Source organism: Rhododendron vialii, chromosome 4a, assembly GCF_030253575.1.
Source record: "Rhododendron vialii isolate Sample 1 chromosome 4a, ASM3025357v1".
Taxonomy (NCBI): domain Eukaryota; kingdom Viridiplantae; phylum Streptophyta; class Magnoliopsida; order Ericales; family Ericaceae; genus Rhododendron; species Rhododendron vialii.
Window position 1 is genome coordinate 34,971,811 of NC_080560.1, and position 235,508 is coordinate 35,207,318.

The 235,508-nt window shown below is 38.1% G+C and overlaps 20 protein-coding genes and 1 long non-coding RNA gene across 35 annotated transcripts; 14 read left to right on the forward strand and 7 right to left on the reverse strand.

Annotated features, from left to right (window-relative positions):
* Positions 1-10,191: 10,191 nt before the first annotated feature.
* Positions 10,192-25,233, forward strand: LOC131323504 (phosphate transporter PHO1-like). The gene is made up of 15 exons (XM_058355334.1): positions 10,192-10,492; positions 11,367-11,456; positions 11,828-12,065; positions 14,571-14,868; positions 15,365-15,413; positions 18,438-18,509; positions 19,936-20,065; positions 21,335-21,449; positions 22,607-22,856; positions 23,275-23,379; positions 23,472-23,516; positions 23,624-23,776; positions 23,898-24,179; positions 24,454-24,590; positions 24,816-25,233. The coding sequence occupies exons 1-15, from the start codon at positions 10,256-10,258 to the stop codon at positions 24,901-24,903; spliced, it is 2,289 nt and encodes a 762-aa protein (XP_058211317.1). The 5' UTR covers positions 10,192-10,255; the 3' UTR covers positions 24,904-25,233.
* Positions 25,234-27,484: 2,251 nt separating this feature from the next.
* Positions 27,485-39,347, forward strand: LOC131323511 (FBD-associated F-box protein At5g22730-like). Of its 2 annotated transcripts, none has more exons than XM_058355349.1 (4): positions 27,485-27,639; positions 38,313-38,526; positions 38,639-38,779; positions 38,871-39,347. In XM_058355349.1, the coding sequence occupies exons 2-4, from the start codon at positions 38,368-38,370 to the stop codon at positions 39,324-39,326; spliced, it is 756 nt and encodes a 251-aa protein (XP_058211332.1). In that variant the 5' UTR covers positions 27,485-27,639; positions 38,313-38,367; the 3' UTR covers positions 39,327-39,347. The 2 variants fall into 2 exon arrangements, with proteins under 2 accessions (XP_058211332.1, XP_058211331.1); XM_058355348.1 differs by lacking the exon at positions 27,485-27,639 and adding an exon at positions 36,654-36,811.
* Positions 34,116-44,481, forward strand: LOC131323940 (uncharacterized). The gene is made up of 13 exons (XM_058355775.1): positions 34,116-34,309; positions 34,411-34,551; positions 34,642-35,105; positions 38,118-38,198; positions 38,313-38,526; positions 38,639-38,779; positions 38,871-39,284; positions 39,388-39,450; positions 41,009-41,119; positions 41,202-41,272; positions 42,699-43,671; positions 43,777-43,917; positions 44,004-44,481. Exons 1-13 carry the CDS (start codon positions 34,151-34,153, stop codon positions 44,373-44,375), a joined length of 3,345 nt encoding a protein of 1,114 aa, XP_058211758.1. The 5' UTR covers positions 34,116-34,150; the 3' UTR covers positions 44,376-44,481.
* A 746-nt stretch (positions 44,482-45,227) lies between these two features.
* Positions 45,228-49,101, forward strand: LOC131323507 (F-box protein At4g09920-like). Its single transcript, XM_058355337.1, has 4 exons — positions 45,228-45,454; positions 47,325-48,237; positions 48,338-48,478; positions 48,569-49,101. Exons 1-4 carry the CDS (start codon positions 45,411-45,413, stop codon positions 48,956-48,958), a joined length of 1,488 nt encoding a protein of 495 aa, XP_058211320.1. The 5' UTR covers positions 45,228-45,410; the 3' UTR covers positions 48,959-49,101.
* A 1,566-nt stretch (positions 49,102-50,667) lies between these two features.
* On the forward strand, positions 50,668-54,705 carry LOC131323208 (FBD-associated F-box protein At4g10400-like). The gene is made up of 4 exons (XM_058354900.1): positions 50,668-50,864; positions 52,917-53,844; positions 53,950-54,090; positions 54,181-54,705. The coding sequence occupies exons 1-4, from the start codon at positions 50,821-50,823 to the stop codon at positions 54,529-54,531; spliced, it is 1,464 nt and encodes a 487-aa protein (XP_058210883.1). The 5' UTR covers positions 50,668-50,820; the 3' UTR covers positions 54,532-54,705.
* Positions 54,706-56,282: 1,577 nt separating this feature from the next.
* LOC131322389 (uncharacterized) lies at positions 56,283-67,126 on the forward strand. Of its 2 annotated transcripts, none has more exons than XM_058353697.1 (5): positions 56,283-56,517; positions 58,024-58,201; positions 63,764-64,320; positions 65,276-66,187; positions 66,500-67,126. In XM_058353697.1, exons 2-5 carry the CDS (start codon positions 58,031-58,033, stop codon positions 66,783-66,785), a joined length of 1,926 nt encoding a protein of 641 aa, XP_058209680.1. In that variant the 5' UTR covers positions 56,283-56,517; positions 58,024-58,030; the 3' UTR covers positions 66,786-67,126. The 2 variants fall into 2 exon arrangements, with proteins under 2 accessions (XP_058209680.1, XP_058209681.1); XM_058353698.1 differs by having other exon boundaries at positions 63,770-64,320.
* Positions 67,127-68,187: 1,061 nt separating this feature from the next.
* On the forward strand, positions 68,188-74,871 carry LOC131324472 (probable plastid-lipid-associated protein 10, chloroplastic). Of its 4 annotated transcripts, none has more exons than XM_058356444.1 (9): positions 68,188-68,305; positions 70,336-70,516; positions 70,698-70,823; positions 71,165-71,299; positions 71,608-71,703; positions 72,120-72,200; positions 74,029-74,112; positions 74,433-74,488; positions 74,572-74,871. In XM_058356444.1, exons 2-9 carry the CDS (start codon positions 70,361-70,363, stop codon positions 74,684-74,686), a joined length of 849 nt encoding a protein of 282 aa, XP_058212427.1. In that variant the 5' UTR covers positions 68,188-68,305; positions 70,336-70,360; the 3' UTR covers positions 74,687-74,871. The 4 variants fall into 4 exon arrangements, with proteins under 4 accessions (XP_058212427.1, XP_058212429.1, XP_058212430.1 ...); XM_058356445.1 differs by having other exon boundaries at positions 68,195-68,305; positions 70,314-70,516; XM_058356446.1 differs by lacking the exon at positions 71,608-71,703.
* A 2,706-nt stretch (positions 74,872-77,577) lies between these two features.
* On the reverse strand, positions 77,578-88,750 carry LOC131324473 (long-chain-alcohol oxidase FAO1). Its single transcript, XM_058356448.1, has 3 exons — positions 88,327-88,750; positions 86,703-86,975; positions 77,578-79,616 (listed from the first exon to the last, which is right to left on the reverse strand). Exons 1-3 carry the CDS (start codon positions 88,549-88,551, stop codon positions 77,886-77,888), a joined length of 2,229 nt encoding a protein of 742 aa, XP_058212431.1. The 5' UTR covers positions 88,552-88,750; the 3' UTR covers positions 77,578-77,885.
* On the forward strand, positions 79,958-86,483 carry LOC131324474 (uncharacterized). Its single transcript, XR_009199361.1, has 2 exons — positions 79,958-80,353; positions 83,635-86,483. It is a non-coding gene; the product is annotated as an uncharacterized LOC131324474 (long non-coding RNA).
* Positions 88,751-100,052: 11,302 nt separating the features above from the next.
* Positions 100,053-114,127, reverse strand: LOC131322697 (uncharacterized). Of its 2 annotated transcripts, none has more exons than XM_058354111.1 (3): positions 113,786-114,127; positions 105,323-105,837; positions 100,053-100,463 (listed from the first exon to the last, which is right to left on the reverse strand). In XM_058354111.1, exons 1-3 carry the CDS (start codon positions 113,982-113,984, stop codon positions 100,206-100,208), a joined length of 972 nt encoding a protein of 323 aa, XP_058210094.1. In that variant the 5' UTR covers positions 113,985-114,127; the 3' UTR covers positions 100,053-100,205. The 2 variants fall into 2 exon arrangements, with proteins under 2 accessions (XP_058210094.1, XP_058210095.1); XM_058354112.1 differs by having other exon boundaries at positions 100,053-100,414; positions 113,786-114,105.
* Positions 114,128-115,902: 1,775 nt separating this feature from the next.
* Positions 115,903-121,640, forward strand: LOC131323281 (kinesin-like protein KIN-10A). The gene is made up of 6 exons (XM_058354988.1): positions 115,903-116,791; positions 117,884-118,039; positions 118,141-118,248; positions 118,351-118,461; positions 118,583-120,025; positions 121,178-121,640. The coding sequence occupies exons 1-6, from the start codon at positions 116,186-116,188 to the stop codon at positions 121,361-121,363; spliced, it is 2,610 nt and encodes an 869-aa protein (XP_058210971.1). The 5' UTR covers positions 115,903-116,185; the 3' UTR covers positions 121,364-121,640.
* A 530-nt stretch (positions 121,641-122,170) lies between these two features.
* On the reverse strand, positions 122,171-131,247 carry LOC131323527 (glycolipid transfer protein 1). 4 transcript variants are annotated; one of them, XM_058355368.1, is made up of 8 exons: positions 131,142-131,247; positions 129,596-129,741; positions 129,229-129,284; positions 128,439-128,569; positions 127,882-128,017; positions 127,268-127,402; positions 124,502-126,631; positions 123,837-123,945 (listed from the first exon to the last, which is right to left on the reverse strand). In XM_058355368.1, exons 2-7 carry the CDS (start codon positions 129,711-129,713, stop codon positions 126,596-126,598), a joined length of 612 nt encoding a protein of 203 aa, XP_058211351.1. In that variant the 5' UTR covers positions 129,714-129,741; positions 131,142-131,247; the 3' UTR covers positions 123,837-123,945; positions 124,502-126,595. The 4 variants fall into 4 exon arrangements, with proteins under 4 accessions (XP_058211350.1, XP_058211349.1, XP_058211351.1 ...); XM_058355369.1 differs by having other exon boundaries at positions 129,596-129,725; positions 131,142-131,224; XM_058355367.1 differs by lacking the exons at positions 127,268-127,402; positions 127,882-128,017; positions 128,439-128,569; ... (1 more) ...; positions 129,596-129,741; positions 131,142-131,247 and adding exons at positions 122,171-122,903; positions 123,014-123,104; positions 123,414-123,514 and having other exon boundaries at positions 123,840-123,945; positions 124,502-125,027.
* A 4,034-nt stretch (positions 131,248-135,281) lies between these two features.
* On the forward strand, positions 135,282-157,633 carry LOC131321683 (2-isopropylmalate synthase A-like). Of its 3 annotated transcripts, none has more exons than XM_058352573.1 (14): positions 135,282-135,362; positions 136,578-136,633; positions 150,635-151,457; positions 151,784-151,997; positions 152,080-152,160; positions 152,259-152,351; positions 152,458-152,544; positions 153,105-153,205; positions 154,290-154,323; positions 154,412-154,486; positions 155,282-155,365; positions 155,457-155,591; positions 156,638-156,780; positions 157,262-157,633. In XM_058352573.1, exons 3-14 carry the CDS (start codon positions 150,778-150,780, stop codon positions 157,392-157,394), a joined length of 1,860 nt encoding a protein of 619 aa, XP_058208556.1. In that variant the 5' UTR covers positions 135,282-135,362; positions 136,578-136,633; positions 150,635-150,777; the 3' UTR covers positions 157,395-157,633. The 3 variants fall into 3 exon arrangements, with proteins under 3 accessions (XP_058208556.1, XP_058208555.1, XP_058208557.1); XM_058352572.1 differs by lacking the exon at positions 135,282-135,362 and adding an exon at positions 136,766-136,825 and having other exon boundaries at positions 136,572-136,633; positions 150,695-151,457; XM_058352574.1 differs by lacking the exons at positions 135,282-135,362; positions 136,578-136,633 and adding an exon at positions 149,594-149,633.
* LOC131321685 (2-isopropylmalate synthase A-like) lies at positions 136,817-145,767 on the forward strand. The gene is made up of 12 exons (XM_058352575.1): positions 136,817-137,569; positions 139,058-139,271; positions 139,353-139,433; positions 139,539-139,631; positions 139,738-139,824; positions 140,398-140,498; positions 141,330-141,363; positions 141,452-141,526; positions 142,306-142,389; positions 142,479-142,613; positions 144,740-144,882; positions 145,371-145,767. The coding sequence occupies exons 1-12, from the start codon at positions 136,902-136,904 to the stop codon at positions 145,501-145,503; spliced, it is 1,848 nt and encodes a 615-aa protein (XP_058208558.1). The 5' UTR covers positions 136,817-136,901; the 3' UTR covers positions 145,504-145,767.
* An 8,693-nt stretch (positions 157,634-166,326) lies between the features above and the next one.
* On the reverse strand, positions 166,327-167,382 carry LOC131323941 (uncharacterized). The gene is made up of 4 exons (XM_058355776.1): positions 167,259-167,382; positions 166,932-167,110; positions 166,693-166,818; positions 166,327-166,608 (listed from the first exon to the last, which is right to left on the reverse strand). The coding sequence occupies exons 1-4, from the start codon at positions 167,380-167,382 to the stop codon at positions 166,561-166,563; spliced, it is 477 nt and encodes a 158-aa protein (XP_058211759.1). The 3' UTR covers positions 166,327-166,560.
* On the reverse strand, positions 167,354-170,102 carry LOC131322647 (protein FAR1-RELATED SEQUENCE 5-like). 2 transcript variants are annotated; one of them, XM_058354042.1, is made up of 2 exons: positions 169,875-170,102; positions 167,354-169,401 (listed from the first exon to the last, which is right to left on the reverse strand). In XM_058354042.1, the coding sequence occupies exons 1-2, from the start codon at positions 169,917-169,919 to the stop codon at positions 167,458-167,460; spliced, it is 1,989 nt and encodes a 662-aa protein (XP_058210025.1). In that variant the 5' UTR covers positions 169,920-170,102; the 3' UTR covers positions 167,354-167,457. The 2 variants fall into 2 exon arrangements, with proteins under 2 accessions (XP_058210025.1, XP_058210026.1); XM_058354043.1 differs by lacking the exon at positions 169,875-170,102 and adding an exon at positions 169,565-169,626.
* A 133-nt stretch (positions 170,103-170,235) lies between these two features.
* LOC131322333 (large ribosomal subunit protein eL14z-like) lies at positions 170,236-173,918 on the forward strand. The gene is made up of 5 exons (XM_058353634.1): positions 170,236-170,390; positions 170,499-170,600; positions 173,210-173,339; positions 173,418-173,530; positions 173,650-173,918. Exons 1-5 carry the CDS (start codon positions 170,388-170,390, stop codon positions 173,704-173,706), a joined length of 405 nt encoding a protein of 134 aa, XP_058209617.1. The 5' UTR covers positions 170,236-170,387; the 3' UTR covers positions 173,707-173,918.
* Positions 173,919-174,024: 106 nt separating this feature from the next.
* On the reverse strand, positions 174,025-186,068 carry LOC131322332 (uncharacterized). Its single transcript, XM_058353633.1, has 7 exons — positions 185,903-186,068; positions 185,704-185,782; positions 184,571-184,669; positions 176,367-177,714; positions 175,763-176,065; positions 175,180-175,439; positions 174,025-174,903 (listed from the first exon to the last, which is right to left on the reverse strand). Exons 1-7 carry the CDS (start codon positions 185,955-185,957, stop codon positions 174,684-174,686), a joined length of 2,364 nt encoding a protein of 787 aa, XP_058209616.1. The 5' UTR covers positions 185,958-186,068; the 3' UTR covers positions 174,025-174,683.
* LOC131323942 (uncharacterized) lies at positions 186,015-189,906 on the forward strand. The gene is made up of 4 exons (XM_058355777.1): positions 186,015-186,141; positions 188,860-189,008; positions 189,100-189,331; positions 189,452-189,906. Exons 1-4 carry the CDS (start codon positions 186,015-186,017, stop codon positions 189,904-189,906), a joined length of 963 nt encoding a protein of 320 aa, XP_058211760.1.
* A 15-nt stretch (positions 189,907-189,921) lies between these two features.
* Positions 189,922-191,738, forward strand: LOC131323945 (uncharacterized). Its single transcript, XM_058355778.1, has 2 exons — positions 189,922-190,283; positions 190,394-191,738. The coding sequence occupies exons 1-2, from the start codon at positions 189,928-189,930 to the stop codon at positions 191,736-191,738; spliced, it is 1,701 nt and encodes a 566-aa protein (XP_058211761.1). The 5' UTR covers positions 189,922-189,927.
* A 6,074-nt stretch (positions 191,739-197,812) lies between these two features.
* Positions 197,813-215,405, reverse strand: LOC131321814 (COP1-interacting protein 7). Of its 3 annotated transcripts, none has more exons than XM_058352767.1 (13): positions 215,051-215,405; positions 213,048-213,227; positions 209,377-209,497; positions 209,257-209,296; positions 208,897-208,952; positions 208,764-208,819; positions 207,111-207,263; positions 206,715-206,926; positions 202,492-204,050; positions 200,481-201,434; positions 199,335-199,728; positions 198,267-198,320; positions 197,813-198,190 (listed from the first exon to the last, which is right to left on the reverse strand). In XM_058352767.1, the coding sequence occupies exons 1-13, from the start codon at positions 215,107-215,109 to the stop codon at positions 198,120-198,122; spliced, it is 3,909 nt and encodes a 1,302-aa protein (XP_058208750.1). In that variant the 5' UTR covers positions 215,110-215,405; the 3' UTR covers positions 197,813-198,119. The 3 variants fall into 3 exon arrangements, with proteins under 3 accessions (XP_058208750.1, XP_058208748.1, XP_058208749.1); XM_058352765.1 differs by having other exon boundaries at positions 206,709-206,926; positions 215,051-215,404; XM_058352766.1 differs by having other exon boundaries at positions 206,709-206,926; positions 208,897-208,948; positions 209,256-209,296; positions 215,051-215,404.
* Positions 215,406-235,508: the final 20,103 nt, after the last annotated feature.

Here is a 235,508-nt window from a genome sequence, read left to right on the forward strand (position 1 = left end):
TTTTTCTTCAATTTTGTGAGTACCCTTTTGTCACACAGTACACCAATAGCGCTCCTCCACTTGAGCCACCCCACTTGGATTCTATGGATCACATCATCAGCAATCTCTCTATCTCTACTAATAATTGAGCCAAATACCTAAAATGGTCACTTTTTGGTTTCTCCTGGTCTTGGATCATCATTTTTTCTTCATGCGCACTGTTGGTACCACTAAACTTGCACACTATATACTCAGTTTTACTCCTACTTATCCGAAAACCCTTTGACTCTAATGCTTTCCTCCAAATTTCTAGTTTCGTATTAACACTTCTAGCGGTTTCATCAATTCATGTCATAAAGATTTGACGGACTTTTTACGTGTTGGTTGTTAGCTACCTAATGCACAACTCTTCTCCTTTATCCAAGCTTGGGACCGGCTGAAAAAAAAAGATAAGACTCTAAGCACGAACAAGGCGGAGTTAGCGGTGCCCCGAGACTACCAAATAATATTTCCTTTTTGGGTGCTGAAACCTTTTTCTTTTTCTGAACAAGGCCGATGTTGACCTTTTCTTGTGTTCCCTTTTAGTCTTAATTGCATATTACTTCCCTTAACTATCTCACGTTTTTCAAATTATTCCCTAAACTATTAAATAAAATCCCACGCTCAACTACCTTAAAATATCTAAATATTTTGACTTGGCCCTTTATTAGTCTGTAGTAGCGTAATGGTCATTCAAGAGCTCGAAATAATACTTGAATGCTATTTTTCTCAAAATGTGATGAGTATGCCCAAAATGATATACAAATAAATTTTCATATTAGTATCATGAACTTAATCTTTGTTTGGACCGTTTTTTACATGAAGAGCTATTTGGCATGTTGATGGTTTGATAGAAAGGTGTTAATGAGGAGAAATAGAGAGAAATCAATATATAATGGATGGGGTGAACGGAAGAATGCAGTTTAGACAAAGATCCATTCTTCGACTTTCTCAAAAGAGCAAGTCTACATGTATGCCATTCTGAACATTCTCGTTTCATTTCGAGAAAAATAGTATTTGAGCATTATTGCAGACTCTTTAACGGCCATTAAAGGTGGTTGAGTGTAAGGTTTTGTAGTTCATGGGATAATATGAAAAATTAAGGTGATATAGTTTAGGGGGACAACATGTAATAAAGCCTAAGATTATACCACTGTGGCTTTTCCAAGGTTGACTTTTGTACAACAAGAACAACAATAGAAACACTTTATAGATTTACTTTTTAGTTTTTCCCGAATTAAGCCTCGAGTAAAGATCCCCCCCCTTTTTTTTTCTTTTCCTAATAAAAGGTTTGTTTAATTTCTTCATTGATAATGTCCTGAATCCTGATGAGTGGATGTGATGTAAAGAGTCACGCAAAAATAAAGAAAAAGAAATAAAGATCCCTTTTCTTATTAATCAAAAAAAAAGATCCCTTTTCTTTTCTTTTCTTTTTTCTTCCTAATAAAAGGTTTGTTTAATTTCTTCATGGATAATGTCGTGAATCCTGATGAGCGGATGTGATGTAAAGAGTCACGCAAAAATAAAGACAAAGAAAATATTTACTTTGCGGTGACAACACGTATTAACTTTTGCATCAGAAATAAACCGAAGGGGTCCAGTCAAGTGAACATGAGAAAGTAAATAAGTTCGTGATCTCTACGACTTCGCATGTTTGAATCTTACGGAAGTCAAAACAAATTTAATCCAAACCTTAAGGCCACTGGAAGGTTAGCATGGCCGTTAACTTCAAAGCCTTGAAATTAGGCGAAGGACGCACAAGTTGATCTGGATGTCAGGTTATAAAGAAAAGAAAAAAAAAATTGCATTAAAGGTACAATAAGTGAACATAATCACCAACCCACTTCCTGCAGGAAAAAAAATTGAAAGGGCCAATCCTGTGCAATTGCTTATGGATTTCTGTTCTGCCTTTCTCACAGAATTCCAGAGAGAGAGAGAGAGAGAGAAAGAAGGGATCACTATCCAACTGAGTATAATGGATTCCACAACAATACACCATTAAGTCATTTAATATTTCCTTAAAAATCCCCATTTAAATTAAGAATAAATAAACGTACCCCAAAATGTCACGCTAAGGAGAAAGCTAATACAACAAGACCCTAATCAGGAGAAAAATTAAAAGCAGATTGTACTAGTGGAAGATGTATATATTACCATTGTTAGTATTAATTTGGTTTAATTTGGAAAGTGACAAATTTCAATGGAAGGTGACCTAGAAAGGTCATCATATTTTTTCAGAAAATACCCAATATATTAAAATAGTAGTATTAATCTCTCAATTCTTTGGTGGAAAGTGACCTCTCAGACCCATTAAGCAATTAGATTCCATTAATGTGGTCTCTCTTTTAGTTTATTCATTTTTTTTGTGGAATGTCTTATCTATTGGCCCCTGAAATTTGTTGCAAAATAGGGGTCCTTTTACAAATGGTAATAGGAAACGCTGTAGTGCACCAGGTGCATTACACCGTGTATTGCGGCTGATTCAGCTGTCTATCTCGGTTACACCGTGTATTGCGGCTGATTCAGCTGTCTATCTCGGCACGAACGGTTCAGATTTAATCCAAGCTCCTATAAATCCGAACCATCTATTGTTCCGATTAAAATCCGAGCTGTTCATGCTGAGATAAACGACAGGATCGGCCGCACTACACGTGTAGTGCGGGTACAAATGACCCTAAACAGTACTTGGTTTGTTTATTTGATCATGGCCCTAAATTGTCCTCGTGGATTTTATCCTTAAGGACACATGATGAGATAAATTGTTCACACTTAACTCATCTGAAAATTCTACTTTCTTGTGCAAAAATAAAATTTTAAATGGTTATTCAGAGCTGGATTCATTCAACTCCTATTAAAAAAAAAAAAAAAACCTGATCACACATCAAGGTGACATAAAACAAAATGCACTACAAGAGGTGACTTTTACTCATGAATCAATCCCGACGATTTTTACTCATTAAACAAAATGTGAGAAGAACTGTTGCTCATGATCCACTCTGATTCTTCAAGGCAGCTCCTCTTAAAAAAAAGTTTCCCTCTATGCATATGAAGTCTTTCAACCAGTCACGTTAGATGCTTTTTTTAGTCAATAAGATTCGAACTCTTGTCAAATGTATGAGAGTACATGATGCCTACGACTTAGCTGCCACTCCACTTGCAGTATCTTGTCCAATCTTTGTGAAAGGCAGCCTTCTAACTCACTATAGCAATCCAATTTTGGAGAACCCTCCAAATTGTCCTTAACCAAAGGGTACCTTACACCATCCATCCAGGTCCATCTTTCTCCAAACCAGGCCTTTACAGACCCATTACAAAAAGCCAAAATCTAAAACAAGGTGTCCTCTAACATCATCGGAGCGAGACAGGGGTGAGCCCCAAAATTGGAACAGCAGCCCCCCGCGTCCCTAACAATAAGGGAACGTTCCACTATCCGATTAAGTTAATGTAGTTAGTGGCAAATTACAAAAAGAGTGCATTGTTCCAACGTCATCCACACTCTAAATGAAAAGTGTTGGCTGGCCTTTCTCTCCACAACCCCCCATCCGTTCATCCTCACCCACTAGCCACCACCAGTGTTTCTTTTCCACTGTAAAGAAAAACCAACCAAACAGTTTTTTTTTTTATTTTTAATTTATATATAACCGGATGTGTAGGCTAACTTGTGCTTACTTCAACTAATTATGGGTCCTTGAAGTTAACGATCGCAAACCCGCCTTTAGACTTTGGTGGCCCTAAGGTTTGAAATATTTGAATTCCGTAGGATTCGAACATGCAACCTCATAAAGGACAAACACTTATTGGTTTTCTCATACCAACTTGTCCAAACCACTTTGGCTTTACCTTTCCAAATTCCGAAGGTGATGAATTCTCCATGGGTAATTTATTTATTCATGAAAGAAAATATCCGATTATAATTGTGTGATTCTAGTGTAGCTGCCGACAATTCTTCATGTGTAGTTTCCTCTCTTTTCCTCCATCACCCCACATCCGCCTCCTCTCCATACCACCAGCACCAGTCATATATCTCCGCCGCTCCTTCTCCGATAATTCCACAGCATTGTCGGCAGTTTGTCGCTGGTTTTCACCGTTGTGAGAGTTATTTGAGCGTAGGAGGGTGTTCTTGTGTTGATGCTGCAATTTTGATGGAGGCCAATATTTTAATGAGGTGGCATAATGATCACAGGCAACTTCAGTAATTCCTAGTTGGAAAGAGTGTGAATATAAGTTGTGGTAAGGAAGGTGTACACGCGTCCTGACGCACCAAGGCGGGCCCACTGGTGATTTTTTGCCACGTCACCCTTTATGATTTGGGGTGGAAATGAAGCCTTTGGTAATATTTTTCTAATCTTATTAGTATTACTTTTACTAAATTCACTCCGCGTGCGTGGTTGCCAATAAAGGAGAATTACGTATTTTAGGAAAACACTTAAAACAAGGAGGAAAATGAAATGACTAATCGGATAAAATGGTGAATGGGTTGGACAAATGAAGTGTTTGTATCGGACTTGTGTGATGTGTTTGAACTTTGAGGCTTTTCTTTTCTTTTCCTCTCTCCACAGCCAAGAGTGTTCGGGCTAATTTTTACGCACCTCGATTAATTTCCTCATCAGTCCAGTCAAAGGTAGGTCATCTACGCGAAGACTATGAGATTTCTATGGAAGCAAACCCACCAACCAACCGAAGTAACCTTTCGAGAGCTTGTTCGGACCTTACCTAAACCTCGACCTCACAAATTATAATTTTGGGTAACGGGTCATCATCACTTGATCCAAACACTAAAAATGAATATATCATCCAAATATCTATTAAAATAGTTGAAAACTAATATCGACTGCCCTTTTAGAACGATGTACACCGTCCAAAATATATTCAGAACGTAACGGCGTACGACGTCCGAAATATATACCTATCTATAAAAAAGAAGTTTAAACTTCGGATAAAAAATTAAAGCAAGACGACTCTAAAAATGCTGAAATGGGTTTGGTATAGGAAAAACACTTTGTAGATAAAATAAAAAAAAATTATTAATTGCCCCTGAAACACTATGCGGCGGTTCTCTCTAAATTATTATGCAGAGGGTCGTGTCTGGCCGCGGAAGATTTGGAAGTCGAGGCTGTAAGCTGACGCAATTCAATTCGGGTAGTGCGTGGAAGATGACTAGAATAGCAGAAACAATTTAGGGATTAAAATTTCTCCAGCTTAAACAGAGATTACTATGCATGATTTATTTCTATTTAAATTGAGTGCTTCCCTACCTAATTTTGTGTTGGATTATACAGTAGCACATTCTAACCTGGGGATATTCCCTCGTTAGAAGCTAGTTTACATTAGGCCCGTCAATGGACTGGATTCAATCCGGATCCAATCCGAAAAATTCGATCCGAATCTGATAGCGTTGATCTGATAATCTGAATCCGGTAATCCAATTACGGATCGGATCGGATTAAATCCGTTATCAATCCGATCCAAACTTTATTTTTAAATTTTTTTTTTGAAAATTGTAAATTTTTTATTTTGAAAAAAAAGAAGTATTTTTATTTTTAATTTTTTTTTGAAAAAAATATTCTTTTTTTGCTAAAATTTTTGAAGTAAAAAAGTTTTCGGATCGGATTCAGATTTTCGGATTGGATTCGAATTCCAATCAGATTCGAGTCTTATTGAATTCGAATTTGCCGGATCCGTATCGAATTTGGCCCATTGACAGGCCTAGTTTACGTGTTCCCTTTTGTAATTCAATGGGATCTGCCACACTTGCATTACAAATTTATACTCTACATATCATCATTTCATATATTTCTTTTCCAGACAATTGAATGTGAGGATTAGCCTAAGTTCCGGTAAGTGCTTTTTGGGATTTTTTTATGTTTTGTTCTTATTTTTTTCATTTTTATTAGGAAACAAATTGGGTTTCGATCGTGATTTTTTTACTTTTTAGATTTCTTTCATCATAACGAAGCAATAATCGACAAAAAATTGACAAATGCACAAAAAAAAGGAGGAATAAGGAAAAAAAATTAAGCCATTTGGCTTATTTAGGCCAAACAACCCCTGAATGTTAGGAGTAAGTAGTTAGCCTAAGTTCTGGTAAGGGCTTTTTAGGATTTTTGGGCTTATTTAGGCCAAACAACCCTTGAATTTTAGGAGTACGTAGTTAGCCTAAGTTCTGGTAAGGGCTTTTTAAGATTTTTGGGCTTTTTCATGTTTTGTTCTTATTCAAAAAAAATTCGCGTTTCGTAATTTTGCGCCTAATTTTTGTGGATTATTGGTTTGTTTCGTCAAAGACAAATTAGAAAAGTAAAAAATTGTGACTTTTACTCAAATATTTTAAAAATATCCATAATACCCAAAAAGTCCAAAAAATTGGCTTTACAAGTTCCCCTTTGTAACTCAGTGGGATCTACCACACTATTTTTTTGTGTAAGAAATGTGAGAAGTTGTATTGATGAAAATCTAATGACACTTACAATACGGAATTCATAACAAATATTTTGGATAAAACCAAACTAATAGTCTGAGATACAAAATGAGAAAAGTACAAGGCTATTGATGTCTTCCCCCAATCCAAGTATCGCCTGACACACATTCTGCTAAAATTATCTATTAGCTGTCTCAAAAAAAGATAAAATGCTACTGAAAAAAAAAGCTAACAAATATCCAGACGATCAGACGAACTCCAACCAAGTATATATGAATAGAATTGCAACACGGTCGATTCTTCTTGATAGGAATCTAATCCCCGAGGTTCACTTGGCTGCATGCCCCTTGTGTGCCCTTCATGTGGAAACTCCGCAACACTTGCTATTACATTGTCGATTTTCGTGGGTGGTATGGTCTGAAATTTTGAATTGGTGGCACATCCAGTGGGTTTGTCCAGCCTCATTGGAAGAGTTAGCAAGTTGGTGGTTTGGGAATAGATTCCGAAACTTGGAGAAAAATATTTGGGAAGTGTGTTTTTTTGCAACGTTATGGTCAATTTGGTTAACGAGGAATGGGTATATCTTTAACGGGGTAACAACTGAGGCTCTGGAGGTGGCGGACCTAATTAAAACTAAGGTAGCCATGTGGATGAAGGCCAAATTTGACATCAAGCTCTACACGGTAGAAGACTTCAAAGGATATTTGGATGGGATCCGAAAAGTGAAAATGTAGGGTGAGGTAGACAAGGAGGGTAGTCAGTGAGGTGTTCCTATCCAATCTTGGTTGGATATAGCTCTGTAGTTTCATGTAATAGTTACTGTTTTTGATCGATGTACCCCGTCGAATTTAATAAAAAGTTCAGTTTGCCGAGCAAAAAAAAAAAACCAAGTATATATGAATGCGTCAATGAATTCCCAAAGCTACAGATTTGACAAGCTACCGTGAGTTGCTCCATCAAAGACATCATATGGGGGTAGTAGAACACTGTTGACATGGATATTGTTGTGAAGCAACATCAATATGAAAGAACCCGATCGATAGATGTAATATTCGCCCAAAGATGAAACTAAAAACTCTCACAGAAAGAAGAGACAAAACTCTTACAGATTAGACTACAAGTCGTTGATCTGAAGAGATACAAGAAAAAGAAAGGGAGACAAAAAACTAGCATTATGGCCTTCCCCTCCCAACGCCATATTAGGGTTGTGAAAACCTAGGGGGAGGGGAATGGTGAAGAAAGGTAAATGTGGCGGCTAGGGTTTTGAGAGAGAGAGAGAGAGAGAGAGAGAGAGAGAAATTTCTTAGGGTCAGGCCGTAAGAAAGAAATTTCTTGCGAATCCCCTAATTCCGGCATGGATGACCTACATTTACCGGACAAAAAAGGAAATTAATCGAAGTACGCGTAAGTTCACCGAATACCCTGACCGCCGAGACAAAAAGAAAGAATGCCTAGCTGTAATAACTTTACATTACGTACAATATACACACATGTTATTTGTTACTATTACTAGAAAATTTGGAAAGAATTAAATATCTTGCGCAACCAAATTAATGCATGGCTGACTTAAATTTAGTTAACTTTTCGCCTCTAGAGGAAAACCAAGTTCCACAATTAGATCGCAAACAATTAATTAATAACTCAATATCTTGCACGTAAAAGATTAACGTTAATTACCAGGAAGAAAAAATGAAAAAAAGTGTTTAAATTTTAAGACACGTGTATCAAATTCGTTGAAAAATTACGTGCCCCTCTAAGTTTAATTCACACCACATGGATATTTTTCGATTTCACGAAACTGCTTTTTGAATATATTTCTTAGCTACTCGAAATATGGCGTAGAGGACATCTATATATTTATCATTGTGATTATTTTCCGGTACAAACGCCTCCTTTTTTTTCTTAAAAAATATGACACGCGCTTTTTGTGGCGAACCCAGAATTCGGTATAGCTGGGGCACTCTATTGAACATGGAGCTAGTGAAAATTTGCTTCATAATATATACACCGCAACGAGATACTACTCGACTTGTACAACATACCTTTAGTACAAGACACAAAGTTTTATATATGATGCATAATTTTCACTAAAAATAATCAGAAAAAAAAAAAGAAGATTTTCGTGGGTAAAATTTGTAAAATATGTTTTTACAATAGTTGGTGAAGAATTTATCAGAATAAGATGAGTTTCTTTTTGGGTCAAGTCGTAGGAGAATATAAGTATAAGAATTACATTCTATTCCAAAAAAAAAAAAAAAAGAGTATAAGAATTACATGAAGCTGAAAACAATTCTAAAATTATTATGAACTCACTCCAATTATTAGCCTCAACAGTGGGAGAACAAACAAACAAACAAACAATCAATATAAGCCAACCAACTGCTAGCCCAGTAGGGGATAATCATAATCGTTTTTTTTTTTTTTGAAAACAGATAATCATAAGCGTTACAAGTGCAAAACGAAAGAACACCCTCACACAAGTAGAGATCATATTCAAATCCCTAACCTCTTAATGATATGAAAGAGTTCTGACTAACAAAATTAGCAACTAAATTTTGTGGTTGGGGTTCGAGTATGGCAAAACCCCGGGACCCTAACGTGGGTGTTGTTCCCATCCGGACAGTCTATCTTTCGGCAATGAATGGCTCAAATTTCATCTCTACAATGAACAGATGGACATGTGAGATGAAATCTGAGTCATCCAATATTGAGGAAATAGACGGTCCGGATGAGGACAACAAAGGGACAACAGGATTCCCGAGTTGCTATGCCCCATTGCCATTCCTACGGATAAAGATTCTAGGATGAGATGATGGAGCGGCTGCATTCATTTTGCATTTTTGAGTATTTTAATTTTGGTAATGGATGAAGAAAAAAATAAGGTAATGATTGAAGAGAGAGAGAAAGAGACCAATGAGTAGAGAGAGATGACAAAATAATTATTAGATAAATAAAATAATGATTGAAAAGAAAAATAAAATAATGATTAAAAAACAAAAATAAAATGTGAAACGAACAAGGGCGTGTGTACCGTAGTAGCATTTTCCTCTTTATATACGCAAATTAATGTTCTATAATATGAAATCAATCACAAGCATAAAACTAAGCGACGGAGAAGGTAATTAAAAAGAGTTTAAACTTATTTCTACAGGAGATGCAAACCGTGAGGTTTCTGCCATCGCCATTGAATCGATCATCGGGTATTTTTTGTAATAATTTGAACTGATCATTTTGTTGGGTCCGCAAAATAGTATAGCCACACAAAAAATCAGTTTGATTGGTTATCGATAGGTATATCAACAAATTAATTTTGGTTTATAAAATAGACGATCATAAAAAATTGAACTTTGAACTTATTTATAGAATCAGACTGTCCATTCTTTAAACAAAAATTCAATTTTCAATATGCTATAATCAAGCTGAATTTTTCACATGAATACACTACACTATAAACCTTACAAAATGAACGGTTCAGATTATAAAAATAAATACATGGTGGGGCGCCCAACGACGATGGCAGAAATCCCACAATTCCACCACCGGCGTACAGGATTTTAACTAATAAAAACCTCGGCGAGATAATCATTTCTTATTTGTTCCTTGAAAAATACACTAAAAAATGAATAAAAACATTTCTCATATTTTCAATAACTACAAGTTTGGTACTTGTACACATGTATCTCTCTCTCTCTCTCTCTCTCTCTCTCTCTCTCTCTCTCTCTCTCATTCCTTTGTCTCTATATATAAACCACCTTGCTTACTCTCATACCTCCTAAACTCTCTCTCTCTCTCTCTCTCTCTCTCTCTCTCTCTCTCGCGCCAATGGTGAAGTTCTCGAAAGAGCTTGAAGCTCAGCTCATTCCTGAATGGAAAGAGGCTTTCGTTAACTACTGGCAGCTGAAGAAACACGTGAAGAAGATCAAGCTCGCCCAAAAGCCCAAGCAAGTCCAAAACGCCAACGTCGATTTCGGCCTATCCATTTTCGACCCCGTTCGCGCTGTCATCAGTAGAATCTCCGATCACTTCCGTAATGCCGGACAGAATTCAGAGGTTATCAAGGTATATATACATGTACATCTCTAACGGCAAATAAAAAAGAAAATAACACATCTCTAAACCAAGCCAATAAAAATAAATAAATAAATTTGGCTGAAAGGTGGCACTGAGGCCTCATATTATTATTTGAAGACCCTGTACGAAAATCTGTACGAAAATCTGGACGGTAAGCTGATCTGAACACCGTGAAATACTAATATTAAAAACAAAAAGCTCAGTCATCACTTATTAGCAAGGCTTGTTTGGTTTCGGTACAATTCAGAAGGTGGTGAAAGCGAAATTTAAACGTTTACCCTTTTTTGGTTTTTTTTTGAAACGGCAATAAATTTATTAAGAAACTTGATAATGGTACGTCAAGTAAGGGTAAACGACGTCATTTTCAGGCGAAAACAAGTGTCTCGAATGTACAGTAATCTGATGGATCGATGTAACAATACTCTCGATCGTTATTCACTTTTCGGGGTTACTTTACGTGCCAACATATTGGAATTCCTTATGGTTCTTCTATTTTAGGAATTCCGGCAATTTATTGTGACAGATTTGCTCTTTACGCAATATATTTTGCTGTTTCATTCAAGTTTTCGGTTATCGCCAGTAAAGTTAAAGGTGCAGATTTTGTGTCAATAATTGTCACGAAAGCATCGTGAATGGCTAACAGAAAGGATTTAATTCAACAACCCACAAAAGATATCACTGAAAACAACACCCAACAAGTACTGCAAAGTTTTCTATCGACTAAGGCCCCGTTCTGTTAAAATTTTTATTTTTTAAGTATTTATTTTTCGTTTTACGAGACAAAACATTCTTTTTTAATATATCACATTTAATTAAAAAAATGAGTACTTATTTGAACGGTTTTCTTTTGGACTTTTTTCAGGTGAAGAGCAAGATTACGGAAGGAGAAGATGATGGGGGTGAACAAGTGTATGAAACTGAGCTTGTGCAACTGTTTTCTGAGGAGGATGAGGTACTAGGCTTACTAGCTTTACTACAGTAATTTTAGTATGTTAGTTGTGTACGTTACAACCATGTCTTTTTGTAAAAAAATAAAGGGCCTCCGGATCGGTTTACGTGGGCCTCGACCAATCGCCGAGAACCAATCTTGTACTCCATGATAGCAGGGAGCCGAATTCAAGTACTTGCAAAGCCCGGTATAAAGTGGCTACATACGAGTTAATATGTCATTGACTCACTTACAATTTATTCATTCAGGGTAAAAAAAAAAAAATCTGTACAATAAGAAGAAAGAAAAATATTGAGAGAGTCTCGAAAAGTACAAATTACCTTTACCTCATGAACTAGCTAAGATTGGCCCCATTGTCGTAATTTACTTTTCAGGTTAAGCAATTTTTTGAGAGCTTGGATGAGGAGCTAAATAAGGTGAACCAGTTTTACAAGACGAGAGAGGCAGAGTTTCTGGAGAGAGGAGATCAACTGATCAACAAGCAGCTGCAGACTCTGAATGAACGCAAGCAAATCCTCAGCGACCGGCGCCGGAAAAGTCTGTCGTCGAAGTCGTCTGCCGGATTTACCACCCCTTCCTACACGTCTTCCCCTCGGAACTCGGATTATTCCGGTGCGTTAATCTGTGTTCTTAGGCCGTTCGGCTAAATAAGCCAAGTGGCTTATTTTTTTGTCTTTATTCAAATTTTTTTCGCATTCGTTAGTTTTTCGTCAATTTTTGGGGATTATTGTTTCGTCATGACGAAAGGAATCTAAAAAGTAAAAAATTACGATCGAAACCTAATTTTTTTGAATAAAGACAAAAAAATAAGACAATAAGCCAATTTTTTTCGTCTTTATTCAAAAAAAATTGAATTTCGATCGTAATTTTTTACTTTTTAGATTCCTCTTGTCATGAAGAAGTAATAATTCCCCAAAAATTGACAAAAAAAACTAACAAATGCGAAAAAAAGGGAAAATTTCAAAAAAGCCCCTGAACTTTCTGACAACTTGCAAAAAAACACCTGGACTTTCACTATTAACAAAAAACACGTAAACTTAGCATTCCGTTAGCAATTAAACCCCTGCCGTCCAATTCCGTCAATTTTTAACGGATAGAGCTAACGGAAGGTGTTAACTTTTTATTTTTTTACTTTTTACATTCAAAAATTACTTTTAACTCTTTCTTTTTTTATTGGTAAATAAATATGCAATTAAGTGCTTTTTTTTCTTATTATTTATCGAAAATTACTTTAACCCTATTTTTTATTTTCAAATTTTACCTTTCCCGCCTCTCTCTCTCTCTCCCTTTTTTTCTTATTAGAATCGACTCCACACCACCAATTAACCCCACAACCAACCGCCAAAGCCTTAGCCACAATTTCAGAAATTCAAAAGTTCTTTTAACCTCCTCTTTGTAACCTTTTCTTTTTTTTACTACATTTACTTCCAAAAATTACTTTTAACTCATTCTTTTTTTAGTCATAAATAAATATGCAATAAATAGTAAAAATGGGTTAAAGTTATTATTATAAATAGTAAAGATTAGAGTTAAAGTAATTTTTGATAAATAGTAAGAAAAAAAATTTTATTTCATATTTATTTACTACTAAAAATAAAGAGTTAAAAGTAATTTTGGAAGTAAAAAATATAAAAAACAAGAATGCTAAAAAAAAGAGTAATTTCGAATTTCTGAAATTAGAGCTAGAGCTTTGGCAGTTGATTGGTGGAGTGGGGTTAAAGTTCTAAAAAAAAAAAGAGGGAGAGAGAGAGAAGAGGAAAGGTAAAATTTGAAAGTAACAAAAAAGATGGTGGTTAAAGTTATTTTTGTAAATAGTAAAAAATAGAGTTAAAGTAATTTTTGATAAATAGTAAGAAAAAAAAAGAAATTTATTGCATATTTATTTACTAATAAAAAAAAGAAAGAGTTAAAAGTAATTTTTGAATGTAAAAAGTAAAAATAAATAAAAAGTTAACACCTTCCGTTAGCTCCATCCGTTACAAATTGACGGAATTGGACGGCAGGGGTTTAATTGCTAACGGAATGCTAAGTTTAGGTGTTTTTTTGTTAATAGTGAAAGTCCAGGTGTTTTTTTGCAAGTTGTCAGAAAGTTCAGGGGCTCTTTTGAAATTTTCCCCAAAAAAAAATTTAAATAAGGACAAAAAAATAAGCCAAGTGGCTTATTTAGCCGAACGGTAATACATCTATTTTAATCGTTGATTTCTCTTTATGTATGTCAGATTCGGATCAAATTTTTACATCCAATCATTCGTCTCGACAAGAAAAATAAGACAAAGTATGTAAATACGGACCAAAGTTGAAAATTTAAGTCAAAGCCCTCCTAATTACATTTCGACACCTGTCATTGAGACAAAATTCTTGAAATTGAGGGTAATTTGATAAATCATTGACATTTTATTTGGTGGCGTTTTGAATCTTCTTGAACCGTAATTTCACGTGGAGTGGAATGCAATTAGTGCCTCCCTTATATTCTCATGCATATGGACGGGGTTCGATTCCCGTAAGCACTCATTCCCCTTCTCAAAACCCTTAGGATAGAGTAGATTATGATTAACGAACGACAAAATAATAATAATAATGATTTCATATTGTTAAATTTCTTATTTTTTGACCATTTACTCTAATGCATAGGAGAGAGGGAATATTTCTATTTCCTCAATCAACACATGTACCTCCTACTTAAGGAAAGGACCAAAATTAGCGTAACGACGAAAAGGGCATCAGTGCTTTGTCCTAAATCCCAACTGCTCTCTTCTTATTGAGAAGCTTCATGTTTTGGTCACTTTAGAAACAATCACCGTCAAACTGCTGGATCTATTCCTTCCGGCCAGTCCATAAGACCTTTGTTTTAACTTTAAATAAGCCTTCGTTGGTGGATGGTTAGATCTGTTTCTCAAAATCAATCGAGTTGCGTATATGCTGGAACCTCTTCTGAGTGGTTTTAATTAGTTTGCACTAAATGTTAACTCTCTTGTCACACTTTCGATATCGGTTGAAGTTGATTCCATGATAAGTTTCGCAAAATAATTTATCATTTCTCCTCCGCGTATTTCCCCATCAGTACTTAAAGTTCGTTTCATCGGCGTCAATAAATTTTTGAGCTTTTTATTTATGCAGAAAGCCCGACGGAATATTGCGAAAGCCCCATCGAAACCCCACGGAAAGAGGATGCAAGTGCCACGGTAGAAAAAAACGGTGTAAATTTTGTCGTTTCGCCTAAAGAATCGAAAGCGAAGAAGGGGAACCCGACGCGGGCGATATCGATGCTCTGGAAAGATGTACTGAAGAATCCCAAGAAAGAATTGGGCCCAGGAACTGATTTCATAAACAGGAAAAAGAACCAATGTGCAGAAAAGATGATCAGGGGAGCTTTTGTGGAGCTCTACAGAGGCCTTGGGCTGTTAAAAACATACAGGTTCATTTTTCAATTGATTAATTGATTTCTCAATCTGTAGTGCGAACGTTCACGATTTTAATCTGTGTCGTAAATATTTCAATCAAATACCGGATAATATTTGGTCACCTTGGATATATGGGCTAATCCGATGCTAATATCCGATTAGACAAACGGCCAGTATTCAAAACTGGAATCCAATAGTATGAGGGAAAATAATCAAAAAGACAAGTCACTTTCTATTTTAGATGAACGCAACATGGAATTGTGGCATTAACAAGGGGTAATTATTCAGTACTCTAGTAGATGTATACTCCCTCGATCCCTCACATAACATATGGGGTCAACATGTGGGTCCCGCATGAGCCCTACATGTTATGTGAAAGAAGGGAGTATACACCCGCGGGAGTATTGAATAATTTTCCCATTAACAATTAGATCATTTTTGTAAATTAGTTACTTTCCCGTGCATGTGTTCATGTGTTAAACCTTATTAATTTGGCTCTTTTCTTGGCAGCTCTTTAAATATGACGGCGTTTACCAAGATACTCAAGAAATTTGACAAGGTAAGTTACTCACCTATCCGTTTCATACCCACTACAATTATGAAGTTCATCTTTGGAAATATTCAACGTCATATATATTAACGAAAAATAGGGTGTTTAGATCAAGCACCCTACACACATCGGATGACGTTGATTCCCGCGTTGGGCCCCTCGGTTTTTTTTTTTAAAATTTTTGGACGGCTCGGATCGGCCGTCCGGTGGCCGGAGACGGCCGCGCGCGGCCGTCGGTACGGTTTCGGTCCAAAATGGTCGGTGTATATAGCAGTACTCATATATTAATTCTCATCAGTTTTCGGAGAAACTTTTTGGTATCACCGGTATACCAAATACCTAGTATCCCCCCTTACAAAAAATGTGACATGTGGCAAACTGTAATTTTTTAGGATTTCAACTGTAATTATTCCTCCCCAATTCACTATTAGTTTTTTCCGCCTCTGTGCACAAAAAACTACCTCCGCCCAAATTACTCCTGCGCCAATCCCTGCTAACATCTTTGCTTTCTTCTCATTCAATTTTTTTTTGAACTTTAATTTAAAGGTAAAACATAAATCTTGAGGACATAACCCATTCTTAAAAAAGAAAAGGTCCGTGCTTAAACTTAACAGTAGTAAAATTTCCGTTGAAAGCACAGAGATTAGATGATACTATGAGTAATAATTATGGTATTTATACTATGAGTTTTTTCAACTAAATGATCTATCCCTTGTGAGAGAGATGCGTAATAATTATGGGGTACTATGAGTTTTTCATGTCATAGGTCTTATATAATTGTATGAAATCTTGTTTGCAAAGTAATTAGAACACCAGCCTAAATGATGTTTATTTAATTTTAGAATTTTTTAGCATAGAAACTCAAATAATTAGAAAATTAGATATTCAGTTGGTTTTGATTTTGGGAAAAAAATATTCTACAATGAGTTCTATAGTACCATGCATGACTTGTATTTCCGTAATTCTTTGATTTTTTTTCAATACAAATTAACCAAGTATGATTTTGGAAAAATCAAATCATATAGTACTAGTTAGGAAATTGAAAAGAATCACAGTTAATCGTGTTGTGTCATATTCGAGTCATGTTGATTTGGGTTAACGTGTCAATCCGGAAAATTAAATAGTTACTGTGTCTTTATCGAGTTACATAAGTCAAATTCGTGTTTGTCCCATTTAATTTTTGTGTTGCCAAGTCGTGTCATATTCGTGTCGTGTTTGTGTCGTATTAACAGATTGTATCCAAAATCTCCACCCTGTTGGGATAGGCAAGGGAGTAATTTGGGTGGGGGTTAGTTTTTTGTGGACAGAGGCGGGAAAAAAACAATTGTTTTAGCACCAATAGTGAATTGGAGTGGAATAATTATAGGAAGTTTTAAAAAAATACAATTTGCCACATGTCACATTTTTTTGTAAAAGGGGGATACCATGTCGTTGGTATACCAGTGATACCAAAAAGTTTCTCCACAAATATAGCGAGAATACTCTGAGTCTGTTTGATTAGCAAGATCTCTACTAGAAAGTTACTGAAAGAGAGAAATACTATAAAATTTGATGTGGTTGAATATCAAACCCTCTTCCCCAACAACTTACTATGAGAAAATTAGGGTTATTTCCAAAAACACCCCTTTAACTATCACGTTTTGTCAACATGACCTCCTTATGTTTAAAACTCATCAACATCACCCCTTCAACTATCAAAACTCATCAACTATACCCCTTCCGTCCAATTCTGTTAGAAAATGTTAACTTTTTAGATGGAAAATGGTTAAGTTTGACAGTTTCTACTATGTCAATATATAAATATATTTATATATATATGGGAAAGATTACAATACACACCCCTTATTTAGGTGTGTATCATATGCACCCCTAAAAAATGTTATGAATTATAGAGAAAATGTTATGAATCGTATTGCTAAAAGTTACGAATCATAATGAAAACGTTACGAATCGTATTGCTGAAAAGTTATGAATTCTATAACAAAAGTTACGAAACACTCTAAAATGTTATGAATGAACCACAAAATATGTGCATATGGTACACTCTTTTAAGGGGTGTGTATTGTAGACTTTTCTTATATATATATATATTGCTGAAATTCAAGAAGTAAAAAAATTATATTTTCTAGAATTATACTTTATTTAAAAAATTATATATTTTCCTTTTTTTCCCTTGTTAATTGGGTTTGAATAGAAAAGGGTAATTTAGTCTTTTTGTGTGTTTCCATCCAAATTTTTAACGGAAGGGGTGTAGTTAATGAGTTTTGATAGTTGAAGGGATGAAGTTGATGAGTTTTAAACTTAAGGGGGTCATGTTGACAAAATGTGATAGTTGAAGGGGTGTTTTTGAAAATAACATTTTCGCGAATTCATCCTAGTTACATTTTAAAAGAAAGTTAATCGTCTTTTCATTTCCCTTTCTCCTTTTCATCACTTTTGGCCCTTTTTTTTTTTTTTTTCCTTTTTCAACCTTTCTCTTCATAATCAACGGACTCTAGCTAGGGACATCGATCAGCAATTCGGCTTATAAAAATTGAAATAATCAGCGTAAATCTTGCTGTAACTGAAAAAACTTGTTATAATATCGCAAGAAAGCAAAGCGATAACTAAATTAAAACTTTGCATGTAAATTAAAAATGTGTCACAATCTCATGACACTCAGTTCCTTACACGGACAAACTTATACAAAATGACCATACTCTTATCTAACTTCACATGAGGAATGTGAGACTCCAACAACTCAACATATTATTATTTTCTTCAAAAAGATAAAATAAGAAAGAGCAATTAATCTTAAAGCAAAACAATCACTATGTAGATTCTAATTAATGACCATGATTTATTATTATAACTGGATTAGTAAAGCCCTTTCTAATCCAAAACCAAGGGTACGTATCAACTTCTTCCGCATAGAAATTGAATCGAACCTAGAAACCTAATTACAGCTACACGTCCCGGTTAACATGGCATGTGCATAAGCAAGCTAATAGCGTAAAATTAATTATATCCTTATTTTTGTGTTTTGTGAGACAGGTATCGAACGAGCAGGCATCAACAATCTACCTCCAAGTAGTGAAAAGATCTTATTTTCTTAGTTCTGATAAGGTAAATTCTTATTTCATATAATCCAGTGATTAAAATCATTTTTAATATTTAAAGTATAACTTCTTTCGTATAGATGCCATTATTTTTTGCAAATTTTTCCCTACTCGATCTGTTTTCATGATTCGATCAAATTTTCCCAAAAAAGAAAGAGCAAATTAATATATTAGGTGTATAAATCACATGTTTTGTGCTAAAGAATAAGGAAGCCCTACAAGTTAAGAACTTTTTTGGAGATATCAAACATTTATTGGTTTACTTGATTTAAGATGTTCTTTTCTTTCACGTGTTGATTTATACAATTAAGTTACACTCCCTCCGTCCATTTTTAAGTGTCCTGGTTCGTAACTTCAACTTATTAAAAATACATCATCATTACACCTTTCACATCAATTTTTTTCTCCACTTTTCCTACTTACCCATTATCATTACACTTTTACTCACTAACTTTTCAAAATGAAATATACTTTTATGGACAAAATAAACAATGCACCAATTTTTACCCCACTAACTTTACAAAATGGACATTTATTAATGGACAACCTAAAATGAAATACTGGACTCTAAATACGGGACGGAGGGAGTAACTGTTTTATCAAACTGATTTTGTATCCTATCTTATGATAATTATGCACGTAAAGCAACCAATTATGACAACTAAATCACATGTTGCTAATTAAGAATTAGGGAGTCCTTACAAATCAAGAGATTTCTTAAGTTACCAAACATTTATTAGTGGAATAACTTAACTCCATTGAAACTTTTTTTTACCAAACATTTATGATAAAAATTTTTTTTACACATTTGACACTGCAGATACTAGTAAATTATCCTAACAACCCACATTTAGCCTTTTCAATTCGTCTCGACAAGAGAAACACGAAAAGTTTAAAAGGTACTATGAATCGTAACCAAAAAGTACAAACACACAAACATAATCTAAGAAAACTGATTGTTTGAATAGTTTAGTCTTGAATTTACAATTTTCTTTAGCTTCAATCATAATTGTTTATTTTATTATAAATTCCTGCCTTTAAGGTACATAAAAAAAATGGAAAGCATATAAAAATTCAGAATAAAATTTAAAAAATCCAAAAAATTTCAGCCAAATAAATATTACTATTTATATAAATTTAAGGAGAAAATTCATGTGATAGACAAGGATGGTCCCCGACTCTAGAAAATACTACTACTACTACATTGAAAAAAAATTATTATTATCAAATATATAGTCTCGACCTGGTGATAGACATATAGAGGTGGTTAGAGATATACTGTGTCATCTTGTTTACGTTTTATATTTCTTTTACACTTTATTGGGATGTAAACAATAAATTTGAAAATGCATTAATGGCATATATTCAGTGCGAATTTTGTGAAAAGGGAATTAATTAACTACACTAAAAAAATTGTTGTTGTGGTAATTAAGGTGGTTAGACTAATGGACGAAGTGGAGTCCTTATTCACAAAGCACTTCGCCAACAACGACAGGAAAAAGGCTATGAAGTTCCTAACACCCCACCAGCACAAAGATTCTCACATGCTTACCTTCTTTGTTGGTAATAATCTCTCTCTCTCTCTCTCTCTCTCTCTCTCTCTCTCTCAGAGTATTGGGTCCGTCTGAGGTCACACTAAAAGGTCTTCAAATTGCTTTTGAATTCATGACTATAGTCTATAGACATTGTGGCGCACCTCATTATGAACATATAGTCCCACCAGCAATCTAAAATAGTAGCTAAACAAATCATTTACGTAGTGCGCGTACCCACATTTTCGTCAAATTTAGAATCGTTGGGCCTGTATAGTTCAGTACGGTTCTGCTAATAATACATAGGTGTTCCCAGAGGTAACGGGGTTATATATGTTCAACACGGTTTTGTTTTGTTGATGGGACCTCACAAAATCTCTCTCTTGGCATTCAGTACTAAAGGTTTTCAAATTGTTTTTGAAATCATGATTATGGGCATCGTGCCGCAGCTCATGATAATTTGATAAAGGCACTTTTACCAGCAATCTAAAATACAGTAGCTAAACAAATTTATGTAGTGCGCGTACCTACACTTTTGTTATGAGAATTACTAGGGTTGTTGGGCCTAGTTCGATATGATACATGTGTCCAAGACCGACATTGATGACCCGATAAAATGTGCAAGAGGTTTGCCAAGTGTGGCAGGAAGCAAATAGGGTGGCGGACTTATTAGCTAATTAACTTGCATGCTTTCAATTTAAGTTAGTTTTAATTGGAGTTCTTTAGTTTTTGCTCCTTAATTTGTTTATGTTGGTTCAATTTCAGGATGTTGATGTAGGTTAAATACCCTAGAATTTCTTTTGCTTAGTTTTTATATTATCTCCAGTTTGCCCAAAAAAACATGTTTGTTACTGCTGAATTTATTGTAAAAGATGCTCATTCAATATCGATAGCGATGAAAGCATAAAATGAAGTTCTCCAGAAATTAGCATTTTTTACTCTTCTCGAATATTTAGCTGATAAGTTAAAAGCAAAACTTGATTAAAAATTGAGAAAAAAAAGATACACACAAAAGGAAAATTCACAAAAAAAAAAAAAATGAAAGGAATATCGACATATTGTATAAATTTCTTCCGGAAGCACACTTAGGCTAAGCTTGGACAATCTTATTTATTTTTCTGAATTTTGTTAGTTTTGCGTCAATTATTTAATTATCCATTCATCTTGCCGAGAAGAATTATAAAGAGTATAAAATTATTACCAAAATCTTCAAAATAAAATTCACTACAAACGAAATTAATCCCAAAAATACCCTGTTTCTTACTGAATGTTGTTGTCGTGGTCGTGGTTGTGGTTGCAGGATTATCTACAGGTTGTTTTGTAACACTATTTAGTGTTTACGGAATATTAGCACATCTGTGTGGGATGTTCTCTCCTACAACATCTTACATGGAAACTGTCTACCCTGTTTTCAGGTCCCTTTTTCCTGCCTTTTTTTTTTCGCATGTATATATCTCTACTGCTTTATCTTCTTCTCCATTGCTATTGTTGTTTCCTGTCATATTGTACTCTGCTTCAATGTCACAAATTTTGTTAGGCCATAAATACCCCTAAATTACATCCATAGTCTAGGGCTGTAAACAAGCCGAGCCAAGCCTAGGCCTTGTCGAGCTCGAGCTCAGCTCGTTTACTGAACAAGCTAAAAATTCGAGCTCGAGTTCAGCTCGAGCCTTAACGAGCCGAGCTTAGTCATTTACTAAATGAGCTTCTTTAATCGAACCGAGCCTCCCTAAACAAGCCGAAAACTCGTTAAGGGAGGCTCGTCTACTCCCGAAAGCTCGAGCTCAGCTTATTTACTAAATGAGTCGAGCCGAGCTCGCGAGCTGCTCGATTTGTTTACAGCCCTAATCCAATACCTGAAATGACCAATCCATTATAATGTGATCAGAGCCTACATTTAGGGACCCGGGGACTCCTGCAATATAGGGCCATAGTGGGCAATCCGAGCCGTCCAAAAGTGTTTTTTAAGGTCCCTGACTTTGTACGTTTAGTACACTTTCATGAACTGTCTAATATAAGTAACGGCACATATGTCGTATACACCGCTAAGAAGTGATTGTACTTCTAGAAAGGAGTCATATTCATGTTGTATGCACGTCTGATATTGGATTTTGAATCTATTAAGGGAAGAGTAGATGAAATGGAAACGAAAAAGATAGGAAAAGAAATCGAATTGAAAGAGGCTAAAAATTGGTTTTCTTTGTTTAGCATGATAGAAATATGGTTTGAATGCTCTGATTGTAAAATACAAAATCAGCATTCGTAAGAAATTTTCTTTTCATTGAACAAAAAGCAAGATTTTAAGTCTCAAACGTTGCCAAATTCAGTATCTCCATTTCGAACAGACTTGACCTTCACTTAGGCTTTTCTAATGAGCTATCTGTCGCAACCCCGATTATTACCGGTCATTGCCTACCCGTCGAGTAATTTAATTGGACCCGCGAGAAGGGTCGAGCAAACTTTGGATGTCTAACGCTATCCCCCAATTTGTACGCTTTACATTTCATAATTTTGACACTGGAACAATATATGCATTATTCGAAAACTAATAAAATGGTGTGTATTTGTGCAGCATGTTTGCTCTGCTAAGCTTGCACTTGTTCATGTACGGGTGCAATCTGTTCCTGTGGAAGAGCTCCAGGATCAACTACAACTTCATATTCGAGTTCCAGCCCTCCACTGCCCTCAAATACAGAGACGCTTTCCTCATTTGCACCTCCCTCATGACTGCGGTGGTCGCGGCCATGGTGATACACCTCGTGCTGCTCTCCAATGGCTTCTCGCCTCAACAAGTCGATGCCATTCCGGGAATCCTCCTTCTGGTTAGTAACTCAAGGCATGCTCGATAACGTTTTTTCGTTTTCAGTTAACGTGACTAGCTAGCTAGTGGCCCCGTCTGATGCCTACCCAAGCCTAAAGTAACCCCAACATATGCCCGCCCATCCCACACATTGTACGTTTTTCATGTCCAAATCGGCCTTATAGGGAACCGGTGGCCGTGCCGAAAGACCCACCAAATTTTCCTTGATAAAAGGCCCAAAACCCGATTCGATTGTCTGAATAACAAACAATGTAAGTATCCGGTGAGTCGGGCCAGGTAGCCCGAGCTCAATGAAAACTGGGTCGGGTCGGGCTTTTACACACAAGTGGTCTTCCTTTGGTAGAGCTTACTATGCACAATCCAAGAGCTTTACCTCTAAATTTTCTAACTTTATGCGTGATTTTTCATGTCATTTCTAGATGTTTATCACCCTGCTCATCTGTCCACTGAATGTCTTCTATCGCCCGACTCGGTTTTGTTTCCTCCGGGTAATACGAAACATAGTCTTCTCTCCATTTTACAAGGTACGTCTGGTCCTCGATCCTCAGAAGTCTTCAGTTTTCTGTAACAAATTTTAGTATAGCAACTTATGCGAATTTTCCGATCAAATGTACAGGTTTTGATGGTTGATTTTTTCATGGCTGACCAACTTACTAGTCAGGTAACATTTAAGCCTACAAAACAATGCTACTTGCTGTACTACTTGAAACTGAAGACTGAAGAATGATGTTCATTGAATTTTGCTGTGTACTTTGTTGGTGTGTACAGATTCCACTGCTAAGGTATATGGAGTCCACAGCATGTTACTTCATTGCCGGAAGTTTCAAAACACACCGGTACGAGACTTGTAATTCCGGAAAGTTTTACAAAGAAGCGGCTTACTTCATTTCTTTTGCGCCGTATTTTTGGCGCGCTATGCAGGTAAATCGGAGTTCCAGTTACTAATTCGGCCTAATTTGTTCATTTCTTTTGCGCCGTGTTTTTGGTTTTTAACCGATTTTCTGTTAAACGTAAGTGTTGGTATTTTTTGTGTAATCTGCAGTGCGCAAGAAGATGGTACGACGAAAGTGACACGGACCACCTGGCAAACATGGGAAAGTACGTTTCGGCCATGGTTGCAGCCGGGGCGAGGTTAACCTACGCCCAGCAGACCGAAAGCAAACTCTGGATGGCTATTGTGTTGGTCACTTCCTTGGTGGCCACAACGTATCAGTTGTACTGGGATTTTGTCAAGGATTGGGGACTCCTCAACCCGAAATCCAAAAACCCATGGCTCAGAGACGACCTCATTGTCAAGAACAAGAGCATCTACTATGTGTCAATCGTGAGTTTTCCCCGTCTCTCTCTTGCCCTTTCGTGTTCGTCTCCATTTTCAAAATCGAAAACCAATACAGACACAGACGGGTCTAGAATTTTGGTTCCGGGATAGGGTGTGAAGTACACCAAATTGAATGTAATACTGTCACACTATACTGTGAACACATTTCAGTAAAAGATGTTCAATGTGAGATGTAACATTGTTGTTTGGAAAATGGAAAACAAAACCATCGTCTCGGTTCTACGCTCAAAATGTCTAACACAGCATAGTTTTGTTGTAGGCATTCAATTTTGTCCTGAGAGTTGCTTGGGTGGAGACCGTGATACTATTCTCTATCGGGCAGTCTGAATCACGATTGCTAGAGTTTTTCCTGGCTTCACTGGAGGTCATTCGACGTGGGCACTGGAACTTCTACAGGTACAATTTCTCTGGGCCTTATTGGGAATGATTTTAATTTCCATTGATTCAGTTATCGTATCGACAATCCTTTTGGTCGAAAAAACCTTTTTTCAGCAACGAAAATTTTGAAAACACTCTGACATTTTCTTTTTCATGCTAGAACGCTTGCCAGGAATTCGAAAACACGTTGCTTACTAATTCTAAAGCTCCCTCTACTTTTGTCATGGAATTGCAAAAAAATAGGTTGGAGAATGAGCATCTGAACAACGTTGGCAAGTTTAGGGCCGTGAAGGCAGTTCCTTTACCATTCCGCGACACAGATTCAGACTGATGAAAGTCGTTCAATACTTAAGCGTAAGCATATCCCTCTAACGAGCTGAAATGATGATCAATGCAGAATTCTCGACGTTGCTCAACATCAACGGGACCAATCTGCATTTTGCATTAGGAACCACTTGAGAAGTTCTTAACCATTGATCGAAGATACTGTCGAAAAAGTGAGCCGTGAAGTTCGCATTGTCGCGATCCAAGCATTCTTGGATGGATATTTATTGTTGATCTGTATATTTGGGAATTCCTAACTCGAATCTGATGATATAAATGTATCTTTATTAGTAACCTACAGTTTCTTTTGCTAATTAATGAGTGTTGGCAAGCTTAACTTCCCATATTACTTCCTTTTTATTTGCACCATAACTGAGAATATCTCAAATGTCTATAGCAAATTAAAAAAACCAAAGGGTGTTTCTGGAAATTTGAAACACAAAAGAAAAGAAATGTTAGCAAAAATGTTATCAAACCAACACCTAAGATTTTGGACCAGTACTACAAAGGATTTTAGTGTGGTTACGTAGTAGAATTTAGGAGGTCTTTAGACTAGGAAAATTACAATTTTGAGGTATGCATTTTTCTCAAAGCTTGGATTTTGAGTGGAAATTAAAAACCGTGCGCTGAGAGAGAATCCAAAATCCCAAACTCAAAACGAACAAACTCGCTCAAAAGTAGTTTTGGTATGGAAATTAAATTTGAAGCTAATAGTGTGGAGCCAAATCTACATTGGGTTCATTTGACATCAGGGTTGGATCAAAAACAGATATCAAAAGTTACCGTTTTCACCCTCGTAAGATTTGAAGTCATGGGTTAGAGACGAGGCGAGTCTAGAAATAGGAGGAAATTCAAGCTTTTAGCAGTACAACACATGCTATCTTCATTCTGGAAACGTGGCACTTTGAAATTCCTCCCAAGCTGATACTGTAGTACTATTTGAGTGTGCACAGGATCCACCTCCTTTAATTCCTTTATTCAGTATATTTTGCAAATAACAATTCATTACATCAATCTTGAAATCATAATTGCTGTATAAAAATCATAATATTTTGCAGATAAATTCATAACATCAATCTTGAATTTATACCATTTATACATTATGAGATTTTTCCTAGATATTATGAAAATGTTACATGATTTTCTAAGCAAATATTTTTTTTTTAAATTAATCAAATGTTATGAATATTTACTGATGAATCTATGAATTTTTAGACGAAAAAATGAACGGCTGTAGACAATTTAACTTAAAAAAGCAGATTCAAGCCATTCATTTTTTCTTCTAGAACTTAACTTTTGACATATCTATCGATATCCGGACAAATTTGATTTTTTGCATAGATACATTATTTTACATGCCCTACAAGATACACGATTTGGATTACCCAAAACAATACGCGAAAGGGGGCCACGGGGGTGCTGGCGGACAGAATTCCCTCTTTTCGCACCCCCCTTGACACACCCCTCCCCTCCGGGCCCCCCCACCGTTCCCCCCCCCCCCCCCCCCGTTTTATGTCCTTTTTTTTTTATACTTTTACTAGGTTTTTACTTTTAATTACTGTTTTATTTTTTTTACTTTTACTAGTTTTTTTTTTACTTTTAAAAGACTTTAATTTCTATTTTACTTTTTTTTTTTACTTTTACTAGTTTTTTTGTTTTACTTTTACTAATTTTTTGTTTTACTTTTAAAAGACTTCTGACTATAATTTTAATTAATAAATGAGTAGCCCATCTTTTAGCTTGGTTTGATGCATTGTCCCTCCATCATATTGGGAAGGGTGGTACAGGGTAATGAGGCTGCAAGAAAAGTTGCACAAAGTGATTGTTCCCAATACGGGCAATAACTATTTCAATGCGCTCTTGGATTGGAACTGGAGGGGATCTCAATGGCAAGTGAGTAAAAAAGATAAATAAAAATCCCTAAATAAAAAGATAATGAATAATTAATTAAATAACGTAAATTGATTAAGAAATTAAATAAAAAAGTAAATTATGTAAAAAAAAATAAGTGTTCCAATTTTCAATTCGTTTGAACCGGTGCGAAATCTTATTTTTCTTATCATTTCATCCTATATGGTCGTAATGAATTTTTGGCTCCAAGGCCTTTCAATGAGTACCCTAAGAGAGACACGAAACTAAATAAGGAGTCTTAGAGTGCTCGTTGAAAGGTCTTAGAGCCAAAAAATCATTATCACCATTGAAGATAAAATGATATTAAAAAAAAAAAACCAGATCTTTGCACCGATTCAACCGAATTGAAAATCGGAACACTTAAATAATATAGTATTAAATAAATAAAAGTGAAAAAAGATAAAAAGATTATTAAGTAAATAAAGGAGAAATAAAAAAAAATTAGGATTGGGGTATTTTCTGGGGGTATTTTTGGAAGAGACGGGGTGGGATCGGGGGTGTATGTATGGGGGGGGGTGCGAGAAGAGGTTTACTTTTCTTCTCCTTCTTTCTCTTCCTTCTCCCAAACGGACCCTTTGTTCAAAAATTGAAATTTGAACTTCAAATTCTAAATAGCAATCCGCCTTAATTACAATCGAGATTAGCACCATAATTGGGGACGTTTAAACTTAATTGATCGGATTACGGGTTGGAGAAGCTGATACGACGTGAGTATAAATATACATTTAAGTCGGAATAACATTCATTTCGTCGGTGGTGTTGAAAAAGCAAAATCCTAAAATTCCTCCTCGCACGGCGGCAGCCACCCCCACCGCAGCCTTATCTTGGGAAGGTATGGGTATGAGCATCATTTTCAAGGAACTACATGAATTTTGCTTGAAATGTATCGTATAGATATAGATATTGCTGATGTAGTTGGACTAATGGTTGAACCCTTGGGTGAAAAGTTGAGCTTTTGTATTTGTTCTTTTATCGGCAAATGTTAATATTGTTAGAATAGTTAGATGAGAAATTTTCTGACCGGTCCTATTTTGGTGATGAATAGCCCACTAGATCCTATCCAAAGAATTCATAGTCCAGTAGATCCTCTTTATTATTTTATTGACAAAAATACCCCTTGCAAAAAAAAACGATTTGAGAGAGACGATCGAAACACCACCACGCCGCGGCCGCCGCCACCACTCTGCCACCACCACCACTTCGTCGCCGCCACCACCACCACCACACCACCACCCCCACCGCCACCATCACCACCACACCGCCGCCGCCACCACTTCGCCGTCGCCGCCACAATTAACAGTGTTAATTTTTATCTAAATTAACAGTGTTAATTTTCGTCTAAATTCACATCCCAATTAATAGTGTTAATTCGGATTAATAGTGTTAATCCGCCACGATTAACAGTGTTAATATCCTTCGGCTCATACATCCTCCTACACCACCACCGCTGCCACCACGACAACCATCACCATGCCGCCACCACCACGTCGCCACCGCCGCCGCCACCACAATTAACAGTGTTAATCTTTGTCTAAATTAACAGTCTTAATTTTTAGGTAAATTCACACCCCAATTAACAGTGTTAATATCCTTCGGCTCATACATCCTCCTACACCACCACCACCACCACCGCCAGCACGCCGCCGTCACCACCGCCGCCAGCACGCCGCCGCCGCCGCCACAATTAACAATGTTAATCTTTGTCTAAATTAACAGTGTTAATTTCCATGTAAATTCACACCCCAATTAACAGTGTTTAATATCCTTCGACCCAGTGTTTATATCCTTCGGCTCATACATTCTGCTACACCGCCGCCGCCACCGCCACCACGACGACCACCACCACCACCATCACCACAATTAACAGTGTTAATTTTTGTCTAAATTAACAGGATTAATTTCCATGCAAATTCACACCCCAATTAACAGTGTTAATACCATTCGACCCATACATCCTCCTACACTACCACTGTTGCCACCATAATAAACGGTGTTAATTTTTATTTAAATTCACACTACAATTAACAATTAACATTGTTAAATGATAAAAGTGTAAAATTACAGTTAACAATGTTAAATTCTTTCGAAATTTACAATTAACACTATGAATCTATTTACAATTAACATTGTGAATCTGAAGCTAATTCATGGAATAATAAAAGAAAAGATGAAAAAAGACAATATGTATTTATAGCGACAATAATCCGGAGAGTCGTGGCCTTGTCATCACCTCATACTGAGTTTCCTAGCGAGAGATATGTCCGTTTAAGCGATGACGGCGCAGAAAAACGGGATGAACTCGATCAGTTTTGGAGATGAGAGGAGATGCTTTAAATACATGTGTGGAGAACTCGATCTGCTTTGAAGAATGAAGATGCAGATGAGGAACGTGGATTTTACCGAGGAAAGTGACGGTGAGGATGAATCCGGATCCGACGTAGTCGGCGGCGAGAGCGAGAGAAGCGGCGGTCTATGGATCCCATCTCAACTGTGTTCTGAAATTGGTGGATCGAAGATATCTCAATGGGTCTCCGTTACTCCGTCTCCTACGTCGTCTTCAAGTGCCTCGTGCTCCGGCAAGCACAGTGGTCTTGGCATCCGCATCAGCTTCGTCCACTCCGCTCACATCATCTTTCTCTGTGTATAGGTTCAGTGGTGGCGGCACTGGCGGCGATGGTGGAGAGATGGGCGGCGGTGGAGAGATGGGCGGTTGTGGTGGCATTGGAGGGTTAGGTGGCGGAGGAGAGCCATGGGAGGGTGTGGTGACTGCGACTGAGGAGAGAGGGGAGAGATTTCAGATTTGAAACCCTAAAAATGACATGGGGCATTCATTTGTTTTTAAACGGGAGTAAAAATGTAAAATACACTCCACAGGACCTATAAGGAATTGCACTGTAATACCCATAGTCTTTAATTATGTTTTAAGTTAATTATGTGATGTGTTTTAGGCTTAATATGTGAGTAATTGGGCTTAATTTGCTAGCTAAATGAAATTGGAGCATAAGTTGGCATATGGCACATACACACACAATAATTTTTCCTAGCCTAGCAAGACAAAACAAGTCCTCTACGTCCTTTTTCTTTGTTCTTATCAAAACATAAAGAGAGAGAGAGAGAAAAAAAAAAGAATCGGTGGAAAAAGAGAAGAAGAAGAGGAAGGGAAAAATTAGGGGAAACCTTATTTGGCTTGAAATTGAAGATTTAATTTGGTAATTCTTACATCTCCTACTTGATTCCATGATTTGTATGTTAAATTTCACATCATATGGGTTGAATTCATACTCTAGATGATTGGAACAAGATGAATTTGACTTTGGATTAGAACTCTACTTGTTTCTTGGAATTGGATGTTTAAAACTTGTTTTGATGCATGAAATTGATGTACTTGGAGTAGCTCTTCAATATCTATGAGGTTGAGCATGATTAGTGAGGTTTTGATGTGAGTTAGAAGTAGTTTGGATGGGTTTAAGAGTCGAAAATCGCAGGAAGAACAATGGGTAATTTTCTGGAAAACTGCAGAATTGAGAAATTTGGTATCTGTCCTGATTTTGTGGATTTTTTTTGAGGCAGTTCCTAGACTCCAAAAATTATGAGATTTTTATAGAGAGTTCCTCTATGAGTCCTTTATCTATGGTAAAAATTTCGGGATCAGATTTGAAGTATTGAATTCTGTAAAAATTCGTGACCATGTAGAGCGCAGTTTTTGGACTGTGCTGACTGCACAGACACGTGTTAGGGAAACGGCCATAATTTTGAGCTCGGGCGATGAAATTGCGATCCGATTTCTGATTTTGAACCTAGACTCGTAGACTTAAAAAAATGCATGAAGATCATGTCTTAGTTATTCTTATACAAAGTCAGTTTTTGCGTTAAAGTTTATGGAACTGCAGTTTCTGAGGTTATTTTCTTGGGCTAGCTATCTAACTTCACATGTCTACCTTAGGACCTTAAAAATAGGCTTGTTTAGCATCATCTAATCATGTTTTTATTGTCTAATTGTTTTAGGAAGCTCGGGTGGTTCGTAGAGCCGAGGTGAGTGATTTAATACCTAAACACATGGTTTTGAACTTGTTTTCCCTATCGAGCTTAATTGAACATGTTTTATAAATTATGTACTCCATGGATAACAATAAAAGGTGGACCTATTTGTGAAATATTTGCAAATCTATTTAATGGCATTCCCAACGTCCGGTCTTGTTAGGGGACGGTTTAATGGCTAGCAAGGGTGTTTAAGGTTGGTGTGTGTTTTGAGATAATGCATAAACGTCTGGCTTATCCACTACCGGGGACGCCCGGTAGCTTTTGAATTTTGAATAGCGGAATGTGCATTATATTTGGCTTACGGTTTCGAGCTCTTTGTTTTGAAATATTATCTAATTATTTTTCATTGTCCATGGAAGGCATGTGAGTTATGTATTAATCATTCACACGAGCTTTGGCTTATGGATTTTCTTTTCCACCTTTCAGGAAGTGATGAGTAGGGTGGCATGGTGTTTTCTTTTTGGACGTGTTGTATTTTTTTTGGAAACTTGTAGGAAGGAAGTTATACTTGTAGACACTTAGCTTTGTATATGGTTTGCTAGCTTTTGAGTTTGTAAGTAAGCTCAGCTCTGAGAGGTTTATCTTCTGGTTTGTAAAACCTAAGTAAGACTTTGGTTCGTTATCAATAAAAGTCGTCTTTTGCTTCTGCTGTTATGTTTAGCCTCTTTTGATTATCGCTTGCTTAGATGATATTTGATTTGTGATTTGGCCTTAGTGAGAAATCACTGGCATTTGTCATGATTAAGACCTCATGGGGCGGGTCAGGGTCGTGACATGCACTCTATAAGAAAAGGATATAGTGGGCTACAGAATTGAAAAATAGGACAGGCCCAGAATTTCTCCTAGTTAGATTAGATCTTGGGGTTCAGACATAGCTCCCATCCACTCTCAAACAGTCCAGTTGAGTTCAATTTTTGGCCTTTGTGGGCCCACTTGGTTAAACGAGTCTAACATCAGTTGTTTGTTCAAACTTGGTTTGATAAGATTTGAAAAGATAACGAGGTTTTTAAAAAGTATTTTGGAGCTTGGCTTGTTTATGAGATGAGAGGATCCCAAACGGGATTTAATAAACCAATCTCAAGTAGTTTGAATTTTTTAGGCTCTGTTTGGAACATATGGAAAAGAAAAGAAAGGAAAGGAAAGGAAAATAAAAAGAGAGGAAAATAGAAGGAAAAAATTACTATTCACTGAATTTAAATTTTTTATTTTCTTCTCTCTCTCCCAATCAAACAATATTTTCCTTTCTTTTCCATAAGTTCCAAACAGAGCCTTATGATCATAGGTCAAATGCACAAAGCAGTAGTTTATTGGAGCTTGGTTGGAAAGCTTTTTTTTTATTTTATTTTTTTTATCAGTAGCTGGTTGGAATGCATAACAAGTTTCAAAGAATTTTAAAAGTTTGGTTTGTTTATGTAACCAACCAATCTCAAACGAGCTTTTCACGAGCAGCCAACAAGAGTTCAAACTCGAGTGGTTTGATTCGTTTATGAGCCCTAATTAGAAGCTTGCTTACTATAGCACTTGTTGAGAAAGTTAGCTCTAGCTTGATCAGACACCGATGGGTCGACTCCGTGGCACAAATAATTCTAGAGCTTACACCATTCTTGTTCTTGGAAAATGTTACCTTTTCACCTAGTTGAACATTCAAGCTAATTTTCTTTTGGAAAGCATAAATTTCCTTGTGAGGGTGAGGGCTACGATAGGAACGGCTCCGATCATCGTAGTGTTCCTGAATGCACCCACAACGGCCCAAAATTGGACGGAATGGAGACTAGACGGAAGCTGAGTTATTTTGGGTTCTAGCTCAACAAGATGTTCTTAGCACTTAGTGAATGTCTTTTTCTCCTTAATTACATGCTCTTGATTTGATCAATGAAACTAACTCTTTCGTAGTGTTGTCACTAATATGTAAATTTGGATGTACGTGTTTATTGTGCAAATTACAAGCTCTGGTTGCAGAATGAATGTTTATTGATTAAATTTTTTGTTTCAATATCTTCCTGATCCTTGTAGATGAGCTAGAGATACTCTAATATTCCATCTATCTTCTAGCTTTTACTTTTTGATGTCCAAACTCCAAGAAAAGAGACTGGCCATTTCAAAAAAGTCAAGGTGAAAATGGATAGTATTACTCTTCTAACCTTTCTTTTTTAATTAGTAATTATCAACTCAAAAGTGCAATCATGGTGAAAGGTATTATGAGAGATTTTTTTTCTCAATGTAATCATGGTGTTTCCTTAATACGTTAGATTTCTCAAAGCACACTAAGATTTACGGTGAGAGTAGTGTGTTCTCAAAGTCTCTGATATGTTTTCCTTTCTCTATTGTTAAGCCCCAATGATTGAGGACTATATGAGTTCTGTTATTGTGTTGTTAAGCCTATGTTGTTTTCCCCATGTAAGATGGGAGGTCTTCGATGTCCTTCACCTAGTGTCTTGTGTATTCCTCTCTTTAATGCTGCACTGCTGCATTTCCATATGAGGCGGGCCTCACCTCATTGTTGTGTTATTACGAAAATTCTCCGGGCTTCTATGTCTGTAAAGTTGATTTGTATATTCTTTTGGTTAACTAGAACAAACTTGGGCTCAGAGTGTTGGGAAAATTTCGGCATAACATATAATTTCAGAGAACAATTTCATTAATATTGTAACGATTACATAATCGAAACAAAAATACAAATGCAGAGCAGAGCAGAATAAAACAGTCGATATACAAACTGAATTTCCAGAAAAAATCAAATCTAGTTCTGTGTGATACCACAATCTCCTTAAGAAAGATTCGCCGCCTACCGTCGGTATTGTAGGTTCTTGTTCGGCGTCTTCCTCCCAGGGTTGGCTCGGCTAAACCACAAGCCGTCGGAACACCGCCGTCGACCGCCTTGGCGAACTGACTACCGCCTGCCTCTCTCTCTCAAGAACGAATTTCAGAGTGTGCTAGAATGTTGTGAGTTTGCTGGTTTCTCCAAAAACGTGAGCCTCCTTTTATAGGCAAAAGAGGTGACAATTGTAACTCCAGGATGATGAATGCAGCCATGAATTCTCCAATGAATTCTGCCAATCAAATCTGCCAATGAATAGGGAGGTTACGGGATTTGAATTCACAATCATGGGGGAGTTTCGGGGATTACAAAATCCACACATCAATACATCTATTGATTGTGGTACGTCCAGATACATCGAATCCGGCACATGCTCGGTTGCCTCGAGAGACCCTCCGGTAGCCCCGATTTCATTCATCTGAAATTCTATAAAATTTCCAACACAAAGTCCAAAAGACATAAGCTTTCTAAGAAGCAGAATGTCATGCAAGGTGAAGATAGAATCAGCAACTTACCAGGCAACCTTATTAGCCGAATCCTATCTTCTCTTCCAACAAAAAGTGCAGTTGCGACAAGCGTCTTATCAAAGAGGTGGAAGCAATTCTGGACACTAGTCGCCAATCTGGAATTTGATTGCCGGAAGGTATGCTTCCTTAATTCTCCATACTTCCACTTTCAGTTTGTCCAGTCAAAATACTTGTGTTATTCTCGATATTTAACCAAGTGGAATGTTACGGTATGAAGCATGTTCAAGAGATGGATTCTGAGCTGCCAGTGTTTCCTAATTTGACTTCCTTGGTACTTGGTGCGGGCTATGTTGGATGGGAATGGTTGTCACAATTCTTGGAGAAATCACCGTGTCTCGAGAGTCTTGTCTTCAAAGAGGTGTGTGGACTAGAGAAATTTCCTTTGTAAAACTTTCAATCTTATGGAACTTGCATTAACTCGTGCCCCACCTGATTTATAATCCAACAGGGGTATCAAAGTGAACACTATAGAGATGAATATTATGAAGAAGGAGACAGCGAGGGAGACGACAAGCCCTTGCTTTGCCATCCACCTGAGAATGTTCCTTCTTGTTTACGCTCGAACCTCAAGGTAATCAAGTTTGTGAACTTTCAAGGGGATGATGGGGAACTGAAAATGGTGGAGTATTTTCTGAAGAATGCTGAAGTTTTGGAGAAGTTGATGATACAAACTGATGGAACTGTTGACGAATGTTTTGACATGGGAGCAGCGGGGTTGGCGGTTGCAGAACAGCAGTTGGAGGTTACGACAAAACTTTTAATGTTACCAAGAAACTCAAAGACCTGTCAGATTGAGTTTGTTATTCGGCGTTATAACTTTTGTACCCGATCGTTCTACTTAGTAGGCCCCGTTATGTTTGGTTATGTACTAGTTTTTGATACCTACCCTTTCAAACTTGTTTTTTGGTGTTGGTAGCCATATACATTGCTGGTACCTTTTATGAGGGATGGACAGGAAGAAATAGGAATCCTGGTTTGATACTTGTTTTTTCAACCAACTTTTGCTTTATCTATACTTGGCTTTTCACTTGTTCATATTATATACTTGGCTAATAACAGCTTCCACACAACATACATTTTACAAAAGTGTGTTACTATTTTGCGGATATAGCTGCCGACGCTTGCAAGGGAGCGGTTTAGCAATTATGCGATGAATAAATTCAATCATTTGCATTGGAATCATGAAGTTCGAAGTTTTCAAGTTGGGCGGTCGATGTTCAAACACCCGGGAACACTAATTGTGAGCATCATAGCAGTCAGTCGTCTTCATATTTGACTTGTCTCAATAAACATGTTCAGGCAAAAAATAGAAAAATTACAAAATACCACGTTCACATGTTCAAGCCGCATGTAGGTCCATTAGCATCGATCCGTACTAGTACATTTATGAGCCCTACACGATTGCAAAGTCATTGAATACATACACAACAAAAACTAGTCCCCTAGCATACCTTATAAGCGAGAACCAATTTTTTCCTTCTGTATATCCTATAACATGATCGAGCAGAAAAAAGCTTACATCCAAAACGATTGTGATTGTATTTAGATTATAGATATAGATACTATTGACATTAGAGCATCCCCATTGTAATCAGCAAATGAGTATGGATAAGCAAATTTAACAATAATGCTCAAAAAATACCCAACATTGTAATAAGTAAAATTACAAGGTTTTTAGCAAATGACCAAATTTCACTCATTTCATAACCAAACTTAACAACTTTTACTAATAACCAAATTCAATAACTCAAAAACACCCCCATATTGGAATCGTCTCATCAAGACAAATAATTTGGTGTGGTCGGGTGCGTGATTGAAACTCATTTACGATTGGATAAATGTGCATTGTGGGCGTTTTTTTTTTTGTTAGGAATGTAAAAATAACTAATGTGGAGGTAGCGGTTATTAAATTTGATTATGGACTAAATGGATAATCAAATGCTGATGTAGTAAATTTTAGTTATTGGTTTTGATTATTACCATTGCAGATGCTCTTAGTTGCAAAATATCGAAATATAGAGAAAAGAGAAAAATGTTATGAATTTCTAAGCAAAGTTTTTCAATTTTTTATGCAAATGTAACGGATTGCTATAATGAAGTTATAAATTTCTACAAACAAAAAGTAATGAATTCAAGGCAGTTTAAAAAAGAAAACTAGAAGAAAATTTCACAAAAATTTCACTCTGCACAATACTTGAGTTCCCGATTTTCTTCCCTTTTTCTTCTCAAACCAAACAATACATAGAAGAGTGATTTTCTTTATTTTCCCTTCCTTTTATTTTCCATAATTTCCAAACCAAGCCTTTATTAGGCTCTGTTTTGGAACTTTTAAAAGAGAGAATTTTAGGAAGGAAAGTGTTGAGGAAAAGGTATATTTTCTCCCCTCTAATCCAAACAAAGGATTTTTATCCAAACGGACCCTTGTTTCAAAATTTGAATTTTAAACTTAATCGATCGGATTACGTATAGGAGAAGCTGATACGACGTGAGTATAAATAAATACACACAGTAAAGTTGGAATAACATTCATTTCGTCGATGGTGTTGAAAAAGCAAAACCCTAAAAGTCCTCTTCGCAAGCTGGCAGCCACCGCCGCACCGCAGCCGTATCATGGGAAGGTATGAGTATGATTTTCAAGGAACTAAATGGATATTGCTTCAAAGGTATCGTATATATACTACTGATGTAGTTGGACTAATGGTTGAGCCCTTGCAAAATATGGGTCAAAAGTGGAGAACCCATCCACTCTCAATCAGTCCAGTTTAGTTCAGTTTTTGGTCGTTGTGGGCCCACTTGGTTAAACAGCCCAACGGTTGATTGTTCGAACTTGGTTTGATAAGACTCGAAAAGATTATGAATTTTTAAAAAATTATTTTGGAGTTTGGCTTATTTATAATATGAACAGATCCCAAATGAGATTTAATCAACCAATCTCGAGTACCTTGAATTTTTTAAAGATGCACAAATCAGGATATTCGAGCTTGGTTGGAATTTTATATTTTTTATCTGCAACTGGTTGGAAAGCTTAACAAGTTTTAAAAAATATTAAAGTTTGGTTTGTTTAAAAAATTCGAACTGGAGCGGTTTGATTCATTTATAAGCCCTGATTAGAAGCTTGCTTACGATAGCACTTGCTTAGAAAGTTAGCTCTAGCTTGATCAGGAACTGATAGTTAGACGCCCTGGCACAAAGAATTCTAGAGCTTACACCATTCATTGTTCTTGGAAAATGTTACTTTTTCACCTAGCTAAACATTCCCGCTAATTAGTTTTGGAAAGCATAAATTTCCTTGTGAGGGCTACGATTGGAACGGCTCCGATCATAATTATGGTTCCAGAATGAGCCCACAACGGCCCAAAACTAGACGGAATGGGGACTAGACGGGAGCTGAGTTATTTTGGGTTCTAGCTTAACAAGATGTTCTTAGTACTTAGTGAATATCTTTTTCTCCTGAATTATGTGCTATTGATTTGATCAGTGAAATGAACTCTTTCCTAGTGTTGTCACTAATGTGTAAATTTTGATAAGTACCTGTTTATTGCGCATCTTACAAGTTCTGGCTGCCGAATGAATGTTTAATTATTAAATTTTTGGTTTCAATATCTTCCTTGTAGATGAACTAAGAGCATTTTAGATACTCTAATATTCCATCAATCTTTAGTCTAGCTTTTGCTTTTTGATGTCCAAACTCCAAAAAAAGACATTTCAAAAAAGTCAAGGTGAAAATGGAATCTTCTAACCCTTTTTTTTAATCAGTAATTATCAACTCAACATGAATCAACTCAATAGTGCAATCATGGTGAAAGGTATTATGGGAGATTTTTTTGACAAAGTGTAATCATGGTGTTTCCTTACACTAAGATTAAAGGTGGGAGTAGTGTGTTCTCAAAATCTCTGATATGTTTTCCTTTCTCTATTCTTAAGCCCATGTTGTTTTCCACATATAAGATGGGAGGTCTTCGATGTCCTTAGCCTTGTGCCTTGTGTATTCCTCTCTTTAATGCTGTACTGCTGCATTTCCACACGCGGCGGGCCTCACCTCATTTATGTGTTTATTACGAAAATTCTCCGGGCTTTTGTGTCTGTAAAGTTGATTTGTATATTCTTTTGGTTAACTAGAACAAACTTGGGCTCAAAGTCCAAAAGGCATAAGCTTTCTAAGAAGCAGAATGTCATGCAAGGTGAAGATAGAATCAGCAACTTACCAAGCAACGTTATCGGCCGAATCCTCTCTTTTGTTCCCACAAAAAATGCAGTTGCGACAAGCGTCTTATCAACCAGGTGGAAGCAATACTGGACACTAGTCACCAGTCTGGAATTTGATTGCCCGGAGGTATGCTTCCTTAGTATTCCGTACTTCCACTTTAACAGTTTGTCCAGTCAAAATACTTGTGTTATTCTCGATATTTGACCAAGTGGAATGTTCCGGTATGATTCGTATGAAGGATGTTCAAGAGATTGATTCTGAGCTGCCAATCTTTCCTAATTTGACTTCCTTGGTACTTGGTGCGGGCTATGTTGGATGGGAATGGTTGTCACAATTCTTGGAGAAATCACCTTGCCTAGAAAGTCTTGTTTTCAAAGAGGTGTGTGGACTTGAGGGATTTCCTTTTGTAAAACTTCTAATATTATGAAACTTGCATTAACTCGTGCCCTACCTGATTTATAATCTAACAGGGGTATCAAATTCAACACGATGGAGATGAATATGATGAAGAAGGCGACAACGAGGGAGAAGATGACAGCGAGGGAGAAGATGACAGCAAGGGAAGCGAGGGAGAAGACACCAACGAGGGAGAGGACAAGCCCTTGCTTTGCCATCCACCTCAGAATGTTCCTTCTTGTTTACGCTTGAACCTCAAGGTAATTAAGTTTGAAAAATTTCAAGGGGATGGTGGGCTACTGAAAATGGTGGAGTATTTTCTAAAGAACGCTGAAGTTTTGGAGAAGTTGATAATACAAACTGATGGTACTGTTGACGAATGTTTTGATATGGGAGGAGCGGGGTTGGCAGTTGCAAAACAGCAGTTGGAGATCACGACAAAACTTTTAATGTTGCCAAGAGGTTCGAAGGCTTGTCAGATTGAGTTTGTTATTCTGCGTTATGACTTTGATACCAGATCGTTCTATTGAGTAGGCCCGTTGTGTTTGGTTATGTACCTACCCGTTTGAACTTGTTTTTTGGTGTTGGTAGTCAAATAGTACTACATTGCTGGTACTGTATATGTTTGGCTTTTTGACGTGTTTCTTTTATGAGGTATGGACATGAAGAAATAGGAATCCTGGTGTGATACTTGTTTTTTCAACCAAGTTTAATGCAATCTATCCTTTGGCATTTCACTTATGCTCTGTTTGGAACTGTGGAAAGTGAGCGAAGGGGAAGAGAAAATATTATGAAGGAAAATGGGAGGATAAGAAGGGGGAAATTTACTATTCCTAGAACTCTATTTTGCCATTTTCTCTTCTCTTTTCTCTCAAACCGAACAAGGGAAGGGGAAAATTTTGAACTTCCCTTTTTTTCCCCTTCTTTTTCACATGTTCCAAACAAAGCATAGTCTCTTGGGCAAGAAGAGCTTTGGCACAACATACCTTTTAAACAAATGTTGCCTACTTTGCACATATAGCTAACAAGGCTAGCGAGCGGTTTTATGCGATGAATAAATTCGTCAGTCATTTGAATTTGAAAGTCCAAGCATCATGAAGTTCAAAGTTTTTCAAGTTGGTGTGTTCGATGTTGAAACACGTGCGAACACCAATTATGAGCATCGTAGCAGTCGTATTTTGTACAGTTCACTTGTCTCAACGAGCATGTTCATGTCAAAAATGAAAAAAAAAATGACAAAATAACGTGTTTGCATGATCAAGCCACTTGCAGGTCCATTAACATCGATCCATCCTTACTAGAGTAGTACATTTATGAGTAGCACACGATTGCAAAATGCAAAGTCGTTGAATACATACACAACAAATACTGATCCCAGACGTACCTTATAAGCGAGAACTAGCTTTTTCCTTTTGTATATCCCAACATCAGAGAACAGAAAAAAGCTACTTGCATACAAAACTATTTGTGATTGCATTTAGATTAGAACTAATATTAGATGCAAAATATCAAAATATATAGAAAAGAGATTATAATGGGAGGAAAAAAAAAACAGCAATACCTAAATTTTACTTACTAGTACTATTGCATAACATCGATCTTGAATTCATAACATTTTCGCATTATGAGTTTACAGCAAGTAAAATGTTAGTGGTAGGAGTATGAATTTTTAAGAAATTTTTTTATCTAAATGTTCCGGATTGCTATAATGAAGTTATAAATACTATAAATTTCTATAAACAAAAAGTAATGAATTCAAGGCAGTTTAAAAATTACTCTGTTTGGAACTTATGGAAAAGAAAAGAAAAGAAAGGAAAATTAAAAAATTTGCCCTTTCATTGTTTGGTTGGGAGAGAAGGAGAGAAGAAAATAAAAATTTTAAGTTCGATGAATAGTAACTTTTCCCTTTCATTTTCCTCTCATTTTCCTCCCTTTTTCCTTTCCTTTCCTTTCCTTTCTTTTCCATATGTTCCAAACAGAGCCTAAAAGTGGTTTTGTTCTAGTACTCCGTATTTCCTCTAAATTTATTTTTCCCTCCCTTTCCTTTTCCCCCCAAGGTCCAAACAAAGCCTTAGTTCTAAAAAAAAGGAACTGCTTTTTGATAACAGTGGTGATTAGCGCGATAATTAAGGACATTTGAACTTAATCAGATTAAGGAGAACCATAAAAAGTAAAACTCGAGAAACCCTTGCATTTCTTTCTTCCTTTCAAGTGTTGGAAAGGGAAAACCCTACTCCCTCGTCTCCTCGCATTATCTCTGACCGAACCGCCACCGGCTGATGGACCGCCACCCACCGCCGTACCGCGGCCTTCTCGCGAGAAGGTACGAGTATCATGTTTTCAGGAACTATACTGCGCCCTTTACTTCGGATACTGCTCCAAATGTATGTATAATGTTGATCTAGTTTCATCAACTGTTAAGCCCTGGATGGAGTGAGCTACTATCCACTCTCAGCACTAGTTTCATCACGGGATGGTAGTTTTGGGGCCTTGTGGGCCCACTTGAACCCACAACGAGGATTAAAGCTAGGGCTCGTCAGCGAGCCGAACGGTTGATTGTTTCAAATTGATTTGAAAACTTAATGAGCTTTATGAATATGTTTGAGACAAACGGAGCTTTAATGAGTTGATCACCAACCGATCTTGATTAGCTTTTTAGTGGTCATAAGTCCAGCGCGCCAAAAAGTTGTTCAAAATTGGTTTGAAACATAAACAAACTGATCTCAAACGAGATTTTTAAGACGAACACAAGCTCGAACTCGAGTGGTTGGATTCGTTTATCCGCCCTAAATAGAACCTTGTTTACGATAGCCCTTGCTGAGAAAGTTAGCTCTAGCTTGATCAGACACAGATGGACCGCCACCCATCTATGGCACAAGTAATTTTAGGGTTTAAACTCTGCATTTTTCTTCTACAAATGTTACTTTTTCACATCGCTACCGGTATCCAATCAAAGTAAATTTCTCAATTAGGGGCTATGATATGAATGGTTTGGTCATTGTTATGGCTCCCGGATGAGCCCAAAAAGGCTCAAAACTGGATGAAATTAGACAGATGGAGACTGGATGGGAGCTGAGTTGTCTTGGGTTCTAGCTCAATGAATTATAATCCATTGATGTGATCAATGAAATGAACTCTTTCATAGCGATCTGTCACTCCTGAACAACTTAAAGGTAAGAGATTGACCTAGAAAATTTATTTTTTTGCTGGTAAAAAGCTTTAGACCCAGGAATATATTATTGACGCATTTGAGTGCCTCTGTTGGAACGCTAGCATAAAATCATGTATTTGTAAGCAGCCGCCTCCAATGTTCTATTCATTCCATGCCTCTACCATGTTGTCGTTAATATGTACATTTGTATTTAACTGTTTATTGCCCAACTTCCAAGCTCTGGCTGCTGTTGATTGCTTACCTATCAAATTGTTCTCAGATCCTTGTAGATGAGCTAGAGCATATAGATACTCCCTCCGTCCGTCAATCTTAGTCTAATTCTTTATATTTTGCTGCCCAAAAAGGAACGCCAATTTTGAAAAAGTCATTGTGAAAGTGGATAATATTACTCTTCTAACCCTTTTTTTTTATTAGTAACTAACAACTCAACTTCAAGGGGTAGTGTATACTCAAAATCTCTGTTACGTTTTCCTTTCTCTACGGTTAAGCCTGTGTTGTTTGCCCTGTAAATGAGAGAGAGAGAGAGAGAGAGAGAGAGAGAGAGAGAGAGAGAGGTTAGTGTTTTGTGTTGTGAAACCTTCGCTTGGTGTCTTGTATAGTACCTCTCTTTAGTGCTGCGCTGCTTTATTTTCCCACGAGGTGGGTGCCACCTGATTGATTGATTTATTTTGCAAAATTTCCCCAATTTTTTGTTGATAAACTTGATTGGTATATTCTTTTGGTTAACCAGGGAACCCATGGGTTCAAAGGCGAAAAGACATAAGCTTTCTAAGGAGCGGAATGCCATGCAATGTGAAGATAGAATCAGCAACTTACCAAACAACCTTGTTGGCCAAATCCTCTCTCGTCTTCCAACAAAAATGGCAGTTGCGACTAGCGTCTTATCAGCCAGATGGAAGCAATTCTGGACACTAGTCACCAGTCTGGATTTTGATGATAAGTTAATGCTTCAGCGTCGAACAAGTAACAAAGCTGCACTCCAAATGAGTTTTGCAAGTTTCATAGACGGAGTGCTAGATAGAGTCTCGTTTTTGGATAAGTTCCGTCTCAAATGCTGCCAAAGTTATGATGTTTCACATGTAAATGCATGGGTTGCTACTCTCATAAAATACCGTATCGAAGAACTTGATCTCTCTATTCCAGTGAATCACTCTACTAATCATGTGCTGCCTTGGGGCCTTTTTTCTTGTAGAACACTGGTGGTATTGAAATTGGGTACTAAGTTTATGCTTAATGTACCAGCTTCGGTTTGCCTACCGAGTCTCAAAATTCTCCATCTTGATAGTGTCCAATTTTCAGATGATGTCTCAATCAAGAGGCTCCTCCTTGGTTGTCCTGTGCTTGATGAACTGAGTATGAATGAATGCGTTGGAAAAGATGTACGTGTTATTCACATTTCTGCACCAGTGCTCACAAAGTTGATATATCATAACGAAAAGGAAAAATATTCTTTGCACAATGACTTTTTGGAAACTGCTGATGTTTCTGAGCACAAGATTGTGATTGATACCCCAGCTCTTCTACACCTGGAGCTGATTGATGATGCAGCAGAGGTTTATTTGGGAAAGAACCTAAGTCATATCATTAAAGCTGATATTAGTATTGCAGTGTTATACAATGAAACTCATTCTAAATGTATAACTGATCTTCTCATGGGAATATCTGAAGTCCAATCTCTACACTTGTATAATGATTGCCGAGAGGTATGCTTTTCTTAATTCCCCATACATCCTCTTTTACAGTTGGTCCTGTTGGACTTCTCATGTTATTTTTGGATGTTTGACCAAGTGGAATTTTATTATACAAAGGCTGTTCACAAGATTGATTCTGAGCTGCCAATTTTTCATAATTTGACTTCCTTGGTACTTGGTGTGGGTTATGTTGGATGGGAATTGTTGTCACAATTGCTGGTGAAATCGCCATGTCTGGAAAGTCTTGTTTTTGAAGAGGTATGTCGGCTGGAGAAATTTCCTTTGGAATTCAATTGCGTGGAACAATCATTAACTCACGACCTTCCTGATTTATTTACTGACAGGGGTATCATATTGAACATGATGAAGATGAATATGATGTGGAAGACGACAGTGAGGGAGATGATAAGCCCTTGCTCTGGCATGATTGGTATCCACCTCAGAATGTTCCTTCTTGTTTACCCTCGAACCTCAAGCTGGTTAAGTTTTTGAAATTTCGAGGGGGTGATGGGGATCTGAAAATGGTGGCGTATTTTCTGAAGAATGCTGAAGTTTTGGAGAAATTGATAATAGACTGCGAAAGTTATGGCGAAGAATTTGATGTTCCAGAAGACCAGTTGAAGATTACCGTAAAACTTTTAATGCTACCAAGGGCTTCAAGGACTTGTCAGATTGAATTTGTTACTCCTATTTTGCGTCATGATGAATCCGATTAATTAGGCCCATTGTCATCGGTTAAGTACTTCGTAGTTTTAATTCCTAGCAGTTTGAACTTGTGTTACAGTGTTGGTAGTCATATACATCGCTCAGATATGTCTGTTATTTGGTGTAAAAAATGCTGGAATCACCCACATTTGCACACACAAGAGCACAAACACACTCAGAAGGTGTGTGGAAGCTACTTGGTAAGGACTCATCGTGTTACGAAGGGGCTCATGGACTGTAAAATCTAGTGTATTAGTCATGAACATGTTGGATGGTTGGTGTACAAAATTTCTTGAACCACACTTGAGCAAACAAGTGCACAAACACACTCATCAGGTGTGCCGGGAAACTGTGTGCGGTTCTAGCACTATTGTTTCATGTACATCCTGTAGTCAGCCAGATTGTGAAAAAGGTTATGTAAGCATGGCATATATTGCGAGTGTGTTTGTGCACTTGTATCTTCTTAGATACCATGCATTAAGAAGATTATTAAGAAAAAGTTGAACAAAATGGGATAGACGGATATAAAGCTGGGCAAAAAGATACCATATTGGAGAAAGGAAGAAACAACCTTACTTTAGTATTTCACATAACATCGATCTTGAATTCAAAACATTTTTGCATTATGAGTTTTTGCCTTGGTGTTATGAAATACAGTAAGTAAAAATTTTCGAATTTCCGTACCTCAGGGAAAGTGACAAAAATGAATTAAGAAGAAAAATTGGAGGAATATGCAATAAAAATTTAAGTAGGCAGAATACTTTTATTTTGTTTCCAACATTGTGCACAATACTTGAATTGATTTTTTTGCCCCCCGGTTTTACCTCTTAACCAAACAATGGAAGTGTGACTTTTTATTTCTCCCTCCTTTTGCTTTTCCCCCCAGTTCCCAAACAAGGCCTTAGTTCAAAAAACAGGAACTGCTTTTTGATAGCCGTGGTGATTAGCACGATAATCAGATTTCCAAACAAGGACTTTTGAACTTATTAATCAGATTTCTTTCTTTCAAGTGTTGGAATCGTCTCTGAACAAACCGCCGCCGCCCGATGGACCGCCACCCACCGCCGTACCGCGGCCTTTTCGTGGGAAGGTATGAGTATCATGTTTTTCAGGAACTATATTGCGCCCTTTACTTCGGATACTGCTCCAAATGTATGTGTAATGCTGATCTAGTTTCATCGACAGTTCAGACCTAGGTGGACGGAGCTCCCATCCACTCTCAATCCGTCCAGATTAATCTAGTTTTGGGTCCTTGTGGCCCACTTGAAACCCACAACAACGATTTAAACTAGGGCTTGCAACAGTTGATTCACTTGATTGTTTCAAACTTTGTTTGAAAACTTAACGAACTTTTTAAATATGTTTGAGCTTGACTTGGTTATGAGACGAACTGATTTTTTATTTTTTTTTTGGGTAAATAGACGAACTGATTTTAAAGGAGTTTTAATAAAGTTGATCATGAACCGATCTGATTAGCTTTTTAATGGTCATAAGTCCAGCGCACCAAAAAGTTGTTCAAAATTGGTTTGAAACATAAACAAACCGATCTCAAACGACATTTTTAGGACAAACACAAGCTCGAACTTGAGTGGTTGGATTCGTTTATCCGCCCTAACTAGAACCTTGTTTACGATAGCACTTGTTGAGAAAGTTAGCTCCAGCTTGATCAGACACCGATGGACCGCCGCCCATCTATGGTACATGTAATTTTAGGGTTTAAACTCTGCATTTTTCTTCTACAAATGTTACTTTTTCACATCGCTACCGATATCCAATCGAGGTAAAAAAAAAATTGGTAAGGATAAATTTCTCAATTAGGGGCTATGATATGAACGGTATGGTCATTGTTATGGCTCCCGGATGAGCCCAAAAAGGCTCAAAACTGGACGAAATTGGACAGATGGAGACTGGACAGGAGCTGAGTTGTCTTGGGTTCTAGCTCACCATGAAGTTCTTAGTCGATGTCTTTTTTTTCCTGACCTGAATTATAATCCATTGATGTGATCAATGAAATGAACTCTTTCATAGCGATCTGTCACTCCTGAACAACTTAAGGTTAGAGATTGACCTAGAAAATTTATTTTTTGGCTGGTAAAAAGCTTTAGACCCAGGAATATATTATTGACGCGTTTGAGTACCTCTGTTGGAATGCTAGCATAAAATCATGTATTTGTAAGCAGCCGCCTCCAATGTTCTATTCATACCATGCCTCTACCATGCTGTCGTTAATATGCACATTTGTATTTAACTGTTTATTGCCCAACTTCCAAGCTCTGGCTGCTGTTGAATGCTTACCTATCAAATTGTTCTCAGATCCTTGTAGATGAGCTAGAGCATATAGATACTCCCTCCGTCCGTCAATCTTAGTCTAGTTCTTTACATTTACATTTTGCTGCCCAAAAAGGAATGCCCATTTTGAAAAAGTCATGGTGAAAGTGGATAAAATTACTCTTCTTCCCTTTTATTTTATTAGTAACTAACAACTCAACATCAATCAACTTAAAAGTGCAATGATGATCGAATTTCTTAGGGTTTTTTTTAAACATAATCATGGTGTCTCCTTACAAGTTAGATTTCTCAAAGCAGACTAACATTGACACAAGGGGTAGTGTGTACTAAAAATCTCTGTTATGTTTTCCTTTTGGGAGGTCTTGGGGGGAGGGAGAGAGAGAGAGGTTAGTGTTTTGAGTTGTGAAACCTTCGCTTGATGTCTTGTATATTACCTCTCTTTAGTGCTGTGCTGCTTTATTTTCCCATGAGGCGAGCGCCACCTGATTGATTTGTTTATTTTGCAAATTTTCCCCGATTTTTTGTTGAGAGAGAGAGAGAGTGGTTAGTGTTTTGTGTTGTGAAACCTTCGCTTGGTGTCTTGTATATTACCTCTCTTTAGTGCTGTGCTGCTTTATTTTCCCCGATTTTTTGTTGATAAACTTGATTTGTATATTCTTTTTGCTAACCAGAGAACCCTTGGTGCAATGTGAAGATAGAATCAGCAACTTACCAAGCAACCTTATTGGCCAAATCCTCTCTTCTCTTCCCACAAAAACGGCAGTTGCGACAAGCGTCTTATCAAAAAGATGGAAGCAATTCTGGACACTAGTCACCAGTCTAGATTTCGATGATAAGTTGATGCTTCATTGTCGAAAGAGTATCAGAGCTGCACTCCAAATGAGTTTTGCAAGTTTCGTAGACAGAGTGCTCGAGAGAGTCTCGTGTGTGGATAAGTTCCGTCTCAAATGCTGCCAAAGTTATGATGTTTCACATGCAAATGCATGGGTTGCTGCTCTCATAAAATATCGTATCAAAGAACTTGATCTCTCCATTCCAGTGAAGCACTCTACTGATCATGTGCTGCCTCGGCACCTTTTTTCTTGTAGAACACTGGTGGTATTGAAATTGGGTACCAAATTTATGCTCAATGTACCAGCTTCGGTTTGCCTACCCAGTCTGAAAATTCTCCATCTTGATAGTGTCAAATTTTCAGATGATGACTCAGTCAAGAGGCTCCTCGTTGGCTGCCCCATGCTTGATGAACTGGGCATGAATGAATGTGTTGGAAAAGATGTATGTGTTATTCACATTTGTGCACCTGTGCTCACAAAGTTGAGATATCGCAGAGAGAAGAAAAACTATTTATGGGGTACTGCTGAAGTTTCTGAGTACAAGATTGTGATTGATACCCCAGCTCTTCTATACCTGGAGCTGATTGATTATGTAGCAGATGTTTATCTAGTAAAGAACCTAAGGAATATCGTTAAAGCTTATATTAGAATTGCAGAGCAATACGATGAAACCAATTCTAAAGCTATAACTGATCTTCTCATGGGAATATCCGAAGTCCAATGTCTACACTTGTACAATGATTGCACTGAGGTATGCTTAATTCTCCGTACTCTCTCTTTTACAGTTCGTCCTGTTAAACTTTTCATGTTACTCTCGGATATTTGACCAAGTGGAATTTTGTTATGTGAAGGCTGTTCAAAAGATTGATTCTGAGCTGCCAATTTTTCATAATTTGACGTCCTTGGTACTTAGTGCGGGCTATGTTGGATGGGAATGGTTGTCACAATTGCTGGCGAAATCGCCGTGTCTAGAAAGTCTTGTTTTTGAAGAGGTGTGTCGGCTGGAGAAATTTCCTTTGGAAAACTTTCAATCGTATGGAACAATCATTAACTTGTGACCTTCCTGATTCATTTACTACCAGGGGTATCATATCGAATTCGATCGAGATGAATATGATGAAGAAGACGACAACAAGGGAGACGACAAGCGCTTGCACTGGAATCCACCTCAGAATGTTCCTTCTTGTTTGCTATTGAACCTCAAGGTAATTATGTTTGTGAACTTTCAAGGGGACAACGGAGATCTGAATATGGTGGAGTATTTTCTGAGGAACGCTGAAGTTCTGGAGAAGTTGATAATACAAACTAACGGTACTGTTGGCAAATGCTTTGACATGACTGCAGCGGCGTTTGCAGAACATCAGTTGGAGGTTACCATGAAACTTTTAATGTTACCAAGAGGCTCGAAGACTTGTCAGATTGAATTTGTTATTCTGCGTCACAACCTAGGTGGTAGCGTATCGCCCTGTTAAATAGGCCCGTTGCGTTTGGTTATGTACTAGTTTTTGATACCTACCCGTTTGGACTTATGTTTCAGGGTTGGGAGTAATATACAGTTGACTGTTAGAACTATAGCACTAAATTATTCTAATTATGAATTATAATTGCACTGAAATCAGAGAGCACAAATATAAGTAGAGATTAGAACATGCATGCAAGACAAATGGCAGAGTAATCTAAAAACAGAGGACACAAAGGAATGACTAGATAGTATTATGAAAGGTGTTAACGAAAGGCTGGCCTGTGAGAGAGCTGGGAGGCGTGATATTGCACGGTCTTAAAGCCAGTAGTCCTCTCCTACGTAAATGTGTTAACGGATTGCAGTGACTCCAAGATTCAACCCAATATGCTCACAGTTTTTCCTCTTCTAACGTTCACGTCTGCTAGAAGATTTGAACCAAGTGACGAACCGGAGTTAAATAGCCGTTGGGTTGAAAAAGCCACGTGTAAAATATGTGTAACTGATGCATTATATTCTGTAGCAAAAGAATGTTTATTCGGTAATCAATTCTTTATTATTTTCTCCATAACTGTTAAAAGGATTTTTAGCCCAATAAATGTATATATGACAGAATTTTGAAACTTTACAAAAAAATAATATGGTTTCAGCATTGACTTGTCTCAAAAATGACAAAATCACAACATACCGTGTTCACATGTTCAAGCCCCTTGTTGGTCTATTAGCATCAATCCTTACCAATAGAGTAGTGCTATTGGTACCGACGGTACCATAGGGAAAATGTACCGACGGCCACCGGACGGCCGTCTCCGGCCACCGGACGGCCGATCCGAGCCGTCCAAAAATTTTAAAAAATAAAACCGAGTGGGCCTACGCGGGAATCAATGGCATCCGAGGTGTGTAGAGTACTTGATCCGAGCACCCCTTTTTCGTGTATATACACGTATATACAAATATACACGAAAAATGGGTGCTCGGATCAAGTACCCTACACACCTCGGATGCCATTGATTCTCGCGTAGGCCCACTCGGTTTTATTTTTTAAAATTTTTGGACGGCTCGGATCGGCCGTCCGGTGGCCGGAGACGGCCGTCCGGCGGCCGTCGGTACATTTTCCCTATGGTACCCGTCGGTACCAATAGGATTTCTGTTACAATAACACATGAGGGGAAAGAAAAGAAAAAAAACTTTGGAAAAGTTGCCATTCGACATTGCATCTGGGTAGGGAAAAAGGTTAAACAAAGCTGGGCAAAAAGTTCTGTACCCTCTGAGTTAATTGTACCACCGTACAGGTAATATGGAGGTGATTTTGGATTTCATTTTTTTAGTTTTGTTTTCTTATGCGATTAACACACAAAGTAGAGTGTCGGTGATAAAAGTTGAAACGTCAAAATCAATTTCCTATAGAATAACGTAAAATCGTATACTGTACTTCACTAATAACAACCAAGATTACATAACTGAGAGTGTGGTTATCAAAAAAGAAAATATTGCTTTGTTCTGCTTATCTAAAATTCAAAAGTTGATTATTGATTTAGGCCGCTAATTTTGCCACTTTCTTTTTTTGTTAACGCTACTTTCCTATAAGTAATTTTTTTGTGCAAAAATACGCTTGTAGATGAGTGACATTAATAAAAAAAGAGTGACAAAATCATTTCTCTTGATTTAAGAAGTTGATAAATTTAGTTATACCACTGTAAGTCTTATTAGCGACTCTGGAATCGAAGTTCGACTGTTCGAGAAACAACTGCTTTTGAGAACAGTGGAGATTAGCACGATAATTGAGGACTTTACAATCATCCATTTAAGAGTTGGAAAAGGAAAAACCCTACTCCCTCCTCTTGGCATCATATCTGAACAAATAGCCAGCGGCCGATGGACCGCCACCCGCCGCCGTACCGCGGCCTTCTCACGGGAAGGTATTTGTATTATTTTCCACCAACTAGATTGCATTGCGCCATTACATGTTTACACTTGGGAAATTACTTGAAATGTTTGTTTGTTGCTGTTCTAGTTGCATTAATGGTTGAGACCTAGAAATTTTGGGTGTACTGAGGCTGCTTATGAGGGTAGTAGAGGGCTTTGGGGTCGTTCTCGGCTCCTATCTACTCTCAAGTCTCAATCCGTCCGGATTGATCTAGTTTTGGGGCCTTGTGGGCCCACTTGAACCCCCAACGATGATTAAAACTAGGGCTCATAAGCGAACCCAACGAGCCGAACAGTTGATTGGTTCAAACTTGGTTTGAAAACTTAACGAGCTTTAAAAAAATGTATGAGCTTGACTTGTTTATGAGATGAACAGATCTTAGACGAGCTTTAATCGAGTTGATCACAAACCGATCTCGAGTAGCTATTTAAAGAGCGTAAGTCGAACACGTCGAGTAGTAGGTTGTTCAAGTTTAGTTCGAAAGCTTAACGAGCTTCAAAAATATTTTTGAGCTTGACTTGTTTATGAGAAGAATGATCTCAGAAGAGCTTTAATTGAGTCGATTATGAACCGATCTTGATTAGGTTTTTAAAGATCAATAAGTTGAACACACCAATCAGTAGTTTGTTCGAGCTTGGTTTCGAACATAAACAAACCGATCTCAAACGAGATTTTTAAGACGAACACCGGCTTGAACTTGAGTGGTTTGGTTCTTTCATTCGCCCTAAATAGAACATTGTTTACTATAGCACTTGCTGAGAAAGTTAGGTACTGGTGGACCGCCACCCATCCTGACGCACGTAATTTTACACCTTAAACTGTTCATTGTTCTTCTATTAATGTTACTTTTTCACTTCGCTATTGGTATCCGATCAAGCTAATTTTTTTTTCGAAAGGATAAACTTCTCAGTGAGGGCTATGTTATGAACAGTGTGGTATCGTTATTGCTCCCAGTCCTGGATGGGCTGAAAACGGCCCAAAACTGTGCAAAATTGGACAGATGGAGACTGGACGGGAGCTGAGTTCTCTTGGGTTCTAGCTCAACATGAAGTTCTTAGTTCTAGTAGATGTCTTTTTCTCCTGAATTATAATCCATTGATTTGATCAAAGAAATGAACTCTTCCGTAACTTCTCTGTCACTTCAAAAAAAAAAAAAAAGGGTTAGAAGTTGACCTAAAAAATATATTTTTCTGCCGGTAAAAAGCTTTAGACACAGGAATATATTATTGACGCATTTGGGTTCCTCTGTTGGAATGGTACAATAAAATCATGTATGTGTAACAGTGTAAGCCGCCGCCGCCGCCTCCGGTGGTCTATTCATACCATGCCTCTACTATGTTGTCGCTTATACATACATTAGTACATACTAACTGTTAATGCCCAACTTACAAGCTCTGGCTGCAAGTTGGATGCTTAACTATAGAATTGTTTTGTTTCAATATCTCCGATCCTTATAGATGAGCTATAGAGCTTTTAGATACTCCCTCCCTCCATCCGTCAATCTTAGGCTAGTTCTTTACGTTTTGCTGCTCAATAAAGAATGCCCATTTTGAAAAAGTCATGGCGAAAATGTATAATATTACTCTTCTACCCTTTTATTTTAATTAGTAACTAACAACTCAACATCAATCAACTCAAAAGTGCTATGACGGTGAAAGTTATTATGTTTTTTTTTTTTTTAACGTAATCATGGTGTCTCCTTATAAGTTAGATTTCTCGCCTTTCAAAAAAACTAAGTTAGATTTCTCAAAGCAGACTAACATTGTGTATGTAATCTCTCATACGTTTTCCTTTCTCTACGGTTAAGCCATTGTTGTTTGCCCCATATAACACGGGAGGTCTTGGAGAGAAAGAGAGAGGGAGAGTGAGAGAGGAAGGGGTTAGTGTTTTGTGTTGTGAAACCTTCGCATGTTGTCTTGCATATATTATCCCCTCTCTTTAATGTTGCGCTGCTTTATTTTCCCACGAGGCAGGCCCCACCTCATTGATTTGTTTATTTCACAAATTTTATAAACTTGATTTGTGTATTCTTTTGGTTAACCAGAGAACCCTTGGGTTCAAAGGCGAAAAGACATGCCATGCAATGTGAAGATAGAATCAGCAACTTGCCAGGCAACCTTATTGGCCGAATCCTCTCTTTTCTTCCCACAGAAATGGCAGTTGCGACAAGCGTCTTATCAACTAGATGGAAGCAATTCTGGACACTAGTCACTAGTGTGGATTTTGATGATAAGTTGATACTTCAACGTCAAAAGAGTAACAGAGCTGCACTCCAAATGATTTTTGCAAGTTTTGTGGACAGAGTGCTTGAGAGAGTCTCATGTTTGGATAAGTTCCGTCTCAAATGCTGCCAAAGTTATGATGTTTCACATGTGAATGCATGGGTTGCTGCTCCCTTAAAATATCCTATCGAAGAACTTGATCTCTCTATTCCAGTGAACAACTCTACTAATCATGTGGCACCTCTGGACCTTTCTTCTTGTAGAACACTGGTGGTATTGAAATTGGGTACCAAATTTATGCTCAATGTACCAGCTTCGGTTTGCCTATCCAGTCTCAAAATTCTCCATCTTGATAGTGTCAAATTTTCAGATGATGACTCAATCAAGAGACTCCTTCTTGGCTGTCCTGTGCTTGATGAACTGAGTATGAATGGATGCGTTGGAAAAGATGTTCATGTTATTAACATTTCTGCGCCTGTTCTCACAAAGTTGAGATATTGTAACAAAAGAAAAAAATCGTTTTATTCTGAAGCAGAGTACAAGGTTGTGATTGATACCCCAGCTCTTCTATATCTGGAGCTGATTGATTATGAAGCAGAGGTTTATTTAGTGAAGAACCTAAGTCATATCGTTAAAGCTGATATTTGTATTGCAGAGCAATATGATGAAACTGATTATAAAGGTATGACTGATCTTCTCATGGGGATATCTGAAGTCCAATCTCTACACTTGTACAATAGTTGCCGAGAGGTATGCTTTCCTTAGATTTCTGTACTTCCTCTTTTACAGTTTGTCCTGTTAGACTTCTCATGTTATTCTCGGATATTTGACCAAGTGGAATATTATTATATGCAGGTTGTTCACAAGATTTATTCTGAGCTGCCAATTTTTCATAATTTGTCTTCCTTGGTACTTGGTGCTGGCTATGTTCGATGGGTATGGTTGTCACAATTATTGGCGAAATCACCGTGTCTAGAAAGACTTGTTTTCAAAGAGGTGTGTCGGCTAGAGAAATTTTCTTTGGAAAACTTTCAATCGTGTGGAACAATGATTAACTTGTTACCTTCCTGGTTTATTTACTAACAGGGGTATCATATTGAATATGATGAAGATGCATGTGATGATGAAGACGACAAGTCCTCGGTCTGGCATGATTGGCATCCACCTCGGATTGTTCCTTCTTGTTTACTCTCGAACCTCAAGGTAATTAGGTTTCTGAAATTTCAAGGAGGTGATGGGGATCTGAGATTGGCCAAGTATTTTCTGAAGAACACTGAAGTTTTGGAGAAGTTGATAATACACTACAAACTTTTTCAGAAAAATTTTGATCTTGCAGAAGACCAGTTGCGTGTTGCCACGCAACTTTTAATGCTACCAAGGGGTTCAAGGGCCTGTCGGATCAAATTTGTTACTTTGCGTGATGATGAGTCCGATTAATTAGGCCCATCGTCATCGGTTATGTCCTAGTTTTAATTCCTAGCTGTTTGAACTCGTGTTTCAGTGTTGGTAGTCATTTTTGCATTGCTCGGATATGTCTCTTTCAACTAATTCGGTCTTGTTTTTTGTGAACTGGATTTGGTCTTAGTATAAATGATGGGTTTTTTACCTGTGAATCTCCTTATGATATGGATAGCAAGAAATTGGTTTACTGGTGACAAGTGGGGCTATAAACGAACCGAGCAGTTAGCTTGCTCGGCTCGGCTCGTTTAGTAAACGAGCCGAACTCAAGCTTGAGTTTTTGGCTCTTTTAGTAAATGAAGTGAGTGGAGCTTGGCTCGTTCGATAAAAACTCGGCTTGTTCAGGGAGTGTTGGCTTGATTAAAGAGACTCATTTAGTGAATGAATAAGCTCGGCTCGTTAAGGCTCCAGCCGAGTTTGAGCTCGATAAAGCTCGGCTCGTCTCCTTTGTTGAAGCAATTTGTACCAGCACTATTCGTGAGATTTTGGGGCAGATTTGATCTCGGTTTCGGACTCCAACTTCAGCTATTTTGAAGGGTTTTAAAGCACCAGTTTGGGGAGTTCTTTCCGCTATTATGTTGTATTTGGTTGGATACACTTAGGTTGTTTGTGAGATCCGATAATCTCTTTGGAAACCCACTTGTAAATCTTTGGTGATAGTGGAAATAGCTTTCTCTCTCCCGGTACCCGAGTTTGAGAACCACATAATATTGTGTGTTCACGTTGTGCCTTGTTTATTGCGTGTTTAATCTTTTCGATTACGCTCCCGTAAGCAACCTTATCAGCCACATCCTACCTTTCCTCGGCGCAGAAAACGCATCGACAGCCAGTGTGTTGTCGACCAGAGAAACAAGGATCACGTTCTATCCAATTATTAGACCTTGAAACAGAAAGTTCTTCAAAAAAACTACGTATATCTATTTGAATACGGCTACCTTTTTTATTTTTTATTTATTACCTTTGAATATAGCTACCTTGTTAAGACTTCACTCCAGTCTTTTGTGTGCATGCAAAAGGTCAGGGGTGTACACGGTTTATATTGGTCTAGTTCTTTAGAAAACTAATAATCGAACCAAATATACCGATTCTACAAAGTTGGGAATCATAACCTAACTCATATATATGTGGAACCTAAGCATAATCAAACCGCAAGACCGGTCCGGCTTTTGGAAATATCTAATACTCCTACTATTTTTCTTTTAATATGAAATAAGATTGTCTCAAGGCCCACAGTTTAATCTAACCCATTAGTAGATTTTTCTCGGACTCACTAAAATGATCGAGATCGTTCATTTATTAGACTTAGACTACATAATGTGCCATATAAAAGATCGTATTGATCGGATTTTTCGATATGAATTTTCGGAATTCACAACCATTAAGAAAAATTAGTTTTCCTCTTTGGCCCTTTTAAAAGACAGAAAATAAAATGAGTTCTAATCCGTGTTCCAGTGTTACCTAATTCCAATGTGTTTGTATTGGGAAAGTATGTGTCCAAAAACTTGAGCTCGAGTCAATTTTAACGATTTTAACGAGCCGAGCTTAGTCAGCTTAGTAATTTACTAAACGAGCTTATTTAATTAAGCTAAGCCTCTCTTAACAAGTTGAGCTGAGTATTAACGAGCCAAGCCAATCCAAACTCACAAAGTGCTCGGTTCATTTGCCTATCAATATTAAATATTAATTTTAATAGTAGTATATAATTAGACATAATTGACATTTTGTTAACCAGCGAAAAAAATAAACAATTTTGATTATGGGCCCACAGCTGGGGTGCGGTATCCAATTCCTCATCCGCTCAATGAAACAGAACAGGTCATGGTTTCAAGTTTCGACCAGAATCACTTGAATCGAATCCGCCTTACAAGTTAGGGTTTCTCTTCTACCAATTGCCTCTCTTTCCTCCTCTCGGTGATCGATCGCTATTTGTCATCGCGGGTGTCATTCTCATCGGCAGCCCTAACTGTATGCTCTGTGTGTGTGTGTGTGGTTTGTTTACAAATCTATTTAGTTTGCTTCAATTGATTATGTGCAGGAACTTAAATTGCTTTAGTCTTTTGGACTTGTTATGGCTATGGTTCTTTTAGATTTAGATTTTATGAATAAGTGTGCCTGTTTGGGTTCGTGCTTCTTCTTTTTTTTTCTTTTTTTTTTTTTTAAGCCGGGGGTTAATTGTTCTTTGAATAGGGGTGATAAACGAGCCAAACGAGCCGACCAGAGTGGTTGTTCAGGCTCGGTTTTGAAACTTCGGAACATGTTCAAGCTTAGCTTGTTTGTGATATGAGCCAATCTCGAACAAGCTTTAAATTTTAATCGAGCTGAACACGAGCTGCTGTTGAGTAGTTTGAATTTTGTTTATATCATAAGCCGAACGAGCTGAGTAGTAGCTTGTTCGAGCATGGTTTGAAAGCTTAACAAGTTTCCAATAAATATTCATGCTTGATTTTTTCATGTAGCAAACTGATGTTGAACGAGCTTTTAATGAATGAACAGTGAACACAAATCCAAACTCGAGTACCTTGGTTCGTTTATCAGCCCTAGCTTTAATTAGTTGTATCCGTTTAAAATTGATGCATGTATGGCCTTGTTGATCCCTGACAGGGTTGTTCTGAATTTTGCATATTGTGGTGAAGTGTATGTGTCTAATTTTGCATTGCAGAAGTTCAATTTTTCGGCTTTCTTTCTCTTTTGTGTTGTGGATTAACACTTTCTCCAATGCTAGGCGCATTTAATGCTTTTATAGCAAGGTGGCATTCATCCAAGCAAATTATAGAACAAACACTTTGGAAAGATCTGAATAAATTGCGAAGTTGGTGTCATGAACTCATGATTTTATAGCATGTATTATATTTCTTTAATTTTGACTTTTGCATTGATGTACTATTTCAGGCGCATCTATTTATGTCTTTCTTTTACCCCATGTTATATTAGTTGTGTTCTTTTCTCGCAAATTCAAAGTGTCTTTCATTTCAGAAAGCTATCAGATTGTTTTTTATTTTTTGGCTTTTTCTCCATAAAAACAACAATTTTGCTCTTCAATTGTGTCATTTGCCTTTTCCGATTCAAATTTCAAGGTTTTAGAAAGCTGGGAGCCAAAATGCATGTAACCTTTATCGCTTTACGATATCCAAGATTTAATCTAATGGTGTCAAAGTGTCAGGCCATGAGCAAAATTACTTGTGTGAAAATACCATATTCATCAAAACAAAAAATTGCTTGGGCGAGCAAACATGATTTTGAGTATACCTATAACCCCCCACCTCTCCCCCCCCTCCCTAAGCTGCGTTAGAGGATAAAACCTGCATAGAACCCAAGTGAAAGACCTCGTTGGAGCTCAATTAAGAGAGTATATTTCTTAGGTCACGCCACATGCCAATGGATTGAAACCAATGCAATTGTCTTCCCTTGTGATGATATCTTTCATATTGAGCTGAATGATGTTGATCCGGATGAGTGATTTTGAATTTTCAGGATAAGAATGTCTCGTTTGCTGAGGAAAGTCCTTAAAGAACAAGAATCACTCTGTCAACCAAAAGATGAAGAGCATGAGGTTGACGACGGCGACTCCTCTGAGTCTCTAGATTCGCCGCCTCCTGTTTCTCTAAACCCTTTCGATCTTCTCAACGATGATGACTATGGTCAAGACCAGGTTTACCGCTGCTGCCTGCTAATATTTACTCTCTAGGTCAACTAATTTTGTTGTTGTGTTACACTTGTGTTATACTTTGCTGAATTATGTGTCATTTGCCTCTTCTGCTTTGCTGTTGGTTTTGGTCTTGTAGGCCAAATTGAGGGTTCTCTACTTTCTCGACGTATGTTTCTCTTTTTGGATGGTATTATGGAATGAAATCTTTGTTCCACTTTGCTTTTTACAAATCAAACATTGTTACTTTTTAGGTGAGATGAGAAATGATTATTAACACAAGGAGCCAGGACAAATTAAGGCAAAAAAGGGTAAACAAAGTAAATGCACAAGACACATGGCGGCCTAATAATAACTGACCGATCCTAATGGTTCAGCATGTATAGTGTCCGAAGCCATGGGTGCTCAGCACATACGACTCCGAAGTCACTGAAATGATCTCTTCTTGTCACATCAACCAATCAGATGGAAGTCTTTGCAACAGACATACAGTTGAGAACCAAAACTACACGCAAAGATCTCCAAAAAGGGTAAATAATGATGACCTGCAACCTTGGTCGGTCGATTGGCAGCCACCTTTTGTCAATGACCACCTTGGCCACAGCAACATGTAAAGGAGAAGGGTTTGATCATCACTAGTTGAACTGTGTGAGCTTGTACACTCTGTCGCTCTGCAGTAAACTTCCACTCATTTTCTTACTTTCTTTGCTGGTTGAGTATTGGTCATCCGAAATTCATTCCTCCGATTGGTATGCCTCTACTGGTTCTTGCTTTTGCAGTAAGAAAATTGACTTGGACAGGAAGTTGATTAGTTACCAAAGTTCAGTCTTATATTAACCCCATATTTAGTAGAGGCTCAAAATCTAGCCCTATAGTTTTAATAGATTTTGGGGAAACAAAGGAAGGAAATAAGAATGGCTGAATTTCAGAAAACTGGGATTCAATCGTACAATAGAAATAATGAGATCCTTTTAATGACAATTTAAACATGAAATGCGGATCAAAACAAGAAAAATGAACAACATTCCAACCATAAAAATCAATGTTAAGTATTAAGCCATGGTATAAGATACCAGTTTTTACATTTTAAAACGCAAATGTTAACCTTAGTAACAATCAGTGTAGCAAACGATAAGCTGACGATCAATTCTCCTTCCCCAGGCATACTTGGTGGATGATGACATCATGGATAAAGCATTACTGACCAAAGCAATTTTTTCTAACAGTATGAATAAAAGGCTTAGGTTTAATCGTTTAGACTGAAAATTTGATGTCAAGAAATCATTGTGTACGGTCTATTCTAGATGCCTGCTGAAAACCGCTTTTTAGGGATTTCATGTTCCGAAAATTCCAATTCGCGTGGAACGTAGGTAGTATGGGTTGGATGAATTATTGGGTATACGGGAAGAAGTATTTTTTGATGTTCCTCGAGAGAATTTGGAAGAGAAATGTGAGCCCAAATAGGTCATTCTGAACATCAACCGTGTAGCAGAGATAATGACATTCGTGGAAATAACAATCTCGATAGGCTTCTCCTTAATTGTGGAAGTTCTCAAATAGCTTGGGACAGGGAAAGAACACAAAAAACAAAGAAAGTTGCTCCAACCCTCATATTGGAAGAGCAAGAAAGAATAAGTTGTCAATGCCGTATGATTAGCTTTTATAGCGATGGTCCGATGGATGCCATAGACACAATTGTATTATAGAGGCAAATACGAAAACAAATACCTGATTTATGTCTTGATGAGTGGGATCCCTGGAGTAATAGTGAATCTTTTTGGAGGAAAGAAAATGTGGTTTGATGTTTATAGAAAAGTTTGTACGGACGGGAGATTTTGTCGTCTCCTATAGTACACTCTCTTAGTCACCAATATCCGCTTTGATGCCTCATTCCATCATGCCTTGGACCTCGTCCACTCATCCTCTCTTCAGATTATAGAATCTCTTTCATCTTCTTGAGTTAGCTGTTCGAGTTTTCGTGCTAGTTGTAAGAGGGAAGTCTACCACAATATCGAGTTGGACGATGTTTGATAAAGAGGTGCTAAGGTTGGTCAAGAAATACGGGGTGTTGTTTGATGCGCTTTAATGGATGGTGCGCATCTTCACTTCAGATCGCTCATGGAGTGAAAAACAAAAGGACTAAAAGAGTTCATCTTTTCATACTCCAGGGATGAGCGGTGGTGTCCTCACATTGTGATAAAAATAGCCTCCTTTTGTTTTAGACCATCACCCATGCATATGAAGAAAGTTGTTGACTTAGAATGTTCTGCCCGCTTCTATAGCTAGTTCTCTCAGGTCTATTGAATTGGGGAAGCCCCCCTTCATTTATGGCTTGGGGGTAGCAACCCAATAAGGTATACTTGCTCTTCTTCCCATGGACAAACTAATTCCAATGGGGGACTTCTATTGATAGAGGATCCTATTACTTGTCAGGTGTCCTCATTCTTCCACCTCGAAGCAGCCCAAAAGTCTATAGCAAGAATGCCGCTCATTTGTGGAAAGACCTACAACCGGGGAACTGATTGATGCATTTCGCTTGCCTAAGCCACTACTCCCTCCATCCCAAAATGATAGTCCCCTATGAAAAGACGTGCAATTTTCAAATAAAAAAATAAAGTACTTCCATTCATAATTTTTTTGAATGCACCAAATAAAAGAACTAATCGAGATCTTTAATTTGTTGCGAAAAAACTCGAAAAATAATTTAGGGAAGTACTTTATTTTTTATCCGAAAATTGCTCGTCTTTTCGTAGGAGATTGTCAAAATGGGATGGAGGGAGTATTTAGTATTAGTGATTACAGTGTGGGTGCTAAGATTTGACCAGGTGAAGAACTAATTGGATTACTTCTGACCAACCCAATTTGCAGATACACCTAAGATGTCCATCTTAGCGTCTGATATGATTGATACCAATAGATTCAGTAGCAACTCCAGAAATATGTGACTATGGAGTTGTTCACAAGCTTAAATATCAACCATAATTTAACAAAATAACTTATATACTAATGGACAATGCTTCATCTATTTCCAACCGCACATCAAAAGCTTAACTAAGTGTCTCATCTAATAAGTAGAAGATACAAAATGCATGTATTAATGCTATTGCTTTCAGTTTTCACAAAATTATGTGAATACACTAGCTTCTACAATTGCATTCGATAAGGGTTGATGATGTTTTTTTTGAACAGCGAAAAAAGTTTATTAATCTTTGAAGTAATTACAAAGACTAAAAGGATCAGGGAGATGGGCAACTAGTGCCCATTTGAGACCCAAACCCTATATTGGCAAGATACCAACCTAGGAAAAAACCCCAAGGGCCAAAGTTCAACTCCCAAAAGGCCACTAATCCCAGATAAAGCAATAAAGAGCTAGTGGGACGGAGCCCAAACACCATAACAAGCCTAAAAGCCCAAATAAAAGGGATTAGCCCAACAATACAGCCCAAACCCTAGATCTGGAAAAACGAAACGCCAAACAGCCGCCACCGCGAAGCAAGACCGCCGTGAATCCGCTGCATGTCGCCAGTCCCAAAAACGATCGGAGAGCCACCGCCGTAATGACCGCCGTGAACCTTGCATCCCTACCTCCACCAGGTGCTGTGAGCCTCCCATCCTCTGCTACGTGCAGCCGTCCTCCGCCACCTTCGCAGCCCAACCTCCTCCGCCTAATGAAGCCCCTCTGCTGCATCCAGCACACTGCTTGCAGCCAACCCCTCAAACTGCCGCTTCCAACAACCTACAAGATAACATTGAACCACATCCACCACCACCTGCAAAAAAAAACAAAAAAACAGAGTCCTAAACTACCCCCTCGACCACCGCCACCACCCAACCCAACCACGTTCCACCGCGGCCCCACTTCGCCGTTAAGCAAGAACCCAGTACCATCCAACAACGAGAACTGGAGGGAGCACTACTGGACAGAAGAAATAGATCGCCAAGCCGTTAGGCCGAAAAACCCGTCGTACCCAGCAGTACCGACAGCGGCAAACCACCATGATCGGGAAAAGGGCATGGAGAGGAGAAGGGAAAGGAGATAAGGGAGGAGACTGCCGAGGGGGAGGAGGAGGAAGATGGAGGCTACACCTGCCCCCCAGTGGAAGAGTTACCGATGAAGCCCAGTCGATTCAAATTCTAGAGAGAGAGAGGGCCAATATTTGTATGGTATCTAGAGTGCAGTAAGGGTTCATGATGTGGAATTGTCCCATAAGCTTCGAAGCAAAGGGTTCTTTATGAGTTAAGGAGAAAAGTAATCTAGTGTGTTTCACAACATGATGGGTTAAATACTATTTTTTGATGTTATTATTTGTTAACCAATAAAAATTGCTATATTTATAGCAATTTTTTCTTTCTCATGGGTCGGCTGACCTCACACATTTCTACTTCATGTCGCTGCTGAATTGCTTTGAAGTAATGGCTCGATCTATTTCCGTACTATTTCTAAGCTATGCAGCTAAACGATCATCTTACAAAATAGCTCAGGAGTCTCGCCCCCATAGATTTAGGTAGAAATAGAGTTCCAAAAGTAACTCCATTCTTCCCCAAGTCAAAAGAAGGTAAATAGTTTCCGATCAAAACAACAAAATGAAAAGATTCCCGACCATAAAAATCAAGATTAACCCAGATTGTTAGGTAAATATTTACACTTAGAACGCAGGGGAAAACCTCAGTCACAGTTTTCACTGTAGCAACGATAACCTGACAATCAATATTCCCTCTCTAGGCATACCCAGTGCATGATTAATAAAGGAATACAGGTAAACACAAATTTTCCTTCACAGTTGGACTCAAACTCAGCAATATAGATAAAAAGTTTCTCTCACCAATTAGAATTGAGAAGTTGCTGTAAAGAAATGACTTTAGACGTCTCATTTTCCCTTTTAGGGATTTCATGTTGTTCCAAAGTTTGCATTTGGTGTTGAACAATGGTAATATGGGTTGGATGTAGTAGTGGTCATATGGGGTAAAGTTATATATTTTTGATGATGATCCCCAAAAGAGATTCGAAGAAAACTAGGAGCCCAGATTGGTTGGTCATTGATGGGGTTGGGATGATTGTGAAACGAACTGACAGTGGAGTTGCTGGTTTATAAAAACTGTATTTGAAGACTTTTGATCAGAATTATTAATTTTTCCACGATAGGCATTTACATTAAAATTGATAATTCAACTCAACCACGTGAATCAAACACTCTTCTTTGGGAAAATTTGATGACATTCATATGTGTAACGCAATTAGCTTGCAACTGTTTTGATTAATTATTGTTTACCACTGGTAATCACTTTATTTGGTTTTGACCTACTCGTTATTAGAATAAGGAGTAAAGGTTTTAGTTCTGTTAGTTGTTTGTTATATTATGTTCAAGCTGAGACCAGATTTATACGAATAGATTATCTATGATGATTTTTTGGCGATCTTATCCAGCCATACTAGTGTGCTATGCTACTGTATTTGGAATTTAATCTTCACCACTTTCCACTCTTTTTGCTGGTGGCAGTAAGAGGTCCATCATTTTTCTTGTGCATTCTGTTGGATTTCAATGCCTAACGGCTAACAGTCAACTTCAGCTGCAGGTGAGTGAGGCAGAAATTGCTGATGAACCATTGGTGGGAAAAAGTGATGAAAAAGAACCGTCCTTGGTAAAAGCTACTATAAACACACTTCCATCATCCAATCACAAAGCTAAGAGAAAGAAAAAGAAAAAGACCAAGGAGGATCCCTCTGTGGATGCACAAGACAGTGAAAAGCCTTTGGATGAGATGGTCGAAAAGTTCTCTGTTGAAGTTAATGTTTCTAGTCACCTATCGGGCCCTTTAAAAGCCAAGCCAGCAAATGTAGAAGTAGGTGACAGCCTGCTCAAACAATGCATGACCGACATTTTACAAGTGGATCCCAAATATCTAAGAGCAGAAAACGAGCTGCGAAGAATATTTGGTTCCAAGGTAGTAAATTCATTTCAAAAAAATCAACAAACACGCAGTTCGGGACAGATACGTGGGGGAAGACGCGGAAGTCACAACCATCGAAGGGTTATTCTTGTGTCTCCATCAGAACATTGGCCTCGCTGGGATGGATCTTTGTTGATGGAATTTTTGGAAACAAGAGATGGTTACCACTATTTCAAGTAATTGTCATTCTTAATGTCTTCTGTACTTTTTTTATGAGAGTTACTATGTGCATCTCTTTGTGGTTGTTTATACTCCGATCGAAATACTTTTCACCCTGTTTTTTATTTTTTATTACAGATTTTATGCTTTTACCGTATGAGAAGTCTACCATATATGCAACAAATTCTTGAACTCTCTTCACTGATGAAAATACTTCTCTCCCTGTTTTTTTCTACAGATTTTATGCTTTTACCATATGAGAGGTCTACTATATATGCAGCAAATTCTTGAACTCTCTTTACTGATGATGTTGACTTGTATTGCCTTAACTTTGAATTAGTCCGGACCTTGTCTCAAGTGCTAAACCATTGTGTCTGAAAGCTTTGTGGTGGAACTAAGGTGTAGCAACGCTGAATTGGTGAAATGATCTTATCATCTTATGAATTGGCTTGTATGTATTTCGATCTGTTGATTGAAGGAACAGATTATAGAAAATGGCTGTGGCATCATTTTTTATTCCTTGCAGACAGGATCTTAACTTGTACAGTTGGTCATAAATGTAGCATAAGTTAGCTTTTGTGTGAACCCAAGCCGGGGTACGTACCTCCTTGATAATTTTAACTTCCTTGGAAAGCCCACACATTAAATACTTACATTTGCGCATCGCAATTACGTAATCGCAGATTCGCATATGGTATCAAGTTGAGTTGCTATCTCCATTTTGAAATTTGTTTGAAGTACCAAATCTTTTAGACTTTGATGTCAATGTTATGTTTCTCGCTATCACTATCACTACACTTGGAGTTGGAGGAATTTTATTTCCTAAATGCAGAATAAAGCATATCACCAGACTCATGACATGCATTGATCTTTCACTGCATGTCTCTAGACTCATGACATGCATTGATCTTTCACTTTATGACAGTTTCCAATTTAAATTTTGTACCTAAAGTACCTTTTGTCTTCATGTAGGTATGCCCACTCATCTTTATATAGCCAAGCTCAGAGAGCATTTGAAGCAGCTAAAGCAATACATGATCCGAATGGTATAGCAAATATTCTTGTGCATCATCCTTATCATCTAGATTCACTGATAGCTATGGCGGAGTATTTTAGCTTCTCGGGCGAACAACCAATGTCTGCAGAGTTTATTGCAAAGTGTCTTTATGCCTTGGAATGTGCCTGGCATCCAATGTTCAACCCCTTGCAGGGAAAATGCCAATTAAAATATAGCCATGAAACTAACAGGCCATTGTTCCATGCACTCTTCAATCACATGAAAAACATGGACAGGCGTGGGTGCCATCGCTCTGCACTTGAAATTTGCAAATTATTGCTTTCATTGGATTCAGATGACCGAAAGGGGGCCTTGTGTTGTATAGATTATTTCTCTTTGAGATCGAAGGAATACACATGGCTAGAACACTTTTCTGGGGAATATAGGCATGACAACTCCTTATGGTTATTTCCTAATTTTTCATTTTCCCTTGCCGTTTGCCGATTTTATCTTGAGCTCGAGGGAAGCTCTCAGGATACTGGAATGAAGTCAGGAAAAGCTACTTCAACTGATCTTATGAAGCAGGCTTTAATGCTTCATCCGACAGTATTGAAAAAATTGGTGGAGAAAGTACCTCTGAAGGATCAGGCATGGAAAAACATACTCCAGCACAGCTACTTTGGATCAGATCAAATTGGAATACAATCCTTGGACCATCTGATTAACATCTATGTTGCAAGGAGCTATCTTATCTGGAGGCTCCCTGATCTACAGAAGCTACTTAAGAACTCTGCACTACTTGTGGTTGAAACACTAAAGCATAATAGTAGTGAGGCTCGGGACTGGGCTTGTGTGAGGAAAGAAGCATTCCCATCAGAGAAAAATGAGTAAGTATTCTTCACATTTTCATGGTTAGCCTTTTATTTTCTGCTAGAATTATAGCTGCATTATTGATATGTGTTTTCTGCTCTATTTGGCTCCATTATAGAGTTTGTGGTACTCTTGTCAGGTGAGGTTAATACTGAGAATTTGTAGTGGTGAACTGGCAAATGCCATTTTGGTTCCAAAAAAACTATCTGGCAACATTATGGGAAGGAGATATATGTATATGTGGCAGTCTCTTAGTTTGTTTTTTGCTTGTTGGTTGCTTTTTGTATTACGTAAACTTTTAACAGTGAGACGTTTCTTGTTTCTGCCAGGTATAGCCACTTATTGGTATCTGATTTTTCTGATTCTGTGCCAACAATGCCACCTGAGATGCTGCAAAATTTTATGGTTGATCCAAGAATGAGAGAAGAGGTACAGAATGGTGGCCATGTTGCCAACCCACGTGCTCCCCGTGATGTTGCAAACCGAAACCCGTTGGTTGTCTTGTTTGAGTCTATGCTACCATGGGTTGATTACGGAGGCCGAGATGGAGTTGTTGAGGAAGAGGATGACCAGCAGAACCACAATGGTCATCGTTTGGACGACAATGAACACTGAATCTGTAGCTGAAGCGTAGAAAATGTTTGTGGGGGAGTTGGAGACGATAGGAATGACTCGTATGATCCCTATGCCTGATGCTCGTGGACCATATGATACTGTTTGCATCGTACCTAAACCTCTAATGGTCTTTCAGTGCAGTTTTTGTTGTGGGCAAATCTTCTTCTTTTTTATTGATTTTTTTCGGAGCTTTAGAAATTGCTGCTGGACACGAAGAAAAGAAGGTTGTCATATATTTTTATGTGATAACTTATAGAGAAATATGTGCAAAGGAATTATTTTTCGACTATAGTTATGTTTGAGAAAAGGGAAGGGCAATCAAAAAATTTATTTTTTGTTCTTTTCTCTCCATTCTCATCAAAATGCTCAAATCCAAATTAGTGATTTCCCAAGAAATCATAATTCTTTCATTTCTCTTCTTACGCCTAATTTTTAAAATTTGCGTGAACTTAAAAAACTAATTTAGATTCTTTAATTTTTTTTGAATTAGTTTTTGAAAAACTATGTACAAAATTCCTGTTATATCGAAAATTTTGACTTCTTGTAGAGGGCTGCCTTTTTAACGGGTGGAATACAATTTATATTTCCTCTTGTTCCAATTTTTGTCTTTTTTAAGAGTCTGTGCTACTTTTTTCAAGTGATTATATTTTATTATCTATCTATAATAATTTAGGTAATTTTCAAAACGTTGTTTAATATTAGTAAAAATCAAGAGCTATCAAAATAGATCGATATTATATATAAAAAGCAATATTACCAATTGAGAAATATAATCAATTTAAAATCTGATTAGGATGGAGGGAAAGACTACAAAATGGAGTATTTATAAGTAGAATTTGAACAACCCCATAAAAGACACGAAAAAAATTCAAATAAGGACAAAATCCAAAAAGTTCCTAATAGAACAAGAGGAGTGCTAGTGACAAAGAAAATAGGCAAAGAAAACACCCTTAAAGTGTATATGAACGACTCAGATTTACTGTGCAGTGCATCTGAACCGTTCATGTACACTTTAAAGATATTTTCTTTGTCTATTTTTTTTGCACCTAACATTTCTCAATAGAACAAGGTCTCAGACTCTCAGCTATGCTATAATCACAGACACTTAAGGCTCCGTTCCGGAAACGGAGATAAGTCCTTATTTTTTAAGAAGGCAATTTCAAGCTCAAAAATTATGGTCTTATTGAAATCTAAAAATATGTAATATGGATCTTGTTTGGAAGATCTTGATGAGATCTTTTATACGATGCAAAAAAATTTAAAAAATTATTTTTCATTTACTTTATTTTTGAGTTTGAAAATGTGAAATAAGCTGCTTATACAAACTATCCGCATCAAATATGGGGCCACATTGGGCTGTGTGGGCCCACATATATATATACGTGGTTGTATTATTCTTTTAATGATGACATTCCTTTTCGATAAAAAGAAAAGAAACCAAAGGACCAGATGCTCTATTGCTCTTTTCCTGTTCTCTCTTCTTCCAGTCGTTCTTCCGGCTTCTATCTTTGATTTCACAGGTTAGTTGTACAGCTTCTACCGTTACTGCTTAGAATTACTCGTCCCTTTTGTAATGAATGAACAACAGCATCTCCTCCTTGGTTTTCTTTTTCTGCTATCGAATTTACTATAAAAACAAATTTCTGAGCTTATAGGATTTTTTGATAAATCAGGTGCCCGTACCTGCTTACGGGCACCTCGACTAATCGTGGGACCAATCCCACTGCCCACTTGCATTGAATCAAAATCGGCTCAAAATCGCATTGAATGATCATTCAATGCGATTGCTTGAGTTACCAATTCTCAGAAATGCGGTTGCCACATCATTTGGGATGGAATTTGTCACGTAGAATACGCAATGTCCCTTAACATCTTTATCCCTCATAATGTTTATTTTTCTTGTACGGCAATAATATATGTGTAATATACTGTGTGAGGTGAAGGGTGATGGGTTGAAGTCTATGCTAAATAAACTTGGAAGTTCATTCCTCTTGCTATTATCTTTACCTTCTTCTAAGAAAAAGAAGTGTTTTGTTTTACTGAATGTGCTTGCAAGTAACAAGTTACTCTAGCCATGTATCTAACTGAATTAAAAGAATAATTTCTTCACATAGGTTGGAGCCTTTGAGTATTCGGTGCCCTATAGCCATGAGAATTAAAAGAAGAAGAAAATAAATACATGGGAGAAATGGTGACAGCTAACTAAACTCATAGTTGGAATGTGGGCGGTGTCTCAGTTGGTCGAGCACCCTTTGCCCATTTGTTTGGCCTGGGATTGATTCCCACGCCTGCCCCACTCATGTGGTGGCTTCCCCTTCCCCTTTCCCCTAACAAATAACTCACTAACCCGTTGATGTATATCGCTGTGACAAAAAAAAAAAACTAAACTCATAGCTGTGTTTTGTAGGACTACCATTGGTGGGATAAGGTGGAATAAAGGTCCTTTGTCATCCCAGGGTGAGATCTAGCTTCAAATGAATCCCATCCTTGGTTTGACATGGCATGAGATAAGGATTAAAGAAGCGATAAGGAGTAAAATAGCTGCAGATAGCAAAACTTGGAGACTAGAATATTTTCTCCTATTGGGTATGGAGCTTAGTGGCATGAAGCGGGTGCGGGGGAGTGGAGGCATCTAGAAGCTCCTGAGGTTGGGAGCGCCTAAAGAGCGTATATAGATTATATAAAAATAATATGTATATAAAATACTTAACCATTAAAGGAAAAGTGATACTGAAAATTTTCCCAATCTTAAAGTGTAATGATTGGAAGTTGTATATTCTCAATTTGTAAAACTTTTGGACTAATATGATTCTCATATTTTTATTTCTAAAATGGCTTAACTCCCTTAAAAGTAAGAGAATAATTGCCTTAACGGCCTGATAAGCTCCCATCTTAGTTAGGAGTGAGCTCTTGTCAAGCTCCCATCTTGGAAGCGCCGATTCGAGCTCTTGTCTAGGGAGCGCACCCATTTTAGAAGGATCCTGCAACTAAGGTATGGAGTAAAATTTAGGTGGTGAAACACTATCCCAGAAAACATAACAGGTTAAAGGACGAGCAACAAAAAAAATTAACCTAACGAAACCACACTAAATATAGCCTTTAGTCCCCGTCAATTAGGATCGGCTACATAAATCTGGTTTCTCCATTGAGCTCTGCGGAAGACATCATGTTCTGTGATATCTAACAAACCTAGATACTTTCAAACTTTTGCCTCTAAAGACAATTTTGGTCTAGTCCTCCCCATAGTGCTACCCTCTACCGTAACCATACCACTCTCCCTAACTTCTGCTTTTATCGACCTATGGAAGACATGTCAACACCACCTTAATATGTTTTCTTTCACCGTATTTGTAAGTATATTGAGATGTTTATTTCTAAATGTTCAATGGGGGCACCCTGTCACTAGGACGTTGTAACACTATTCAAAAGGAGGATGAATGGTGGTATTCAGGGAATAGATGGTGATGTTATGATTTCAAAGTTATAAAGATTGTGTTGATGTAATTTTCCCCTTAATATTGAACATAGTTCCCATGTTTCTCTATCCAAGATTTTGAAGAAACCTGAGGCTAGGTATGGAATTATCATTTGCTTCCTTGGTGCACCCCCAAGTGACAAAGAGAGGTTTTGATGGGATGAAGACCTCTGCCCTAACACCAAGTGGGGCAAGGAAATCTTCCACTGGCAAAATGTTTCCATGTTTTGCAACAGTAGCAACCCGTCTAACTTCGGTACTTTCCTAACCATTGCTTATTCTCCTTCGTATTCTGTTCAACCAGTATGGACACAAACTTCCAGGCATATTTGCGTCCAAAGCGTTTTTCCTTGACTTATTACTATGGCTACCATTTCTACTGGAGTCATCAGTGGTAGTTGACTAGCACTTGCGGCTGATTGATGATAATCTCTCAGGATGGAATCAAGGACAATAAGCTGGATTTAGAAAGGAGGAAACGCCAGCTGTTGACAGCTATCCAAGACACTCAACGGGGTCTCATGACATCTGCAGATCAACGATCTACCATTGAAGAGGCCCTGGTGTTTTTTTGTCTTCTTCTTTGCCTTCATCAATTCAGCTATCTTGTTTTCTATTCCATGGATGTTTTAGTTAGAGCATCTTTGGCCTTCACTCAAATTTTTCTGAAAGATGGGCAAAATCCAAATCGGGCTATCAATTTAAGTAAATGGTTAATGGCATAGTTGTATATTTCGGAGGGAGCAAATGACCTTGTAAAATTTGAGTCTTCCTTGATTTGGGTTGAATTTTAGTTGAATCAAGTGGAATTTAGGACATTTTACCCATATTTTGGTTATGAGTAAAGTAAGAGTAAGGACGGGAGATGCTATTTTTCACCACTACCCAAAAATGCCATTGGTAGGTGGGGTTGGAGAGTTACAGTGCCGGGACACCAATTGAATTGTTGGATTTGGATGGGACATGGCGTTTGGAGTATACGTCTGCCCCCGACGTCCTAATTCTTCTAGAATCCTCTGCAAGACTCCCTTTCTTCCAGGTATTGACATTTTCTGTTTTTCCTAAAAACATCAAAAGTATTATGATGTGCTCATAAATTCTTCTTTTGAATTCTTTCACCCTTGTTATATACGGAGTTCTGAACCTTAACCTTTTTCTATTACTACCTCGTTATAAATATTGGTGGAGTAGTTGGTTAAAAATTCTTGCTCGGTGTGGCTTGAAACTGTTTTAAACTTTGAATTTCTCCACTGAAGTGAACTTAACCATTAGCATGCCAACAGTATCTCCTCCCCTTCCTACGTTTCTTCTTTCCCCATAACATTTCGATTGGTTGGTGCATGGCAGGTTGGTCAGATTTTTCAGAAATTTGAATGCAAAAGTCAGTCTAATGGAGGTATTGTCCGAAATATTGTTCGATGGAGTATTCCAAACTTACTAGAGGTAAAGTGAATAATTTGTTGAACACTAGAATAAAAAGTGCTGATTTTGATATTAAGACGTCATTTGTGAGAAATGTTATGCATGAAATCCAATGGATAGGATATAAGGCAGTGAGGTCACGTATACTAGTTCATGAATCCCTTCCACTGCCTTCTGTTTAGTGGGTAGGAAATGTCACCAAGAAAGGGGAATATGTTTAGTATCTTAATTCATGAAGGCAGTTTAAGTTTCCTGAGACTTTTTCTTGTTTGGAGCATAGCTCATGGATTATAGGATTGCTATTATATCTGCCAGGTGTTTTTCAATGTTTTGGGCAAGAAGAATTACGCAATTCCATTCTTCTTATTGCTATCATTTGCACATCACTTCGCAAAATTGTAATTCAACTATTAAAACTGTGGTCACGTGTTTTACAGGATGAAGACGGTGCTACTCTGCTCGTTTCTGCTAAGTTTTCTGTTGTTTCTTGGCGTAGCATTTACCTCCAGTTCGAAGAGGTGAGTTTCTTTCTGCCGACGTACATTACTCTCAAAGAAGTTGTGAATGGAGACTCCAACAGGTTCATTTTGAAAATCTGCATGTGGATATTGCTTATAGAGCTGCATGGAATATTAGCTAATCGACCTGCGATAAAATTATAAGGCAGCGTGGTACTTGTTTTTTTTCATCATTTTGCTTCATGTGTGTTAGAGTATCACTTTTTGTTTTTTATAATAACAAAAAGGAAGAAAAGCAGTTAGAAGAAGACTTGGCTCAAATTCGAAAACAAATCATGCACTCTTTTCTTCTTTTGAGTTGTATATTGTATGGTGTTGTGTATCATCAGCTTTTGTAACATCCTAGAACAAGTATTTACTGAATACACATTTTGTTTGCAGAAAAATGAACAAAACATGTACAGTGTGTAAAGCTACAACCATTGCGTTCTGACCAAGAAGCTCTACTTGAAAACCAAGACTTTGACTATCAGAAATTATCTAAAACCAAATAAGACTTTAAGACTAGGACCAGATTATATAAAACCAGAGATCCCCTGATTATCAAGACTAGGACCAGATCCATGAACTAAGATAGGAACAGAGCCACAGTGTAAAGAATTATCAGAAAGCAACATCGCTGATATTCGCAAACCAGAAAGCCCTAACTTCGAAGCAGAGGTTGAAGAAGACAACCCTAACGGAGGAAAAAGAGCACCAAAATTGTTAGAAGGAATAGGCGAAGCCATCGCGAATGAAGAGAGAAAGATCAGGAGGATGATGCAGCAGAAATCAGCGAGAGAGCACTTTCGTGCCAGATCGCCCAAATAGCCATCTCACTCTCTCTCTCTCTCTCTCTGGCCACCAATAGAAAGTTGAATTTTGTTTGAATGTTCTTACTTAAATACCAAGTTGATTCCAAAAGAGTTTGGCTTGAAACGAATCAATGCTCAAACTTTTACTTCATTTGTTTTTTCTTTGAACTTTTATTGGTGCTACTGATACTGAAAATGTACACCAAATTAGTTACTTTGTTCTCATAGTAGGTAGGATCCCACAGGTTGGAGTGGGATCAACACCCATTGCAAGTAGAGTACGGTGTTTTGGTATATTTATCAGTATCCTAACATTTCTCTTTTACTTTTTCTCGCTCTTATGATAGCATACCTTGGTCTTAACTGTTATCATAAGGTATATCTTTGCATTTGTTACTTGGAGTTACAATATATCTAGACTTTGCCAGGAAATCAAATTTAATTGGGGAACCTTTTAAATTTGGCTTTCAATAGTTCAACCATCCACAATAACTTCTGTCCTACAAACGCGGTTTGGATCTTCCTGTGGTGCCCTCTATCTTCATGCTAGTCATGGTACCATCATCCTACTGTTTTCAGTTACATGGCACAACCCTGCGCGTGCTTAATTGCATCAATGTCTAATTGATACTCCTTTGTTGTCCTCTAGGCTCTGTCTGGGAATGCATCAAAGGTTTTATGGAGAAGATATTCTAGTAGATTTATTTTTACCTCAATCACCCAAGTATAAAACTATAAACTCGGTGGTTGATAGTCTGTGCAGAAGGTCATTTTTCCCCTGATATTGTTGTATCATGTCTCATTTTTGTTCACTTACTCCTTAGAGTTCCTTTTTGCAACTTATGCGTTCTCCGTTATTGAAGTTTGTGGTTTATGCAGGTGGGCATCTAAGCTTGAGATTGTCCGTCTTAAACCAGATTTAACTGCTCAATGCCTTTCAATAACTTCCTTATTGTACCAGAAGAACACAAAAATAAGCGATAAAGGTAGTCAAAACACTTAACTTCTTTGAAACCTGCAATTTCATTTGGCAGATAGCTGTTCAGGATATAGACACCAGCAAGTTGCAAGTTCTGATAGCTCCAGCTATATTGCCACGCTCGTTTCTCAGTCTACAGGTAAAGCCTATTCCTTCAGTTCGGCATGCGTTCTTGGATAGCAAGGTTCTCAAGCAATATGTATTCCGGGTATAACTGAGCTTGATCTAGTGCGAATTAGATTTGTACAAGACTACAAGTCCATTCTCTTTTGCGTTTCTGCCCTAGATAAGATAAGCTTACTGGTGAAAAGAACAGATGTAAATACGAGTACAAATTTTACTCATTCTTTATTTTGGGTTGGCTGTCAGATACATAGTCGGTCGTTAGGTTGCTTCATACATGGTTATTCTGGGGAATTTTTATTATACGAGACTCAGTTGTCAAATGCTTGTTTGCAGATCTTGCAGTTTATCCAATCTTTCAAAGCTCAAGTTCCAGTGAGAAGCCAAGGGAGGTAACTATTAGACGTCACTCTCACTACGACTTCCCGTATTTTCTTCCTTGACAAGCATGAATACGAACTTGTTTGAAATGCAGGCAGACAGTGGGTGGACTATATTACCTCTCATATCTAGATGGCAATATGCTTTTGGGTCGTGCGGATAGAGGTGGAGCCTTTGTGTTCACTAGAACTCGACCTTTTGTTGTCTAACGGGAAAACATTCAATAGCCTATACTGAAAATGACTGTCGAAATTGTTCAGAATAGAATCCTCCAATATTGCAACCGAACATTCTCTCTGTGCATACCTGCTACATGACGCACTTATGATCAACACAATGTACTGCAGCCAAGAGATCAAAAATGAAATCTATATCTGCCGCTAAATTTGCTTTATTCTGTTTTCCTAATTCCAGTTATAATAGCAAGCGCGAAACAGCCAAACGAGTCGTTGCTTGGTGCTATGGAAAGGCAAACTAATGGCTTTAGATGCATTATTCGTACACAATTATCGACATCCTTGACCACCCTGAAAATTCAGTTGTAGGTGCAAGGTGACATTCCTGTGAGGTGGAATGGTAATGTTTCAGTTTCACAATGGCTCTTACGAGGGACCAGTTCATATACTTACCCTTTAGTTTTCGATTTCTATAATCGTATTCTAAAATGCGAGAGCTACGAGACGAACGATTTGGATATCCTTTTTGAGCTGGGTTTGTAGCCAAAAAATTTGAGTTTGGTGGAGTATGGAGGATTAGGGTATGAAGGGAAAGCTTAGAGCATCTCCAGCATTGACCCATTTTAAGACTCAAATTTAAAAATGAGGCAAAAATCACGAAAATCTCTTTCCAATCTTTGACTCAAACCCTTTCCCATTTTGGGTTTTATCCATTTTTTTGCCCAAATTTGAGACAACTTTTGCCTTGACCCATTTCTCCAACGGCTAGTTAGAGAGAGAGAAAGAGGGAGATGTGTAAAATTTGGGTTTGATGGTTGGAGATGTGTCTACCCAAAATATATTTTTACCTAAAATTTGAATCAAATTTGAGAAAAAATATGAGTGAAGGCCGGAGATACTCTTAACCCTCATCTTGAACGTTTCAATATGCAAAATTGAATACAAACTCAAAAAAAATAAAAAAAAAATAGAGAAGAATACAAACTCACAAGGGGTGAACCAGCCACCAACCTGTTTCTCAATTTTTTTTTTCCCCAAAACCCATTTCAAATCAAACCCAATCCCAACAAATCCGTGAATCTAGGTGTATAGAAAAAAAATCTTTATTGCAATGGTTATTTGTTACGCTATGTGTAGGTAATCACCCCATATGAGACAGACTTAACAAAAACTTGTCAAATTAAAAATTTTCTCAAAAACTGGCCGTAGAATCACGCCCACACAATCCATACACCGCGTGGATGATAAGTGTAAGGATTAGTCAACTTTTGTCCCATAATTCATCAAAATATCTTGCGTTTTCGCTCACGCTTGAACTCCCTGACTGTTAGGTACGTAACGCGAGTTATGTGACTTGGGCAATGAGTAGTTACAGCATTTTAGATAGAGTGATTTCATGAAAAAAAAAAAAAAAAGTTGTTATTTCTTAAGAAATTACTCATTTGATTGGTCGTTTCCTTTCTCACCCAATCTCATTTGGGGAGAAATGACTCCTTTTGTTTTCTCCTATTTTCCCCCCATCCAACAGGTTACATTGACAGTTACAGTGATAACACAGATGACTGCCGTATGTGTGTTGGTGTCTGTAGACAATAGATGTGTACTGTACTCCGCCGCTACCTCACCGCCTCCGTACAGTCACGGCCAAAAAGCGGTTCCTCCCGCCGCTGATTTACGACGTCGCCGTGAAAAAGCTGTTAAACGCTACAATCTGGACAAGAGATACTTTAACCCTAGCTGATCGATATTGCGATTCCCTTTCGAAGAACCAATCCACACGAAGGTTTTTCCCAATCTCTCCAGTCTAAGCTATTTTCTTACACGCCATTGTATAACAAAACTCTCTGAATTCAACTATTCACCGTTGAATCGATATCATCCTCGTCTTGCTTTGTTTATCCATACTGTACTGGGATTTTGGATCGTTGTTGTTTTTCCCTTTGTTCTTTTCTCAAGTGCTTTATACAAGACTTCGTTCCTCCCTGTGCGCACGCTCACGCGCACACATGTACATTTATTCAGTGGCGGAACTAGGAATTTTATATGGGGTGCCTAACTTTAATAAAGTTGAAGCAAGAAAAATAAACAAAAAAGAAGAAGAAAGACTACTGTTCCTCGCAAAAGTATAGGCAGTTGTGATTAACATGAATGTACCTCTATGGTAAAATTTAAATATGGATTTGGGCCTTTTGAGGGTGCCAAAATCACAAAAACTTGATGCAATGTGTGTGTGTATTGTTTCTTGATTGTGTTTGCAATTTGTACGTCCGCCATTGTATATTTGTTTCTTGATTGTTTTCCCAATTTGTTGCTTCTCTTCATTATGCTAGAATTGATCTTGATAGCAACCTTACATTTTAAGTGGAGTATTGCAGTCTCTACTTTTTTAGAGTTCCATAAATCATTCTGTTTGGTGATTTGATTGATAGCTGTCTTTGTGGCATTGTTAAATTATATTCCGGGGAGCAGCTCGGCTCCAGGCATCCAATTTTGCCCATTTGTGAGTCGGGCATTGTTCAACTTTTAGAGTAATAATGTTGACATTTATGTTGATGAGATATCAACCAACACATACATTTGATTGGAACAGATTTATATCAGTAACAATGGGTTTGATTCGGAGTGACAAATATATTTTTTTAAAAGATAAATGTATTATGTAATCATATTAATTGGTATTTAATCAATGAGATTTTTCAGCATGGTTTATGGAATCGACAAGGTCTAAAATTTTACCGCGTCTTTTCATCAAAGTATTCCCGGGAAGGGCCTACAAAATGGGCTTCCTTGCCTGCTTTCTTTATTTTTTCTTTTTTGGACATCCTTGCTTTGTTGATATATGCTACTTCTTGAAGTGAGCAGTGAGAATCAAACTTCATGCGTATCAATGCCACCCGTTCCCCCAACAAATATGATCACTCAAATAATCAACCGAATTTTCATTTCCAACTATGCACGTTATATCATACCAGATGATAATTGTTGACAGAAGAAGAAAACTTTTGTCAACTACTTGTCTGTTCTGCTCTCTCTAGTTTTTGTAGCAGATTCTCATACACAGGAATAAATACAATGTCAGACACGCTTGACAATCATTTCTCAATTGTAACAAGACACTAGGACTTTACAAGAACACGGATGTTGAGTATGATGCCTGCTGAAAACTTATTATTCACACAATGGCTTCTTTATTCTGTCCCTTATTATTCACAAAATAGCACTGTGATCGAGCTTACAGAGTTTTTGCCAAAGATTTGGCTATCTTCTTGGATATGCAATAAGCAGTTGACTGAATGGTGATCATCGGATTGACACCAACAGCACTAGGTAGGACACTAGCATCACAAACAAACAGGCCTTCTGCTTCCCAAGTCTCCCCATTCTCATCAACCGCGCCTTCCTTTTCGCTGACCCCCATCCGACAACTCCCCATTTGATGGGCGGAGCAGTATGTAGTCCAATTTTCCACCATCGACTTAGGTCCCTCAGCTGCATAAACATTGTCCAAAAACTCCTCCATTTCCTCTTCTGTAATCCCTTCGCATTTGATTCTCTGCCCATCGCTCTGATGAGTTCCCACCTCAACTGCTCCTGCTGCCACCAAAATCTTCAACGCTTGCCGCAACCCAGCTTTCATATTTTCTCTGTCTGATTTACCAAACTTGTAGCTTATCCTTCCTTCATGCTTAATCTCTCCAGAGCCTTGGTCCCTAACCATAGAAAACAAATGAGCAGTTCGACCATATTTAAGCATCCTGTTTTTAATATCTCGTCCAGACTCCCAAGGACATAGTGCAGCAAATTGTCCAGGCCCTAATGCAGAACTTTCTATTATCGCTCTTACGTTGAATTCATTGGACAACACTTTATGCACTGAAGTGATTATCCCGCCCTCGTAGTGTTTCCCTTTGAGCTCTGAATTTGATTCGGGAAAGTATCCCCACGCCATTAGAACAGGGTGGAGGTGAAGGTTGCGCCCAATGTGTTTGTTTTTTAACCCACTTGAAATCAATAGGGGAGGTGTCAATAAGGAACCACATGCTGAGACTGTTACTTTGGCTTCAATATGCAGCTTCTTTGTAATGCTTTTGTTTAGACTTTTCACTATCACTCCCAAACACTTCTTTCTTCTATTTCCGCCATGCTTGTTTTCTTCTAGTATGAATCTCTCGGCTTTGCATCCCGTTATGATCACTGCACCACGATCCACAGCATCAACCAGCCAAGTGGAATCAGTACCCTTTTTGTTTCCTGTTCTACACCCAAAACAGCAAGAACCACAGTAATGACACTCTGTCGAATTTCGTGCCACACACTCAACATCTAGACCGAGTTTTTCACACCCTTTACGGAGGATTTGATTCTGAAACCCCTCTTGCTTGCATTTCTCCGTAACACCAATTCTTTCGCACACTGTTTCCATGGCAGAGAGATATTGAGGGGTTGAGAAAAGCGGGATTTTGTTCTCCTCAGCCCATTCCTGGAGCACAAACTTTGGTGTTTTGATGCATGCCGACCAGTTCACTGCCGAACCACCACCCACTGTTGATCCTGCCAAGATCATCATTTTCCCATCAAGGGTTGAGAATATTCCGCCTTTTTCGTATAGTTGATTCATGGATGGCCCTTCCAGCATGGAATAATCTGTGCTACGAAAATAGTTGCCTTTCTCGATGACAACCACTTTTTGCCCGGAGTTCGTGAGAACAGCAGCCGCGACGCCTCCACCACAACCGGAGCCCACTATTATGACGTCGCATTCGATTTTGTACTCATTTGGATGTGCAGTCACTTTGAGGCCTTTCTGTTTGAGGGTTTGTAGGAGGGCTGGCTCATTCTCATGTATGGTTTCTACTACTCCTTTTTGAAGTGGTCTGTTCTTTTGGTCTTTGGACAAGTTGTCATCAGTGCCTACTTGATACCCCAAGGCTTCCCATGTAGGATTCTCGGCATCTCCATTAACCTATAGCAAAAATGTTATGGATGCATGTAATCCAAAGTCTTGCCTTGTAGTGAGAAACACTAAAGAGATATTCCCAATGTCATTAGAGCATTTGGGTTTTGGGTAAAGAAGTATGGATGTAAAAACCAAATGAACTACTATATGGTCTGGTGGAGAGAGAGAACATGCTTTGTACGACTGTGTCTTACGTTGTAGGTGAAATCAGAATTTTTGCTCAGGTTTCGTTTAGGTTTAGCAGATACTTCACTGAAATGAAGAGCTACAATTTTTCATTAGAGCCAATAGTGTCTTCAATCAAGCTACGTCACAAGTTTCTCTAGGTCTTCTAACTGTGAAAAGAAGAAAGAAAGCAGCAGGGGGAAACTAGAATAAGCTTATGTAGAAACTGTTGTGATAGAAGTGGTCTGATTTCTGCTGGAGCTATAGTTAACTTCCACTTTAATGTCAATCCGTTGGATTCTTATCCTTGTACATTATCTCACGTGATGCACCGATCAAATTCTAGTTATCCACGTTAGTTTTTCAAAACAAGTTTTTTATGTGAAAAGGATAAAAAGAGAAGACTTTTGAAAGAGCAAAATCCTTTGTCCAAATTAGCAGATAAATTTTGAAAATCTGATTGTTCCTAAACAATTGATTAGTTGGAGAACGAAATTTTGTCCCCGATTGGCAGACAAAAATCTGATTGCTTTTTAAATAATTGATGTTAAAAGCAAATGAAGTAATTGAGCAACAAAGTGGTAGGGTTAATGCAAAATCCTTTGTCCAAATTAGCAGACAGAACCTTTTTGAAAATCTGATTGTTCCTAAACAATTGATTAGTTGGAGAACGAAATTTGTCCCGATTGGCAGACAAAAATCTGATTGCTTTTTAAATAATTGATGTTAAAAGAAAATAAAGTAGTTGAGCTGTAACGACCCTGATTTTTGATAAATAAAAATTTCGTTAAATATTTAAATTTTATCTTAATTACTTGGATTTGCTACTAAAAATTTCTTTTTAATTTTTATAATCCGTCATAATTAGATTTGAAACTTATAAAATTATATCTTTCACGTCGAGCAATCTAGTCATTTTCTAAAAACAAGTATGCTTATAAAAACACTTGTATATTTTCCTAACAAGTTAGATAAAATCTTTAAATTATATTTCTTAGCTAGAAATCCTACTTGGTGAGTAAGGTTAGTTTCCAACCGACTTGTTGGACAAACCAAACTACCATTTCTCCTAGTTACAATTCCCTAACCCTAGGTGGACCTTTTTGACCGTCTTTGAGCCTTATGAAACCCTCCGAACCCTATTGAACCATTAGACCATAGGAGTAATCATTTTATTCCTATGTTTAGTCATTTCAAACCCTAATTATTACCAATATTCCTTTACCCCTTGGTCCATAATTGTTAGGGAAATTTTTGTCCCTTGGTTAATAGACCTTTGACTTGCCAATGAGCATGACAAGACAAGTCATACTTGGAATCTCATCATTTTGCTTCTTTTGGAAGCAAGGCTAGCTTGCCATGCATGCACACCTATGTTCTAGTCTTAAAATCCTAGACTTACTTTCCTAGATTTTCTTGGATGTATGTAGATACAAGAGAGAGAGAGAGAGAGGGCCGGATGGAGAGAGAGAGAGAGAGAAAGGCCGGATGGAGAGAGTGGGATAGAGTGTGTGCATGAGTTTTGATTACTTACACAAGCAACATTTATAGCCTTAAGCCTATTTTTGACCACTTGCCAACCCATTCTAGTCTTCCAAAGTACAAAGCTAGCCCATGATTATATTCTTTCTTGCAAGCAACCTCCCCATAGACTTGACAAGTCAAAACCCCTTCATGATGGCCTAAGATTTGGCCTACAAATGGAAGTGACAAGTCATGGAAGGCATGGCATGATTGAAAGGCATGAGATGACAACTCAATGGAGCAAATCCATGGGAGAAAGGAGAGAAGGGGGGGCCGCCCATAGAGGAGGGAGGAGGAGCTCAAGTGTTGGCTATAAATAGCACCACATGCCTTCCATTCAACTTACACCATCACTTCTTGCTCTCACTTCTCTCTAGAAACCATTTCTGTTTTTCCAGGCCGCCTACTGCCCTTTGAAAATATCCATTTTTCTCCTGCTTAAAGTAGTTTTTAGAACCAACTCCCTTCGGGAAAGTTGTAGAGCACTTCGAAACCTTCAAGTTAGACCCAAGAACCATCCAAATCGGTGAAGAAATGACAAAGATATTGGCATCCGAAGTTCAGTAAAAATCTCGGATTCCTATTTCCAGACAGCATACTGTCTTCTCCTTTCTCACCATTTTTCTCCTGCCTAAAGTAGTTTCTAGGATCAACTTCTTTCACAAAAGTCGTAGAGCACTTCGAGAGCTTCAACTTCGACCCAAGAACGATTGTATTCGGCCAAATATTGACCAAGTTACTGCCATCCAAAGTTCGGTCCAGATTTGCAAGTTTCACCGCCCGTAGAAAATCTTCCAACTAGCTTATTCGGCCCCGACTAGTTTCGGATCAAGGTAGATTTTCTCTACTCACTTCCCTAAGTATAAGTAGAAACTCTAGTCCAATAACTCTACGTATAGTACAGAATCTACGCTAGAAAGTAGCATGTTCTTGATTCAAAGTATCAATATCATAGATAAGATTATCTATTGTTTGGTTTCAAGTAGATAAGTTTATCGTTTAAAATGCATGATTGTCAATAAGTTTATCTCACTAATGGAGGTATGAGCATGTTAGATAAATGACTTTGTCTTAAATAAACATATGTTGTATTGAATTTCTCAAAAAGTAAGATAGAACGATTGCCGAAAAATAAGATTTTAACGCTTGATTTGAAGTATTCATATTGTGATCTTTTCGAGCATGCTTAGTAATATTGAGTTGAATGATCTTGATAGTGTAGTTTTAATGAATGATTTATGTTTGTAAAAAGTCTTACTGTGGAGTCTATGCATGAAAACGTGACACGGAAATCGAGAAAGTTAGAAACATGACACCTAGGGTGTGGTTAACGAAAAGGCGTGTTTTGAAAAGGTGAAATGTTTTGGAATCCGCAATGTGGCCGGACTTGCCCATTGTGTGAGGTGTGTGTGTGTTCCAATGGGATCCGGGAAAAACGGAACCATTGTGAGGTTGTGTGTGTGCCAATGGGAACCCGGCGCGGCGGAACCATTGTGAGGATACTCGGGAGACCGGCGCGGCGGAACCGAGGTTGGGTGTGTAGCTTGGTTATCCGCGGTACGGAGCCAATGCAAATGTGTGCCAATGGGAACCCGGCGCGGCGGAACCATTGTGAGGATACTCGGGAACCCGGCGCGGCGGAACCGAGGTTGGGTGTGTAGCTTGGTTATCCGCGGTACGGAGCTAATGCAAATGATTTTGAAAGTTGGATGTGTAGCTTGGTTATCCGCGGTACGGAGCCAATGCAAATGATTTTGAAAGTTGGGTGTGTAGCTTGGTTATCCGCGGTACGGAGCCAATGCAGATGATTTTTGAAAGGTTGTTTTGTAAATGAAATTGTAGACACAGTCTACGATGAGTCGCGTAGGAGAAACCCGAAAATCTTGGACACCAACGATAGATGATTAACGAATGTGGATGTGTCATTGTTAACTGTGTATATACATATCATGTGGAAATTGATGCTTTATTATAGCCTTGTTTGTAAATTAAGGTTGGTGGGTAAGGATTTTCTATTGAGCGTTGTAGCTCACGGTGTTGCCTTTTTGGTGACCCTGACATATTATATGGGTGGCGACGCCGGTATAATGTGTCAGACTTCTTAGATGAACATGATAAGATGTACACCATGGAAGCTTTTGGAGCAGAGGAGCTTGCTAGGATGGAAGAGCAAGCAGAGTAGTGTTAGGAACCCTAGTTTTCTTCCTTGTTGAATAAATGTACCCTTTCCTTATGATGTATTTATGATGTAATAATGAGCCAGACTCTCTTTATTATATAATAAATGCCTCATTTAACGTACCCAAAAATTGGGGGCGTTACATGAGCAACAGAGTGGTAGGGTTAACTTATTTTCAAGAATAGTTCCTACTTGTCCTTTTTGATGAGGTCTCTTCTTTAGGTCTTGAGTTGGGATAAGTTTTCAAAGTGTCTACTCCATACCCTAACAGTTCTATTATACGAATTTTCACCTACCTTTATAAAAGTGGTATTATTGAAACGTGAAGCCCTTGCCTTGTGTTGGGAAAACTGGGGAGATTGATTTCTGATGGTGACTAATAGAATTGGAGTTCTACGTAGAAGTATGAAGTGAAAACAATAGCAGCTACTCTAACTTAGGCCTTACTAATGTTTAAACTTTAGCTAGAAAACTTGGTTATTCTTGTTTTAGTTTTTGTTGTCACTTAGCTTACGTGGCATTTCACGTTCGACAAGTTCTTGACTTTAACTGAAGTAGAACATCTATGGAACATTGACAATCGAGCCAAATAGCCAATGGGCTCTTCAATTAATTTACACTTCAATCTAGGTTTAATTTGTACAAGTTTCTCGAGGCCTATCTGCTAATTGTGATTGTTCTTTGTCCCTAATTAAAAAAGAAAGAAAGAAAGAAAACTGAAAGATGGGAAAAGAAATCAACTGGTATAGAAAAAATGAAAAATTTGATGTATAAGTCACGGGGGTTTGTGGTTGTCTACACTCCAGTCAGCTATAGTTTACTTTCAACATTGGCATAGTTTTATTGAATTCTTATCTCTGTACATTGTTGCATGTCATCCATCGAATTAAATTGCTTGTAATGCATATATTAGTTTTCGCCGATCACAAAAAAAATGCATATATTAGTTTTCCGACATGAACTTTTTAGGATAAAAGGGACTTTTTTTCAAAGAACAAAATTCTTGTCCAAATTAACAGACAAGCTTTTTCGGAAGGCAAGTGTTCCTCAACTAAAGAATGAGGTTTCTGTCTTATGTTTTATGGACGTGTCTAAATGGAATTTCGTATCAACACTTAGATGAATGTAGAGATTGGTGTTACATGGACTATTGTATTCTTCTAACAATACTTGTGCACGATTATGGGTGTGGGATATTTGTTTGGCGCCCTAACTAATTTAGGAATGTGGATACTATCTACATGATGTTTGAAGGAAAAGAAGCTTGCATTGGCTAGAAAACAAACATTTCTTGTTTGGGAGAGGTGCAACAGAAGTTCAGCAATCAGGGAGTGTTAACAGTAACTGAAACTAATGTGAGATCAAGAGTTGGGTCATGGAAGAATTTTCGTAAAAATGTGGAGAATGTTTGGCTTTGTGATCCATGGAGGATCTCCTAATAGAATCCTGGGAGGGGGGAGTATGTAGGTTGCTGGGTTGTGTCTGTTTCCTTTTCTTTTTTTTTTGTTCTGGTTATTTTTTGATATTGTTGGAAGTTCAGTTTTGTTTAGAGCAGTGAGGGCAGCCTTCTCTTTGTGATGTTTGCCTCTGGCTTTGTTTTTTTGCTATAAAATGAATCATTTACGGGAAAAAATTGTAAATAATATGCGCTCTTTAATATCTTTTGGTACAAGCAGATATCTTAGTCTTTTGTGAAATATTATGTGAGCATATTATACAATATACCATACAAATAACGTATACACAGGATGTGTCTCCGTATCTGTATTTGTCCTTAGATGATTATCCAATGCCCTTTACACGTGTCTAACATGGAGTACTTAATTAACTGAGAAATAGGATTAGGGAAAAGGACGTAAATCTGTGGCTCATTAATTTGTGAAATGGACCTTAACCCGTCCCATCAAGCCTTGTCAATTGTGTATTAAACTTGTACAGGTCTCTTTCCATCTGGGTTTGTAGGGCCATAACACAAGCTGTTATTACAAGCTATGTGCTTTAAGTCAAATAAACTTCTCCATATTCTTGAAATGATAATGATAAGTATAATTATAATTATAATTATGATATTAATTAAGTAATAGTAATAACTATTTCCTAGTTTGACAAGTATCCTATTCATAGTAAAGAATATAAATCTTGTTTGGCTGAAGAAAGGGAAATGATATATTAGCGCGCGCTGACGCTCTTCCCTCTCACAGGTTGTAGAAGGACCAAATTACCCTTTTCTGGTCGAAATGGACATTTTTTTTTTCCCATCAGCAGCATCTGACCTAGGGACCGTGTAGTACAAGGGTGCACTACAAGGGTATGATACGCAATCTAAACTGTCTATCTTTGTGGTCAATGGTCCAGGTTTCAAAAAGTATTTTACAAGTAAGATACCTATATATTACCTATAGAATACCTTTAATTTAAATCATTAAAAATACTTTTAAATGGCTTGGATTATGTGCTACACTCTTGTAGCGCAGGCCTGTGCACTAAAGGGTCCATGGATCCATCAGCATCCCTAAGGAAAGTATAATGTACTTTTTTGCCAAAATAACTAACGAGATGACACACTGACTATGAGGATTGTGCTGAAGCATATCTCCCGCAGCATAAGGTGGCCACCGGCCAGGTATTAACGGCTACAGGGGTTGCATCTAATTTTGTAAGCAATTTAACTTACAAACTTGGGCTTGACTATGACTTTTTTTTTTAATCAATTCCTCGTGTCAACGAACCTGACCAAACACGTTCTTTCTGGACTTTATTTCACTTTATACAAATTTTGCCTATTGTGTTTGTTCCTCTGTTACACATACACACACACGTATTTATATATAAGTGCACACGCATATATGTGCAGCCAATGACCGAGGTATGCCATCCAAGCACGAATACCCTCATTCAAGAGAATATTTTGGTGCAGAAACCCTCAAATTCAGGATCTTTCGCTTCACTAATTTACTGAGAAACGAAGTCATAGGCATGTATAGGTGGTCCATTTTCTGGAGTTCTGTGACATCAGGGCATTAGTTGGCTTTTAGGATAAAGATTAACCTAGTTACTGCCTCCTTAAAACATTGTCAAGAGACAGGAAGGCATATATTTATGCATTAATAAAAGAATAAGTATGTCAATATGCATAATTTTTTTAAGTAACACATGTAGGACATATTAATCTATACAATACAGAAATGGGAGAGAGAAAATCTTCCAAAGGGGAAGATTTGTACCTGGGAGAAGAATGCATAGAGACATAAGAATTTGAGAAATACGAATGCCAGTCTGATGGGTGTCAAAAACCAGTGCTTGAACCATCTTTGGATGACCCTCTCTCTCTTCTCCAAGGAGATTTGTGAGAACTTGTTGAAGAATGGCCATTTGTCACCAAAACAAAGAGAACCACAGAGCAGCAGCGTCCCCAGCCTTGTGGATAGGATGTTTAAAACCACTCTTACCAAGATCACTGCTTCAAAGAATCCTCTTTTAACTATAAGCTCAGCAACCTGGTCCCATCCCAAATAGAGGACCCACATTAGGAGACGTACATATATTCACACACACACACACATGTAATGGGATAGAGAAAATGGCTATTTCGCTATACGCGACAGAATGTTCGAAAATGCTAGGGACATATTTAAGTTTACATCATTTCTTACGTCCTCTCTCACAAGGGTTGTTGGGCGCCTTATTGAAATGTGTGCAGCTGAAAAAAGAAGGGCAAATTGAGTAGGAGGACATACTATAAGGGTTTTTGCTATAATAAGGACATAAATATTTTTCCGCAAAGTCTAAAGGACATTCTATTAAGGATTTACACAAAAACCCCTCCCAAGGTTGACCGGCGTTAACCAATGTTGACCGGCTTGACCAGTGTTGACCGAGGTTGACCGGCGTTGAAAGTGCTTAAAACCCTAGGGTACCCTATGAAAGTACCTAAAACTTTAGGGTACCCTATGAAAGTGCTTAAACTGCTAAAATCTTATAATATGAAAGTGCACTCTAAAATCCTATGAAAGTGCTTAAAACTCTAGGGTACTCTATGAAAGTGACTAAAACCCTAGGGGGTATTCTATGGAAGTGCAACAAGATCGAAAAACACGAAAAAGAAGAAGACATATTTTGTGTTAGCCAAATAAGGCTCTTGTCTCATTTAAGACAATTTTAAAAAAAAAGAAGATATTTTTTTGTATTAGCCAAACAAAGCCCGTATCTCATTAATGACAATTTTATCTTTTTACGGGCTCTAAACTCTAAAATATTTTTATTAATGGACTCTACATATCACAAAAATTTAGACTGGACTAGCTCCTATGGAGTTGTTTCATTTGGACTTTCGACTCATATGCTGAAAAAAGAATGGTTAAGTTGAATATGTGATAATTAAGACTAGAGAGAGAGGTATGATTCGAAGCAGAAATATCAATACAAATTAGGAGTCGCACCTGGGGAGAATATCGACTAAGGTGGTTTGTCACATACCTTGAAGACGACAAGTAGATACATCATACAAGAGAAAAAAAAAAGTACTAGATAACAATACAAATTAGGAGTCGCACCAGGGGAGAATATCAACCAAATCGGCGTGGAATGCTGAGATACGGACCGATTATACAACCCTTTGATAGGCGAGAATGGCAAAAAGAATAATTTTTATGTAGTCGATCACTATTGATATATTGAGACGTTGTTTAGGTTGGTATATGGATATATAAATAAGTATGTATACAAGTATATAAACATATTAATTATATACATATATCTATATATATTAGAGAGAGAGAGAGAGAGAGAGAGAGAGAGAGAGAGAGAGAGAGAGAGAGAGAGAGAGAGAGAGAGAGAGAGAGTTGTTACCTCTTCAGGGATTGAATTTTGAGAACCAGAAGTTTCGTGGAAGAATTGAATTGCCTTGTTGGTTTGGCCATCCTTTCCGGTGGCATCTAGAGAATTAACTGGCAGGGGTGGTAATATAACCTCACAGACGCTAGCTAATGACTCCATTTCAGCAGCAGAGAACCCATGACTGTACTTATGTTCTCTCCTTCCTCCCCTCAATAAAGGATGACATGATCTTTCCATTCTCTCTCTCTCTCTCTCTCTCTCTCTCTCTCTCTCTCTCTCTCTCTCTCTCTCTCTCTCTCTCAATGTCTTTTTATTGGTTAAGTGATAATCACAAGGAGTGGACTATTTATAGGGTTGAATCTTGAAGATGGCTGAGTTTGTATGCATACAAGGGGAGCCAATGAAAGAAAAGGATGGGTAAGTTTGACCTAATTTATTTGTATTTTATATTTTTTTCTTTATGAACTTTTCTTAGCTTTGTTTTGCTTTTTGAATTATTTATTCTTCTAAATCTAAAAAGGAAGAAAATATGATAATTTTTTTTGAAATCATCTCAGTGAGAAAAATTATTTAAAAGAAATAGCTTTTTGGATTATTCTTTTCTTTTCTGAACTTTCTAGTACATTTTTTTTTTTACTTTTCTAATTTTTCTCACTTAGACGAATAAATTAAAGAGTAATTTTTTTTAATGCAAACGATCAAAAGTTTAAAAAGAAAAAATTAATTAAAATAAATAAGTCAGGCCGAATTCCTCCCAAAGGACAATCCCGAGTGGATTGGCCACGTAGGCATGAGAAAGCAATAGATGTCTGTCCTCTATGAAGTTGCATGTTTGAATCCCGCGGAGGCCAAATATTTCGAACCTTGGGACGATATAGGATTTGCCGGTTATTAACTTCAGAGCCCGGGAGTAGCCGAAGTGCGCACAAGCTAGCCCGGACATTCAATTATTAGAAAGAAAAAAAAAAAAAAAACTCCTGATCCCAAAGGACTATGGCATCTCTCCCTATTTAGCGTCTTGACTTGGGCGTTGCCATTGCATACGTGCCCAAGTGGATAACCACATGTACATAAAGCCCCACCTAGTGCCTTCTCTTAACAAACACACAAAGTGACCCACATGATTTCAAGACTTTTTACACGACCTTTTTCACTAATTAGATTCTTGTACCATCATCTTGAAAATTTTGGCCCCCCTACACGCTAAACTATACCAAACAAGAAAGTAGTTGTAACAAATTCGTTGTTTCGCAATTAATATGATAACAAATGCTTTAAATTAAGTGTACTTGTTTCTATGTAGGGTTTGCCTTTGCCTGGTCGTTTGGTACGATGGGAGCGTCGGGTTATTATTTCCTTCTATGTGTATGAGGTCGAGCTACGAAGGGACAAATTTTTATCTGTAGATGCATAGATTATCCTAGACTTTTACTTACCTTCAATCCTGAAAGATGTTTAGGTTACCCTAGACTTCTACTTATCTTAAATCCTTATATTCTAGTAGGGGGGATAAAGTTGGCTTAATTGCAAGAACACCCCCTAAACTATCGCGTTTTGGCAAGTTCATCCCCTTAAGTTTAAATTCGAGCAACTTCACCCCCAAACTACCAAATTCGAGCAATTTCACCCCCTCCCCCATTTTCCGTCCATTTCTGTTATAAATTTGGATGGAAAGTTTCAAAATTGGGTACTAGTACCACCTAAAATTCGGTACCAGTACCAGATTTGGACAGAAAATTGGGTACCAGTACCACCTAAAATTCGGTACCTGTGACGTCCCACTTTTTCAGTAAAAAATAATAATAATAATATTTTTGACGCAAATAATTAAATCTTTTATTTTTCTTTTCAAACTTTTTTGCTAAAATATATATATATATGATGGGCTGCTTATTTTTGGTATCAGTTACACGTATCGCTTAAAATGCTAAGTTTGGTTAAACTCGGAATGGGTCCCCGCAAGTGATTAGTTAACGTAAAGAATAATGTTGGGTTGATTGTGTAAATAAGCAAGATAAGTTTTAAGTTTGAACGTGGGCAGTTTATTAGGATGAGAAAACGTTTGAGAAGTAGGGTTATTTTATTCCAAAAACTTGAGAACGAGAGGGAGGAAGAGAGAAGCGGTAGTTGGCTTCTGAAGAACTGGTAATCCTTTATACTGTATTTTATAATTCCTTTTCTTTTCTTGGTATCGTTGTAGGTTTGATTGGGGTTTTGTTGGTGGAGTTCAGAGCGAGGGGTTCGTGCATGTGGTTCCGTGTGTGAAGGTGAGAGGTGATGGGTGGTATTTGAACGTGGTGTTAGATCAAGTAATGGAGTTTGATTGGTAAAGGACCTGATAAGTTAGTCTAGTTTTAGGTTTATGAATTCAATTACCAGTAGTAGTATATATACTCGTTAAATATTAACTAGTTACAGCATAGGGATCATTCAAGCACTTATTATTCGATGTGTTTCTTTTATTTGCGATACAGATTAGTGGATTGTTTATCAACGTCGTCGCATTTGGTTGATCCTTTCGGATTTAAGGTGAGTGGTTAAGCATGTGATCCCTTCTTTTGGAATCCTCTTGAGCCTATTGATTCTTTACAGTTTGTTATTGGTTGTGATTCGATGATAATTATTCCTATTCGTTGCTCTCATAATTATTGGCAATTGACGTACCCTTTGGCATACAAGGTTCATTGATAAAAATTAATAGGATTATTGGATTGCCCATATTTTTCTTGTTGCTCTATAATATTATTGTGACTCTGCAACGGCACAGAGAATAATCCTGGTGCAGGTGCCTCCGGCTCGCCGTTGTTCTATTTGTGTTAGGGACCATAGACTGTGTTGATATTTATTAAAGTCCAAGGAAAAGACCCGTGAGATATCGTGGTGACTTTGGCCACTAGGAAAAAGACTTGTGAAATACCCTGTGACTCTAGTGCTCAACGGATAGGGAAAAGACTTGTGAAATACCCTGTGACCCTATTCCGGATCGGCTTAGGGAAAAGGTCTCAGGTGCCATCCTGTGGTGACTCTAAGTACGGTGTTGGATCCAACGGGCGAAGCCCTGAGAAAATATTTGGCATTTGGTACTTGGTAATTGGTGATTATGGTTCCCACTTTGGTTTAGACTCCCGTTTATTGTCGTTCATCGTTCGGATATTATTGGACTCATTGTTTGGTATAATTATTGTGGTGATTTGATTATTGTTCATATTATTCATTAATCTGTATTCGTCTTGCGGATACTATTTGTTGAGCCATTGACTTCGTTAGTTTGTTGGTATTATTCGTTGAACCTTCGACTCTCCTTAATTTGACACCATTTCTTTGGAACCCTCATTATCATTCGTTCAAAAGTATGCCACTTTGTATTATCACCCTTAGCATGCTTAACTACTCACTGAGCTCGTCAGCTGACGGATTTATTCCACATTATTTTTCAGGTTAGTTCATGGAGCATTATAGTAGACTCTGCGGCGTTTTCGGGACCTTGTGTTTGGACCTCTAGGACGTCTGCATTTTTATTTCTTTTCTATTGTCAAAAAGCTTTCGCATTTTTATTAGCTTCTGCACTTTTATTTATTGGCAGTTTATTGTAGAATTTGGAGTTGGAGAATATGAAATGTTTTAAGAAAAATACTGGTTTTGAGTTTGCACATTTTGCTTTAATAAAATATTCAGTCTTTCTCTTATTAGTTCGAATTGTAAAAATATTTTTAATTAGGCTTCGTGTTCCATAATTGCTTCATGGTTCACGGCCGGTCATGTTCCCGGATTTGGGGCGTGACAGTACCAGTACCAAATGTGGAAACTTTCCATCCAAATTTATAACAAAAATGGACGGAAAATGGGGAGGGGGTGAAGTTGCTCGAATTTGGTAGTTTGGGGGGTGAAGTTGCTCGAATTTAAACTTAAGGGGGTGAACTTGCCAAAACGCGATAATTTAGGGGGTGTTTTTGCAATTAAGCCGATAAAGTTCGAGTTAATTGCAGGATTCGCTTCATAACCGGACTTGATTGGAACCGTATGTGAAAGCTTGTGTACTGGGTACAACTTTACGCATGTCAATTCTAAATAGTAACTTAGTCGTTTCAATCCACCAGGATGCTCCATGGGGTCATCTGTAAAACCATATATCTTGTTTAACTTCCTCTAAGTAATTATAGGTATCTTAGCTTTAACCCTAAAGATCGCGATCCAAATGAACCCTATCTATTAGCGATACCTTGTTATTAGCAAAAAAAAAAAACAAAAAAAAACAAACCCACCTTAAGGCTGTTTATCACGCTAATAGTAATACATACAAGTAACCACCCCTAAAGTGATATTCGGTGGGGGTTCCTTTTTAGGGTTGTGGGGTGTGATAGTCATGATCTCTTAACTTTGTTTTCCCTTGTTACGCAATGTTCCAATGGGGGTGGTTGGCAAGGCTTGTTAGCTAGTGTCGGTTTGGATTCCTCTCTCTCAGTACTGAAGGGGGACACTCATTTTTTTTGTGAACCGGAAAGGAATACTCATTGACAGGGCATTAGGCTAAAACACTCAAATAAATGCTTTAATTAAACTGGAAAAGTGCTCTAGTCCCTTTCTTGGGCAGTTGCGAATTTTCGATACCAAATTTCCAATTTAGTTGTTGATGTACTGTGAGCAAGTGGTTAATTTAGCCTAAAGTGGGTAAGTGCTTTAATTTGTTCGGCCAGCTCATGGTCTTTGTTTGTACTCTACGACCTTGTTTGATGCTGGTAGGGCTTTAAACAAATCGAGCAGCTCGCGAGTTCGGCTCCGCTCATTAACGCTTGGTTCGACTCGGCTCATTAGTAAACGAGTTGAGCTCGAACTCGACAAAGCTCAACTCGGCTCAATTACAGCTCTAGATGCTGGTAAAGTTTTTATGAGATTCGGAGTGAGGGTAGATTGGGCTGGGGGTTGGAAATAATGGAACCCGGGGACTCTGTGGTGCATGGGTGCACTATAGGGGTAATAGTGCGTAATCCAAGCCGTTTGAAAGTATTTTTAATGATCATGATTTGCTAAAAGTACTGTTTTTATTGCTAAAAGTACTGTTTTTATCTCAATGGTACTTTGAGCAAATCTAGACAATGGATTGTAGAAATTGACAGCTTGAATCGCACACTACATCGGTGTAGGTCCCCGGATTAATGGTCTTGTTTGATTTTGAACGAGACTAGCTAGACGACGAGATCGATAAGGACTTTTTTTTTTTTCCTGATCAGATCGATAAGGACATGTTTGTTTTGCACATGGGGATGGGATTAATTCAAATGGAGTTCCAATTTTGTGCTTGTCCAGCAAGGATGGCCTTGGCCGCAAACAGTCCCTTGTGTGGCATGGGCAGTTTAGTCAATGCAAATATGGACTAAACATAAAACACGTCCATATATATGGATTTCCTAATGGAAAATGATTTTAGCACTTCAATTTTTTATGATGGCACTCCAAAAATTTTCTTTTAGTGTATCTACCTATGTATAATTGTTACACTAAAAGACAAGTTTAGGAGTGCCATCATAAAAAAGTTGAGTGCCAAAATTATTTTTCTTTCCTAATACCCCAATTTTGAGGGATCTATGGTGCAACCAGACTAATAGTATTTCCTATTTTCATTGTACCAAACACAATATTAAGGGGATCACCAAGTTAATAACAACGCTGCTATTGGTACAGATCCCTGTAAACCTACTTCCTCTGTTTCTATTCTTTTGCCTCTCGTTCTATCCCAACTGGATAAATATTAATTATAACTTCTAATTGGTAATATTATTTATATGTAATATGGATCTTGTTTGATGCTGTAGATCTCAATGAGCTCTTTTAAAAGATATTTTCAAAATCACTTAAAAAATTATAAATTGCAAGATATAATCAATTAAAAAGTGGCATAGACTCCTAAAATGGACAAAAGAATGGGGACAGAGGGAGTATTTAATTTGGATCTAACAAAGATAACCGTTCATTTTATTTAAGATTCTTGTAAAAAATCAGCTCAATCGGATATCGGTAAAGGGGTTTAGAAAACATCTCGGGCTTAGATGTTTTGTAAACGCCCTTACCAATATCTGGTTAAAGCTGAATTTATTGCAGAGTCTCCAAACGACAAAATTTGAACCAAACGAAAGGTTCTGATCATCTTTATGAAACTCGATATGTGTTCCAAGAAAATCTGTGCGCATCGTTTTGGGATTAATAATCCGATCTCTCCCGTTTATAAAGAGTCTCAAACATGGCCTAGTAGCACCCCGTTTATTGCGATCCCACATGGTGGGGAAGTTTGCATGTATGATTAGGAGAAATCGATCATTTCTTGACTAGACGTTTTGGTAGGTTCCTGTAATTTTTATATATTTATGTATTAGGGTCCATGCTCTTACATGAATGTATGGACCAGGTCCATGCTTCTACATGAATGTATGGACCAATACGTAGTCCAGTGCCTGCGCAACCGTATCAGGCATGGTCCCCTCTGGCCTCCACCGTAAGAACTCGAACGGAGGAAGACCGATGCAACGAAGCGTGTTGAAAAAAAAGAACAAATAGATGATCGAATTCATAAACATGTGAGTCATGTGACATAGAGAAGATTCTTTGTGACAAATATGGTATCGAATTGAATATATAATGCTTACCTTATTTCCAGAAAGAATATCCACTTTTATTACTGTCAATTTGCCATTTTGCACGTTTGAGTATGTGTGCTGTGCAGCTGTTGCTACTTTTTTTTTTTTTTTTTAAATATTGTTTATCAACAACAATATTCTCATTCAAGAAGCCCAACGGCACTTGCCAAGGTATTTCATCCGAAATACAACGATGAGAAGTTGACACTCGCCCGGTGCCCAAAATTAATGATAGACAGATTACATCAAAGTAGAAAACCCAAGTCTTTCAATGACAACTCTTTAGAACAAATCGCAAAAGCGGACAGAAAACGAGCTTTGGCAATAGAGCGAGTCAAATCTACGGACAGTAAGTTCGTATGGCTAGCACAGATTCAAAGTTTTTGCATTTTTTTATCGTTAGTGATTGCTACAAGAAGTCAAAAATAACGATTTACCAAACCACACAACTTGGCACAGCAACTGGAAGCATGTCTTTGCCTTTCAACTGGCTCATAGAAAAGCCCACTCTCTCTCTCTCTCTCTCTCTCTCTCTCTCTCTCTCTCTCTCTCTCTCAGAGTGATGCATGCTTTGTTGTTGACTATACTATATTGTAACGTATTAACCATGACCGGTGTTTGGATAGTTTGGAAAAGATTATTTACATTAGTCAATGCTTGGGGGTTAGCTAGCAGGAAAACCATAATTAAATAAGTCGGCCATCAACAAAGTGACGCCAAAATATAAAATAAAAATAAAAGTTGCATGCAGCATTGAATGAAAACAGCAGAAAAAAGCATTAATCAGCTGTGAAGATAAGCCTTATTTTGTTACAGAAATGCTACCGGTACAGCAATGAATGTACAGACAGCGCGTGCAGCGCGCTTTTGGGCCCGCCTCAGGTCCAACAAAGATAATCAGAACCACTCATTTTATTCAAAATATTTTGTTTAGGGTCCCCGTAAAAAATCAACTCCATCCGACAACGTGAAGGGCGTTTATGAAATGTCCATATTTGCTAGCCTAAATTCTGAAGCAAAATTGGACGTTTCATAAATGCCCATAACGATATCGGTCGTAGCTGATTTTTTATGGGGACCTAAAACAAAATATTTTGAACAAATGAACGGCTCTAATTATCTTTGTTGGACCCGAGATGGGCCCAACAACGCAATGTACGCTCCATCTGTACAACACTTACTGTACCAGTAACACGGTTGATTTTGTTAATAGTTTCAAAACCTGTTTTCTAGAAACTGTTTCAGTAAATAAATTTACCTTCGATTAAACATTTTTGAAAGTTGTTTCCAATTTTTCGCAAATAGATCGGAAATCTGCAACTTGGTAAGCAAATCATGTTTTTATGCAGTACATAAATGACGAATGTGATAAAGAAAAATACACAACAGAATACTTTTGATTTGTTTACTAAGCTAATGATCGATGTCCGATCGACTTAATTTTTTTTGAACAACTGTATATCAAATGCGTTGAGCTCTACGAAGTGATAGTTCGGGTCATGATTTTTTAGCTCGGGACAAGCCCCGTATAGCCGGCACCATTTCCGTAATGAAGTAGTTAAAAAATTTGTATGTGAACCGAGACGGAAAATGAGTGTGTGCATAAAATAGAGTTGGTAAAGTATGTATGCGTTTGTATACGTATACCAATCAAATTATACGAGTCTTCCTTTATGCCTGGCCCCAAAACTTTAGCAAATGTTTTGTCCCATCACAATGTTTATGCTTTTTTATTTTTTCAATCGATAGAAGAGATTATATGATATCAAGAATGAAGTACAAATAACTAATTTGGGACACTACATCAATTAGAAGAGTCCAATAACTAAATAAGTCCATCACAGAAAAGAAAAGAAACAAAGAAGAGAGGAGTTCTCCCGGGCCGGTCCTGTGTGAGTTTTTTTTGGAGGGCCTAATGGGACATGGAATTTTATGGAAAGGATTTCTCGAACCATGAACTAAAAAAATAGGACCAGCCAAGAATTATCTCAAGAATTAAAGGGGAAAGAAAAAAAACCCATCTAATTTAAGGGAAGAATACTCACGCACAAGTGTGAAGAGTCGAACTCCTAACTTCTTAGTGAGATGTCAGAGTCCTGACTAACTAAGCTATCTTAAATGGTTAATCACAAGGTTTGTGCTTGAAAAGTAGAAATCAATGTCGTTGTCTCACTTTCTATTCTTGCCCAATCGATCATCACCAACTAAATTAAATGCTTATGGTTGCTAGCTCATTCCTGTACAGATAAGATAACCACACGGAATTTGAGAAACCTTCCTGAAATGTCTTGTCTTTACTAATTGAAATAAATATAGAATTGATGAGCCTCAACTACGCAAAACTAATAAGCATAAATGCCGCCTGAATTTCCATTTGACAAAAAAAAAATTTAAATTAAATGCCGCCTAACTTTGTCGCCAGACTAAGAGTTAGTTCGGTTGATTAGTAGGTTTGCTTCCCGCACAACTGACTATGGTTCAATTTTAGGGGTCATGCCGAGAGATATTAATTTCTCGTGAATTTCCCAGTACCGATGCGTATGATTTGCCTTTGACCGAACCAACGAAAAGATTTGTTGAGGTACGTGTAACATGGCCCGTGACAGTCGAACCAGAAAAAAGAAAAGAAAAAAAAACCCTGCTTTGAGGACCATTTTGGAAAGTCTTCTGCCCCCTTGTCTGATAGACACATGAAAAGCGTTGAATCCAGTTTAATCACCTTTAAGTTTTCTTACCTTTTTCGGAGGAGCCAGGGGTGGTGGGGGTTTGATGCCACGCGGCCACAGCTCATTGTCTAATACGTTTTGGACACGGAGACTACCTAATATTTAAAGTCGTCCATTCAGTTACCAAAAAAAAAAAAAAGTTGTCCATTCAGAACCCCTCGTCTATATGTAAAAAAAAATTGGCTAGCTAACGAAATGAGAAGAAATGATGATTTTACCCCTTAAAACTTACTTACAATGACCCCATCATCTATAAAAAAAAAATTCGTCCACGTTGACTCCTTCATCTTAACAGTCTTTTACAGAAGAGTGCTGATTGATTTACGGTTTATAGATGAGAGGGTGTTTTTGAGGCATTTTTAAAGGTTAGGGAATGTTCGTGTCCAAAATGTATAGATGAAGGGGACTCCGAGTAATTTCACCTATAAAAAACAAAGATCATAATGAGAAATACTCAGTAAGGAAGCAATCAAATAATTAATGCTCTAATAAATGTCCAAGTAGAGTGTAGTAATCGTTTTGGAGATATAATAAGGAAGTAGTTCTACCGCTCTGTTTGTTTTGATATAAAAATTTTTATATTGAGAAAAATTTCTCTTGTAAAAGATTTTTCATGAAAATAAAATTTTTTATTTTTATTTTTCAATGTTTCGTTAGCATAACAATCTTTTTTCCCAAATGTATTTGGTTTTCTTCTTCATGTTTTGTGTGTGATATTGCCACTAGTCGGGAGTGTTGTTTTTGGTGGATCGCTCGGTGCTATTTTGACATGGAAAGAATGGAGCACCCCAGAGGCGTTAATGGTCTTACTGCTTCGAAAGGTGACTCAAGAGAATATCAAGCGTTAAATCATTTTACCGTCTTATATGGAAATCGTTTTCCCAAAAAAAATATTTTGCATAATTTGTCCAACCAAACAATAAAAAAATGAGTAAAATTTACGTCCAAACAAATGGAGCTTTAGAACATTGTAAAGATGTTAATTTTCGTAATTCGAACCTGTGCAATTACTCGAAATTCTCAGGAGGGTAAGCAAAGGCAATTGGTCAAGAATTCCCTCCGAAAGACAATGTTGATGGATAACCTAGAGTTTACTCTTAAGCTATATTAGTAATTTAGATTCTGTCGGATAATGATACTAACCATAGAATTGTTTATCCTTGTTTTTGCTGGTATAATTGTTCGGTGTGTTCGGCGTTGAGGGCATGATAATGTTACTGTCTTGGATTTTGTGGGGATGGTTCGATTGGCCTTTTTGGTTGTTCAGTTTTGTTGGGTCTTTCTTAAGCTTTGTTGAGTTATTTTGTGATGGCTAGTGTGTGGGGTTAATTGTATAGTTTGTTTTCATATGGTTGTACTGTTTATTTTCTATCTATAATAAGTTTATGATTTCTCAAATGTGATACAGATCATGTTATCTCATGCCCTTGTGTTCTAATTTATGCAACTCATCCCTTAATGTTGGACTGTGGTTTGCCTACCTCTGGTTGGCTTAAAGGACTGCAAACAAGTCGAGTTGAGCCGAGCTTTGTAGTGTTCCAAAGCAGCTCGTCCAAAATTAGTCATCGAGCTCGGCTTGAGCTCGAGTCGATCCAAAATAATTGAGGTCGAGCTCAGCTAGTTTAGTACTATATATCAAGGTGTTTGAGCTCAATCATTTTACTAAATGAGACTCTATGAACGAGCCGGACCGCTACAAACAAGCCGAGTTACAGGTAACTCGAGCTCGGTTCGCATACTAAGCGAGCGTAAATCTCAAGCTATGTACTAGCTTGAGACTGGTTATGTTTACTACAAAAATAAATGGATAATAGGCTGAAATTAAGTGAGAAAATCCACATTTTAAATACTTGAGGCGGGTGTTATACACTTTCAATCGCTACCCAAGTGGTAGTGGAAATAAAATGATTAGGTTTAGGCAAAAAGTAAAAACTATGTACAAGCTTTTTTAAAACGCCAAAACCAACTGAGCTGATTTTTTGGTTTTTATGATTTGTCCTAAACATGTTTAGGACTGATACTATGAAATTGATGAGCTAAAATCACAATTTCATTGATAAAAGTAGGCATTAGAACTGAAGCTTTCACATGCAACCTTCCCCAAAAGGAAGTACCAGTAGCAGCTTTTCAACACCTCATTAACCAAATGGAATTGCAAGCATATATATTGGATTAGGCATATATGCACACCATTTGAGCCTGCCTAATTTCAGCAAAATCACACCCTACTTGGGGCATAGTCCTCTTATTGTTCACTGACTTCCAACTTGTCATAGGAATTCCTCCACTGATGCAAATGAAGAATCAGAATCAACTCTAGAGGGTTCCTTCTATTCATCATCAAAATGCATATTGGAAGCCAAATTGTAAGAACACAAATACATAAAGAAGCCTGCCACTTTCACATATAAGAAGATCATACCAAGTGCACAAGGCTCCCAGTTGCAGCCAAAGTTTATGTATAATTACACACCATAGAGAACCTCAGAAACTAAAATGTTTAGTAACAAGAAGATTAGGACGCTACCGGTTCACGCTAAACATCATCAAAGTACTTCTCTTCAGCATCCTGACTAGCCTCCCTCTGCCAGTGGTCATCCAAAGTTTCATCCTCGTCGATTTTTGAGTAATCTAAATGCTGATGATCTTCCCCCGACATAAACTTTTCCTGCATGATGTAGGTGAATTGGTCCATTCGATCTTGCATCTCCTCTGCAGATAAAGTTGCACCCTCAGAGTGCCTCTCTGTGGTTGATTGGTCACAATCGGAGGCGTCATGATTATCGGAAGGAATCTAAATAATTGAAATCAACAAGATTAGAATACCAAGATAAAATAAACAAAGTTACCGAACTATGCACGTATTATGACAAAGATAACAATACAAAAGAGATTAAATTCTATACGTGTGCAGCATAAACTTAGGCAGTGTTCTAAAACAAGGTATTCCTCACCGAGTAATCGCTCCAAGGTGCCTGGCCGAGGGGACTAATCCCTACTCGGTGGGCATTACTCGCCGACTAACGTTAAGAAGTGACACATCACTGTCGATAGGGAAAATTAAGGAATCTATTACACCTACTATATTGAACTAAACCTACCTTCTAATTGGATGGTTCTGGTAACCTAGGTTTGTTTCTTTGGTTACAATTACAATAAATTAACTGCTATTGTTTGGGATCAAACAAAAAGATAAAAAAGGAATTCTAACGTAATCTTGCAGAGCTTCTCTTCTCCAAATGGAACACACAAAAGAATAAGATCAATTCAATGTAGATATCTTATCGAAGCAAACTTGGCATATGATTTTCGCCTTCGGAGAAGGCAGAATTCGGAAAGAACTTCTTGCACTTTTTTTCTTTCAGTCCCAATGATTTATATATCATGATTATGCACCCAATATTAAGTTTGATGGTGACTTTTTGATGTCATCGGAGAAGACAAACGTTGTGTTAATGTCTTCTCCGAATCTTCTTATTTTCCATTTTAACTTTCTTTTTCTGGTAATCTTACCAATAACAAATATGGTAATCGGAAAGTAAGAAAGCTAACCAAGGTTAAGTAATACTTATCAATTTCAAACATAGATATAGTTAAAGATAGTTTTTGGGAATTTATTCCTTAATTTTCTCAATCATTGGTGATGTGTCACTTGTTTATTGGAATATGCGTAAACCAATATGTTTATGCTGCATGCATACAGAATTTAATCTCAATACACAATGGCTCATACATATTACAGAGATGAGAACTTCTGAGGAGAGGTATTGCATATTTTAGGTAGACTATTGATTATATAGAAAACATACGCATGACAAGTTATTCAAAGAAACCTTTGACAAAACATATCCAAACTTTACACCAACGCATCCAGCATACCATATCGGCGTAGCCTAGATATTATGGTGTGGATGATCATAAGAAAACTTCCTTCTGATCTTAGTACCTTTGAGTACCGAGTTCTAAGGTCGTACTGCTACAATTTTTTTATTCCAACATCAAGTACGAAATAGTATTTGAATGGAGTGTGTAACCAAAGGGAGCATAGAACATTTAATGCATGGATTACTAAGATTATGTACACCAATATTAAAGTAGGTCTCTATTTCCAGAGTAATATGAGAGATATCACCTCGGAACCTACATACATTCCTTAGTGCTTTGATGAGCCGACCTGAGAAAAAAAAAGGCTTTCATATTTGTGGATTGCTCTGAATTACCTGAAAACAATATTTCACTTGTCAATATTTGGATATCTCCATTGGGTTCTGTCTCCAATGTTCGAACTTCAGCCGAGTATAACACTTGTCATGCAATCAGCCATAAGAAGGCTGAAAAATTAAGTTCAGGACCCTTACCGACCAAACGTTCTTAATGCCAGTCTCAATTTATAGGCCTAGCATGCTATGGGCTGCACTCTTAACTCTAGGTCAGCAACTCCAAAATGTGCCATCACTTTGAAGAAAGATGTTTCAGGTTTTAAGCAATGCAAATGACATAACATCATAGTGTAACTATGGATGTGGAAACAAACTTAGCACACAGGAGAGATGTTGGATCATGTCTATCTCAGCGTTAACTGAACTTAGATATGCATCAAGTGCCTGTCCCAGTATGCACCCAAGTATCATTCTTCCAATCCCTAAACTAGACCACAACTCAAGTGGGAAAGAATATCAAATAGAGGTACTCTTTTTTCCGGAAGAAGTGTGGACATAGGAAACTCCTAAAATGAACTACAGGTAGATAAAGATAAGCTGAAACAGTTATTAGAAGTACAGTAACTAAAAACTAACTGCAATACCACAATCAGAAAAAGCAAATAAACTACATAAACCTATAGTCCAATTTAGCCTAAAGGTTGGCGACTATAGAGGGATTGCAACAGCCCCTCTGTTTTCATCATATAAAATAAAAAATGAATACGGGGATGGGGTGTCATGGTCTAATGTTTAAAATTTGTGTCGTCGTATAAGTAACGAAATGGAGGACAAGGTGTCACTATAACAGTATAACCAAGCTATTGCTTTCGGGATATGTAAATATATGACATTGATAACATAGGCGATGCTTGCGTGCATATATACAACTGTCACTTTAGCAGTCAAAGCCTCATTTTTGCTATCGCTTGCATTGGTGACCACATGTCATTCCAATTGTATACAAAACCAATATGGAAGACTTAGCAGCAGATTTGAAATTCTTAATTTAAGATATAGTCCTTTAGGTTTAATCATCCTTCTCTCTTTGCTTCTGCAGAGTTGAGATGTAGGTGGGTGACGTGGGTCTGGAGTCAGATGCTCATACACTTGGTGGCATATAGAACTTTGATCTCCAAGCTATGCAGATGAATTCAAAGCCCAACTAAATCAGAGGCTTGTTCCATAAGAAAAAATATTGACTTTTGATAGTCTTAAAAGCATTGACAGTGGAATGCCAATGGTTCCTAACTTACTACTATGGCCATGCAGAAATGAAGGACCAGAGGGCACTCGCTAACACATTCCATCAGGTGGGTGGAAAGGAGAACGATCATGACTTCTTGTGCTTTGCACCGTACAATATTTCAAGTTATGCTTAATTGATTATCCTATTTTGGAAAGTTGGTGTAGGCGCCGTCTCCTATATTGTCCTGATTTCATCCACTTTTCAAATGATGGATGTTCAAATAGGTCTTCGAGGACATTAAAAGCAGTAACTGAATCGTGTATCTTCAACATACAGCTAGACTCCCTTCAACAACAAAAAAAAAAAAGAAGCAGCAGCAGCTAGACTAAACTATGTACGACGGAATATAAATAGCCGGCTTTACAAGACATAGTCTATGAGGTAGCAATAGAACAACAAAACCTTCAACAAATATAGGAATTCATGGGAGCTAGGTTTGTTACGAAATTTCTCAGTAATCCATCAACCACACATAGAAATTTGGCAGACAGTAAAAGCCAATCCTATTAGTTGATTTGGATCAGTACTTGGTTTGTACTTGGGTTAATTTTTGTGCGTTTATGTATGAGTTGTGCATTGTGTTGCTTTAAAGTTGTTTTTGTAGTTAATACTTAATACTAATTTTTACAATATCTATTTTGATACTTTGATTATTTCTATACTTACAGGTATGTGTTCGGCTTTGGGAGCAAAAGGGCATAAACTCGGTAAAGAAGTAATCTTCAAGTAAAGAACATTTCCGCGGGCGAAGAATTAGGGTATTTGAATGAGATGGCTGCCTAGTTTAGGATTACATTTTCAGGAAAGGAAGATTACATTATTTTTTTTTTTAATGAGTGTAATTAGTCTGACTCTTACATGTAGGTTGTGTTGGAAAATTATTTTCCAAGCTATTGTAATGATTCTTCATCCAATGGTTGAATTATTTGTTTTACATTGACATCATTTTGCATTTGGATGTATTTGGTGTTGAATGCAATAAAGGTTTTCTGTTTCTTGATATAAAATTAATGACGATGATCGTGTTTGAAAATGCTAGTATAATGCATTTGGATGTATTTGGTGTTGAATGCAATAAAGTTTTTCTGTTTCTTGATATAAAATTAATGACGATGATCGTGTTTGAAAATGCTAGTATATTTGTATTTATAGTATTTAAAAAAAATGCAAAAATTGGCTAAGATAGCATTCATCAAATGCTATTGTTTACTTTTGATAGCAATCATTACATGCTGTAAAAGTGATAGGATAGCAGGCAAAAAACACTACCAAAGGTATACAATACATAGCGGGCAAAGAAAGCTATGGAAAGTGAAGACTTTTAATAGCATGGACTAGTACAACGTTCATGAGAACGATATATATTACATTCCACAACGGACAATGAATGCTATGGAAAGTGTTAACAACAACGGACAATGAACGCTATGAAAGTGAAGACTTTTCATAGCATGGGCTAATACAGAGTTCAGGAGAATGTTGTGTATTACATTCCACAACGTTTTTGGCACCCTATGAAAAGCGTTTTTTGTTGTAGCAGGGATGATCTACTCAATAACTTAAATAAACAGCCAAACTTTTGCTTCTTCTAATCGAGACATGGGGCCAAGGAACAGAGAATGGAATACAAGATGGCAAAAATATGGCTTTGATAAAGCAAATTTTCAACAGGTATCTGTTATGGTGAATCTATCAGCACAACCCACAATGCATCAAAAGAGCCAATTCTACAAACACTTATAAAGGAGGCATGCTACTATTAAATCTTCATGAAAATAGTGGATCTAGTAAGAGAGTCCCCAATTCAAAGTTATAAACCAATGCAAAAACAACTGGCTCCTTTACATATCTACATTTGAATAAAGTTTCTTGAGAGAAGAAAGATTTCATACCCAACTGGGTCATGCATTACCATAGAAGTCTGAGTTTTGATGGTAAGAAGCAATTTAGAAGGCATCTGTCATGTTGGAGGCAAGTGTGTGACACCAAAACGGCTAAATCCATCTGTGTTTTTTTTTCTTTCTTTTCCCACTTATAACGAAGAAGTAAGCAACGACAAAACCTAAGTTAACGAACAACTAAAGGGTCATAGTCATCACAAATACACGTGTATAAAAAAGACAAAACACATTCATTCACAAAGGATAACAGACAATTAGCACACACTATTGATATTTCAGAAACATAAGGTTCACCCAAGAATACCTGCAAAGGATGGGAACTCTCATTAGCTCCACAAAACTTTTCATCTTCTTTTTCTCCTTCCTCCGCTTCTTCTTCTCCTTCCTCCTCCTCTTCTTCTTCCTCTTTCGTCTGGTTCCCAACCCAGTCGCTCTCAACACCTAATCTCTGTTGTTCCCTTCTAATCTTCTCGACCAAAATGGACTCCTCTGACCACCTCATCAACGTCTCAGACAACCGCTCCCCCGGTCTCGGCATGCTTCTCTCGCTTGTGTCCTGAAACTTCCCCACGTACTCATGGTGCAAGTATGGCTCTCTCTCCCTCATGGCATCCTCCGAAAAGTACTGTCCATCACTTATCAACTTGTCCATGTAAGCTCGTCTCCTGTTCTTGGTTTTCTTAGACCTAGACCTCAGTTCCTCCATTGTTGGGCTAATCAAAGGCCGTAGATGATTTAAATGCCAATTGATTTCATAGTCTTCTGTCATGATATCGAACTCTTTAAGCTCTTCAAAGGTCAATTTCGATCCATACCTTTCTGAATCCACAAACCAAACAAAGAGTTAGACACACTGAGTTAGTGAATAAGTAGAGGTCTCTTAAGGTGCCATCGTGTGTATGTACATTACATACTTCATTGGCAGCGCTACAACTTCTGTATAATGGGATATAAACTAAGAATGGTAGATTTCAGGAAGAAGGTATACAGTAATTTTCACTATTGGACAACTGAACCAAGTAAACATTCAATGGATACTACAAAATTGGGGAGCTATGAATATAAAAATTATCTTTGGAACGTGGTGTACTATATTGTCACCAACATACCATTTCTGGGAAACAAAAGTTAAACATGACAAGAAACACCACAAGTTACAATAATGGTCCTCTCTCCGAGAGAGGTTTGTCATACTTTGCAAGTTCGTCTCTGCAAGCCACGGCAGAGTATGTTTAGCCTTTTCATCTCCATTTCTCTATTCTATTTCCTTCTCCCCATCCTTCTTTTCTTCCCTTTCCACAACCTACTCCCCACACATCTAACTTTCTCTTAACCCTTCCTTAATAACTAACTTTCACCCATTATGTCTGATGATACACACCTCCAGGCGATGATCTCTCTCTCTGATTCAAAACCTTTACTCTCACTAACGCGGAAGCAAACGAAGTTACGATTCTTGGAGAAGATATCAAACTGAGTGAAGATGAATGCAGGCAGAGTCTCATTGGAAAGGTGGTTACATCCAAACCAGTGAATTTGCATGGGATTAAAAATACCAGGGGCCCTCTGTGGGGCAACTCCTCAGGGTTCAAGGTCATCGAAATTGGAGACAATCTCTTCCAGTTTGTTCTGGGCAAAGAAGAGGACGTTATTCATGTTCTAGCAGTAAAACCATGGTTTTTTAATAATAGTTTCTTGATCCTGACTAGATGGAGTACAGACATGAAGGTACAACAAATGGTTTTCCAACACTCACTCATTTGGATCCAAGTATGGGGATTGCCTATTCAACTCTTTTCGGTGGAGGTCGGAACAAAAATTGGGCAGTGCATAGGAGAGGTACTGAAAGTCAATATGCCGGTATCAGGGCACCGAGAAGGCAGACTGATGAGAATTTTGGTGACTATTAACATCACTGTTCATCTGCGCAGAGGTATGAAATGAAAGTTATGAAGGATCAGCTTTTTGGGTGGAATTTCACTACGAAAAACTCCCCACGTTTTGTTGTTATTGCGGAGTCATTGGACATGATCAAGAAAGCTGCCTCAAACAAGCCAAGGATACGGAGAATGGGATTTCAATGAACGCTCTATACGGTATTTGGTTGAGAGCTTCACCAACCAAATCGGCTGGGTGGAAGAAATACGGGCAAGGGGGAAACCGGTGATGAAAAATCTGGAAATAACAAGTACACAGGTCATGGCGAGAATCGTGGGAAGGCCAACTTTCAAAATTCAAATTCTGGATTGAGATTGGAGGTCCGTGATTTGGGTGGGGCTGATTTTCAGGAGCGGATCGGAGATCAGATGGGAATGGGAAGTCATTAGCGCTGAATCCTCAAAGGAGTATCATTCCACTACTAGACACTGGTGCACTCGAAACCGTTAAATCCGGATCTCTTGGGATATCCTTGGGCCCTAAGAAATCTGGGCCGGTTCAAATTTTCGAGCCACTCACTGATAATACTTCCCATGAGTTAACCCAAACCCCCACTTTATTAGCCCAAAACCTTACCCATCAGCCCATTTTAGTCAATCCCTCCCTGAATAAACCAAACCTAGATGACAACCCAATTGTTGGCCCAACCTTCCAGAACTCCACAAACCCCATACAAAACCCAACCCTTTCCAGTGCTATTATTCCTACCCACATAACTCCACCCCAACCTCCCACTTTACCAAATCAAACAAATCACGCCCCAAATTCCTCCATTTCAACCTGCCTTATCCAAAACCCAGTTTCTGCTATCGCTCTTGAACGAGTCTTCAACCTTTGGAACCAATTCGAACTCTTTGAAGAACACACCTTCTCAGCCTCAGAAGAAAAGAGGGAGACCGGTGGGCAGTAAATCGAAGTTAGACAAGCGACGAGGACCCAACACTAAAGGAAGCAACTCTGGCCCAACTAGGGAATCAGCTCCCTCTACGGGTTCCAAGCTGCTTGTGGGGGAAAAACGGAGCTCTGAAAAAGATGAAGTTGTAGTATGTTCTCCAGCTAAAAAACCTCGGCGTGCCAGGGTTGACTCCGAGCTGGACATGGACAGTGTTATGGAGGAGTCAGTTTCGACAGATACGGTGGAGGAAGCCAGCCAAGAATGGCCCCACGTGGCTAAATGAAGCTCCTATCATGGAATTGTCAGGGTTTAGGGAGGCCTCGGACATGCCATCAACTCAAATCGATGGTTCAACTCCACTGCCCCAATTTTGTTTTTCTTTCCGAAACAAAACAAAACCCAAAAAAAAAAAAAGATTCTGGTCGTAGATTTATCAGCATGAATAATGGCTTCTGGATTGACCCAATCGATCTATCAGGCAGTTTGGGTGTGTTCTGGAATGACTCCGTTGCTTTTGAAGTTTTTAAATATGGTAGTTTTTTCATTGATTTCAAGGTGAAATGTTCAGAAATAACACCTTGTCTATTTGAATCCTGATGATAGCACTTGTTATCAACAATTGAATTGTCTATCAGAGCATGTTAGAGGCCTGAATTCTGATTTTGTAGTTTGGGGGGATTTCAATGAACTGGATTCCCAGGAAAAGAGAGGAGGTGTGATGCGTGAACGAGGAAGTTTCCCCCGTTTTCAATGTTTCCTCGATGGATGTGGACTGGCTGACATGGGATTCAGAGGATATCCGTTTACCTGGCGGAATAATCGAGGCGGAGGGGACTTTATCGAATCAAGATTGGATAGAGCGTTGGGGTCACATTCCTGGCTTCTCCATTATAATCAAAGCTACATAGAGCACCTGGACTGTATAGGCTCTGAGCACAAAGCACTGCTTCTTCACACTACTGTCAGAATAAGGAGACGAGTAACCCCCTTTCGTTTTGATACTCGATTGTTCGAGTCTGAGGATGTTAAGAGGATTGTGCAATCTGAGTGGGCACAGGGGATCATTGGCTCTCGATTTTCTGTTTAAGTCGAAAAATCAAGAAGTGTCAATTGGCTTTAAAGTCGTGGCGCGTTAAGCAAAATCTCAATTCTAGACAGAAGATTGAACAAACAAAGGAGGAGATGAGAATATTAGAAACTCAAGGACGTGAATTTCACTCGGTGGAGTTGGCAGCCCTTGAGGATTGTTTGGCAGGGGAATGGGAAAAAGAAGAGTTGTACTGGCGTCAAAAATCACATCACAAGTGGTTGCAAGCAGGAGATCGCAATACAAAGTACTTTCACGCAAGCACGGTTGCTCGACGAAGAAGGAATCATATCTCCGGTGTAGAGAATGGGCAGGGAGTATGGATTTCGGACCAAGCAGGTGTTATGACCGAGTTCCAGAACTTCTTTTCAAGCCTCTATTCAAGTGAGGGCACCCCCCAAGCTCAGTTTGTAAGTAGACTCATCCCTCACCAAGTCACAAGTTCAATGAACAACAATTTGCTTGAACCGTTCACTTCTAAGGAAATCAAGGCAGCTCTTTTTGACATGTATCCAAGTAAAGCTCCAGGATATGATGGTCTGACAGCCGGATTTTTTCAAAGATATTGGGATATTGTGGGATTAGATGTATGTCGGGCTGTACAGAGTTTCTTTCATAGTGGGAGGATGCTTGGTAGTTTGAACGGCACCCAAATTGTCCTTATCCCTAAGACCTCTACTCCTACCAAGGTCACAGAATTTCGCCCCATCAGCTTATGCGCCACAGCGTACAAGATCATTGCCAAAGTACTTGCCAACCGTCTCAAACATATTCTTCCTTCCATCATTTCAGAAAATCCTCTCTTTTTTTTTTGATAAGTAAGAAATTATATTAGAAACAAGGCATTAAGAGAATGCCGCCCGTATGCAAAAAAGGCCATCAACACAAAAAGGCCCTATACACCACCCCTATTTGACAAAGAAAGCTCAAACCAATCTAAAAATTGTTCATTTCAGAAAATAAGAGAACATTTGTTGGAGGTAACGCTCTTATCGAGCATGAGATTACGCATTACATCAGACATAAGCGAGGAGGGAAAAATGGTGTGGCAGCTTTCAAGTTGGATATGGAAAAGGCTTATGATTGGGTTGAATGGGATGGGATTATCTTGAGCTGCTTCTAAAATGTCTTGGCTTTCATCCAAAGTGGGTTTGTTGGCTCATGGAATGCGTCAAAACGGTCACTTTCTCGATAACAATTAACGGAGAAGCAGGGGATACTTTCCAAACCAGCAGAGGAACAAGGCAAGGGTGCCCTCTTTCGGCTTATTTATTCCTCTTATGCAGCGAAGGACTAACAGCCCTCTTCAATGATTATGTAAGTAAACAACTTATGCGTGGATTTCTAGTTAATTGTCATTCCCGGTTATTTCTCATTTATTATTTGCGGATGATTCGATTATTTACTGTCAAGCAATGAACCGAGACTGTGAGGCGCTACATGATATTTTAGCTGCATACGAATCTGCTTCAGGCCAGAAAGTGAACAAAGGAAAACCGTCGGTTCTTTTCAGTCCCAACCTATGAAGCACAGATACAGATACGGATACGACACGATACGGATACGGCGATACGTCAAAACCTAAAAAAATAGGATACGGATACTTCGGGGATACGGCTGTATAAATTATACATTTTTATAATTATTAGTCTCCTAGGCATAAAAGTGAAGTCATAAGAAATAAAAGAGTAGTTGAATTGCTAATACCAAGCATGAAGTACATGTCAATCTCAAAAGAGTAGGAACTTATCATCCAAAAGATTAGAATTTTGTAAAATAAAATAAAATAAAATACAGGTTAGTAGGCAATAGACTAATCGGTATGCATATAATATACTTCATATATATACACATATATCTATGTACCAGTGTATGTATTAGATATAATTTATTATATAATGTAAACAATAGAAACCCACACCAATAAAACAGAGAGAGAACCTTGTGATCAAAGGTTCAAGCGATCTAGGGTAGGAAAATATCGACCGGTTCATGGAATGATCTATCGATGTGCATAATTTCCTAAGTTTTATATTTTTAGTGATGCTATTATTACAATTTTTCCCTTTTAATTTGTACTTGATTCTTTTAAAAAAATTCATTTTAACCCCTGCCGTATCCTAAACGTATCCTGCCATATCCCTCGCGTATCCGAAACATATCCGAAATAAAAAATATTTAATTTAAATGCAGGATACTTATTTGCCGTATCCGATACGTATCGGGGCGTATCGGGCGCGTATCCGTATCCCTCGCGTATCCGATACTCGTACGTGACTAGTTTCGGAGTATCCGTGCTTCATAGGTCCCAACACTACCCCTGAGACCCATTCTCATCTGTCTGTAAAAGTGGGCATTTCTTTGGAGGCTCAAGATGCTAAATATTTAGGACTTCTAATCTTTCTTGGTCACTCCAAACGGGAGTTATTTTCTTATGTTAAAGACCAAGTGGTGAAACGGTTAAGAAATTGGAAGGATTCTGACATCAACCATGCTGGACGAGAAGTTGCAATCAAATCTGTTCTTATGGCCCAACCGTGTTACGCCATGTCTTGCTTTTGCTTACCCAAGACGCTATTGCAACAAATGTCGGCAGAAATTGCTAAGTTTTGGTGGGGCTCAAAGGAAGGAGAACGTAAAATCCACCGGATCAAATGGGAGAAGCTTAGCCATTGTAAAGGGGATGCAGGCATGGGTTTTCGTGATTTGGTTGCTTTCAACGGACCTCGGCTTGCAAAGCAAGGCTGGAAGTGGAAACTCGTATCCGGGGTACCATTTCTGTTCAGAAGCTTTTTCAAAGGACGATACTTTCCGAACTCATCCTTCTGGCACGCTCCGATGAGTAACCAATCCTTTTGGGCATGGAAAAGTATAATCTGGGCTCGAGAACTTCTTGATAAAGGATGGCGTTAGCAGGTTAGATCAGGGGTGGATATTCGCATATGGGAGGATCCTAGGTTGCCCAAAGGTCCCTTTTTCAAGATTAACAACACAGCAAGAAGGGACGGGGTAGAGAAGGTTTCTGACCTTATTGATGCTACCACCAAAACTTGGAAGCACTCTCTGGTCAGAGACATTTTCAATCAGGAAGATGTCATGTGACTTTAATTCTTTTGATCCCTACTAGTACTACCCAGCAATGAGATAGAAGGATTTGGCACCTCTCTCCTAATGGACTTTTCACAGTAAAATCTGCCTATCATTTGGAAAAAGGAGGACTAAGATATCACGACAATGATCAAGCAGCTGAATCAAGCTCAAATGGGGTTTTATCGTCAGTTTGGAAAAAAAAAAAACTATGGGATTTGGTTATCCAGCCAAAAATCAAACTGTTTGCGTGGAAGTGTTTCAACGGTGCAGTGGCGACAAATTTGGCCTTGGTTTCAATACAACTCATAACTGACCCAATTTGTGCCCTATGCGGGAAGGGGGAAGAATCTCTCACTCATTTTTTATTCCGGTGTGAGCATGCCGTACGAGTATGGATTCTCTCACCTTTTCGCTTAAGGCCGGAAGAGCTTATGGAGTTTCGACACATGACTGACTGGTGGACCTGTATCCAGGATCGCATAGCCCACAGACATCTCCCTTCTTCTTCTATTGGCCTAGGATTGGTTTATTGCTGGTGGATATGGTGGACACGAAATGATTTTATTTTTAACGGGATCAAATGGGCGACAGTGGCAGTTAGTGGGAAAGACAAGGAGACTATCACGAGTTTTTGGAAGCAAATGCGAAGAATACTTCAACTCCTCTTTCAACTAGCACTGTACATAGGACTTGGGTTCGTCCTCCAATCAACACGGCAAAGATCACCGTAGATGCCGCCGTACCAAAGAGATCCAATACAAGTGGAACAGGTGCTATTGTGAGAGGTGGGAATGGTGAGGTTCTGGGTATCTCTTTGAACAATTACACGGGAGTGAGCTCTCCTAGGGTCGCAGAAGCAATGGCTATTCGAGATGGGACGCAACTGGGAATTGCCTTGAAGCTGTCATGTGTGATTATTGAATCAGATTCAGAGTCGGTTATACGGAATTGTCTCGCATCTACATAACCACCCTCTGATGTTAGTGTTTTGGTACATGATTGCATTTTGCTGAAACAATCATTTGAGTTTTGTGAGTTTAATTCTATTAAACATGAATTAATCGGGTTGTACGTGATTGTGCTAAAAAAGCCCTTGCTAGTGGTTTGTTATCACTGAATGTGGACAACATTTCTGCCCCCATGGGGTTCCTTGCTCTATGATGTATAGGCTTTTGCCTACAGATGAACAACACTTATCCCTTTTTGACAAAAAAAAAAATACAAGAAACACCACGCAATTCAAACACATCACAAAGGTGAGATACACTATCCAGTAGCCACAGAATGTCCCTAACCCTTGCAAAAATCCTAGCGTTGTATCCGCAAGAACCAAACATGTTCATGCACAAACCAGAGGTAACCAAAATTACCTGTAAAATCAATTTCTGCCTTTCTGGAGGAAAATCCGACAAAATTTATTTCAAATACTATTATTTTCCTGGAAGCTCAATCCGAAAACTTCAAATTCCAATTTGGACACTATCAAAAAGAATTTCAACACAATATACTCTAGTATTTCGAAAACTCAGTGAGGAAATAGCCCCAGTGAACTCTCTGCGGGGAAAAACCCTACACAACCTCTGACAGGAAAAGGCCCTAATTGTGCTATATATATAGCTCCGCCCATTCCTAATTGCATGATTTTTTCCCCTGTTTATGTAGGTAAGAGAGCGCGTATATGTCATATCTATGTATGTAGAGAGAGAGAGAGAGAGAGAGAGAGAGAGAGAGAGAGAGAGAGAGAGAGAAGCAAGTACCCAAGAAGACGGGGAGGTCGCGGTGGAGGAGGTCGAGGAAGAGGGATTTGCGTTGGGAGGGAGTGGAGGCAGAGGGTTGTATGGCGCGAGGGAAGTAGAGGTTTTCGAGCTTCGATAGTCTCTCTGATATTCCTTCCTCCGCTTCGCTTCTCAAACCATTCTTCTTCATCGTCGTTCCCTCCTGCATCGTCATCATCATCTCTCTCTCTCTCTCTCTCTCTCTCTCAGTCTTGGAGGGGGAGGGGACAGACGAGACGAGTCAAGTCGGTTTGCGCCCGTTTGGTAGGTTTTTTAAGAACTTGGCGTATCGGAAAATAGTCATGGTAGGACCACCGCTTCCCGCCCACCACTTAAAGCCATCGCAAACAGTGAGTGGTGTACATAAAAATAAAGAGAAATATTTATAAATTTTAAAATGATTATTTATGTTGTCTTAAAAATCAACTTCAATAATATCAGTACGTATGTTTTCTGGATTTGTATGGACTACGAACTTAAAAAATATATATTTACTGATATCCATTAGAGTTGATTGTTTATAGGGCTCCATAAGTAACTATTTTAAAATTTATGAATTTTTTTATGTACTTTGCTTCGGGCCCCATACGGCGTGCGGTGGCCTAAGCGGTGGATAGGGTGCAGTGGTCCCAAATTTATTAATTAAAAAATGTTGTGATATGGTGCATAAAAGTGTTCATGAAAGAAAAATGAATGGTCCAAATTCACTCTTAATTTGGGCCACTCATTTCCAGAAAAGTTCTTGACCGGTCTTATTTTTTTGTTTGGGTTCCATGTGGACCCTTTTTTGTAAGTGTTATCTCATTCATACCCTTTTTAAATGTGTTTTTATAATTTTGTCCTTTTGCAGAATTTATTTCGCGGCCTTTTTACATAATTGGCCTTGTTTGGTTTTGTTGGGTCTTCTTTCTTAAGCTTTGTCTGGTTATTTTGTATTGGCTAATGTACGGGGTTGATTGGTTTGTTTTCATGTGATTGTATTGTTTATTTTCTATCTATGATAAGTTTATGATTTCTCAAATATTATACAAATCATGTTATCTCATGCACTTGTGTTTATGCAATTCATCCCTTAAAAAATTTCAGACTGGACTGTGGTTCTCTTGCCTCTGGTTGGCTCTGCAAACAAGTTGAACCGACCTTTGAAGTGTTCCAAGTCAGCTCGTCCAAAATTAGTCATCGAGCTTGGCTTGAGCTCGAGTTGATCCAAAATAATCAAGGTCGAGCTCACTCGTTTAGTATCAAGGTGTTTGATCTCGATCATTTTACTAATTGAAACTCTGTGAACAAGCCGAACCGCTACAAACGAGCCGAGTTACAACGAACTCGAGCTCGGTTCGTTTAATTAGTGATCCCAAATCTCAAGCTTGAACTTGTTTACAAACAAACCAAGGTGGTGGCGGCAGCATGATGATCGAGGTGTTGGCAGCAAGGTCTTTTTGGTATTTAGGCGGCAGTGGAGGATGGTGCATGTTTGGACGATTGGTGGCGGGTTGCAGCGGAGCAGGGCAGCAACAAGGTTGGGATGCGAAGTGTTCGTGGCTGGCTCGGAGTGTTTTTCGGACCAGCGACATATGGCGGGTTCACGGCGGTCTGCGCGATAGTGGCAGCGTTTTGGATCCTAATCTTGTTTGGGTGGGAGTTTGTTTCAGGTGTGGTGACAGATCGGGAGACAAACGACTTTTCGGATTTGGGGTGTTTTTGGGTTTCGTTGGTCGTTGACTAGCGCTTGGGTCTCTGGTACCTTTGAAGATTAAGTAATTTTAATTTTTTTTGCGCCCTTGTCCTTTTAATCTCTGTAATTTTCGAATTCGGTGATTAATAAAAAGATTACTGATAAAAAAAAAAAAAAAAAACCGAGCCGAGACGAGCCTCTTACTGTTCCGTAAATAAATCGTTTGCAGCCCTAGTTGGCTAGCCCACTTTGCAAGTAAAAGGATCGACAGATGGACCTCTTTGTCAGGCCCGGCCCAACTTGGCAAACACTTCGTGAAAACACGTGACCACGCCGATTAATTCACAAGATAACATCCGCGCTGGAGAAGGCGTATACATTACCCAGGAAATAAAGACGTTAGAAATCCTAACGGCTACATTTCAAAAACATGAAACTCACTCTCTCTCAAAACATGAAAAACTCTCTCTCTCTCTCTCTCTCTCTCTCTCAATAAGCACAACTCTTCCTAGTTCCTACCCTCCTTCCATTGTAAACTTCCTGTGCACTTACTGAAACCCTAAAAACCTCACCCAAAGTCAGCTTCCTTCCCTCTCCTCAACTCACCTTTCAATTAGTAACACCCACCCTCTCTCTCTTAAATTTTTTTTTTTTTTTTTTCAGATCATCTTCACTCCAATTTCATCTGGTTGTTTTTTTTTTAATCGATGGCAAAGTCAAATCCCCACACACCATCAAAGCCTAATCAAACCCACTTCACTTATCCAAAGACCCCACAATCCCAAACCAAACACCGCCTTAACTGCAAAGATACCCTTGCAACAACAGCAGAGCACCCGGTGGAGGTGATTGGCCGCATTCGCGACCACCCAGACCGGAAAGAAAAACCCATATCCGCATTGCAGATTAACCCAGACCGCCGGTCCCTCCGCGTGAAGACAGAGATCGGGTACCGGGATTTCAGCCTCGATGGGGTTTCGATGTCCGAGGAGGAAGGGCTTGATGAGTTTTATGAGAAGTTTGTGGAATCCAGGATAAATGGGGTGAAGTTGGGGGCTAAGTGCACTGTGATGATGTACGGGCCGACTGGGTCAGGGAAGAGCCACACCATGTTTGGGTGTGCAAGGCAGCAGGGGATTGTGTACAAGTCTCTGAGGGACATACTGGGTGAAGGGGGTGGAGGCAGTGATGGAGTTGGGCTGTTTGTGCAAGTCACTGTTTTGGAGATATACAACGAGGAGATATATGATCTGTTGTCGACCAATAATGGTGGCGGGCTGAGCCTTGGGTGGCCCAAGGGCAGTGCTTCTAAGGTTAGAAAGAACACTCTTTTAATTGAATTGTTGATGAATTTGTAATGAGTACTTCTTTAGGGTGAGTTTCCACTGCATTATTTGACTTCAGGCTAATGGCAATCGTCAAGTTGTTTCCACTCAATTGTACTCCTATTTTAGTTGATGTATTAGTCCATTTAGTTTAGCAAGAGCACTCTTTAGTATGAGTCTTTTTTTTGCTAATTTCTGTGAGAGTAGTTCTATTTAAGTTGTTTACATGATGAATTTGATTCTTTTTATTGGGTTTTCAACAATTCATTGTGGTTTGCTCATGTTTGTTAACTACGATTTTCCTGGACCTCGAACTTTACTTTGTTTCGATGAAAGAACAGAAGGCATATGGTAGGAAAAAGTATGTGGTACCCGAGCAGGTAGGGTTGTCTTCAGATGCTCAGTTATAGAGTTTGTTTGGTAGATCCTGTTTTATCAAGCATAACCAGTACATGCACTTTGAAGTGGTGTGACATTTCGAACAGTATGGGCTGAGAAGTGAGAAATACCATGAAAATGTGGATTCTGGGGGAAATGATGGATTATTTAACCCTTGTTGTATTTTCTGTTCATGTTGTATGTTGCATTAGCCTATATACCCTTAGGTTGTACTCAAACTACTCTACCTCTCTCCTGAAGAATACGGGGACTGTGGGTCAACTTTTGAGCGAGTGTCCATCCCCCCATAGAGAGATTCAAGTTCAGGGGTCTCCCTTTCCCTGAATTGCCTAGCTAATGAAGCAGAAGAAAAACTGTTTGCTATGATGTGGAAGTTCATTGATAGTGAGGAGAAAAAAGAGTTCACGGCCTAGTTCTTCCTTTTGAGTTTGACCTGCAACTGAACTCGCTTACGTTTTCAGTTTTCTAGATTTTATTCCAATTCTGTTGAAGTGCACAATGTGAGACATTGATATTTAGATGAAAAGCCTCAACTTCAAAACAGAAGCCTTCTTTATTCTTTCTGCAACATCTAATACTTTAGCTTATGTTACCAAAAATGGTACAATGTCAGGACCTTAGGATATGTGGGTACACTCAGTGTGGTATCACTAACGTCATATCAATGCCATGTGATTGCAGGTAAGACTGGAAGTAATGGGAAAGAAGGCAAAGAATGCAACTTTTATTTCTGGAACCGAAGCTGCAAAGATATCAAAAGAGATCCAGAAAGTTGAGAAGCGAAGGATCGTTAAGAGCACATTATGCAATGAGAGAAGCTCCCGAAGCCACTGCATGGTTTAATTTCAAAATTTTCCCTCTAAGACCTTGTTTCTTTGTTTTTGCTTTCCTGGAGTCCTGTCACCCTTGAACTCACACTTCTCTCTAATCATCTGCAGATAATTCTTGATGTCCCAACAGTAGGTGGTCGGCTCATGCTTGTTGACATGGCAGGTTCTGAAAACATTGAGCAAGCCGGTCAGATTGGATTCGAAGCAAAAATGCAGGTAGACTTGTGTAAATATGATTCATATTTTTCTTCTGCCTATTCTATTTGAGTATAGTTTCCTATAATTAAGACAAAATATATGATTCCCTCGAAATTGCAGACAGCAAAGATTAACCAAGGAAATATAGCACTGAAGAGGGTGGTTGAGTCCATTGCTAATGGTGACTCTCATGTTCCATTCAGAGACAGCAAGTTAACTATGCTTTTGCAGGTAACATGCAGCCATATTATTTTTGGCAGTGACTCACATGATTCCCTTGTTCTTTTGTTTTCCTTTACATTTTGCTTATCAACGTTGATGTCTAATGTCCTCATGTTCATTTTGTTCTTAGGATTCTTTTGAGGACGACAAGTCAAAGATTTTGATGATATTGTGCGCCAGCCCAGACCCCAAGGAGATGCACAAGACAATATCTACTTTGGAATACGGAGCAAAAGCAAAGTGCATTGTTCGCGGTCCCCATACACCACTCAAGGACAAGAATGGCACTGAAGATTCCTCATCGGTAGTTATTTTAGGATCAAGGATTGCAGCTATGGACCAGTTTATTTTCAAGCTCCAAATGGAGAACAAGCTGAGGGAAAAAGAGCGAAATGAAGCCAACAAAGAGCTAATAAAGAAAGAAGAAGAGATTTCTGCTCTAAGGGCCAAACTTGCATTGGGGGCAAGCGAAGAGGAGATCAACTTGAAGGTGAATGAGCGGACCCAGATGCTTAAATGTGAATTAGAGAAGAAAATACAAGAATGTGAGAAAATGGCAAATGATTTAGTTGAGATTGAAAGGAGGAAGATGGAAGAAAGGATACTTCAACAGCAACAGGAAGTTGAAACACTAAGGCGTCGTTTGGCAGAAATTGAGTTAGAGCTACACCGTTCTAGGGGCAGAAATGGTGAAGATGATGGGGCCAGCTTATTGGATGGAAGTAGTTTTGCAAAAAGGCTATTGGATATTTATTCCAATGAGGATCCAGGGATGGAGAAATCAATGGATTTGGATAAATCAATGGATTTGGATACGGGAAAAAAAGAACCCTCTGTGCACGATGTGAAAAATTCTGAGGGTGGTGGTCACAATATATGCAATAATTCTACAAAAATGAATAGGGAAGTGCATGATGCTTTTGCCCCATTGTTTGCTAACAAAATATCTTTGAGCACTGTATTAGAGGAAGGAGAAGAAGTAGAAGAACAAGACGAAGAAGTACAGAAAGAGGTAATAGAGGAGAAGAGAGTTTATTCTAGTAGGATTAGTGACTCAAGGCTCAATTTCACCTCAGGGTCTTTTACACCATCTCCTCGGAAACTTGAACCTGAAAATGCTAAGGAATCTTCTTCTTCTAGGCGAAAAAGAATTCAAAACATATTCACACTTTGTGGAAATTATAGAGAGCTCTCTCAGCACAACGGGACCCCATTCCCTATACAAAAGAGGTTCGACAACTTTGATCCTCACTCATCTCCAGTGAGAACAATGGGAGAGGATTCCACTGCGAAAAAATCTTTAAATGAGTTGGTATCATATAAAACAGAGATGAACAAAGTACAAAACTCTGAAGAGATAGCAGTGAAGTCGAAGGAAAACTACAGCCCATTGGAAGTAAGCAATGGTGATGCGGTTGAAGTGTACGTGAAATGGGAGGTGTCAAAGGAGCATCCGGGGAAGTTTATCACTACTCTGAAGGTTGTGAAGGATGCAACACTCGCTGATCTGAGGAAGCTGATTGAAATCCACCTCGGTGCAGATAAACAAGCATTCACGTTTCTCGGGCTTGGGGTATGTTATCCTCTGTTGCTTGATACTTTCTACGCTGTGAATTGTGATGTTTGAACTTTAGTTGCAAATACAAATGTTGAAATCTATGAAATACTTCCGTTAGTGTTCCCTTCTTCTTCTTTGTTTTTTTTCAAAATCAGATACTGTTTTTCAGGCATGACATTTCCACATTAATGGGTTTTTAGTTTGGCACGAGAATAACTATTTATCATCCCTTCGTTTTGCGAATATCATGGATTCGTCCTATGTTTGGTAGATGCCACGTGTACATTAAGTGTATATGAATTGATTCTCCATATAATCATCCATCCTCTATCATTGAAGAAATCATTGCTCCATTCACTGAAGTTATCCCAATAGTACAATGATACCATAAAAAGTACAAGAATTTGTACCAGTTATTAGACTATGTTCATGACGGAGCTGTGGCTTTGTTTGTGGACACATCCTAGGCTTAACCCTATATAAACCATTGGGGTTGTCGCAGAAAACTAAAGGGTTTACTTCCTTGTAGATTTCATGTTCGAACTTTCTTGGTGCTATCAATTCTCGTAATGAAATTTAAACACTTGTTATTCAATTCCTTCTCTGGGGCATGTGTAACTGCTGTTTCTAGTGATCACCCTCCTCTTCTTGTCCTTATAACTGGTTGGTTGCTGCCTGGGTAGTGGTGTTAAGCATGACTAGAAGGTTTGCACATATGCTGACTTGCTCTATGGGATATTTCCCTTTTGAGCTATGTAAATTTGATTACAAAGAATTAAGTACCTAATAATTCAATACCTGAAGTAGTTCTATCCCCATATATGGATTTATTCACGGATGTTATCCGGGAAACTAACTTATTAGAGCCAGCATTTCCCATTTCCCTACATAGTTTGGATGTGATTCATTGTTGGATGTGTTGTCAAATATCACATTCTCATTGGAGTCTTTTCCAACAGTAGGGATCCTGGAGATATGGTATCACATTCTCATTGCTCCTCAAGATTCTGGCCATCCAAATTGAGGCTATGGCAATCTGCTGGACTGTTTTTTCCTTTTCTTGTCAAAGGGTCAAAGATTCATGTTTTTAATTGCCTTTAAATCTACTGCATCTTGTTGTTCTTGATTAACAAACATTCCTTTTTTTTTACCACATCAAATGTGTAGGACCCTACTGGAGCTCCAGTCCCCAGAGAGAAGGAAGCCGCAATGCACGCCAGCAAACTGCCTATTTGCAACCAGTCACGAGCCCACCTTGCTTGCTTGCGCCCAGCAGTGAAACAACGAATTCAAAGTCCAAATCATCTTCCATTCAGCCCACTGCAAAACATACTTAATATTACTGCAAGGTGATACTACTGCTTCCTATTGTTAGTTGTCCAATGCTTGACTGTATTAGTGGTGTGTATTCCTGTATATGTAATCATGCTTAATTGTTGAACGAGGTCCACTCTGAGTATATTGCATTGTGTACTCCTTTTGTGCAGTTTTAAGATTTCCGCCTTTTGTGGTAGTTATATTTGCATCTTTGGTATTACAAGCACACATGTATCTAATGTTTGTTTTTGTAAAAATTGGAAGTAACTGAAGGGAAGGTATTCGTTTGAATAAGCTAGATTTTCTCCATACAGTTAGGAGTAACAGCTTAGAATATTCCATGCCGGTCTTGATTCTTTTGTTTTGTTTCAAGAAACTCGGAATATATATGATTTCCGATTGCTATAGAGGCCATTACGCTACTGGTGAATAATTGAACTCAACTAAGCAGAGACCAGCTTGGTAAATTTCTGTGGGGGCTAGATTTTATCATTCACGTTGAGGACATGCCTCAGCTTAGTAGAAAAAACAAGCTGCGAAAGTTAAAATTGGAGGGGGAAAACCTATGACATGTTAATGAATTATATATACAGAGCATACCTGAATATATGTAACAAATTAACTGCCACACAAATGAACTAAGTTTACGAACTTTTCTTGTTCGCATATGTGCAGCAGTAATGGAACTTTGATATCTGAAATGGGTATGGTCATATTGATTTATTTTCATGATTTTGAGGTCAAAGTAAGAACTGTAAGTGACGGGTGGGGTCTTTGCTGCATGTACGTAGTACAGTTAGGTACGAATATCAATCTTTAACTGTTGGATTCTTTTAGTAGTTCTTATGCCAAGAACACGGGAAAACATCAAAATATTCTTGGCACCATACGTTTACAGAATGTCATATAGGGATCGATGTGTGACACGATGGATTTAGGCCGACGTCTGCCCTAAATTTGTGTATCATATCTGCTAGATAATATGCTCATACTCTTAGCATATACTCCGTACTAAATACTAGAGATAACTTGTGAACAAATGACTAAATGAACAATGTTGTGACTTTAATGAGTTACACCTCAACAGAAAGAATCAAACCCCTATAGTATACAAGCCACCAATTCCACTTGATATCTCATCTCATCCATTCCCAACCTGATATGGGCAACACTCCTTTGTTCTTTCAACCCGGGCCAGGTCCAGGATCTGAGTAAGGTAAATTTTGATCCAAATGGTCAAGTCCTTTGGACCTAGATGGTGTACTTGACCCGCCACCCGTTGAGCCCTTGGTCTTCTTTTGACGTGACTGTTTTGGGATCCTGGGCTGGTGGCCCTGGGATGGGGACTCCGACCCAAGGATCGAGTTCTGGATCCGCCTTGTCCGCCCGGGTGAATCACGGGTCGGTGAATCGAGATCACCGGAGTTCTTGTGCCGCCTAGGCTTGCTACTGCTTTCCAATGGGTCCCGGGACGGGGAGCCCACTGACCCACCTGACGAGTGGTGCCGCCTGGATTGTTTTGATTTGCTTGAGTGGCGTCGGGTTGGGGAATCCAATGGGGCGCCCGACGGGTCATCTGTAATGTCCATTGCCAATTGACCTTTTACACCCAAAAAGATTGTTCATCATTGATAGAATGGGTCATATTTATTTGTCAAAATTGCAGGAGTGGTTAGGAAATGGTACCTTGGGATGACTTTTTAGTAGCAGGCTTACCCTTGGGTTCACTATTTGATGGCACAGATGAACCTTCTGAATTAGGCTTGTACTCATTCATCTGCAAAATTTTGAAGTTAAATCTTTTATTTTATTGTCATATGAAAGAAAAATTAATAGCATTAGCATAAACCACATGAAGACATCAACGATTCCGAGCATATTAGTGGGCCCAGGCCATTCAAGCAGGTTGTAATTTTTTCTCATCACGTGCTGATTAGCAGTCAATCTCATTTTTTACAGTTGAACAAGATAAACAGTTTAGATCATACATATTTTTAGCCCAAGATGTGCGATGCCTTGAAGTCACGGCAGGGCCGCTTACTGCAGTTAAAAAGAGAAGAGATGACAAATAGAGAAAACAACCAACCCAGCTTGGTGTATTAGCAGAGGGACCATCCATTCCAATATGTGCAACATGCTTTACATCCGTAGGGTGCCCTATCTGCATTTCCTCTTCTTTTTCATTATCTGCAAAAAATTTACCACATTCAGTATCCTCAAGTGTACAATGTTACCATTGAAGGATTCTGATATACATGCACATAACAGGACTAGGGGGAAAATGACTTATAAACATGTGCTTCTCGTCTATGAGAGACGTGGCAGTCGCATTTTTTGAAATCGTAGTCGCAATTATCAGCATTTTAATGCCCACGAAAGACCCATAAACATCCGCAGATGAAAATTCCTTACAAATACGATCTTACGATTTTCAAGTTTTCTCAGCAACCAAACGGAGCTGCATCGGTTTTTAAAAGAACAACTGAATGGAGTCAGAATGGAAGACACGTACCAAATATTTGCGAGATGTATCTTAATCCTTTCAAGATCCCCTTCATCGTCGTCATTTTGGCGAGCAAGAAATGTTCCACCTCCTAGTTGTTTTCGCTGCTTCTGATCTTCAAATGACAAAAAAAACAAAGCCCCGGCATTCAAATGACAGAAAAAGTTCAATAAGAAAAGGACAGACAAGAGAAAGTACGAAATAAATCATTGGATTCATAATAAGAAAAGAAAATGTGGCAATATGATAGGGACGCGTGGTGATATTTGGTAAAGCTTCTGTTTCCTGTATATTTTTTCCTGTTTTCCAAAATGTAGTACTTCAAGCCATAACGTGGGTTACATTCGTTTATGTTATCCATTGAATAGTTTCAAACAATGAATTTGGAATCAAAATTTCGGGAAAAAGAAGAAGAAAAGGATTTCGCTTGCTTTTCGATCACAAGTCTTCATTCTTCCTCCCTCTCCCACCAAGCCAAATGCCTGGTGTCTGATAAAATGGAAAATAACCAACAAAAATATCAACTCAAAAGTCGCGGTTGCAGCTCCGGGAACAGTACTGTGCAATCCAAGGTATTGCGAAGCGCATACAAATCCGAACCAACTTTTTTGTTCCTTCAGAATTCGTCAAGAAGACACAACATAAATCTGGCAAATGGCGAAAGCACACACCTTCAGAATAAAATTTGAGAGAATGCCATGGAGAAGCCGATATTCGCAGGATGAAACTCACATCAAATTCTCCCATCGGCGGAACAAACATGGTGTATCATCTCTTCTGAACGTGTTCGGTGCAAGAAAAAAGAGAGGAAGATAATAAAAAAGCTCAAAAGATCTACGAGGAATTTCTCATTGTTCTTTGCACGCAAAAAAGAAGGAAAGAGAAAAATATATGATATGAAGGCCTGATATGTTTTTCTTGACAGGTTTGGTTCAATTCCTTTTTTCTGGTGGCTAGGCGTTTTCTCTTTTATTATTTGTGGAACAACTAAAACCAGTAGATGGCCAGGTTTTCAGGGGGAGGATCCAAGGTGGCAGAGCTGATAAAACCTCCTATATGTGTAGTTTGCTATTTTTGGGTTGACTCCTAACTGTTCTTTTCTTAAGAGGCATGTGCCTATCTAGATACCAACTCCTCTGGGTCTGGTTGTAAAATGGGGATACGGACACGACACGGGACATATCATTTTTTTAATAAAATAATAGGTTTAGTTATATGAGGCGTGATACAATACATGAATTTGATCCATCAAAGATAAATGGATGGCTCAGATTCACAAAACATTTTCGTAGTTATATATACAAACAAATGTGTAATCACTAAATATTTATGTCGGGACTCCTATCGAATATATTTTCGCCTGATAGTGCATGCCTGTACACATATGTTATCTATTGCACTTTTGGCCCAATACTTTTGAGGTTCAAGAATACTTTATCGCGGAAAAGCGCTTAAAATTTGTAAAAATTACTCTATTGTGTCTCCATGCGTGTCCCGAGTACAGTGTTAGAGCTATTTTGGGGACGAAGGGGCCCTAACCCTGCCCAATTTTTTATTCTAAGGCGCACTTGAATTGCACATGAGGCGCACATTTGATTTGGTCAGAATGCGCCCGGGCACACTTGAATTGTGCCTGAGGCGCACTCTATATGTGTAGGATGAGCCCAGGGTGCACTTGAATTGCGCTTGAGGTGCGCATTTGATCTATTGAGCATGCACCCAAGTGCACTTGAATTGCGCCCAAGGAACATTTGATCTGTTGAGTATACGCCCAAGGCACACTTTAATTACACCTGAGGCGCATTTGATTTGTGTAGGATGCTCTCGGGGCGCACTTGAATGGCGCCTGAGGCGCATTGCATCATTTCGATTCGCCTGGGGCGCACTCCAATTGTGGCCAAGTATAGTTTGTATAATTCTGATACATATCTGTATGCAAATTATAGAATTTCCATCCTAATTTAACAGAATGAACAGTTTCATCTTGAGCGTATTAAATTATGGTGGATGTTACCATTCGATAATGATCATACCGTGTGTCGTGATATGATAGCAATAATACTCAAGATTAATTCTTAAAGTTATCAAAATTGTCTCATAAAAACTCAAATGACCAGATTTAATCTCCAAAAATTATCATATCGAAATATATTTCATCGTTCGGCCCCCTTCGACTTCAATTCTTGACTCTGCCTCTACCCAAGCGTGCACTCAGCTCCCCATTGCGTCCCCTACAAAAACTATTACTCCATTTTTAATGGACATGCCACGTGGTGTGTCCTTTGAGTGTTGCATCCGACACGGATACGGCAATCTCTAGGAGCATCGATGCTTCATAGCATCTCATATATAGGTCCTTTTTTAAAAACATTAGTTTTTAAAACTCAACACACTTTTTATGTTCACCAAGCAATCTACTTCCGATCACCTTCACAACTGCGAACGCCAAATAAACTCTACCCGTTAGAGATCACTGAGAAACAAAACCATTTTCAGCTGGTAACAAAACCATACAATAAGACAAGAAGAAGCTTTACAATTTACCATGTCGGTAAAATAAGATATATATGAATGAAAAATGGTATTGAGCTATTGCCTATTAGTAACAATGTAGATTTCTAAGAACAAAAGTAATATAAAGATTCAGAAGTCACAGACCAAAAGACATGAAGAAAACAAAGCAAAGAAAAGGGTAAAATTGGAAAGAAGCCAAAACAAAGGGCAACAAATGAAGAGTTGCTGGTAAGGAAGACCCCTGCATGCCCTTATGAAGCTTTCATACCATCCAAGCCAACACCAGCCTGCATAAGGAGTGTGTGTTAAATGTTAACCAAGGGAAACTAATATATATAGAAAAATTCTATTTTCCTACAAATTTTGCCAATAATGTTCGACCAGAATGGTAGCGGCGACATTCTTGCAATGAAAAGGCATTTCATGAGCTATGTGTTTTGAAGTGCTAGCATACACGGTACAACTCAGCCTCGTGATTCTGTGTATGTTAAGTGTTTTCTTCTTTCTGTATTTCTGCTGTTTGTATAGGATTAGCTAAACTCAAACTGTAGTAGTCTCAAACTCGGTCACAAAAAAGTTGAAAGTCACTTAGTTCGTTTTCCTTTTTTCCCTTTAGGTTGTTTCTGAATAAGGATTTAAGAATTGATTTGTTAAGGGGCAAGAAAAGGCAAGGGAAATACGCCTTGAATTTGCAAAAGAGAAATCTCTTATGTTTTGTTTTTCCTCCAGAATCCCATGATTCAAACATGGCATTACTTAGTGTGGTAGGTACTAAACTCAAAAAAGTCTTTGTTTTCGAGTACTTCAGGACGGCTAAATGAACCATTTCCTCTAGTTGATTCTGTTTGAAGTCATATCTACTATATTTGTTTGAGTAACCAGCTTGGTTTATTCGATAAGGTATAAGGAGTGGTGTCTCTTACCAGAAACTTGTGGATCTCATGAAGCATTGGTGAGAATGTGGTGCAAAACTTTTCCATATCGGGATCAAGATCCCCGTTTCCCCCTCCTATCAACTCCATGAACTTTTTCCTATCCGGGGCAAGCTTGATAGCAACCTGTTATTTGAATTCAACCGAGTCAAAAAAAAAAGGCTCTACAAAGGAGAAGACATATTTTACTTAGTTTACTTCAGGAGCAGTACCATCGTTCACAACAACTGATTGGAACAACGTTTGTTACATTAAAGGAGTTATAAATTTTGTCGCACTAAAACAAAAGAATGTAACAAGACATTTGAAAAAACAAACAAGAGAATGTAATCGAGCTGCAATTAATGTACAAAAAAATTCAAGGCATGCAAAGAGCGGATAGATATTAGAATGTACGTACTATCTTAAGTTCTATGAAGACGTGGAACAATGAATTACAAGCTCTAAAAGAGAATTTAAAAGGGGGCATTTGAATTTTGTTATTCATCAATCCAGCCTATAAATTTTTCCATCCAATAGTCTAAAGACTGTATATGAGGGGTTAATATGACCATGTTCTATTGATGAAATGAAAATTTGATTGAGCTGTACATCAGAAACATTACCGTAAAACTTGAACTAGCAAGCCAGCCGTGCCATTTCTTCAAAGTCTTGGCGTAGGAGTCGGTACAAGCTTGTGTCATTGACCAATCTAGATGGTCATGTAGGTTCCGAAACAGCTCCACCAAGAAATCCATCGCTCTGTAGAATCATCTTCACCGTATCAGTACAGCTGCTGAATGGAATACTTGGGAAAACATTTCATTTTGCATGTAGAATCATCTTAACCGTATCACCAAGAAATCCATTGGTCCTGGACAAATTCTTATTTGTCCAAGACCATATATTCCTTGTTTCTAGCTCACTTCACCTCATTAATGAGAAATTATAGGACTTGACTCTTGGAAAACTTTTTTTCCCCTTTCCTCCATTACTTTCTCTATGTATCGTTCCAATTTTATCGGATGTCCCCGAAGGGACTTCCTCCATGACTTTCTCAACCAATAAACGTATTCGTAATGCACAATTTCAAACTTCTATAGTTATTTTATCTGAAAAAGGTTGCACACGTAACAAAATAGAAATGACATTGGCAGAATAAGCACACAGTATGGTCATATACCTTGTCAACCAAAGAAGAGCATTCGTACAACTTGATGATGATTTTGCTGTTTTTGTTTCGACTTCTGCTTGTACAAAACTGAACAAGTAGTTGAATTTGGACGTATTGGCCGAGTATTGTGATTCCAACCTCTGCAAGTAAAACCAACGTTCGACAATGAACCAAATTGAGCTCAACAAATAGATAGTCAGATATAAGATGATTTCAAAAGGTTCTCGTGTCTCTACTTTATTTTTCATGTTCTTTAGATCTCTTTTGTTTCCAGCTGTGCAGTAATAAATAGATGACATAACTACCACTTAACAGGTTGATTCATAAAGAACAGCAGTCTCTTAAGGCCTTTTTGACATATTTTGCATCATATCGGTGCCTGTGTCACGGACTAACTACTAGGTAACTGATTTTTGTGAAGTTTTAGTTCCGTCACACCTTCAATCAGTCCTTGTCCTGATTTTATTCTTAAAATGGTAGAGTCACCTTAGGCACAATATGACATGTTTTATGGTTCAATAGCCAGTCTGATGTAGGCTTATTACGGTACAACAACTAATCTCAGTTGAATATTTGGTCAGTGATACAAAATCTACGACTTATAGCAAGTCGAATCAACAGGCTTAACAACAGTGCGTTTACTAATGCACAAGAGCTTGAGATGTGTCAAAATGGATTCCATTAAGTTGTATTTATGGTGTCTACAACAGCCAGATTACAACCACCGGCAAAAAAGAGATTAGTCAGTATCTGATTGACGGGGAGAATAGTTGATGCGATGAAAGTAAAAGTATCTTACCGATATATTACCACCAATATCAGATTTCACAACCGTCATAGCAGCTCCAAATTTGTCTGAAGTCAGACACATATTAGATAAAATTTAATGCATTGCTGATATAAAGCCTCCAAAAAAAGGAGTCAGATCCTATACCACTCTAATGACAAATTGTAAACAGCGATCAAACAAAGAGAGATGTTTCTGACCGGAAAAAGTATTTGGAACTGAAATGCTCTAGAAAACAAGAAAGCTATCTACGTCGGGGGGAAAATCCAGTTACAAGAATGAGATGCACCTACATGATATTTTGAGCAACAATCTAAAAGACTAAGGCTAATATTCTCTGTTGGAGCATTCCCGTACTTAGATTACAAAGAAGACGCACCTAGAATAGGCAATACGTGCTTGCAGACATCCAAGAAAGGCTTTGTCAACAGTTCTCCTCTGTCAGACTTGACATGCTTCATTTCCTCCAAAGAAGGGGTGAACACAGTTCCTTCCATTTTCAAGGATTTCTGCGGTATCCAGATACTGCACAAATTAAAGTAGTTTTAGAGACGGAATGGAACACGATTTAACATTTTAAGTTCTTTGGGTATTATACTTTAACACCAGATGAAAACTCAATGAACTCAAGAAGAAACAAAATCAAGAAATTATTGGCAACCATAATGTCTTTCAAGTAACAAAATTACATTCACGTAGTTGGTATTTACTGCTCCCATGCTTCCCAACAAACAAAAATAAAATCTCTAAAAACAAGTTATGGCTAACCGGAAACGCATTGGAGCGAAGTAAGAGTGTCTCTAATGCACATGCCAAATGTTTATGCCAAAATGTTGCTAAATTTTGGCGATTCTTGACATTGTACCACATTTGGAACAAGGTTTAGCAATGCCAAATCCTCTTCTCCCTTTCACTCTCTTATCTGTTCCACAATTTTTTTTTGGAAGAAAACTAATGGAAACAAACAAAATTCACCATTCTGCTCTTGACAAGCCATATATTTTTTTGTCAAGCTGAATTTGGGCTTTGTTTGTAACTTAGAAAAGGGAAAGGGTAAGGAAAATTACACCTTGATCAGAACTTGTTGTGCTATTTTCTGTTCTTTTTTCTCCAGGAATTTGAACATTTTTCTCTCCCTCCTAACCAAACAAAGTGTCTTCCGAATTCCAAACAAAGCTTTATAATCCTTGTCCTTTTCTAATCCCGGATGATTTATAATCATCAGTTAGTGGTGGAGCCACTTACGGGGTAGGTGTCACCCCAACTTGCGAACGCATAAATTATTTATTAACTAACGTGATTCGATTCGATATTTACTAGTATGTGAATAACATAATGTTTTATACAAATAAATTTAAGAATTGTAATTTAGAAAATGACCGGTTTGGATCAGAACAGTAACATTTTAGTGACTTTCATTTGAATACCAAAAGTCGGACCGAGCCTTTTTTCCTTTTCGCAAAAAACAAAGCCCGCAACAAAGACTAATCGTATAATATTACATTTAATTTTCATCTTCCCATGTTTGCGCACGACACGCAACAACATAAGGAAGATTTTCCACAGACCTATGCCACTTCCACGACGTTCAAATCCTGGCTCCGCAATTGTCAATTGTCAAAATCCCACGAGGGTATGAATTGATTTTAAAATGGAAGGAATCAGGGCAACGGATTACAATGCATTACGTGCATGTATATATGAGTGTGTACGTATGTGATTAGACAGCCAAACCAATTTTCAAAGAGCATTTGCTATTTCATACATCAAATTGGATCAGATCAATCAACATGGCAGCAAATACATTAACACCAACATAAAGAAAGACAATGCAGAGATTAATCATATATATATATATAGAAGATGAAATCAAAACAAGAAAATGTAATTGAACAGGGATATCACGAAATGCATTGTGAGAGAACCTGGAATTTGGGGTAGAGAGAGAATTGATTGTAAGCGATCTAAAAAGTGATAGAGCTCTAAATTTCCCAAAGCTCTATGCATGGTCCCATATATGTACATAAAAAACACACCTTCCGAACAGGGCGGAGCTATGTTGGGGCTATTTTGTATGTACCTGATTTTGAATATCATTAATAATTATTCGTGTATAACTACTTATGACTACTGATTTTGGTTTGATTTGATAAAAAATCGGTTGTTTTACATTCTTATTACTCAATTTCTTTCATAAATAAAAAATAAGCACGTGACTGTTGAAATAGCCTAAAAAAAAAAGGAAAATAATTGGTATACTTTAAGTACATTAGGCTAGAATCATTTCAAGGTACAAATGTAGTGTGTTGAAAAGCAAAAATTTTATGATATAACAAGCATACGTTTCGATAAAAAATATATGTCTACTAAGCCGGCCCCGGGGTCAAAATCATGGCTCCGCCACTGCTTCAGAACATAACTCTAGACACAACTGTGCACACTACCGTTCAATATATGTAGTAGGTCCACGTGCATCGAATGACTCCAAATACAGCTGTATTGTGTTCTAAAGTTGTGTTACTGCAATTCCTCTACAGTACTTGCATATTACAAGATAACTAAATCAACTCTATATTATATTGCTTGATATCATAATTAAATAAACTCTATCTGTGTGGAACTGAATGAGTCGCCGCCACGTTTAACGGTTTCAAAAGTAATACCGCTATGTCTGCGATATATATGCTCTCGGGGATGGAAAAATTATCGGGTGGTCCTAAGATAGTGCCCCGTGGTATTCATCACTGATTTTCTTTATCGAGCCCTCATAGGGCACTGTCTAGTATTCATCATCTTCTCCACCGGACAATCATGTGAGGCTCGATACTATATTTATGATACCCGCATTAATGTATGTGGAGAAAGGTGTTGTGTTGTGTCACTAAGCGATGCCCAAGACCAGTTAATGGTTACTCCTCGGAGATGAAACCCGTGGAGCGAAATACCACATCTGCGCTAAAAGAAATGTGTTTAATTTGATGGTTTTGATTTGAGATTGTGCCAAATGACACCAAACCGGTGTAATGATATATATTTTTTTTTTTTGACTTTTTAACATTGCAGCAAGGACAAAAATGACTTTGACAATACTCTTTTTACACCATCAGGTGGAGATGCTCTTAATAGTAGGCAGGAGAAACTTGCAATCACATTTCCCTCAATTGTTCCCCAGCCTATTTTCAACTGCGGTCAATAGCAATATTGTACTCCTTTCGTCCCTTTTTAAGAGTCTCACTTTGTAAAATCAACTTTTAATCATCATTAAATCTACTTTTAGAAGCAAAATGAAAAATGTGCTAACTTTTATCCATTAATTTTACAAAATAGACATTTATTAAGAGACAACCCAAAATAGAACTGGACTCTTAAAAAGGAACAGAGACATGTTTCTATGCTTAACCTGATTCTAGAATAAAGATTTTGGTCAATAGGTTCTCTAGTATAGCCATTAAACTTTTATTTGCACCTTAAGGTTGGCGTTAAACATTTATTTGAGGTTGGATTCTTAGTCACCCTAGTCATTTTACTATTTCCTTTATTTGACGTGTAAGTTTTACGTGTACTACATTGCTCTATGTTATATAAGAATACGTTTGTTATAGCCGTACCCTAGCGGTACCCGTAGCCTTCATTTTCTAGGCTTCGCCGTACCCGTATCGTACCGGTACTCATACTCATATCCATACACGTGCTTCTTAGGTGACTAGGTAATGGATTAGAGTAGAAATTGCAGTTAAAAGGAAGCAACCTTTTTGGAATATGCTAAAAATTTCAAATGGATTCTTGAACTTTTCCTTTCACTTTGTTCATGTCAAAATGTGTTCCATAGTAAGTGGAATATGTGACCAAGGATGGAGCCAGAGGAGAGCTAATAAGGGCCGGAGCCCCCCTACAATTTAAAAAAACCCTACTTTTATACATTGAAAAAAAAGTAAAAGTTCGGTGGTCTAGGAGCAGAGAAATCAGAAGACACAGTTGCAGGCATTGACGAAGTGATTTGGCGGGTGTGCCTTATCCCAATTCAATCGGTTGCAAATTGGCTCCCCTTTGGCCTAAATATTTTCACTTGTAGTGTGTGTGGCAAAACAGTGGGTGTGGTGAGGAATAGAGAGAACCAGATTGTGAGTCGAGTGCGAGCTCTGGTGTGTGGATGCTCCTCCACCGGTGAGAGTTTTTGTAAACTGTTGTTATTATAGTGGAAATTTCCTCTCGGAAATTATTGCGTCTCTCGGGTTTGATTCGTGTGTGCGAGCGTGTTTGGTTTGAGGTCCTAGGGTGGCGCACAACATCTAGGACTCCTACTAAATGAATTAACAGATTCTCAGATAGAATATGCATGGATGTTAGTCTATGACAACATTAGTTACAGCAAAGCTTTGTTTGATAGTATCTTTTCTTTCACCCTTGGACATTTTTCCTAACCCGGGACATTCACTTATAGGTGATCGATCGATATCGTAATCTTTCAGCACGGAAAACTATTTGTAATGACGCCTCTTTCTCCATATGTGCAGGTACCTGCAATCCTTCCCGAGTACTCGTTGAATGCTGTAACAGAAGGCATTGATCGATGCAATTGCCACTTCACGAGTTTTAATTCATGGCTAGTACAACCACATATCAACACACTCCAGTGGAGAAACTTTCCATCGTACATTTAGGTGCCACGATTTGCCATCGTCGTAACAGAAGTCTCAACATACGTACATTAGTAAAGCTAAAAGACTAGGTTTAGTGTTATGTCGTGTCATATTTAAGTTGTGTCATTTAAAGTTAATGGATGGACACATAAAATAAAACGGTCGAGTCCAACCCGTATTCGTTTTGTATGTTTTTGGTTGTTGTTGGGTTGTGCTCATGTGCAAAAATATCGATCCAAACCATTTAACTTCGTAAATGGTCACCCATACATTAACCCAATTAAATTTCCACAGTAACAATCACCTATCAAATTCATATCGATGCAAAAAAAGGTGGTGCGGCGTTAGTAATTGTGGCAGTGGCATAAGTAATTTTTTGGCTGGCGTGACAATAGCAATTTTAGTGTTGCATTAGTAAATTTGGTTGTGGCAATAGTGGGTTTGGTGGGACGTCACTAAATTTTAAGGTGTGTTGTACGACGTGGATCGGTGGATAGTAACTTATATATACTCCTATCAATGAAAATAACTTATTAGGTCCTATCAAACCAAAAAAAATGAATAACTTATATACGTTGAGCCATTTAAATCACCCATTTAGGATTTATATATGAGATGCATCAAATTGCGTTAAAATTCATTATGACCCATCTCATAAAGGGAGTTGAGTTTGAATGAATTTAACGCGCAAGTGGATCTAAGATGGCTATATGACTCCTACCAGTAATAAGTGAGGTCATTTTGGTTATTTTAGTAGTGTGCACGAATAAAGTAAAGGAGCATTAATATACTCTTGGTACAGTAATAAAAACTAGTGGTGATTGCTTTCTTATCTTAATTTCAAAAACTCATAGTACCATATAAACTAGAAACAAAGTCTTAAATCCAAAATGGAGCCCAGAAGGATTCGAGATGATAATCCAGATGGATAATCAACCACAAAGAACTTACGTAATCAACAATCTCACCCACGGTATATTTAAATATATGAATGAGATTCCATGTAAAGTGGTGCAAAGCGGCCGCTCATCTTGATAATTGATGGTTCAAATTTTATTCGAGCAATAAATGTTTTAAATTTGTATATACTCAGATTTAATTCAAGTCGTTCGTGCCGAAATTCTGGCCCGATCGACCACTCTGAACCCGTTCCACCTCTCCTTCTCTCATAAAACAAAAATAGACACAAAGAGGAATCAAAAAAAAAAAGAAGCAAAATCACTGTCCATAATTAATAGTAGTTTTGAGGACTGACGTCTGTGGGTCGTATCCGCCGCCACAACCACATGCCCAACATGCAGTCTGTAGTGCGCCGTCCCCTTCGTTTCTCAAATCCATCCATCCCATCCGCTGCCGGCCGGCTAACCACAATCTCTCTCTCTCTCTCTCTGCCACGAGCCCAGTCTGACTGACCCGCTCGAGGAGCCCTAACTCCGACGGAGATACTGCTAGACTAGGAAAATGCAGGATTTCTAGTAAGGAGTAGTACTAATATTTTGCATTCAGGTATGCTCTTCTTCTTCTTCTTCTTTTCTTATAGTAATTGTATACTACCTGGAATTATACACAGGTAGTATTATAATTCCAGAATTAAGACCTAAAACCCACCTAATTCCATACGAAACGAAGAATAAGAGCTAAACCATTCGGCAATTTACCACAAACACTCTTTTTTTTTTGTAAGTACCACACACACTTTTACACACGCTCAAATTCACGTTGGGGCCCACACGCACTACAAGGCTAGTGTGTGTGACCCATAAGTAAATGTGGGTGTGTGAAGGGGTTGTGGTTATTGAATTTTCCCACCGTTTGGTTACTAGACTTTGAGGTGTTTATTGTTGCGGAAATCGTTACGGGACAGGTTAGAGCAAAAGCCCACCCTTGAGGCAAATCCCATGCCGAAGCTGAGATTCGGCATGCCACCCTTGAGCCAAACCCGATGCCGAGTTTTGGCAATGCCATTCTTGGTGTAGAGTTTGGCGTTCAGTTTGGCAATGGCCAAACTTGCCTCATCATCCAAACCATTGAATTTGAAAATGAAATGGGTTTAATTTAGTGGCCTGTATTTGAGATTGTGCCAAAATGGCACCAAATCGCGATAATTGTATTTTTTGGCCTTTTGACACTGTAGCAACCCAAGAAATGACTGGGGCAACGCTGTTTTGGCACCACGGGTGGAGTTGCTCTTAGTTGCTAGGAGAAACTTGCAATGATATTTCCCTCAAGAGTTCCCCAGTTTTTATTCAGTTGGCAGCCAATAGCAATCTTGTATCAGAAAATAGGTGTATTGCTTGCGGTCCCACCAGTTGAAGAGGATCCAATTTGGGTATAAAGATTACCTAGTTTTAGTTTGTTGGTTGCTTCGACTTTTTCATCCTGCTTGACAAAATGGTGTATAGAGTCACTGCTCATTAACTCTTCCGATTTCCAATGGTACAGTTTCTGATTTACTGCGAACAAGTGAAGCTAGATTTCTGCAATGATATGTCCCTCAAGAGTTCCCCAGATTTTATTCAGTTGGCAGCCAATAGCAATCTTGTATCAGAAAATAGTTGTAATGACGCGGTTGCTTGCAGTCCCACCAGTTGAAGAGTATCCAATTTGGGTATAAAGATTACCTAGTTTTAGTTTGTTGGTTGCTTCGACTTTTTCATCCTGCTTGACAAAATGGTGTATATAGTCACTGCTCATTAACTCTTCCTATTTCCAATGGTACAGTTTCTGACTTACTGCGAACAAGTGAAGCTAGATTTCTGCAATTCAAGTTGTCAAAGGTAGAGGGAAAAATACTTCAGCTCTCTTTTCTGTTTCTTAAATTTGAGAATAAAAAAGATAGTTCAATCTTCAATGGTCCTTTTTTTTTTTTTCTCTCTGCTAATGCTCTCTTCTTGATTCTCCAGTTTCAGCTAAGAATTTGTTCCTTCCTTAATCTGCACCTCCATCAGCTTTTTCAGCAAAATATTAAGGTCTTCTTCCAACATAGAACCTAAGTTTTTATTCTTTTTTATTGTATTACGGTGAGGCGTGTCTCGACTGTCCCCAATGGCGTCTCTGTTCACAAACCCTGGTTTCATACCTGTATCTCAGCTCAGCACCACCCACCCAGCTCGCCGCCTCCTCTACTACACCACAAGCACCACCAAAACTCCCACAATTCACCCAACAAAATCTTCAACCCCATTCACTGCCATCTTCTGCTCCGCCACCTGCCACACACACCGCCCTGCATACATCCCCAACCAGATTCCAGACCCCCAATATGTCCGCGTGTTTGACACCACCCTCCGCGACGGCGAGCAGTCCCCCGGTGCCTCCATGACCAGCAAGGAAAAGCTTGACATCGCCCGACAGCTGGCGAAGCTCGGGGTCGACATAATCGAGGCCGGATTTCCCGCTGCTTCCAATGACGACCTGGAGGCTGTCAAAATGATCGCGAAGGAGGTGGGTAACGAGGTGGACGAGAATGGGTATGTGCCTGTTATTTGCGGACTGGCGCGGTGCAATAAGAGGGATATAGACGTGTCGTGGGAGGCCGTGAAGCATGCCAAGAGGCCGCGGATCCACACGTTTATTGCGACAAGTGAGATTCACATGAAGCACAAGCTTAAGAAGACCAAGGAGGAGGTGATCGAGACGGCAAGGAGTATGGTGAGTTATGCGAGGAGTTTGGGTTGTGATGATGTTGAGTTCAGTCCTGAAGATGCTGGAAGGTTAGTTCATGCTCTTTCTCTCTTAATTTCATTGTTGCATAGTGTTTTGGGGTTTAATATCTGGTACTTTCTCTGTTGTAACTGGAAGTGCCATTTCCATCATGTTGATTTAAGTTGTAAAGATTCTGGATGGTGATGTTGACCCACTTGAGGCTCTTGCGCTTTATTATTTTCTTGTGGGTTAGTTTGACAAATATTGGCGAAAATGTCAAAACTTTGGTTTAGTTGAAGAATAGAAGGCTTGCATTTCAGTGAAAAAGAAGGCAGTAAAAGGTAAAAGACATGGATCCCACAAGTAGTTTTGAGTCTTGGGTGACGTTGGCTGTCTTTGGGTGAAGGATTAGTGGAGGAATTGTAAAAGATGAAGGAAAAGCTAAAGTGAAAAGACTAGATTTAGTATGTACCATAATTTCCCTGTCAATCCTTTCCCTTTGATCAAGATTGAGTATTTGTTACTATAACCATTTGCAGCTGACCTCAACTACCTGCATCAAGTTTGTTGATTTTGAGTGTAACTAACCTGTAGGAAGAGTGATTGTTTAGTGATTCAGTTGGTTAAATTAGTTTTTGTCTCCTGTAGTACTCCAAAGTTATTGATTTTCCCCTCCAATTATTTGTATATGCTATTTGTTCTAGTTTGTTAACACAAAGCCCTATTATGGCCGAACTTTAAATGAAAAATCCGAAGGAACAAAAGAACTAGGCCCTGTTGTAAGTTTGTATACAAGTTTGATTTCTTGTTAAATACTTAAGCCTGGATGAAATGCCTTGCCCCTCTGTCGCACATGGGTTCTTTGAAGTCATGTTTTCATGATTGTATCTTGGTTATTTCCTTGCTGGTCAGATTTATCATGCTTTCTTGGGTTTTGCCCGATTGAGAGTTCTCGTAACAAAAAGTGCTTGGAAGTTGGAAAAGGCTGAGTTTTGGTCCGCAGTTACAAATTATTGTTAGAACAAAACCCTGCTTAATTGGAAGAAAAGAACAAGGCCCAATTGTAGGTTTTTTATACAATTGCTTTAGTTATTAGATTACTTAAAACTAGATAAAACGCCTTGCCCCCATGTCACAAAGTGGTTCTTTGAAGTCTTCTTTCATGATTTTATCTAGGTTATTTTCCTTGCTGGTCAGCTTTAACATGCTTTCGAGGGTTTTAAGGGTTGAGAATATATTCGAAAGGAAAAATCTTTGGACACAAGCTGAGGTTTGGTCTATGGTCTTAAAGTTGCTATAGTGGCCGCCCTGCTCATCCTTATGTCTAGCACAAAAAAGAATTATGTAAGTACTATTGAAAAACATGTATTAATGCCATTCAAAAAAAAGAAAAACATGTATTAATTTGATAGTGTTAAACATAGTATCTATGATCAATTGTTTTGACTTTTGCGAGTTTCTTCCTAATAATTTTAAAACAAGTTTCGAGCAGCCTGGTCTTTGTTGCCAATGTCTTCTTGTTAACATAGCACTCCCTTGCTTTTGGCTCTTTACAGATCTGACAGGGAGTTTCTTTATCAGATTTTGGGTGAAGTTATTAATGCTGGGGCTACCACTCTCAATATTCCTGATACTGTTGGGTATACTATGCCGAATGAGTTTGGACAATTGATTGCTGATATAAGAGCCAACACCAAAGGAATTGAAAATGTAATTGTTTCCACTCACTGCCAAAATGATCTTGGGCTTTCTACTGCCAACACATTAGCGGTATGTAATTTCTTTTCCCCTCACACTCATTTAAGGGCCCTACTGACGAAGTTACTCACGTCTTAGTTCATCTAATTTCAGGGGGCTTGTGCAGGTGCAAGACAAGTGGAAGTAACGATAAACGGCATTGGTGAAAGAGCTGGTAATGCTTCATTGGAGGAGGTGGGTGTCTGTGTTGCACACGACATTTGGGTCATCTGTGCAGAGTGCAACTTTTGGCATTTTGATTTTTGTAGCCATTAATAGGTTATTTTTCCCTCAATATAGGTTGTTATGGCCCTGAAATGTCGTGGCGACCAAGTGTTAGGAGGACTTTATACAGGGATCAATACAGAACAAATCATTATGTCAAGCAAGATGGTAGTGTTTCAGGACCTGCGTTTTCCAAGTGTTCGCATAATTTCCTCCTTGGTAAGTTGCCTCTCTTGAGTCCTTAATATAGCTAATTATAGTTTAACTTTGTTAGGTTGAAGAGTTTAGTGGATTGCATGTACAACCGCACAAGGCCATTGTTGGGGCAAATGCTTTTGCACATGAAAGTGGTATCCATCAGGTTGGTTATTTCTGGAACATTTTTCCATCATATTAGCTTAGAATTTCTAACTTGCACCTCATTTTTCATTGTCATGATTTACATTTGCATAACTTCATGCTGCTTGATTTTGTGCTTTCTGTTCTAGAAGCAGTTGCTTTCTAATAATTGACATCTTCGCCATTTAGGTTCTTAGCTTTTGTATCTCATTTAATAATTTTTTCTTGTGTACCTTTTTTTACAAACGTGACCAGTCACAACACTCTTTCGGTGGTATTTTAATAGATTTGACCTATGTAGCATGTAAATGGACGCGTATCTCTTGCACCCCTAGAGAAAATTTCACAACTATTCTTGATATAAGACTCCAAAATCAAAGTCGATTAAAAACTTTATTGGTACATGGTTTTCGTAAAGTTTGTTTTTGAGTTTGTTCATTATCTTGATTTATTTTGCTATAAACAGTTGATAATTTGGCATGATTTGCTGTTAAAACTACATTTCATTTCCATATCCAATGTTTGTCATGCTTATTTCTCTATCTGCCACTAATCCTGGCCTAAGCAATTGGCTTTAATCCTTGTACATTTGTAGGATGGGATGCTTAAACATAAAAATACATATGAAATTATATCTCCTGAAGATATTGGTCTCCACCGATCTAATAAGTCTGGCATTGTCCTTGGAAAGCTCAGGTATGCCATGCCAAATTGTGTGTGGTATTTTTCTGTGTCTTATGTGTGAAACTTCTTAGCATTCAATGTACTCTCATATGTCGAAGTTATCTTTGTTTGGGTTATTTCATCCATTGGATACAGATACGAAACAATATGCATAATTTTTTGGGGAAAATGAGGATTACCTCCCTGTGGTTTCCCTCTTTGACACTTCACCTTCCTAACATTTGCAAATGACCAACTTGCCTCCTCATAGTTTTGGAGTAAAGTGCTACCATCACAACTAATAGAAGGTTTAATACACATGCCTTTTATGAGATTAGGAATTAAAACAAAAATTAGATAAAGCTTGATTTCAGTATAAGAAGACAACACTAAACCATGGAGTTTATACAAATACATACATGTATACAAATCTGAGTATACATATACTTATTTTTAATATACTGTTCAATTTACCCCCATATACCTAACAACAATTTTATTTTGATCACTGCGATACTGCGTTCTCTCCTCTTGCTCTATCTCCACTACCACCATTTTTCCCGGTTGGCCAACATTGTTTTAATCTCCATAAGTGACCTCCCCAACACAAAAATCAAAATTGGGGGATTTGTGATTTGGGTCTCTCAATGGGCCTTATTGTTTGGGGATCGCAGAGACATTAGTGGGTTTACGGATGAAACATGGGGTTCTATTTGTTTCCTTATTCTAAACCCTCTGCTCTATCTTCATTAGTGAAACTTAGCTAGAAATCCTCTCTCTCTCTCTCTCTCTCTCTCTGGAGTTTTGTTCTATTAACTATATGAGTAACGTTCACATGTTTTCTGCAAAATGATTTGGGTTCAGCGGACGCCATGCTTTAAGATCTCAACTTTTAGAGGTAGGCTGCAATCTCATGTTCTTCAAAGTGTTAGATGGAATTCTTGTCTTTGATGCCCGGGATTAATAGTTATGCTCTACTTCCTCAGCTTGGTTATGACATTGACAGTAAGGACCTTGATGATCTCTTTTGGCGTTTCAAAGCTGTAGCAGAAAAGAAAAAGGTAAGAGAGGAGCACTCCCGTGCCAGTCGACATTGTTGAATTGATTACATACAAACATTGGGTGAGAAGCAACAGGGGTAACTGGAGTCATTTTGGAGGATCATTTTTGGCAAAAATGGAATTGAGGAGCAGGATATGAAAAACTATCATGTCTGATTCTTTTGGGAGATGGATCGAGAAGTATTCACCTCTTCGATTCAGAATATCAAAAGAACATGGTCACAACCTGACCTGAATTCATTTTTTTGGACTCTACATGATCTTGATGATATTTGTGATTGAAGTTACTACATGTTCAATCAACTGCACTAACCAAGGTTATCCAAAGGAAAAAAATTATCCAACAGGCGTAGGCATCGAGCCTTGTGATAAGGGTCCATCTTACAGAGATCTCATATTCTTCATAACATGCTGCAAAGACTATGGAAGGAGTCAGTTTTCTATGTCCTAAAACATACGATGTCTGATACAATCAAAAAAATTTACCATTTGCAGCAATATGTAGCAGATGCTTTCCTGTTTTGAATTTGCAAGTCAGACACTTGTGTGCCTCTCTTTGAGAGTTGTGTATCAGTGGGTGTGTGGTGAGCTTTGTGGACATGGCATCAGTACCGCCTACTTTACGCACCTAGATTTAACTCCGCATCAATTCTATTTGTCTCAATATGGTTGTGAAGCACAAGAGTAAATATTTGCTAAGGTTGACAATCTTATTCTTTTGTTATTTATATCACTGGTCTTTTGATAAGACGCTTAATTTTATATCTTTTTTTTATCAGAGTATTACTGATGATGATCTGATAGCACTGGCGTCCGATGTAGTTTTTCAGCCACAAGTGGTTTGGAAGCTTGGAGATGTGCAAGTACGCAGACTCTCTACTTTTCATGTTAGTCATTTATATTCAATTAAGCGGAGGATCTAACAGCTAACTGGAGATGATCTGGCAAGCAGGTTACATGTGGAACTCTTGATCTTCCAATGGCCACTGTTAGACTCATTGATACTAATGGGGAAGAGCATATTGCATGCGCAAATGGAACTGGACCTGTTGATTCTGCTTATAAGGCTGTTGATCACATTGTTAAGGTTTGAAACAGAACTTTTGTTTATTGCCCCGAAATATTCCTTTTCAATTGAATAGGGAAAGACACTTACACGAGATGCACTCTCCTCTTTAGGTAGCTTGTGCTTCTCTTCTCCCATTTGGAGGGTGGTATGAGGATAAATACCTTTTCCTTATACCGAGATGCAGGATTATATCTCTGGGTCTGATATCCTTTCTCCATCCTTTGAACTAGAATGTGTTAAATTGTCAATTCAGTCCCTCCATGTCCACTTACAAGTCGTAACATGATTGGCTTGTTGTTCGTCATCTGGTTTCATTATTCATTTTTCAATGATCCATTTCGTTTTGGTGGAGAATGGTCACATCACACGCTCTTCACTTGACCATTTTCAGGTCCCCGATGGCGGTGGGGGATTGCAATTGGCAAGTGATTGAATGGACCATAATGCCCTCGTTTGACGTAAATTTAAAGATTCAAAGGCATGTCTTACTTGACAAGAGGGAAACATCAGGGATCATTTGATTTCCCTTAAAAAATTTGACCAAGATCTGCTAGTGGAAAATCTTTTTTTTTTTGTGTGTGTGTGCAGAGAGAGATTTTGTTTTAAGGGAGTTACAGTTGCAAAAAAGTCCAAAACCACATGGGTGCTAAGTTGGCTATCCTTAGAGTAATTGACCCAAACCTTAGGGAGGTAAATTGCAGCTTGCCCCAGGTACTTATCTATATATAAAGATTGGGTGGAAATTTGGTATCTAGATGTATCTAATTGACTGCATGCTAGGTTAAATTTTCCATGATATGTTTCTCATTTGCAATCATGCTATCATATTGACAAGATACCCCTTTCAATCCACCTCTAGCTTAAAAGGTCAAGAAGGGGCAATTCCAGCGGTTTATTACTGGTCCATATGCTTTGGAGGGTAAAATTAGTCCCTGATGCCACCTGTATACTTTCGAAAGGTTGAGGAAGGCAAATTGCAGTTTTTTTCCCTTGCAGTGTACAGAGCTCAATTTTTTCACCTGCTGATATCCTCACTTGCATTCGCAAACCTTTTTGTATTTGTTTCCTTACCTCAACCACTCAAGGATCAACCTCTTGAAACATAACCTATGAGATTGTTTTTTGATGTTCTGGCCATTTGGCCATCTTGGACTCTCTGTCTCGGATTATGTTGGACTCTTCCGGGCTGTTTAGGATTGTCTTGATGTGTTAACTCTATTGTTTCACTAGATTGTTGTCTGATAAGAATCTCTTGTGATTTCTGTACATGCTGTCATTTTTTACGAGACCAAAAATCATCAGCAGTTGATTATGTTGGGATGACAAAGGTTAAATGCCAGACTTTCACCAGTATTGTTATGAAACTATGAAAGGACTTACTGAATTACACATCGTATGCACTTTCAATGTTAGCGATTAGGTAATGGATTAGAGTAGAAATGGCAGTTAAAAGGAAGCAACCATTTAGGAATATGCAAAAAATTTCAAATGGATTTTTGGTTGGCCATAATTTTTTTAGCAAAACAATATTGTTCGGTTGATGATGACAAAGTCAACCGAACAATAGTTGATTGTTTGGTCATAATTTCTTTATACAGGGAATACTGTATGAACTCTTCCAGTCGCTTAGTTCATGTCTAACGTGCTCTAGAGAAAGTGGAATATGTAACCTTCTGAATGTTCTATCAATTTATGACTGAGCATACTCATTGTTAGAACTAGGGGACCTCTAGTTTCGTATTGTGCTGCTGCCTGATTTTTAGCTTCGGTCATGGGTAAATTCTTGGTCCAGGACTGCTTTAAATGAGTTGACATATCCTTGGATAAAATGTACAGATGGTATTCTATGATTGCATTTGTTACGACAAAATGTAGTGAGGTGATCTCTCAGTGGTGTACTTGTTAAGGGAAGCCACTTGATTATGTAGAATACTTAGAATAAGAAACAGATTAGATTTGTCAAGAAGTGCAAAGTCGTATGGGTAGGATCCTCATTCATTGTTTTTCAAATATTTGTTTTTGCAACTTAAATGTCTTCTCTCACACTCTAGGACATTTTTCCCGGACATTCACTTATAGGTGATATCGTAATCTTTCAGCATGGAAAATTGTTTGTAATGACTCCTCTTTCCGCCTATGTGCAGGAACGTGTAATTCTTCTCGAGTACTCCTTGAATGCTGTAACAGAAGGCATTGATGCAATTGCCACTACACGAGTTCTAATTCGTGGGGAGAACAACCATACATCTACGCACTCCAGTGGAGAAACTTCCCATCGTACATTTAGGTGCGACAATTGCTTAAAATTTGGGTTTCTTAAACTCGGCATTTCTCTTTGTTCACTCTATGAATTCACGTGCTTGGATCATACTATTATGTAAGGCTCTCTAAGTTTCTAGACAGCTGTACATGCACTATCCTGAGAATGTACAAGTGCCCTTAAGGTACTCATTAACAAAATCTTGTGGCCCTATTTGTTTGGCTTGACTAACAGTGGAGCCGGTTCACCCAAAAAAAAAAGGACCAATAGTGAAGCAATATAGAATCTGATACGATGACTATTCTTGGACGACCTAATCCTGGTCGACAAAGTTGCAACCAAACTGCCAAACACATGATATGTGCTCTAGTTGGATTTATAGTCCAATCCGATGTATTAATCAGGACAAACACATCAGCTAAGTTGGTAACATATTATTGCACCTTAATACATTTTGCAGTTCTTATATTTAGAAAGTTATCCTCAAATGATTTATTCCCCTTCTTTGGCGGCAGTGGAACCGGGGCAGGAATGGATATAGTTGTCTCCAGCGTCCGAGCTTATGTTAATGCTTTAAACAAGATGTTAAGTTTCCATAACCAAACTGAAGCAACGGTAAATACCGGAAATTCTCGGGTTTCAGCTTGAAGAGAGAAGAAACTGGCAGGGAGTTTTGCAGGGCTACAAGAAGAAGAGGGCTGTATGTTTCTCAATTTGATTTTCTGCTGAGTTGATTTCCCCTTCTTCTCCTGAGTTTGTGATTTACATGTCTTTATAAGAGTTCTCTTGGGGAGCTTAAAACCTGTTAGGATGTGTGATAAGACTTTATAAAATGTTTTTTCTGTTTACAGTTTACATTTTACGGATATGGAACAAGTTACGGACAATTAATATTTCCTTCCGTTCCAAAAATATTGCTAACTACACAAAACGAGAAGAATATATTTTTGTGGGGAAAAAAAAATTGAAAATTTTCTGCAAATTCAAAATAACTCATTAAGATATTCAATTTTTTACCCAATCTTTTGTGGTAGGAAATTTCAAATACCCATCACATATTCTTCTACAGTTGTCCATGTCATTACATACAACATGCACTATCATGAGAATGTACAATCAATTCAAGGATGTTATCAATTGCTGTTAGGATACTCATTGACAAAATCCTATTGCCATATTTGTTTGGCCGGACTAATACTGAAGCCGGTTAAGAAAAGAGAGACTAATAGTGAAGCAATTTTCGAATTTGATATCATAGCTCTTTTCCGAGTTATTTTTTGTTGGAAAGAACATTTCATATTCAAATATTTTTCTTGTGCTTGAGTTGCATAATTGATCCCATGCACCAAGGAGTTCCTAATGGATCTAGCTTATCAAAGCATCAACACTAGGCATCTACCATATTTGGATTTCCGATATTGACCCAAGGCTATCTGCCCTTGTCGTAGTCGACCATGAAACCTGAGGGAAGGACAATGCAATTTAAAAAACTTGAGAGGTGGTTTTTGTCATTGTCAAAAACCTTAGGGGAGGTAAGTGAAATTTACCCAAAATAAAAAAGCACCAACAAGTATGACACATAAAATAAAACGGTTATGTGAAGACTAGGTCTAGTATTATGTCCTGTTATATTTGAGTTGTGTCATGGGTAGACACAAAATAAAACGGTCAAGTCTAATCCGTATTCGTCCCGTATGTTTTTGGTTGTTGTTGGGTCGTGCTTATGTGTAAAAATATCAATCCAAACCATTTAACTTCGTAAATGGTCACCCTTACATTAACCCAATTAAATTTCCATAGTAACAATCACCTATCAAATTCATATCTATGAGAAAAAAGGTGGTGCCATGTTAGTAAATTATGGCAGTGGCATAAGTAATTTTTCGGCCGGTTTGACAATAGCAATTTTAGTGTTGCATTAGTAAATTTAGTTGTGGCAATAGTGGATTTGATGGGACGTCACTAAATTTTAAAGTGTGTTATGTGGCGTGAATTGGTGGATAGTAACTTATATTCCTATCAATGAAAATAACTTATTAGGTCCTATCAACCCAAAAAAAAAAAAAAAAATTATTGAATAACTTACTAGGTTATATACGTTGAGCCATTTAAATCACCCATTTAGGATTATATGAGATGCATCAAATTGCATTAAAACTCATTATGACCCATCTCATAAAGGGAGTTGAATTTGAATGAATTTAACGAGTGGATCTAAGATAGCGACATGACTCCTACTAATAAGTTAGGTCATTTGATTATTTTAGAGTCTGCAGGAATAAAGTAAAGGAGCATTAATGCACCCTTGATTAGTAATAAAAACAAGTGGTGATTGCTTTCTTAATTTCAAAAACTCATATAAACTAGAAACGAAAGTCTTATCCAATCGTAAATGGAGCCCATAAGGATTCGAGATGATAATCCAGATGGATAATCAACCACAAAGTAACTTACGTAATCAACAAGCTCACCCACAGTATATTTAACTTTCATCTCAACAATTGAGATTCAAATTTTAATCGGACAAGGGATGTCTCAAATTTGTATGCGATTTAAATGCACTTAGATTCAATTCAAGTCATTCGTGCCGAGATTCTGGCCCAATCAACCACTCTGCACCCGTTCGGCTGCATAATTAATCAGGAAATAATTAAGAAAATAATTTTGCCCTTTTTGATAATGTTCACTTTTATTATCTCATAAAATAAATTATCTTATATAGACACAAAAGGGAGTGATATTAAAAAAAAAAAAAAAGTGATGTTCAAAATCACTACCCATAATTAATCAGGCAAAAGTGCCTTGAAGTTTTGAGGACTGACGTCTGTGGGTCCTATCCGCTGCCACAACAACATGCGCAACATGCAGTCTGTAATACGTTGTCCTTCGTTTCCAAATCAATAATTCTACAATTACATCCATTTTACACACTCAAATATATACTTACACATACAAGTATGTGAGCTCCACGCACATTACAGTGTGCATTGTTTGTGGAGTCCACACACTTGTGGGTGTGGGTGTGTATTTGGATGTGTGTTTAGGTGTGGTCCTAGAACTTCTCTTCTCCACAATCTCTCTCTCTCTCTCTCTCTCTCTCTCTCTCTCTCTCTCTCTCTCTCTCTCTCTCTCTCTCCTGCGAGCCCAGTCTGACTGACCCGCTCAAGGAGCCCTAGGGCTCCGTTCGGCTAAATAAGCCAATTGGCTTCTTTTTTTTGGTTCTTATTCAATTTTTTTTCGTATTTGTTAGTTTTTTTTTTCAATTTTTTTGGGATTATTACATCGTCATGACAAGAAGAATTTAAAAGTAAAAAGAATCTAAAAAGTAAAAAATTATGATCAAATCCAAATTTTTTTTGAATAAATATGAAAAAATTGGTGGCTTATTTTTGTCGTTATTGAAAAAAATTAGGTTTCAATGTAATTTTGAATAAGAACAAAAAAATAAGCCAATTAAATTATTTAGCCGAACGAGGCCTAACTCCGACGGAGATACTGCTAGACTACGAGAATGCAGGATTTGTAGTAAGGAGTAGTATTTTGCATTCAGGTTTGCTCTTCTTCTTCTTCTTAATTCTTCTTCTTTTCTTATAGTTAACTAGTGTTACCCCGTGCCTACGGCACTACGCATCCCGGTTGGAAGGGCATGGCAGTTGTGTGATTTAAGTAAAAACCATGTGCACTTAACCGGAAAGTGAGAAGATGCACTACAGTCATTAGATCAAATGAATCTAGGCCGTTCCAACAACTTGTCCCCACACCCTTCTGTTTTATAATAGAGATTGTATGCTACCTGGAATTATACACGGGTAGTATTATAATTCCAGAATTAAGACCTGAAACCCACCTAATTCCATACGAAACGAAGAATCAGAGCTAAACCATTCGGCAATTTACCAAGAACACTTTTTTTTTTGGTAAGTACCACACATTTTTACACAAGCTCAATTTCACATTGGGGCCCATACGCACTATAAGTCTAGTGTGTGTGACTCATAAGTAAATGTGGGTGTGTGAAGGGTTGTGGTTATAGAATTTTCCCACCGTTCAGTTACTAGACTTTGAGGTGTTTATTGTTGCGGAAATCGTTACGGGACAGGTTAGAGCAAAAGCCCACCCTTGAGGCAAAACCCATGCCGAAGCTGAGATTCGGCATGCCACCCTCGAGCCAAACCCGATGTCAAGTTTTGGCAATGCCATTCTTGGTGTAGAGTTTGGCGTTCAGTTTGGCAATGGCCGAACTTGCCTCATCATCCAAACCATTGAATTTGAAAAATGAAATGGGTTTAATTTAATGTCCTGTATTTGAGATTGTGCCAAAATGGCACCAAATCGGTGCAGCAATATTGCATTTTTTAGCCGTTTGACACTGTAGCAAGCTAAAAAATGACTGGGGCAACGCCGTTTCGGCACCAACGGGTGGAGTTGCTCTTAGTTGCTAGGAGAACTCGCAATGATATTTCCCTCAAGAGTTCCCCAGTTTTTATTCAGTTGGCAGCCAATAGCAATCTTGTATCAGAAAATAGGTGTAATGATGCGGTTGCTTGCTTTGAAGAGGATCCAATTCGGGTATAAAGATTACCTAGTTATAGTTAGTTGGTTGCTTCGACTTTTTCATCCTGCTTGACAAAATGGTGTATATAGTCACTGCTCATTAACCCTTCCTATTTCCAATGGTACAGTTTCTGACTTATTACTGTGAAACAAGTGAAGCTTTTTTTTTTTTTTTTGATCCGCAAACAAGTGAAGCTAGATTTCTGCAATTCAAGTTGTCAGAGGTAGAGGGAAAAAGAGTTTTTTTTTTCTTTTTATCTTTTAAACTATACACATTTTCTTTACTTAGTTCTTAAACTATCAATTTGATGATTTTATTCCTTCAACTATCATACCATTACCTACTTAGTCCAATAGATAACGGAAATTAGAAATTAGAATGGAAAATGTCATATAAGGCCTTGTTTAGAACCTGTAAAGCAGATACTTGATTATGAGGGTCTTAAAGATAAAAATTTATTATGATCCTTTAGGATAAAATAAAAAAAAAAAATGATGTTCGTACCGGTTCAAACAAATTGAAATTGGAGTACTTAATTTTTTTTACAAGGTTCATATATTAGAATCTTACGTGGCATTTTATATAGACTAACACATACATGTTTTTTTTCTTAAAAAAAGATTGAATTCTTTCTATAGAAATCAAATATTTAATTATGATAGTCCTAGAGATAAAAATTAATCATGACTCCTTGGAATAATATGATAAAAAAATAATATCTTCGCACCGTTCTAAACGGATTGAAAATTCGAGCACTTAATTTTTTTTAGAAGGTCTATATAGTATATACTAAAAAATATGGTTAAAAAATTAAGTACTCCAATTTTCAATCTGTTGAAACCGGTGTGAAGGTCTTATTTTTCTGATCATTTTATCCTAAATGGTCATAATTAATTTTTATCTCTAAGCCTCTCATAATCAAGTATCTGCTCTACAGGGTCCCAAACAGGCCTTACATAGCATTTTTCGTCTAAATTCCTTACTTCCGTATTTGACTAGGTAGGTAATGGTATGATAGTTGAAGAGATGAAATCGTCAAATTGATAGTTTATGGATTAAATAAAGAAAATATGCATAGTTTGTGAGGGATAAAAAGAAAAAAAAAACTCAGGGAAAAATACTTCAGCTCTCTTTTCTGTTTCTTGAACTTGAGAATAAAACAGAGTTCAATCTTCAACGGTCCTTTTTTTGCTAATGTCTCTCTGATTGATTCTCCCGTTTCAGCTAAGAATTCAGTCCTTCCTTAATCTGCATCGCCATCAGCTCTTTCAGCAAAATATTAAGGTCTTCTTCCAACACAAAGAGCCTAAGTTGTTATAGTACTTTTTTCATTGTATTTACGGTGAGGCGTGTCTTGACTGTCCCCAATGGCAACCCTGTTCACAAGCCCTGGTTTCATGCGTGTATCTCAGCTCAGCACCACCCACCCAGCTCGCCTCCTCCTCTACTACACCACAAGCACCACCACCACCACCACCAAAACCCCCACAATTCACCCAGCAAAATCTTCAACCCCATTCACTACCATCTTCTGCTCCGCCACCCGCCACACATACCACCCTGCATACATCTCAAACCAGATTCCAGACCCCCAATATGTTCGTGTGTTTGACACCACCCTCCGTGACGGCGAGCAGTCCCCCGGTGCCTCCATGACCAGCAAGGAAAAGCTCGACGTTGCCCGACAGCTGGCAAAGCTCGGGGTCGACATAATCGAGGCAGGATTTCCTGCCGCTTCCAACGACGACCTGGAGGCTGTCAAAATGATCGCGAAGGAGGTGGGTAACGAGGTGGACGAGAATGGGTATGTGCCTGTTATTTGCGGACTGGCGCGGTGCAATAAGAGGGATATAGACGCGTCTTGGGAGGCCGTGAAGCATGCCAAGAGGCCGCGGATCCACACGTTTATTGCGACAAGTGAGATTCACATGAAGCACAAGCTGAAGAAGACCAAGGAGGAGGTGATCGAGATGGCAAGGAGTATGGTGAGTTACGCGAGGAGTTTGGGTTGTGATGATGTTGAGTTCAGTCCTGAAGATGCTGGAAGGTTAGTTCATGCTCTTTCTCTCTTAATTTCATTGTTGCATAGTGTTTCGGGGTTTAATATCTGATACTTTCCCTGTTGTAACTGGATGTGCCATTTCCATCGTGTTGATTTAAGTTGTGTAAGTACTATTGAAAAACATCTATTAATGCCGTTCGAAAAAAAAAAGGTATTAATCTGATAGTGTTAAACATAGTATCTACGATTAATTGTTTTGACTTTTGCGAGTTTCTTCCTAATAAGTTTTACAACAAGTTTCGAGCAGCCTGGTCTTTGTTGCCAATGTCTTCTTGTTAACATAGCACTCCATTGCTTTTGGCTCTTGACAGATCTGACAGGGAGTTTCTTTATCAGATTTTGGCTGAAGTTATCAATGCTGGGGCTACCACTCTCAATATCCCTGATACTGTTGGGTATACTATGCCGAATGAGTTTGGACAATTGATTGCTGATATAAGAGCCAACACCAAAGGAATTGAAAATGTAATTGTTTCCACTCACTGCCAAAATGATCTTGGGCTTTCTACTGCCAACACATTAGCGGTATGTAATTTTTTTTCCCCCTCACACTCATTTAAGGGCCCTACTGACCAAGTTACTCACGTCTTAGTTCATCAAATTTCAGGGGGCTTGTGCAGGTGCAAGACAAGTGGAAGTAACGATAAACGGCATTGGTGAAAGAGCGGGTAATGCTTCATTGGAGGAGGTGAGTGTCCACACGACATTTGGGTCATCTGTGCAGAGTGCGACTTATGGCATTTTGATTTTTGTAGCCATTAATAGGTTATTTTTCCCTCGATATAGGTCGTTATGGCCCTGAAATGTCGTGGTGACCAAGTGTTAGGAGGACTTTATACAGGGATCAATACAGAGCAAATCATTATGTCAAGCAAGATGGTAGTGTTTCAGGACCTGCGTTTTCCAAGTGCTCGCATTATTTCCTCCTTGATAAGTTGCTTCTCTTGAGTCCTTAATATAGCTAATTAGAGTTTAATTTTGTTAGGTTGAAGAATTTAGTGGATTGCATGTACAACCACACAAGGCCATTGTTGGGGCAAATGCTTTTGCACATGAAAGTGGTATCCATCAGGTTGGTTATTTCTGGAACATTTTTCCATCTTATTAACTTGCACCTCATGTTTCATTGTCATGGTTTACATTTGCATAACTTAATGCTGCTTGATTTTGTGCTTTCTGTTCTAGAAGCAGTTGCTTTCTAACAATTGACATCTTCACCATTTAGGTTCTTAGCTTTTGTGTCTCATTTAATAATTTTTTCTAGTGTACCTTTTTTTTACAAACGTGACCAGTCACAACACTCTTCTGGTGGTATTTTAATAGATTTGACCTATGTAGCACATACATGGACGCTTATCTCTTGCACCCCTGGAGAAAATTTCGCGACTATTCTTGATAGAAGACTCCAAAATCAAAGTCGATTAAAAACATTATTAGTACTTGGTTTTCGTAAAGTTTGTTTTTGAGTTTGTTCGTTTTCTTGATTTATTTTGCCATAAACGGTTCATAATTTGGCATGATTTTCTGTTAAAACTTCATATCATTTCCGTATCCAATGTTTGTCATGCTTCTTTCTCTATCTGCCATTAATCCAGGCCTAAGCAATTGGCTTTAATCCTTATACATTTGTAGGATGGGATGCTTAAACATAAAAATACATATGAAATTATATCTCCTGAAGATATTGGTCTCCACCGATCTAATGAGTCTGGCATTGTCCTTGGAAAGCTCAGGTATGCCATGCCAAATTGTGTGTGGTATTTTTCTGTCTCTTATGTGTGAAACTTCTTAGCATTCAATGTACTCTCATATGTCCAAGTTATCTTTGTTTCGGTTATTTCATCCATTGGATACAGATATGAAACAATATGCATAATTTTTGGGGGCGACTATTCGCAGCCCCGTATTTTCTCCCTTAGCCCGTTAAAAATTTTCAATTATACTTGACAGTTAGTTACCAAAATTGAGATACATTTTCAGCATACAATTACCGAAATATAATATTTTTTTCAACAGCTATTTACCGAAAATATATGTTTGGCAGTTGTTTACCGAAAGTTGAACATATTTTCGACATGCAGTTACCGAAATATAATCTTGTTTTCAACAGCTATTTACCGAAATGTTATGTATGATTTTCAACAACTATTTACCGAAATGTAGTGGGCTAAGGGAGAAAATACGGAGCTACAAATAGTCGCCCCCTCTTTGACACTTTACCTTCATAACATTTGCAAATGAACAACTTGCCTCCTCATGGTTTTGGAGTAAAGTGCCTCACAACTAATGGAAGGTTTAATACACATGCCTTTTATGAGATTGAGAATTAAAAAAAAATAGATAAAGCTTGATTTCAGTATAAGAAGACAACACTAAGCCATGGAGTTTATACAATTACATACATATATACAAATCTGAGTATACATATACCTATTTTTAATATACTGTTCAATTTACCCCCATATACGTAACAACAAATTTATTTTGATCACTGCGCTACTGCTTTCTCTCCTCTTGCTCCTTCTCCGCTACCACCATTTTTGCCGGTTGGCCAACATTGTTTTAATCTCCATGAGCGACCGCCCTAACACAAAAATCAAAATTGGGGGATTTGCGATTTGGGTCTCTGAATGGGCCTTATTATTTGGGGATCACAGCGACATTAGTGGGTTACAGATGAAACATGGGTTTCTATTTGTTTCCTTGTCCTAAACCCTCTGCTCTGCTCTGCTCTCTCTCTCTCTCTCTCTGGTTTTTTTGTTCTATTAACTTTATGAGTAACGTTAACATGTTTTCTGCAAAATGATTTGGGTTCAGCGGACGCCATGCTTTAAGATCTCAACTTTTAGAGGTAGGCTGCAATCTCATGTTCTTCAAAGTGTTAGATGGAATTCTTGTCTTCGATGCCCGGGATTAATAGTTCTGCTCTACTTCCTCAGCTTGGTTATGACATTGACAGTAAGGACCTTGATGATCTCTTTTGGCGTTTCAAAGCTGTAGCAGAAAAGAAAAAGGTAAGAGAGGAGCACTCCCGTGCTGGTCGACATTGTTGAATCGATTACATACAAACATTAGGTGGGAAGAAACAGGGGTAACTGGTGTCATTTTGGAGGACCATTTTTGGCAAGAATGGAATTGAGGAGCAGGATATGAAAAACTATCATGTCTGATTCTTTTGGGGGAAGGATCGAGTCATCGAGATGTATTCACCTCTCCTCTCCGATTCAGAATATCCAAAGAACATTGTCACAACCTGACCTGAATTCATTTTTTTGGACTCTACATGATCTTGATGATATTTGTGATTGAAGTTGCTACATGTTCAATCAACTGCACTAACCGAGGTTATCCAAAGAAAAAAAATTATCCAAACACGTGTAGGCATCGAGCCTTGTGATAAGGGTCCATCTCACGGAGATCTCATATTCCTTCAGAACATGCTGCAAAGACTATGGAAGGAGTCAGTTTTCTATTTCCTAAAACATATGATGTCTGATACCATTAAAAAAATTTACCATTTGCAGCAATAAGTAGCAGACACTTTCATGTTTTGAATTTGCACGTCAGACACTTGTGTGCCTCTCTTTGAGAGTTGTGTACCTGTGGGTGTGTCGTGAGCTTTGTGGACATGGCATCAGTACCGCCTACTTTACGTCCCTAGATTTAACTCAGCACCAATTCTATTTGTCTCAATATGGTTGTGAAGCACAAGAGTAAATATTTGCTGAGGTTGACAATCTTATTCTTTGGTTATGTATATCACTATTCTTTTGATAAGACGCTTAATTTTAAATCTGTTTTTTTATCAGAGTATTACTGATGATGATCTGATAGCACTGGTGTCCGATGTAGTTTTTCGGCCACAAGTGGTTTGGAAGCTTGGAGATGTGCAAGTACGCATAGACTGTCAACTTTTCATGTTAGTCCTTTATATTCAATTAAGCCAAGGATCTAACAGCTAACTGGAGATGATCTGGCAAGCAGGTTACCTGTGGAACTCTTGATCTTCCGATGGCCACTGTTAGACTCATTGATGCTAATGGGGAAGAGCATATTGCATGTGCAAATGGAACTGGGCCTGTTGATTCTGCTTATAAGGCTATTGATCACATTGTTAAGGTTTGAAACAGAACTTTTGTTTATTGCCCCATAGTATTCCTTTTCGATTGAATAGAGAAGGACACTTGCACGAGATGCACTCTTCTCTTTAGGTAGCTTGAGCTTCTCTTCCCCCATTTGGAGGGTGGTATGAGGATAAATACCTTTTCCTTATACCAAGATGCAGAATCATATCTCTGGTCTGATATCTTTTATCCATCCTTTGAACTAGAATGATGTGTTAAATTGTTAATTCAGTCCCTCCATGGTCTGATATCTTTTGTGCTGCATTCTAGCTGAATAAGAAGGGATGGGAACATAATTTATGTTAGTGATCAGGTAATGGATTAGAGTAGAAATGGCAGTTAAAAGGAAGCAACTGTTTTGGAATATGCAAATAATTTCAAATGGATTCTTGGTTGGCCATAATTTTTTTTTATCAAAACAATATTGTTAGGTTGATGATGACAAAGTCAACCAAACAATATTGATTGTTTGGGCATAGTTTTGTTTATGCCAAGAATACTGTATGAACTCTTCCAGTCACTTTGTTTATGTCTAACGTGTTCTAGAGAAAGTGGAATATGTAACCTTCTGAACGTCCTATCAATTTATGACTAAGCAGAGTCATTGTTAGAACTAGGGGACCTCTAGGTTCGTATTGTTCTGCTGCCTAATTTTTAGCCTCGGTCATGGGTATTTATCTTGGTCCAGAACTGCTTTTAAATGAGTTAACATATCCTTGGATAAAATGTACAGATGGTATTCTATGATTGCATTTGTTACGACAAAATGTAGTGAGGTGATCTCTCAGTGGTGTACTTGTTAAGGGAAGCCACTTGATTATGTAGAATACTTAGAATAAGAAACAGATTAGATTTGTCAAGAAGTGCAAAATCGTATGGGTAGGATCCTCATTCATTGTTTTTCAAATATTTGTTTTTGCAACTTAAATGTCTTCTCTCACACTCTAGGACATTTTTCCCGGACATTCACTTATAGGTGATATCGTAATCTTTCAGCATGGAAAATTGTTTGTAATGACTCCTCTTTCCGCCTATGTGCAGGAACGTGTAATCCTTCTCGAGTACTCCTTGAATGCTGTAACAAAAGGCATTGATGCAATTGCCACTACACGAGTTCTAATTCGTGGGGAGAACAACCATACATCTACACACTCCAGTGGAGAAACTTCCCATCGTACATTTAGGTGCGACAATTGCTTAAAATTTAGTTTTCTTAAACTCGGCATTTCTCTTTGTTCACCCTATGAATTCACGTGCTTGGATCATACCATTACATAAGGCTCTCTAAGTTTCTAGACAGCTGCACATGCACTATCCTGAGAATGTACAAGTGCCCTTAAGGTACTCATTAACAAAATCTTGTGGCCCTATTTGTTCGGCCGGACTAACAGTGGAGCCGGTTCACCCAAAAAAAAAAAGGACCAATAGCGAAGCAATATAGAATCTGATACGGTAACTATTCTTGGACGACCTAATCCTGGTCGAAAAAGTTGCAACCGAACTGTCAAACACATGATATGTGCTCTAGTTGGATTTATAGTCCAATCCGACGCTTTAATCAGGACAAACACAACGGGTAATATATTATTGCACCTTAATACATTTTGCAGTTCTTATATTTAGAAAGTTATCTTCAAATGATTTATTCCTCTTCTTTGGCGGCAGTGGAACTGAGGCAGAAATGGATATAGTTGTCTCCAGCGTCCGAGCTTACATTAATGCTTTAAACAAGATGTTAGGTTTCCAGAACCAAACCGAAGCAATGGTAAATACCAGAAATTCTCGGGTTTCAGCTTGAAGTGAGAAGAAATTGGCAGGGTGTTTTGCAGTGCTACAAGAAGAAGAGGGCTGTATGATTCTGAATTGATTTTTCTACTGAGTTGATTTCCCCTTCTCCTGAATTTGTGATGTTCATGTCTTTATAAGAGTTCTCTAGGGGAGCTTAAGACCTGTTAGGATGTGTGATAGACTTTATAAAATGTTTTTTCTGTTTACAGTTTACATTTTACAGATACAGAACAAGTTACAGACAATTAATATTCGCTGCGTTCCAAAAATATTGCTAACAACACAAAACGAGAAGAATATATTTTTGTGGGAAAAAAAAATTGAAAATTTTCTGCAAATTTAAAATAACTCTTTAAGATATCCAATATTTTATGGCTGGAAATTTCAAATACCCGTCACATATTCTTCTACTAACCCATCTGAAGTATCCGCTACTTGCCCAATTTTGTATTGGCGTCAATGTCTAAGCTCGTCTCATGCATTCGGCGTACTCTCTGACAAAATGGAGAAGATTATACTCTCTTCGTCCTTTTTTAAGTGTCCCATTTCGTAACTCCAACTTATTAAGAAAATATCATCATTATACATTTCATATAAACTTTTACCTCCACTTTTCCTACTTACCCTCTTTGAAGACATCATAATTATACTTTTACTTACTAACTTTTCAAAATGGAATATACTTTTAGAGGTAAAATAAAAAATGTACTAATTTTTATCCACTAATTTTACAAAATGGACACTTATTAAGGAACAGCCCAAAATGAAATACTGGACTTTAAAAAGCGGACAGATGGAGTACATATTAATAATAGTCCAGCAGCATTTACATAATTAAGTTTATTACAAATATCTTGGATAAAGCCAAATTAATCATCTAACTATTGTAAACGAGAAAAACACAAAAGTAGTTTCTGACAAGTCTCCACAAGTTGCCCCGCCAAAAATATCATGTAGGTTAAGAGCACTGTTGACACATATATTATTGTGAAGTAACATTGTATCTGAAAGAATTCGATCTATAGACAAATATTTATCCAAAACAAAACAAAACTCTCACGAAAATGAGAGCCAAAACTATCATAGATCAAACGACAAGTCGTTGACTTGAAAAAATAGAACAAAGAGAAAAGTGTAGATGCTTTTCCCTCCCACCACCGTTTTAAGGGTGTGAACCCCTAGGGGGAGGGAAAGGGAGAAGAAATATATTGGTCGCGGCTAGGATTTTGTGAGAGAGAGTGAGTGAGTGAGTTGGCATGGCTATATCTTGTGTTTTAGTAAAGAACATCTTCTCAGTTGAATATGTATATTTCTTTGGTCGATAGGAAATGCCATTAGAGTTCCTAGTATTTGGGGTCCATTTTGGAAAGCAAGGAAACAAAAATAAAGGAAACTAATTAAAGCAGAAATGTGCTGTTCTCAAAACTTAGTTCTCTATTTTTCTCACTTTTTTTCTACACCAAACAAAAGGAGGGGGGGGGGAAAAAAATAATTTTCCTTTCCTTTCATTTTTTTTCCCCATAGGTAGCTATTTACGACCAAGTACATTTTTATGCTAAGGTAAATACAAATCTAACTAAACAAATTAAATTAAATCTCTATTGGGTATCATCCACCCCAATCACATACTCATTTTCTAGAAAGAATACTGCTATGTGTACATATGAAATGTGCATACCATGTAAGAAATTTACTTAAGAGGAAATTTGAAAACATTATTTCTCTCTCTCTTTTTTTCCAAAAGGAGAGAAAATAAACCTCAAACCGATCCACCTCTTCAAACTACTGAGGTTCCTCAGAGTAATCAATCAGAGGAGCTGGCGGCCGACGGGGGATGTGATGTCGATCATAATTGATTTGCATTGTTTCAGGGTATACTTCACCGGAAGTACCAGACGAGAACGGCTTTTCGAAGACGAGAGCTTTTCTTGTGCCTAAAGACTCGTTGATATGAGTTTTGAAATGGAACAACATTGTATCTGGAATGTGAGAACACAAGGCTCTATAATAGGAGAGAAAGCAATCTAAAACTTCTAATGGGAAATGGCAAATTCCGCAAGGCGTTTGAGGAAGTTCTGAACTCATTTGACATGAAGATTGACAGACCAATTGTGTGTCGCTTGGCCAACATGGCCTGTAAATTATCTCAAAATTCACATACCACAAATTAGGGCGCGATAAAATCAAACAACTTTTCACAGGAAAGAACTGGAGGAAGAGAGATGAAACAGACCACCTCATGGTGGCAACTACAGCAAACAAAGAAACTTATGAGGCGGCCGGTCAGAAATAACACGCGTGCCGCCTGTGCAAGAAACTGATGGCTGTCCATTCCTGTCCAGGAATTTTAAATATTGTAACACATCAAGCTCTTCGAAGTAGCAAATGGCAGATATTTAACAGAAACAAGAGAAGCTTCGAGAGAGCTTATTTAAACCAAACTTCATCTAGACTCAAACATATGCATCAACAGTTGTCTACCAACAGATTGAAGAAATGATCCCTTCAACAGAGTACAAGGAACATTTCAGAGTTTATCTCATCAACATCGTTACCGTCACCATTACTCGAATGTCCGAAACACCCGCAAAGATAACACTTCCTCCGCCTTGGGATACTCTTTCCTGCATTGCAGATTCCACTCCTGGCTAGCTATTCCCCCCCCCCCTGACACACCCCCCCCCCCCCGGCCCCACCTCCCTTTTCCCATTCTACCCCCCTCTCTTCTCTCTCTCTCTCTCTCTCTCTTTTCTTTCTTTCTTTCTTTTTTTCTTTACCGTTTGGTTTTTTTTTTCTTTTTCTTTTCAGTTTCAGTTTCGTTTTTTTTTTTTCATTTTATTTTCAGTTTCTTTTTTTTTTTCATTTTATTTCCTTTTCATTCTTTCCAGTTTGAATTTTTTTCTCTCTTTAATAATAGGTTCAAGTCTAATTTTAGGCTTTGTAAAGTAATTGAGAGAAAAAAAAAGTGTTTTAATTGATCATGTTTATCCGACTGTTTTATTTTTATTTTTTTGACCTTTATAGATTAAAAAATATAGTTACTAAAATAAGTGTTTCAATTTTCAATCCGTTTGAACCGGTGCAAAGTTGTTATTTTTCTGATCATTTCATCCTAAATGGATCTAGTAAATTTTTGGCTCCAAGGCCTTTCAATGGACACCCTAAGAGAGTTTTGAAACTAAATAATGAGTCTTAGGGTATTTGTTGAAAGGCCTTAAACCAAAAAATTCATTATGACCATTTAAAATAAAATAATAATAAAAATGATCTTTGCTCTGATTTAACTGAATTGAAAATTAAAACACTTAATTCTTGAATTATATTTTTAAATATACAAATGGTGTATTTATAGAAATTAAATAAATAAGGTATAAGTAATTAAATAAAAAAATAAATGAAAAAATAGGTGGGACCCGGGGGGCTCAACTGCCCTCATTGGCACAGTAGCCCCTACGAAGCCCCTAAAACGTTTCCGTTTTAGTTATAAAAAAAATAGAAACCAGCCATTTGCAATCCTATGGAGTAGAGACGTGATTTGAAGCAACATACTACTGAATCAGTTAAGAGGATTTATGCTAAATAATAGTTAACAAATTTATTAAATTGTACTATAGTTAAAAAAAAGTAATCCTAAATATAACATTTGTATTTTGGATTAGTATGTCGTTTGCAAAATACATTTCGTAATTAGTTCCCGAACACTAATTGTAATCTTAATTGAAAATAGAATTTGAGTTAACCAAAAAAAAAAAAGAAGGGAGGTAAATGGGAAAAGAAACAAATAAAGAAAATAATTGAAAAAAAAAAAGATTCAAAGTGGAAGGAATAAAAGGAAATAAAGAGAAAAAAAACGAAAAAAAAAATCCAGCCGAAAAGAAACAAAAAGAAAATAAAGAGGGAAAAAGAAAAAAAAAAGTAAATGGGAGGAGGGAGGGGCAGGAGAAGTAAAATGGGGGGAGGGGAGGGGGTAAGATGGGAAATGGGGTGTGGGGCCGGGGGGGGGGTGGGGTGTCAGGGGGGGGGGGGAAAAGCAGCCCTCCTAATCGGAGCTTCCTTTTGCTTTGCTTTTCATCTTCTAACTTCAACGACACATTCTGAATTTTCAGAACCCTTTCCGACACTCTCTTCCTTTGGAAATTACCCGCCGCCTCCGTCTCAGGCGAAAGAGCCTTACCATGATACCATCCATCCGCAAATGACCCACTTCCTATAATGTACCAAGGAGGTGTTGCACTTTCTCCAAAAAAGTTACTTTTTGAATAAGAATGTAATTTTAAGCTTAAAAACCATGTGTTTACATAAATAATTTTTCTACCAATATAGATCTTGTTTGATAGATCTCATTGAGATCTTTTAAACGATGAAAAAAAAATTTAAAAATTATTTTTTATTTTTATTATATCTGAATTTGAAATTACCTTTTTTTTCAAAAAGTAATTTTTTGGAGAAAGTGAAACACCACCTAAGAGAAAAAGCTAAGAGAAAAAAACTAGAGTTGAAGCTCAATTGCCTTGTTAGAGCATCTCCAGCAAACTCAAACCATTTCTAGCCATTTAAGCAAAGAATTACCTCAAAAACTGGTTTGGCTTGCCAAAAAATTTGTGAACTTCCCAACAGCCTATCAACACCCTAGCCATTTAGAATAAAATAAGAAAATAAATCTCCAATCGAAAAATACTTCCTCTGTCGGAAAACAAACCCAATCGGAAAATACTTCTCTGTCTGAAAACAAACCCACAAATTGAACCTAATCTAGCCACAAACCCAGGTGAAAAACAAACCCACAAATTGAAACGGCCACATATCGCCGGAAAGTTCGAGAAACCCACTGATCAAACTTACCAGAAAACTCGAAAAACTCACCGGAGGAAGTCGAGCTCGAACGGATACAGTCGAACGGCAATACCGGCGAGATTTGACTTAGTCGGATGAAGTGGCGGTTGACCGTCTAGTTGACTAGTCTTCCATCCGTAGCAAAGAAATAGGGCCGATGACGATGATGATCGTTCGAGGGGCCGGATCCAATGAAGCAAGGAGAGAGAGAGAGACGGCCAGATCCGTGACAAATATCCCGTCGCCGAGGGGCTGGAGCGAAGCGAGCCTTCCGTACTCGCTGGACGAGGCGAGGGGCTGGAGCGAGGGGAGGAATTGGCGAGCGGCTGTTGGAAACCGTAAAAGGGGAGTTCTCTCGCCAATCAGACCTCGCCGGAGCTCCAGGCGAGGCTGATGGAGATGCTCTTATGGACAATAGACAAAAACTAAAGTTTCTTTCATAAAAACATGGGCAAAGTCCACTTTGATTACCTCCATGGTTATCGCCATGTATGGATATCCCCTCATGATTCAAAACTGACCACATAATCTACATGTGGTTTTGAAAATGTGCATATAGACCCTCTGCCGTCATGTTTTCCATCCATATTAACGGAGGTGTATCTCATAAGTCTTCATAATGTAATCTGAGTCGTTCATAATGTATTAAATAAAGAATAGAGTATCTCTATAAAAAATCATTTTGATCATACATCAATAATCCAATGATTTAATTTTTAGTAAATTCAAATTTGAAATTTTAATTTCATAACAAAATCGATTCGACTATAAGCTTTTTATTTTATGATTGACTTGAATTTTGATATAGTTGTAGTTCTTGTCAAAATTTATAATATCTACGGTTTGAATTCAATTTTTGGTATAGAAGATGATGTGGTTAGATTTAAAAAAGAAGAAGAATCAAGGAACATGATGAGGGTATATCGGTCTTTTAATGTTGTATCTGTTAATATGGATGAAAAACACAACGGCAGGGGGTCTATCCAAACATTTTCAAAACCACGGGTAGATTATATGGTCAGTTTTGAACCATAAAGGGATATCCACACATGCCGGTAACCACAGGGGGTCGGACTTTGTCCTAAAAACACATAGTATTCTCTTTTCAAAACTCAAAACAAACATTTATCCGTTTCTTCTCATTTGCATCATTGATAAATAAAAGAAAATTCTCTCTTTCATTTTTATTTTTTTACATATTTTTCTTCCAATTTTTCATCCTACGAATTTTAATAAATTCAAAACATGACAACGATGTTACACATACTCAATGCCCAAAGTGGTTTAATTTTCAAATGCCCCGAGACTGGTGATCTTATCGGTGCATTTGGTGCTCTCAACATTGCATTATTAGACTTTTTGAATGTGTAAATTAAACGGAAAGTCTTGGTACACTGCATGAAAATGCGGTGACCGTCCACCGAACGTCTATTGGGGTCCGGAGTGGGCCCCAATAAAATACAAAAAAATATTCATAAATTTTAAAATAATATTTTATGGGACCCTATAAAAAATCAGCTCTAACTGATATCAGTAGATATAGTTTTCGGAATTCGTAGAAAAGAAACTGTTTAATTTTGCAGTTTCGTCTCTGCTAATTCAAAAAATATATCTACCGATATCCGTTGGAGTTGATTTTTTACAAGGTCTTATAAAATATTATTTTACATTGCATAAATATTTTTTTATATTTTTTTTGGGCCTGGAGTGGGCTCCAATAAACGTGCGGTGGACGGTCACCGTGAAATCCATGCGGTAACCGAAGTCCTGCGGTAAATTAAAGAGAGCTGCTATTCCCCCCTCCCCTGACACACACACCCCCCGGCCCCACCTCCCCTTTTCCGGAATTACCCCCACCCCCTCCCTCTCTCTCTCTCTCTCTCTTTCTTTACAGTTTCTTTCTTTCTTTCTTTTTTTTTCCTTTTCTTTCCAGTTTGGTTTTTTTTTTCATTTTATTTCTTTTTCTTTCTTTCTAGTTTGATTTTTTTTTCTTTAATAATAGGTTCAAGTCTAATTCTAGGCTTTGTAAAGTAATTAAGAAAAAAAAAGTGTTTCAATTGATCATGTTTATACAACTGTTTTATTTTTCTTTTTTTGTCCTTTATAGATTAAAAAATATAGTTACGAAAATAAGTATTTCAATTTTCAATCCGTTTGAACCAGTGCAAAGATGTTATTTTTTCTGATCATTTCATCCTAAATGGTCGTAATAAATTTTTTGTTTTAAACCTTTCAATGGACATCCTAAGAGAGTCTTAGAACTAAAAAATAAGTCTTAGAGTGTTTTGTTGAAAGGCCTTAAAAAGATATGAGTAATTAAATAAAGAAATAAATTAAAATAATATGATCAGAATAAAAAAATCTTCACATCCGTTTAAACGCATTAAAAATTGAAGCACTTAATTTTTTAACCATATTTTTTAATATATATAAACGGTCTAAAAAGTTTAAGTGCTTAAATTTTCACTCCTTTTGAATCGGTGCAAAGATCTTGTCAATATAATCAGAATAACAAGATCTTTACACCGATTCAAACGGAGTGAAAATTTGAGCACTTAATTTTTTTAGACCATTTATATATCAAAAAATATTCAATTTTTAATGCGTTTGAACGGGTGTGAAGATCTTTTTATTTTGATCATATTATTCTAAAGAGACATAATCAAATTTTGTCTCTAAAACTCTCATAATTACGTTTCTGTTCCATTAGGATTGCAAATTGACGGTGAGAATTCTTTTTAACCCAAACGTTGCCGTTTAGGGGCTAGCAGAGCAGGGCCAATTAAATGGCAGAGAGAGGTAATTAAAAGGGCTGAGGGAGGGTAAAAGTGGAAAAAGAGCGTGGGACCGGGAGGAGTGTGGTGTCGGGGGTGAGAAAAGCAATTTACTAAATTAAATTCAAGTTTTTCAATAGTATCGAATATGGTACCCTGACAATGAATCGGGTATCCCCTCTCTCTCTCTTCGGTAAGTAAAGTGCAATCAAAACAAACCAAACGATTCGCTCATGCTCTAAATACTCGTTCTATGATCGAGCTCTCAATCCGGCTCTTGCAAATTATAGTAAGTAGTTTAAGATATTTTCAAAAGACTCTTTTATGCTTGCATAGCTGCGCACAGCCTCCTGCACACGCGAATTATGCGACTTAGCCCATTGCAACCGAATCCTCTTGTGGGCATTATTATACTACTACGGAAAAATGACAGTTCATGACGTGCTTTAATAATTAATACCTACTAAAAACATATTGAAAATATTTATTAATATTAAAAATATACTTGACGTATATTAATTATCACGTCTCGAAAGCCCAAACCCTACAACTCCTCGAAGGAACCGGATCTCCTGTCCCAATTCCCCTGTCCCACTCCCCTGTCCCAGTCCTCTAAACGCGCCACGTGTCCACTTTCCCTGTCCAACTAACGGAGGTACTTGCCCAGTTACTTTAAATTCTTTCCTATTCCTTTTTAGGTTCCCCCATTTCTCCGGTCCAAAATACTATTCTTCTGTCCGACTCCTCTATTTTGCATGATGTTTTTCTTTGGTGTGCACTGCTCATACTATAAACATAGTATAAACACATTAAGATCAAAAAACATAGAATTTGAAAAATCAACGTGATAAGTTAGATTTTTTTTAATCGAAGTATATTCCATTAAAATGCGGAACGGCACTTGCAACGATTTCATCCGAAAATAGTGACAAGGAAAAACGACACCAACCCATCACAGAGAAATAACACCTGAAAAGCAACAATCTGTCCATTTTTTTTATCGAAGTATATTCCATTAATATGCCAAACGGCACTTACGGCAATTCCATCCGAAAATAGTGGTAAGGAAAAACAACACCGACCCATCACAGAGAAATTACACATGAAAAGCCAACAATTTGTCGATTTTTTCTAATCGAAGTATATTCCATTAATATGTCAAACGGCACTTACAACGATTCCATCCGAAAATAGTAGCAAGAAAAAACAATACCAACCCATCACAGAGAAATTACACATGAAAAGCCAACAGTCTGTCCATCTAGCCGCCTCAGGATGGCATGAAATCTAAATAAGAGACTGCAAAAACAAAACTGATGGAAACAGACAAAAACGTAGAACAAAATCAAGGACTACTCCAATAAGTACGCCTACGTTAGATTGGTACAGCACAAAAGGACATATGAGGTTTGCTCACTTTTGGTAATTAGCATAATAAGATCATAACTACAACATTCACTTCTAATCTTGACATCTCTGCTGATCACAATTTTTTTTGACAGCCCTTACTTGAAGTAAATATCACCATCTTCAACTTCAACTTGATTACTTTTCTGGTTGACCTTCATACTAGCTATTGAACCAAATGTCCTCATCCAGTGGTTGTGATAATGGAGCCTACAAATGGTGGGGAACTACAATTACAACTGATCGAGATTTAGAATTACAAAAACTTGAAGTATGTTAGTGCTACCCAAATACCTGCAGTAATTTAGTCATGCTGGTAGGCACGGCTTGAGATGATTGGGTTAACTGGAAAGGTTGGTTAAACATCCGGTGATTAGCCGGAACACCCATGCTAGTTGAGGAGTTGTAAGACTCGTATTGCTAAATTTTTCAAAGTATAGAATAAAATGAAGTTAGACTACCAAAAGTGCGTATTATAATTGAGTTTCACAAATTAGAATGATAACAAATTGCCCAATTCAAGAACGGTATACCTGTGACACTTGTGAAAATGAACTCAATGAAGTCCTCTCATAGGGGAAGTCTTCATGTGCACCAAAAGTGACACCATCCTGATGCAAGTTTTTAAGTGTTAGTACACATAGCAAATTAAAATAGTGGACACGATTACTAAACTTATACCTGGCTGAAATGCAACGGTGGATGTAATTCACTTTGATGAATGGGATAATCCATGGAGTTCAAATTATTTACTGGATTTTTTTTAGACTTAATGGCCCTTTCAAGAGCATTTCTTGGCCTTTTGCTAGACCTTCCAATAGCTCTCTCTTTAACTTTCAACCCTTTAACTCTTTTCTCACATCCTTCACCAAGGGTAGCTTTATTCTCTAGAAATGCACTATTATTGGCATTAGAGGTCCCATCAAAATCTTCTCCAGTCAAACTTGTATCCACTTCTTCCGCAATTTTTTTAAGACAATCCATAGCAATATTATAAGCTTCCTCTGTTTCAGCAGCTCTTGTTGCTAATTGGGTACACAAGCGGCACAACTCTTTGTATCATCTTCCCATCATTGCCTTTGGATCTTCGATCAAGCTTGTCCGTGCACAAGTACCTGTACTCCCTGATTTTGCATTCTTTGTCCACCTTTTCAATATGTATTTCTCCGGAATTCTCATAACATTGTTATGGCAAAGAACTTTAAGCGCATGTGAACATAATAATCCTACAAACTCAAATTTCTTACAGCTACACAACACCATATCTGCTGATGAGTCGAATGTAACAAGATGGTGTTGATCATCCTTGCCATAAGGACTAACATCATATTTAGTTACTGTTCCACTCTCACCAAATTTTTTCAAGTTGCAATCATGAGCCTTGCTTAGCTCCCTCTGAAACAATACAAACACATCTGGGGTGTACATACTTGCTGCATGCTTCAACATTTCTACCGGAAAGGACAAAGATGGAGTACTTTGAGTTGCTCTAAAATCAGCTTTTAGTTCTTCATAGCGGCGATCATCAACTAACCTTTGAAAATGGTGGAAAAACTGCAACAAATCATGTTTGTAGCTGGCATATCTTTTAAGCACACTGTTCATGCTCTCACTGCGTTGGGTGGTAGTCATATCAGCGCAAAAAGTCTGTCTCCCATAAACCAATGCCCATTTCTCCTTTTGGTTAAACATTCGCTTCAACCAATCATTATCTTGGAGATTATACCTTTCAAGCATCGCATTCCAAGCATTGATAAATTCATCCTCATCTTCATAATCGTATATGCACTCACTAAAATCTTTTGAAAAATCTTTGAATCTTGCAAATGCACCACTAAGTTTTGAAGCCGCATTTTGATAAATGTGCCAAATGCACAAGCGGTGAATTGTTTCTGGCCATTGAGCCGCTAATGCTTTTGCCATTGCTGCATCTTGATCCGTAAGTATAGTTTTCGGTGTCTTTCCACCCATAGCCTTGGCAAAAATATCAAACAACCATATAAAAGAATCAGCAGACTCGGAATACAATAATGCAGCGCCAAAAACAACGGTTTGCTTATGATGGTTCACCCCAACGAACATTGCAAAAGGTCGGCCATCTTTGTTCTTCCTATACGTCGTATCAAAACTAACCACATCCCCAAAGTGAGCATAATCTGCCATCATCTTCGCATCAGCCCAAAAAATATTTGTTATCAAATCATCTTCATCTACTTGTATGGCATAAAAGAAATTAGGATCTTCTAGTTGCATTTTTTGCAAATACTCCAAAACACCACCGGTATCGCCTCTCTTCATTTGCACAGTTCGCTTGGAACGCAAGTAATTTTTATAATCTTGAGGAATAAATCCAAGATTCTCTCGCCCACCAGCTTGTCTAGCCATAAACTCAACTGTTGCCTTTGGACCTATCCCATAGTCATTTCCCATATCTAATTCAACTGCTTGGGCAACACTAAGCTTCCTATGAGACTTGTGTAAATGAGTCTTACTTGGAGTACAGACTGCGTGATTATGCACAGGATTAAATTCAGCAACATAATATTGTTTGGTTTGTCGACAATATTTGATTTTCTTCTGTGCCAAACAACCAAATCTCGTCTCAGGGCGATGAGATTTTATAATACTATCTCGTTTATCTTTCCCCCGTTTGCCTTCGCAAGAGCAACAAAATATCAGAGTCACTAACATCCCGCTCTTATCTTTATACTCTTTACTTCTACGCACACTAAAACCAACTTTGTACGCATAAGCATTATAAAATTCATAAGCTGCCTCTTCTGTCTTAAATTTCATGTCAAGTTTTGGAATTGCCTCATGGGGAATTTGGGAGTGAAGCAAATTTATATCACTTGTTGCATCTAATGAGTTAAGCAAAACATCTTGCTCACCTTCCTCTTTGATAGGAACATCCGTGTTAAAGAAGTCATCATCATCTTTAAACTCCAACTTACGACGAGATTCGCAATCATCTCTTGCATAATTATCTTCAATGCCCAAAACCTACAATCACGTAAGAACAAAATTCAAACACATGGTGGATGTTTGAAAGAAAGATGCTTGAAACTATCAAACATGTGGTGGATTTCTTTTCTTTTCTTTTCTTTTTTTTTTGGAAAAATGTCAGCTGGATTGGTAAGTTGCTTTTTAGTTCGATTTTCATTACTTTGAATCTTCTTAGTTCGATTCTTCCTCTGCTCCCTCACTCACAGAATCCAACACCTGAATTATGATAGCTACGAAATGTGCCGAGCCTATGTCCTTCCCAATCTGTCTTCTTGCTTCCTCATGCGAGTACCATGCCTGAGGCCCAAGGTATGCACAAATTTATGAACCCAACGAATCATTTGCAACATACGTGGGAAGGTTAATGGCCCTCTGCTTCGGTCAGTAACACAAGGCTAGGGAAATAATATGGTGGATTTCTTTGACTCAAACTAAAAGAAATCTGATAGAATTCTGAAAATATGACTTACCTCACATGAGATTGGGGAAGAAGAGCCACTGATTTCAATCTCCATGCTGTGTTTGCTCTGTTTTCTCCCTGCTCTCTGTTTCTCCCTCTTCTTTTTATTTCTTCGCTCAATACGGAAGTGTCATAGGTGGGTTAATAATAAACCCTAAAAGAAACAAAAAGAGACTTTTTGTCTCCCAATTTTTCGCGCCAGAAGTGTAAAAGGGTATAGGAAACAGAGTAGTTGGATTTTAACTGGAAAACTAACGTTGTTAGAGGGGAGAAAGGAATGGATACGTGGCACAAGCATACGACTGGGACAGGGAGTGGGACAGACAAATTTGGACAGGGGATCCGGTGCCCTCCTCGAAGCACCTCTTTATAATTATACGAACGACTAGTCCTAGATCGGACGGTCAAGAAAGCCCTTTCAAATTTTTCTCAAAAACCCTAGTAGTTCTACTCGCCCATTTCCTCTCTCCATTCCTACTCCACCCGCCTCCCTGGTTCTCCGTCGGAAAAACCCTAGCCCAAAATGGTGACTCTCTCTCTCTCTCTCTCTCTCTCTCTCTCTCTCTTCTCTCTCTCTCTCCAATCCATGTATTTGGTTGTTAATTGATTGGATTTTTTATTTTTGTTCCTGCAGCCGTTCAAGCGTTACGTGGAGGTCGGGAGGGTTGCCCTGGTGAACTACGGCAACGAATACGGGAAGCTTGTCGTCATTGTCGACGTCATCGACCAGAACCGAGTAATTTAATGTTTCTCTTTTGTTTGTTTTGCACTTCTAGTGATCAACTCTAGTAAGCTAGGGACACCCCTCTTATGATTATGAATATGCCTTCGAATGATTAATGTTATGCTTTTGTGTGGTTAACATTATGACAGGGAGACACCGTAAAAAATAGAATTTAAACATATTAAAAATGAAATGCCTTCGAGTGGTTATGTTATAGGGAGTTGGGTATCCCTAGACAAGAGGGAGGATACATAGCATCTCCCAGAGTCCCAGTAAGCTATGCATTTTTCTCATGGAAGTTTAATTGGATAACTTAAATGATTTAGGCCCCGTTTGGATTAAAAAATGCAAGAAAATTTGTAGTTATTGTATTTTAGGTTTCATTTTCACCAAATATTGTGAAGAAAAAAACTCAAGCAAGCTATGTATTATTTGAAGCTTAATTGAGTGGGTTCAACTATGTAGGCGCCAAAATCTGAACAAAAATATGAGGATTGTTTAGGCGGGCGGATAAGGTTTTGATATGGAAGAAGTGGATAAGAGGTGGATATGCCATAAGGGAGAATTAGTTGAGAAGGAGGGATTACTGATAAGGGATTTGTTTGGTAGTTGAAATGTATGGCTAAAAGTGGGTGTATAAAGAAATAATGTGGGAATTCTCATAGTTTCCCTTATGCAATCGTTGTGATGAGAATACAAAAAGGGTTTGAAGAGGTTCAAGGGGCACACTGGTAAATACACCTACCCAGAAAAACTAATGATGGGGGTGGGGTGGGTTTTGCGTAGACCCTTTTGCAGGGGTTTTAGCTTATGTGCCGGAGAAGCAGTCCAGGTCCAAAGGGGAGAGCCAAACTCTGGATAGGAGTGGGCTCGCATTAACTAATCCCCCAAGGCCCTTATTGTCCTCCCTTCTTCGCCTGCCAAACGGGCCTTAACATGCTTAGATAATGTAGCTTGTGAAACTAGAATGGAGATGAATTAGAGGTAGAAAAGCTATAAAATTTATATTTGAGCGGTTCTTATTGAAGAATAGTGTCAGATTCATTATTTGATATCAACATATATCAAACCAGACCCTAGATTTTTTTTTTGAACCCTTCAGTTATTGCATCATTCTGTTATATTTTGTGGTTTTAGCTTATGGAAGAATCTATAAGTTGATAATGGATCCAGTCAATCAGGGCACACAAATATTTGTGTAATTGTCACAGCAGAGTTGTTACACTACCACCACCTGTTTTTTAGTTTATTAGTTGTAAGTTTGTAACTATGCTGTAACATCCATCAATATCTGCAAAAACCGACTTGCCAGATTTGGGGGAGCAATTTTAGGTATGATTCCGTAGTAGAATCTTGGGAACTTGCAGCTTTTTTACTTGGGCGGTATAGAGTCAGACATCACATGATATAAAAAATTTCTTTATCAGCCCTAAAATGAGATCTTATTCAAAAGTAGGCATGATTAGTCTTGGCTCATTTATAGTTGTTAATTAAGTAGCAATGCTTCTTTATATGCCATTAATAGGAATTCAATCTTAGTCCAGCTTCTTTCCAGTCCAATGCATGGACTGGAATCCTGGATGGTGTTGCTTTTGGATTGTTTGGGCCCATCACAAAGCCCATTTCGATGATCTAGCTACTTTGTCTTCTGCACGCGTGTAGATGATTTTTTTTTTTTTGGAGACAATGAAGATTGGCTCGATATTTGTAGCCATGATTATGTCACATTAGTCCAAAAAGTGGATGGCAATTATGATCTCAAAAATCTCGTGGCTAGGATTATTTGGCTTATCTGATTGTTTTCATAGATGATCTTAGTATGTGGAGCTAAAAATGGAATGGTTTGGTAATCAAAGTGGGCCTTGTGGTGGGCCCAAACTGCCCTACAGCACTGCCCACAATGTAGTGAAAGTTTGATTACTATTTGTGGCTATAATTCTGGTGTTGAGCCAAAGAAAAATCACGTTGATAGCATCTTGGTTCTCGTTCAATTTCCCTAGGCCTCTCTTCTAGCTTCAAACTTTTTCACTTGCCTTTGGAACCTACGAAACACTGACACTTAAAAGAACGTGAGGCGTTCGTGTCTGGACTCCGTCATGTGTTGGACTGATAACACTTCTCGTATTTCTTGAACACATGTCTGATACTTTCTTTTGTGTCTATAGTTAGAAATAAAAATGTTAATTTGGACACATGTCCGTCAATCTTTTCGCAACGTGTCCGACTCTTCTTAGATGTCTACTATAGCTACGAAATTAATAGGAAGTTGAAACTTCTTAGCCGCTTAGTAACATGAGCTTACCTAAATTTGAAATTTGGCTTATCAGTATCGTAAACAAGATCGAGAAATATCATTGTTAGATTAATAATTTGTACTTCTATGAAAATCAAGGATTTCTCGAGTTTTTTTTTTCCTTGTGTACGTAAGCGTATGTTCATATCTAGACATAAGTATGTTATGTAATTAAAAATATAATTCAACGTACCCAAACCTGCCCGTGTGCTCCTTTTTAGAGGAATAAGTTATCCGGGTGTTGTGTTCGTGTCCCGTATTTTTATCTGTGCTTCTTGGTTGTCAACTATCCATCTTACTCGGGAATTTTTATGAAATATTAATGCAGGCTCTTGTGGATGCCCCTGACATGGTGAGATGCCAAATGAATTTCAAGAGGCTCTCTCTAACTGACATCACTATTGACATCAAAAGGGCCCCAAAGAAGAAGACGCTGATTGCAGCGATGGAGGCTGGAGGTAAAGAAAGCTGAATAAGATTTTGAAGCTCCTTGTTTAGTGTTTTTGTCAGATTTAACTGTATTCCGGTAATGGCAGATGTTAAGAACAAGTGGGAGAACAGCTCCTGGGGCAGAAAGCTGATTGTGCAGAAAAGAAGGGCAGCTCTCAACGATTTTGATAGGTTCAAGCTTATGTTGGCAAAAATCAAGGTTAGTTGGTCTAAACATATTTCCCAATAACCTTTTCAAGGTCTATATTTCTATCTGATTTGCTAAACCTTCTTACATTTTGAACTAGCTAATAAGACTTGATAAGTTTGAATTTGCAGAGGGGTGGACTGATCCGACAAGAGCTTGCCAAGCTTAAAAAACAGAATGCATCTTGAGCATTATTTTTATATGCAACAGCAATTTTGTTATGAACTTTTGCAAGTTATCCTGGTTGGGAGTTTTTTTTTTTTTTTTATCTTTTTTCTTTTTGCTTGTTGGTTGGGAGTTTGATGTTAGTTTCTTTTAGGGATAAGTTCAGGTTTGGATAAAAAAAGAAGTTCAGATGTTGTATGAGACTCCAGAATCAAATTTGTTGTTCTCTGGAAAATTTCTTGTGCGGTCCTTTTTTGTGTTAGTTTCACTGTCTTTTGTTGGCGATTAAGAGATGGTGCATGCATCATGATTGATTTTGATGATGGTAATAGGCACGTCTCTTGACGAATGGCATAAATGTTGAATCATTATTTGGAAAACACCAGACAACTCGAGTCCGGTATTGCAAAATTAGAGAAATAGACCCATGAGCATGGCTATACAAACACCCTATAAGCCAGCACTTGAGCTAAATGTCATCATTGTTTGTTTACAAAAGTGAAACGCCAAATTGTGGATAGACCTGGGATCTTGTATCTTGAGTTTCTGTCCATCTACAATGCACTCTCAGGTTGCACTAAATATATGAAGGAAGCTTCCGATGTGTAATCAAGAGATAGATCTAGACATAGACTGCTCTGGGTATCTCTGTCCGTGACGCTACACCAAAATTTGTATTTCGAGATTTCTCGCGCATGTTGAGAGTGAATTACGACAGATGGAAAGACTTCATGGACAGGATCCTTGGCCTTGTGGATTTAGCAGGCCACTCTGCAGTGATTACAATTACAAATCAAGGGAACCAGAAGTAAACAATTTCATCTTCTACAACCAAAAGTGAACAGTTTTTACCGAAAGTGAACCTCAGGAGAACCTCATCTTCAATTAACTTAATAACACATATAATTCTCCACAGAGGAACATATCCAAACTGGGCAGAGACCATTCCCTTCAAAACAAGTGATGTTAATTAATGGAATCAAAGTTCGTAAAAGTTCACTCATTCACAGGATGTGCCATAGTATTCATTTGCCATGGAAGCTAACCCAACTTGATGAGCAGTAGGATACTCTACAAGCTTTTGCAATGATCTGTGAATCTGTGTTTTCAGATTCCTTCTTTCATCTGGGTGATTCCAAAGAACATGAAGAACCTCCGGAGGGAAGACAGGTGCTGGTTGAGCTATCCATTGGCTATTGTAAACTTGCAATCCATTCAATCTAAATATGGAAACATAAGCAAAATTAGAAGTCTAATGCAGGAGGAAAGAAAATGAAAACGACTTCAACACTTGCCTTTTGTGCAACCACACTCTTTTTGCTATGCGAATTGTGAAATTACCATTCATTTTTTTAGATCCAAATATAAATAATTGTAAAAGCAATGCAATATTGTTAATTCAGTCAAGTAAAGACAAAAACAAAGGAGTGTGTTCATACAAAAGGGAGTGCTAAAAATATTTCCTAAAAATTCTTAAGAAAACATGCATTACTCACCCATTAACAATCCTCAACATGTTTGGCCACTCGGTAATATTGAAATGTACATCCACAATGTCCTTGGATCTCACAACTACATGCTTGACCCGCCCGTAAGACCCACATATGCCTTCAAATTTATTTTGCACTTCCGGATAGCAAAGGTTCGAAATCCTAACTACAGTTGTTCTTGGTGCATCTATTCTGAAGATTCGTAACAGCTTTCCTGATACAATAATCGAGTTCCTTTCAAGTGCCCTTTGTTTGGCCTCTTCTGTCTGTGAGAAACACACGTAAATGAGTGAAGCAACAAATAAAGACGTCCAAACTTCTCCTTGCACATTTAGAAGCAAATTCAAGAACTACTCACTACTCACAAAGCTCAAGTGACTACATTATTGCTTCATGTAATCAACACAAAATTACTCAGTTCTCTCGCATTAGCTTAGGAACTGGATTAGGTTTTGTAATGCCTACCCCACAAACTAGTAAGTTAGAAAGCTAGTCTAAGCAGAAATACTAATGCCAGCATTGAATATGATATTAAAGTCAGAATAACTGCAAAAAAAAGAGAAAGGAGACGAAAATGAAGAGTACTCACCGCCAATTCCACATAAGCAATAGAACTTGAAGAACCAAAGAAAAAACCAGATATTTTGCTTCCACAGAAGGCAAGAGCTTCTTCAATGTCACGAGAGTTTATGTCAGCAGTCAGCTGTCTGATCATCACCGTTCGGGTTGGATTCTTCACTAATGAGGCTGGAACCTCAGGATAACCAATCAGGTTAGGAATTAAAGTTTTTCTGGGGATGTTATCCTTAGAATGAGCTGCTTCAACAATGAGATTTATATTTCTCAGAATCAGACCAGTTTTTTGAAGAGCATTCTGCATCCCTTCTTTCGTCTGCATTAAACCAACATCAACGGTTACAAAAGGTTGAAGTGAATAACCGTAGTCCTATACCTCTAATGCAGATATCACCCACAAAAATTTTCATTGAGCTGTCATTCATTGTAAAGACATGTATTCCATGCCACCCATGTGGCCAGGGTATTAATGGAATTCACCCCTAAAGTCCTTTCTGTCCTTTCGAGAAATCACCCAATTTTCATTGACCACTATAAATGTAAACTTGAGACCAATTAGACAATAAACAAAGGGGACATAAGTTCTACAACTGAAATGCAGGTAAATACACACATACCTCAAAGTAAATGCATGCAATTTTGAATAAGCCTCCTTTAGAATGAAAATCAATCTTTGTAATGCACCCACAATGATTGAATAGTGTCTCTATGTCACTCCTTTTGACCGATACATGCAAGAATCTCACCAACACTTTGTTGGCATCAGCTTCTTTTTCAGCCAGACGAGCATTCCAAGTCTTTTTGAAGTCATGTTTGCTCGTTGTAAACATAATTTCCTGGCTTGATTTTAACTTTATGGAATCGAGGGCAGCAATATCTGCACCACTTCCTTTACTATCCTTCCTCGTGGGATTCGTATCAAAAAATAATTCGAACAGAGAACCTTCATGTATATTACCCTCACTTCCCTTGAAGCTGTTGATCTCCTTAACCATAGTGCGGCCATGCATTGGACTATTTCTTCCCCTATTGTCAGACCTTGCAGAATTAGACTCACGTTGCATCCCTTTAATTGCACTTTTATTGCTGGTTTGATCATTGTTATTGGATGTAGTACTGTTGTGGGATCTAGGATTTGATTTCCCTTCAGGCATCTCCTTAATGTAGTCAATTAAACCCAATCTATCGCAACCTTTTTCTTCACCTCTTCCCATTGCTTCATTTAAAAAGTCAGGACTACTGGGTGTCACACTATCATTCCTTTCACTAGTCATCTCCCCTGTCCTCATTAAAAGATCTGCTATCCCCATTGTCTTTTGAGGCCCACCAAATGGTACAGAATGCTTTCCACCCACCTCAGAGCTCCCATTCGGGGTTGGGCTTGCAGAAGTCATCTTTTCAGTTTCAGGTTGATTGTTTTGGCGTCCATTAACATATTCATTGGAAGCTTCTAGAATGACAGAGTCCGCTGAAGAAGATTCTTCCAGTATGTGAGAGGTTGAATTGGTACAATTCTTCTCATTATTGCCAAAATTCGGCAAGGATGTTGATGATTGAACTATAGTCTCAAGTTTAACAGTTTCAGTGTTATCAGAGTTACTACGTGTTTGGACACTCTCAAAATCTGGTACATTTATCATGTTCTCAGATGAGTACTCCCTCGACATGCCGGATGTTGAACTTGGCAATGTGTTGTCATTATTAAGTTCAAAATTCATCACTGTACTTTTGACCTCAATGAGTTCACTAGTAGTTTCACTTTTTTGAGCTGTAGTGACCTCTGTAGCTGTTACATCAACTGTAGAATCTGATGTTTCACTGGTAGAGTGATTCTGGAGTTGAGGATTTCCCACCATTTTTTCCTTTAGGTGGGTCAGAATTCCTTTGACAGTGTACCATGATCCTCCCACGTTGCTATGTACGTATGTGGTCTTAGGGAAGGTCCCTTGATGTGTTTCCATATATCTGTAAATTGAACAATCACAGGGGAAAGGGCTTCAGAGAGCATATACTTTGTAAACCAACTGGCATTACATGACTCCAGCTGCAGAAATGAGAAACTACAAATACACCCACCTGGGCAGCTTCTCTCGCCCGCAAAAAAAAACAAAAACAAAACACTGACACAAAAATAGCCAATAGTCATGCAATAGAACCTCAACTGAACTTGTAAGCAGTTGAACCAGCTGATTGCTGGGATATCAAAAGGAAAGGTTTAAGATGAAACTTTGAAGATAGAGAAATTATCATGCCAAAACAAATACAAGTCAATTCCAAAGGAAATCATAAAAGGTACAGTGCCGTATCACAGAAACAGATGCAGGGCACAGACACAACACAAATGATACAAATGTGGAAACAAGAAAAAGGAGTACGGCACAAGCAAGTCAGTTCACCATTGACATAAAAATCTGGAAATGATTTAGTAACCTCTTTAAATAAAAAACCCCCATCTCGATTTTAGTACCATTTGTACCAATGGTGAATGGTTTAGAGAGAGAGAGAGAGAGAGAGAGAGATCATGTGGGTGGGTCCCACTTTTAACTTTAACCAAACTAAACCAAGTCTTGTGTCCCAATCAATTGGGGTCGGCTACATAAATCTTGTTTTTCATTGAGCTTTGTCTAGGGTTACCTCTTCACTTAATTTAGTAAGCCCAAGTCCCTCCGTATCACGGTGTATCCAAAAATAGTTTAGATCTTCCTCTTCCCCTAGCCCGACTATCCACCACTATCATGCCACTCTTCTTGACTACTGCAGGTCTACGGTAAATATGTCCAAACTACCTTAATCTATTTTCTCTCAACTTATCCTATATAGGTACAACTCCTACTATCTTAGGAATAGTTGTGATTCTAATTCTATCCCTCCTAGTCTTACCACACATTCACCTCAACATCTTTCATTTTAGCTACACTCATCTTACTCACTTATTGCTTCTTGATATGCCAACACTATGTCCCGTATAGCATTGCTGGTCGAATAGCAGTTCTGCAAAAAATTTCCTTTCAATTTGTTAGGTATCTTTCGATCACACAATACGCCAGAAGTGGCTCTCTACTTAAGCCACCCAACTTGGATCCTATGGGTTACATCGTCAGTAATCTCTCCACCCTTGATATAAATTGAACCTAAATATCTAAAATGCTCACTTTGGCTATTTCCTGATCCTGAATCCTCACTTTTTATGTCTGGTCACTTTTATTGTTGCTAAACTTACAGTGCATATACTCAGTTTTACTCTTACTTATCCTAAACCCTTTGGACTCTAATGCTTCTCTCCAAATTTCTAATTTAGCCTTAACCCCATTGCAATTTTATCCACTAAGACAATATCATCTGCAAACAATATTCACCATGGAATATCGTCCTGAATATGTCTATTTAGCTCATCTATAACTAAGGCAAAAAGGTAAAGGCTCAAAGTTAACCCTTGGTGTAGCCCTACTGTAATTGAAAATTCACTTGTTTCCCCAACTGGTGATCTAATAGTAGTGGACGCATAGTAGTGACAACACCTTCATACATGTCTAACCATATCGATATATCCTTTTGTCACTTTCTTTTGCTCCAAAACTCACCATACGATATCCCTGGGCGACCTATCATAGGCTTTTTATAAGTCCATAAAAATCATATAGAGATCTCTCTTCTTCTCCCTATACTTTTCTACAAACCTCCTTAACAAATAAATTGGTTCCGTGGTTGTTCTCCCCAGCATAAATTGAAAGTTGCTTCTCCGACACCGTTGTCACCATTCTCAAGCAATGCTCAATAACTCTTCCCCATAACTTCATTTTATGGCTCATCAACTTAATGCCTCTATAGTTGTCACAACTTTGAATATCCCTTTTATTCTTAAATATAGGTACTAAGGTGTTTCTCCTCCACTCGTCAGGCATCTTCCTAATCATAATAATCTTATTGAATGACTTTGTCAACCAAGACACCCCCATTGCACCTAGGCTTTTCCACACTGATAAGCACCAGATATTGCAATATAGGGTGCGCTAGGTCTTTAGTTTAGTCTAAATTCATTGCTAATTTTGTTATCTTTAAACTGCTTTTGCTCGTAGAGTTTGTTAACCCTGTTTTGTAGGAAAATCACCTAATAGTGAGGTTTTAAAGCAATTAGCGTATCCAAGGCATGTCAAGTGCCGAAGGTGACCCGACGCCAAGGCAAGGCAAAGAAGACCAAAGCAAGGCAAAGCTAAGCGGCTAGAGTTAAAGCCTTTGGCATCGATGGGAGAAGCTAGGTTACATCGATGCCGAAGTAATTAGTGAAATCTGGCCTAAGCTGCTCGGCATCGATGGAAGAAAATACATTACATCGATGCCGAGGCCTTTAGGAGGACGTTTTGGAGCATATTGGAGTATATTCTGGGCGCGTACCTGGAAAGTAGATAGATTTTGATTACATCATTTTAGATCTAGATCTAGATTTTGAATTGTTCTTAAATGTTCTTCAATTTCCAGCTTTGAATTTTATTTTCTGTCTTCATTAATTAATTTTGATATTGTCGTCTTCATTAAAGTTGTAGCAAATTCCTCGATATATCGTTTAATCTAATTTTCTTCTAGTGTTATTAATTCAATTATGTTAAGTAGATTTTTGCTTGCTCCTATCTCAATAGATATGGGTGAGTAGTTTTTCAAGGTTAGGTCATGGGGTGATTAGCACCTCATGGCTCAAGTAGAATTGCGTTTTTCACCATAAAGTTTAAACCTGTGGTTCGAGAATCGATGTGGGGTTTGGGTTCATTTGTCAAATCGCTAAGGTGTTAATCTTCTTGATCATGTGTAGGTAAGAGTTTCGCCTACTTACCACACATGATGCTTGGAGCTCTGACGCATGAGGCATTTGCCAAATAAATTCTAGAGCTAGCTTGGTAATCGAACCATTCTATTTTCCGATTTGGGAACCTTAACTGTGTATCCTGAATCGTGTAATCGGGTGAGAAATGCAGTTTAACTTGAGTCGTGAGTGTTAGTAATTCCAAGACCTAACCTGCCTTTTATCTTAGTTTATTCGCTTTTCAATTTAGCCCCTTTTCATTTCCACTACACACGTAAAACCAAGTTGGCTGTCTAAAAGCCGAAAGCCCTTGCTTGCATCTACAAATCCAGCAAAGCCGTATTAATTATTCCCTTGGATACGATCCCGGATTTCCGGATTATCATGCTTCAACTGACGTATTAAGCCCTACGCTTGGGGCGTTATTCCATATATCAGAGCAAACGAAGCACACACTTCAATAGGAATACCATATGGCCCTAAGGCCTTACCCGGTCTCATCTGCTTCAAAGCATTGACCACTTTAGACTTTTGCATCCAACGATAGAATTCGTATTCTAGAACTCATATTCTAGACTCTCACTAGGGCTGCAAAATCCCTCCTCGCCAAAGCCGTCTAAGTGTTTCTCATTCAAAAGCTTCTTGAAATACATTTTCCATCTATCCTTGATCTCTTCATCTTTCACCAAAACCCTCGAATCATTCCTTTTATACGTTTAACTTAGAAAAGTCCTAGTTTTCTTTTCTCTTAGCTTGACGAGTTTATAAATGTTCTTCTCTCCATCTTTACTATTTAATCTAGCATAAAAATCATCATAAGCTCCCAGCTTAACCTCCGTAACGGCTCTCTTAGCTTCCTTGCAGACTTGTTTATAGCTCCTATAAGTATCCTCATTCCGATCCTTTTGCCACTTTTCAAAGCATTACTTTTTTTGCTTTTACAATGGTTTGAACCTCGTCATTCCACCACCAAGTTTCTTTAGATATAGAACCTTTCCCATTTGACTCTCCAAGAACCTCTTTTGATACCCTTCTAATAGTGTGAGCCATCGTATTCCACATACTATTACCATCACCATCCAAAGCCCACCTTGCCCTTGAACATCTCTAATTTCTCTCCTCTTAGAGACCATCATCTAGTTTGTATGCGTCTAGTCTCTTTCGTTGTTTTATGTTGTCCTTTCAGGCAAATATCTAATATCATAATCTATGTTGTGATGGCATACCAAATGTTCAATGCATCTAACGAAAAAGTAATCTATCTGACTTCTATTGGACCCGCTCTTAATGATAATTAGGTGTTCCTCTCTCTCCTTGAAGAAAGTGTTCGCAACTATAAGATCAAAAGCCACTGCAAAATTTCTATCCAAGATACCCTTGCCTACTAACTCCTACACATTGTTCTAAAATTCGCTAGGCGGCAGCAGTGTTCTAAAATTCAGAAATACTCAGCTAAGTACTCGCTACTCGATGCCTGGCCAAGGTGACTAAGGCCTAGTCGGCGGGCATTACTTGGCCAGACGATTACTCGGCCATTAGTCGGTGAGTAATCGATGAGTTGGGATTACTCGGTAACTCAGGGTTACTCAGCGAGTCTTAGTAATTGGATAAAATCGGGGTAAAATATGAAATATGCCAACCCTAAGCGATACGTATCGATATGTTCAAATTAGAGACTGTTGTTGTTCCTCTCTTCTTCGACGACGACGCCTTGACTCCTCGATGACGATTGCTGCTCTTCCTCTTCGACGACAACTGCTGTGGTAAGCTCGTCTCTCTTTGAACTTCGCTATCTGATCGTCTCTCTCTCTCTCGGCTCTTCCTTCTCTCTCTACTGGTGTAGTGGTGTTATTATTTTATAACTTATACTGTTAGATGTATAAAGTATTAGGTTCGTTACTATGTTAAGACTTTTTTTCCCAGTAAATTACTGTGTTAGTGTGTTACAGATTTACAATGGTGTACTTAAGTTTTAATCAATGTTAGAATTATGGAGGGATATGGAGAAGAAGAGAAGTAATTGACTACTAATTTTGTACCTGGTTTCATTTGGTTTGAACGTTGAACTTTGTAATTGACTAGTAATTTCGTACTTGGTTTTATTTGGTTTGAACGTTAAACTTTGTAATCGACTAGTAATTTCGTACTTGTTTTCATTTGGTTTGAACTATAAACATTGAACTTCTCATTATGGATTATGGATGTCATTTGGGGAACATTAAAAAAAAAATCTGAGTAATTGCTCCTAAGTCCTCTCCAAGTAATCGCTGAGTACTCGGCCTCGAAGGTGGAAGGTGGCTGGCCGCCCGACTATCGCCCAGTGTTCTAAAACTTGTTAGGTGGTAGTAGCTTCGGCATGCAGTGGAGCAGATTACAATCTTGGCAAATCAAAACATGGTCAAGAGCTCTAACTCTTAAGCTAACACCACACAGACATCTCTATTGTGGAAGGTTTTCATTTTATATCTTTTCGTGTCTCATTCTCTTTCTTTAATTGTTTGTTGACATACCACTAAATAACTTACCTTCTCATATGATGCGACCTATGAAGCACCAACATGCCTAATTGGTCGACGTATACAGGCAAGTGGCTTGTCCAATTAATGTTATAATTTACAAGTCGAGGACACAACAGGACATGCTTGGACATGTGTGTCTTAAGTTAGAGACAGGTGGGGATACAACCAAGGTCAATTTAAATTCTAAAAAAATTAAAATAAAAAGCAAAATTGCAAGAATTTCTTTGTCGTGTCCCCCATCATGTCTGTCTCCATTTTTTACAAATTGCAGTGATTCGTATCCGTATCCTTGTTTCTTATAATGCTATCATATTTGAGTTCTTTAGTGACAAGAAAAGGAACACATTATACAAGAGTCATGTTCCGATAAATTGTCCGATTGAACAATTACCAAACACAAAACAGACAAATCTAAACCTGCAAAACTTTCCAATTTATGAAATGTCAAAAGAGTTTATTTCTCAAGAAGGAGAAAAGTGATTTACATCCTCAGATTAAGAAGGGGTCCAGCCGACTGAAAGAGGTGGCATTCCGATATGAATCGAGACGATATCAAAGGCGGTATCTGAATAAGGAAAATTGATTTTGGGACTTCTGCACTCACGGTTTTCATCTGATCCTATGCTAACCCTAAACCTAAATCAACACATTTACCGCTAGGTAACCAAATGTCCAAATCACCACAGTATCTACAAAGTACAAACCCCGACAAGGCCATATATTTCTTTTAGTGCTAATCATATATATACACATACGTCGACTGGACTTCTAGCTCTTTAATGTCTTAGAGCATCTCCAAAGGAGGAAAAAAAGTTTACGCAAAACATGTACTTTGCTTACCAATGTGGCAAGTTTAATAGGCACTATGATAGTGCGCCAATGTTTCATCCTTTCTCTAGCTTTTTAGGGACCCAATTTTAGTTGATAATTTATTCCTCATTACATTGACAATTATTTGTCAATTTACTCTCTCTCTCTCTCTCTCTCTCTCTCTCTCTCTCTCCCCACAGTTGTGCAAAGCAAGCTAAACCAAACCAATGTTGCTTTTTGGTTACACGACTCTCTTGACCTTTAATGTGAATGCCAGTTTGTCACTTCCTTTGAAGATGCCCATATCTTAGAAATAACAAGGGAAGAAAACATACCCACTATTTGTTCCAATCAGCAAATCTAATTTTCTTGTCAGACTTCAACCATTGAGTATAACACGAATCATATCATAATGGGATATTAAGGGGGTGTTAGGTGCTAGCTTATTTTATTGGATTATGGATTATGGATTCTAAATTCTAAGCAATTCATAATCATAATTTGTCCAAGTGTATGGTGAATGTATGAAAGGTAGATAATGGATCTTGAAAGTGTTTGGTGATGTAATCAAATTACTAGATTCTGGGTGGACATTTGTAACATAATACCGTTACTATTGCATGTGATATAATGATTATATTTGTAGACTTTGAAAACAATTATATTTGCAAAAGACACACTATATAAAGAAGCTCACTTGGCGACGAATGATTCCACAGCAGTGGCCTTTTGTTCCTTGGCCAAAATGAGTTTCTTTGAATGCGATGATGACTTCTGAGCCTCGCCCCAATCAAACCTGAATCAAGACTCTTAGAGGTAAACAAATCACCACAGTATCAACATCCTTCTCGCACGTTCATTGTACTTCCTAGATCTTCATTGTTTTAGAGCATCTCCTTGGGATGAAGCCAAAGCTTACTCAAAAGATGTACTTTGCTTACCTGTAAAGCAATGCACTCCGACATGCTCTCAAAAATTTTGTTTTTAACCATTTCTTAATGCTTTAGAGGCTCACTTTTGTCAAAGAATTATGATCTATCCATCGTTACCTGGGAATATATTTGTTGACGAGGTAATTTTGAAGATTCAATATATCTCCATTCAAACTTGAATAGAGAAAGCAAAATAAAAATAGTGTAGGACTTTTGCTACTTCCCTTGAAGTGTTTCTCTATGACATAACACTTTCAATTTAAACTAAATGGTCAATTTATTACTTCCTGTGGAGATGCCTTTGTATCCATACTCCATATCATAAGAAACAACATGGGACAACCAACTAGGCTAGCTCAGTTGGCCACCCTTGTGCTGTTGTACACTTCCATTGCGAAGGTCGGGGTCAATCTTTGCCAAAAGCAAATATTGATTATTTCTTACCCTAAATGGGCCCCTAATAGCAGTGTTCTAAAAGTCGGTCTACGTGGTCGACGAGGGTCCAACACCTAAATTAAAATCGGCCTAAGCACTGATTAGCCGACCGCTAGGCGCCCTCTTCCGCCCGACTAGTGCCTAGCAATTTTTAGAACACTGCCTAATAGGCTTTAGTAGGGTTTAGTAGGCTAATAGGCTTTGGTAGGCTTTAGAACACTGCCTAATAGGCTTTAGTAGGCTTTAGAACACTGCCTAATAGGCTTTAGTATGATTGTGGATTTATGTCGATGTAATTCAAATACTTGTATTCTTTTACCACTTGTTATAGGAAACAAACAAAAAACAAGGGAAGAAATGAAAAATTCCTCTGTGGAATCAAAATGAAGAATACCCACTATTCGTTCCATAAAGGGAATTCAAACCATTTCATAACGGGGACATTAAAAACAAAGGCGCTCACTTGGCGGACTTCTGAGCCTCAGCACTGGAAGAGGAATAGGTGCAGTAACGCCACCACCACTTTGGTGGGTTCACAGGCCCTGCAATTGAAAGAGAGAGAGAGAAAAAAAAAGAAAGGAAACTTTTTGTGTAGTGTAATCGGAACACCAAACAAGAATTGAGCATTGAGCGGACAAAAGATTAGGAGATAGTGTTTTTACCTCGTCTTTGGAAAACAGGTCTTGATTTTACTTGAAGAAGACGAGAGAGCACCATTTTTGCTCTCTCTCTCTCTCTCTCTCTCTCTCTCTCTGCGTTTGAGAGTGTTGGGAGATGGTGGCAGAACTAGAGATAGAAGGAGGAGGGAGGAAGGTTTTAAGGAGGTTTTGGGGGAAGTGTCGTTCCGACTTCGTGATGGGTGAATCAAACCAATGGCACGGGTCGGGTCGGGTGGAATTTGGTTCGTTCTTTGTTTTGTTTTTTGGTTTTTTGGTCAATCGAAAATTCACATTCTTTATTTAATGTTAAAGAATCATGGGTACCGGTATCGTCGTAACTCGTAACCGTAACCCTCATTGTCCTGGGATGTCAACCTGCAAGTGGGGCGGGACGATTTTGCTTTATCCCAATATCGAAAATATCATATGGCTTCGACCCAAATTTCGACCGGGTAATTTTTGGATACCTTTTCTCTCGTCCTAGGCAATAGACAGGTTTAACAACTTTGACCAGAATAAAAGTAAAATAGGTGAAATTTGATACTGGTAGTGGTAGAGCTCATCCACATAGGATGGCAAAATCCACAAGTTCATCAAAATTATCAAAATTCAATCCAAGATAACCATTGCAATACACAATTACACATACATGTCTTTGAAGATTTTCAACGGCAAAAATGCTAGAAACACACATACTTACACAAACAAATGTACAAACACACCTGCAAGGTGCGTGGCGACTATACTCACTCCACATATTTTGTGAATATGTTTGTGCACTTGTGAGTGCAATTTTTTGTAATTCTAGCAAAAGACTACTTTTTGTAAAATAAGATTACAAATGACTACTTTTTTAAGCCTCTTTTCAAACCAAGTCCATGAGTGATGCAGCAACCCGATGTGGGCAATGAAGAAGGAAACACATGAGAGAGAGAGGGGGTTACCTCAATTAGCTGATTATTTCAAAATGTTAAAAGGAAAGGGATATTTATGCTTCACTTTTTATTTATGACGCTCTAGTTCTAGTAACTTCACGTTAAAATTAGAGCGCAAAAATCAGTTTCCATGTTAAATCTTAAATTTAAAACTTTTCATTTCATCTTACCTGATGTGTATTTATAGTCATGATCAATGTTGTCCACTTGAACTTAGGCCCCATTTTCGAAATGGAAATAAGTACTTATTTTTTAAGAATGCAACTTCAAGTTAAAAAATTATGTGATTATGCAAATAATTTTCTTATCAATATGGATCTTGTTTAATAGTAAAATTCATTGAGATCTTTTATACAGTGAAAAAAATTAAAAAATTATTTTTTATTTATATTATTTTTGAATTTGAAAATATAAAATAAATACTTATTTTTTTAAAAAAGTGTTCTGAAACGAGCCCTTCTAGCATTCAAAATTAATTTATCTTTAAAGAGTCATGTCATGTCAACAAAAAAAAGAGATAACTCATGGCCGGTCCTATATTTCAATTCTATAGCCCACTAGATCCTTTTCCTATAGAGTGCAATTCCTTATAGGTCCTGTGGAGTATATTTTACATTTTTACCCCGTTTAAAAACAAATGAATGCCGAGGGCTGCTACACCCCACCCCTCATTTCCCTCCTTACCCTTACCCACCCACCCCCCCCCCCCCCCCTTCCCTTTTTGTTTTCTTTTTTTTTTATCAAACCCCAGACTTCCTTAAAACCCGGATTATCCCCCGGCCCCCCCTCCCCTCTTAAAACACCTTCACCTTTTAAATTTAATTTTTTTTTTATCAAACCCCAGACTTCCTTAAAACTCGGATTATCCCCCGGCCCCCCCTCCCCTCTTAAAACACCTTCACCTTTTAAATTTAATTTTTATTTAATTAATTTTATCTTATTTATTTAATTTCTACAAATACACCGGGTCAAAAATCGTATTTTTTTGATCATTTTATTTTAAATGGTCATAATGAATTTTTTGCTGTAAGACCTTTCAACAAACACCCTAAAACTCATTATTTAGTTTCAAAACTCTCTTAAGGTGTTCATTGAAAGACCTTGGAGGCAAAAATTTATTATGACCATTTAGGATGAAATGATCAGAAAAATAACATCTTTGCATCGGTTCAAACAGATTGAAAATTGAAACATTTAATTTGTAATTATATTTTTATTAGACTTGAACCTAGAATTAGACTTCAACCATAACCATAAAGCAAATATCGGGGGGGGGGGGGGGGGGCGGCCATATGGGGTGAAGAGAGAGGTCCTCATTTTCCTATAAATAGAACCCTTTGTGAAACCATTCAATTCACACCTTGAACCTCTCCAACTTTTCTCTCTAGAAACTTTGTGTTTGCTCTTTGTTCTTACTTTGTTCTTGGTATTATTGAATTTCTTCTTGAGTTCTTCAAGAAACTCAACCCAAGGCCGCCACCAAACCACCACCCGACCAGCCTCTCGATCCAAAAAATTTAGTAGTTTAGTCAATATTTACTTTTCTCTTTCAAAGCTACCGTAAGCTTACCGTAAGACGTCACTTCGTTCGATAGCCACATTCATCTTCCGTAAGCTACCGTAACCTTCTGTTATATTTTATTTTTGTGTTTAAAAATGCATATTAAGTTAAAGTACTAAAGATAGCTAGCAAACTTATTCTACTAAAATTACTAGTCTAAAGCATAAGTGGTTTTCACTCCAAAGGTGTCCGTCCATGTGACACTATGCTTTATGATCATTTTTACAATTGTGAAGTAACCCGAGGCTAACACCCTCGAAAGTTTGTCAACAAGTCTGGCTTCGTACCGACTAAGAAAGGAATGGTGATTCTAACTGGACTCGTCCGACCATCCAACCTGGGACTTTCCTGGTTATTTCTATGTCAAACATAATCCACAAAATTTAGAATAATGATTTTCGGTGAAAATTTAGCATGGTTACTTAGGCTTTCTTCACAGACTGTGTATTTGTCAAATTTTTTAGGAACGCCGCAGCGGAGAATTCGGGACGGAATAATGGATGACTACAACTTTTCAATTTCAGATAGTTGGTCATTTGAGAATGATGTTCGTAGTGAGGAGAGTATCTCCCACAATAGTCGCGATTATACACTAGAATTTACCACCGACCAGGTTAGTTTTTACTGTTATTGTTTTGCATATTCGTTATTTATGTTAAGACTGGTTAATGTTGTATTTATACATATTCATTTTTTTTATATAGATTTTTGAAAGTAGAGAAGATATGTTAGCTTGGGCACGGAGCATTGGTCTAAAATATGGTATTGTGGTGGTTATTTTAAATTCTGCTAAGTTAAAAGGTGGCAAATTGCCGAAATGCATTCTTGGTTGTGAAAGAGGAGGAAAGTACGAACCGTCACGGAATCATGTTGAAGGGAAATCCTTGCAAAGAAACACTAGGACTAGAAAATGCGATTGCCCATTTCAACTGCGAGGTATACCACAACATCCATACGGTATCAGGTGGGGTTTAGAGGTTATTAGTGGTGTCCATAACCATGAAATAGCAAAACATATTGAGGGCCACGAGTACCCGTCAAGGCTAAAACCAATAGAGAAACAATTTGTGGTCGACATGGCCAACAGCACTGCGCCTCGTGAGATTCTTAATATTTTGAAGCAAAAAGACCCGTCAAACACTACGGGAATCAAGAGCGTTTATAACACCATTTTTGCAAACAAAGCAGACAAACTGGAGGGTCTAACTCCTATTCAGTATGTCATACGTCAATTACTTAAGAAACATTACCTCCATCAATTTCTTACAAATCCGGATACTAACGAAATCACAGATATTATTTGGGTTCATCCTATGAGTCTAGAGCTATCTGTCAACTTTCTGTCTGTACTGATCATTGACGCCACGTACAAGACCAATGAGTATCGAAAATCACTATTGGAGGTTGTGGGTATCACATCCACATGGCGAACTTACTCGCTTATGTTCGCTTATCTTAGTAATGAGAGAGAAGAGACATTGACATGGGCATTGGATAACTTAAAAAACTGAATGCTTCAAAAGGGGGCGTCGATGCCATTGGTGCTTGTTTCAGATCGGGATTTAGCGCTTATGAACGCCATTGAAGCATGTTTCCCTACGACACGTCACATCTTGTGTATTTGGCACATAAATCAGTGCGTCATGAAGAACTGCAGCCGTGTGCTTGGTCCGGAATGGAAGCGCTTCATCAAGTCATGGCACTCGCTTATCAATTCATCTACACCTTCGTCTTTCGAACATAAGTGGCAAGCCATGTGCGACGATTTTCGCCAGTTCCCGTATGTCATAACTTACCTGTGGCAAACATGGTTAAGGTCGTACAAAGAGCGGTTTGTTTCAGCATGGACAGATACATGTATGCACCTCGGAAGCAATTCAAGTCAAAGGTAAAATCGCTTTTTGACTTTACTATTAAAATTTTGTGCATTTCTCTACTACACTAAGAAATACTTTTTGATACTTTTCTATTTAAACACAGTGCATTATTCTATTACAGGGCAGAGTCTGCACATGCGAGGCTAAAGCTATATTTGGGGGATACTATGTCATCGCTACAAACATCTTTTGATAAAATAGAAAAGATGTTGAAAAATCAGTTCGGGGAAATTAAGAAGTCGTTCGAGAAATCATTGAACATTCCACGCCACAAACAATTGCGTGACGACATTTTTGATCAGGTTAGGTGTCGCATTTCATTAGAGGCAATGGAGTTCATACATGATCAGCTAGAAACCGCTTTAGAAGTATCCCCCCACATTGTTGGCTATTGCAACTGTATGATCAAAATCACACACGGATTGCCATGCATGCACGATCTTGCATATTATCGTTCCATTTCCACTCCAATTCCGCTATGGAGTATTCACGCTCATTGGACTAGGTTGTCTATGCACGCAACCGAGTTTAATGAGGAGGGAGCACGACTTGACAGGACATCTCAGGTCGTTGAGATATTAGATGGGATGGATCCACCTATGCGAGAGCATATCATAGACAGGATTATCGATATGGCAGATCCATCTTGTAGCACAGTTCGACCTCCATCGTACAACACAGAACATAGAGGTCGACCTACAGGTAGAGATGAGCAAAGTACACGTCGCATACCTTCTTTCTCAGAAGCATCCACTTCAGGATCAAAGACTGCAACATCGCGAGTGAGAGGGAGACGTGGGAGGGGTTTCGGGGTTCGCAACACTCAATTTATAGTTCCATCCATCACTGATCGCTACATTCAACGATTACCTCAGGCTTATCAGCGTTATGTTTCCCACACTGTTGACGTGCTTGGTGATGGTCATTGTGGATTCAGGGCGATAGCTGCACTAATCGGGTATGGTGAAAATGATTGGAGTCGAGTACGAGAGGAGCTTATTGAAGAGATTCGACAAAATTATTATCTATACAGTGTGATTTATCCAGTACATGATTGGCCAAATCGTCTACTAATTTTACTGAATTGGTTCGAGCCTACAGCACCACAAAATCATTGGATGGGGGCTATGACTTTGGGAGTTGTCATCGCAACAAGGTACAACCTTGTACTGCATACATTTGATGAGGATGTTTACGGTTGTTTTACTCATTTGCCATTGAGATCCCCTCCAGTTCCAGTCGAATACCGCCGGGAAATTGCTATTGCCCGTGTTCACAACAATCACTTCGTGCAAATTTTCTTACAACCTCATTACCCTATACCACCCATCTCAACATGGTGGGAGGAGAATTCATCGGATGAAGCTAAAGGATGGGCTGCCAGTTATGAAACACGTTTGCTATTGTGGTACGAAGTAATGGGTATAAGCATGCCGAGAGCAGCATTTGGAGGAGATATTGATTAAAATTTGTGTTTTTATGTATTTTCATGTTTTGACAATATGTACTCAATTATAATAAAATGAAATTTTATTTCAATTTATTATTTGTTCATTACAAGTTATTTTTATTATTCATTGTTAAGACTAATTAATTAACTAATTAAAATAATATAAATTTATTAAGTATAAAGTCAATTTTAATTGAAAATAGAATTTGAGTTAACCAAAAAAAAAAGAAGAAGGGATGTAAATGGAAAAAGAAACAAATAAAGAAAATAGAAAAGATTATTAAAATAATAAAAAAAAGATTCAAAGTGGAAGGAAACAAAAGAAAATAGAGAGAAAAAAAATGAAAAAAAAATTCTAACAGAAAAGAAACAAAAGGAAATAAAGAAGAAAAAAGAAGAAAAAAAAATTTTAATGGGAGGTGGGAGGAACAGGAGAAGGGGGGAGGGGAGGGGGTAATATGGGAAATGGGGTGTGGGGCCGAGGGGTGGGGTGTCAGGGGGGAGTAGCAATTTACATGAATGCCCCATGTCATTTTTAGGGTTTCAAATCTGAAATCTCTCCCCTCTCTCTCCAGTCGCAGTCACCTCACCCTCCCATGTCTCTCCTCCGCCACCTAACCCTCCAACGCCACCACCGCCGCCCATCTCTCCACCGCCACCCTCCCTCCACCACCGCCGCCGGTGCCGCCACCGCTGAACCTATACATAGAGAAAGATGATGTGAGCGGAGCGGACGAAGCTGATGTGGATGCCAAGACCACGGTGCTTGCCGGAGCATGAGGCACTTGAAGACGACGTAGGAGACGGAGTAACGGAGGCCCACTGAGATATCTTCAATCCAATTTCAGAACACAGTTGAGATGGGATCCATAGACCGCCGCTTCTCTCGCTCTCGCCGCCGACTACGCCGGATCCGGATTCATCCTCACCGTCACTTTCCTCGGTAAAATCCATGATCCTCATCTGCATCTTCATTCTTCAAAGCAGATTGAGTTCTCCACACATGTATTTGAAGCATCTCCTCTCATCTCCAAAACTGATCGAGTTCATCCCATTTTTCTGCGCCGTCATTGCTTAAACGGACATATCTCTCGCTAGGAAACTCAGTATGAGGTGATGACAAGGCCACGGCTCTCCGGATTATTGTCGCTTTAAATACATATTGTCTTTTTTCATCTTTTCTTTTATTATTCCATGATTAGCTTCAGATTCACAATGTTAATTGTAAATAGATTCATAGTGTTAATTGTAAATTTATAAAGAATTTAACATTGTTAAGTGTAATTTTACACTTTTATCAATTAACAATGTTAATTGTTAATTGTAGTGAGAATTTAGATAAAAATTAACACCGTTTATTATGGTGGCAGCGGTGGTAGTGTAGGAGGATGTATGGGCCGAATAGTATTAACACTGTTAATTGGGGTGTGAATTTACATGGAAATTAATCCTGTTAATTTAGACAAAAATTAACACTGTTAATTGTGGTGATGGTGGTGGCGGCGTTGTGGTGGTGGTGGCGTTGGTGGTGTGGTGGCGGTGGTCGTCGTGGTGGTGGAGGCGGCGGCGGCGGAGGTGGTGTAAGAGAATGTATGAGCTGAAGGATATTAACACGTATGGGTCGAGGGATATTAAACACTGTTAATTGGGGTGTGAATTTACATGGAAATTAACACTGTTAATTTAGACAAAGATTAACATTGTTAATTGTGGTCACGGCATTGTGGTGGTGGTGACGTCGTGGCGGCGGCGTGGTGGTGATGGCGACGTGGTGGCGATGGCGATGTGGTGGTGGTGGTGGCGGCAGCGTGTTGGCGGTGGCGACAACCTGGTGGTGGTGGTGGCGACAACGTGGTGGTGGTGGTGGCGGTGGCGGTGGCGGTGGTGTAGGAGGATGTATGAGCCGAAGGATATTAACACTATTAATTGGCGTGTGAATTTACCTAAAAATTAAGACTCTTAATTTAGATAAAGATTAACACTGTAAATTGTGGCAGCGGCGTTGTGGCGGTGGTCTAGGAGGATGTATGAGCCGAAGGATATTAACACGTATGGGCTGAAGGATATTAACACTATTAATTGATGTGTTAATTTAGACGAAAATTAACACTATTAATTTAGACGACAATTAACACTGTTAATTTAGACAACAATTAACACTGTTAATCGTGGCGGATTAACACTGTTAATTCGAGGATTAACACTGTTAATTGGGATGTGAATTTAGACGAAAATTAACACTGTTAATTTAGATGAAAATTAACACTGTTAATTTAGATGAAAATTAACACTGTTAATTTAGACAAAAATTAACACTGTTAATTGTGGTGGCGGTGGCGGCAGCGCGGTGGCAGTGGCGGCGTTGTGGTGGTGATGGTGGCGGCGGGGGTGGTGGTGGTGGCGGCGACGTGGTGGTGGCGGCAGAGTGGTGGCAGTGGCATTGTGGTGGTGGCGGCGGCGGCGGCATGGTGGTGGTGGTGGTGACGTAGTGGTGGTGGTGGCGGCGGCGTTATGGTGATAGTGGTGGTGGTGGCGTTGTGGTGATAATGGTGGTGGCGGCGGCGGCGTTGTGGTGGTGGTGGCGGTGTGGTGGTGGTGGCAACGTCGTCGTCGTGGCGGCGGCGGCGGCGTCGTGGTGGTGATGATGTCTCGATCGTCTCTCTTAAATCGCTTTTTTTTGCAAGGGGTATTTTTGTCAATAAAATAATGAAGAGAACCTACTGGACTATGGGCTCTTTGGACAGAACTTAGTGGGCTATTCATCACCCAAATAGGACCGGCCAGAAAATTGCTCGAAAAAAACAATCTAAGAGGGGTAACAAGCTATCTACAGTTCTACATGCACCAAAAAAGTTCCCACAGTCCCACTTCACAAGTAGGCACGAGTGAGTTCCAAATAGAGTAATTTTTTTATGGTAAAGATCATCCCAGTAATATTAAAATCAAAACAAAATTACAATTAGAACCAAAGCAAAACACAACTAAAATAACAAAAGTAAAACAAAATACAAGTAAAAGCAGCACGAAATTAGCTCCAGTGTCGGGCTCATCAATCCACTTGTGGAGGTGGGTGAGGAAATCATGGTCTGTACCATGCACCATACATGCTCAATCCTGCTGCAGGTTAGAGGATAACGTCGGAATATCACTAGATCTGTTGTTCATTGTTGCCATTGGGAAGCTCAAAGTCGTCGTCAGGCTTATCGGATTTAAGAGTCAAAACCTAGATCTGGAGAGCCAGATTTGGCTCCCGAAGTCCAAAAATTATGGGGAGAACAAAAGAAGGGGAATGAAGTGATGGTGGAGCGCAAGTAGAGTGGAGTGCAGTTGGCGCCTCCTCCATACTCTCATGCACAAGAGTGGGGTTCGAGCTCCCCCTCCCCTGCTAATACCTAACACTACTAACCCTGCTAACCATGAGCTGAGCCTAAAAACAAGAAAAGAAACGAGGGTGGAGCCACCGAGGGAAGGGTAGAAAAGGGGGTAGAGAGGGAGGCTCTCAAAACTAACTTCTCTCTTAGGGGCTGTTTGATAAAACTGAAACTGAAAGCTGAAAAATTAAGTACTGAAAACTGAATGCTTTTAAGTTGAAAAGCTGTTTGATAAATGTATTAAGTACTGAATTAAAAAAATAATGAATTAATTTTGTTCCAATTCTTTCTTAATTTACTAACAGTCACAATATACCTATGGTAATGGTGGAGGAGGGGTGGTGGTGGAGGTGGTGGTGGAGTGGTATGTGGGAATGGTGGTGTAGTGATGGTAGTGGTGGTGGAGTGGCGGTGGTGGTGATGATGGTGGTAGAGTGGTGGAGGTGGTGAAGTAGTGGTAGGATCGGTGGTGGTGGTATAGTGATGGTGGTGGTGGTGGTGGAGTGGTGTAGGTGGTGGTGGTGTAGTGGTGGTTGTGGAGGAGTGGCGTAGGTGGTGGAAGTGGTGGTGGTGGTGTAATGGTGGTAGTTGTGGTAGGAGCGGTGATGGTGGTGGTGGTGGAGCTGGTGGTGGTGATGTGGTGGTGGTGGTAGTAGAGGCAGGGCCGACTCTGAGATTTTGAAGGCCTAAGACAATCTTTAAAAGTGATGCCCTTAGTAATTGTAAACGAAAATCAAATAAAAAGTCGATCACACTAAATAATTTTGATTCCGATATAGTATTTGTTTGTAATGGGAAATACTGGAGTAGTAGTGTTTAAGGAGAAAAAAATATGCATCCATGCATCCACCACACTGAATAATTTTAAAGGGCCCAAGGGATTTTGGCGATCCGTGACCTTTTATTCCTCCTTTTTGTTTTTTTTTTCTTTTTGTTTTTTTCTGCGTTCCGTGTTCCATTTTTCCAAATGTAAAATGTCTTCCTGGGTTTAAAATTGGGCTCCAAAACAATACATATATACTAGGTCCTAAAATAAGTAGGGGCCCTAATTTTTTGACATTTTTGGAGGCTTAAGGCCCACGCCTCTTGGGCCTTAGGCCAAAGCCGGAAGTGAGTAGAGGAAGGGGTGGTGGTGGAGTGGTGAAGCTGGTGGTGGTGGTGTAGTGGTGGTAGTGTTGGTGGTGGAGTGGTGGTTGAATGTAAGTACATAAAAATTCAGCCAGAATTAAGTAGCTCAAAGCTACTTAATTTTTTTCAACTTTTTAGCCTGTATTTTAAGTAGTACTTAATTTGTTAAGTAATGTAAAATATGATTATCAAACCTACTGAATCACTTATTACTTAATTAATTCAGTTTTAAGTGCTGAATTTAGGTTATCAAACAAGCCCTTAGTATTTGTCTACACCAATTTGGTGTAGCTCATTCTCTTCAAGTCGTCAACTCACAAAATCTTATGTTTATGATTGGTGAGGTAATTTGTTTCGTTGGCAAAATATCCTTTAAAGTCAAAGGTGTAGTAAAAATTTCACCTATGAAAAGCCTTTTGGAAAGCACTTATTGCAAACGGCTCTTTTATTTGCCACCTGTCACCTCCACCTCCCTTGAAAATGCTCTTTACAAGACTTGCTCGAACTTTTTCCTACATAAAGATAAATCCTAGCTCTTCCTTTTAATACAAGAGCTCAATGTAATTCCCACAAGCCTTGTGTTAACCTTATTACGTATGGTAACACCTTATTACGTTGTGTTACCATACGTACGTAAAACTTGAATTTTTGTATGCACTTCTTGTGGTTTCGAGTCGACATTCGTGCATTTAGGCTATACTCATAATCCTTGTTCGAAACTCGTTGATATTAGGCGTAGGTTCCCTCTCCTTCAGATCTTACTGATTGCAGAACAAAATGGTGCTTTTATTTGTGAATCGAAGACTAAAAGCTATATCCGCAGTATAACTGAGTTGTTTATGCTTTATAGAGCTTGTTTAAGCTCTTGGAAAGGGTTGAAGGCCAGTGATTCTAACAGATTGTTAGCCAGGACCGGGAGACTTAGTTCCAGGATTTTTAGTCCCCTGTAATTTGTTGGCTGTTTGCTGTTCTCTAGATGGCTAGGGATGTGGTAGCCTTGTTTCGTTGCATGAGACTTTCCCTCTGTTTCTCGTTTGGTTGCTTTTATAAAATGGCTAATTCACCCCAAAAAAAAAAAAAAAAAACTGAGTTGTTTACATGAGGCTACTAGGGCTTGATAACAAAAGTTTTTGATTGCTTTCTTTTTTGGGAAGAAGTGAAGTAGAATACAGTCCCAAACTATAATCTCACAGACAAAGCAGTTGAGATACCCTGTCCTCCTATCTCAGACTCTCTCGTAGTTACCCGATTCACAATACGAAAAGTCTACCCCCACCCTTCTCTTTTACCGCTCACCTCACCGCATTCAATCTCCCAATCCAAAAGTGTTTTGAAAGATCTGAAAACTCTTCCCGAAAGAATTTGCTTAAAATCCGGACCAATAATTGCCGAGACAAACACTGAGATTGAGAGAGTGGTGAAACCGTACAATGGGCATAGCACTGCTGAGGAATGCATCATTGCATGGCTGTAGCCTGCAAGAATGCAAGACGCAACCAACCGGCGGATAAGGGGTAGAAAGCCATTTGAAGCTCAGAACTTGACGTAGGAGATACCAAAAAGAGGCAAAACATTTCAAGACATCCTTCCATGTTGTAAACCAAGGGTCATTTAAGTATAAATACTTTTCTGAAATTCAGTTTGAAACAGCACGAGATGTAAAAGTGAGTTGAGGTAAGCTGAACATTTCTTTTTATACAATGATTTAAGTGCCAAGAAAAAACCATTCCCATGGTAGCTATGCAAATTGATACATGACATTTCCAACACACCTCCAGAGGACCAAAGAAGAAAATAAATCTGCAACCCACCTCATCGTAGTGGTAGCATCTAAATGTGCAAATGTCATAGCAGAAGTAGGGTTGGTCAAATTGTCTGCAGGTACATAAACTGCAACCTCATGATGATGTCAACTTCTTTTCACTGGTCTTGCTACGAAAGGGCGACAACAGAGAGAAGTTGCGGGAAGCTGTAACCAATGAAAGAAAATCAGGACAGAAAAACAAGACAAGTCTCAGAGTGGAAGCAGAGTAGCAATCACTTACGTTTTTGGGAAGTAGCTTCTTCATCTCGAGAGATTTGATTCTTCAATGTACGAACTGCACGAGAAAAGAACCATTAATACAAGGTCAGCTTGCAAACTAGGTACAACCATTAATACAAGGTCAGCTTGCAAACTAGGTACAACGTAATATGAATAAAGGCAACCTCAGAACCATCAGTGCAACGTCAGCTTGCAAACTAGGTATGACGTGATACAAGGTAACCTAAGAACCATTAATACAAGGTCAGCTTGCAAACTAGGTATGGCATAATGTTGTACGGTTCAAGGGAACCTCAAAACTGATTGAAACTAATAACATCATATACTAATACATCAAAAGCTTACCCTTGCTTCTAAACAAGTGGCAGGTGGAGAAAATGCACAACTTAATTGAGTTGAAAGGAAAAAATCACTAACAATGACTGAAAACCAAAAAATTACTTTTTCTTAAGTTTATTTCTTGGCAAGCTAACTTCATTCTTGTTTTAAGAAAATGAAACAGTAATGATACTTTTGACATAAAAAAAGTAACCGAAATGGGCATCTTCATGCCGATTTTCAACTCTCCTTTTCCCTCAAGCCAAGAAGTAGACATTGCATCAACAAAATGAGGTGGTAGTGGCATTTTGGTAAATAAATGCATGCTGTTGGTCCTCAGTTTTGAAGCAGTAGATGTAATGGGCCACATCTTATCAAATGATAAATTCTATAAATGTATTATCCTTTGTCTTATCCTTTTTTTTACGCTTTATGTAGGGTTCTTTGTGCCCTAAATTAATGAAGCATATCTTCAAGTTAATTTACCAAAAACCGGCCACGAACATAGAATACTTCAAAGGAAAGCATACACACCATTCAACTCAAATCAGCTCCTTGAAGTTGAAGATAGAATCATGACTTGTGGACAGTTTGCATTTTGAAAATTCTATCACCTACTGTTGATAAACTACATGCTGTCTTCGCATAGCTATGCGTAGTATTAACCCCAAACGTATGGAGCAAAATCCAGCATTTTTATATACTATCTTTCAAGAAACAAGTGCAAAAATTAGTAAAGAATGCATATTACCTTCACTAGAAGAAGCTGCATTTGTTACATTGCCATCTAACTCTGAACCGTCAACACTTGCATTATCTGATTCAACACTGTGCTCACCTGCAACTGAACTATGGTTCTTCTTAGCAAACATCAAGAGTCGTTTAAAGCCTTTCGGTGATTCCTTCACCTGAACCTTGGCCAGGGATTCAGGAATCATTGCTAATTTCAGGTCTTCAAAGCCAGAAACTTGTGCTTTAACACCCATCGTCTCCGTCTCTAATCTTGTTGCAGGTGTTTTTCCATTTTCTCGATTTGCAGTGCATGGGTCTTCTAAAGAAGAGAGCCGAGCGTAGGGGGCTTGATAGGGTTTTCCAGATGTACGGACGCTTGAAGAGTTCTGTGCTTCCTTCTCCGCAGATGTTACCTGACAAACAAATGCCATATCTTAGATTAATAAGAAAAATTGATAGCTTCCAATACACTGAGTTCATGAAAAATTTCCACTTTCTCATAACCGAAGACCAGAGAAATTGGATTTAGTGGAAAGAGATTAACTTGCTCCCGTAAGCCAATTCAGTACAACAAACAAATTGAAATATGCTATCACAATTAAAGACAAGCTCAAATAGTGCCTATTAATAGTAAAATTAACAAATCTTCAGGATATTTTAGCAGATTTTGGGTACACCAACTTTCAAAATTACAACCAGAATCTACAACACTGCAATATGGAGGACCAACATTAGCTGTCAAATAACCTTAGGTTTAAGGTTATTTACAAATGTAATCGATCCGTTTAATCATTTGTTCATACAATAGCAGCTAGTGCTTCCTTATCAAAACTCTACTATACTATTACTTTCCAAAAATAATGGAGGCCATTCGTTGACTGCTAAAAACATGGCCTAGAGGTTGTACATTCAAACGAAAGAGCAGCCACTTTGTGCAAGTAATGCTAAAGGTGACATCTGTGCCTAATCTACCCTAATCCAGATTCCAATTAAACTGGATCTACTTTTACTATTACATTCGAACATTTTCCTCATATGGTACATAGATCTTGTTGCTCAATAAGTTTCAATTACTTAGCTTCACTTGGTCTAGGTTGTTATATGCAGACCTCATAAGTTTCAGTATGTATGGACCATAAAAAAAATTGATTTTACCAAATCCTACCATATGAAACTTGGGTTGCTCTTGTATTTGACTTTGAACAGCTTCAATCACAAGTCCCTCCGTGGGTGAAGCTGGTGCGTGAATAGCAGCATATTCTGATATCATGTCATTTTTCTCTACTTTGCCATGACTGCCATAGTGTTCTTTTTGAACACCCATATTTTCTTCTGATGAATGCACAACTGGAAGAGGGGGCTTCTCACACTCGAGCATCACAATTGTCTTGTCAATGACAGGATTGTCATCCACCTCACTCTGGTGTGTGCGTTTGTCAATTTTCCTATCTAATTTAGTACTGGAGGATGTTACAGAAGACTTGATCCCCTTCACTTCCTGTGTCATCTCTTTGGGTGCTGATTTGTTCTGGCCTATATCAGATGACTCTTTCGATGTTCTGATCTTCAGCTCAGGAAGTGTTGCGGCCTTGCTTCTATCAAGGTTTATAATAGCGGAAATCTTTTTGCTCTCAGGCTCAGAAAAAACCTTCCGCTTTGATACTAATTCTGCACCTGGAGTCTTCACCGGTGCAACATAAGGGCTTCTCATTGTTTTAGGCTCGGATAGTCTTCTGATTTGCACCACAGAAGGCTTTGAATCAGGAGTTGCATTTCTGCTCTCTTTCCTTGGCTCTGACAATGATGAAGCTGATCTAGTCATCCTATTCCCTGGCATGTGGCTTCCATTACTTGATTTGCTGATTTTAGAGGTTTTCTGAGATGCATTGGATCCAAGTGTAGCAGTTCTTATCTTAGATCTCTGCAGAGGAGATGATGATCCTGGCTCTGAATCGCTGAACTTTGACCCTCTGACAGAGCCAAGTGAAAGTTTTGTAGGTAATGGTTTCTTGCTTGGCTGTGAGGATGTAGACTGAGCAGCAGTTGAGCTGGCTCTTGCGGCAATTCTCTTTTGCCTCTCCATCTTCAAACCTTCCAGTCGTTTCCGATCTTCCTCTTCCTGTGAAAAGAAATAATTTGAAGATACTGAAACCGGTTTGAAATACCAAAATTGCTCGCTTGAAAAACAAATTGTTTGAACATAAAATATTTCACAAGACAAAAACATGTTTCATGTACAACATTGTACATGAAAACATTCTACAAACTTCTCGCTCCAGATTTTGGATTGATTATGTTCATTCAAATATCAAAAACTTTTGTTACCACCAAGAACACTGCAAACATACTTGGTTGTGTTATATTTCTTAGCAATCCACGCCATTTCTGCAACATCAATACATAAGACTCCGTTTGTTTCTCTGTCAAATAGTTTACACCAGAAAATATTATCCAAGCAAAATGATTTTGCCAAAACAAAACTTTTCGTTTTGTTTTCCAGTGTTTGGTTGGTATTTGATTTTTTTTTCAGCACATAACTTCTACCTTAATCATATGCTTTCTTATTGTTGCTGACAGCATCTCACTTCCTCAACCTCTCTTCTCTCTCAATTTACCTCTATGATTTCATCAAATGAAATACACATGCACTGCTTCTAATCTTAATTTTCTTTTCTCTTCTTCTTTGTACTCTATCATTTAGTTTATTAGGACCCAGATATATGGTTTTGGCAAAATGTTGTTGTGGTCACCCACAGATGTGTATGTATATCAACGTATGTTTATGTGCGCGCAAGCACCCGTGTGTGTGTGTGTGAGAGAGAGAGAGAGAGAGAGAGAGAGAGAGAGGAGAGTAACTGTGAGTGATGATATGGAGATTGCATCAGGTAAATGACTTAACAATTTTTTCTCAAAAAGTCATTTTACCTCAGATTTCTGGAAAACGTTTTACTGAGCAAAAAATTCACCCCTATTTTGTGCAACCAAAAGCCCAAAAATATGTAAATATTTTATGCCCAAACAAACAGAGTCTAAATTGTCATAAAAAGACCATGCAGCAAAAGCTAGGGATTCAGATTGGTAAGATATGATCTCACAAGAGTTACAGACCATTTTACTGCTAAGCTTCTCACCATACAGAAGAGCATGGATAATGCAAGTATAATAAGCAGAAGTACCTTCTCTTTCTTCATCTTCTGGAGATCAGCTTTGTATGTTCTTAGTTTCTCAGCACGAGCTCGCGCATCTTCTAAAGGACTTAACTTTGATGGTTTCCCTTTCCGTATTGGTCCACCGGTCTTTTTCTTATTCAAGGAATCTGGAGTAACTTTTGACTTCCTGTCCTTTTCTAACTTCTTGGACCCTTGCTTGACATCTGCCATTTCTTCCTTATTTTGGTTATCCAGTGCAGTAGCATCCCTAACAGGAACCTGCATTTCATAGTCTAAAGCAGGGTCATATCCAAAATTGCTATTCTGGATCCCACGTTCAGGCATTAAGCTCAACTCATCTGGCTCATAGTTAGCTTGGTTTCCAATCCTATTAGAATTATTTTTTGTTTTATGAGGCAGCTCAGAATCCATATCAATAGCAGTTCTGTCGTCATTTCCAACTTGATCCAGTGACATTGACCTGAATGGAACTATGAAGGATTCATCAGTCTTTCCTTGTGAAGTTTTATCGAAATTATTGGTGGCATGCCTGAATCCATTAGCAGCCAGTGGATCTGTTGAACTCATATAATGAGAATGGGTTTCCCGTCCAGCAATCATAAAATCATCATTTGTATTCCTCCTATATGCAACTTTTCTTCCATTTATTTCGGTATATTGTATGTCCGTTTGGTCATATGTAGATCCTCTACCATAATGACCCTCTCCTCTAGAAGTTAATACTTCATCATTAGACGTCCTCATCACCCGAGTCATACTTCCACCAGCTTTATGCATTTCAGTCATCCTCCCATCTTGGACTTCAGCTGAATATCTCCAATCAGCTATAGGATCGCCACCTACAGCATTCTTCCGTCTCCTCATTTGAACATCCTTTTCTGAATCAAACATTCCTTGATCAGCAGCATGACTCTGTTCATCAGTGTCTTTCAGTAAGAAATTTTGAAATGCTTGCCAGTTTCCTCCCTCTGTCTCCTTTTCATAATTAGTTCCTTCCTTATTAAACAACTTTGATTCATCCTTAGACTTAGCATTCCTTCCTTTTCTTTTTGGGGACAAAGAGTTCTTGTGCATCATTTCTTTGTCCGTATCAGAGTCAGAAGCTGATAGGGATTCGCTGCCTGAAGAGTTCTGCCCTTTTGAGGCAATATAATTGATGTTCCGAATCACAACTGTGCCTGATTGCCTTTTAGCTGATCTTCCAGCTTTCTTCCTAGACTCATTCTCCAACTCTAAATCACCTGGTGACTTTGTTTTGGAGGGTTCCATCTGCCATTCTTCTGATTCAGTGTTTCCATCCCTGCTATCCATGGATTGTCTTCTCTTTCCTGCTCTATGACCACCATTGGAATGAGAATTATCTCCTGGAGGATAATGTGGTGGATAAAATGGGCCATTTCCTGGATAATTCTGATAGTAGGGCAATCCAGGATATGGTTGAAAGACTGGTAGAGCACCAGGTGGAGAATGGATAGGCCAGGGAGGATACATAGGATGTGGAAACTGACTTTGAAAATATTCTTGTTGGCCTACTGGGACTTGGTGATCCATTGGATGTTTTTGTTCTGCGCGACAAGTGGATACAGTCAGACGATAAACCAAGTGAAGATAACTTTTAAATTTCGATGTGCAAAGGGTGAACCAACAAGCTTAGCCAAAAAAGAAAGGGTGAACCAACCAAAAAAGTTAAAGGAAATTCTGATCAGCTGCATGACACAGATTATTAACAGGGTTTGAGAGCGATACAAAACAAACCAATGCAACAAGGAATCTCTCTTCCAAATAATCTTTCAGAAGATTCTTTAAACTCTAACATATACAGCCAAAACATATATGACAGAAGGAGAAGACTCAAATCTGTGAGATTGACTCTCATAAATGACTCATGCATCCCCTTCACTACAAGAATATCCATAAAAGATGGTGAAGACTTCTACCCTAGGTCACCTAAAGTGGGTACAGGTGCGAGAGAGGGAGCACGAGAGCATCGATGTTTGAAAGAACTATACTTCAAAGTGTCTTCACTATATATGTTAATTTTCATATTTCATCAATAGTAATTGAAAAATGATAGTGCCAAAACTATTTCATTAATGCCAAAATTTTAGTGCCTAAAAATTTGCCATACGGGAATTGGTATTACAAAAATTTGTGTTCATTATGTGTCATATGATTTATATAACCTAAGGGTGATAAAACAAGGTGGAGCAGGGAAGTTGCCAAGAATAAAAGGTGGAGCAGGGATACATGTAGGTAATAATAATTCTCTTCCACTACAGGGTTCAAAACCTACTTTCACGTTTCAAGGCAGTAACAAGTTCTGCCGACAGCTTTACACAAAAGGTGAGCTCATGAATCTGTGTGCATCATTCACGGTACACGTGTCACCTTTAAATGGTGGAAATTGTGCATGCGTGTATTTAATGAGACGAATTCGCAAATCTAATTTACTGAAATCGCGAATTATTTGTGCATTCGCTCTCAATTCTTTAATCTGCAGACCAGTTTGCGATCCACACCCCTACGATGACGAATCATGTGACTAAGCAAACCTTTTGGAACCCCATAAAAGTAGGAGTCTTGTCTGATTATTCAGCTTTAATAAACTAAATTTAAGTATGAAGCAATAGATCTCAACAGAAGTAAAAACGGAGACATCAAGTTTCAATCAAATTAAGAAACGGATCTAGGTGAAAAGAAAGGCATATTCAGTATACATCTTACACCTCAAACTACAATATGCTTGGTGAAAGTCAAAGCAATAGCCTTGATAAGTGCCAAAATGCACATGTGCAGGCCCCTTGGTTTATATTCATTAACTCCTTAATCCATGTTACTTGACATATTTCGAGCTATTTTCATGATTACAGATTACTGGGAGCCGTTTTGTGAAGTGGGCTTCAAATTTGGAAGTTTGAAGGCTCAAAGGTGGACCCAGTTGCAATTGGGGACAGCTAAAGTAAGGGATAAAGAAAGAAGTACAATCCTTTAAGACCTAGAAGGCTTGAGTACGTGAACCCCCTCAAGGAAATCTATATCAAACTGGGAAGAATAAAGAATTTGATTCACTCCACAATTAGGAGTCAAGTTGCAGAGTTCTCAAGTATTTAGACCATAACTTTTTGCTCGATTATCTAACTGAGGTGATTCTAATTGGGTTAGAATGAAACTTGAAGGGCTACAACTGTCTGAAATAGGAAATTTTGAACCCTCGTTTAGCATGTCAAAATGGGTCTGCAGCTGAGCCTAAAAGGCTGACAATTTTCAAATGAAATTCTCCCTATGGTTGGGGTTTATAGTTTGCTTTGTACTTAAAAGGTACAAAACAGTCTCTACACCAAAATTAGGGTTGTTGAACTTTAAAGAGACACTAGGAGTAAGAAGAGAAAGACTTGAAGGTTTCCATGGTTTCCATCGTTGAGGACTTACTTGAAGGTCCAATCCACCATACGCGGCTAGAGACATCTTCGAGAATGTAGATGAAACCATCTTCCAAGTAGCATAATTTTGTAAGAATTTTAGGGGTTTTCAACTATTGGAATCATAATTTTCATCTTCCCATCAATCTTACATGCTTGTTTTCTGCACTGCAAAGTCCTATTCATACAATCATTTTCTTTGATTCTTTTACTGCTCGGTTAGGATAGGATATGCTATGAGAGATGCATGGTGCATTGGTATCATTGGTCATAATACTGTAGAGTCTATGCTACTAGGGAATTAAAAATATTCTCTTATGAATTTATTAGATTTGTAACCATGCTAAACTCAATTCTAATGCTTACTTTTAATTCGACTAACTTATTATGACACAGAGGGAATGGAATCGACTACCTAGACTTTTCTCCACTGATTCGTTTCGACAATTTCTTGCTTTTAATCTTAAATTCTACTTTTAGAAATTAAAAAATCAAATCACCTTTTCGATTAGTAAATTACATTAAAAGTTAGAAAGCCATTTTACTTCAGTCCTTGCAGAGTGATACTCGGACTACCGCCAGTCCACCACTATTTTACGGCACTACCAAGTCTCCATTCCACAAACAGTTAAAATGACCTTTCAGCACTCCAACTTCAGTGTACATCTTTTGCATATGTGGGGGATGGGTGGGTGGTACCAGCAGAGTGATCAATTTGTAAGAGATGAAGACAGAGGTGGGAGTCAAGTGAAAAGGAGGACATCTTGTGTTGGTAAAAGCAATATTTTTAAATGGAGCACATACCTGCACCTGCATTAATGCCTGCTTGTCCATTGTCTTCTGAAACTAAGTCACCATGTGATTCATTCTGTTTGTTAGCCATGCTGGAAAGAATAATGCCTGAAGCATTCATGGCAGAAAATTCTGATCGGCTGGACATTGCTTCTGCTGCTTCGACTTCAACCCACTGGCCAGTTTCATGCTTTCGCTTCCACAGATCTATGAACCTTAAGCATGCATCCCTGTGGAATGGATAAATCTAACATCATAATAAAATGGTTTCTAAAATGAAAAACTGGCACAGATCTGCAATTGTAGAGAAGGGAAACACAAACCTCTAACCAATGGAACATCAGAGTGCCCACATGAAAGAGAACAGAAATTGGAATGAAAAAAGGAAGTGCTGAGTAAGGAATTGCTGCTTACATCAACCGTGAGGCTCCAAAGCATTCAGCAAATGAAACCAACTGTGCCATGAGATCAATGTCAAAACCAGCTGCTGTAGCACGTGCAAAAGCCATGCCTTGTTCTTTCTGCAGTACAGTTTTACGTATCTCCAGGACTTTTAAAAGCTGGACTCTGGTCAAACACGCAAATCATGTACAATGAGAAGAGGGCTCCTGGGACTGTTCTAAAACATATGATGAGCTATGGGTTACATAGGATCAGATGACAGAAGGCATAACAACCTTAAAACTTTGCGTTTTGTTTTTAATTTTGATCTTTACGAGCTACTTAGTTCTGAAGGAAAGCAGTTAATTCTTCAATGAGAAACATTCTGTCAATTCACAAATTACAAGGAAAGCAGTTAATTCTTCAATTAGAACCATAGCAATGAAACATCAGCTTTACTTTTCTCAAATTATCTTCATGTACTTGTATGGCGTATGGACCACCACAACACAAGCAGGTGCAAGACACTAGATCGCCATCAAAGACAACACTCGGGCTACTGTGAATAAGTGACGAGTAGAAGCATCCATATAGATGTTCTTGAATCACTCATGCAAGAAACTAGCTTAGAAGCCATATCAGTGCAGACAGTGATTGGACTTGGAAAAACACAATACATGAGTCTCTAGAATCTAGCCAAGGCAGGCAAAATGTGTGCATCTGCAAAGGAACTTTAGTAAACAAGAAACAAAAGAAAAAAATAAACAGTGCATTTGAACTATTTCTTTTTGCGGGAAAAAAAATGACTTTTTGATCATCCAACGAGTTGCATTTACCTCTTCCACATTCAAATCGCGCTAGGCGCTCACCTTTTTTGTCTGGGTGGAAGCTGGCGGCAGGGCTTGCTTAACCGGATACACGGAATTGGGATCCCCGTCGCATGCAAATATTTCTATAGGGAAAGCTTCGCTTATTCAAAGGGCTGATTATTTAGAACCCATTTTTCTCATAAGAAAGTAAGCGTTGGGAGGAGCGGCAGGTTGATGAGTATATAAATCAATAAAGACCAAAAAGAATCTTTTTCTTTACAGTCCTATCTACTGTGATAGGACTGTAAATATACAACCTCAGCGTATGTAGTTTACACATCAACCAGAAATGACAATGAAGGCATAGCAGATTTATGACAATAGAGGAAACTTGAGAACATGAAAAAGAAAAAAGAGACACTGCATGCACACATTGTGTATGGGTGCCCACCAATGCAATAGAATAGTGTTTTGACATTCAAACAAATGATTCATGCCTGACGCCATTCGACCTTGGTAACATCTAGATTTAGCCTACTTGTATTCGTATTAAATTATGGATTATTCTAATATCCACCCAAAGGGTGTAGGATAATAGGTAAAATGTGCATTGATATCCGAGAAAGGTATATTGATATTTGTGAAAGTGTATTAATATCCGTGAGATATTCATTGATATCTGAACTTGTTTGGAATTACATGTATATTATCCTCTGTCCACAATAGCAAAATGCCAAAACCGTTAAATTATTAATGCTGCTAAACATAATGTACTAAGTTATCAATCTTATATATGCAACTCATGTTTAAACCCTTGAACAACAGAAAGAAAATGCGCATATGTAAATTTATCACCCATAGTAGCACTAGAGAGTACTTTGAATTTCCTTCCTTTGTGGCGGAACCATTTGCCTCTGGTGGTTGTGAATCAGGCTGCCAGGTAGAGAAACTCTATTATGATACTGTACTATATGCCTATCATATGATGAAAATACTGGATGCTCAGTCACCTTATAAAGGACAATTGCCTTTTCATCATTAGCATCAACCACAGGTTTGCTGCCAGCTGATCATTGAAAGCGAAACTCAGTACCATAAAAAAATATTACACTCAATAAAAACATCTATTAATGGACTCTTCACCACATTAGAGGTTCCAATTCATGAAAGACAAAGAAACTAAAAAGAAAGTAAATCAACAATCTGCCCCACCCTTGGCCCCAAAAAGAAGGAAAAAGAGAGAAATCATGGGAAAGAAAATGAAACAGGTGAAGATCATTGAATAAGGAAAAACAAATTTTAGAATGCCATAGAAAACTAAATCTAACATTATGAAACACAACCCAACTTTTTTCCCATTTTGTAATTACCTTCACTGCTTCCCATAGGTTTCGCTTGATATTCTTCCACCTACCACACATAAAGAGGAAATAAAAACTGAATGTCCTTGTGGAGTGCTGGACACAAAAGTTCTGATAGATAACACTTACAGTGCTCAGACCCATATCATTGTTGCCCTGTATGGCAATTGCTTCACCGATCTGTAAGATCTCAGACTCTATTGTATACACTCGTTCCAAGATCTCTGGAGTGCTTACAAAGCGAACAAACCTGTTGAAACAAACACAATTAGATGTAAGTCCACATCCCACTTCCTTCAAAGCCTAAAATGGAAGGGAAACATCAATATTAGGACATTTTTGGATGTTAAGTTCCCCATGGGATAAACAGAATAAAGGATGGGTCCTGATATAATATTGGATGATTCATCACTTTCAGGCTTAAGCTTTCAAGTAAGTCTAAGTCTATCCAATTTTTATTGGGCCTAAGTGGATATGGAGTGGTCTCTGCAGTTATTCCCACGCGAATTGGGGCTTGTATAAGCAAGGGCAGAGCAATGGATCATACGAACTCCCAGCAAGTAATATCGAGCTCTTGGTTATCGTTTCAATTGATATGACAACTAAATTCAAAGTTGAGAAGTTTAATGGGCAAAGCAGCAACTTCAGTCTATGGTGTGTGAAGGTTCGTGCGTTGCTAGGTTCAACAAGGACTGCCCAAAGCACTGTTGGAGAAGAAGAAGGAGAAGCAATCTAAAAATATGGAAGACGACTTTTGGGATGAACTCGATGCTAAAGCACTCAGTTCGATTCAGGCGAGTCTGACCGAAGATGTGCTTCGAGAGGCTGAGGAGAAGACTACAGAAACCGGTATACGGGTGAAGCTGGAGATCTACATGATGAAGTCACTCCTGAACAGGTTGTATTGGAACAACCCTCTATAAATTTCGTACAAGGAAAGGTACGGCCATTAAGGACCATCTAGATGAGATATATAATTCTCAAGGACCTGAAAAAAATATTGATGTTAAGATTGATGATGAGATCAAGTGCTTTTTGTTTTATGTCATCACCATATAATATGAGTTTTGTACTACCCTATTCCAAGGAAAGATTTCATTTCCTTGGAGGATGTTTGATCTAGTCTATATTCCAAGGAGTTAAGGAGAAAGGTATCCGGTGAGAATGAGGGTTATGCTAATGGTTTGTTCTGCGAGGAAGAGAACAAAGATAGGGATAACGGCAATAGAGGGGTTTCTAGATTGCAGTCCCCGGATAAGGAAACAGTAATGTGTTATACTGTTATTACGGGCACTATAAAAAAGATTGTCCTATACTGAAAAATAAGGACAAGATCTGGAATTGCTAAAGATGATTCTGATAGGTCGGAAACTTTTCTCTCAGTGATCATTGGGGATTTCCGTTCAGATTACGAGTGGATTCCTGACTCCGGGTGTTCCTTCCACGTGTCTGTATAAAGATTTGTTCCCAACATATAAACTGGACAATGGTGGTACAGTTCTCATGGGATACATGATGTCAAGTTAGAATCCAAGATAGTATTGTGAATTGTCTGATGGTCGAAATGTTCCAAATTTTAAGAAAAACAATGGTTGCAGCTACACCACTGAAGGAGGAGTTTTGAGCATCTCTAAGGGCCCGTTTGGATGCGGAATAAGGATTGGGAGTATTAGTTATGAAGAGGAGATAAGATAGTAGGGGGTATTATGTAAGAAGGGTGGGCCCACATTGATGTGACGAGGGGATTAAATAGTACTTGGTTTGGATGAGGGATAATGTTATTTTGTAGTTGAAATGGAAGAGAGATGGGGTATTATCCGGGGATATTATGTAATAACACCCCAGAACCTCCCCATAAATAACCCCCCCCCCCCCCCCCCCCGCCGGGGGTATTAGGGGTACAAGAGAATCCAGGGCTTAGCTAATACCCCCGGCAAAATGTGTTCCCAAACCATGGCTTAACCACGGGCCCACAGTCTTAGGAGGGGGTATTACTAATACCCCTTCAGTAGCCCATCCAAACAGGCCCTAAGGGTGCTCTTTAATTATGAAGGGTCTAAACTTGGGTAAGCTCTTTGTGCTTCAGGGCCGTACAATTGTGGGTACTACATCGGTTTCATCATCAATGGTATCGAATTTGGATTTAACTCAATTGTGGAACATGCGGCTTGAGCATACGAGCCATGTTGTTAAGTTCAAGTTGGTGTTTGCCGGTTCTGATTACCCCTTCGAGGGTTTTGGAGAAGAATGGTTGCTGAGAGGATTGCTCTATGGTGTTGGATTCTATTGCATTCAAGTCAAGGTGGAGATTTATTGTGACTTTACCTTGAATTAAACAAGGTGCGTTCGGAAGGGAGTCAGTCACTCCACGCTGATGGTCAGTCTCTTGGGCTCACTGTTTTTCCCGTCCAGACGGTCAGACATGGAATGAATCCAAATTACGTTTCTTTTAAGATTTTTTGACACATGAAACTCTGGGAATTTTAGGGTTTTGTCTTTGACAGTGGGTACCTCTTTGAGAGTAACGGGTATAGCAAGCTCTTTGTAATCTCTCCTCGTTCATAGTGAATCCTCTATTGCTCTTCGCCCATGGACGTAAAACCATGTAAAATCTTGTGTTCTTATGTATTTGCTTCTTGGTTTGTTTTTCTTTACTTCGTGATTTCACGACAATAGTGATGAAACACGAGTATCGAGTTGCAAAAGAAGGTGCAATTATAAAACAATAACATCTTTGACACGGTAAGAAAATCCTGACGAGAGTCCTAGAATACCTATTTTCCTCCTCCTGGTACTGTACGTACTGGTACCGGTGAGATACCGGGTACCGTTTCAGATTTTTCACTATTAGTGTTATTTTCCCACATAAAAGAATTTATAGTATAATATACACATTTATTAAAAAGAAAAAGAAAAAAAGTCCCGTATTTGTCTGGTATCGTCCAGTACTTGAAAGAAAAAATAAAAATAAAAATAGTCCAGTACTATTCAGTATTGGCCAGTATCTCCGATACCGTCCGGTATTTGAGCTGGAACGAATTAGAGGTGTAGAGTACCGGATTTGGACAATACCGGTACGTACCAGCGGTACAGTACGGGATTCATAACCTTGGTGGTTCAAAGTTAACAACGTTGACTAATAAGAGTACTGTCCTACAAGGATACAACACCATTTCAGTGGTAAACTGTGTAATAGGTCATTGAGGGCAAAACCGATATTATAAAATATTGGAGTATTTGAAACTTCTACGAATACATAATGCAATTAAGGAGATGATATGGAACTGAACAAACAATAACTGCTGAATATGGGTATGTGGAGAATAATGACCACCTACATCATCTAGTTTTTTAAACTACTTCTGAATAGCTAGAAGATTTGATTGGATCTCGCCTCTTAAAAAGTTACCCTTGCTAGGGTTTGATTTGCTACTGCGGATAATACCCAACTCAAAACGACCAACAAGGGCTTTATAAGCTCATTATGAAACAACTACTGCAAACTCTACTCTAAGCCATCACCTCAAATCACAACCTCCCATGACTAAAATCAAAACTCGAAATGAGCCCCTTTCAGTCTAATCTCCCGACCTTACCATCAGAAATTGATGTATACTAAACACTTCGAGACACTACATCACCCAGTTAAGAATGTTAAACTACAGAGGCATCTGATCCACCTCAAAGTAAAGTACCTGCAAGAGATGTGGACATATTTCCTAAGTCTTTTGATTTTGACTTAAGACTTTAGAGGATATATCACATTTAACAAACACAGAGTGTTATAAAGCTGTGCTAACCTTTCTACTGTGCCCTTGGTGAACCAAGTTCTGTCACTGCCAGGTTCAGGTTCAAGCGAAATGGAATAACCGCCCTTGGCAATCTGTTCTTGAGCAGTCTTCAGATGGGCAAGGAAAGGATTCAGTAAACCTGTAGCGATTTTCTCTGTCTTCCCATTTGCAGTGATAACCAAATCAAACCTGATAATAGAGCAGCAGTGTTAGGCTAGCATATGAAAATTATAATCCTCTAATGTCGTCAACAACATATTGCGAAAAAAAAAGTTGTCAGCAACATTACTGTACTGCATTTTAGGATACATATGAGAATGCAGAATTCGTTGCTAAAACAATACATTTTCTATCTTTTTCTTTTCCCCTTATTTCAAGCAGACATATGATGGGCGAAAAGGGAGCATAAATTAAAACAAAAATGACAGAAAACCCCTGGATTAGTCACTAAACCAAATCATTTTATTTTCAATCCATTTTTAAGAGCAGCATTTTTCAATCCATGAACACTTTTATTTTGTAAAGCACCTACTGCTTGAACAAACTGCCACAGGAATATCCGACTACAGACAAAGCATTCCAATCCCAATTCAAAACTAACAACTTTTCCATTTACCATAAAATAACCAAAATGCATTTTCTACAGTACAAGTATTAACCACGGCATAAAGAAAGAAAGTCTCAGTATCTCACAAACCACATCCATAGCTCATAAGTTCATTGACACTAAGCTGTTCTGTATATGATTAGCCTACAACTTCCATTTGCCTGAGTGATGTAGTTAAATTTTCAGAGGAGAAATAATGTATCTAGGATCTGTGTCATCCATAGAATCTATAGAGGTTCATTGCTCCAAAAGGTTTTCACCCAGTAATTTGATGTGCATTCTGTAGTCAGTTGAACCAGATGAGGTTTGGGCCACACAAGATGGGATGAGCCCAACACAACAAGGGGCATTGGTCTGAAGGGCCTAATCTGGGTTGACCGATCATTACAGGTTGGAAGGTCCAAGAATAAGTGCCAAACCCATGGCATGGCGGGCAGGCGGCTGAAGGACTGGCCAGACTGGATCAGGTCCAAGTCCAACCCAATGGAACGCTTGTGCTAGATCGACGTCATGTGGATGGCAAGTGGCATGGCTCAGCCATGTTTCTACGTGTCATTTGGCAATTGTCATGTATGACTTCATTTGGAAAAAATATGGTTACGGGTGACGATGTGACACCATGGGGCACTGACTTACTTGGAGTAAAAGTACAATCGTGCTATAAAAGGAACAATAAACCCTGGAGAGGTATGTCGTTACTGGTTATCTAAATCTTGTGTGGGTGGCGTCTGAGTGCCCTCGAGCTGGAATAACTCAACCGGTGAGCACTAATGGTTTGCCCATCTTAGAGTGTTGCTCCTGATAAGGAAGGAGGGAGAAGATAGAAACCGGTTTCATCCATTTGATCGTAAGATCAGGCAAGCAGGAGAGGAAAGGTGATAATTACCAACCCCACACATTCTCTCCAATAAACGGCATTATTCAATTCAGGATGCAAGTATTCGGCTCTTTTACAAGTCCTCTTTTTCAATTTTCTGGAAATAAAGTCTCTCAATTCCCAAATTAAAAATAATAACAAAACAAGAATTAACCAAACTGAGTGATGGAAAACCACATATAGGAACTGCGAATACCCGAAACGGACAGAAATGCAATACAATTACACAATCCAAGACTATTAACGAATTGAAGTGCAAGCTGGCCCAGACAACCGATTATCAGGAAAAAAAAATTATATAACACAATACAATTGTCGTAAATTATTAAAATTAAAAATAAGAACGTCAAATTCAATAAATTAACTAACCACGACTCAGATCTTTTGACCAAATCCAAAACTGACTTTATCATTAAAGAACGAACAACATTAGGGAAAAATTGGACAAAGTCTCCACTAATGGAGTGCATAATTAGCCAAAATAACCAAGAAAACAACATCAGTGGAAATTTTGTTGGAATAATTTACCTTGTTCGAGTGGGCGTGAGCTGGAAAACAGCAGAGTCGAGGCGAGCGGTGGGCTTCATTGTGAACGAAAGGAAGATCAGAGAGCAGCCGAGCGTGTAATTGTAGAGGTTTGGATCTCGAAATGGTAGCTAAATCTGACAGAACGACGGTTCAAGTCCGGCGATCGGCAGAAACGCAAAAAAGTCGTGCTTTAGTGACTGCATTGACAGACTTTTAGAGAAACGGAGAGAAACTGTCACAGAGCATTTTTTAGTGGGGGAGAGGGACGCTTTTCTCAACTGTGCTTTTCTAGTCATTTTTAGAGAGAGAGAAAGGAAGAGAAACTGCACAGAGCATTTTAGAGAGAGAGAGAGGAGAGAAAGATGCTTCTCTAGTCAATTTAGATGGGGAGAGAGCGGTTCAGCTCGCGCACATTTCGACTAATCTCTCTGATCGAGTTAGAGCCAAATCATCAACGCCAAACTACAAAATTTTCGAAAAATTATTTTTTTTTTTAATCTGATCTCGAGTTTCAAACTCTGATTGATTATTATAAAGCAAATCCACCAACCGATCGGAGTACCAGAGAGAAGTAATTGTTGTTGTTTATGTGCCTCGGATACCGACGGGAGGTAGTGCGGGAGAGTGAGCCAGCTGAGAGAGAGAGAAGAAGTATCCGCGTGTGACCGTTGAATTTTGGCCGGAGGTCGAGGTGACAAAAAGAGAAAAAGGTTGAGGGTAGTTTGGGAAATTGGATTCGAAACGACGGAGGCGGTGGAGGGGATAAAACGTAAACGACAAAAGAAGGGCAGACTTCCCTCGTTTGGCCGAGATTCGGTGCGACGTGCTATGGGAATTTTTTTTTTTTCCCGACGGTGTCTGTTTCCCTTTAAAAGTTGGTGCAAGTAGTAAAAATATTCACACCTGACACCACCAAAGTCTCCGATCACGGGGTGGGTACCGCGTGTGCGATTCCGACCATCTAAGCGTATTTTCGATTGTGTAAATTTATTCCCTTTCTCTTTTTTCACCCTACTACTCTCTCTTCACTTTCTTTTTCTTTCTAAATTTCGAACCGTCCAAAATACATTTGAACAGCTGGAATTGCTGACTGGATACGACGTATGTGCTACTCATCCGGCACTCAAAAATTTATCCTGATCATGGGCGTGCAATTCCGAGTCTCATACAACCCGGTATACAATTGTTATAGTGTACTCATCGTCAGACTCTATTTGGTGCAAGTAATATGATAATCCCTCCACCTCAATTTATTTGTCGAATTTTAACTCACGTGCAACTCACAGTACTATGTCCGAATGGTACAACTTCGATCTTTGCCACTGTCATAAGTTTGAAGGATTCACCATCAAGACAATAGAACGATTAAACTCCAAGCCTAATCCAATTATGAAATTGCACCTATATTGGGAGATAGGATTATAAACCATAAACCAGAAAATTTTGCTGCACATGACATATAATTTTGACGTAATAACGAGAAAATTATATTCTAAATTTATTAGTACTCAAACTTACATATTCATGGATAAGATACATATTCATGGATAAGAGACGGGCGGCCAAAATTATTAGACATCGTAGTCAAATGTACATAACTAATACTTGAGAAAATGACAATTGTACTAATTTTAACGAGTTTCTTGGGGCAGTTTTCTAATATATGTTGGGTCAAATTCATGCCCATAAGTAAAATCTATACAATTATTTTAGAAAATTCACAAGCGACTGGAGTCAAGTAACCCCACTTGCCACAATGTGACTCCGCCCCTATGAGATGACTTAGGCCCCGTCCAGAAACTTTCTTAAAAAATAAGCAGTTTATTTCACATTTTCAAACTCAAAAATAATGTAAATAATTTTTCAATTTTTTTTGCATCGTATAAAAGATTTCATCGAGATCTTTCAAACAAGATCTCATCGAGATCTTTCAAACAAGATCCATAATGCATATTTTTAGATTTCAATAAACTTATAATTTTTGAGTTTGAAATTGCCTAATTAAAAAATAAGGGCTTAAAACTCGTTCTGGAACGGGGCCTAGTTTACAAGAGTACTCCTTGATGGCTACTCATCTACTACAAATTAATTATACATGATAGAATTATTTGGCATATTAATAGAAATGTCTTTTTCATCGTTTACGGTTTACCTAACCCAATTTACTATCTTTTATCCATTGAGCCCTGTTTGTTTGTGGCATAGGTTCTTCACAATCTACACAATACACATGAATTTTTTTTTCCCCATTTATATAGAATGCTTTCTTGGGGTTAAATTTCATAATTTATGTGAAATTTATGAACTAAGTTCCAAACCTATAACAATTTTACTAATTTTAAATTGTTTCATTTGACATGCTAAAATGACAAGAATTCAAGATTATAAAAATCTAGTGCCGATACGATGTGTCACACTAGGGGATCGACGCAAATTTTGACTAAACAATTTCACCGGAAAACTATTATCTGCAAACACTTAAAGACCATAAGAGTGTCAAATGAGGTTGAAGAATAGTTCTTCATTCTAAGTTTTGAACTATTTGTTTGAAAACACTCCTTAACTTTTTTTTAATGTTTTTTTAAAAAAAAAATTTGCCGGAGAAATAGAGAATGCTACCGTATAGGTTTTTCCATCTTGTTAGGTGGCCAAGGGCAAAAGTATTCTGCAGATATTGTAGCTTCTGGTTTAAATGTAACATTCTCACAATCATGAAGAACTATAGTATTTATTTTTTTATTTTTTATTTTTTGTCATTTCGTTAATCCTAATCTACTCTATCTTAGGAGACTTGGGGAGGGAGATGGGTGCTACGGGAATTGAACCCTGTCCATGTGCATGATACTACAATGGAGACACCAACTGTACTCCACTCCACTTGCGAAGAATTATAGGATATGAAAGCATTCACTTTTTTGTAACTGGGTTTTCCTTTGGCTTTGAGTAAAAGTTGCTGTAGTAAACAATTTTGTGGGGGCCAAAATATGAGGTATATGTATTTTTCTTTTTAAAAAAAATACTGTTAATTATAATATCCATTTGGGTTCCACAATACTTGCAGTATTATAATGACACTTGGCTTCAACATTTGATATAATTACAGGGTTTATATCAGTCAATAACTTGATTTACAAACCAATTCCAACCTCTTGCTTAAGGGATTATTATTAAATATAAACTCTCATTTTTTTTGAGGAACTGGGTAAAATTACTGTGGGTACAGCATTTGGTATAGACCAAATAGCGTGGGACTCGTCTTGAAATTCCACATAAGTGATTTGAGCCGTTCGGTTTGTTTAAAACGTCATTTTAAGAGTCTCCATAAAATCAACTAATTAGAATATTTGTAAGTGTTTTATCGATTTTCGTGCCTGGGACACAAATTGAATTAATCGATCAAAACTTTATGGAGAATGCTAGATACAAAGAAAACTTACCCCGAAAGTATCCCGAAAACAGCAATCAATGGTTGAGAATCACTTTGATGATTGTGTCACACACATCAAAGTGAATCTCAACCATTAGCTGATCTTTTCGAGATAGTTTCGGAATAAATTTTCTTTGTTCCTAGCATTTCTGAAACTTTATTGATATCCAAATTAATGAACTGATGTCTTACATTGACTGTTGAAAAATATATTTTCAAAAAATTGAATAGCTCCGATCATTCATTCATGTGATCTTGAAATGAATCCCAGGTGTACCCAAAGCTTTTTTTATCCTCCGTGTACCCATAGTTGGGCTCGCAATTATGATGTGGGGAAACTATATGCACTTGTAGAATATACTCAGAATAAAACGTCCGATACCATCATTACAACTTCAAATTCCAACCTTGTACTTTTTAAGTAAAGGCAATGTCACTGCCACCTTTATCTTCACTTGTATATGAGCTTGTGACATTTATATCTTGCTCCTTTTATGTACTTTTAAGTGGAGTACGAAGACCAAAAGTAAATTTGGTCCATTAAAAATAGGGGACCAAAAATAAGTTTGCAGTACAAAATTCCTCCAAACTAAAAAGGACGGTGGATTACTCAAACTCAAAGATTCTCCAAAAAAATACAAAAAGTGAAGAAAAAATAGAATAAATTACAAAATCTCCACTTAATGTGTCACATTTATCCTCTATTTTAAAGAAATAGAGGTGGAATGGAAATGCCCTTAAAACTTCTTTTTTTAGGGGTGGTTTTGACTTCAAATTTACTCCAAATATTAATGCAAGGCGCTTGTGGAGGTTGTTTTAAACCATCTCCAACCTTTACTTTGAATTTGTGTCAGTCAAAAATTTTTTTTTTAAGGTTAATGAGACAAATTGACACTCCAAATTTTACACCTATACTTTTTCCTCTCCAACCATAACTTCAAATTTGGAATCGTCCAAATTTTTATTTTTATTTTAAAGTTTTTCTCTCAAATGGTCACATTTTTCAAGAAACAAGCCTTTAAAAATGGCATGGTCATGTCAAATCCATGTAGTATTTGACCCTTCAAATGACATTAGAATGGAGCTGGTGTTGACTTTAAAAATGATATCTACTTCGCCACACAGGATTAAAGGCTCCCATTGAAAATGGGCTGCTATTAAGGCCCCGTTCCAACTAACCTTTCTTTTTAAAAAGTTCTTTTTCTTCAATTTTCAAATTCAAATATAATGAAAATAAAAAATAATTTTTTAATTTTTCTTGCACCGTATAAAAGATCTCAATGAAATCTATCAAACAAAATCCATATTGGTAAGAAAATTATTTGCATAAATATATAATTTTTGGGCTTGAAATTACCTTCCTTTTTTCAAAACCTTCTTTTTTTAGAGTTGGAACACCCCCTAACTTCCCGGGCCATCTATGCACTAATAGCGTTCAATCTTGCAGATCTAGTCTTTGATCGACTCTTTGTAGATATATAGTTCCACACAGATCCCTCCTAGTATATTTGTGTAATACCCTCTAAGTTAAGTATAATCGTTTCCACTAATGTAAATGCATATATTTCATGATTTCGCATAAATATATTTTTATCAATATGTAGTATAGGTTATGTCAATATATATAACATGACCTTTGCATTATAGTTTGTCGGTCAATTGATTCCACATGCCCCACGTCCATGGCTCATATAAAAGTTAAGAAAATGCAATTCCCACAATACAAAATCTAGTTAGTACATTTCTCAGGATCCGGGGTGATGTAGTGCACGTGTAGGGTAGTACACAATCGTCGATCTCATCAATCAACAGTTCACATTAAAAATCGATTTATGACCGGTAATAAATGATTCTTACCGGTCATAATTAAAAATCATATCTCAACCATACATTGTCAAGATTGATGGCTCATGTGCGCCCTATAGGGTGCCTTGCACTACCGGATTTCCCAATCCCATTTCTCATAGGGGGAGTTTTGATGATCTCCAATACAAAGTGTCCATTTGTTTGAACTGATGTCAACGTCAAATTAGATTAATTATTTCAGCAAAAGTACATATATTCCGTGTTTAATTAAAATTCTTACAAGCAGAATATTATAAATCTACATCGGGCATAAAAATTTAAAAAGTGTATGGGTATGTGATATAATTGTGGTATTTTTAGTCACATCGGTATAATTAATCGCATCCGATAATATATCCATTCGACTCATATATATTTTCTTTCACTATTAATTCTATCAAACAAAGAAGCCGAAAAGTTTGTTAAGAAAACAATCCAACAGCTTCTCCCAAATGATGATTGATTCAAGCTCAACGCACTATATATAAAAAAATACAAATCCTGTCGGGCCGAACATAGCATAAGGGATCCACACTCCACAGTCATCATTATGGTGAGCAGAGCATATATTTAGGATCGGAACAATTACAAATTGTTTACAATAATAATAATTGATAAGAGTATGCCATGGGCATGGAATTATCGTCATAATTTTTAATGGATCTCATTTTTTTTTAATCATGTAATGGATATCATGTCAAAAGGGTAATCGAAAAATATTCAAAAGCTCCAACACTTGTGAGCGGTCGACGAAGGTATGTGAAGGGGATGTGGCACATGTCACCTCAGCTTTCAAAAAAATAATGTATTTTACACTAATAAAAATCCCGGACAACTTGATTTTTTAACACGATTGATGAAACAACAATAATTAACAAAATACTCATCATTAAAACAATAATCTCGATAACTTTCACGTAAATACCTCGGGATAGTTGAACCATCTGCCTTAATTCTTTTTAACAAAAAAATAAATAAAGCCCAAAACAAGTCTAATTTTATGTTTAACCGCTTCCTTCGAATTTTTACGAATAACTTACATAATAAACAATAATGAACTCTCATCGAACTGTGTCACGCCTCACCCAAATCCTGGCTCCGTTTCTGACTCTTGTGGTTCTTGTCCCCCTTTTTTTAGGTGTAGATGGATCCCAAAAGAGAGTATTTTGTTTTTTTTAATTCATGTGGTCGATGAGAATAGCTCCATATGTTTGAAGAATGGTGAATGACGTGTGGGCCCAATGTGGCCCATACCCCCCGGCCGACGACATGGAGCATATATACTACTACATACCAGCTGGTTCCTCAATTAGCAATAGAAATGTCGTACATCTTTTAATTTCTTTTGTTTGGTGAAATATATGTAGTTTTTTTTTTTTTATTTCTCGACAAACGAAACTTTTATAAAACTCAAAATGGGTTACATATATCGAGACGAACACCGAAATCAAATACACGCTTAGGAGTTCAGACGAAAAAAAGAAAAGAGAGAGACCGAAAATGAACATCCAATAGAGAGTTAGTTGGATCCACTCCTCAGATATACATTACAAATTCACTTTTCTGATTCCATCAAAAAGCCCTTAAACTCCTCAACAATATATATCTTAATATTGAATTTCACCTTAATCTACACGGCGACTCTGAAATTATCAACTTCACCAGTATCTGTAGTTGGTTTACTAATTAACTCAAAAAGTCTACACACACAGCAATCTGTGCACAGATTGTGCACAAATTTTATTGTGGGATCCACCATGGGTCCCACACAAATCATTCGAACCGTTTATTAAATGTAAAATATTTTTTCAAGTGACCCACGTAAAAAATAAGCTCAATCCAATACCTATAGGTGCTCGATCCAACCATATAACTTTTCATTATCCGAAAATCTAAATGAAAAGTTAAATTGTTGGATGAAGCACCTATAGGTATTGGATTGAGCTTATTTTTTACGGAGACCCTTGAAAAAATGTTTTACATTTAATGCACGGCTCGGATGATTTGTGTGAAACCCATAGTGGGCTCCACAATAAAATCTGTGCACAATCTGTGCACAGATCTGCTATGTGTGTAGCAACTCTCTAACCTAATTAACTAGAGTTAACCTACCTGGTTAACCTCTATGATTTGATTGATTTCTAGTACTCGAGGTTGAGGGCTGCTTTTTCCCCCTCCCCCTTGACACCCCACCCCCGGCCCCACACCCCATTTTCCATATTACCCCCTCCCCTCCCCCCCGTTCTCCTGCTCCCCCCCCCCCCCTCCTTCTATTTACTTTTTTTTTCCTCCCTTCTTCTCCTGCTTCTCACCTCCGCCCATTTACTTTTCTTTTTTTTTTTTCCCTTTTTTTTTTCTTTTTGTTTCTTTTCGGCTGGATTTTTTTTTTCGTTTTTTTTCTCTTTATTTCCTTTTATTTCCTTCCATTTTGAATCTTTTTTTTATTTTTCAATTATTTTCTTTATTTATTTCTTTTCCCATTTACCTCCCTTCTTATTTTTTTTTGGTTAACTCAAATTCTATTTTCAATTAAGAGTACAATTAGTGTTCGGAAACTAATTACGAAATGTATTTTGCAAATGACATACTAATCCAAAATACAAATGTTATATTTAGGATTATTATTTTTTAACTATAGTACAATTTAATAAATTTGTTAACCATTATTTAGCATAAATCCTATTAACTGATTCAGTAGTATGTTGCTTCAAATCACGTCTCTACTCTATAGGATTGCAAATGACTGGTTTCTATTTTTTTTATAACTAAAACGGAAACGTTTTAGGGGCTTCGTAGGGGCTACTGTGCCAATGAGGGCAGTTGATGTAAAGACCCGTATTTTAGGCCTATATTTTTTTTTATATAATTGTACGGCTTGTCGAGATAAACGGTGTGGATATATGGAATGGCGTATTTGTGGAAGGATATAAAGGTAAATAGATGAGAGTTGCATGTGTGAGTGTGTGGTGTGAGGGCATGGGATTATTTCCCTCACCTCTATTATTCCCAGGGAACATCTTTCCCCTTTTCATTTTTTTTTTCTTCTTCTTTCTCTCGGCTGTCTCTCTCTCGGCTCTCCCTCTCTCTCGACACACACACTCTCTTTTTCCCTCTCCAACCCGGACTCAAAACCCATGGTAAATAACCTCCAAACCTTCATCCATTCACGTTGTTGAGCTTGAAATTTCGTGGGTTTCGCTCGGAGGAGGAGATTCGGTTGATTTTGAAGTTTTCGGAGTCTAGGGCTTGATCAATCGCTTGGGTTTCGATCGAATCACTTGAGGTAGGGAATTCTACCTCTCTTTATATGTTTTATGAGTGATTTAGTGCATAAATCGTGCTTGTAATGTTGTGTTTGAGTTTGGATTGAAAATTCGTAGTTGCTGTCAGAATTGTCTGTTTTTCCTGGTTTCCTACCGGTAGGCCCGTCCCTTCTACCGGTAGAACGTTGTTACTTTACCAGAAAATCGATTCCCTACCGGTAGGAACTCTTCACCTACCGGTAGAACGATTGAGAAATTCCTTCGTAACCAGCTCAAACGTACAGCAGCAGCTCAAAAGCTGCTCAACGTATCGAACTTCTACCGGTAGGGATTCCTTACCTACCGGTAGGTCAAGCACAAATTTGAACGTTGGCCTTTCTGTTCCCAAGTTCTACCGGTAGGACTTGCTTGCCTACCGGTAGGTTACGTGAATTGGAGTTTCTACCGGTAGGACTTGTTCACCTACCGGTAGGTCTAGGTTTTATCGGAATGTTAGCCTTTCTGTTTTCAAGTTCTACCGGTAGGACTTGCTTGCCTACCGGTAGGAGACTAGAAGTTTCACCTGCTTTCACCTGCTTATTTGAGCTGCTGCAGTATCTTTCAGCTGCTTTCCTATATCTTTCAACTTGCATGTCAAAGCCTCTCATCGACTCTAATGAGCTTGTTTGTGTATTCTTCCAAGTGTTTTGATGAGTATTACTCATTTCTCACTTAGAGTGGCATCCAATGGACTAGAGTGAACATGTCTAGGGATTCGATGAGTAGTGTTGCAATCCGTTCCCTCTCTCGATTCGTAAATTTCTTAGATTCGTTTAGTACATGCTTTTACGGACTCCAAGTATAGAAACTAGATGATCAGGCATCGTAAAGTCTAGTCATGGGTTACTATGTGGCGTGTGAAGGTACGGGAAATGTACTTAGAGGTACGGTGAGGACGCGTGAGGTTATGGTGTACTTAAAGGAATAGGCGTGTAATAATTAATTAGTCCGAGTCTTGATATGGATGACAGTTAGGAACGGTTTGAGACGTAGTCAACGTGGTAGATTGGTAGATTGTTTGGAATGCTTGAAGTGAAAATTGATGTGAGAAAGAATTGTTTGAAATGAGGAAATAACTCGTGTCCTCTCGACTCGTCAAGCCTTTTAATCCTTTTGACACTCTCTCTATGAGGCTCAAGTGTAGAAACTAACGGATAAAGTATGGTAGGATTATATGTACGGGCTTAGTATGCTATGTCAAATGTGAATGGCTAAATTAATGAAAAGGCATGAACATGTATATTTGTGGAGTCACGTAATGATTAATTAAAATTCAGTGGTATAACCGTTAAAGGGATGATGAAATTGATTATGAAATGATGTCGATTGTGAAAAGTGTGAAAGGTGACCCAAGTGGTCGTTATTGAGGGAAAAGACTCGGGGTGACCCTGCGCTCGAGGGAACTAGACCCGAGGTGACCCAACTGATTCATATTATTGGAGGAAAAGACTTGGGGTGACCCTGCGCTCGAGGGAACTAGACCCAAGGTGACCCCACCTGATTATTGTTATTGAGGGAAAAGACTCGGGGTGACCCTGCGCTCGAGGGAACTAGACCCGAGGTGACCCTAGTGATTATTTGATGGGAAATACCGGATTAAAGGAAAAGAAAGGTTTTGCAATTAAGGGATTTAATGAAGATCAATGTGGACACGAGAAAGATTGTACTATCATACGGAGAATAATAAGATGTTTTGATTTGATTATAGACAAGTGTGAGATGACGTGAGTTTAATAATGTAACTAGTTAAAGAAGTAAACGGCTAGTGACATTGATGTGAAGTCTAGGACTCTTAGGCGATAATTCGCAGCTTGTTGGTAGTCATTTGTGGTATAGGCGTATCTGTCAGTACTCATCCATTCTCGGTGCATGGTTCATTCAAATTACATATAGCTTGAGTTTAGAATTTTCTACTGGGCTAGTGTAGCTCAACCAAATCTTTCTTTTCAGGTTCTGATGCCGGGCAAATTATTGCATGCATTGTGTGCTTGACAGTAAAAGACTTTTGGAAGCTGACTTCACTGGTTATTTCGTCATCTTTGTGAAGATCTCATTTTGTTAAAGGTGGTTTTGTAACTAATTATTACTGAATTTTCTTTGACTAAAGTTGTAATTATCTAAACTTAAGGACTTGTTTGTAAATTAAACAGGTGGGAAACTCATTTGGGTAACGTATATGATATGCGAGGTTTCTCTTTTATTGAAATGTATTACTTTATTATGTTGAAAATCGAGGGCGTGACAACTTGGTATCAGAGCATAAGTTTAGAACACCTCGAGACCGTGGGGAGACTTTTAGTCTCATGGGTTCAAACATTGCTGCATCTTTTTACAAAATCACATGTGTGCTTGCATGAAGAGTCGGTATGTCGATGTGACATTGCATATATATATATATCACAATAGAGTGGCGCAAAGTTGTTGACTTCGGTTGGAAAGGTTGGAGAGTTGTAGCACATAATTAGGTGGCTAATGTTGATGATTTCATTTGTTATGCTTCCATAGTAGGATGTCTTCGAGACGTGGAGATAGGTGTGGTGAGACCGGGGATCGTGAGCACCAGGGCTGTAGTGCAACGGGGAGAATGAAGCGAGCCAATGTACCAGGGATGAAGCGATGTTTCCTGAGATCGTTGAGTGTGCGAAGAGTGTTGACATTCTGGAAGGTGCGCAAGGTGGTGTGAATGTGGGAGAAACTAGGCATCGAGTCGTTAGCACCAGATCATCTTCAGAGAGTGTTGAGGGTTCAAAAAGGAAGAAACCTAGAGTATCAAATCACTTTACTCAGGACCAGCAGGGCTTTAAGCCACCTCTTTATATCGGGACTCCAAGAGCTCTTCTCAAGTGTCAGACTATGTGTTATCGATGTCGTCAGTTTGGCCATATTCGTTCTCAATGTCCACGGCGTGGGGGATCTTGTTATACTTGCGATGAACGTGGCCACATGGCAAGGAATTGTCCTCGGGGATTGGGAGTACATGGTGAGTCGAGCTCAATGCAGCAGGAAACACATACGTCGAAACAACAACAGATGCAGTTCCGCCGCTAAACTACCACCCCCCCCCCCCCCCTATTCTCTAACTCTTAGAAGCGTCACTTGTTTGAGGTATCATTTATTCCTAGTTGTTCTACTCGTTCTCTACAATACTTTTGATTTGGAAGCATTTCACTCATTGAGAATCCTATTCTTATCCATGTTTGGGATAGAAATAAGAAATCTTGGTCCACGCGTGTTGAGAAATCTCGATAGATCATATTTGCCGAGATTAGAGGTTAATCATTCCATATTGAAGTGTTGTCCTTGACCTCTTTAAATTGCTTATATCGAGATTTGGTTTGATTTGGACAGGGATTGTTCGTATCCATAATGAGTGGTGACATCTCAAATGTGATTTTAGAAGAGTTGTTTCTTTTATTACCATCTTTCATTGGCCAAGCTGAATATTGTTAGAATTGTATCGTAATTTATTCTTCCGTGTAGTCCAGCGTGTAGATGACCTGTTATAATTCTTAGTATTTGAGTCAATTATCATGCGATCCCTTCCTAGCTTTTCTTGGGCATATTTAAATTCTTGTAGCGAAGTATCTTATGACACTGTTGCTATCAAATTTGACAAATGTTCCTCGTTCCCTATTCAAGGTCTTATTTTGACATTACCCTGCTTGAGATAAATTTTCATTGGTCAGTTTGGATTTCCTTGATGCAATTACCATTTTCGTCGTTTGCTTGTAACCGTTATTCCATATAAGTATTTAATTTGCAACATCAATCTATTGAACCCAACCTTTGGCTATGTACCGTATGAAATACAAATTTGTTAGCATTATCAAAATTTAGACCTTGTTCCCATTATTGCCTGCTTAGGCCATCATCCATTTTGGTCCCATGACTAAGAAGTCATATGATTTGAACTCACATCCGCTTTGTATCTATTTGTTTGCCCTTGCCTATTCGGTTGGTTCGAATTTCCATGGTTGGAGTCAATCTTGTGGTGACATACCTATTGATGTCTATTCATTGACACCGTTCAATACAAATTCAATTGTGGAAATTACTTTAAGTGTTATTTTACTCTGTCGTGGTTCCTTGACTTTGGAGGCACATGACTCATTCTGTAACACTCAGCCTTAACTTGTTGGAAGGTCTTACCCTTCCCGGTATTGGACAAATTTTTGATCTTGTATCAGTTAACTTACTAGAGATTTGTTTCACTTCTTGTATTTATCCTTAATATCGACATCGTTCAGTTGCTAAAGGTTATTCACTGACTCTGTTGACTCGAAAAGCAATAAGAAAGTTATGATCAGTCATTTCAAATTTCTTGGGTTGTCATAAAAAGGTATTTTGAATTGTTGCCAAACCGTCCTGAAGATTCCACGTGTTCTTTGAATTTCGGATGCCTCGTTACCATTCTTCCAATTCTTGATTGACACTACTTGAGTTTTGTAGCTTATTCGTTTCGTTTGAGATGACAAATCGAATCCTTCTCATGATATAGAATCACCCAACCTAGAATGAAAATTTTGTGCGACTTTTAGAAGAACTGGCTTGTGTTATGGACCCGCTAAAACAATTAATTCGATTCGCCAACGATATTTGGAAGCTCGAGGGAGAATGACCGAAAAGAGAAAGGTAAAGATCGTCAAAGATTGCTAACTGCGGAGGGCCGACCAAAGGATTGTGTTGACTGTCAACGTCACCCAATGTTATTTGAAGAAGGGAAATCATGAACTTCGTAAAGCATAGTTGCGTTGGGGTTTGTCTCGTTTTGGGCAGAAAGGAAGCGTTCACCGTAAGAAAGATAGTTTAAGTGTCGGACACTATGTGCATGTTTTGGGATACCCAGGCGACAACCGGTGAAATCCACTTGGAAGAGGCGCTTGATCACCGCCCATTCTAGATGGAAGTCTCGGGAAGTCAATTGGATTATCCGGTTATACTTAGGAGGTAAGATCTCTATAGTGAGATAGATAATTGTGTATAGGATTTGTATAATAAAGAAAAGTTTAGAAACTGTGAACCGTTTGACGTTGCCGCCTAACTTTTTCAAAATATATGACGCATTCTGTATACGGAGATTGAGGAGGTATGAAATAAATCCATTGCATGTGTTAGAAAGGTCCGAAATTGAATTAGAAGTTCAAGTGTCCTATGATGAGAAACCGATGCGTACCTTAGACTCGCGTAGTCCATTGTTGAAAGGTAAGCTGATGTTGTTAGTGCATGGTTACGTGGAAATGGGGGTACGAAGTTCGAAAGATATACGTGTGTTTGTTGTGGTCTGCTTGATATGAATCTAGACGTAGACTTCGATGGTTATTGAATTGTTGTATAATGGATAGTGTTACAGTTGGAGTATGTTGATGTGATGCTTGGCATGATTAGGCTTGCCTTATCTAATTTCGAGGACGAAATTTCTTTAAGGAGGGTAGGGTGTAAAGACCCGTATTTTAGGCCTATATTTTTTTTTATATAATTGTACGGCTTGTCGAGATAAACGGTGTGGATATATGGAATGGCGTATTTGTGGAAGGATATAAAGGTAAATAGATGAGAGTTGCATGTGTGAGTGTGTGGTGTGAGGGCATGGGATTATTTCCCTCACCTCTATTATTCCCAGGGAACATCTTTCCCCTTTTCATTTTTTTTTTCTTCTTCTTTCTCTCGGCTGTCTCTCTCTCGGCTCTCCCTCTCTCTCGACACACACACTCTCTTTTTCCCTCTCCAACCCGGACTCAAAACCCATGGTAAATAACCTCCAAACCTTCATCCATTCACGTTGTTGAGCTTGAAATTTCGTGGGTTTCGCTCGGAGGAGGAGATTCGGTTGATTTTGAAGTTTTCGGAGTCTAGGGCTTGATCAATCGCTTGGGTTTCGATCGAATCACTTGAGGTAGGGAATTCTACCTCTCTTTATATGTTTTATGAGTGATTTAGTGCATAAATCGTGCTTGTAATGTTGTGTTTGAGTTTGGATTGAAAATTCGTAGTTGCTGTCAGAATTGTCTGTTTTTCCTGGTTTCCTACCGGTAGGCCCGTCCCTTCTACCGGTAGAACGTTGTTACTTTACCAGAAAATCGATTCCCTACCGGTAGGAACTCTTCACCTACCGGTAGAACGATTGAGAAATTCCTTCGTAACCAGCTCAAACGTACAGCAGCAGCTCAAAAGCTGCTCAACGTATCGAACTTCTACCGGTAGGGATTCCTTACCTACCGGTAGGTCAAGCACAAATTTGAACGTTGGCCTTTCTGTTCCCAAGTTCTACCGGTAGGACTTGCTTGCCTACCGGTAGGTTACGTGAATTGGAGTTTCTACCGGTAGGACTTGTTCACCTACCGGTAGGTCTAGGTTTTATCGGAATGTTAGCCTTTCTGTTTTCAAGTTCTACCGGTAGGACTTGCTTGCCTACCGGTAGGAGACTAGAAGTTTCACCTGCTTTCACCTGCTTATTTGAGCTGCTGCAGTATCTTTCAGCTGCTTTCCTATATCTTTCAACTTGCATGTCAAAGCCTCTCATCGACTCTAATGAGCTTGTTTGTGTATTCTTCCAAGTGTTTTGATGAGTATTACTCATTTCTCACTTAGAGTGGCATCCAATGGACTAGAGTGAACATGTCTAGGGATTCGATGAGTAGTGTTGCAATCCGTTCCCTCTCTCGATTCGTAAATTTCTTAGATTCGTTTAGTACATGCTTTTACGGACTCCAAGTATAGAAACTAGATGATCAGGCATCGTAAAGTCTAGTCATGGGTTACTATGTGGCGTGTGAAGGTACGGGAAATGTACTTAGAGGTACGGTGAGGACGCGTGAGGTTATGGTGTACTTAAAGGAATAGGCGTGTAATAATTAATTAGTCCGAGTCTTGATATGGATGACAGTTAGGAACGGTTTGAGACGTAGTCAACGTGGTAGATTGGTAGATTGTTTGGAATGCTTGAAGTGAAAATTGATGTGAGAAAGAATTGTTTGAAATGAGGAAATAACTCGTGTCCTCTCGACTCGTCAAGCCTTTTAATCCTTTTGACACTCTCTCTATGAGGCTCAAGTGTAGAAACTAACGGATAAAGTATGGTAGGATTATATGTACGGGCTTAGTATGCTATGTCAAATGTGAATGGCTAAATTAATGAAAAGGCATGAACATGTATATTTGTGGAGTCACGTAATGATTAATTAAAATTCAGTGGTATAACCGTTAAAGGGATGATGAAATTGATTATGAAATGATGTCGATTGTGAAAAGTGTGAAAGGTGACCCAAGTGGTCGTTATTGAGGGAAAAGACTCGGGGTGACCCTGCGCTCGAGGGAACTAGACCCGAGGTGACCCAACTGATTCATATTATTGGAGGAAAAGACTTGGGGTGACCCTGCGCTCGAGGGAACTAGACCCAAGGTGACCCCACCTGATTATTGTTATTGAGGGAAAAGACTCGGGGTGACCCTGCGCTCGAGGGAACTAGACCCGAGGTGACCCTAGTGATTATTTGATGGGAAATACCGGATTAAAGGAAAAGAAAGGTTTTGCAATTAAGGGATTTAATGAAGATCAATGTGGACACGAGAAAGATTGTACTATCATACGGAGAATAATAAGATGTTTTGATTTGATTATAGACAAGTGTGAGATGACGTGAGTTTAATAATGTAACTAGTTAAAGAAGTAAACGGCTAGTGACATTGATGTGAAGTCTAGGACTCTTAGGCGATAATTCGCAGCTTGTTGGTAGTCATTTGTGGTATAGGCGTATCTGTCAGTACTCATCCATTCTCGGTGCATGGTTCATTCAAATTACATATAGCTTGAGTTTAGAATTTTCTACTGGGCTAGTGTAGCTCAACCAAATCTTTCTTTTCAGGTTCTGATGCCGGGCAAATTATTGCATGCATTGTGTGCTTGACAGTAAAAGACTTTTGTAAGCTGACTTCACTGGTTATTTCGTCATCTTTGTGAAGATCTCATTTTGTTAAAGGTGGTTTTGTAACTAATTATTACTGAATTTTCTTTGACTAAAGTTGTAATTATCTAAACTTAAGGACTTGTTTGTAAATTAAACAGGTGGGAAACTCATTTGGGTAACGTATATGATATGCGAGGTTTCTCTTTTATTGAAATGTATTACTTTATTATGTTGAAAATCGAGGGCGTGACAGTTGAGCTCCCGGGTCCCCCCTACTTTTTAATTTATTTTTTAATTTAATTACTTATACCTTATTTATTTAATTTCTATAAATACACCATTTGTATATTTAAAAATATAATTCAAGAATTAAGTGCTTTAATTTTCAATTTAGTTAAATCAGAGCAAAGATCGTTTTTATTATTATTTTATTTTAAATGATCATAATGAATTTTTTGGTTTAAGGTCTTTCAACAAATACTCTAAGACTCATTATTTAGTTTCAAAACTCTCTTAGGGTGTCCATTGAAAAGCCTTGGAGCCAAAAATTTATTAGGACCATTTAGGATGAAATGATCAGAAAAATAACAACTTTGCACCGGTTCAAACGGATTGAAAATTGAAACACTTATTTTAGTAACTATATTTTTTAATCTATAAAGGACAAAAAAATAAAAATAAAACAGTCGGATAAACATGATCAATTGAAACACTTTTTTTTTTCTCAATTACTTTGCAAAGCCTAGAATTAGACTTGAACCTATTATTAAAGAGAAAAAAAAACTCAAACTGGAAAGAAAGAAAAGGAAATAAAATGAAAAAAAAAAACAAAACTGAAAATAAAATGAAAAAAAAAAAACGAGACTGAAACTGATAAGGAAAAAAAAAGTCAAAATCATTTCTCTTTATTTTTTAGGACTCTGGATGTCGCGGGGGGCGGGTGCGGGGACGGGGTAGAATGGAAAAAGGGAGGTGGGGCCGGGGGTGGTGTGTCAGGGGATTAGCAATTTACCTCGAGGTTAAAGGAGACAAAACTTGTAGAAAGAAAAAGTTACCGTATTCTGTTCTGGATGACTGGATTGTTAGCTAGGTATATACTGTCACGATGATTTACAGATTTAGTTATTGAAGAACATGACATGATGATTTATTTTCGATGCTGATTTTGTCACTCTCTTTTTTGTTAATGCCACTTTCCTGAACTACACTTTCAGGGGAGTGGCATTAACAAAAAAAAAAAAAGCCAAAATCATTTCTCTTTATTTTTTAAGACTCTGGATGTCCACATCAATTTATGTGCATTTCAACTATTTTCTAAAGGACTAATCAAACTGTCGACTAGCAGTAGCTAGACTCTTTCCAAAAAAAAGAAAAAAAAAAGCAGTAGGCTCTTAATTTTAAAGTCGGGACAAAACCACATATGGACTATACAAGAACTGATATACTCTCTTTATAGCAATTTTTTTTTCTTATTATAATCATTTGCAATATACATAAGATTAAAAGAAGCAAAAGCAAAACGGCATCACAACGGAAGAATAATATTTCAGCCAGGTTAAGGGAATAAACCCACCAAAATTCAAGCTTTGACTAATTACAACTCCTTGCGATCGATTTAATGCCCCATTATTTGTTTTACGACATAACTTGCTCTATAAAAAAAAAAAAAGTCTCCCCTCAAATCCGAAAAGATGACCAATTTTTTGTATTGTTTTATTTAAAATTATAAAGTGGTCTTGTGTAATTCATTGTTTCTCATTATTTTTCACAGTGAAGATAATTTTTTTTTTTTTGGGTAATGCGGGTGTCCTAGATCAACTTGCACACATCTCACACTAATTCCCACAATCGTTTTACACACTTACGCGTGCAGTTGAGGTGGCTCCAAAAGTTATTGAGAATAAGAATTGAACCTTAGACCTTAATTAGAAGGGAACAAACTCTTAAGTCCCAGACTAAAGATCACTTAATTGGCCACCCTTGGGTTTCATAGTGAAGACTTTCAGGTGGAACACCAATCATTAATGTTAAGTAGTATGGTTCAATGGAAAGGTCTGATTGAATATGAGCTATTATTAGGGAAAATGACGGCCCACGACGTGTTTTCATAATTAATACTCATTAAGGACAAGCTAAGAACATTTGTTAATGCTAAAAATGTCCTTAACAGGTATTAATTATCAAAACACGTCATTAGTTGTCATTTTCTCCTATTTTTATGGGAAGAAAAACTAGCCCGAGAAATGTTGGTGAGAAGGCTTCACATTGAATTATTGGATTGAGCACATAGTAGTAGTGTCCCTCTCCAACTACTTTCACCTTTTTAAAAAGAGAGAAATTTTGGGTCCAAATCAACATGAAACCATTCAATTTTGAGGAAAAATCTATTTTGGCATAACTTGAGCTGAGATCTTTCTTATCTTGATGACAATTCATGCATGGTATGGCCAAGCAAGTTGATATTAGACAATGGTGAATATTGGACTCTATAGATTTTTTTTTTTAAGAAAATATAAGATGAGTTAGTTGTTAGTCGTAATTAGTGAGCATGGACCCAATTATGTGTGCAAGGGCCTACTATTGGACTCTTTGGAAACGCCATATCTATAGTACAGCCATATGTAATTCTATGATATCTTTTCAATCAATCCATATGACGATATTTACAAGTATTATGAGAAATACCTTAAAGAAAGTCTTTTGTCTTTGTAATGCAGGGTTCTCGAGCTAGCTTGAGTGTACTTCGTAATAATTGTACAATTCCTCCAACAGTTCTTTCCACGCTTGCACTTGAGGTAAGCTAACCTCAAGAGCTAATGGGAAGAAGAATTGAACATGACAACTTAAAAAGGAGCAAACTTCTAAATCACAGGCAAAATCATCAAGCCAGAAGAAAGTTGAGCAACATAATGTTAAAATAATATATATTAGGTGGAAGTTTAAGAGGGCAGCCATGATTTATCCAGTTGGTTTGGTATGATCATTTATGCGAAGTACTGTGTTTGAATCCCTATTATATGTATATGTATACAGAGGAACAAGCAATAACGAAGGGGAATATGAATGAAAATGTTGGAGAAATCCCAGGGCAATGAAAACTTTTTGTTGTTGTAAGCGTAAGAAATTCATTAATAACAACAAAGATACAAGCCACTGCGTTCAGCTATTACAACAAGAATATAAAATGCCGAACACTCATTAACAACACGGAAAAAAGCAAAAAAATACAAATACTAGAGATACAAATGCAATTCCTAGATAAACAGTTGTAACAGTGATTCCATTCCGCACTTGAATTTAAAGGATATGGAAAATTTGAACTAGGAAGGAGTTTATAATTAAAGGATAAGCTTCTCGATCTTGGTCAGTCCATAAAAAAGGGACTGGCATATGTTGTTGGGCCTATGAGAGCCTTTTGAGGTCCACGAATTCGATGACAGAAAATTGTTCAACGTATAACTCATCGAGAATATCATTCATAAAAAAAAACAAAAAAAAAAACTATGTTCACCGATTATTGATATGCTTTCGTAATATATTTATGTTGAAGAAATAAATATTAAAATACTTTATCGAAACTTTTTTTTTTAAATAAAAAATGTACTCCCAAAACATACCAATCTTTTCTTTTTCTTTTTTTTCATTCGTTAATTTTAATCCACTTCATTCTATGGAATTTGGGAAGGGGAATGAGTGCTTATGGGAATCGAACCCTACCCATGTGCACATGAGTATAAGGGAGGCACTAACTGCACTCCACTCCACTTGCAACATACCAATCGTTATGGGGATCGAGGACATGATTTTTTTTGCAAGTATGATTGATGTTCTTGATAAGCTCTCCAAAAAAGAAGACGGTTTCAATAATTGAAATGGAACTAGAAAAGACCCACGAGGAGCTGAACATAACCATCTTGTAACCGGAGAGGATCTTGTTCCTTTACTAAAAAGATCCAATGTATAAATGGCCTAGTCGTTTT

Coding starts and splice junctions, on each gene's coding strand:
- LOC131321814 (XM_058352765.1), bottom strand. CDS start 215,109: ATGAAGCCCACCGCTCGCCTCGACTCTGCTGTTTTCCAGCTCACGCCC. Junction 204,051..206,708: donor AGGCATTAATGCAGGTGCAG/GTATGTGCTCCA, acceptor CTTGTCGCGCAG/AACAAAAACATCCAATGGAT. Junction 201,435..202,491: donor AGAAGATGAAGAAAGAGAAG/GTACTTCTGCTT, acceptor TTCTTTTCACAG/GAAGAGGAAGATCGGAAACG.
- LOC131324472 (XM_058356444.1), top strand. CDS start 70,361: ATGGAATTATCATTTGCTTCCTTGGTGCACCCCCAAGTGACAAAGAGA. Junction 71,704..72,119: donor GTATTCCAAACTTACTAGAG/GTAAAGTGAATA, acceptor CGTGTTTTACAG/GATGAAGACGGTGCTACTCT. Junction 72,201..74,028: donor TTTACCTCCAGTTCGAAGAG/GTGAGTTTCTTT, acceptor TTCATTTGGCAG/ATAGCTGTTCAGGATATAGA.
- LOC131324473 (XM_058356448.1), bottom strand. CDS start 88,551: ATGGAAAGATCATGTCATCCTTTATTGAGGGGAGGAAGGAGAGAACAT. Junction 86,976..88,326: donor AAAATTCAATCCCTGAAGAG/GTAACAACTCTC, acceptor GGATGGGACCAG/GTTGCTGAGCTTATAGTTAA. Junction 79,617..86,702: donor TCTATGCATTCTTCTCCCAG/GTACAAATCTTC, acceptor TTTTTGCTATAG/GTTAATGGAGATGCCGAGAA.
- LOC131323945 (XM_058355778.1), top strand. CDS start 189,928: ATGCCATTGGTGCTTGTTTCAGATCGGGATTTAGCGCTTATGAACGCC. Junction 190,284..190,393: donor GGAAGCAATTCAAGTCAAAG/GTAAAATCGCTT, acceptor ATTCTATTACAG/GGCAGAGTCTGCACATGCGA.
- LOC131322647 (XM_058354042.1), bottom strand. CDS start 169,919: ATGGAGATTGAAATCAGTGGCTCTTCTTCCCCAATCTCATGTGAG. Junction 169,402..169,874: donor CTTCCCCAATCTCATGTGAG/GTAAGTCATATT, acceptor ACGTGATTGTAG/GTTTTGGGCATTGAAGATAA.
- LOC131323281 (XM_058354988.1), top strand. CDS start 116,186: ATGGCAAAGTCAAATCCCCACACACCATCAAAGCCTAATCAAACCCAC. Junction 116,792..117,883: donor CCAAGGGCAGTGCTTCTAAG/GTTAGAAAGAAC, acceptor ATGTGATTGCAG/GTAAGACTGGAAGTAATGGG. Junction 118,462..118,582: donor AGTTAACTATGCTTTTGCAG/GTAACATGCAGC, acceptor TTTTGTTCTTAG/GATTCTTTTGAGGACGACAA.
- LOC131323511 (XM_058355348.1), top strand. Junction 38,527..38,638: donor TGGAATTTGATTGCCCGGAG/GTATGCTTCCTT, acceptor ATTCGTATGAAG/GATGTTCAAGAGATTGATTC. Junction 38,780..38,870: donor AAAGTCTTGTTTTCAAAGAG/GTGTGTGGACTT, acceptor ATAATCTAACAG/GGGTATCAAATTCAACACGA.
- LOC131323940 (XM_058355775.1), top strand. CDS start 34,151: ATGCAAGGTGAAGATAGAATCAGCAACTTACCAGGCAACCTTATTAGC. Junction 38,527..38,638: donor TGGAATTTGATTGCCCGGAG/GTATGCTTCCTT, acceptor ATTCGTATGAAG/GATGTTCAAGAGATTGATTC. Junction 39,285..39,387: donor AGGCTTGTCAGATTGAGTTT/GTTATTCTGCGT, acceptor TGGTGTTGGTAG/TCAAATAGTACTACATTGCT.
- LOC131323504 (XM_058355334.1), top strand. CDS start 10,256: ATGGTGAAGTTCTCGAAAGAGCTTGAAGCTCAGCTCATTCCTGAATGG. Junction 12,066..14,570: donor TCGGAACTCGGATTATTCCG/GTGCGTTAATCT, acceptor TTATTTATGCAG/AAAGCCCGACGGAATATTGC. Junction 20,066..21,334: donor CATGCTTACCTTCTTTGTTG/GTAATAATCTCT, acceptor TTGTGGTTGCAG/GATTATCTACAGGTTGTTTT.
- LOC131321683 (XM_058352573.1), top strand. CDS start 150,778: ATGGCAACCCTGTTCACAAGCCCTGGTTTCATGCGTGTATCTCAGCTC. Junction 151,458..151,783: donor AGTCCTGAAGATGCTGGAAG/GTTAGTTCATGC, acceptor GGCTCTTGACAG/ATCTGACAGGGAGTTTCTTT. Junction 154,487..155,281: donor CTGTAGCAGAAAAGAAAAAG/GTAAGAGAGGAG, acceptor TTTTTTTATCAG/AGTATTACTGATGATGATCT.
- LOC131322333 (XM_058353634.1), top strand. Junction 170,601..173,209: donor ACGTCATCGACCAGAACCGA/GTAATTTAATGT, acceptor ATATTAATGCAG/GCTCTTGTGGATGCCCCTGA. Junction 173,531..173,649: donor TTATGTTGGCAAAAATCAAG/GTTAGTTGGTCT, acceptor TTGAATTTGCAG/AGGGGTGGACTGATCCGACA.
- LOC131323527 (XM_058355366.1), bottom strand. CDS start 123,894: ATGACGACGATGAAGGGGATCTTGAAAGGATTAAGATACATCTCGCAA. Junction 123,105..123,413: donor CTGCTAATACACCAAGCTGG/GTTGGTTGTTTT, acceptor AAAATTTTGCAG/ATGAATGAGTACAAGCCTAA. Junction 122,928..123,013: donor TACTAAAAAGTCATCCCAAG/GTACCATTTCCT, acceptor TGGGTGTAAAAG/GTCAATTGGCAATGGACATT.
- LOC131322332 (XM_058353633.1), bottom strand. CDS start 185,957: ATGGTGCTCTCTCGTCTTCTTCAAGTAAAATCAAGACCTGTTTTCCAA. Junction 185,783..185,902: donor ACCTGTTTTCCAAAGACGAG/GTAAAAACACTA, acceptor TTTCAATTGCAG/GGCCTGTGAACCCACCAAAG. Junction 177,715..184,570: donor GTGGAATCATTCGTCGCCAA/GTGAGCTTCTTT, acceptor TTCAATTTACAG/ATATATGGAAACACATCAAG.
- LOC131321685 (XM_058352575.1), top strand. CDS start 136,902: ATGGCGTCTCTGTTCACAAACCCTGGTTTCATACCTGTATCTCAGCTC. Junction 139,825..140,397: donor ATGAAAGTGGTATCCATCAG/GTTGGTTATTTC, acceptor GTACATTTGTAG/GATGGGATGCTTAAACATAA. Junction 141,364..141,451: donor TAAGATCTCAACTTTTAGAG/GTAGGCTGCAAT, acceptor CTACTTCCTCAG/CTTGGTTATGACATTGACAG.
- LOC131323941 (XM_058355776.1), bottom strand. CDS start 167,382: ATGGATTGTCTTAAAAAAATTGCGGAAGAAGTGGATACAAGTTTGACT. Junction 167,111..167,258: donor AGCTACCCTTGGTGAAGGAT/GTGAGAAAAGAG, acceptor CATTCATCAAAG/TGAATTACATCCACCGTTGC. Junction 166,819..166,931: donor CATTTTCACAAGTGTCACAG/GTATACCGTTCT, acceptor TGAAAAATTTAG/CAATACGAGTCTTACAACTC.
- LOC131323208 (XM_058354900.1), top strand. CDS start 50,821: ATGGACCGCCACCCGCCGCCGTACCGCGGCCTTCTCACGGGAAG. Junction 50,865..52,916: donor CGCGGCCTTCTCACGGGAAG/GTATTTGTATTA, acceptor TTGGTTAACCAG/AGAACCCTTGGGTTCAAAGG. Junction 53,845..53,949: donor TGTACAATAGTTGCCGAGAG/GTATGCTTTCCT, acceptor TATTATATGCAG/GTTGTTCACAAGATTTATTC.
- LOC131322389 (XM_058353697.1), top strand. CDS start 58,031: ATGTCTCGTTTGCTGAGGAAAGTCCTTAAAGAACAAGAATCACTCTGT. Junction 58,202..63,763: donor ATGACTATGGTCAAGACCAG/GTTTACCGCTGC, acceptor AGTCAACTTCAG/CTGCAGGTGAGTGAGGCAGA. Junction 66,188..66,499: donor TTCCCATCAGAGAAAAATGA/GTAAGTATTCTT, acceptor TGTTTCTGCCAG/GTATAGCCACTTATTGGTAT.
- LOC131323507 (XM_058355337.1), top strand. CDS start 45,411: ATGGACCGCCACCCACCGCCGTACCGCGGCCTTTTCGTGGGAAG. Junction 45,455..47,324: donor CGCGGCCTTTTCGTGGGAAG/GTATGAGTATCA, acceptor TTTGCTAACCAG/AGAACCCTTGGTGCAATGTG. Junction 48,479..48,568: donor AAAGTCTTGTTTTTGAAGAG/GTGTGTCGGCTG, acceptor ATTTACTACCAG/GGGTATCATATCGAATTCGA.
- LOC131323942 (XM_058355777.1), top strand. CDS start 186,015: ATGGTGGCAGAACTAGAGATAGAAGGAGGAGGGAGGAAGGTTTTAAGG. Junction 189,009..189,099: donor TAGAATTTACCACCGACCAG/GTTAGTTTTTAC, acceptor TTTTTTATATAG/ATTTTTGAAAGTAGAGAAGA. Junction 189,332..189,451: donor TTGCCCATTTCAACTGCGAG/GTATACCACAAC, acceptor TAAAACCAATAG/AGAAACAATTTGTGGTCGAC.
- LOC131322697 (XM_058354111.1), bottom strand. CDS start 113,984: ATGATGATGACGATGCAGGAGGGAACGACGATGAAGAAGAATGGTTTG. Junction 105,838..113,785: donor CGACCTCCCCGTCTTCTTGG/GTACTTGCTTCT, acceptor TTGTGGATTCAG/AAAGGTATGGATCGAAATTG. Junction 100,464..105,322: donor AGAGTTCCCATCCTTTGCAG/GTATTCTTGGGT, acceptor TCAATTATTTAG/ATTCCTTCCGATAATCATGA.